Raw genomic sequence first — 288358 nt, forward strand, 5'->3', positions numbered from 1 at the left:
GTTGTAAGCATAAGGTAGGACAAGCCTGGATGCGTGGCATGTCCTAGTAGTGAATTACCGCCATCTTGTTGTTCACTACTGTAAGGCTACCCTGTTCTCATAGGCCAGCATGGGCGGCTAGGATTGTTACATCCTATGATCCTAACCGACCCAGGGAACATGGTAGAAGATCGAGTTTAGTATGCCTGAACTCGGAATAATAAGGTACATCTTTTCCCAAGGTTTATTTTAATATTCCGCGTTTGCAAATGCCGCTTTTAGAAAGCTGGCCTTTGCTTAACTAAACATTTCAGCCCGCCTCTGCGTGATGTGTATCTGATGTCTGGCTGGTGTGAGTGACAGGGCTGGGGGAACCCAGATGGGCAGGGCTAGGTAGCCTGGTGGTGAATAGGACGATCGACAGGTAGATGGGTGGGAGGAGTACTCTTAGGCTCTGAATAGGACAGTGCTCTGCCACCTCAATGCCGGCTCCGCCCCCTGTGGAGCGTCTGATGACTCTGCCCTGCACTCTGAAAGAAGAAGCCTGCATCGCGTAAACAAAGTGCTCAGAAACCGGACTGGACTAGGCAAGGGCCCCCCTGGCCTGGGAGAACAAAAGATTTGCTGTATAAATGTAGGAGCCCTGCTCCCAAGAAACTAGATCTGCTTTTGACCAAGAAGAATCTCTGCCTGAGGAGGAGGCACCGGGAAAGCTGTAAGGAGGAAGACTGTCCCTATCCTGGGGGACTGGCCTGCAGTGGTGACCTTGCTGCCAAAGGAGAGAGGAAGAACCTTTTACTGAAGACTTTGCTTTATTTTTACTTTCAAGACTTGTGCTTTTCAAAACGATATCCAAGGGCCTGAAACGAGCTTGCCCCCTGAACTGAGCCCCAGGACCAGTGGGCTCTACCTGATCTTCACTCGCCTGCCGCTGGACTGTGGTGTCCTTTCCCTCGCCGGAGCTGTGACCCTCGTGCCCCAGTCCCTCCCTGAGCCGTGACCAGGACTGCTTAGCCGCCCCCGCCTTGGGAAGAGCCTCGCTCGATCGGAGCCGCTCCCCCTACGCTGTGCTGGGCTGCCCCTGTCACCTCGCTCGCTGGAGGCTCGCTGTGCACCTTCACCCTCCCGCCGGGATCGGCGTTGTGAGCATCTCCAAGCCTCGGACGGCCCGGACGTAACCTGCGTGCCCGGCTGCCCCGCCTTGTTCACCCGCCACCTGCAACACCCCGCTCTTGTCGTGAGCCTGAAGATCAGACCCCCATCGTGAAGTGTGGGAGCCCCGGATGCCGCCTCGCCCTTCTGTCGAAGAGCCGCTGAAATCCCGCACCCGCCTTTGCGTCAAGAAACAAGGTACTGTACTTCGCTGGTACTACGGTACTGGAGCTCGCATCGGATCCAGGGTCCGCAACGTTCTGATTTCCCTGTCATCTGCCGTGTGCTTCCCGGTCGCCGCCTCGGCACGAAGTGCGCTGAGGCCCACAGTTACCTTGAGCCGCCTAAGAACTTTCCATAACAAAGAGAACTTTACCGTATTCCTAAGAATTGTGGCCCCATCAGTTTAACGTTACTGGGCCTTGTATTGAATCTGCTGAATCTACATAAAAGCTTATTTTTATATACTTCCTGATTGGTGTCCGTTTGTGGTGCATGCAAGGGGTTTGCTGTATGTATAATTGCACTTGCTTAACCGTGTACGCCTGAGACTTAGCCTAGACTGCTCGCGCCACGCACCTAGAGGGTGAGCAGGGGTTATTCTGGGGAGTCATCCTTCGCCCTGACAAGAAGTAAAGGGTCCCTGCTTGTTGTGGGTACACACCTGCGCCAACCAGAGCCCCCTCATTTCTAACAATTCTCAAATCTCTTTTCTGCCCCTCCGATGGAGTTTCTTTTTTCTAAATCTGGTGACATAGTCTCTGTCTTGATAATTCGTAATGTTTCTCTCATTGGGGCATTTGGTGTCAACATTTCTGGTTCTGGTCGGTACGGTGGTGGATTTTTATAAAACACATCATCCAACACATCATCATCCGAATCATTTGCTCCGTAACCTCTTGATTCCACATTATTCCTCTTTTCCACACATTTTCTACCTTCATTCTCTCCTACCGCTCTTACAGGAAACAATCCCTCAGTCATGCTTGCATTCCTCCAGCTTTTCATCCGATCATCATGCGTTTCATGTCCATATGACCTGCCAAACATATATCTGTAACCTCTACCATTTCTCTGTTTTTCTCGCTCATGTGCTTCGTCTTCCCACTCTGTCAATGCCTCAAACTGCGTCGGTCTAGGTCCTGCTTCTAAGTACATCATTTTTTTGCGCAAGTTGCTTAAAACAGCCAAATTAAAGGAACCATGTTCTGGAAATGCCAGGACTCCATGGTCCTTGGTATATTTTACCCAATTATCTACCCAAATACAAGTATGATATCCATACTTTGCAATCATTAGAGCTGCAGGGGTTTTCGGTGGAGGAATTAACTGTCCTTCCCTAGTTATGACCTGCTTATCCTTCTTGAACCACCTTTTAACTTTACCAAACCAGGATTTATTTTCTCTATCTGGTGGCTGGTAATACATTTTCTTGGTTTTTGTGTATCGCTAGTCTCTTACGACTGTACCGCTATTCTGTCCACTCACAGCGCAACTTCACGCTAACGCACCAATCAAGAGCGTCTACGTCACTGTCTCAGTCCTCTAATCCCAGCGCGACTCACACTAACGCACCAATGAAGAGCGTTTACATCACCCTGTACTTCTCCGATACCAGCGCGACTTTACACTAACGCACCAATCCGGAGCGTTCTACACTTCTGACCCACTGTCCAATCCCAGCGCGGTCGTTCTGACGTCAGCAGCCGCTGCGGCAGTTCTGCTCCTGTCTACCCCTCCTTTACAAGACCGCTCCGTGAACTCTTACTGCAACTTTTATGATTCTGTTAGTAACAACACTAAAACATCTCCATTGTCTGCTCCGCTAACCAAAGAATAGCAATAGACCTTTCTCACGAGAATTCCGTCTTTCCCGAGAGCAGCGCTTACCTCTGCCCTACTACGGAATCGTTACTCCCGTTAATAAAGTAGCACATCCCTCTACTTCACCCTTCTAGCAAGCATTAGCTAATTGTTTCTCTGGTATTTTAGAAATAAACCTAGAGTTTCGCAATCATCCCGAATGCCTTACATTCATACTCGTGCATACAAGAAAATGTAGTACATACGCACAGAATCCTGTCTTTTCCCGAGAACAGCGAACAGTCTGTCCTACTACAGAATTATGACACACGTTAACAAAGCAGCGCTTCCCTCTACTTTGTCCTTCTAACAAGCTCAGAGAACACCTGCTACCTTTTCAGTGATAAGCGTTATCGGTATGCCAATTGGTTTCCTGGTACTTAAAGACCAAAATTTCACAGGTAACCTTCGCTATCATACGCACTTCTCTCTCACCGAGAATGTTTCTAATGGCAACACACGACGATGCCGCCAAATCGAACCCAGACAATGCGCCGTGCAACTTCACATGTCACACATTTCCCCTGTGTACCTACAGGGCTACAACAATTCCGTCTTTCCCGAGAGCAGCGCTTACCTCCGCTCTACTACGGAACTGTTAAAAACTTCCGACTTCCTACATCCCAGAAGCCGTGCTAACAACATATAACTCGACGCGACTCAACATATAGTGTTAGTACATAAATCAATACCAATCAATCATCAATAAGCTATTTACAAGCAATGATCACCAAACCAAAACAGTAGTAAACCATATCTCTGCTACCAAGAAAAACTGATGCAGCGTGGAATGCAAAATCCCTCTCTTCGTCACAGGTCATAGATCACAAACAATACTACATATGCTGGTGGGGCCCATAACACCAACATACACCCATCGAATAACCTATTTCAAAGAGGCGATCGTTCCACTCGCTGTAATGGGAGAGAGTACTCACATAACCCTATCCATAAAGATCTAAACTTCACCTTTAGTACTCTTCCCATGTATAGGCCATGGATCTACTAGCTGCAGGTTGAAGTGATAACGAAACCTATAACATCATTTACATAAATACATTTTCTCAAATAATAACGACCCAACACAGTTCTTTGTAATGAATATTAAATTTTATCTAAATAATTGAATTCGATTCTCTGGGTTTTAATCAAGCAAATTAGATCATCATAGTTACCTATTCTGGCTAAAAGTCACCCTCTAAGTCAAAATCCCGGTCATCGGTTCATACTGTCAGAGTCTTTGGAAACAGCTGTCCCGCAGTGTCACCGTCCTCTCCGTCAGTAAATCGCAAATTTTCTGAAGTGTCTCGAGCAATTGAAAGGCAAAAGCGCAAAGCAGCTAAGGCCCCTCTCTAATCTACTATTTTTATAGTAAATTTACATTCCAAAATGTATCATTTGATATTTTGAACAAGTCTGATTGGTCCGTTGGGGAAAGTTCGACTTCTTTCCCATACATATAATGTGTCTTTAGATATAGTTCCAATCCACGCAATAGTATCTTTTCATTGTTTCTTTCAGAGCAGCTTGGCCGTAAGCCCGGGAAGTAGCCTTGGTTGTCACAGTTGAGTCGGGGTCATGTAAAGGCTGCGGCAGCTGATGGTGACGCATGCGCACTTCACCCAGAGATGCTCATAATGGAGTTGTTCTCGTCTAACAGGGACGTCAGCCATTTTGTGGCCACCAAATGGTCAACTTAAGCAAAGAAACACAAAAATATAATGAATACATAGAAATGACTAATAATCTGTTATCCCCTTACTAATACCCATATGTGTATGTATTTATCTAGCAGAAGCAACACTTAATGCAGGTTATAATCACATTAATAAAGCATAAATCACAGATACATCACGAAAGCAACATATAATCATGCAATTTCTGAATATATATTATTAATATGCATACAAATTTAGTTTACGTCATTAGTAAGGCCATGCTACTGCAATTCCCACGTATATTTCTTATATTAGTAATGTTGATTAATTCACACAGCAAACCCTTAGTATAATTACAATTAATTAATTAATCTTATTAATCTAAACATGCAAAATGGAGAGGGTATACAAATTTAAAAGAAAACCCCACTCCAGCATACTAGTATACAATGCCTCCACATCGAGGCACACTAAGATGTTTTCCTGTGGGTCATATCCAATGTTGGTCAAAAGATTGAGGAGGTGTTTGGTATCTTGTGCGTAAGATTTTATACGTGTGACCAGTGGGCGTAAGAACCAGTCAGTATATTTGGACAGTGGTTCCAGAATGGATCCTATTCCCGAGACGATGGGTGTGCCTGGAGGAGGTATTTTTCCTTTATGAATTTTAGGAATCGTGTAGAACAAAGGTGTTCGTGGATTTTCTTGGTTGAGGAAATCACGTTCTTTCTTGGAGATCCATCCTTTTTCCAGTGCATCTGTAGTTAGTGTTGAGATAGTTTTGCTGAGTCTTTGTGTGGGGTCTCGGTTGATCATTCTGTAGAATTTCTTGTCAGCCAAGAGGGTGAAACATGCAGTTCTATAGGCATTTGTGCTTTGGATTACTGTTGCTCCACCTTTATCAGCCGGCTTTATAATTATCTCCGTTCTGTTTTTCAATTTTTCAAAATTTTGCCAGTTTTACATAGTGTATAAAAAACCAAAGTTTACAACTCTGTTTTTGTTTGTGCTATGTTATTTAACTGCCAAAAATGTAATGTCAATAGTCCCGATTCTGGCAGATGACCTTCTATTTCAATATAAGGTAATGGATAAAATACATTCTCCTGACTATTTTTTTTAAGTCTCCCACTTGCCTGCTCTAAAACATTGGTATGTATTCAGCTATGCTTCATTTGTTGCTGGAACACCCAATCCAGTAAGGCAAGGATTGAGAGTTTGACCTAATAGGTCATACTGCTTCTGGTGAGGTATGCTTCACACCGTACATGTCAACATTTTTAGAAGACATAAGAGGGCGATTTAAAAAATAACAATTGGGAGAATGTATTTATCCCATTGACTTCTATTGAAGCAGAGGCAATTTTAGGTGGGAGACAGGCAAAAAAAGTAATCTTTTGCTTAAATAATCAGGCGTCTCCCTTCTGAGTCGGGTGTAATGGCATGTATGGCATCTGTATGTGCATTTTGTAGCGTTCTTGTTGTATTCTGCCCTGCCAAGTAACACGCATCAGGGGTTAGACTAACACATTTAAATTCTGGTGGCTCCATTACTGCATTAAAATGCATGTCACACATACCATAGCTCCCAGACATGCCTGGGCTCATGCAGCGATTAAAAAAAAAAACAGCCTCATCCGCAGCACTCAATCTCTGCACTGCTGCTCTGCCTGCGGAGAAATGTATCCTGTCAGCGCCAGGCCTCGAGAACTTGTTGTAATGGTTACCTGGCAACAGGATATATTGTTTCATGTCCATGCCGCAACACCGATTGTAAGACACGTGTAGTTGCTGGATCTTCAGCGCCAGTAGGGCTGCTAAATTAAAAGTCATTGACTGGGGCTGTTTTTCCTCTAGACTCTAGCTGCAGCAGATGGCCTCAGAGCGCGAAAAAATGAATGCAATGTTAAGTGTGCTCTTCACACATAAAATATTCTCTTCATGGCACTGAGGTCTGTCAGCCAGAATAAGACACCCCCAAGCATTGAGAGGAGAGCTGAGTGACTGCACCCAGTTGAAAAAAACGTAGAACTTCTACCTCTGCTGCAGCCCATTGCACCCCTGCCTAGCTTATTTAAAGAACTTACAAGGCTCGTCACAGCTCAAGGGAAAGGCAGCAGGTAAGCCTCATGAAGTATAAGAATTAGGCAACATCCCCCATCTGTCTGTGTCATTATGGCTGTTGCAAAGAACTTTCTAATTTAGTGAGTTATTTTAACAAATGTGTGTCTCTTACAACATGAAACGCCTGCCACACAAGTCCGTGGCTGGACCATAACCTATGGGGTTGCTGTAGCAGCAGGAGAGGTCAGTTCTGGGTGAGTGGATTATATTAATAATCTCAGTAAAGTCTCAGGCGGACATCATAGAGCTTGTGCGAAGGCAGTTTTAAGAGGACTCACTTGAATATGAAGTTATTGCTTGTTTCCAGAGTAATGACGAAATCGCTTTCCCTGGATAGGACTGTGAACAAAACAGGGCCGACGAGGCCCGTGTGTGAATATTGTTGCTCTCCTCTACCTGAATTAGGGGGTCTTTATGTCAGGAGGCGCACCCATCGGAGGCAGAGAGTAAGTGGGGCTGAGGCCTCTGTTCACACGGAGAAATGACCGTGCGGCCACTGCAGCCCCATGGAGTTCATGAATGGGCGTGCTGCGCTTATTGCAGGCTTCTTCAGGGCAGTGGTATAGTTGTCAAATGTAACCTATCCTCCACATTGTGCCATTTCCCAGGGCTCTGAACACAAGCTCAGAGTACCCAATGCCGCCGCGGATTACGCAGTTCACTTAGGCCTGAGCATTGGATATAGTTCCGATCTTGATGGTGTAGAGGTCTAGTTGCCGCTTGAGTGCCACCCCTCTAGCCCGGAAGGGCCTCCATACTTTGTATCACCCTCTGGCCAGGCGTGGCCAGAGGATATAAATAAATGGGCGGAGGTCACCAGGGCTTCCAGCCCACACGAGTGAACTGAGTGTCTGAGTGCAATATTTGTTGCTGGTAATTCTAGGGCCTGTTGCTCCCAAAATGGGCAACACAACACTGGCGATGAGGGTGGGCTGTTCATCATCTGTCGACGACGACCTGTGCCAATGTTGCATTGTGGTGCCTCCTCCCGGTCCGTTGGCCCGGCGGAGCATAGAATACCATCGCAGCGTCACAGGGTAGACAGGTGCTGCAATCCCTGGTGGAGCATGACTAGGCGCCGAGAGGATGCGGACCACTAACCCCACAGCAGGACTGTCCCAGACTCACGTGCCGCTGAGCGCACCTGCCCATAACTTCCACCGCTGCATCTGCGTAGGTACGTGCTGGTCTGCTCCCTGCCTAATTCTCAAACAAACTTTGGTGACGCTGGTGCTTCCGGTAGAGATCTAGTCGGAGCCCGCGACGAGCTGCGCTGGTCGTGCATGTGGAGGACATTCTGCTGAGCCCTAACATGCGGCCTGAGCACCCCGCAGCACTTGAATCGCTCTCCCTCTCACACACTGGTGGCACACCTTGCAGTGAGAGCCCTTTCTGTCACTCACAAGGGGGAGCCTGTAGCACAGTGGAAGTGCCCAGTACAGGATGGACAACTCCAGAAGACACCACACTGGACAACACGAGGTGAAGCACCCTCAAGCACGCTCAAGCAGCTTTTTCAAGCCACGCCTGAGGAGGAAACACAAGCACAGAACAAGGTGCACAAAGCACACGCAGAGATGACTGACCAAAGAGCCCAGGCAGCACCACCACCACCACCACCACCTCTACCACCCGCCCAACAAGCTGGGCCACCAGCCATTCAACCAGCATCGCAACACTCGCAGATCAACGTGCTGCCCCCATTCAGCGAGCTCATAGACCCGGCCACAGCATCTCCCAGATGGACACTCTGGATCAGCAGACTAGACAATTACTTCACAGCAACACGAGAAACAGACGGAGCAGTCAAATGATCCCTATTACTACATTTCTTGGGCAACGATATATACAAGCTGTTTGCCCATCTACCTAACACTGGAGCACCAAACGACTATAGTGCAGCGGTCCAAGCCCTGAACGCGCATTTCAAACCCCAATTAAACTCAGATCACAAAAGGCTTAAGCTGCCCCAGGCACGTCAGAGGGAAGGAGAATCGATGGATACGTTCCACGCACGTCTGTGTGAGCTGGAAAGCACATGTACGGACGACAACCAGGACAAGGAGGTGAGGGCCCAGGTGATCCAAAGATGCCAGAACAAGAACGTCCGGGCACTCATCCTGCGCCAGCCAGGCATTACCCTGGAGGACATCCTCATTATGGCCAGGTCGCACAACCTATCCGACTCCAGGGCAACAGCAATGGACATTGCATTTACCCAACAGGTGGACAAACCAGTCACGATCAAGAACGAGAGAGTGGACGCAAACCGGTCCCAGAACAGAGGCACCCGAGGACGATGGCCTGAAAGAAACGCACAAGGCTCGTGCTGTGGGTACTGCGGAAAGGAGAAACATCTGCAGGAAGAATTCCCGGCGCAAGGGCGAACATGCCCCAAGTGTGGCACACCCAACCACTTCGCAGTAGCATCTAGAGTAGGCCCACGAAATTTAGGAGCTTGAGGACGACGGCCGCCGTCAACGGCAGTCAAGCACCTATCGCTAGAAGAGCCCGAAAACGCTAGAAGAGCGCTGACGCCCACAAGACAGAGTCACTACCTCGAAGACACATCAACTGATGAAGAGGAGGAGTGCTATCTAATCTCATTTGCAAGTGTCCTCAAATGGAAGAGGCGGCTACAACCCACGTGCGCCATAGAAATCGCCGGATCCCAGGTCACTGCACTGATTGACACAGGAGCATCGGTGAACTTGATGGGGTGCCAAGAATACAAACGGCTCAACCCACGACCCATTTTGTCCCCATCGCACGTCAGAATCCTCACGTATGGCAGCCAAGCCCAGCTACTGCTGAAAGGGAAGATGACCGTCCAAGTCAAGGCAGAAGGGCACGAAGTCACAACCACCTTCCACGTGGTCGACAGAGAGGCGGACATTTTGGTGGGAAGCCACACAGCCAAGGACCTTGCCCTAGTCACATTTGCCAATGCAATTAAAACACTACAAACCGAAGACGTCTTAAACCTATTCCCACTATTGTTCAGGGGCCTCGGATGCATAAAGGCAGCCCAGATCAAGCTGCACATCGACAAAGCTGTTAAGCCAATAGCCCTGAGACACAGGCAAGTACCATTCCACCTGAGAACAGTTGTGGAGAAAGAAATACAAGAACTGGAACAACAGGGCGTCATCGACAAGAAGGTAACGGGGCCAACACCCTGGGTATCTCCCATGATGATTGTTGAGAAGCCAAAGCAGCCTGGAAAAATACGGCTTTGTATCGACATGCGCCTCCCCATTAGGGAATAAAGCACAAAAGACACCTGACGCCCACCGTATACGACATCATGGCTGATCTCAACGGATCCCGCTGGTTCTCCAAGCTTGACCTCAATGCAGGATACCACCAGTTGAGGCTAGCTGAAGAGAGCCGGTATATCACAACGTTTTTGACCCACATAGGCTTACGCCGCTACAAGAGGCTTAATGAGAGAAAAGGTGTGGTTCCCTGGACTCAAGGCTGCAGTGGACACTCTCATGAGAAACTGCAGACCGTGCCAGCTCACGAGCAGCCAAGTACACCCCACCCCAGTGATAACTGAAGACCCAGCGACAGCCCAGTGGGCGAGAATAAGTATAGACTTCGGGAGCTTCCCAGACAGCCGAGTACCTGCAGTAATAATCGACAGCTATACAAAGTATCCTATAGTCAAAGTCATTGCATCTACATCATTTGCGCACCTACAACCTGTATTAGAGAGAACATTCCCACTGTTCGGACTTCCGCAACAGATCAAGTCCGACAAAGGACCCCCTTTTCAGGGAACTGAGTTCAAGGGCATGTTGGCATCACTGGAAATCCACCATCACCGAATCATCCCTCAATGGCCACAAGCCAATAGAGAAGCAGAACGCTTCATGATGACCTTCAATAAGGTCCTGCGGATCGCCGTTTCTGAACAGACTGACCCGAAAGTGGCGATGCACAGATTCCTATGGGAATAACGCAGATCCCCGCATTGCACCACCCAGAGGTTACCCTGGTCACTGACGCTGGCAGGGCGACGGCGAGACACCATCCCCGCCACTGAAGGCTGGGCCCCAGAATCCTATGACCCCCACCAGTACACAAACACGGAGGACAGCAAACAACGAGCGAGCTAGTAAGAGGAGGAATGCAAAACCAAGGAACACCCTGCCAGGGTGCACTGTCCTGGTTAGGAATCGACGCAGCGGAGGAAAGTTTCTCATTACCTATGAGCCCGGGTCATGGACCGTGCTGAAAACCAATTGGACTGCCATCACAGCTCAGAAGGGAAACAAAGTCTTCACCCAGAACATATCCTTGTTCAAACTAGTTCACAAAACTAACACCGACTGGATGCCTCCTGGCCACGTTGAAAGTGGAGAAACGGCCGCCGGGAGCCGATCACCAGGCCCGAAGAAGATAAAGCTGTGGTAAACCTGCCTTCAGCAATGGCCTTCGAAGCTGGAACCACCATGACCGACACAGCCACCAGGTCACCTGACAGCCCTCAGGTGAGTTGCGGAGGCCGATACCAGAGGTTCGAACTGAGACCCAATCCGAGGCCGAGTCACAGACTCACAGACTTTATGTGTTAACACTTTTGTTGTTTGAATTTAATACTGACTTGGGATGGGATATAGCGGTCTAGTTGTTATTCGAGTGCCACCCCAAGACCTCTAGCCCGGAAGGGCCTACATACTTTGTATCACCCTCTGGCCAGGCGTGGCCAGAGGATATAAATAAACGTCTGGAGGTCGCTCGGGACTTCGGGCCCACACGAGTGAACTGAGTGTCCGAGTGCATTATTTGTTGCTGTTAATTCTAGGGCCTGTTGCTCCCAAAATGGGCAACATGACAGACGGTATAGCCTGGCTCTCATCTTCACTCACTCAGCAGTTATTAGATTGGGGGAAAGCACTGGCACCTGCGCCTGAGCTCCTTGAGGCTCCATTTGCATGCTGCCACCCCCCACTCACAAAACCCCCCTACAGTGTCTGTTGATGTGCTCCTTCAGTTCCAGTACCACCCTGATCGGAGTCACATGATCTATGGTGTAGTCTCCCCAATTCCACCACCCCAGCACTGCTGCGACTGTAATAGCTCCATGTGCTGCCCCCCCGCGCACTGACCGCACACTGGTTAATACAGTACTAGGTTACATGCTGTACCAGACAGCACACTTTATTATATGACACACTGTAGCAGATGGTATGTGGCGCAATAAAACTCTGATGGCACACTCAACTTAGGACAGTGTGCATTGTTTTACCAGAATGATGGTGCATGGTCCCCTGCTGTCTGCAGAGGCCGGTAACTTTAAATTCAATAGCATTATGCTACCAGTGAGCAGCACTATCTCAGTTCAAGTATATTTGAACAAAAACTTAGGGTCACCAGGCATCCCGGATTTGCCTGGATTGTCCCAGTTTTTCGCCAGCTGTCCCGACAAATTTCAAGAAATTAAGCTTATGTCCCGGTTTTTAGAGAGGGTCAGCTGAAAACGGTGGGAGGTATCTTTTTATGTTTTTCAAAGCAGGGATAGTTAGCAGCTGTTATAAGAAAGCAATTTCATCAACAGACGTGCTACTGGCTTCAAAAATGACATTCTATATATGTTCTTAGAGCCTCTTCTGTAATTCTCTGCTAAGGAACACTGTCATTCTGCGCACTGGGTTGTAGTAAACTTGTAGTCCTTCTTCTATTTTTTTGAAATGTCCCGGTTTTTGACTTTAAAATGAAAAATTTCCTAGTTAACCTAAGGGAAAGTTTCAATTCTATTAAGGACGCAAGCGCGGATTATGCATTTATTTCTTCACTCTTTATTAACAGCATTTTCAATGATAAAGTTAAAAAAACACGTCAATAAACTACAACTCCCATGAACACCAGGAGTAACCATGGCCACCAACAGTCCAATCATATCACATTCCGACAGTCCATATATTATAGGCCGTATCACAGTCCTTCCTCTTCTTCACTGAAGGAAGTTAAACCCGTTGGACCTTAATCCGGTTTAGAGTGCGAACCTAAGATGAAAGGGTAAAATATTAAACGGTTCTTACCATAGTGTCCAAACATTCAATAAATAGAGAATTGTGTACCCAACATAACATCGGGCCTGGAATGAACACTAAACGAGTTCACGGAAATTCCTAACTTCACATTAGTTATTGGAGTACCATACAGGAAACAGTTGTCAACAACGATGTCAATACGTTTTTTATTTGTCAAGCATAACAATAAACCACAGTTGAGACATACTCCCTGACAATCACGAGATCTTGTCTAGATATCCGCCATGATCCATCTCACCCACCTGGCAATGGTCGGGGATGAAACAGCCTTGAAGGGTTTCTTAATGGCAATCAGAAGTTGCCGTTCCCCCGGAGGTCGGACCTCCAAAGTCATGTCCTCGTAGGTCTTTAGGCATCTGACCACACACAATTATGGAGACTCAGGGAAAGCTGGATATGATACCAACCTGGTACTCGTTTATGCCCTCCTTGAGTTGTTGAATGTAACCCCCTCAGGGGTGAAAAGTCTAGCTGAAAGGTCTAAGGCTCTCACATCTGAAGATTTCTTGCAGGAGTTGAGGCAGAGAAGCATAGCCAGCTTTGCTGATATCTCCTTTCTGGATAGGTATTGATTTTCTTGCCAAGATGACAACAGTCGCAGGACCAGATTGACATCCCAAAGACCCGCGTAGCGAGGTTCAGGGGGATGGGAGATCCTGATGCCTTTGAGTAATTTACTCACCCAGGGGTGCTCCCCACGGGAACGTTATCCACTGGCGTATGGCCCACTGAAATCGCCGACCTGAAGGAATTCAGGGTGCAATAGTCCAATCCTTCCTGAAAGAGTTCCACCAGGAAGTTCACTATATCGGTAACGCTGGTGCCCACGGGATCCAGGTGTCTCTCCACACACCAACATACCCATCTCCTCCAGGCCGATCTATACCTCTTAATGGTCCCTGGGGCCCAAGCCTGCTGGATAAGGAATTCAGCCTCCTGCGAAAGTCTGACGTCCTGCCAGCATCCCCTGAAATCCTCCATGCCATGAGGGGAAGATGGCCCTGGAGAACTAGAGGGTGTGGTTGGCCTAGAGGGTCCACCAGGACCTGATGATACAATGGAAGACGTACCGGCGCATCCCAGACCAGCTCTAGGAAAGAGGGGAACCACGCCTGTGATTGCCATATCAGAGTTACCAGGATGATCGATGCCTTTTGGCGCCGGGCCTGCGCTGCCACCCGCTGCATAAAGATAAAGGGAGGGAAGGCGTAGGCCAGAACTGTTGACCAATCCTGAAGGAAGGCGTCCACCGCTTCCGCCCCTGGGTCCGGTCTCCAGCTGAAGTAATGGGGTAACTGAGCGTTCCATCTGGAGGCAAACAGGTCCACCTCTGAAAACTACTGGATCGAGTCTACAGTCTCTGGCATCCCTGAAGTGCCTGGAGTTCCAGTCCACCATGGAGTTCTGGGCCCTGGGAAGGTACTCTGCTGTCACAGAAATCTGACGTGGAGGCAGTAGTGCCAGAAGTCTTTGGCCAGCTCTGCCAGGGCCCTAGATCGGGTACCACCCAGTCAGTTGATGTACTGCACAGCTGTCGTGTTGTCCATCCGTAGGAGCACACAGCATGAAACTCTGTCCCACGTCAGGGACCGAATGGCAAAAGAGCCCGCCAGAAGCTCTAGGCAGTTGATATGGAGAGACAGTTCCTCCTCTGTCCATCTGCCTCCCATGGAGATCGACCCACACCGGGCACCCCAGCCCAGGCGACTTGCATATGACTCTATCACTAGGTCCGGCTGTGAGCCAAAGATCGCCCGACCGTTCCAAGCTTCCATGTGGTCAATCCACCACTGGAGCTCCCTCCTGGCTTCCTGTGTCAGAGCCACCAGCTCGGAGTAGGTGAGATCCCTCTGGAGGTGGGATGCCTTCATTCTCTGCAATGCTCTGTAGTGCTGCGGCCCTAGAAAGATGGCCTGTATCGATGATGATAACAAGCCAACAATCCTGGCCAACTGACGTAGAGATATCCTGTCCAATCTGAGGACCTTCCTCGGTTCCTTCTTGATCTTGGCGATTTTCTGTTCTGGTAGATTCAGAGTCGCCGCCCTGGAGTCGATCGAGATGCCCAAGAAAGCATGCTCTGCTGCAGGACCATGCACGATTTCTGCAGGTTGAAGGTGAACCCCAAACTCTGTAGCAGGGATATGGTGGTATTCAGATGAGCAATCTGGCGATCTCGGGACTGAACCATCAGCAGGATGTCGTCCAGATAGATAATCAGTCTGATGCCCAGGATACGTAGATGCTCCACCACTGGCTTGAGGAGCTTGGTAAAGCATCAGGGTGCTGATGACAGGCCAAACGGCAGAGTCTGTAACTCAAAGACCTGCCCCCTCCAGTCAAATTGGAGAAACCTGCAGAGGGGGGGGAAAGATGGGGACAGATAGGTATGATTCCTTGAGGGCAAGACACGCCAACCAGTCGTTCTGCATTAACAGATCACGAAGGAGATGAATCCCCTCCATCTCGAAGTGGCGGTAAATCAGCCACACATTGAAAGACCTGAGATTGATGACTGGGCCCTTTTCTTTCTTCTCCACCAGAAACAAGTTGCTTAGAAACCCCCTGGGGTGCAGCTCCGAGAGGCAAACTGCCCCTTTTGCCAGAAGGTCCTGGACCTCCCGATCTACAAGGGATTCATCCCGAGAGGAGAAGACCAGTGGACGGGGCTTGACTGTTTGCACCAGGGTGCCGTAAAACTCTATGTGATACCCCAATATTGTCTCCAGAACCCAAGGGTCAGAGGAGAGCTCTGCCTATTTGTGAGAAAACATGCTTATTCTCCCTCCCAAACGAAGAGGAGTTAACAGACTGGTGCTTACCACTGTATCTGCCGGAGTTGTTGTGGGCCCCTCGGCGGCCACGGTTGTTCTTGCCTTTTCCGCCACGGGAGGGATAGAATGTTCCTTGCCAGCCGTCCTGCCAGCCATTGTTTCTTCTTGCCTGGGCTCTGTTAGGGCCTTGGTAGGATTGGCGGCCGGAAGAGTGATCCCTGCCTCTTCCGGCCCCACCAAAAACCTTTCCAGGAATTATTTTTTTCATCGACGCCTGTGCCTTGTCAAGAGCTGAGAACGTCGACACAAACTTTCCCAGCTCCTTGACGAAGGGATCACCGAAGAGTGAGCCCTGGGCCACGGGACCTGCCTCTGAGGATAAGGGCTCCCCCAGTTTAGGGTCTATTTTCAGGAGAAGAGAGTGGCGACGCTCTGTGGAGAGGGTGCAGTTGGCATTGCCCAGAAGGCATACAATCCTCTGCGCCCACTCCTCCATGTCGTCTGTGTGAAGGGGTTGACCTGACTCCCTGGACCACTCTGCCAACTCTATGATTGTAGTTAGTGGTCCCACCACATCCAGGAGCTTGTCCTGGCAGGCCATCCATGATCTATCGATGCCCTTCTAAGGATGCCTTATATATTTACTAAAGAAGGTACATAGCTTCGGGTCTATCTCTGGCATAGCTGTGACCTTGTCGGCCAGAGATGGTCAGGGACAATCTGACCTGAGGCGGGCCCTCACCTCCTTGCTACGTGATTGTCTGATCTTTTTGCCCACATAGTCGGCCACTTACTGTCCGGGACCCACTCCGCAAAGCGCGGCCTAAAAATACCTTCGGGGTCAAACATCTCAGAATGGGCACCCTCCCCATCACCACTATCGGAGTTGGATGACTGTGGGTGCCAAAACCTGCCCAAATCTTGCGTCTCATCAGAGGAGCCCTCTTCATCCTCAAAATCGCCCTCCTCCAGGTCGGGGAACCCCTCTTCTGGGTCAAAATCTTTGGCGACCTCGTTGCCGGTAACCCCGGTAGCTGTTCCTCCCAGCAGGGTGCCTCTTTAAGCGTTCGCGCACTCTTAGGAAAGACCTCAGTCAGCCGACTAAAGCCTTCAAGGTGCCCAGCATCACGCTTATTAGCCTTACATGGGTGAGACTGAGTTACCCCACTAGGCCCAGCCCCCCCGTCTCCCAGTGTCCCCATACCCTTGAAGACCTGGGCAGACAATTTATCAATGCTGTCCTGCAGGGAGGCCAGCTCCTGGGCAATAGCCTTTGAAAGGAGCTTGTCAACCCCTGCAGGAAGGCGCTGTGGGGGGTCCCATTCCTCCTCAGAGGAGTGCGAGGGCATATAATCATGGTCTAGCGGGGGTTGCATAATATATGGAGGGCAGGAGCACTAAATACAAAATACACCCATTTAGTACTGTGGGCAGCCCCCTCGCCAGTGCTCCTTTATATATCCTGCTTTGGGCTGAAGTGGCAGCAGCAGTAACGAAAAAATCCCTAGACTGCCGGTAGCAGAACGAGGAAAGAATAAGTAGTAATAGGCTATGCCCCTAAGACTTACCGCAGCGCGGTGTCAGGCGAGGATTGGGGGAGAAGTAGGCACGAGCAGAGTCCGCTCAACTTATCCAAGCGCACGCAACCACGGGAGCACAGCAAGCTGCTCTGTGAAGCGATAGAAGCGTGTTAGAGGCACGAAAGGGCGCCACCTAGCGCACCTGCGTGGGAGCCTAAAATATTGACGTGCTCGGGCCAGAGAGCCTGCCACACGGTCAAAAAGCAGAGAGAAACTGCTGAGAAGTTAAGCGCTCGCAGCGCATTGGCTTCATAAGCCAGCACAAAGCAATTAAAGATATTATACATCAAACACATGCCAGATAAGCCCTAAACTCTAACCCCCTTAAGGCAGGAAGAAGGCATGAAGGGACTTAACTGACGAGGCAGCAGTGAAGAAAGAGGAAGGACTATGATATCGCCTATAATATATGGACATATCGGAATGTGATATGATTGGACTGTTGGTGCCCATGGCTACTCCTGGTGCTCATGGGAGTTGTAGTTTATTGAGGTGTTTTTTACTTTATCTTTGAAAATGCTGTTAATAAAGAGTGAAGAAAGAAATGCATAATCCCTGCATCCAGTCCTGACATAGTATTCTGGTCACCCTACAAAAAGTAGCACTTACTTCTAAAGCTTCATATGCAGCCCTGCCAGGGGCCACGCATCATGCGTTAGCCTAACGCATTTGAAGGTAAGTCCCCGCATTAAAAATAATTATCACGCATTATAGCGCCTCCACAGCTGTCTGTCAAGCTGGAGCTCTACAGTATAATAATTTAATTTGCCTTGTCTGAGCAAAGTTGGCAGCGCCGGTTCGCTCTGCTCGCTGCTTGGGGGCTAACTCAGCTGCTTGTCTGGAAACATTTACCCAGCATTCTGATTCACATGACCAAAGCTGCTCGAAGAGCACAGTGCTACAATGTAACACTTAGGCACCCGACACCGCGCAGCATTAGAATGTCGCTACCAGGACAGTGTGAGTCGAGCAAGGCACTCTTGAATTTCGTTCCACTTCTTCTGTGACGCCAGCGGGGGAAGCATTCCTAATGTTTTTTTATGGTTTACACTAGTGTAAGTGCTGCTGGGGGAATGGCAGCAAGCTCTCACCATGCGGTGGTATCCTGTCAATGTCACTGACAGACGCTGCCGGCGGCTACCTACTGCAGTACACACTTCTTGCCCCGCAATATGGCAGAGAGCTGGTGGTGCTCCAGCGCTGAATACCACAAATCCCCTCGCTACAGACCGGACCACATTTCATTCACTCATTCACTGATGGGGCCCATAACACCAATCATTCATTCTACTTTCAGTATCAATGGTCCTCGAGAGAGAGAGAGAGAGAGAGAGAGGGGAGTTTCTTTCTTTATTCCATGCGCTGGAAATGGGAGGAAGAGTGCACCAATCACCTGATGAGGATTTGACAAATTTTACCTATACCTCCCTACCTCACCAGGATCTCAATACATGATAACCTAACAGTTCCTCCCATACTATTGGCCATGGATCAGACAGTTGCTGGGAATAGCAACCCTTAATTCTTCTAAACAATATACATTGAAATACTTCAAATAATAACCCGACACAGTTCTTTAAATGCAATAATATGTTTATCTAATTAATGCATAAGGAAATCATATAGCATTCAATATTTTGGTTCGCATATTTACCTAATCTGGCTAAATGTCGTCCTCTATGTCAAATTCAGATCTTTCGTCTCTATGCCCATAAATCAAAGAATTAGTTTGCAGGTTAATAGGGCATTTGATCAGTCCATCAGAGTCTCTGGCAAGCAGCTGTCCAGCAGTGTCACCGTCCTCTCCGTCAGCATAACGTCGGGCAATCTAGTAAAGTGATGGTGTGCAAGGAATAGAATAGAATAATATCCTACCCTCTCTAGTTTACTTTTATAATACATTTTTAACAGCAAATGTTTCAATACATATTTCAGAACATATTTAATTGGTTAACCAGGATCATTCTTCCTGATTCTCATACATTAAATGTTGCATTAGATGCAGCTTCCCAATTTGTGAGTAAATCAGCAACAGTTTCTAGTCCATTCAGGGCATGTTGATTCCCATGCAGGGTCGTGTCCTTTGTCATCAATTACAACAGTTCATAGTTTAAGTAAGTCCTTCGTTTGATGCTTGGCACTCCTACCAGGATGTCCTTCACGAATACAGTCTGCCTGGGGTCAGGACGAGGTTATTGTTGCTCATCTTTTGGCGCAGGCGCACTTCACTCAGTGACTTCTATGTCTTGTTGGGGCGTCAGAATAGGGATGGCAGCCATTTTGTGGCCACTCCAGAAAGGTCAACTTAAGCAAAGAAACAAAAAAACGTAATTAATACATGGAAATGACTATCAAAATGTAATTCCATCACTAAACCCACTATGTGTGTGTATTTATCTAGCAAAAGCAACACGCATTGCAGTTTATACTCACAATTTAAAGCACGATTCACAAATCACATCACAAAAGCAACATATAACATGCAAATTCTAAATATCTGACATTAGTATGCGTCCAAAATTAGTTTACGTATCAGTCAAGCCATGCAAATGCGTTTCCCACGTGTATTTTCTAATTAGTAATGTTGATTAATTAAACACAGCAAACAATTAATTCTATTAATGTTAATTCAATTATTCATGTTAGTTCAAAATGATGAAATGGAGGAGGTATACATTTCTTAGGGAAAACCTCGCTCCAGCACTGGCACGTATCCGCAACCGGACCCGACCCCACCGGCCATACCCTGAGACTGTGTGCTTGCTCAGGGTTGAGCGAGAAAGAATCATGCTGTGTTAGGAGTTCTTGCAGCCACGAGGCCGGACGCCAATTCAACTGCCTGGTGCGCCTATTTTCTCACTAGGAATGCAGGTACTTTTGTGCAGTGAGTGAAACTGTCTGTGCCCTGAGTGAACTGAGATACCTTGCAACTGCGCCTGTATGTCTGTGTAGGTCTCCAGTCACATGACAATCATTTGAGGGCCTGTCTGGCTCCACTAAAGTAACTTAAAGTTCCTGAAAGTTCACTGCGCTGGCAGAATAATTTTTATCGTAATTTTAAGTGGGCCAATCATTGTCAGGGGACTCTCACAACTTTGACAGGTAGGTTGAGAGCTCTGACCCTGAAAATTCTGGGAGTACTATAGTGTGTTTATGATTCCAAAGAATGACACAGCTAGTGCGCAAGTAAAAACTGTGCACTGAACAAAAATCAACACCACTGACTTATTAGTGTTTGGAGCTGGGCAAAACCCCACCTTCACTTTCACTCCATAAGGGTCGGTGCATTGAAGTAATCTTTTATTATGGCTTGTGGGGCACAACACTTCACACTGACATTTCAATTCCCACAATGCACTCTAGCGCGAGTTTTAAGCAAAGTTTACAAAATAGGTTGTTTGGAAGTGGGCTACAAAAGAAGCAGCGATATTTTAGTACAAAAAAGAGGGGTGCCATGTGGGGAACAGGAAGACACCTTCTTTATAGAGAGGAAAGGTGTCTACTGAAAAGGTACACTGTGAGCATGGACCTTTCTATGCCATTTGCACATGATCTTTTCGAGTCCTAGCCTTTCCTTTACAACTCATTGTAAATTCCGTCATTAGCTCACTTTAACTGACCAAAGACTATGACTCAGAATGCACTGACTAGTTTAACAGACGTACACAACTGGTGATGTTAAGTTACATGAAACCTTACACATTCCAACATATGAAGTTCTCTTGTAGCATAGCAGGGCTGGCCTTCATGAACATAGGGCAGGGGGAGGCAGAGATCACAACAGATCAGTGTCTCCAAACGAATGGTGGAGAGTGTTGGAGAGCGTAACGTATACTTCAGGTGCACTCTATATACATTGCTTGTGTTAGGGCCCTGTACGAATGGCACTATGACCTTTTTGGAGTAATGCCGAAAGCAGCAACTCCATTTCAGAAATGTAACATTTATGTTACATACAAGCACATGCAAAGGTTCCAGTTTACATAGCGTAACCAAAGACGTGCCTAGTGGGAGGAGACAGCCTGAAAGGTCGGTGAGGACTAGGTCGCCTTTAAAGGGTGCTGGGTTATAGTTATAAATACAAGCCGTGGAGAGTGGGGCCCACCTTAACTCTGGCAGAATGGCTTCAGCTGAGCTGGTGATAGCACGTCAGTAGGCAGGTACACATTTTATTAGAACCTACTCAGTGTACATTACTAGCACACTATACTTTTCAGGAGCCCAGCGCTGTGCGACATAGTTGAAGTTGCACTTACTAACTCGCCGGTGACGGAAATAGTGTCACTCATAGTCGTTGAAATGTCACTCATAATTACACTGAAATTATGAAAATGTCACACATAGCAATCTGAAACCTTGGTAGCTATGCATATGGCACCAAGTGGGGTAATTTCTGATCTTTATATTTACAGGGATTTTTTGCATGGTTTTAATCACAATTAAGTTTCACACATAAAGCATTGAATGTCCCACATAAACAATGGTAACGTCACCTATTAGTGATCTGAAACTTGGCACTTACGTGTAGTATAGTTACTAATGCAGTCAGAGCAAGTTTACAGAGAATTCAGCTTTTCAGAATATTACATTTAACCATGCTTTACGAATTTGTCATCACTCTGTAAAACCCTTGCAAATATGGCGACCAACTCTGCAACTTTTTTTTTAATGCAGATTTATATAGCGCAAACTCGACCCGAAGGTATTGGAGCGCTTTACATGAGCACCGGTTACGTTACATAAGGACACATTCAGGCACGGGGAGATTATGGGGCATATTATCAAAGACACAGCGTTAAAATTATTGCCGTTAGAAAACTGCCGCTAAAGTGGCGATAATGGGCTTGATACTATGCCCTTGAGAATGAATTCCAATAGAAGCCCATGTTCTGGTGTCAACATGGGCTTCTATTGGAATTCTCTGCGACATATTATCAAGCCCATTATTGCCGCTTTAGCGACAGTTTTCTAACGGCAATAATTTTAATGGCATGTCTTGATAATATGCCCCTAAGTCATTTGCCCAGAATCAGAGCATGTGGACGCGACCCCGAGGCTCGAACCTTAGGTTCCAGCACCAAAGTCGGCAGTCTATCAGTCAAACCACATCCTCTCCCCGAAGTTTCCTGTCTTCAAACGAAACGAACGTTTGTTTTTTTGCAAACACATTGGGAAATGAATGGCCAAAGTAAAACAAAAAATCAAGTTTACTCGCTATTTTGTTAAATACACACAACGCATCCTTTTACTATCAGTAAATGTTTCACGATAAACTAGAGCATCGCCCTTCCAAGATGTCGGTGGCATTTGCGCTTATATCTCTAGTTAAAAGGGAAAAAATACTACAGGTGTAAACTAAACACGGAAGTCTCAAACCGAGAGAACACTTTAGAGTGGTGTTATTAATAGTTACTAACGGTACTCGGAGTCATAGAAGTCCGATGTTAAATAATTTTCTTAATATTTTGAAACAAAATCTTTAAAACGTAGATAATTTGTACAATTGTACATTCCAGTTTAGACAATGTGTTATTAAATTGTAAACCATGCTAAATTATTTAAAATGGGATAGTCGTGCCGTATGAAAGTCTACAAAACAAGTCGGATTTTATGTATCTCTCCTTCCCAGGCACAGAAATTGCACATCTCCAAGATGGCCGCCTTACTATAGCCTCTCGGGTGAATCCCATGAAACGCCTGCTTCCTGAAACCTCTACTACGAGTGCAGTTTCTAGTTGCTAACTTCCGGTTCACTGTGAAAACTCGAGGTGATGGAAGTTGAAGGTACTTATGAGCCTGGCTTTGTGGGCATCCGCTTCTGTCAGGAGTGGTGAGTTACTGGTGTGCTCGGGCACTCTGTTTTTACATCTGAAACAGTTTTAATATTGGTGGGTTTCTACATCAGTACTCGCAAATTGTTTTATGTCATTCGTAAAAATCTATCCTTCCTTCCATTCTTGTTCCTGCAGGTCGCTTTTTACGCGTTTTAAAAGCTGACTGCAAATCTGTTCTGGCAGACTTAGTGGATAATAGACATGCTGCATTTATAATATATTTTGGGTTTAGGGCATCTGCTGTGGAGATCTTTGAGTACTCAGCAATTTCCAGAGTATGGTAACTCCGGTGGAGACTGCATTTGATTGAGAGCTCTGCAACCTTTCTTTCTAATGAAAGGTATGACTCATGAAATAGCATAGAGGTGATAACGTAACGTGTAACCTGCAAATCACTGCTGTGTATTCTATATTGGGAGCTTAGTGGGTTACTTACTGCTTTTGTCACAGGGACACCATACTACCTGCAGCTCATACATTTTAACCCTTGTTGTATAACACAGCGTGTTATAAACCGCTATCTAAGAACCGCCTGCAAATTTATACTACAACACTTTTAATTTATTTAACTATAACGTCTGCCTTAGACGATCAGCAGTCCAAAACAACGTCTCTGTATTTGAACAATTGGACAATGCGTGTTTCAAGCATTTCCGTACCCCATGAGGATTTTCAAGACTAATAAAAAATATGTAAACTTGAAAACATTAGTCTTTTGGTCGTTTGTAGTATAGACCTATCTAGTAACATCCAACAACAAGCAATGGCTTAGCCAATGTGTCTCGCCTTTGGGACCTTATAAGTGTTTAGCCAGAGCAGCGTGCAGCATGTTGTAGAGCAGCGTGGGTGCTGTGCAGCATGTTTGAAAGTTATAATAAAAAAGTTTTATAAGTATTTTTGTTAAAATATATATATATATATATATATATATATATATATATATATATATATATATATATGTGTCACTGTCAAAGTGTGAAATCCCGGTATTGTTTAGAATGCCTTGGTAATATTTAGAATGCCTGATGGTTTAGAGGCAAACTAGGAAATGTAAGTTTTTGGTGAAAATGTTACATACTTTTCCTAGGCATTATACAGAATGACCAGTACCATTTACGCAAAGTGTTAAAAGTGCACAAGATGAGATTCCTAGGCATTATACAGAATGACCAGTACCATTTACGCAAAGTGTTAAAAGGGCACAAGATGAGAAGCCTTTATTAATTAATACGCATTTGAAGCTGAAAGAACAAAACTACGAAATAAAGGACAGGATTTTCTTACCAGAAAACAATGAAAGCAGAACTGAGATTGAAGTACTTGTTACACTAAGAAAGGCCGGAGTAACACGTGGAATTGTACTCACTTTTATTCTTCACACAAAAACACCTTTTATTTTGGCACTTTGATCTTGTACATACGTTTCACGACTTAAAGAAGAATACGAACAGAATATTGTTACCGGTGAAACACAAAGCAGAACTGGCATGACCTACTTGTTGCAGCAGGGAAGGCTAGAGTGACATTTTGAATTGTACTTAATTTTCTTTTTCACACAAAGGCACCTCATATTTTGGCATTTTGCCTTGCACATACACCTGACAAATCCTTGGCCGCTTCCTGTGGACTGAGAAGTAGCTGCAGATCGGAGAGGTATTTCGTGGTCAGGAACGTCTTCAATTCTCATTAAGTTCTTTGGACATACGGTGAATTGTGATCTGGCATAGAGTTGCTTCAAGATTCCTTGTGCAGTTCCAAGTCGGTAAAAGCCATCTTCCGTCACGTTCATAACAACTGCCAAGAGATTTCATGAGTCACCCCGCCCTTTGTCGACGTCGGGAATCGGAACTCGCACAGTGGCACCCAAAGGCACAGGAGGAATTTTTTTGTCAGAATCCCTTTTCATTTTTTTGGCCTGAATCTCATGGTTCGATTTCGATTCCATTTTACTTTGGATAGCTTTCTCAATATTGAAGCAAACATTGCACAAAATGCTAACCCCATAACCTTCTACTTCACGCCGTCATCATCTTTAGGAGAATGTCCACAGATGGCATGAATGTTTCGGCCACACTTTCGACATGTATGAGCACCGCTGGTTTCTTTTAAGCAGACGCAACAGATAGCGGAAGAAGATGGATTTTCGGTAACCATGGAAACGGAAGGCTCTTCGATAACCATGGCTTCATCACTGTTTTGGTTTCCTCCATCACGGATTGCATTCTCAGCTATGTCTTCTGCAGGGAGCTGTGCCTCTTGCATTGATTCATCTCGTCTTTCTTCCTGCTGTTGTGTTGTTTGTACGCTCTCTATTATTTTTTCGAGCTCTTCCTCAGTGTCTACGTCTTGTAAAACGTCGTCAGGCAGGGACGACGTCGAGAGATCTACTCTAGCTTTGCAGCCGAACAGAGCTTCGTACGGTGACCTCTTAATCCCAGAATGAAAAGCTCTGTTCTTCATAAGTTGGACGAACCGCAATCCCTCACTCCAGCAGCTAGTTTTTTCATCTTGCATCCAAGCACACAGCATATTTTCAATGTCCTGATTAGCTCTTTCGAAGCTCTCCTGACTTTGTGAGTGGCGCGGCTTACCATGGATGATCTTCAAGGTGGGCCAATACTCTTTTAGGTTGCTTACCACATTGTTTGCAAATTCCCTGCCGTTATCGGACTGTAGAATCGTTGGAGCACCAAGCAACGTAAATATGTCGACGAGCTTGTAGGCTACTTCTTCCGCTCTCTTTGATTTCAGAGCCCTGAGAACTACAAACTTAGTGAGATGATCTTGGTACACCATTATAAACTTGTACTCTCTGTCAGGATGGGACTGAAAATCGATGAGATCGACCTGACAACGGGAGTTGAATTCAGAAAAAAACATTGGCTTGACCACAACACCTTTTCTAACACCTTTTTGCTTTTTCTGGCAAGGCTCACAAAGGTGAATGTACAGCTCAATATCATGACGGGTAATGTTCTTATACTTGGGTGAAAGTTCTTTCAACATCCTGTCCCGTCCTCCATGACCAATAGCCAAATGGGCCTTATGGAGTACGGCAAATAACTCTGAGTACGCGACGTAAAACTGAATAGCACTCGTACCTTCTTTAACAGGATAGATCAACTTAGTCGTATTCTCGACATCATTACGTCATAGTGTTTCACCAGCCAATAGTCCTGTGGTTCCTTCTTAATGGTCGTCTTAGCCTTTTTCACATCGTCCACTAACTTTTGGTAACTGGTTTCAGTTAGGAAAACACAGTTTTTAGCAGCATTGGCTCTTACTTGAGATAATTCATCGCAGAACCGTCGTTGCATGTCAGCATGGCGTGATTCCTGTCTTGGCACTACACTCCCTTCCGACATGGTGATACAAGAACCACGGGAAAGGATAACGGCAGAGCGTCTGTGGAACCTCAGCCGGATGCTATACACGACCTCTGACCCTGCTTGCAGGCAGGTCGCTCCCCACACCACCGCACGGCTGCCACCTGCTCTTTGCCTGGTTACTTGTGCTGTCTCTGCCCCTCGCTTGCTGGCAACTTGTGCTGTCTCTGCCCCTCGCTTGCTGGCAACTTGTGCTGTCTCTGCCCCTTGCTTGCTGGCAACTTGTGCTGTCTCTGGGATTAGGTCTATTATATACTTTGCCGGCAGACAATCCGGCAAAGTATACAATGCCTAGGCAATGTATAAAATATCAATCATTTCATACTTTGACATTCGATTTTCAGGCATTCTATACATTACCTAGGCATTCTATAGAATGCGGGATTTCACACTTTGACTGTAACATATATAACAAAGAAGACATGTAAAACTGCATGACTATTAAAAAAGAATGAACATAAATAATCTGTTTTTTTTTTTCTTTCCAATGTTGTCAACTTCTTCCTGCCTGTTCTAATGCATGTTTGTTATAACTTTTTTTGTTATGTGGGGGAAAATATAAACAATGGGAGGGTGGGGATTAGTAAATAGTACCTGAATTACAACATGAGCAGCTAGGGGAGAAACAATAGATGCCGATTCCGAGGGCAGGCTGAGGTGGTGCTGAGTGATTCTGAGGTAGTGGTGTGCTGGTGATGCTAAGGTGGTGCTGTGCTGGTGCAGAGGTGATGCTCAGTGATACTGAGGTGGTGCTGAGTGATGCTGTGTTGAAGTGATCTAGCACTGAAGCTGAGGTGGGGCTGCGTGGGTGTTGAGGTGGGACTGCACTGTTAGTGCTGCACTGATGCAGTGTGTGATGCTGTGCGTTATTTTGAAGTGGTGCTGGTGCTGAGGTGGGTCTGTAGTGGTGCACCTATGAGGAGGTGATGCTGAGGTGTTGGTACTGCGCTGAGGTTATGCTGCAGTTGTGCGGAGTGACAATGATGTGGTGCTGAGGTGGTAGTGTGCTTGTGCAGAGATGGTGCTGAGTGATTCTGAGGTGGTGCGGAGTGATGTTTTGGTGGTGCTGTGCTGGTGCTCAGGTGGTGTTGAGTGGTGCTGAGTTGGTGCTGTGCTGGTGCAGAGGTGTTGCACTGGTGCTGAGGTGGCGCTGGGCTAATGCTGAAGTGGTGCTGCCCTGATGGTGTGGTGGGGCTGCGCTGGCGGGGGTGCACTTATGAGGAGGTGGTGCTGTGCCGATGGTGCTGTGCTGAAATTGTGAGGGACTGGGCCAACACAGACAGAGATGGAGGATCGTAGGATGATTGAATTACTAAACCTGTAGCAGTGGAAAATCAGTTTTAGATTACATGCACCTTACACTAAAATATATGAAATTCCTCAATCTAAAATAAAAGATGACACAATCCGACACTTTGATTTTCAATGCACATCTAACCCAGCAATTCATGTGCTTGTTACTTCCTCGTGGCTTTAATGATTAGATGTGTGACCAAACAATCTCATTCTTTTAGGATTTTTCACAGAAAGAATCCTTCCTCACTTCCCCGCCCTCCACTGCCCTCTCTCGTGCCTTAAAATTGCAGACAGCTAAACAAATGTTACTCAGCGTTTATAATTACTTATCAAAAACTCTGATGTATAGCATCCTGGGCTAAATTGACTAATACAAAGTTAGCAAGGAGTATGTTATTACATGGGTAAAGTACAGAGTGCTTAAATTGATATCATCAGAAGGCATGTGTACAAAATTTTAATTCAGTCAAAAGGCAAACTGTTCGTGGCGACATTCAGAGCCTATAAAAACATCCCTGCTCTAAAACCATGGGAAGGAGATGACTAGAACTCTTCAAAAATGCAGCAGTTTCTCAAGACAAAAAAAGAGAAAGAAAAGCACAGAAATAGTTTTTCCTGTAACCGTCTTCAAGTAGCAGTGAAAAACAGCATAGAGGAGAAATAAGCAGCTAACGACAGTGAGTAAAGTCGAGAGATACACGGGTTGCAGCTGCTGGTTCGACTCTGGGGAGGAACATTTCCACCCACACTAATGTATATGTGTGCAGTTGATGACACTGAGCGTTAGGATGGTGCTCACACCTTACGCAGTCTGAGGGGCTGCACCACTTAGAGACCTGTTTATTCTATGGCTGGGGCTCCATGCGAGCGGCAGGGTACCTGGAGGCGTTGTACTGTTTGCCTACCTACGGTGGGAAGTGGCGGCCAAGAAGGGGAGTCAACACTGTGTGAACGCCCGACCCCCAAAGCGCACGGCATCTAATGATGGACTAACGTTAGAGCAGGGACAAGTAGTGGGAGCAATAATAAAAACAAGCATTGGCATAGCCAATAGGTCTCGCCTTTGGGACCATATAAGTGTTTAGCCATGCAACAGTTGATGTTGTTGCACTAAGGATATTGTGCTGCATAACTAAATACTTAGAAGGTCCCAAAAGCGAGACCTATTGGCTATGCCAATTCTTGTCATTTACAGGGCTGTAGTTGTCCGTGTATAACGTCACTTGTACTATAATGGTGACCTTATGGGTTCATGTGTACTCTTGCAGGCCTTTCAATGCTAAGTCTCCAGAGGTGAGGTAGGAGCAGGGCTTATAAACGGAAACGTTATTGCCAGATCACAGACCCGGCAGTAATTAAAGCTGACTTTGAAATGCGTCTTTACCTGGCCCCATTTTCATATCCTTAATTTTACAGGCACAAATATTGATCGATTTCTCAAGTGTCTGTAAAAACTCCTAAGGATGTAAGCCATTTATCCCCTATTTAACTTTCAGAAGTTCCATTTCATCCTGTATTTCCTAAGTTTTTGCTTTTTGCAGGTGTTGTTTCTGTTGTTTTTTTCTTCAACATAGGACACTTGCACAGTGCGTGAGTTGAGTGTGAATACATATTCATGGAGGGGCAGGATTCAGAGTTCTGGAGTTGAGGTTGAAGGCAGTGCGAGTCTCTCACGGTGCCTGTTAGTGGTTCATTAAGAATGTCATACTATACCTTCACCCAACCCTTGGCTTCTCTGCTGAGCATACAACGCAATGGTCACGGTTAGGCAAATGTGACAACCATTTTATGTGAACGTATTGCAGAGGTGCGCAGCTGTCAAAATATTGACAGCCCCAAAGGAAAAGAAAACGCTGTGTGTATAGGTTATTAGAGTATGTGTATATGAGGGAGTGCATGGTGAGGAGGTTGTAACTGAAGAAAGTACTCTTGGAAGGAGATGACCTATGATGCAGATAAGGAATTTATAAAAGCTGTTGGTCGCAAAAGGACATAAGGGTTTAACAGAATGTGAGATTACAAAGGGAAGTGAGTTATTTGGGAGAACAGTAGTGAAAAACACTACCTCTTCCACAGACCTTAGCAATGCTTAATATATAATATTTTATGGGTTGAAACATTTTCATTTTAAATTATTCCCGGAAACACGTTGTTGCTCATTTATATGAACCTGCTAACTCAATGGCCTATCTAATAGGTCTGGTTGTTTTAAGCGCATATTGATTGTTGTGTGATACGTCTGGATATAACCAATAACTCACAGAGGCACCACATACTGGCAAATGCCACACTGTGTGAAGCAGAAGATTTTAGTTCACATGCTTTAAGCCTCAATCTTATCTACATATGCCACATGTCTTGGAAAGGACCACATCCATGTTTGAGACAACCCCCCACTTTTTTATTCATCCCTCTTAAAAAACTGGGTAGGAGGACCTAGATTGGAAGTAAGAGACTCGATGCTAGGGTATTGGTTCCTGTTCAATCCTGCTCTTTTAAGAGTGACTATTTAAATGAAAATTGCCAAATAGTAGGTCATTTCTTAGTATAATATAGTAGGAGACCTCATTGCACAATAATGTATTGAGATAAAGTGATAAGGCTTAAGGCGAGGGCACTAGTTTGCTCCCGTGTTGTCTGTAGTTACTTTCTATAAAGACTTTAGGCAGTTTTAAGCTTTTCTAATGGATACTTCTAACTACAGGTTGCTCACCTTAAAAAATCATGCAGGTGCGGTTTATAGCCAGAGAATTGTTTCAGCAATGCTCCAGCGTGCCAATAGGTGGTGCCATGTGGCTCTACGATGATCTACGGACAGCAGTGTTAAATGCTTGCAGATGGGGGCCACGTTTGTCCAAACCTACTTGAGAATGGGCATGTATGCCTAACCGGTTTAATGTTTCCATTTATATCCAATATGCCGTTTGTTAATAACAATTCGAAATACTAATAAAAATTCCGAAATTTGATTCGTTCACACCAGAATGCAGAAATTTAATTGTAGTGTTTATATATGTTTTGTTTGTCCTACCGGAATTATTCAAAATTCGGTAGTTTCTATAATATGTGCCATTGCTATAATGAATTCTTTTAAAGCTCTTCTTTAAATAACTGCTCACCCATTTATTCAAGGCGATTGGGAGGCAATATAGTATGTGTTTAGTCATGCAACAGGTGATGTTGTTGCATCAAGGATATTGTGCTGCATAACTAAATACTTATAAAGTCCAAAAAGCGAGACCTATTGGCTATGTCAATACTTGTTATGCATGCCAGCATGCCTCTTTGTGGAAAGATGCAGCTAGTCCCGACTAATGTATGTTGATTTAATTAGCTGCATAGCCGAGGAACTTGACGCTAGCTTAGTTCATTTGTATGAATCCCCTAAATGTGATCCTAATCACAAAAGACAAAGAGAACAGCAGGATCCATGTTGTCACAGCATTGGCGTGTTGCTAGGACGAGGACTGCAAATAAAACTAGCTCGGAAGGATGCCATGACGAGAATTATAACGATCTATTGCAGATGTTATGTTTTATTGGATTAGTGAAACACTTTTGCACCACAGCCCCTCTAGAGCGTAATAGGTACTATCGACTTATCAGGGGTTAACAGAAGGAGCAATAGATAGGAAAGACCGAGTTGGTGGCATTTGATACATATTACAAAGGCAGTTTTAGAAACAACACGTTATAGAAAAAAACATTTTCCCCCTTTAATAACTTGGTCACCCATGTACAATTTGTAGCATAAATAGGAGGAAAAATGCCATACAAATTAGGTTTTTCCCATTTCTAATGCAGAAGAAATCAGATTTTATTGAAGCTATTGAGGTGAGTATAATTTGCAAATATGAATGTATTACTACTCCCAGCGCAAAAATAAAGGCATAGCCAATAGGTCTCGCCTTTGGGACCTTATAAGTGTTTAGCCAAGCAACAGTTGCATAACTAAATACTTATAAGGTCCCAAAAGCGAGACCTATTGGCTATGCCAATGCTTGTTTTAACTGTTGCAATCTATTGAAGCCTCACGGAGAACTTCAAAGCGGCCGCGAAAGTGAGAGTAATCGCGGTAAAGCACGACGCGCGCGCCTGCGCACATGCACTGTAGCTCTAGGCTGGCCTGGTAGCACTTTTTGGAGTCCTCACAAAATGTCTCGCCAGACCAGCGCATGCGCTGGGTCAGGCGAGACCTAAGAGGCGCATTAAAGGACTCTCTATCTCGAACCGGAAAAGCAAGCTTCAGGAACTATAGTTAACACACATGCCTAAGTGAGCTTTTGCGAGAACACTCGCTCATTTTACAAATAATTCACACTTTGCTCCAGTTTAATTCAAATGATTCTCTGACTGTCTTGAAACTAAAAGTTTCATTTCCTTCTGTTAATGAAAACATTTCCGACGAGAATGTAGTATTCGGTTCCAGAAATATTTGTATACTATGTAAGAAACCCAACACTAAAACTCGGACCACACCTCCCATTTGCAGGGCCAAAATCAATAGGCAGGTCTGAAGAACCAGAACCTTTTGGGTCTGGCGGCGCAGGGTACGCCCAAGTCTCCAGAGTTTTCCTGCTCAGCTACACAGAGACACGGGACACTCTGTCGGCGTTAGAAGATCAGATTTATTTAGCTGCAGCTAGTACAGTTATCCTAGAAGTACACAAAGTAGGTTCTCAGGAGACTGCCACTTCACTCTGTGGTGCACAGGGTTTTATACTATATAAGGTTCATATACATTAACAAAAAGCACTCCCAGAACACACAAGAAAGAGCCAATAAGGAAAGTTGGAAAACAGGATAGAACCAATAGGAGAGATTGGAAAACAAGAGTCAGATGACTCGAAGAAACCTCTCCTCCAACTATGTTTGTCACCCCTCCCTCAAGCTAATTCATTAACAGACTCATAACTAACTTGCAGGTGGCGAGATACGTTTGTGTGTGTTGGAGGACAGTTGTGAAACGAGAGAATGCTAGCAGAAGACAGTGAAGGCCAGAGGATAAGATAAAGTCAGGAAAGAATGGTGTGAATCAACAGATAGTTGAGACGGGGATTAGGAAAGCCAGACAGGGATTAGTGTACTTGGTCAGTCCTAACACCAGCTTTGTAAATAGAGGCAGAAAGCGTATTTCGACACCAGGTTGCGGAAAAAGCAGAAATAGACTTTGCTCGCCGTGCTGCCTGAGTGATGGCAACACAAAATGGCGGCGGAGCACAAAATGGCGGGTCGATTCGATCGCGATCAGAAATCGAAATTCCTCAGGTCACATGTGTGTGCACCAGCGTCAGAGACGCCCCTTTTAGAGAGGGAGATGTGGGGGCTGTTCAGTGACGTGTGTTAATGAACACCCCAAGAAACAACCCCAAAAGGAATGTGTAATTTTGATTGTTTCGGGCCTGAGCTTCTGTACGACGCGAAATTGGAAAGAAAAAATGGGGGTGGGTTGACTGACAACACTTCAAACGCGCTGAGGCAGCAACATGAAGAATGCCACAGCTGTGATCTCTGTTGAGTGCGGCGGGGATTGCCAGATGGGGTGTCCGTGACTCTTCCCTCCAGAGTTACTCTATACGCCCCCAAAAATATACAAGACTATGGCCATTGAGGGAAAAGCGGGACAGGATACTAAATCAACAATAATAAGCATTGAAAATACAATAGGTCTCGCCTTTGATTAAGTTAAAGCCATTTGCTTTGATAATGGTATTGTATAGCAAAGCAAATGGCTTTAACTTAATGAAAGGCGAGCTATATTGCATTTTTAATGCTTGTGATATTGGCTCTTGTTTTATTCAAATTGTTTTTTTTAATACTGTACCTCATCACATTCCTGTAAAGTGCTCTAATAACCCTGGGTCTAGCTAGCGCTATAGAAAACCTTATAATAAATAAATAAATTTACATATATGTGCACACATGCAGCCCACTTTCAATTTTCCCAAGCCATGTGCAACAATGTGGCCCCATTCACTACAATGAAAGTGAGGCAGATGCATCTCGGTTTATTGTGCAGGAGTTGCATACCCAGTCAGTCTCCTGCTCACATGTAGCAAGCAGCCTGCCCACTGCTTGTTATCAGTGCAACCATGCACCTGCCCAGTCATAAAACGTTGTGCACCCATGAAGGTACTACCCAGCCCTATAGCTCACCTATGCAGGCGTGCACGACCTCTGCCCATCCCTCATCACCTGTAAACCCATGCAATTCCTGTCAATTGCTTGTGATGTTTGCCCCAATGCACATGTCCATCCATCTGAAGCTGAGCACCCCTGCAGCCCTAGTCCATCGCCATCCCTACCTTAGATGCATGCGCACGGCCCCTGCCCACCCCGATCACCTGTAAACCCATGCAATTCATGTCCATTATTTGTAATGTGTGCACCCCTGCACCTGACTGTTCGTCACAAGCTGTGCACCCCCTAGTCATGCCACATTATCGGTGTATTGTTGCAGCAAGCACCCTATCCACCCCTCATCGCCTACTGCCTAGAGGTCACTCACCTTCAGAAGAGCCCATTTACGAATCCATGTACCCCCCTCCCCGTGACTATAACAGCTACCTAACCAGAAACACGTAACTGCTGCCCACTGCCACCCTGCTGTTTGCACGTGAACTGGTATACCCCCATACCCATCTCCTAGCCGCCAAGCTCATGCTCGGCGTAACCCACCAATTTCCCGGATGTTCATACACTACATGTTTATCTGCCTTTTCTATCAGCCATTTCACAGGGGGTAGCGCCTCCACGCTGCCCCTCACCCGGTGCCTGGCGTGGCGCTTCGCCTCTTTCCCCTCACCCACCCCCCCACCTCTCGGCTGCCTTCCCCGGCAGATACCCCACAGCTTCTTCGTCAGCGTTCTTTGTGTTCCTTCACTGCCCTCACCCCACAGCATCACCAACAGACAACACAGTGTCCACCCACCCCCCGACCAAAGCCCGGACCTACCTGCTCCTTCCGCACCGACTCCCGTGTGTCCCGCTCATTCAAGGTGTTCTGTTATGGAGGTGAGTGGGGGCTCACTGACCGTATGGATAGTATACAGTGAAGGAGGGCAGCTAGGCATAGAAGTAACACACACACAGATGTGTTGGATTCTCGGTCTGACCTGGATCTTCTGGTCACGACCCCATTTATTCTCTTGTGTCCTTCCGGCATACCAACAAGTCGGCACACACAGGGCTACAGTGAGGGACCCCCCTCCTTGTAACACTAGCATGGGGTGGCCCACACGGCATAACACAAGGGTTCTCCGGCACCTTCAGCAGCCCGGATTTCGGATAAGTACCACTCCCCACCTCCCCCCAAAACTATAATGTGCACCACGCCAAGGGGATGGGGGCGGATAACGCACCAAGTGAGATGTTCCCTGTCTGCAGACCTCCCCAAAAAATAATCCTATTCCAACCGGCACTCCCCGTTGTTGCAAAAGCCACTCGCCCAAAAACAAATGCCCGCGTTCGCAAAATAAAGCTGTTAATGCAGTCACCGAGGCAAAATCACGATTTGCTATCTGAAGAAAATGCAGTTTAAAAAGAAGCAAACGGAGACGTCTCTATCAACAGCCGTGCAACCTACGTCAAAGAAGCCCTAGTGTAAGTGTGATGAGATGGGGGTTTCTACGGACAGGGAGTCCGGTACAGTGGCCTCACACGTCCCATATGTGGTCCCACAACTTCGCCTAAAAATGAGCAGACGGTGACCCATTTCGCCACAAAAGCAGCCCCCTAGAACAGAGGTCTTCAAACTTTTGGATGCCGAGACCCCCCTGTCAACATTTTGAGGCGTAAGGACCCCCTCCTGACAAAAATGTTTAAACCTGTTGACTAAATTGCGTGGGATGAAAATGTAAATGAGGTTATGTGATGCCGCGTATTTTGGGATAGCATTGCTTCATTATTTTGATATTTGTTACACACAGTAACGCTGAGGAAAGATTTCACCCAATCAGTACCCATTTATAACCAAAATACAGCAATTATCATCAGAAAGATTTCAAGTCAACCTTTGTGAAGGGCCTTCCACTCTGCAGCAATACGTGCTGCCACATTAGAAGCTCACCTGGCCCTGACCGGAAGAAGCAGGGGTCCCTTAAAACCCTGGCGGTTTTGTGTAGAGTTAAGCCGTTTACCCATGCAGCTTTCCTCTCACCCCCTCCCTTCCATCCCTCTCTCCTCACCCCGGATCCCTCTCTCACTTTGCAGGTCATTTCACCCCTTTTTACAACTTCTGAACTCTCCCCATTCAACCTCTCACTTCACCTTTAATCACCTCTTGCCATTCTGTCCTTTCACTGCCCTCATCTCTAACAGTCTCTCACATTTATCTCATGGCCTCTCTGACCCTGTCACCTCCCGTGCCCCTCAGCACTTCTCATTCACCTCGTCTCTTCATTCAAATTTTTGTCTATTTGTATCTTACACCTCTCCAGTCCCCCCATTCCTCTTTCACATCTCCCCTTTGTTCTAACAGAAGCCCTCACCTTTGGATCACACTCACTTCTTGCGTGTCCACACTTCTCTTCGGCAATTCACATTTCTCCTCATCCCTGACCTCTTCAATCAAATTCTCTCACTCCCTTGCTGTCCTCTCTCATTTTGGGTGCGGATGCAAGTTCAGAATGGGATGAATGAATGTATGATTACTGATGGGCTTGTTTGAGTGAGTTGCATATTGAGTAGTGACGGGGACGGGTGAGTGAAGTGTCACGAGTGCAGGATGAGTAGTGTACTCGTGTGACTGCAGGTTGAGGTATAGTGTGAGCAGGACAAGTGCATTTTGAGTGCAGAGTGATCACTGTGAGTGCAAGGTGAGCGGGTGAATGGTGCAAGTGCATGGTGATCAGTGTGAGTGCATTGTGATCACTGTGAGTGCAAGGTGAGCGTGACAATAAAGGGCGAGAATGAGGAATGAGTTGTCTGAATGCAGGGTGCATTCCCAGACCCATGAAGTAACTCAGCATGTTATTGACGGGGGCGTAGACTTTAAGATCTAAGTTAAACTATTGCGGCATTAATCGGGGATCGAGGGTGAAGGAAATAAATAATGTGCTGATCCTGCAACAAACTTCCAGTCCTATGGTTAGGGTTGCCAGCAGATTATTTTGATGGCCCAGTCGGTACAAAAAAAAGCAGTCACCTAAAGCGGTATTTTCAGCGCTTATCTGTGCATACTTCCCAGGGCCGGCTTTAGTGCTGGCGGTGCCCTGTGCGACAATGTTTGTTGGTGCCCCCCCAATGACCACCCCCACCACGGATTCTCTCACTAGCACCCTTTAACAGTGACCAAGTCTCCATAACCCCACACTCTCAGATGCATTGAATTAGTTATATAGGGCCACTCATACCAGTGTAGGGTGTCCGAGCACTTTGCATCACACACACATTACACAGAGACAATCAATCATAAGTGTGTAAATCAGTGTATAGGAAATGTTACATAAGCCAAAGGACTGAAAGTGTAGGAGTCACATGTCATCCATACTGGTAGGCAGTATAGTTCAAGAGTGCTTGGTGTGGAGAAGCACAAACGCAGAGTCGAAAAAGAAACAGCAGAGTTGGGAGTTTCCTTTAATAATAAGAATTGATTTCTAGCCAAATTAACCCTTTTTGCAACATTAATCAATGGTCTAAAATGTATTCTTTGTAGTGTGCATGCTGTTCTAGGATGAAAGTTAATAGCTCACTGTTGAATATTAGGACTTTAAGTTATAAATTGCAAGTAACAAAAGGATGTCTCTTTTGAAAGCAGTCACCTGCTGATCTCTTCACATCATACGCACTCTAATCTACTTGGTACACGTTCTTTGCAGCAGGCATATTAACCCACTGCACAAACTTCACCTAAGTCAAAACCTCAACTATACAAAATTTTGATCTCTCTTCAGGAAGATAATTAATCACACGAGTTTTCTTGACATTTATGTGAGGCCTGGTAATTGCCGGGGCGAAAGAAACGCTGCAGCAGGTGCTTCAAAAGCATAATAAACTTTCACACACGGCGCCCCCAGGAAGCCAACTTTGTATTCCTTTCCATGAAATGCATTCTCACACTACGGCAGTGAATGTAAAATCCAAATGTAAGGAATAGGCACAGTGGGGACCCAGGGGGTACTGGAACCAGCAAAAAAACCTAAGCCTCTGTAACCAGTTTACAAAGGCATGTTAAAATGCAAATGGTCTTTAAAGACCTGTGAAAAAACACGGTGCCGGAGATAGGAATCCAGACACTGCCCAGCTGAGCCCCCAGCAGCTCAAGTTTCACTGCAGCAGCCCGGGCTGAGACACAGGACGGGGGAAGTGTGGGGGGGGGGGCTGAAGCCCTTGGGCCTGGGCAGAAGTGTGACTGGGAAGGCGCGACCCCCTTTGCATCACTCCACGGCCCCCCTGGGGGTCGCGCCCCACAGTTTGAAGACCCCTGCCCTAGAATGAGACGAGGCGTGCACCTCCGGGCAGCCCATGTGTTTGTCATTAGCTCTCCCTGCCCACCCCAGGAGCATCTCTCCTTGTGTGCCCTCCGCAACTCCAAACACCAGGGAAACAAGCTATCGCCATTGTGAACAAACTGTCGCCATTGCGGAAAATCTTTCTCCTTAATGGGGAAAAAAAAAGTGCCTACAATGACTAATGAAGGAGAGAGTGTCGCGCCGCCAGTAAAAGATCAAATCCCAGGGGGCGTGGCTAAAAGGAGACTGGGTGGCAACAAGCAGCGATTGACATGCCTTCGGTGCAATCATTGCACTGCCTTTGGCATAATTCATGATGCCAAACGACGCGCACAAATAAAAACTGAAGGTGGAGCTGGGACAGGGCTTCTGGAATCGTATCAATTCCAAGAAGCCTTTGTATGACGAGAGCAGCGTCGGGCCAAGACCTAAAAATGGGACGGGGCATTGGGCACAAGGGTGGGGCATGCAGTGTCATGGGAGGAGTTGGGAGGAACAACGGCAGCAGAATAACACAACAGCTGAGGCAAAAGAATCAGATAGTCCGCCAAAACGAACCTAGATGGCCAGAGGTGAAAGCCTACACATAATAGGGCCAATAGCCATGTGCATCAACAACACAACAAGAGGTGGGACAAATGTAAGCTATGCACCATGGAAAACCAAGGAGTTCCAAATGGCACATAAAAGAACCGATGACAGATGGTGGGTGTGCTTGAACTCCATAGAGCAGATTCAGCATGACTCAAAAGAGAGCGCATGCGCTGCCTAGGCTCGACCCAAAAAGGAGAGAAAATACATGTTCCCAGTCTGAGGTTACATTTGTATTCACAGTGGAAATGTAATTCGCCTGAACGTTGTCACGAAGAACAATACTATTTGCTTGTGTGTATACAAGCAGCGTCTTATCAAGTTTAGAGTTATTGCTTATTAAAATATATAGATTCATTCCATTTAATTTATTTCTAATATTAGGCAATTTCATTACATTTTGATGTCGATAATTGTGAGTTTGACAATAAAGATTGGAGAAATGTCATATTTTATGATATTTATTATGTAGTAAACAAAGTCGTCATGAGCGATCCATCATGGTTAGCCTTACTTGACTTTTAAAACAACCAGTCAGTTTACTGGTAGGAGAAGAAAATATATTGTTGGCTGTCTGGTTTGATTCCTATGTGCACTGCAACAGGTGTTTGGCCTCTGGGTTCTCAAAACAACAACCAGAGGCTAGCAACAGATTTTTAACTAGTGGCTATAAAAAAAATAGAACTGTAGATGATGCTTTTGAGGGGCAGTATTCTTTCATTTTATTGAGGTAATGGAATTAAGACAATACTAGTCAAACAAACAATGGAAATGCCACTAGGTCTGGCTTAATGTACCCACACATGCAAACTAGATTGGTGCATGTCTGCGTTTCCATGCATTGCAACTTAAACTAGCTAATTGCTTTCATTTTATATATAATGTATATCTCCATCCTAGGGGTGCGGATCCGACAATTTCCATGCTGAAATCTGATTGGCTGTCAACGCTTCAGTCAGGAAGTGTTGGCAGCCATTTTGGGACTCTGCTTCAGCCGAGTCCCACAAAAAAACATTAAAATTAAAAAAGAGGGCAGGGTAGGAACACCCTGACCCGCTAGGTGTGTTGGTGGCGTCCCACAGAAACCCCGCTGAGGTTTAAAAACATCATTTTTTTTCAATTTTGCCTTGAAGTCGTGGATGGATACATGTATTTTTGGCAAATTTGATAAACAAATTAAGCCCCAAGGTGGGCCAGGTCCCGGATGCATGCCCGCTTTATTAAATTAAAGGAGGGGGAGCACATGGCCCTCTTTCATGTGCATTTTTATGCCCCGCGACCACCACCACCACCTTCCCATGGCTTATGTTTTCATTACGGGGGGCCTGTGGATGCCACCGGCTGCTGAGATCACCACCTCCTCCCCAGGGCTTTAATTTTGAAAATTGTATGGGGGCAGGCCCCCCCCCCCCCCGGGCCAGGGGATCACCTCCTCTCCAGGGCTTCAAAATAAAAATTGTGCTAGGAGGCCATGTGGACCCCCTACACCCGGGTCCTGGCGACCACCACCTCCACATGGTCAAATAGAAAGAAATTGGGGGCCTGGTGAACCCATCCCCCGGGTCTTCGTGGACTGCCCTGGGTGCCACCACCGCCGGGGCCAAACTAACATTTGTAAAGTCCCCCCCTCCTGGGCAATATATGGCCCGGGGACAACCACCTTCCTGGGGCTGGCCTGTTAACAACCCCCCTGGAGCCATATATGGCCCTGAGGACTTCAACCCCTCAGGGCCTGCTCCAGCTATCTTTCGGGGTGCCTACCCTCGGGACATAGTTGTTTGCTCTGTCTTGGCAGGAGCTTTGACAGCTGCCATCAAGTCAGAGCAAACACAAACTCCGCTCCCAGCAAGCGAGAGCTGTGAAACCAAGTCCCCCAGTTTGCTGAGAGCAGATTTTTCTTCTGTTTCCCAGCCCGCTGTGAAGCAGGCATGGAACCAGATGAAAGGATTGCTCTCACCCAGAGGGTGCTGTATGCTTAGCAGCTCCCTGTGTGTAAAAGCAGTGCTGTTTCCCGCAGTTGGCAGGGTGCCGGCAGGGACAGCGGGGGCATTCAGGCTCCCCCTGCGGTCCCCAACTGTGGTGACTGGGTGGGCTCCAAGGCACCCATCATTTGAAGGCTGGGCCCGGGGGATGGGGTCTCCAAGACCGAAATTGGCCCGGGAAGCGCACCACACAGCCCACCTCCCTCATTCAATTAAGGCGAGGCCCTGGGGCTAAAATCAAACCGGCAGGGGAGGGGGGCACGTGGCCCCCCTCTAGTGGCGACTGCTAGCTATGGGCAGGGCAAACTGCAGCTGGACAGATGTGACCTTCAACAGACAATTTGCAAAAGTGTAAGAACTGTCACATGCACTTGCAGAATTGGTCAGCTGCCAGAGAATGACCCAGCTGCAATTTGTGTCCTTGTCCCTATCAACCCCTGTGCTGGTCACTGTCTAAAAAGAGCACATTACTGGGGCAGTCCATATCACCACACACTAGAAAAGCACCCTACTTCTTCACGCCAGAACCTGCATGCACCACAACTGATACCAGGTGAGCTGGTTGCACAGGGAGAGGTACAGTGTGTTTCACTAGCTCCGAAGTTCACTATTGATCTCTGAATCTGGTCATCAGTGTGTTAGCCCTGGCGGGCAGCACTGTTTTATGGTGGTTAATGTAAGGGACCCTGTGGTGACAATGAGGAGCAAGAGCAAAGTTCTGGAATCTTTTTTTCAAAAAGTAAGCATTTTATAAAATATAAACAACTGGAGGTAAAAAAAAGCGACGGTCACTTTTCATACCCTGTTTTCTTAAACCCTTGATGAGGCTTAATTCAAAAACTTCTGCAAGAACCATGAATTTGTTAAAATGACTACCAAGAAAATAATGTGACTCACCATCTATGAGGACAGTGCAAATGAAAATGGCAATTAGTGTTAAAGCGAGGACAGAAGCACAAAATATAAAAAAATGGGACATCAAATATAATTACAATATAGAGAACACACACAGACCCATGTAGACACTCATGCACTCACTTAGTGTTGAAGGTTAATGGTTACAGTTGGGTAATAACATTCAAAAAGCTTTATAAATTCACTGAAAAAACCAAAGGTTACAGGGTGTTATAGTTGGGAAGCAATATTTAAAAAAAAACTTAGAAATTCACTAAAAAAAACAAAGGCTACAGGGACGTTATAGTGAGGTTCACATTTCTCTCGTACAGTGTATGGGTGATGGAGTGGGTGTGTGAGTGGCTTTATGGATGAGTGGTTGTGTGAGTAGTTTTATGGGTCTGTGAATGGGTATGTGTGTGGTTGTGTGAGTGGGTTTATGAGAGTTTGTATAGGGTGTGATGAGTCAGTGAGTGAGTGCTTCTGTGGATGATGTTTTGAAGTGATGTCATGAGTGATGTCACTGACCATGTCATGAGTGATGTAGTATGTTAGGTCATAAGCAGTGCATTGCGGGGGCGTAAGTTATAGTTCTCAGGTAACTATAATTGCTGAATTTTACTGGTTTTGTACGAGTGAAATCTGAGCCTAACTATAACATCCCTGTAACTTTTGGTATATCCATCCCTTCCTTCCTTCCATTTTTGGCCCTTAATAACTTTACTTCATTTTGACGAATCTTTGCAAAACGTTGCAGACTTATTGCACCTGTTACACTGGTGAAAGATTGAACGTTTGGCAGCGTTTAGTCAAGGGGGGGGGGGGGGCAAAGAAAACAAGCATTGGCAAAACAAATGGGTCTCGCCTATGTGAGATCTATTAGCTTTGCCAAAGTTTGTTAGTCATGTTACAACATGGCTGAAAGTAAAGAAAATAAGCTGTATGACTGTCAGTGGTGACAGTGTCATAGCGCGCTTTTATCATTTATCTTTTTTTTTTACTTTCAGCCATGCTGCACTGAAGCCGGCGCTTCTGTACAGTATGGCGAAAGAAACATTGACAAAGTCAATAGATCTAGCACAGGCCAGACAAATTGGCTTTGCTTATGCTGGTTTTCTTTGTTTTTTTTACATCAAGCAAAGAAGCCTCTAGGTAATCATCGCGCTGTGTAAGTATTAAAATCACCTGCCAATGGTGGTGACTTTATTACTTATTAATAATTTGTTGGCTGAATTCTCACACCTAGTGTTATTTACTCCTGACCTCCCAATTTGTCCTTGGCAAAAAGCTCCTCTTAGCAGTCTGACTGGAAAATCTGTGTAATAAAATGCATGTTTGGCAAAGCAAAATATTTGCATGCATGTTTTGTAGCAAAATTAAAATAGCAAAACATCAGATTAAAACTTAAAACCAACACGTGGTGAAAAATATGCATGCATGTTTTGTATATGTGGTGCTTAAAAGCCGCTACTTCAGCAAGTGCTATAATTGCTATTGTTACAGTGTTTAACAGGTACTTTGTGCGTGCTCTGATGCACTGCACAGTGCATGTGAGCATACATGTATACGGGCCTATGGAGTCTGTAGGAAGCTGGCTGTGTATATACTATACCAAAATGAGGTATAGTGTGCACAGAGTCCAGTGGAACCCCAAAGGTAGGGAGAGGTAAAGGTAGATAGCACTTTACTCTCTATTTGTGGTAGTCTGGGTGAGCAGTAAGGCTTTATCAAAGGGTAGTGTTGAACATTTGTTGTACACACTCAATCAGCAAATGATGTCACACACTCAAAGACTAAACTCAGACCAATTTGATTTGTTTAAAAATATTATTTAGTTATATTTATTTCCTAGAACCAAGCAAGCCTGGCACAGGTAAGTGTATTTGACATTTTTAAGGCATGTTGAACAATACAAGCAAGCTGAATCAAAATGACTTTGTTACAGGTTTGTAAATCTTTTCAATACAATGGAATTTACTGTTGGAATACTTTTGATTACTTTCTGGATTTCTTTTTCTACTCAGTGTGATTCACATAGATATCACACTTGGACATTTCCTAGAGAAAAGGTAAGAAAGCAATTCTTAGTTCTTTGCAGTTTTTCAAAGTTTCATACAAAACCAACTCCACACTAAGAACATTTTTCAAGGAAAAACAGTCAATGTATTCCTACAGAGAGAGAAATGAAGTTATTGGTTAACAGGTAAGCACTTTGTTGTGGGAGTTGGTATTCTTGGGTTAGAACAAGGGTTCCCCCAGGGTCAAGTATGCTCTCTCAAAGCACCCTCAGCGGCCCTAGGACGGCTGGGTGCAGAGTGCTTAGGCCCAATGTTGTCCAATGGGAGATAGGAGGCCTCCGATTGGTGGCTGCTCACGAGCAGGCCACAAGGTTGTGGGAGGAAAGCTCCTGGTGTTAGTGTCACTTAGTGCCCACTAACCAATCAGAATGCTGAAGTGCAGCGTTGTTTGGTGAGCACCCAGACTCCCCTAACCAATCACTATGCTGTAGCAGCGTTGTGATTGCCTTTGAGCATCCTGGTTTGGCGCTCAACCAGGGAATGGGGGCCCGGGCTTTTTCTCCATGCAGGCTTCAATGCAGCCTGCAAGGAGAAGGGTAAGTGTGCATGACTGGTTTGGGCAGCCCGAGAGGGCTGACCAAACAGGCGACCTTGAGTGGCCAAACCACTCCGCCCCTGCTCAAAGAGCAGAGCAGCCCACCCACCCTCCCGCAAAGCAGCAGGAAGCAGAACTAAAATGATAATAATGCAAAGTTATCATTTCAGGTTTCTACTTCCCACTTCTTAAAAGCAGTGGGACGACACTCCTCCGCCATAGCAGAGGAGCCACCCCTGCTTAAATAATGTAAACTCAAGCGCTTTACAACACTGCAAAAAAAATTACATACGTTCCTTTTTCCTATAAACGCTTTCACTTTGAAGTCTGATCGCACAGGAAAAGTGACAAGATAAGAACAAGATTTACATTCCTGTTTACAGAAAGGGACCACTCAGAAGGATAAGACAGCGAATGATATTTGACCTTCGTCTTTGAATGCCCAGCAAACGTGACCAGAGATTAACAAGCTTTGAATGTCTGTTGACAGAAAACTAGTTTGTCGAAGAATACAGTGAACACAGCTTTCTCATCGGGCGGGACAAACAGAACCTGTACAGCCTATGCGGGGGCATAAGTTTTAGCTAGCTCAGGTAACTAAGTGTTGGAGGGAGGACCACCGGGGAGTCAGGGGGCCCACTCCGGGGCACCTTCCTGCCGCAAAGTTATAGCCGAGCGCCGCTGAGAAGCCTCCTAGGAGAGGTCTTTCTCCTATGATCGTACTAGGCCCAGTAACACCACCACAGAGGACTCCGTATCAGTTGCTTATCTAGGTACTTTATCAATAGTAGCACATTCAAAATATTTACAGGGGGATCGAGAGATCCAGAAAGAGTCTCAATGTCTTTGTAGGGACAGGGTAGCGGGACAGTCTTAGTACCAGCCTGGTACGGGGAAGCTCTGCGCCAGACCTTGCGTTAGGCCGAAGGTGGCTCCGGGGATCGGAGCGGCAGGTGCTGGTCTCAAAGCAGCTCGGACGTGGAGAGCCGCGACGGTGTCTGCAGGGCTCGGGTGGTAGTTCCGCTTGGGTCGAGCCGCGACACAGTCAGCAGGGCTCCGGTGGTAGGTCCGCTTCGGTCGAGCCGCGACGAGGTCAGCCGGGCTCTGATGGCAAGTTCAACAAGGTCGGGCCGCGACAGCGTCAGCAGGGCCCCAAAGGTTCGTGAAGGTCTTTAAGCACGGTGGAGCCGCGACGTAGTCAGCAGGGCTCAGAGCGTGGTTCCAGGATGAGTCTTTCTCCGTAGGGTCAGCCGCGATCCGATCAGCAGGGCTCTTGACTCCGGGATACAACTGCTGTCCTGTTGCAGGGTCGCCCCAGATATAGGTCTGGAGCCCTTTGATGTCCGGACCCTTGCGCCCGGGGGGGCGGAGAGGCCGGGTCGGGAGCGGCCAGACGCTCAGCAGGAGAGGCGCCAGGCCCAGGAGAGCTGTGGGGCGATCGCACCTAGGTGTGGGAGGACAGTTGGGGGTCCCATCGATACTGCCCTCCGCCGGGAGTGGGGAAGTGTTCACGTGGTACCCCCTGGCCAGTTGTTGGTGCCTTGATGTCGGGGCTTGCTGGGGCCGAGGCCGGGTTGAGCGGGGTCACGTACAATCCAAAATGGAGGAGCCCCGAGGTGCAGGGGTCCTTGTGCGGCTTGGCGAGGGGGAACAGGACCACGCCACGAGGCCGGCTCCAACACTAAGCCTAACTATAACGTCCCTGTAACCTTTGTTTCCCCCCCCCCCCCCCCCCCCCCCCCCCAGGGAATATATATATAACGTGTATGCATGTATGACTCGCACACCATTCCTGATTAAAATATGAACAAAGTTTGCTTCAGTGAAAAAACAAAATAAAAAGGATTGTTTTCTGTACGTAATGCATTCATAAGAGACAGAATATAATGTGATAATTTGGTGTACGTTGGAGCTGTAAAATTGCCTGTCTCTCTTTCATTGCAATGCAAGCAATCCATAAGAAGTGGATTGATACATGAACAGCCAGTGTTAAAAGGTGGGAGAAGAATGCTTCTCTGTATATTTTAAAGAATTGGTAGCAGTAGGTCTGGAAACAGTTGCACAGTCATGCCTGGTCTGAAAATGACCTTGCTACGATCCCCTGCATGCTCTATAACAGAAAAAGAGACTTTGCTCCACGAGGTTTGTTTTTTCCAGTCTGCTGAAAGACAAAAGGTACTGGCATAAGCCATTTCTTAGAATAATGATATAAGTGCAGGAATCAAGCCTTAAATAACAGCTTGTGGGGAACTAATGCACAATTGACAGTTCATTATAAAAATGTAATATATACAAAAATGTGTAAGGTAAATGAATTGTGCAATTCAAAGTACTTGCAACTAACAGAAGTTAGCAAGGTAAGAAAATAGGGGTTTAATTTTTTTTAATTTTTTATTTTTAAGAGTAACTTTGTTTTTCAGATTATTTTGTTTAGGATTCGTGTTTTACACATAACTGTACATTATGTGTACTGTTAAGATTTTTATTAAATCTAAGCGTTATAATAAGAAACCTGAACAATTCTAGTGCCTTAAATCCTGACGGAACCAGTTCAACTCAGTCATGTTAAGGATTCTGCATAGCGTTTGTTAGCAATTTTGATCATGCAAATAAGAATATGCATCTTTTAATGATGGTAAATCTGTTCGGAACACACACCTTTTATCACATTCAGCAATTGTTTGCAGAATGTCGTCAGTGATTCTGAATTAATTTCAGAAATTCACAAAGATGTGTAATTGTCTTCCTGATCAAACTATTTCTCGGAGTTCCAGAATTGTTCAGTATACAAACCGTGAGTAAAGAATACAGTTGTTAACATTCAAAGAAATGTAAAATAAAGGACTGGATAAACTGGAGTATGTCATCCATGTTTTCATTTGACCACGCAAGAACATTCAGCAGTACCAAAACATAATTTAAAATTAATGCTAAACCACAAACCTTAAAGATACTTAAGGAAATGTAAATTATGAGCACATTATGCAATCCATCTCCAAAATTTCTGCACAGACTGGGACATTTTGAAGTTTCTGGCACAGCCTGTGGTACTTCTCAGCTCCTAGTAAAGAATCAAGCATTTCTGAGTTCATTGCACAAGCATGGGCTTTGAGCCCCCTTGTAGCAGTGCGAGGAATTGGTGATGCTGCTACAGACTAAGTGTTTGCAGATCTCTTGACACTCATCAGTCGGACACAGTACATAGAATAAGGCTTAAGAACACATTGGATGTGATGTAATTATTTTTTTTTATTTAACTTTTCCTCCTATTTTTGCATATATTGCCAGTTTTTTTGAAAAGGCAATGTGCCTGGTTTTCCAGTATGGTGTGCCATTTCTCACAGCCTCAAGTTTGAGTATTTATTATCTTGGAATCTGTATATTGGCTTAACCATTACCATTTTAATAAACTTCACTTTTTATTTCAGTAACAACATGTTGTATCCTAAAGAAGATAAAGAAAACAGAATTCTACTTTATGCAGTAAGTTGTTCCTCTATTTCTTCGTACAGTCTTCAGTGTTCTAGATTAGAAAGCCTCTGAAACATAACGTCCTGCTGATACCACATTTAACAAAAACTGTTCAAAGGGTATATTTGATTAATACTTAGAAAGAAAACAAAAAGTATTTTTGCTTTTGTAATCTTAACACAGTTAAAAGACAACATCAAAAAGAAATGTTTTAATTCGAGAAAATTTTGTAAACACGTTTATTATAAATATTATTGCTTTGAATATTTAAACCGAGGCTAGTAGTCTTTTTCTGCTCTTTTTTCATTACATGTGCACCGAAAGTGATTAGGGGTTTAAAAATGATTGTACATTGTTTTCCTTGATAGTGCTTCCAGTATTAAGGCTTTAACTGCACATTTAATTTTATAGTTTCATGTTTAATTAAATTAATCAAAATGCAAAGAACACCAAGAAAGAACACAAGAATTAACTCCTTTTTTTAAAACTTTATTATTCATTTTTTTTTTTTAAAGTCATGTCCATAAGCCAATGTCCTATACATAATCACAAAGAATATGTATATATCCATGCATCACACACATTTCACTGGGCAATATATACAACCTACAAGAAGTTCAGGGAAAGCAAACATGGAGCACATCATAGTGATGACATCCCATTATAGTGTTCCCGTCTGCTGGAGTTTTGGTTTCTGCCTTGTTTGCCCATCCGGTTCAGGGTCTAGCATGAGAAGATAGGATCGTAGTGGCTGCCAGATATCTCAGGGTCTAGAAGTGGGGGTTGTAGAGCTGGGTATATCTCGCTATTTGTGTTGCAGTGGATCAGGCTGTTGATCCATGTGTGTTTGTTGGGTGGGTGCTTACTGCCCCAGTGTATGGCAAGTTTCCTTAATGCCAGGAGCTGTGCAACTGCTGCTTATCTGCGGGATGTTTTGGGGATAGTCTAACCATAGCCCAAGAGTGCCTGCAGTGGGGAGGGTTCAATAGTGAATTGTGTCATATGGGATATGGTCGTGAATATGTCCCGCTAGTACAATGCTATTTTATTGAATGGTCAGGTGATATGGGCAAAATCTGCCATAGGCGCATGGCATCCGGGACAGTCGGCTGGACGGCTGGGGTCAAGCCGATTTAGTTTAGCGGGGGTGGCATATGCTTGCCAGAGAACTTAAAGTGTAGTAATATTTGTTGGTGGTTCAAGGACACTAGTTTCATTTGCGCACAGCATGCATACCATTTCTGGTCTGGCAGAGGGTATCCCAAATCCTACTCCCACCTGTACCTTGGTATTGTGGATGGAGGGGGGGTAATTCTAGGCTTGCATGATATAGTTTAGAGATGAGATGGTCCCCACTTGTGTCAGTTATAAGCATGGTCTATGGTGGGAACACTTCTGGTTCTAATGGGTACGTTGGAATCTGAGCCCTGATTGCTCCTTGTAGTCTTCTGAGGACGAAATGGTCTATCGGGGGTGGGGGCGTTTTGGAAGTGCGTGTCTATAGTACGCAAGAATATATGTCCTTCTGGAAAAAGGTCCCCAAACATTTTCAAGGAGTACGGTTCATTGGACCAACGCTTCCTGTGTAATGGGCACTCGGGTTGGCAGCTAGTGGAAGTGCCGGGAAGTACCCCAGGTGTCCTCCAATCATGCGCAGCAGTCTCATCCATGCCAAGCTAGTTGTAGATACTGTTTGGATGTCTTGTGGGTCATGTCACAGGCCTGCCGGCATTATGGCAGCCATCGCTGTAGGGAATGCTAGATCTGCCTCCGGTTTGGCGTAGGGTATACGAATATCCGGGTGGTACCAGTGTCTCGCAAGGTAGCACTGGGCTACTAAGTAATAAGGATGCAAGTTGGGCACGCCAAAGACTCCATGATCATATGGGAGGGTCAGAATGGCCCATCCTATGCACGGCTACTTGTCCCGCCCCCCATACCAGTCTTGTAAGAGTAGTACCAAGCGTTGCGAAGAATAAGTTTGTTAATGGTATGGGAATATTTTGGCAAAGGTATAGAAATTGGGGCAAGTCCGCCATTTTGCTAATGGCTATACAGCCTGCCATCGACGGGGGGGAGTCTGATCCAACGTTCTACCTGTTCCACCAGCTTATCCATCACTGGGCCGTAGTTAAACCGCAGTATCTGCTCTTTCTCTCTATGTATGTGTTTCCCTAGATATTTCGTAGAGCGTGTTATCTTCCGGAGAATTGGTGCCAAGTTATAGTTTGGGTGTCAGATATAAAAGATGATATCATCTGTGTATAATGTGATCAGTTGTGGGCCGGGCTTGAATTGCAGTCCCCTCCTAGGCCACTGTGTGTCTCCTGTAGGAATACTGTGTCTACCTGGTGGCGTTGCAAATAGCGCAACACAGTTTTGCCTTTACGCTGGTTATCAAGTCCCCGAATATCCCAGGTTGCCAGTGTGATGTCTGCAAATGGGTTTGTGTTATCGCTCCTCGACATGGTGTAATAAGTAGTGTGACAGATGTAGTTGTGGCTTAAGACTCTGCTCCAGTAACATTAATGTAATTGCAAAGGATTCCAACATAGGACAACAACCCATTCCCCCTCCCATCCCCAGATTCCGTATTCCGAGGACAACCCCCCCCCCCAAAATAGAAGCAATACAAACATTGTCATTCATAACAAAGCAAACATGCCCAGTCTGGTTCTGTATGTAACCACACCCAGGGGTGGCAACACCGCGCCGGGCCCCCTCAATGTGATGGAGTTGTGTTCTAAGGCGAAGCATCATGTTAAGCCACATCCTGAGTCCATTACTGCATTCCGTAGTGGGGGCAGTATTTTGTAAGGCAGTTTATGCAGCTCAGATACCCCGATATGATGTTTGCAACGTCACCAGTAACCTTGTCTCTTTCCAGTGCGACCACAGTAGGTTTCCCCCTTCCATCGCAGCAAGTCAGATCCCCTGATATCACTTTTCCCAGGGGGGTATGTTCATCAAGATCCTGTTCAGTGATCTCTCTCCGCCTGTCTGCAACTGAGAGTTATTTGTCACCAGTCTACGCCTCACTGTCCGGCTGCACCATGGATCATTAGGCAAAATGACAGGGTAATGATCCCAAGCGGCCAGAGGGTATGTGGGCCAGTAGTCCAAGATATGTGTGTCTGGATTGCTGTGGGGGTGCCCATCAAGGTGCACACCAATGCTTCAGTAATTGTGGCGGATGGCACAGGTGCAGAAAGTAAAAGAGATATCACAGGGCCAGGGGTAGCATCACAACCGGTCTCGCAGTCTGGCTGATGCGGTCTATCAAGGCAGCGCCTGTCCATGGCGCCACAGGCCCAGCGTGTTCCTCGAGCACTGCAGCGGCCCCGGTCCCTCCCAATGTCGTAGAGGAGGGCGCAGCAGGTAGGCAGCAGCAGGGAGCAGCGCTAAGCCGGCCCTTCGCGGCCAGGTTGGCCGACTCCCCAGGTTCACCTGCCGTCCCTGTCACCGCGGGGCCTCTGTGGACAATAGGGGTCGGACTCGCCTCTTTCCTCGGAAGTCTTCAATAGTCCCATGCTGCTGGTAGTTCTCGCAGCTCCCTTCTTTCGCCAGCGGGCCCTCCGTAGGCTCAACCTCCATCTCCTCACCGCTTGTACACGTGCAGCCCTCAGTCACTGCAGGGCACTGCGCCCACTTCCTCTCCCTCAACGGGGCTCCAATGAGGCCCACCGTCCCAGCTCCTCGTAGAGTGCACCCCTCCCCAGCACTGCCTCAGGCGGTCCGGCTCGACAGCAGGCCCCAGGCACACCTCCTCAGGCTTCGCTGCTTGATGGCTGCGCAGGGGCTGTAAAGATGGCTTTTGGGTCTCATCCGCCTTGGCAATCTGCTTCCCGCTGTGGTCAGTAATACTCTTCGGGACTAAATCGTGAGGATAGTTATGTAGGAGCTCAGGAGGGGTTAGGAATACGGGGGATGCCGGCGGAGCTGCAACTACGTGGCCATTTTAGTCGACAGCTTGGCCAGGTCCCCAACTCTTAAATCTTTAATTAGAGAAAGCGTTATGAAAATGTGCCCAACATAGCATCTTTGGGGGAAATATTAGCACCAATGTAGTGACGACGAGCCATTATTATATACAATCAAAGATTTATAAACATCAGATGTAGCAAGTTAAGCAATCTTCTTTGTGGCATAGTCAGCACTGATTCCACAAAAGAGAGACATTTTTTGAAGAATTCTTTTCTCCTGAAGAATTCCCATTACATTTTGCTGTTTGGAAGGTGCGCCCTAAACACGCACCTTCTAAATAGAGATTTGGTATGTACTCTCAAACCCAAATTGAGATTCAGTAATGTGCTGCCGAAGCACAATTGGGGTTCTGTACATATAAAAAGGCCGTTTTGTGGTCACAAAGGCACAGTCTTTGACAATATGAGCCTTTGCAATTGCAAAGCCCCTTTGTACTTCTGTCCCCAGGTTCAGCCAGGTCAGTGGCGTAGCTGGACCTTGTGCTGCCCGTGGCAGTCACTGCGTTTGCCGCCCACTGGCCGCATGTAAGAGGGGGGTACTGGTGATTCCCGCAACGGTCGCAGGTAGGGGGGGGGGAGGAAACCACCCGCAAAACTCAGGACTGGGCCAGGTAGCAGAGTCTGTTCTCTGAGCTTTGACCAGTGATCTTCAGTATTTGAGTGATAACACTGGGTGCGGCCAATGCTTGTTTTCTTTTTGCAGTCATTCATTCAATTCTTTATTTCGGTTATAATAACCATAAAAGAGTTCCGTACAATATAAAAGCAATCATTATGACAAAATGCAGCATTTCTAATGGGTACAAATAATCCATACATAATACAATATACAATATAAAAAGTTTTAAAAAAATTAATTTATACACAATATTGGTTTATCAACCATTTAAAATAAGAGTAAAAAATTTAAGAACCAGGGATGATGATAATACCATTACATTTTTTGACCATTCCTTTTCCTAATTATCGCAACATTGAATAAAAAACGACTCAGGCTAAATACTATACTCTGTGATGTGTCGCCCTTAAATATTCTTTCCCCATCCTGGACACGCCGAAGACCCAAGTTTAAACAGATAGGTTTGATCCATTTTATCCTTGCCCGCATATATGCAGGGCATATAAATAGGACATGGGTCTCATCCTCCTTTGCCTCCATATCGCACAATTTACACAGGTCAGATTTATTATTGTTATTGTTGGGCGCCCACTTAGATGTTCCAAGATTAATTTGCAAAATGCCATAGCAATACTTTAAATACAGTGATTTAGCCAAGGGAGGTTCAATTTCATCCATAAAATGTTCAAATTTGCTTCCACATATAAAATTCAAAAATTTAAGGGTCAATGATCCAAGTTTGGGGTTATGTAATACAGAGTTATAAATATAGTCCCAATATGTGTCCTTCAGCAATTTTTGGGAAGAATTGGTAAGGGAATCAGGATCTGTCCAAAAGTTGCGTAGGCCCAACTTTGTGAACCAGTTTTCAATATACGCTAACCAAACCAGCCGAGTAGCATTCTTTATTTGAATTATTTCCTTCAATGCATCTCTGTAGTCTGCAAGCTCGTCGGTTGACCACAGGCGCACCCAGTACAGTAATGGGCGTAAATGGGCTTGGTCGTCCAAACGACGTATATTCAAATCCCAAAATAACGGGACAAGAGGGGTGCAGCCCGGGATCGCTAAAAGTTGCCTAAACAAACTGTTTTCTTGGGCTGAGAAAGAATCTCGTGGTACATGGCCCCATAATTCTGCCCCGTATAGGGTAGCTGATTGAACATTATATTTAAAAAGTTCAATAGCAGGTGATATTGCTTTAGTAGGGCTACTTTTAAACTTCCTGATTATAGGTGCTTTATTTTGTATTAATGTTAACCTCGATTTTTCTATTTGTGGTTTCCAATTCATTTTAGTATCGAGGGTAATACCCAGATATTTAAAATTATTCACTTGTTCAATCTTTTCCTTATTTACATTGAAGACTTTATTAGACCCTCTGTGGGGGTTAATCGTCATAACTTTCGTTTTGGAAGCATTAATTTCAAGGTTTTTATCCAAACAGTAGGCCCGAAATTTATTCAGGAGATTTTGTAGTCCATTAGGCGTCTGGGAGATTAAAATCGTGTCATCCGCAAATAATAAGGCCGGAACGGCTTGACCACACAACTTGGGAGAGTCATGCTCGCAGCCCAAGAGGGTGTCAGGGATGTCATTTACATAAAGAGAGAAAAGGGTTGGTGCCAAAACGCAACCTTGTCGGACACCTCTCTTTTTATATTTATTCTCTCCGATAGCTCTCCATTAGGGCCCCACCTTACTCTTGCATAATTACCCTCGTGTAGCCTAATCAATTGTTGGCAGATGTCCCCAGGGGCGCCCATATCCCTCAACCTTTTCCATAACTGCCCCCTGGGAACCAAATCGAAGGCCGCTTTAAGGTCCACGAAGGCTACGTATAGATGGGATTTCCTTGTATTAATATATTTCCATGTTAAACATAAAAATCTAAAAACCTGGTCTACTGTACTAATTTTGGCTCTAAAACCTGCCTGGTATTTGGTAAAAATAGAGTGATCCTCAATCCACATGTTCAATTTATTAAGAAGTTGGCGAGCATAAATTTTTTGCAAGAAATCTATCAAACTGATAGGTCTGTAGTTTGATGGGTTGGATCTATCCCCCTTCTTAAAGATGGTCACAATTTCTGCACCCTGCCAGGTTTCTGGAATTGGGGCACCTCTTGCAATATCATTGCTAAGTAAATTAATATAGGGGGCCCACAGATTGTTCTCGTGTTTCCAGAGGTCCCCAGGGATTTTGTCTGGTCCTGGGGCTTTACCTTGTTTAACTGAATTAATGGCTAGTATGGTATCTGCCAGGCTAAAAGTTAACGTTGCATCACAAGTGTTTTGCCCTAGGTATCCATTTGTTATTCCTTCCTCCTCCCCTTCACATGAATACAATGTGGAGAAGTGTTTGACCCAGACTTTTTCTTCTAGAAACCTATCTCTGGATTGCACACCTTCTTTGGTGCCCTTTGCTATAAGGTTCCAGAACAACGTTTGGTCTTTTGATTTACAAGCTTGGAGTAAGTCTGCCCAGACTTGTTCATCCCATGATCTTTTTGCGAATAAAATAGTATTTTTATAAAATGTTCTTTTTTCTCTCAGGATATTTATTTGCTTCCCTTTTATAGCCTTTATTAGTTCTAATTTAGCCTGCCGGCAGGCTTTGTTATACCAAAGACCCTCCTTGGGCCGGTTAATCCGACAGGCTTGGCCTTTGTTGATCTCTTTTGAGAGAATTTTTCTAAGTTGCTGCATCAAATTCCTATGTACTAATGATACCGAGTGTTCCTCAGTATTGATGTTAACTAAGGACGACATAAGTTTTACATAAAGTACATAGATTTCTCTAATTATACCAACATTACCCATTACAGCAGGCCATTTTAGAGACCTGCAATTATTGGACTCCAAGGGCTCATGAATGGAATTGTAATCACTAGGTGTCAATACCTTAGGGAACATAAACAATGAGCCAGTGATAGTCAAGGAAAGAGGGAAGTGGTCACTTTCAATACGGTTATCCACATTCAGATCTATGAGCATTGGCCATAGATTCAAGGAGACCAATATGTAATCAAGATGGCTAGTAGAACAACCTCTTTCAAAGGTCGGTTTGCTTGGGCAATCAGAAGGGAGTCGACCATTACAAGAGCGTAGGCCATGTTCCATAGTCAATCTTAGCATCTGCAATGAACCATTTGTACAAGGTATTATATAATTTGCGTCAATGCTAGGGATGTTATGGGCCTTGTCTTCTTCTCCATGGATATCATCTAACCCCGTAATGGGTTCAAAACTCCTATTGAGGTCTCCTCCTATAATCAACATAGTTTTATGATCCAAACTACGAATGAAACCGTCTAGTTGGGCTATTGTGTCTGATTCTTTGTTTGACGGATGGGGTCTGTTGTAAATATTAATAATACAGATTGCCCGTCATTAGTGTCATTAAATTTTATAGCCAAAATATCAGGGCTATTAGAATCCACTTGTGTAAAGTCAATGCCCAGCGTAATTCTTGCCCAAATTATCAGACGGTCTACCTTTGTTTAAATGTGATGCTGCTATATGAAAAGACCTGTAACCTACTTTAAAAAAGTGTTCTACTCCCCATGTTTCTTGGAACAAGATGAGATCCGCATTGCTGATGTAATTATGCCATGCAGGATCAGACATGTTTTTCTTTATACCAGCAATATTCCAAGAAATTAATTTAACCACAACTTCCTTGGTGCTGTCAAGTTGGCTCAAGTCTATATTTGTAACTTCACCAGTTCTTGTTATTGGTGAATTATTATTCCCCACTTCTATTTGCAGGATTGGGTTGTTATCCTGTTTGGCTATGTCCCTAGTAATACATCCATCCATAGTTGCCTTAATGGGTTTGACAATTATATCATCCTCTTTATCATAACTTTCTTCAAGTCAGTTTATTTCGTCTAACCCATATAACTCTGAAAAGCGATTATTTGTGGGTATCTGAAAATAGTTGTCAGGCCCCCACGGCATAGCTTCATATGCCGTGTTTGCCCGGCGTTTGTATGTACGGGTAGCCTTCTCACTATAAAAGTAATTGAGATTTTTAATTCTAATAGGGCCCTTGTCGTTATAATATTCATCATTACAAACTAGTGCCACTACGTTTCTATCCCTGAAATTAACTATAATCGTGTCTCCTTGTATGTCTTTTACCTTGCTACCTATCCAGCCAACCCTTCTGACAAACAGTATCTCTCCATTTAAATGTCTAGGGATCGGCCTGTTCGTGTTCAACCAAAATAACACTTTATTCTTTAACTCTTGGTAGGATTCTGATTTCCCATTCTTCAGTTCAGGAACGCCAATGAGTGCAATTGTATAGGGTAGTGAATCTGGTGGTAGATCAATTGTTACCAAGGGGTTTTTTATACTTCCTTCGTGCTTATGTGTTATTTTTTCTGTGCTTTGTGGTATGACAGCTCTTTCCTTCATGAGCTTCCCTGCACTAGATGTTAGACTTTTAGCACGTTTTTCTAACTTTTGTTTATTGCAATTCAGACCTTTACAATTTGGTACCTTTGTTGGTTGTACTATCGATACCGCACTTACAGCACTTATGGTGCTTGCAGAATCAGCATTAGATGGTGGTAAGTTCTCTGGTCTCCCTCTGACTTCTACCTTTATCAGGTTTTTTAGGGAAATAAAATTATCCAGAGTTAACTGTTCCAATTTCTCCAGCTTTTCATCTACCAATTTGATCCTTTCAAGGACTGGCAAAATCATTGACCTAACAATGTGCTCTATATGTGCCAGTGACCCATAGACACCCTCAATAGAAGCAGGAGTTATGGTTCCAGTAGGGCTGCCTGTAATGATTTGGGTAGATCGCCCTTGGTTATCATTAGGCCTTACAGGTATCCTTTTTATGGGAGGTCTTTTCTTAGGGATTTCCAAATCTTGGGTTTTAAATAATTTTGGTTCCCTCCCTTTTTGTACCGCTTCTATTATTTTCCTCTTTGAAGCCCCACCAGTTCTTACTCGATTAGCAATACGTCTATTGGTCGTTTTGGGCAGTGGGGTTTTGGTCGTTAAGGGTGACTCTCTATATGGCCTCATGTCATTGTGATTTGGGTGACTGGTTTTCCCATTTACTAGCAAGGGTGGGGACCTATCTAAAGCAGTAAGGCTCCCACTCTTGTTCAATGGCATACAGAGGGAGAGGGCCAGGTCCTCCGTGGCCGCTGATTCAGTTGATAAACCATATGTCTCTACAGATGTATCCTGGTGCTGTGCAATTGATATATGTGGCGCACTAGTTACACTGGTTGCAAAAAGAGACATTACGGGAGAAGGATTTTTTGAGAATGGGATATTGTGGCTTCCCTCAACTCCTGGAAGCCCTACATAAGAGTCCAGAAATGTGGATCCAGGTGAAACTATTGGCTGTTCATTGGAGGAAGGATTTAGCGGAGCAAGGCGCATGTTGGGGGGAAGTGATAAACGTCTCTCTGTACTCTCTATGGCAGTTACGACAACACCTATGGTTTTCTGCAACATCCTATCGATCGCAGTCAGGCTCGGCAAGGGGACCTTAGTATTTTTGGTCTGTAGTTCCGTAGATCGTTTCTTCGTGATGACTTTTTTCCCCATAATTCAAGTGCCGGGTCAGCCTCCTAGACGGTACAACAGTAATACCTTGCCAATAGGATCCTGGGTGAGCAGGGATGCGCCTCGATGGACTTTAGGGAGTGGGCCCCAGCCCAGCCTCCTCCGGCCCCGGACGGCCACAGACGGTCCCGCCCTTGTCCCGGGTTTCTCCCGGCGCTACCCGCGCGCGATCCCGCGACGCGGGAGCAGCACCGTGATTTTAAGCGCCTCCTGGCGCGCAACGCTCAGTCACGTGATTCGTGACCGCTAGGGCACCTGGGTCTTGTGGTCCGGTCTCCCCACTGCGGCCGCGCGAGATGGAAATGCGGCGGCGGGAGACCGGAGCGGCAACAGGCAGCAGGGAAGCAATGGCAGACAGCGGGATCCACGGATTTTCCTCAGGGCCAGATTCCGGTTTGCCAAGTAGGTGGAGACAGAACAGGGAACCCGCTCTGCCGCAGCAGCACCGTGATTTTAAGCGCCTCCTGGCGCGCAACGCTCGGTCACGTGATTCGTGACCGCTAGGGCACCTGGGTCTTGTGGTCCGGTCTCCCCACTGCGGCCGCGCGAGATGGAAATGCGGCGGCGGGGGGAGACCGGAGCGGCAACAGGCAGCAGGGAAGCAATGGCAGACAGCGGGATCCACGGATTTTCCTCAGGGCCAGATTCCGGTTTGCCAAGTAGGTGGAGACAGAACAGGGAACTTCCGTGTCTTTTTTTTTAACCATAAACTAAGCTTAAAGGGAAGGCTAACGTCGCTTAAAACATTTTATGCTTACAAAGCTTTTCCCATCTCCTACTAGGACTCTCTGCTTACATCGAATTCACTCATCTGCCAGTAGTTTACCTGATCATTTGTCTAGGAAACATGGGTGGCACAACATATTACGATCAAAGTTTGCATTTGAAGAAATTTGCTCCTTGAGTAAGAGAATCTCACTTTGAAATCAGTAAATCAGTGCGAGGATTTTTCCCTGCAGACGTGCTTGCCCCCTGGTTTGCTGTATTTCATTAGACCGTAATTTATGAAGTGTGTTTTTTTTACAGATCGCTATTATCTATATCACAGGTCTTTAGGATGACGAGGAGGAGCACAAGACAATCAACACAGGAGGGAGTATGGCTACGGGGACGTGCTAATATAATCAGTTTTAGAGTGACTACATTTCTCAGAGAAACTTAAACACGTGTACACAACGAAACCGCATGTTTGTATAGTGCGATTTCCATTAGAAGTGATGCATAATAATTGTATTTTCTGCTCTTAAAGGGCCTTCTTGTAATCTAAAGCGCAGTGGGGCCTCTGTGTTTTTTAAATTTTGTTTTGCTGTGTTCCATTTTAATACCACTTTTTGGTTGCACTTATTCACATTACCACCCGTTTCTTCCGAAACTCTGGCAGTTGGGCGGTTTTCAGTGCGAATGCAGAGACCGCATCACTGCTTAATTGCCCCGTTCCTTAGAAGAGCCGTGTGTAAGGAAAAGGGCGCGGCCGCCATTAAAGCGAAACAGCGGCATGAGGCGCTTTCGCAAAAAAAGCATTTGTTTGTTAAGTTGACAAACAAATGCTTCTTTTTGTAAAAGCGTACCACACAGTGCTTTCACTTTAAATAAAAGGGCGTGGTGGCCATTAGACTCGGCTTGTCAAGGGAAAAAGTGCACGACTGACATTGAAATGTGAAAGTGCAGCAGGGGTGCTTTTACAAATAAACTTTTGGAATACACTTGGTGTCACATTTACGAGAGTTTCGTAAATGCGAGACCTATTGCATTGCAAAGCGTTTTTTATTTTAGACACTAGCTATTTGCTGGTTGGTGTCTTTAGAGATCTAAAAGTACTCACAGCATCACATTGATAGTAACTGAAAATTACAAAGTTGTTACTATGGTAACCAAAGTGTAACCATAGCACCGAGCTGCCATGCAAGGACTCTTCCCCGACCCACAGCTGACTGACAATCAGTGTGGCCTCACCCCGAGCCTCGAGAAAGAAGTCCCTCAGACACCGCCCCACAGATTCCACCTCTGCCATCCCACGCCAAATACAGCATGCTAGGATTCGTTACGCGATTACTGCTGCCTAGCTCTGATTAGCTGACTGCTCAAACAAACAAGTAGACCGCGGATGTAGACAACAGAGCGGCGTTCAGGTGGCCGCACCTCCTTTGCATAACGAGTTAACTTTACTTTGTCCAAACGAAGACTAGAAGTTCACATCTAAAAGTTAAAACTTCAAAGAAACATATCTTCGAAATCGCAATGGGAATAATTTGAGTTTTAGTAACCTTTTGAGTTCGTAATACCAAACGATAATTTTAATCTCGATAGTGGTACCCACCAATAATTTTGTGAAAACTGAAAGGGCCATCGGCGAAAATTCCTAAACCTTGACCGAAAGCTCCCGTTTGTGAAACCACTTTCAGAACGTAGATCTCAAGTATTATTGATTGTGGCGCCTTAAAACACAAATTCTTTGAGCTGCTGCTGAAGAAACACTGACACAGAATCCCATTCCCCCCTGCGTATTCCTCTGCCGCTGGTTCCAACCGCCCTTTCCAACCTCCACGCCTGTGTTACGTCATAACATCACACAATGGACAGAATACTACAATGTGCAGCTGTGTTGCTGGGGGCATAGTTTGGCATTTTGCTGCCACTGACTGCCTTATATCTGTAATTGCTGTCGATGCAAGCACTATGGAGACTGCCCTGATAGCCCAGCATTACTTCTTTTTCGCCATGCCACTCATATGAGTGACCAGGACCAGCAGACCTCTGCCAGGTAAGAAGGGGCATTCAGCGAGCATATGTTAAGATCTGGTGTTATGAACATTTGCTCATGAGGATAGAACGGGAGAAAGAGTTTAAAATGTGTGTTCATTCTTTTAACTGAAGCAGTATGGGGCCTGTTGGTTTTCCTCCTTCACCTCAGTAAGTCTGCATTTCACCTGCTTATAAATTCTTTTGGCTGTGAGGGAGAGCAGTTTTCCACCAGAGATCCCAGGAGAAGAGACTGGTGGTTTGCACGCCCCAATGGGTGGTTGCTCTCTGCTCGATCAATTTCTTGCCACTTTTTCTGTGTACTTTTGGGGCACCTGCTTTTATTGTTAGCTGCCTGGAGTTTTGCTGCTGCAACCAGTAGACCTGAGAGGATTTATGTGGTTATCTGGTAATATAATCTTTAATTTGATTCTGAGGCCTTCACTATACGCTACTGCTGTGACACTTGGCTTGCTACTGGCAATGTTATACTTCTCAACAGAGGAAGGTGTGTGCACACTGCAATCTGCCACCGTATGTGATTCCACTAATTTTGAAATGTATGCTCCTAACATTATTAAGTCCTATAACTACGGTGGCCACTCAACGCCATGTTACTCCTGACGCTGTTTCTAGTACTGTGCTTCTCACACTAAATAACGGATATCACGTGTTAGTTTAATTAGGTCCACTGACACCAAGACTACAATACCGAGAATACATTATGTTGTCCAGCCTCTCTCTCTCTCTCTGTATTAAAGCAGCAACACATTTGGCGTCATTTTTGTTGGTTATTTATTTTTAGTGTATTGTTTTAGGTTTTTCAAGGGGGCACCTTTTAAGCACTGGAAACGCGAACAGTGTAAAACTCTGCAGTGTCGCCGTTCAGATAGTGATGCACAGACAGGTACCACGGCGTGAGAATAGGAGCGCTGCCCCCAGAGCTGTGCACTATTCATATTTGGTGCAGAGGGTTGTGTAGAGTGGCAGCTTTCTGACAAAACCACAGGTGTCCAGTGCATCTCCTTTAAGTCTTTGGTGGGTTCTCACTTTTGCTTACATTTGTTGAATGTCTGTTTTGGTAGACGTCCTACTTTAAAAGAGGAAACTGATGTGCTAGTACTTTGGTGCAGCTTTGGATCCATTTCCCTGTCTTGCTAACCCTTCTTTACCTCTCTACTTTCTGTCTGCCTCCCATTAACTTACTCTTAGCTCCTGTTTGTTTTGCCTCTCTACCTCCCACCTCTACTCACATTTGCCTCCTTCATCTCTCCCTCTTTCTCTCTTGTTGTAAGTTAACTCTCTTTACCTGACCAGAGACTAAATCCCTGCCCTTCTCTCTAACTTACTTCTCTACATACCACACTCTGTGACTAGCTGTCACTTCTGTATACCACCCAATACATTTCTTTCTGTCGCACCTTTCTGTCCCATGTCTCATTCCTTAACCTAAACACTCCCCTTTTACCTGTCTATTTACATGGCTACGTACCTACCACACGATTGCTCTACCTTTAAACTGTCTCTGTACGTCACACCTCTTTCAATAAACCTCAGTGACCCACAGCACTTACCTCTAATGACCTCAACTTGCCACCTCTCTCCGATCCTACCTGTAGATCTCTAGCTCAGCTCTCTGCCCCTCTCTTCTCCTCAAGTGTCTGTCTCTGTCTCTCTCTCTCTCTCTCTCTCTCTCTCTCTCTTTCTCTCTCTCTCTCACTCTCTCTCTCTCTCCATCTTGCTGCTCTATTTGCATCTCATCCCCCTTCATTTCTCTTCCATTTACTTCACCTCCCTCTTAATTTCATCTCTTTATCTTACCTTTTCTATCATTTTTGCCATCTATACCTTACCTTTCTATACCTCTCACATGTCTCTTTCTACCTCACCATTATCTTTCATTTCTCTCTCTGCCTCACAACTCACTGCCTCATCTCTCTCTGCCTCACAACTCATACACTATCTAGTCTCAATTTACCTCACCTATTGGCATTCTGTGTCTCTCTTTTTATAGATGTCCTCTTTCCCTCACCTTTCCCGTTATTTTATTTCTTTCTCTCTACAATGCTCTCTCTACCTCTTCCACTCCATCTATCACTCCCTTTGCTTTCATCTCTTTCTATCCCATTCACTGTTTCCGTTCACTCTCTCTGCTTCCAATGTCTCGCTCGTTTAATACATCTTTCTTACCCCTGTCTCTCTCTCCTTATTTCACCATTCTATACTTCTCCCTCACCCTTCATCTGTATTAGCCTCACCTCTCTGCCTCATCTGCACCTCTTTTCTCTCTACTTCTCTAATATTTCTATTTTTCATCCCACTGGCTCTACCTGCCTCTCTGCCTCGCTACTTTGTTTACCTGACCTGTCATTCTGTGCTTCACCTTTCTATTTGTGCTATCTCATTATAACTCACCTCTCTTCCTATCTTATTTCTCTCTAGAACTTGCCACTCGGGTTGACACCTTTCTTACCATCCTACATTTAAAACTGCATGCCATGCCTCTAAAAACAAGCATTGGCATAGCCAATAGGTCTCGCCTTTGGGACCTTATGTTTTTAGCCATGCAACAGTTGATGTTATTGCACCAAAAATATTATGCTGCATAACTAAATACTTATAAGATCCCAAAAGCGAGACCTATTGGCTATGCCAATGCTTGTTTGCATGGTTACCCCTAACTTGACTTGACTGCGTGCTGGGACCCTGCTAACCAAGCCCCCGCTACTGTGTTCCTTTCCAAAAATGTACCTTTGTTTCCACAATTGGCACACCTCTGGACATCATGTAAGTCCCCTTTAAAAGGTACCCCTGGTACCAAGGGTCTTGTAACCAGAGAGGGCCTCTGAGGGGTACAGCATGTATTATGCCACCCTCTGTGACCCCCTCACCTTAACACACATGCACACTGCCATTGCAGGCTGCGTGTTTTGGTGCAGAACAAAGTGAAGAGTCGACATGGCACACGTGTGCCATGCTCACCAACACTGCCTATGGCTTGAGTAAGTCACCCCTCTAGCCGGCCTCACAGCCCTAAGGCAGGGTGCACCATACCACAGGTTAGGGCTGAGCTCCATGAGCAATATGCCCCCTACAGTGTTTGTGACATTCACAGAATTTTTTTATTTATTTCAAATCTTTTTTATTAGTAAACAAAATTGAGAGAAAAAAAAATGACAAGTCATACAATAAGTGGCAATAACTGACAATAAATGACATATGCAATCCCCAACCAACAGACCCATAGTACATGAGAGCCGACAAATCTATAGGAGAGTCACCCCCAACACAGACCCATATGAGATCATATTCCTCAAACACATAATAATAAAATCCGTAAGTCAGGGCTGTAACTTTGATCGCCACATCCGAATAACATGGACACATTCGAAACAAATGAAGTGAAATAAAATGAAGTGAAATAAAATAAAATGAAGTGAAATTAAAGGAAACCTAATAAAATTAAACTAAGATATGTCATGAAACCACGTTTAGACCCCCACACTCCGATTGCGCTATAGTGTTTGAGCGCCACAACTGCCAATACCTTATTTCACTTGTGTTGCCTATCCAATTCCGTCTCTCCCCTTACTCTCTAGTCTATCAGCCCTGATTCAGCCACAAATCTGCCACTACTTCCACCACTTCCATTCAGGGTGGGTCAAATGAGAACGAAGACCTGTCCAGGGATTTCCAAAGCCGCCTGTGGGAAGTGCGCCACGGGGATGAGTGTAGAGCTGGATTGTCAGCTCCTCTTAAAAACGAGAGCCATTCTTGCCATACCCTGAAGGATACCTCAGAGGCGCTTTTCCATTTACATAGTACCACCTTGCAGGCTAGAGTAAGCAAAATGTCCATCAATTGACGATCATTGTCATTTTGAAGCTCTTGGTCTAGCATCCCCAATAGAACATAGACAAATTCTCGTTTAGACTTGACCTTGAAAGTATGATCTATGCAGTCAAACACTTTCTCCCAGAATAGTCCCAGCGCAGAGCACCCAAAGAGCATATGGGCTAAGTCTCCCACCGCCGAGTTACAATTCCAACATAAGGGGCTATCCCTCAGATGGAGTTTATGGAGTTTCTCTGGCGTCCAATAAGTCCTATTAATGAGCATATATTTGGTTTGGGCTAGAATCGGGGAGATCTTATTCGTTAGGGCGGCAGCATGTATCAAATCCCAGTCAAATACTAAACCTGTAGAGTTAGGCTCAGATTCCCACTTGGATTCATTTTTCTTGAACGCCTTCCTTGGAGCAGGGAGAAGCAACTTATAAATTTTAGAAACAAAATGACCCGACCTCAACATTCGTGGAACATGGGTCTTAAGCCAAGGGTCATGCGATTTAAGGGAGCGAGTAGACAGAATAACCTTAAGTTTCAAAAAGTCATAAAAGTCCATTGGAGACATATTGTGGTTGGTTTGAAGCGAAGAGAACGGCAATGGATGCCCTCCTTCAAATAAGTCTTCCACCAGATTAATGCCTTTCTCAGACCAAACCTTCCATTGCAGAAGCTTCTCTTCCAGCTTAAACAATGGATTATACCATAAAGATACCATAGTAGACTTCCTCCACAACAGCCCACCTGTCTGAGCCTGATCTAATCTCAGAAGCGCTCTTCTAGTGTTCAACAGGATGCATTTGGAGTGGGGGAGATGGGATAGATCCATTGAGAGTAATGCTGCGAGAGGTGCATTACCAATCAAAGATTTCTCAATCGCAATCCACAACGGTGAATAATCTGCACCCTCATTCAGCCACTGAGCCCCTTGTTTACATAGAAAGGCCGTCTGATAGTTCCTGAAGCTAGGGAGACCCAGGCCGCCCTTACCTTTTGATAGCTGTAGCTTCTTCATAGATATCCTGGGTTTCTTCCCCTGCCACAAGAACCCACCAAACAGCCCGTCCACCGTTGTCAAGAAGGCCTCCGAGAACGTCATTGGCAGCATACTCGCCAGATAATTTACTAATGGGGTCACCATCATCTTCAAGATTTCCGCCCTTCCCCACCATGAAAGGAATTTCGGGGACCATCCCTCTAGCAATTTAGATATTTTTTTTCAGAGTCAAGCTTTCATTGACCTCCAAAGTTGTAATTAGATCTGTATCAAATTCTAATCCCAGATACTTAAAGCAGCCTGGTTGCCACGTCAGGCCAGAGTCCCCCATAATCTCTCTAGTGCCTAAGTTATTCAGCAGCTTAACCTCTGTTTTATCTTTGTTCAACTTATATCCCGACACCTTGGAAAAATCGTCAATGGTAGACATAAGGGCCGGTATAGCCTCTGCCGCTCACTCTGATACTATTAGAACATCATCCGCATACGCTGTCAATTTTATTATACAATCTTCAAATGGAATTCCAGCAATACCCTCGTTAGTTCTCAAGTGATAAAGAAATGGCTCAATGGCCAACAAAAACAATGAAGGCGAGAGAGGGCACCCCTGTCTAGTGCCTTGATGTAGCTGGAACGCTGAGGAGAAGGAGCCGCCCGCTCTAACTCTCGCAGATGGACAAGAGTATAGAGACATCACCATCTCGTAAAGAGGTGACCGAGGTTGAACTTATTTAGGACCGCATTCAGATAGTTCCAATCGACTCTATCGAAAACCTTTTCGGCGTCAAGTGTGATTGCCACAGTAGGGGTAGTCAACAACTTTGCTCGTTCCAGTACATGCGCCAGTATTCTAGTATTATCACTAGACAGTCTATTCTTTAAAAAACCCGCCTGTGATGCATGAATCAATTTGGGTAGGACCTTTTGGAGCCGGTTAGCCAGAATCATTGCTAGAAGCTTACAATCGAGATTAATGAGCGAGATAGGCCTATAGTTCTTTGGTAGCGCTGGATCCTTCCCCTCCTTCGGTAGCACCGCAATAATGGCTTCTGACAACGTACCCTTCACCTCCCCTATTGCACTGATTTCTTGGAATAAGTGCAAGAGTGGTTGTGCCAACAGTGGGGAAAAGCTCTTGTAGAACCTAGCAGTGAACCCGTCCGGTCCGGGTGCCTTACCACATTTTAAAGACTTAATGACCATCTTGACTTCCTGAAGCGTGATAGGGCCGTTAAGGCCATCACGATCCATGGTGGAGAGGGAGGGAAGCTTGCACTTATCTAAATAGCCTTCAATTTTTGAGTTGTCTGTATTCTTGGCATAAAGTTGCTCATAAAATTGTTTGAATACCTCCGCTATCTTAGCCGGGTCCGAGTGTGTTGTACCCCCCTGATCTTTGATGGAGTTAATCGTATTTTTCTGTATTTTAAATTTGAGGTATGCAGCTAGGCTCTTCCCTGCCTTGTTGGATTCACAAAGTTTGAATTGCTTCCTCCTAGTTAACCAAGTCCCCGCCCTTTCACTTACTATTTTGTTATACTCATATTTCTTATTTGCTAACTTATTAATTGTCTCTTCCTTCCTGTTGGCCAAGTGTTTCTTCTCTAGCGCGGCAATTTCTCCTTCTAAAGTCTCCGGAGCTTTATTATGGTTCTTGTTTATGGCAGATTTTATTTTAATTACGACCCCTCTTATCGTACTTTTTAGCGCCTCCCAACGAATCAAATCAGTGGTATCTCCCCTACTGTTATGGTCTAAGTACTCCCTAATCGCTGTCTCGATCGCTACCCTATGCTGTTCTTTCCCAAGCACCTCCTCATTAAACCTCCAGATTGATTGCTGGGTAGAGGGTTTGACGTTAGAGATGGATAGTGAAATACATGAGTGATCAGATAAAACCTTTGGTTCGATAGATGTCCCTTCTATTCTAGGGATACCATTCTTTGTTATAAATAAATAATCAATCCTGGAGAATGAATCATGCGGACAAGAATAAAAGGTATAATCCCTCCCATCAGGGTTCTGCAATCTCCATGTATCCACCAAATGAAATCGAGTACATAGATTAGTGAAGGCCTTATGGGATCTATTGCTTCGAAAGGAGCATCTGGAATCCCTATCTATACTGGATCAAATGGTAGATTAAAGTCATCTGCCAGAATGTGTATGGCTGAGTCAGGAATGGTCTCTAGTTGCTTGGACAGATCTGACCAAAAGGTTAGGTCGCATGTATTAGGGGCATAGACATTCGTCACGTAGAATTCAGTGTCATCTTTAGTCAGCTTGGTCGTAACCCACCGCCCTTTGGAGTCAGAATCATGGGTGAGCAACTCTACGTTAGATTTTTTGGCAATTAAAGTCAGGACCCCATTTTTCTTCCCCATCGCCTCTGACCCCACGACCTCAACAAAGAATTTATTCCGGAGTGTATGAAAGTGTGAGGCCTCAAGTTTAGATTCCTGCAACAATACAATATCACCTTTCTGTCTACGTAAATACTCCAGGATCTTCTGACGCTTAACTGGTTGATTGAGACCCTTGACATTAAGAGAGAGTGTTTTCAAGCTATTCACTCTTGATACACCCATAGGAGTGTCAATTGTGGATAACGCCATAACGAATCAACAGCTAACATGGTAAATTATTAATAAACTACACTGAACTGCATTGACTCGGACCTCCTTCATTTTCTCCCTTAACCCCTTAATTCTCACAGCACTAGCCAGAAGGTAAAAGTACAATCGGCCTAGGCATTGACAATAGTATGGTATTAAGCCTGGTGTGCATTGGAACTTAACATAGACCCCAACCGGGTCGAGGCAGTGCAATCTGCACAGGCTTTGGCAATAGAGTGATGTTGGACTTGGTATGCATAGAAACATGGCATAAACAATGACATAAAGAAAAATTACCACAAAAATCAAACACGCTCCCCACCCTCTCTCCCACCCTCCCACCTCCCCCTCCCCAACACCCTCCCCCACCCCTCCACCCCGAGATAAACTAGTAGGCATGGTGACACGGAAAAAATAGTGTCCCTCCCATGGCCTCAACTCGTATTCGTGTTAGCGATTCAGGAATTAGCCCAACACGTAAGACATCACAAACCCGTGTGCCCGATAGGCAACAGTGCCTGTCTAGGTAACAGCTAACTTATATGGGCAAGGCTGCCGCTGGGTCACCTCCCAGTGGGATTCTTCACAGTGACTACCCATCTCACTAACCTTAATCCAATACATCAACGGGTTGGTATGCTCGCCTCGAGATGTATGCAATAAATAAGCCCCCACTTCTTCACTGCTGTTGACTGGTCTAGGGCTACCAACACAGACCAAGGATTGCATAATATTTAGTGACGAATCATAACTAGTATCAACACTCAAAGAAGGCACAAACCACCCAAGAACACAGAGGGAAATTCTTACGGCCCCTTATACTCCATTACCTTCCTGAACAGAGGCCAACATTGCAACAATACAGCAGTACATCAGGACCCAACACTGCATGACTACGAATGGTACATTGACAAAATAATCTGCTACGGAAACAAAGAGTCCTGTTTAGCGGAGGAAGTAGAGGCTGCTGATGAAGTATCCATTGGTGATTCATCGCTTCCCTCCAGATATTGCCTGAGTTTTAATGGGTCTGCGAAGATCTGCGGAGAACCTTTGATAAAGACACGGAACCTTGCCGGACCTACAAAACCAAATTGATGACCCAGCGACTTTAATTGTGGACGCAAAGCAAGAAAGGCTTTCCTCGTGTCCACAGTTTCTTAACTGTAGTCTTGTGATATGAATACTTTACTAGATTTCCAGAGCACATGGTTATTTTTACGTACAAACGACAGTATTTGTCCTACATGCTGGTAACATAGTGGTTTACATACAATAGGCCGCGGTCCCTTTTGGCCCGGCAAGATCCTGCCCGGAACCCTATGAGCTCTATCAAATTCCAGTGGATGATGGAAGCTAAGGTTGGTCGCTTGGGAGAACCAAGCCTCCAGAAATTGAACACAGGACTCGTAAGTCTCTTCTGACCCCTCCGGTATGCCAAAGATGCGTAGGTTCCCTCTGCGATTTCCATCTTCCATTTCCGACAGCTCCCTTGACATTTGTTCTGTGGAGATGTGTAGGCGTTTAAGAGAGCTACAAGTTGTGGTCTCCGAGTCCTCTAGACGACTGATTCTTGACTCTGACTCCGTAAGTCTGGCATTAGTATCACGGATGTCTTTACGAATAGCTACAATTTCTTCCTTTGTGGACTTTGCGATCTCCTTTACTTCCTCCAATCTATTCAATATTATGTCTATCGTATCGGTCACATCCTTTTTACCTTTGATCGGCGATATTGGAGCAGGAGGTTCAGCCTTGAGCCTTTCCAAGTTCTTTGTATCTTTATCCCCCATCTTAAACAGCACCGTGAAAAGCCTATTGAATCGAATGACAGAACTGAACTGATAGCCCTGCAATAGACTTGAGCAGCTCGTGACTAGGAGCTTCCACCATATGCAGAAGGTGCGCACGTACCATACATCACCTGCACAAGTGAACTCCTGCCGCAGCCAATGACGTGATTAGAGATTTAGGAGTGCATAACAGACACCATTGCCTTACTCGTGACCAGCATGACAACAAACATCAGACTCCCAACGTGTAACTGCACAGACCCTCTTGCTCCACTACTCGTAGTAAGTGACCTGATCTCTTGACAAAACCGAGCTATTCGGTTATTCTCGCAAGTCTCTTGTGCACCAAGCACTGCTCAAATTCTGTGCACTGTCCCTCGGAAATGTTGCTGCAGCCTCTCCAAGCCCTCCACAGATCGCCGTCATTAGTTTCTCAGATCCGCAGTATAAAATAGTACGTTGGCCGCCTCACTAGCTACGCAGCCCGCCCAGATCATATGGAGCAAGCCCCGACACTTGCGCTGTCTGCGATACAGTGTACATCACCCTCTGCCTTCACTCGCACTCATTAGCATGTAACATACACCAAATGCGCACTCCGTGTGTTGATTGTGTGTGGATTGACCGCTATATTGCTGAAATCAGTGAGAGAATGATTCGGGAGGAGCCTGCACAACCGCCATCACTGCCGCCATCACTGCCGCCATTTGCAAACTAGTGTAGTGATGATTCCAAGACCGGCACAGACTCTGCTCCTCGTATTATGCATCCGTCGCCGATGTGTACATAGCGCTTGAACATGCAGCATTCCACCCTCATTCACTGCGATCGCCTCGTGTTCCACTCAATACGTAGGGTCCCCGGAGCCCCGGAGGTCCGTACATCTGCCATTTTGCCACTTCCAACGTCGATAGTTGGTGGAGACGCCCAGCCTATATTAGGGTGTTCCAGGACAGGTTACATACACATACTTCAGATCCCCTTCTAGCGAAGACCTCTTCGTTCTCCGACACGCGCCGGAGCGCTCAAGAACTCTCGGGGCTCTCTGCAATCGCCATTTTGCCTGCTCCACTCACCGGCATTTCACTGCAGAACTGGGCGAATCTATAGTCCCACTGACCAGACCAGATCCACACTCCTGCCCTTCGCTCTCTGTTACGGCAGCGGCCTCCCCGGGTCACGAATCTTCCAGCTCCGTAGCGGTGACAGCCTCAATAGCGTTCGCCCGGTCTCTGCCGATTCCAACGGCTGCGCACTCCCTCGTGGTCTCAGGGCTCCCTGCCCATAACTCGCTTCCAGGACCTCCTTGGCGGCTCAAATTTGTCCCAGAGATTGACCTCCATCTCCGATTGCCAAAAACATTGTTCTTTGTGTGCACACGCTAGGTTATAACTCCAGAATTGCTCCTCGATTCACTGCCACGGGAGGAGCGACGCGTTATGCCGCCATCTTCTCCGGCGTCCAAACCACGCCCCCCGACATTCACTGAAATTTTAAGTGCAGTACAGTTAATTGGAGTACATGGCCTGGGAGTTTTGCAACACAAACTCCTCAGCTCCAGGATGGCTTTACTGAAGACTGAGAAGTTTGGTATCTAACTTCTCAGCGTGTGAAACCCTCACTGATGCCAGTGTTTGATTTATTATAAAATGCACTCAGAGGGCATCTTAGAGATGCCCCCTGAAAAACGACTGACCTCTAGTATATTGAATTATTGGTTCCCGGCAGCCAGCCACCACCAGTCAGGTTTCTGACATCATGGGGTGAGAGCCTTTGTGCTCTCGGAGGTCAGAAATAAACCCTGCTCGGGGTGGAGCTGCTTCACCCTTGCCCTTGGCAGGAACAGCAACACTTGGCGGTGAGCCTCAAAGGCTCTCACCTTGTGATGTACTGATTTGGGGAGCTCCAACTAGTGCCCGCCCCCTGTCCAGACCCCACTTTGGTGGAAGGACATGTGGGAAACTTAGTAGGCAGATTAAGAGTGTCCCCCTTAGCCTGGCACACCCCTAGGGTTGCTAGGCGTTGAGGTGAACCCCTCTGTTAGAATTTCTCCCTCTTAAATTGCAGAATTAGATCCAATAGTAACAGGGATGTGCCCCTCTCCCTAAAAGGAGGGGACACCCAAAGGGTGTAGTCCCCCTGGGGATGGTATCCATTGGCTACTGCCCCTGACCTCAGTAACACCCTTAAATCTAGTATTTAATGGTTCTCCTCAACCTTGTTCCTCAGATTTGACGACTTAAGAAGAAGGACCGAAGAGCCATGCAGCAGTGGAGAAGAAGACTACGCCTGACTCAGCCCAACCCCACTGGCCTGTCTCGTCCTCCAGCCACCCTGCTTCAAAAACCTGGTATGGCCCGCAGCCAGCAACCTCAGAACCCTGAGGGACCTGTGCTATCTTTGACACACCCTTGTCTCCTGTGGACACCAGATTTGTCCAGCAAAGAAACCAACTTCAAGCCACCGGATCCAGGCAGATCAGCAACACTTTCACCACGCTGCACCCGACGCCCAAGGCCAGGTGGCCCACCGACCCAGTGACTTCAACCCAGTGATCCTGACCTGGGATCCAGTGCTGGACGACCTCTCCTGACATCCCCCTCGACGCCTGCAGCCTCAACCTGAAGGGTCCCGCAACCGGAGCTGGTGAGAAAACCTAACGTCAAAAGGCAACCCTGCACCCGCAGCCCCCTGGCCTTGGTGTGCCCAACCGATTGTGTCCCGTCATCCTCCCACTATCCACCTTACCTCTCCAGTCATGGGATTCCCTAAGCCAACCTTCGGAAGCAAGCCTCCAGCCCTTTTGCCCGACTGAGGATCACCATTGGTTTCAACAGGGCTCCCAACGCCTCCTATGCACTCTGCACCCGGCCGCCCCTGGGCCACTGGTGGTGCAGTCTCAGTTAGGTTTGGTGGCCCCTCCAGTGCTGATCTTCACCCCCAAGGCCCGTGTCCCAGACCCGCAGGTACTTACCTGTAACCGGTGCCTCTTCGAGGTGCGACCCCCGCCTCCATAGGATAACATTTAGCCCGGTGACCTCTGCACCCGGCTGCCCTAGTGCCGCTGGTGCTGCAATACCTACCTTTGTCAGACCCTGGCTGAGTGTTGACCCAAATCCCCGGAGACTAAACTCAAGAACCTCTTACTTACCTGTAAGGTACTGACCTTTTTTCCCCCTAGGATTGCATTGGTCTCTCACTGTAGTGTACGAAGTGTGATCCTCAAAACAAAGTATCTTTTTCTGTACTGAAAAACATTTCATGCACATGCAAAGTATTGATTGATCCTATACACATCTATTGCCAGTATTTGAAAGTATTGCCATTGAAAAGTACTGTTCGAGGCATATGAGCTGCAGATTATACACTGTGCATAGCTCGCCATCTGGTGTTGGGCCCGGATGTTTGCAGTTTATTTTTCCTCTTGGAAAGTCTTGGGAAGTCACGAGTTCGGTGACTCCTCCTTTGGGTCGACTCCTCCTTTGGGTCGTATTGCGCATGGGCTTCGGCTCCATCCTCAGATTGTTTTTTTCCGCCATCGGGCTCGGATGTAATACTTCATGCTCTGGTTCCGAACTTCCCAGTTCAACGATCGACGCAAAAATCCTCGCTCATCGAGCTTCTTCAGATAATAAATCATCTTCCTCACCTTCTCTACGGCACTTCTTCGATTCCGGTCGTCGACGGCGGCCTTCAGGCCTATTCCGGCTCTGGTCTCGGCTGATGGAAAGAACTCCCTTCAAGAAGTGCCCTCGATGTGGGTCCAAGTTTCCCCACACCGATCTTCATGAGGTGTGCAACCTCTGCCTCTCCCCAGAACACGAGGCCCGAGACTGTCCCGCCTCCAAGTCTTTTCGCTTAAAAAAGACCATTCGAGATCGACGGGCTAGACGCAACATGGCGCACTCCTCGACCTCCGCTCCAGTCGACATCTTCGGAGACGACGTCGAAGCTCCGGGACAGCAGAACATCGAACAGGAGGACGACTACCTCGTCAGCGCTTCCGAGGCCGACGACTCAGATGTGGAGGACATCACCCCGGCGCAGCGGGTCGTGAGTACAATACCCCCTCCCACGCCGATACCGAAAAAGCCTTCGGTCACACCTTCGCCTCCGGGCCTAGGCAAGACCAAGGACATTGCTTCTCACACCCCGCCTTCAGGCCCGGTAAGAAGCCTATTAAGCCTTCCGGCAGCTCGGGCTCCAGCCAGCCAACCACCGGTGCCGAAAAACACCCTTCGGCACTGAAAATAAAATCGGCCTTCACACCGAACCCGGCACCCAAGCCTTCGGTGTCAACCTGCTCCTCCGGCGCCGACCAAACATCACAAGACCCTTGGCACCGACACTCCCGTGCCGAGACCTTCTTCGGCACCGACCAAAAAATGGGAGGTTCCAAAGAAGCACGGCTTAGATAAGCCTAAAAAGCCGTCGGCCCCGAAAACTTCGGCGCCGACCGAACAACCAGTGTCGCAGGAACTTTTCACACCGGATCCTCTGCAAAAAACACTCACCAAGGATCCAAAAACTGGGCACTTGACATTGTCTTCAAAAAAGAGACACTTGGACAAACCAGCTCCACCTCCACCTCCAAAGAGAAAGGACATTGCTACCTCTCCTTTCAGGGTGCCTTCCCCACCTCCTCCACCCTTTCCACCTCCACCCCCTCCACCTCATCGTTCCCCCACCTTGTCTCCTGTCCCAGACAATTTGGGAGACCCTTATTATGACCCAGCAGATGTGCCACAAGACCCCACCCCTACTGGATCTCCAGACCCATGGGATGATTATAACAATCCGGACATCCCAGATGTCCCACAGGATGACCTTTACCCCTCTAGGCCATCCCCACCTGAAGATTCCTTGGGCTTTCACCACTTGTTACAAAGGGCGGCACACTACCACGGGGTGGAGTTACATACTGACCCAGTGGAGGAAGATTTTCTCCTAGACACCTTTGACGATGCACATAGGTCTACTGCCATTCCACCTATGTTAAAGGGCGTAATTATCGAAAGAATAAAGAGTATGCAGTTCCTCAGGATAGAGGGAGAGAGAGAGTGTAAGAAAGAGACCGTGTGAAAGAGGAAAGGAGTTCCTCTAGTCGGAACTAGGGTCCTCACACACCAAGCAAGCTAGGTGTCATGCTTCATCATATGGACCTGCTCCTCGTCGGGTCGGCGCTGCAATACCCGACGGGCACCCTTAAAGGGGCTCTTTAGCGGAGATCTTCTGTTCCTGGCCGTATGGTGTAGTGCATGTGAGGGGTCTAGTGGTGTAGATGTGAATGCGTGTGGGTGATTAAAACAAGTTGGATAATCCAAAAATAGTGGCAGCTAGCTGACGTGAGGGTTCGGCTTAGCTATGCTCTTCTGTGGTGGTCAACATGTTTCATGCCTCGCGGTCCTAGTGATCCTTGGCATTTCTTCAGGACCTATTGAACTGTTAACTATCTACACACTGTGGAAAGTACAACTGTTACCTGCCACATGTATTATGGAAAACGATCTCGCCATACGTCAAATGGGAACCTATTAGAGTGTATATCCCTGCTTCTGTCCAGGCGCTGCTCGAACCGGGAAGGTTCTTCCCGGTTCGAGCGGCGCCTGGGTAGGTTAACGGCCCATCCCGGCAGCACCTAATACGACACCAGAAGCTTGGTGTCCCGGTAGCGCAGCGAACACGCACAGCACCCATCGCTCTCTGCAGTGGTGGAACACCACAAACCTTTCCAGAGGTCGACCGTTCCTGGACCCGGTCCCACAAATAAACCTAACAGATGCATCGCTCTCCGGCTGGGGAGCTCATCGGTTACATCTCACAGCATAGGGCACATGGACGCCGCAACAGAAGTTACTCCACATCAACCATCTGGAGTTACTGGCAATCTTCCTCGCCCTAAAATCCTTCCAGACGCAGATTTCAGGCTAGGCAGTCCTCATTTGCACAGACAACATGACTGCCATGTACTACATTCAAAAACAGGGGGGCGCACACTCTCTACAGCTCTCTCAATTAGCACAGAGCATATGGAGATGGGCAATTCCACAAAAGATCTTTCTCCTAGCCCAACACGTCCCAGGAGTCCAAAACACCGTGGCAGATCTGCTCAGCAGACAGACACAGCAGATCCACGAGTGGGAACTTCACCCACAAGTTCTACACCCGTTCTTTCAGAAGTGGGGGCATCCACACATAGACCTATTCGCCACCCACGAAAACAAAAAATGCCCAAGCTTCGCCGCCAGATATCCACACCCATTGTCCAAAGGCAATGCGATATGGATGAACTGGTCAAACAAATTTGCATACGCTTTTCCACCTCTCCCACTAATTCCATTAGTGGTGCGAAAGCTACAACAGCATTCCCTAATGCTGATCCTAGTAGCTCCGACATGGGCCAGACAACCGTGGTACACCACACTGCTGGAACTCTCAGTAGTACCACACCAAAAGCTACACCTCTCACCATGCCTCCTAACCCAGAACCATGGAGAGATCAGGCACCCGGATCCAGCTCAGGCTCCTGAGGTCTGGCTCCTGAGGTCCTAGAATTCGGATACCTTAACCTTCCCCCTGATTACATGAACATTATCAGGGAAGCTAGACGCCCTACTACTAGAGCGTGCTATGCAGCAAAGTGGAAAAGATTTGTTGTTTACTGCCACAACAACACAATCAATCCTTTAAATGTATCTATACAGCACATTATATGTTATTTACTCCATTTACAAAGGTGTAACCTAGCATATACTTCCATTCGTTTACACCTCGCTGCAATTGCTGCTTACTTACAGAACAGGCAGCACCTCTCACTTTTCAAAGTGCCTGCCATCAAAGCCTTTATGGAAGGCCTCAAAAGAGTAATTCCACCCAGAGTACCACCCTCACCTGTCTGGAACTTGAATATAGTCCTCACACGGTTAATGGACCCCCTTTCGAACCATTCCATAAATGTAAGCTGCAATTTCTCACATGGAAAACAGCTTTTCTAGTGGCCATCACTTCCCTCAGAAGGGTTAGTGAAATACAAGCACTTACTATACAGGAACCTTTTCTCCAAATGCATCACAACAAGGTTGTACTCCGCACCAACCCCAAATTTCTACCCAAAGTCATTTCCCCATTCCATCTAAACCAGTCGGTAGAATTACCAGTCTTTTTCTCGCAACCCCAAACCGTTGCGGAAAGGGCTTTACACACACTGGATGTTAAAAGGGCTTTACTTTACTACATCCAAAGGACACAACCTTTCAGGAAAACCAAACCGCTATTTATCTCCTTCTCCCCAGCACATAAAGGCAACCCTATTTCTAAATCAGGGATAGCTAGGTGGATTGTAAAATGCATACAGATTTGCTACCACAAAGCAAAACAAACGCTATCTGTTCCCCCTAAAGCCCACTCTACAAGGAAGATAGGGGCTTCTATGGCTTTCCTAGGGAACATACCACTAGATGACATCTGCAAAGCAGCGACATGGTCAACACCGCACACCTTCACAAAACATTACTGTGTAGATGTGCAAACCAAGCAACAAGCTAGTGTGGGCCAAGCTGTACTAAAAACACTGTTTCAAACTACTGCAACGGATGCCAGTGGTCGCCACTAGGGTTGGGTACTACTATATAATCTATGCACAGTGTATAATCTGCAGCTCATAGGCCTCGAACGGAATATGCTACTTACCAGTATGCATCTGTTCTTGGCATGTAGAGCCGCAGATCTATACACGCCCACCCGGCTACCTGTATCCTTTCCAGTTTTATCCTATTTAGATACAAGACACATGGGTTTCTTTACTGTTACTACTACGCTCCATCTTTCCCTGCTGGCGAAAAACAATCTGAGGATGGAGCCGAAGCCCATGCGCAATACGAACCAAAGGAGGAGTCACCGAACTCGTGACTTCCAAAGACTTTCCAAGAGGAAAAACAAACTGCAAACATCCGGGCCCAACACCAGATGGCGAGCTATGCACAGTGTATAGATCTGCAGCTCTACATGCCAAGAACAGATGCATACTGGTAAGTAGCATATTCCTTCCACTTGGTTCATAGAAATAAAAGAAAGCAAACATTGGCCTGAAGTCAGTCCTTGAGTGTGTGTTCCTGTCTTGTAGGAGTATGTACACCAAATGTATTCACACTACCCTCTGATAAGCCTAACTGCTTAGCCAAGCTACCACTACATTGAAAGTAAGGTATTACCTGCTTTAACCTCTGCAATACCTTTGGGGACTGTCTGGACTCTGTACACACTATACCTCTTTTTTGGTATAGTATATACAGAGCCAGCTTCCTACAGTAGTGCTCACTCTTATTTTGACCAACATGTTCAAATACTGTGTCCCAGTACGGAATCTGCTGTGTGCAAACGAGAGCCTAATAAATGCCCAGCTGCTCCAGAAAACCAGAATCAGTGGTTTGACATTTGGCATCCAGGGGTTTGTTGTGACATTTGTTGCCTTTAGGCCGTGAGCCAGGACACCAAATTTAGGCCATTTCCACTTGGGGCGATATTGGTTTCTAAAACCTGATTTGTTTGCAAGTATGGGTTCCTTGAGATGGAAAATATGTGATAGCGAGTCATCACTCTTTGCTAATCCAATAATATCAGACAAAAGGCAACCATAGCAGGATTTTTTTCTTCTTTATATTTTTGATAAATAGCATAAAAATGCATCATAATATGTGGAAAAATAAATCCAGTTCCACCGGATTGGTTTAATTCAATATAATTTCAAAATAATTATGATTATTAATTGTAATAAAAACAATTTAGTCCTTAAAAATAATAACAATTAAACTTAATTGTATTCCTCATATATTGATATAGATTCTATGCATAATTTTCTCTTATAATTTTAAATATTAATTGTTACATCTTACATAGGCAATGTATGTCATGAGTGAACATAAACACAAATTTATCATTTAGATTCATCATCATCTTCATTAAATAGGTGTCATCATTCTCTTCGTTTGTTTGATTTTCATCGAAGTCTGCACGTCAGTGCACTTGAGGTCATTTAGACCGCAGACACATGTTGGCAGTTTGCAGTTCCAAGCTAGTAGATCTAACTCCGCCTGTGGTCCTGGCTGCCCCTCCATCCAGTCCGATACCAGTTGCTCTGATCCCTTTTGTTTTTTTTAACACCCATCCTCCCCCAATTGGACTAGGTGTCGGTGGATCATTTAGAAGACATCTCTTGCTTATAGCGGATTGATACTTCGCATATTTGGCATGTTCCTTCAAACAGTTCCTGCAAGGTGGAAGTTGATGACTGTCTATCACACCCTTCTTTGAGCAGAATAGGTGATATCTCAAATCATTCACATGATGAACCGAAGATTTTGGTGCATACAGCAAGCACAAGACTTGTTCCAAGTTGTCCATTACTTCTTCAGAGAGATCCCATTTGTATCCGAGCTGAGAAATGGCAGACAGTATTTGAAATGCACTTACTTTTCCTTTTCCCTTAATTGCGCTTACTGTGTCACATTCGGTAAACATATGAAGACCTATCACAGCTCGACAAACATTTTCACCAAGAGTTGCAGCTATTTTCCCAATGTCAAGGACTCGCATACGTATTTTAGTACAGCATTTCAGAAACAATTTAGCTATGATTTTGTCATGGAAACTCCAACACATAATAAACACATAGGTGTCATCTGAGGTTAACATCACTGCCTTATAACCCTCATTAGCATAGTGTGCAGCATGCAGCAACAAACGACCATCTGCTTCCTCGTGTGTACTGTTGAGATTGGGCACTTTGTGGCTCCCTTCAGACGTGATTTTTTTAGCAATTATCTTCACAGTTCAAGAACAGTGTTTTATTCTCAACTTTTACAAAATACTCTGGTTTCCTCCATTCGTTAACAAGAAATGAGATGAGAGTTGTTTTATTCCTTATGTGGCTTAGGAATTGCCTCCACTGTCTGACAGTCTTGGATGGTGAGATGCTCTAACTGGTGCCCAAGTTCTTCCCCTCTGATTGTCCTTTCGCTATTCTTAATAGACATCTCATTGTACATATAAACACAACAGCGATTCTTTGACTCCTATTTCCTTCCAGCAAAGCCATAGACAAGGCAGACAAAGCCACCTCACCAAAGTTTGATTCTTCTCCTTTTAATCTCTGAACAAGAACCATACCATCAATTAACATGGCTGAATTTCCAGGTGTTTCCTCAGCAAGAGTAATGTTTTTCTGCAAGTATGTTGCTAAAAAAAGCTTTGCATGTCTTTCGCAATGGACCTTCTGGAGTTGCGAAAGCCCTTGTAAAGGTCCTAAGAGATGAGAGAGTACATCCACCGTTTGAAGGTTCCGAGGCCCTCTTCCACCCGCAGGCTCCTGCCTGCGCCTCATTCCTGGTGGTCCAGTGGGGAGAGCAGTCTGCCCTTCTGCCTCTCTTGCCTCCTTTTTCGTCTTTCAATTTTCATCTTCCTTCTGTTTCTGTTTCATCTTTTTCCCCTTTTCCTGGGCCATTTTTTCCCTACGCTTTTGCCCCCACCTCTGCTGCCCCCACGGCCCCTCCAGTGTGTCCTTCTCACCTCCCAGTTGATTCCCTACTTAGTGGCACCCAGTGCCTGGTCCTCCGACCAGCTTCCACTACAACTTCAGCACCCTCCACGATTTCAACCCCGGACTCAGCCACAACTGCCAGCTTTCAACACTGAGCAACACCCAAGGCCTGGTCTACACTGCCGCTGCACCTTCACCCACCTCTGTACTCCAGCAACAGCTCCCAGCCTTCCGGACTTCACCGCTCACAAACCACTCAACTGTATCCTCCTCAAAGTGTGCTCCATTCACCAGCACCCAATAGAAATCTGGGACCTCCTCAACATCTATGCGCCCGACATTGCCTTCCTCACAGAAACTTGGACCAACGCCAACTTCGTGCCTGACTTTTCCACCGCCATTCCTGATGGATAGAAGAGCCTGTGGAAGGACTGCTTCATCCGCTTAGGAGGAGGCATCGCCCAGGAGAAGAAAGCAGCCTCTGCATGATGATCATCGGCCTGGAATACACTATGACCCTCATGGAGCACTTTCACTTCCAGATCCAGACCAACCCTCAAACGACTCTGCCGAACCCTCATCTACAGGCCGCCCGACCCCCACGCTCCTTTCACCGACACCATCACCGACCTTATCGCAGACCACGCCCTCGCCTCCACAGACTATATCCTACTCGGAGTCCTAAACTTCCACCTGGACAACCACAACAACCCTAACACCACTTGGTTCCTAGAGAACCTTGCCAACATAGGACTGAAGCAACTGTCACCGCCACCACGCAGGACATACACTCGACCCCAGCTTTGCAGAAGGAAACCGCGTCTCCTACAGCCACATCACAGAACTCCTCTGGACAGACCACCACTGCATCCACTTCTCCTTCAAAAAACCCACAGTACATAAACATGCCCAACTCCTCCACCGTAAAAGCTGGAACAAAGTCACAGAAGAACAGCTCACCTCCGCCCTCTTCCGCACCCAACCATGACTATGCCAGACGCTAACATCGCAGCACGCTACCTCCACCGCTGGATCACGAGCTGCGTCAAAACACTTACCCCCCTCAAGAAAGCCACAGGACGACACATCAAGAAAGCAAACTGGTTCCCCCCTGCACTGCAAGAATCCAAACGCTGCTGCAGACGACTCGAAAAGACATGGAGGAACAACAAAACCTCAGAAACATGCGCCGCCTACAGAGCAGCCACCACAGCACACCATCAACGCATCAAATCCACAAAGAAGAAATTCCTTGGAGACACAAACCTCACCAACGCTCATAATACCAAAGAACTCTGCTCCATCATCAAAGTATTTGCCAAACCCTGCAGCGAAATAGGACGTCACACCCTCCCAAGACCTCTGCACCTTATTTCACCTCAAGATTAAGATGATGTACGACAACTTCAATAACCAAGACCTCCACACTGCTCCAGCTAACCCCCTAACGACTCCACCCAACAGATCCTGCTCAATTGGACCCCACTCATGACCGAAGACACCTTAAAGACCATGAAGAGCATCCACTCTGGAGCACACTCAGACCCCTGCTCACCCTACATCTTCCACAGAGCCGCCCCAGCCATTGCACCCGAACTACACTGGATGATCAACTGCTCCTTCGAGACCGCCACATTCCCCGACAACTGGAAACACACCGAAGTCAGACCCATCGGATCTCAAAAACCTCAGGCCCATCTCCCTGCTTCCATTCGGAGGCAAAGTCATTGAAAAGACAGTCAACACTCAGCTAGCAAACGTCCTGGGCATCTCCCAATCTGGATTCTGCAGCAACCCTGGCACCAAGACCACCCTTCTCGCTGCCACGAAGACATCGGCTCCCTCCTCATCCAGGGCCAAACGGCAGCCCTCATCCTCCTTGACCTCTCGGCTGCCTTCTTCACCGTCTCCCACCACACACTAGCCACCAGGCTCCACAACGCCGGCATCCACGGAAAGGACCTCAACTGAAAATGTTCATTTCTCACTGGCAGAACTCAGTGAGCCGGGCTACTGCCTTACCTCTCAGAACCAACAGAGGTCAACTGTGGAGTGCCCCAGGGATCCTCCCTCAGTCCCACCTTCTTCACCATTTACATGGCTCCCCCTCACAGCCATCGTTAGAAACCACGGGTTCAACATAGTCTCCTACGCTGACGACACCCAGCTTATCCTCTTCCTCACCAACGAACCCAACATCACCAGACACAACTTCCAAGAAGGGGTGAACGCTGCCGCCACCTGGATGAAGAAGAGCTGCCTGAAACTCAACTCAGAGAAAACAGAAGTCCTTATCCTTGGTTCCACTCTCTCTGCATGGGACGACTCATCGCTCACAATGAACCGCCAGATCAACGCCGTATCCTTGGCCTGCTTCAACAGCCTCTGCTTACTCCGAAAGACTTTCAGATGGATCCCACTCGAAGTCAGAAAAGCTGTCACTCACGCTGTCATCGGTAGCAGACTGGACAACGGCAGCGCCCTCTACGCCGAAATCATCAAGAAACTACTTTGCAAACTCAAGACCGTCCAAAACACCTCTGCCAGACTGATCCTAGACATCCCCCGTCGCAGCCACATCACCCAAAACCTTTGCGATCTCCATGGCTTCCTATCGTAAGAAGAATAACCTTCAAACGCCTCACAGGGCCTCCACAACACCGGACCAACATACCTGATCAACAGCCTCTCCTTCCACGCACCCAAAAGGCCCCCCCAATCAGATGACCTCTCTCCGGGCATCGTTCCACGCATCTACAAAACTGCGTACGGTAGGAAAGTCCTTCTCCTACCTCGCAGCCAAGGCCTCCAGCTCCGGCTAGCTCTCACCCTGCTGCAGTTCAGGAAGAACCTCAAGACCTGGCTCTTTGGATGACCCCAGCACTCAACGGAGCCGCCACACCTCCCGCCCCAGTGCCTTGAGACCTCGTGGGTGAGTATTTGCACTTTACCAACCCCCGATTGATTGAAATATACGTCTGTTTAATCGAACTGTATGACCAAACACCCTATCAGGAGTACGAAGGAAACTGGAAATAACTTTTTTTAATGGAATTTAACAATCTAGAATGAGGAGGAGCCCCAAAGCCTGCTATAGTAGTATGGTTAGCTCATAAATATTGTAATGTTCACAAAACAGTTTGGAAAACAGGATGGAAACATAAGTAAAAGTTATTTTCTGGTTGTGCCACGTTTGTCGAAAAATACCCTCTGAAGAGACTGCTTGTAACTGATGTCCCATTATTTGCAGGATTGTCCCGCATTTGGATGGTCTAAACCCATTGTCCACACTTATCTAGGGGAGGGATGCAAAACAACCCCCTTTTTGCTTCTCAAAAGTTGCTGTCCGGCATGGTGCCCTCATCTCATTATATCAGTCCTACATGAGATGTTAAAGAGGTGACTGTCTGTTTCTTGGAGGTAGGAGCTACAGTATGCGGGCTCCTACACAATGTATCGTCCAGGACATGGTTACCCTTAGAGATGCCAGTAGGGAATGTGTAGACCTGCAGTTAAACAACCTTGAATGTGTGATTGGCAAGATTCCTGGGGGCACCTGCTACGAATAGGACCTTGATGTTTATTTTTTCCATTACGCTTCCATCATGGTACACACACATTGTCAGATCAGTGGACAAAGCCATAGAGAGATTATGATTTGCCCAGGATCAGCCAGTTTGGTATAATTGAAAACCTGTGATTGTAATGCAGTACTGCTTGTTCCAACGGCTATTACTTTACCACCCGAGTACATTTTGGTGAATTGACTGTGAATGGCCACTGTTAATCCACCATCCCCGAGGTATATCCAGTCCGAGATTTTCTTATTTGTTTTTAACATCACAAACTTACTAAAAGCTTTCAAATTAATTCTAAACCCTCCCAATATTGGATAAAAATGAGGACAGGTGGATAACTTAAAAAGGTAATTGGTCAAGAGCACACAGTTTAACCAAAGGGGGGTTAGGATTAAAACCATGCTATCTGGTTCCAAAGTTCCCAACTAGCCCACTATGCTACAACTCGGGTGGCAGCAATTCTGATGCAAAGGCCAAGGAACTAACTTCCCAGGGAAATATCACTGTATGGTCCCCGGTTTGTAATTCAGCGTTGATTTTCAGAATATTTAGACAAAGTCCTAAACCCGCAATTAAAAGTCTAGTGGTGGTACTTGTTGACCCCAGTGAATTCCCAGTCTGTGTTAGGGTCGTTGTTAAAACCTTTTTACCAGCCCTAATGAAGAACATCACTACTCAACTGATCGTTTATGGTCAGTGAAGTGGATTTATACAAAATATTTGCTGTCCACATCCAGAGGTCTTTCATTTGATATATCTGTGCTAGTGAGGTTGCTTCCTCTATTGTCCTGATGAAGATCTGGTTACAATTAGCCTAATAGGTCCAGACGCGGACATACTAACGTATTGACTTATGTACTTCAGTGCAAAATCAAATTCTAATTTGGAGTCCTTTTTCATTTAAATTGTAACACTACTCGATCAGCAAAGTTATTTTTTAAGTCACACTGGCTCACTTGTATCAACTCTTTTCACTGGCCACTTTCACTATACCGTTTATTGGACCACCTATTGTATATATTCTGTCTGCTTAGCATGATTGTGCAGTGATTAAATACACTGTCTAATTGTATTCAGATTGATTGATATATTTGTTTTGCAGTAGAAGCCTAGGCTCTAAGCTTCTCCCAATGGGAACCTTTGCTGCTTAAATGTGGTAGTCACATGCTTACAATAAAAATGTTAAATAAATAAAATAACTTATCTAATATTCTGTACAACTTTATGGAAACCATATGTTTCTTCTGAGTAGGCAAGTGTTCTTAAAGCAGGAATAAGATCCCTTACTAGTTTTAATGCACATTTGAGGAAAATATGATTCTCCTTTACTATAAGAAAAGGTACTATTGTCATTCAGTTACTGTAACCTGAAGTCATAGTTTAAGCAACACGGGGATGATTTAAAGAAAAATAGATTAAGCATTTGTAGTGCTAATTTGTCTGGCATTGGTTGCCAGCCTATTGTTTTTTAAATGTTTTTGTTAAATCTTTAAGACTACTTCAAGCAAGCATGCTTAGGCAAGGGTGGCAATCTTAGAATGGTTTAAAACCATTTGCCAAGATGACGAACGCAGGCTGTGCACACACGGGTTGCGGCACACCACAAGTGGCAGCATTGGCCAACTTACAGTGGTTGTGGAGCTGTTGAGCTCTCTCAAAATGTTAAAGTATTAGAAAATGTAAATTCAAATTATGATTTAGTTAAGCACACAATGGTCTACAAGGCCCTGGAATTAAAGGAGAGTGACAAGATTGTGCTCTGAAAGAATGCAGTCACTAACACCATAAGCATTTACAGTGCAATAGGTCTCCCATTTGTGAGAGTTTAAGCTATTGGCTTTGTAAATGACAATGCCTTTCATTTATCTGTTTTGATAATTAACACATAAATAAAGGCATTTTCATTTACAATGCCAGTAGCTCAAACTCTTGTAAATGCGACACCTATTTCATTTCAAAGAAGCTGCTGACATTGTCCCAGGCTGCTTGGAAAGTGAAAGCGTGCATGGCGCGCTGAATGTTGCAGGAAAGCATGTCGTGCCTGAAGTAGGAGAAACTCTTTCAAGAAAATAATGCTAACAGACTAAATAAGACATACCGTGTAACAACAGAAGTAAAAGGGCCAGTCATCATGGGAGGTTACAAATGAAGATAACGCGGTACTAAGGAGGGACTACCAAGCCTATTAAACAATCAGATGCCAGCATTTACAAAAGACAATGACACAAGCCAATGAAAAATATGGGCGGAGCTTCAAGTACATACTCTAATGCAGCATGCCTCGCTGCCCAGGCACGACTTAAAAAGTAATCAATGACTGAAGTGGGCTGACCACTGCCTCATGCTGTTGGATATTGTGGGCAGAAACTAAACTGACACTACAGCAGATCAATGGATGAAGAGGGCTTTCTGAAAGCTCTTATAAGTATATATATTTTCAGTAAAATCAAAATGTTTTTGCCGACGTCGGACCTAAAAAGGAGAAGTGGAAAATAAAAAGACATTGTCAAAGTAAAGTATTGGAGATACAAAGGCAAATGATGCGAGTTAAAGGGAAATGAGCAGCCCACGTTACATCCTCCGAACAACTTGACCCTAATGAGAGCGCTAAAAACGTAGGTGTGATCCCTGGACTTCTGCTTATTAGGTAATTATAAAAAGCATTCTGATCACTAATCCACTCAGGGTGGCATACTTTATCCTTGTGGGCAGTCCATGCTTGCATTAAATTTCATTGGGCTCACCATCGGCTCTTTTTGCGAGGAGGTGAGTGTGGAACATATTCAAAGCTTTGCTGCATTATAACAAGGTAAAGTGAAATAAGGCATGTGATTTGTATACATGAAAATAAACTTATTTAGCAGCCAATGGGAAGCCTAAAATGGTTTATGTTACATGTCAGGTATTTCATAGGATTGCATTTTCCAGAGAATGATCCCAGTAAAAGCTGCTCACCTCCATGCTATGCTGTGCAATGCATGGTGTCAGAAATTGACCTGTGGTTTGGTATCCAACATTTTTAGGTCTTGCCTGGCGTTAGCAGCTTGCAAGCGCTGCTCTCGCCATGCGTGGGCTTCTTGGAATCGATACGATTCCAGAAGCTCGCTTTCTGCTCCGCCCGTGTTTTGCATTGGTGCGTGTCATTTTGCATCACCAGTTATGCAAAACCGGGTGTTATGATTGTCCAGGAGGCTTTTTAGTTCCTCCTGGTTACCACCCTGTCCGCTTTTGGCCCGCCCACCAGGATTGCATCTTTTACTGGCTGCGGGAGACAGTGTCTCCTAATTAGCCGCTAAGCACTTTTTTCTTTTCTTACTCAGCTACTGTATCATCACTTCTATTGTTCGTCCGTTTCGTCTTGCTCCTTCTCACTAGTGTCAACCTTTCTACTTGGTGTTTTTTCACTGCCTTTAACCATCTTAATTTCGCCTTACACGCCTCCTTCTTTACAGCATACGTTGTATTTTATTGTTTTTCTTTTCCCATCTCTCGTATTCTTTTCTCTTCGTCTCTCGTCCTGTTTCTTTTAACCTTCCTTTCTAACATGCCTTCTAAACTCCCTGTCCCCCTTCGCCCCTTTTCCTTCTTACTGCCGTATTTTTGTGTTTGTTTTTTTGTGTGCTTTTTTTTACTGCACTCAAGCTCTTTTTCCTCTAACTCATGCCGGATTCTCCTATTGACCTGACTCGTTCTCATTTTTCGTCCCTCCTATGTTTTTTCTCACTACGTACTTTTTTCTTTCGTCCTCTTTTCTTTTTTCTGTCCTTATTGAAATGTCTCTCTTTTGCCCTATATTACTTTCCATTCTCTCCTACTGACCATTCTACCTGTACTATTTATCTCCAAACAACCCCAGTCCTATTTGCCTTTTGCCCTCCATTTCCCACCTGGTCTATCCCCTTTTCTCCATCTACTCCACGCCACTGTCTCTCATGTTACTACCGTTTCTCGATTTTACTTTACGTCTTTAGCTAGTTGTTGTCTCCCTTCTATTTCCACCTCTCCCATTTTGAACCTGTATCCCCAAGTTTCCCATCTACGCTGCTTCTTCCTTGCTTCCACATTTTCATCTTCACTCCTCCACCTCTTACTTGTGTTCCTAAATTGCCTTTTTCCTTTATTTTCATTCCCCTTCTCCTTTCAACTCGTCTCATCTATTTTCGCCTCTTCCCCATCACTCCTCTATCCTGCTGGTCATTCCTTTTTTCCCATTCCCCTCTTTGCTATTTTCTTTCATATTTCTGCCCCCTCTCCCTTCTGCGTTTTCCGGTTTCTACGTTGTCCTCTCGCCTCTATTTCAGTTACGCACCTCATCCCTCCATCTCCCTGCCTCTCCCATATCCCACGTGTCCTCCTCTCCCCCTGACGTCTCCCCCTTTTCCTTACACCCCCTTCACACTTCATCCTCTGACTTGCCGTGTCCCCATCGCTCGGGAGCACTCGCTGTCCCTCGGCTCTTTTTCTCAGGCACATCGCCCTGATTTCAGAGAGGTGCTTGATTCGTCCCAGTCCCAGAGGACTCCAGAGCCGGGAACAGCATGGGCCGCTCACATCTGCATTCACGAAGACCCCCCGGGCCTCTGTGCACGGCTTGAGGGCCCCTTCGCTGACGCAGTTCGGTTTCACGCAGACACTAGTGTCGAGACGACATGCGCAGAATTCTATTTATAATTTTTTATTAGAATCTAATCTTTTAATTCAGATTTTGGGTTTTAAAAAGAGTCACCATTGCAAAAAAAGAAAAAACGAAATAAATTGCATTTTCAACAAGGGATGTGTTGCCTATTTTAATAATAATTTCAGTTTTTTTGTAAAATAAAAAAACAAACCCATGTTTTGTATAGAATGTAAATAAACAGCGGTATTTGTAAGCATATTTGCACGTATTATTTACGCCTCTGTTAGCGGATTTTATAGGAGAAACGCTCTCTTCTTTCCTGGACTTTAAGAGGGACTAAAAAAATGGTGGTTTGCTACAAGGGGCATGGCATGTATAATTTAGGGCGTGACTTACACATGTAAACTACATTTTTGTGATTCCCATAGTGTGCCACCCATCTAGCATTTTGGTGCCTGTATGAGCTTTCGGTTATTTCATCCTACCGTTGTCCTGGGGCGTTCGGCCACAGTGGCACTGCCCGTTGGGCGGCTTGAAAAGGCAGTGTGTGCATGACAGGCCATTCCATCACTGTTGCACCCAGCTATATATACACAACAACCAACATACACCTAAAACCAGCCATGACTATTGGCTTTATCAATAATAAAGTGTTTAGGATAAAGCATTGTACAAGAGTAAAATGCCACACTGAAAAAAAAGAAAGAAACCAACGACCTAAAAAAAAAGCTAACATTTTTAGGGAATGCAAAATTAAATAAAACAAGTGAAATATATACCAAATCACCGACATGGATTACCTTAACAGTTTTTGCATTAATTGTTCTGAAATCGATCAGTGTTTTTACTGGTTAGGGACAGGACAATGGTATAGGGGCCGATGGGGACTGTTTCAAAGTCTATTTTTAATTACTACCGGTCCAGAGTCCTGGATGGAACTGGCCCATTTAAAGCCCTGCTACTCTCTATGCATGCAGACACAAACACACAGGGTCTTATTTATAAGCCTCTTATGCCACTGGTACGTCACTTTTCCCATATTAAAAGTGACGCATCAGCGGCGCAAGGGGCTTGTAAATAAGCCCCACAGTCTTTCCATGTCTTTCTCTTTTCCTCTCTCACAACATACACACATTTGTGTGTGCATCACAGTCTCACACATACATGCCCTTGCCCACTACAATTTCCACAACACGCACACACATTATCTCCACACACACGCACAAAGTAATACTCTCTCCCATACAGTGGCAGTATGCTTTAAACTACTACACAAATACTACTACAATTCTAACAACAAAAAATCACAACAGATCAAAAACAAACCCTAATATATACAAATACAAAACAATACCATTCACAAAGCAAATTGCTTTAACTTAAGCAAAGGCGAGACCTGTTGCACATCCAGTTAGGGGTCCCTTATGTTTGGTTAAGGAGGGATGGGAGTTACCTCTCAAACCACCTAAACAAGACATAGTGGACTATGTACTTGGTCTCCGCTCCAGGATGGCTGAATACATGAAGAAGGCAACCAACAACCTTGAGGCTAGTCAGGAATTGCAAAAGGCCTGGCATGACCAAAAGACTGTTTTGACTGTATACCAGCCAGGACAGAAGGTATGGGTGTTGGAGCCTGTGGCTCCAGCAGCTCTCCAAGACAAGTGGAGTGGCCCCTATACCATACTTGAGCAAAAGGGAGAGGTTACCTACTTGGTGGATCTTGGAACACCCAGGAGCCCCCACAGGGTGCTCCATGTGAACAGGCTCAAGCCATATGTGGACAGGGCAGACACGGGCTTGTTCATGGCTACTGATGAGGGACAGGAGGAAGAGAGTGACTGTGAGAAGTTGGCCTGGTATATGATGCTCACTAGTTAAAGTGATCACCTTGTACCATGCCAAGCAACCCTTATGGTGTGGTTGTAAGTCAACCTTTTCGGACTAGCTGCCCTAGTGGTAGCGTAGGCTAAGCAGTCTTTGAGGCTAAACTCGTGAAGCGTGTTAAGCCAGCTGTTTTACCAAATGCAACCCCCTTTTATACCAATGAAAGGACACCACACAGATATATATTCAAAATATATATGTATTTATTTATCAAAGTAACCCCTAGTCTCTTTATGAGCACAGGAGCACAAATCGTCAAACAAGATTATCACAGAATACACAGAAGTTGCACGTTATATGGATAGGCCCTGGTGGCCACTCAAACCATATACTAAAATAGTGGTATAAGTACCACGAACAGAAAAGGGAAAAGGCCTAGGGCCTCTAGAATCGCTGGGCCTACAAGGAGCTAACGTCAGTTAGTGACCAGGAGGTCCACGGGTGGCGTGTGCAGAGCAAATAGTCACACGCGAGCTCCCATAGGTTTCAATGGGTGCGTAAAAAGTACAAAGTTACTGCAAAAGGAATCTTCCGGATGACCTAGGAACTTAAGATTTGGAACACAAGCACTAGAGATGTAATACTACACTTGGGCACAGGAGTGCCAGCTTTACCTCACCCACAGGAAGCGGGTGCATAGGCCTCGAAGTGCGTCGGGTTTCTTCTATCTGTTCCGTGGGGCCTGAAGACAAAAGTGCTGCAGGCGGTCGGTCGGGAAGAGATGCAGTGGATCCAAGGGTGGATCGGAGATGTCGAAGACCTGTAAGCAGAGGGGACAGTGTTCACAGTCACTAGCCAGTGACCAGCGTGGCACCAGGTGGGTACCAGGCGATGTCGGGTGCAAACAGGTGATGAGGGGTAGCTTGTCTCCGCAGCCACGTGGTCCCTGAAGGTCGACGACGTCCAGGAGTCGGCTCACGAGCTGTCCCACGCAGGCTCTCGCTGTCGGCGGTGTCGGCGACTTGATCGAAGCAAACAAGCCTTGGCAAAAGCAATTGTAGGAGGATTCGGAAATCAGCTGTTGGTTCTGACCAGCAAGGTCAGAGGGATTGCTCCTTTGGAGGGGAGCAAGGGCCAGTCTGGAGCAACCAGACCAGCAGTGTATTTCGTAGAGTTCGTCGCCAAGATGGCCACTAGCCAGCGGGCCAGCAACCGGTTAGGCGCGTCGAGTGGCAAAATGCAGAAGGGCCCCACGCAGATCGTGGAGATGCTGGAGGGCTCACCTTTGGTGCAGATGCTGCTCGAGGGTTGGGCTTCTCAGGACCCAAAGCACAACTTGGAGGGAGCCTCGGTTGTTGCACTGGTCAGCTTGTCGTAGTCGTTTCAAGATGGCTGGCTCCACGTGTCTCGGTGCCTCCACGGGTCTCCTCTTTTCAGGGACTGTGGATCGGGCGGTGAGAGGTCTGGAGGTCCAGGTCTTGTCAGTCTCTGGGCTCGGGCTCCGGCGGGAGGCGGCGGCAAAGCAGACGTTGATTCGCTGGATGGTGCTTGCGTTAGCAAGGTGGTCACTCCCTGACCACAGGGGAGATTGGCTTCAGTCCTCTGTGCGGCAGAGCGTCGAAGTTCCCGTCTTCTTCTTAGTTTCAAGTTGATTCCAGGATGTCTGGTTTCTTTCAAGCCCTACCTGACCAATACACAAAATCCTGTCTGGGGTGGTGCACGCACCTCCCCTGGCAGGAAACCCTTTGTCCACACCTCCCAAGCTGAAAGGACTCCCAGCAGCAGGAGGGCAGACTTGTGTCTGTGGTGGCAGCATCCATTTTGTGGAGCTGAGGCTATGTCTGATTTTACCCGGGTTTCAGGCACTGTACATGTCGTGTCCCTCTAGAAGGGTGGAACGCTAACCCCGTCGCCAGAATTGGCGAGGGGTTAGTATTCCAATTCGTATGACACCTTACTCGACATGTTTTGATAAAGCCAAACCAAAGATAGCATTTAACCGCGAGGTTCATAATGCACTTAAGAGTATATGGTATGACGATATCTGGAAACAGTAGAAGGAAGTTGTTCCGACCACTGCAGACAGGCTCAGCTCATGCCAGAGCACCATCTCACATGGAACCAAGCACTCTGCCTTCAGGATTGTTAAGGCCTGCCATAGGAGTGACTTATAGGTTACCAGGTGTCCCATTTAAGGTTAGGTATAGGTATACTACACCTAAGTAAGAGGTGATTACACCAACTTACCCCAGCTGAGTGATCAGCCAGTTGTGTCAAATTGTTAGGCCAAGCCTGGGGTGGCATAATACATGCTGCAGCCCTTGGCAGGCCTTGGGTACACCAATGCCCTGGGTACCTAGTGTACACTGGTACAGGGGCTGACAGGGTGATCCAACCAATTGGGTATGTACCTAGGGTACATGGAGTCCATTTTAAAGAGAGAACAGCCAGGCTGAGATCCTGAATAGCAGGATCTCAGGCCAACTAAGTCGAAAAACCAGCTAGACACTAGGCAAAAATTTGGGGGTAACCATAGTCAGATATCCACCTTCCTACACAACCCCCCCCCAAACGAAGGGAGATAAGGCTGACCTTGACCAGGTAAGCCTATATTGCCCAAGTGGCCATATAAGGAGGAACCAGCACTGGCATGGTTACCCCCTGTCTCATGGTCCACTAAGCAATCCCTCACCCTAAGGGTATCAGAGGGTCTCCACCATAGGGAATCTCTACCTTTGGTGTGTCTTGGCAAAGTAAAAGGCTGGTGTTGAGATGGAGTACTGAAGTGAGTGTCCTCAAAGTGAGGCCTCAGCTTCCTCCAATCCCCCTCCACCATGGATGCCTTTCTTTCCTTAACTGAGTTGCACTGTGCTCTCAGGGTCAGCCTCTGGCTACCTAAAGCTGGAGGCTGGGTCCCTTTTGTGGGCTTACTGGAGGGACAGGTCAGGTTTGGGGCCCTAAGGTCCCAGGTTTGCCTGTGCCCAACAGAATCCCTCTGGGGGAGGTCCCTAACTACCTGTAAAGGAGATCCCTCAGGAATGTTTTTACCCATCACCTGACTAGGGCTACTAGCCAGGCAATCCTCATTCTTTTGATGGGGGGGTTCTTGTGGACAGGGGCCCTCTGGGGGTCCACTGGCCTCCCTGACCTCTGCAGTCCTGGGCTGACTGGGGCAGGGTAGAGAGAGGCAGGTTACCTGCACCAGACTGGGTCCCACCTTGGAAGGGGCCACTGACATCAGAGGCTCTGCCAGGCCAGGCCTGGCTACCTCTGGGGCAGTTCCTTCACAAGGGGTGAGGTCAGATCCCTGAGGAGGCTGACCTTTTCCTAATGTCTGGGGAGAGGGAGACTTTTCTTCCTCCCCACTACTCTCAGTTTGTGTGGAGTGATCCATTGTTTCAGGCTTCACTACACCTATGTCAGTCTGAGTATAGGCTGAGACCATTACAGCCTTGCCAACCTTTTCAGGGGGGCACTCAGTTTGTGTTTGAGCTGTGACTGTCACAGCTCTGCCAGTCTCTACAGGGAAGTCTGTCTGTGCCTGGGCTGTGGCTACCACTGCCCTTCCAACCTTTTCAGGGAGGAAATCTATTTGGACAGGGGTTGTGAATGGCACAACCCCCCTACCCTTTTGTGACAGGCCTACCATTTTAGAATGGGTGTCTTGTTCAACTCCAGCCCAAGCTGAGAGTTCTAAGTCATTCCCCAGTAAGCAGTCTACAGGCAAGGTTGGGGACACTGCCACCCTTTTAGGGCCAGTGACACCTCCCCAGCTGAGACATACCTCTGCCATGGGATGACTGTTCTGTTTGCCATCAATGTTGGTCACCTGGTAGGAGAAACCAGGCAAAAGCTGCTCAGAGGGAACTAGCCAATGGGCCACCATTGTGATGCTAGCTCCAGTGTCTCTGTAGGCCTCAGCTTTTGTACCATTGATGTAGGGCTCCTGTCTGTACCTACCCAAAGTGTTGGGACAGGCAGTGAAGTTGGCAAACCCCATGCCACCATCACAGACAAGAGTATCTGCTGCAGGGGAATTGGCTAAGCCAGGGTCCCCCTGTGTTCCCCAAGTAAACCCACCCAGATTTCTGGGGGCACTCCCACCACCTGGGGGATTACTGCTGACAGTAATAGGTGGTGTGACAGGAGTAATTGGAGGAACAGTTTTGTTTTTAGCCCTTGGGCAACCGCTGTCAGTTTTCCAATGCCCAGGAGTTTTACACTCATGGCAGTAGGGCTTTTTGGCTGTGGTAGAGGAGGGAGCTTGGGACCCACCACCCTGTGTGGAGTTTTGGGGCCCTGAGGAAGGTTTCTCTTTTTCTTTATCCCCACCCTTCTCTTGAGGCTTGGTGGTATCTTTCTTTTGGTCACCACCCTGGTTTTTAGGCCTGATCCTGGTCCTGACCCATTTATCTGCCCTCTTTCCCAATTCTTGGGGAGAGGTCAAATCTGAGTCTACCAGGTGTTGATGGAGAAGCTGGTTTTGACAATTACTTAAAATCTGCTCTCTCATCATCAAATTGTACAATCCTGTATAATCAGACACCTTACTTCCCAGCAACCAACCCTCCAAAGCCTTAGTGGCACATTCCACATATTCAGACCAGTCCTGAGTCTGTGTCTTCTGGGTGTCTCTGAACATTAACCTGTACTGTTCAGTGGTTAAGCCTAACCCATCAACTAGGACACTCTTCAGGACTCTGTAATTTCTGACATCCTCTTCTCTAACAGTGAGGAGTCTATCTCTGCCTCTCCCCTCAAAGGAGAGCCATAAGATTGCTGCCCACTGGTCTTCAGGAACCTGCTGCACTTTGCAGGCTCTCTCAAGAGCAGTCATCCATTTGTGGATGTCATCCCCACTTTTGTAGGGGGGCACAATCTTGGACAGGTTCCTATTGTCAAAGACCCTATCTTTGTCCCTAGGGACATTGCTGCCACCAGTGGGTATAGACCCACTCTCTCTATGCTGCCTAGCCTTGCTCAGTTTTTCTTCCATCAGGGCTACTTCTAGCTCCTGCTTCCTGATCCTCAGCTGGGCTTCTTGCATCTTGGCCTCATGTTCCCTCCTCTGAGGGGTGGTCATCCTTTTCCTGGAGTGACCTTGAGAGCCCCTAGAGCCATGAGAAGCATTGGAGTCACCTGAGCGATTCCTTTGCCTCCCAAGCCCTGTGTTAAGTCCACTGGGGAGATCCAATGGGGGGAACCCATTGTCAGTCCCCAATAGCCTTAGTTTAGCTGGGCCAAGTATAATACTTGGCACTGGGCTAGTTCTCCCTTCATCATCACTACTTTCTGTATCCTCACCACTTTCCTCCCCTGTAGTATGGTTCTCATCTAAGGGATGGCTATTGGAACTGGGTACCTCTGTAGTATCTTCAGAAGGGGGGCCTCCTGTTCCTGACCCTAAGGGGGCTAACTGGGAAGCTTTCTTGAGTGCTCTCTGATTCTCATCATTCTGTAAGAGCTCTCTGAGCTCAGCAGAGTTTGGGTTCTTGGGCTGTTTAAGGCCTCTAAGAGTTGCCAAATGCCTGAGCTCATTCTGATTAAGGGTAGCAAAGCTGGATGGTGCCCTCTGGGGGTCACTCTCAACAGAGATGGGTACAGTGGACCCCTCTGCCCCGGCCATTGCTCTTAAGTGTGGGTGGATGTGTTGCAATCTACCTACACTTGGGTTTACCTACTAAACCTATCTAGTAGTTGTAGTCAGGGTGTGCTACTCCCTTTGCTCTACAACAACTAAGTTCAGTAGAACTTATGTATATCTAATCTTGTTTTATATGTACCTACAGGTACCTATGTGATCTTTCAATTGGTAACCAAGAGATTACAATGGTAAAACACAGCAAGCTCAAATCCAACCGCTGCTCACCAATGTGAGAAGTTGGCCTGGTATATGATGCTCACTAGTTAAAGTGATCACCTTGTACCATGCCAAGCAACCCTTATGGTGTGGTTGTAAGTCAACCTTTTCGGACTAGCTGCCCTAGTGGTAGCGTAGGCTAAGCAGTCTTTGAGGCTAAACTCGTGAAGCGTGTTAAGCCAGCTGTTTTACCAAATGCAACCCCCTTTTATACCAATGAAAGGACACCACACAGATATATATTCAAAATATATATGTATTTATTTATCAAAGTAACCCCTAGTCTCTTTATGAGCACAGGAGCACAAATCGTCAAACAAGATTATCACAGAATACACAGAAGTTGCACGTTATATGGATAGGCCCTGGTGGCCACTCAAACCATATACTAAAATAGTGGTATAAGTACCACGAACAGAAAAGGGAAAAGGCCTAGGGCCTCTAGAATCGCTGGGCCTACAAGGAGCTAACGTCAGTTAGTGACCAGGAGGTCCACGGGTGGCGTGTGCAGAGCAAATAGTCACACGCGAGCTCCCATAGGTTTCAATGGGTGCGTAAAAAGTACAAAGTTACTGCAAAAGGAATCTTCCGGATGACCTAGGAACTTAAGATTTGGAACACAAGCACTAGAGATGTAATACTACACTTGGGCACAGGAGTGCCAGCTTTACCTCACCCACAGGAAGCGGGTGCATAGGCCTCGAAGTGCGTCGGGTTTCTTCTATCTGTTCCGTGGGGCCTGAAGACAAAAGTGCTGCAGGCGGTCGGTCGGGAAGAGATGCAGTGGATCCAAGGGTGGATCGGAGATGTCGAAGACCTGTAAGCAGAGGGGACAGTGTTCACAGTCACTAGCCAGTGACCAGCGTGGCACCAGGTGGGTACCAGGCGATGTCGGGTGCAAACAGGTGATGAGGGGTAGCTTGTCTCCGCAGCCACGTGGTCCCTGAAGGTCGACGACGTCCAGGAGTCGGCTCACGAGCTGTCCCACGCAGGCTCTCGCTGTCGGCGGTGTCGGCGACTTGATCGAAGCAAACAAGCCTTGGCAAAAGCAATTGTAGGAGGATTCGGAAATCAGCTGTTGGTTCTGACCAGCAAGGTCAGAGGGATTGCTCCTTTGGAGGGGAGCAAGGGCCAGTCTGGAGCAACCAGACCAGCAGTGTATTTCGTAGAGTTCGTCGCCAAGATGGCCACTAGCCAGCGGGCCAGCAACCGGTTAGGCGCGTCGAGTGGCAAAATGCAGAAGGGCCCCACGCAGATCGTGGAGATGCTGGAGGGCTCACCTTTGGTGCAGATGCTGCTCGAGGGTTGGGCTTCTCAGGACCCAAAGCACAACTTGGAGGGAGCCTCGGTTGTTGCACTGGTCAGCTTGTCGTAGTCGTTTCAAGATGGCTGGCTCCACGTGTCTCGGTGCCTCCACGGGTCTCCTCTTTTCAGGGACTGTGGATCGGGCGGTGAGAGGTCTGGAGGTCCAGGTCTTGTCAGTCTCTGGGCTCGGGCTCCGGCGGGAGGCGGCGGCAAAGCAGACGTTGATTCGCTGGATGGTGCTTGCGTTAGCAAGGTGGTCACTCCCTGACCACAGGGGAGATTGGCTTCAGTCCTCTGTGCGGCAGAGCGTCGAAGTTCCCGTCTTCTTCTTAGTTTCAAGTTGATTCCAGGATGTCTGGTTTCTTTCAAGCCCTACCTGACCAATACACAAAATCCTGTCTGGGGTGGTGCACGCACCTCCCCTGGCAGGAAACCCTTTGTCCACACCTCCCAAGCTGAAAGGACTCCCAGCAGCAGGAGGGCAGACTTGTGTCTGTGGTGGCAGCATCCATTTTGTGGAGCTGAGGCTATGTCTGATTTTACCCGGGTTTCAGGCACTGTACATGTCGTGTCCCTCTAGAAGGGTGGAACGCTAACCCCGTCGCCAGAATTGGCGAGGGGTTAGTATTCCAATTCGTATGACACCTTACTCGACATGTTTTGATAAAGCCAAACCAAAGATAGCATTTAACCGCGAGGTTCATAATGCACTTAAGAGTATATGGTATGACGATATCTGGAAACAGTAGAAGGAAGTTGTTCCGACCACTGCAGACAGGCTCAGCTCATGCCAGAGCACCATCTCACATGGAACCAAGCACTCTGCCTTCAGGATTGTTAAGGCCTGCCATAGGAGTGACTTATAGGTTACCAGGTGTCCCATTTAAGGTTAGGTATAGGTATACTACACCTAAGTAAGAGGTGATTACACCAACTTACCCCAGCTGAGTGATCAGCCAGTTGTGTCAAATTGTTAGGCCAAGCCTGGGGTGGCATAATACATGCTGCAGCCCTTGGCAGGCCTTGGGTACACCAATGCCCTGGGTACCTAGTGTACACTGGTACAGGGGCTGACAGGGTGATCCAACCAATTGGGTATGTACCTAGGGTACATGGAGTCCATTTTAAAGAGAGAACAGCCAGGCTGAGATCCTGAATAGCAGGATCTCAGGCCAACTAAGTCGAAAAACCAGCTAGACACTAGGCAAAAATTTGGGGGTAACCATAGTCAGATATCCACCTTCCTACAGTGACCCACTCACTGATCTCCTCTCACAGAACCCTGATGATGGTTCAGTTGATGGAGTAGCCTTGGCAGGCAGCCTCACTGAACAACAACAGACTGATTGCAGGAAGGTCCTCAATCAGTACAGGCATATGTTTTCACTGACTCCAAGTCAGACTACCTGGTGTTCACATGAGGTGGACACAGGTGATAGTCTGCCTGTTAAAAATAAGATGTACAGGCAACCGGATCATGTCAGGGACTGTAGCAGGACTGAAGTCCAGAAAATGTTGGAACTGGGAGGGATTTAGCCCTCAGATAGATGGCGGTAAGAGAGAGATGAGGTTCTGGGTTGACTACAGGGGACTCAAAGCAGTCACTAGGACTGATGCTCATCCAATTCCAAGGGCAGATGAACTAATTGATACTTTGGCCTCAGCCAAGTTCTTAAGTATATTTGGCCTGACAGCTGGTTACTGGCAAATCAGATTAGCTGAGAATGCAAAACCAAAAACAGCATTTTCAACCCCTAGTTGGCATTACCAATTTGTGGTGATGCCCTTTGGCTTGAAGAATGCACCTGCCACATTTCAAAGGCTGGTGAATAAAGTTCTCACAGGTCTGGAAGCCTATAGTGCAGCTTATCTAGATGATATTGCTGTCTTTAGCTCCACCTGGCAGGATCACCTGGTCCACTTGAGAAATGATTTGGAGGCCCTGCAGAAGTCAGGGTTCACTATCAAGGCCCTCAAGTGCCTGATAGGGCAGAGTGAGGTTGTATACCTTGGCCACCTTGTAGGTGAAGGTCAGGTTCAACCATTGCTGAGCAAAATCCAAACCATCATGGATTTGGTTGCTCCAACTACCCAGACTCAGGTCAGAGCTTTCTTGGGCCTGACTGGGTCCAACAGGAGGTTTGTAAAAGGTTATGGCTCCACAATGACCCCTTTGAATGATCTAACTTCCAAAAGAATGCCTAAGAAACGTCAGCGGACAGTTAGCTGTCAAAAGGCATTTGATGATCTGAAGCAGGCCATGTGCACTGCTCCCATTCTGCAAAGTCTTGACTATTCCAAACAATTCATTGTTCAAACTGATGCATCTGAGTTGGGGGTAGGGGCTGTGTTATCACAACTGAATGAAGAGGGTCCGGATCAGCCAGCAGCTTTTATAAGCAAAGAAACGTTGGTCAGCTATTGAGAGGGAAGCCTTTGCTGTGGTTTGGGATCTGAAGAAGTTGAGGCCATACTTGTTTGGCACTCACTTTATTGTTCAGTTGCCCATAAGCCCCTCTTATGGCTAAAACAGATAAAGGGTGAAAACCCCAAACTTTTGAGGTGGTCCATTTCCCTACAGGGGATGGACAATACAGTAGAACATAGACCTGGGAGTAACCATGTCAATGCAGATGGACTCTCCAGATATTTCTACTTAAAACGTGAAGACTCAACGGGTCAAGGTTAGTTTAATGTCCTTACGTTTGGGGGGGGGGGGGGTTGTGTAGGAAAGTAGTATCTGCTTCTTATGGTTACCCCCACGTGTTGCTGATGTCATACTTTTTTTGGCCTAGTCTGACTGGGATCCTACTATCCAGGACCCCAGTCTATCTGCTTTCTCCTGTAAATTGATATGCATGTACTTTAGGTACACTCCAGATTGGATTCTGGGGTACCCTTCTCAGTCCCTATTATATGGTACACCATGTACCCAGGGCATAGGTACCCCAGAGGCCTCCCACGGGCTGAAGCATGTATCATGCCACCCATGAGATGCCATCCAAATTGACATGACAGGCCTGCTCCTGCAGACTGTGTAAGATGGTGCTTGCACCATTTACTGAGATATAGGTTCACTTTATCTCTCTAAATTTCTACACTTAAATACCTATTGGTCACCCCTATGGCAGGCCTTAACAATCCTGAAGGCAGGGTGCTGTTTTTTACATGAGAGGGTGCCCCTGCATGAGCAGAGCCCCTCTGCAGCCAGACATATATGTGTAAGTGCATTATAACCTCGTGGTAAATGCTAGCTTTAAAACAGCTGCTTAAAAACATGTCGTGTTTGGTGTCCAGCACCTTGGAATCATACCTCCACACTAGTAACTGGTGCGGGAGATATGATTCCAAACTTCTAAAGGGACATATGTGGGTTACCGGTATACCCGGTACCAGCTTTCTCGACCTGGGCAGCACAAAATGGATGCTGCCAGCCACAGACACGATTATGCTCTCCTGCTGCTGAGCCAAGCTCGTGCAGAGGAAGTCATGACAATAGGCATCCTGTCACAGGGAGGGTGTAACCACCTCCCAGACATGATTTAGTGTATTGGGGCTGGGTGGGTGCATTCTTAGAGTGCCAAAAAGTCTGCACTTGGGGCACATTTGGTTTCCCTGTGCATAGTCCAGCTCAAACCAGTTCCAGGAGCCATTTGCTCCTACTATGGCACGAAACTGCACAAAGGACATGGGTGTAGCCACCCCTCTGTCCTGATCCTCCCCTAGGAGGATCCACAGAATCTTTTCAATCTCTTCCCATGGGTATAAAGTGGGTTACCTGCCTACACACACACCCCCCAGACTAGTAAGACAGTTTCTACCGCCCCTGATTTCTCAACCTGACCACCACGTGACACAGGTACTATTATTCCGGGAACTGGGAATGGGACATTCACATTCATCCAGCGCATTACACATTCATCCCCAAACCCCTCCCACGACTGGTAAGACAGTTTCTACCGCCCCTGATTTCTCAACCTGATCACCACGTGACACAGGTACCATTACCCCGGGAACTGGGAATGGGAATACATGCACTGGACACACATCTGCTGCCACCACTGGATCCCACCCTTACTGGTGAATCCAGAAACACATTTCCACAGAAATGACACTTAAAAACAAACTTAGAACATTAATCCCTATACCATGTGACTATCTAAAATGCAGAGTTTGGTAGTGCAGCCAGTTGCTGCTGCGGTACAGCGCAAACGCAAGTCCTATCCCACCGCTGCCACCAATGTTAGAAATGGAATTTCTGGTTGGCTAGGGCTTGCGCCAAAGCCAGGCAGAAACCACCACACCAGGGCTGGGGAGTTACACGCCAAAGATAATCCCTGCTCACCCCCTTGGTAGCTTGGCACGAGCAGTCAGGCTTATCCCGGAGGCGATGTGTAAAGCGTTTGCGCGCGCACCCAGCAACAACACCCAAGGCCCACCACAAAGGAAACTCCACACAAGTTATTATATAAAAATAGCCTTTGTATTATACCAAAACACATTAGATAATAATCACACAATTTACACTGTGCCAACTGGCACTGGGCAGAATTTTACAAGGGACTATTTACACGGGACAGGGCCACATGGACCACTGTCAGAATTAGCACAAATCACCAATAGTAAATGTAGAACATAACACAAATTAGCACTGTAGAACACAACCAGTAACTACTGGCGCAATAATGACCTCAGCATCATCACACTAGCATCTGAAAGAAACACTTTAGTTAGATTCCTCACCTTAGAATATCCCCAGGCGTCAGACTGGATCCGGAAGATTTTTCGTCAGCAATACCCCTTGCGCGTCGCTAGGCGTCGTCTGCGGCTCCGCGTCCGTCGTCGGCGTCGTGCGCCGGAATGACGTCGTCGGAGTACTTAGACACCGCCCTCGCGCGCTGACGTCAGTTCTTCTTTTTTCCGCGCCAGTAAGAGCAGATCCGGGGGAGCTACCCCTTTAGTCATTTTTTGACTAACTTTTTCGATCCTTTTTGATCTTGTCGACTTCGGTGCCGGTAGGATGCCTGGGTTTAAAGCCTGTGCTGACTGTAGCCGCTTGATGTCGGTTACGGACCATCACTGCCGGTGCCTTTACTGCTTGGGTCTCGACCACGACGCGGAGTCGTGTTCGGACTGCAAGGCCCTGACCTCGAAGGTTAGACGGGAGCGGTCCCGTAAGCTTCTCGAGATTCGCCACTCGGCCCCGCGAGCCTCTCGATCCCGGTCCAGGAGGAGGTCCAAGGATCGGTCGCGGAGCCGCAGCCGACGTCACCATCGGTCGTCGGGATCCAAGTCTTCGGGTAAGTCGAAGCATTCCAAGAAGTCCAGGAGGCGACACCGCTCTTCGGACTCCCCTCGCCGGTCGCGCGACTCGGCCGAGGGTCAGGGTGGTTCCACCCCCGCGGCTCCGGCGGAGCCGCAGGCGCCGCGCAAGTCCCCATACCCGCCGGTCCCTGGGACTGACGCGACGCCAGCGGAGGTCAGTGCCTTCCTCTCGGCCATGAGGAGCCTGGCTCCGCCGTCGACGCCCGCTGGCGCGCCTTCGGGCCCCGCGGACCCGACAGGGCTGCCTTGCCTGCCGGCGGCTCCGGCCCCGGCGCCGTCGACGGCTCCGGCCTCGACGCCGCAAGCGCCCGAGGGACCCGTTCCCGAGTCCCCGCCGACGCCGGTCGACCTCGTCACGCCTCCTTCGCCGGCGTCGACACCGGTACCACCCCCGACGCCGACTCCGCTCGACGTCGAGCTCCAGTTCAGTCCCGCTCCGGGCCCGGCGCCGCTACGGCGTCGATGGACGCCGCGTTCGGCGCCGCTAGAGACACATTATGTCTACCGCCCGACTCCGTTCCTTCCTCCTGTATACCAGGAATCGGATGATGGGGACAACTGGGAGGGATCCGAGGATCCTATGGCCCTTCAGGCTCAAATGTCACAGGACTGGGCAGATTAACTGGGGGAGGCCAGTGGCCTGGATACCTCTCCGGACACTGGATTCGTCTCTCGTCCGACTGTGGCTTCGGAGGAGGGCGCTGCTTTCTCTGTGGTGCTGCGCAAGGCGGCCGCAGCCCTTGGGCTCGAGCTACCTGCCGTGGCTGTGAGGACTAACGTCCTCACTGAGGTGCTTCAGTCTGCAGCAAGCTCCACTGAGCCTCTGCTGCAATTCAATGAGGCCCTCATTGACGTTCTGCAGGGCACCTGGTCCAAGCCCTCCACAGTTCCTCCTGTGGACAGGAACGTCTCCAGGCGCCACCGCCCTGCTCCGGGCGACCCCAGTTTTCTGTCCCAACACCCTACCCCCGAGAGCCTGGTTATCCAGGCCTCTACCTCCCAATCCTCCTTCCCGACCGCTCCGCCGGACCGGGATTCCAAGAGACTGGAACAGTTTGGCAAGAAGCTGTTCTCTTCCCTTAGTTTGGGCCTGCGGTCTTTGAACACCGCCTGCCTCTTGGACCGTTATTCCCACTCTCTGTGGGATGCGGTGGAGGACGTGCTGTCCCTGTGTCCGGAGGAGGTCCGGACTCGACCTACCCAGGCTCTGGCCGATGGGAGGGATGCAGCACGAGACGCTATCCCATGTGGGCTTGACACTACCGACTCGCTTGGTAGGGCAATTTCTACCACGGTGGCGCTTAGACGTCACGCCTGGCTGCGGTCCACGTAATTTTCGGGCGATGTCCAGAGCACTCTCATGGACATGCCCTTTGATGGCACTCGCCTTTTTGGCGAGAAAGCGGACAGTGCGCTGAATCGCTTTAAGGACTCCTGGGCTACGGCCAAGTCCTTGGGCCTCTCGGCCCCGCGGTCGCAAACTTCCGCTTTTCGCCACTTTCGTGGCCAAGGAAGGGGTGCCTCCTCACGTACGCCTAGCCACCAGCCGCAGAACCAACCTGCACGCGGTCGCGGACGTGGTTTCCGCCGAGGCGGTTCTGGAGGACGACGAGGTCAGCCCACATCCACCCCGGCAGCATCCGCCTCAAAGCCTTCCTAGTCCGAGCTTTCAGGCCCATTCCACGCCAGTGGGCGGAACTGCTCCACTGGCGGTCCATCACATCGGACAGGTGGGTGCTGCAAATCGTCCGAAGGGGCTACTCCCTCCCCTTCGAGATGACCCCTACTGCCATGCCACCGCAGCACCACCGTATCTCGGGGGATCATTTGAATCTTCTCCACGAGGAAGTTTCGGCCCTCTTGGCCAAGGGGGCCGTCGAGCGCGTTCCGAGCCCAGAAGTAGGTCGTGGTTGTTATTCCCACTACTTTCTGGTGCCCAAGAAGGGCAAAGGGGGCCTGCGCCCTATCTTGGACCTCCGGAACGTCAATGCCTTCCTCCGGAAGGAAAGGTTCAAAATGTTAACTTTGGCTCAGGTTCTAGCTGCCCTAGACCCTGGAGACTGGATGGTAGCGTTGGACTTGCAGGATGCATATTTCCACATCCCCGTCCTGCCGGCCCACCGGCGTTACCTGCGGTTCACGGTGGGCCAAGAGCACTTTCAGTTTACCGTGCTCCCCTTCGGCCTCACCAGTGCCCCTCGGGTGTTCACGAAAGTGATGGCGGTGGTCGCAGCTCATCTGCGCAGATCAGGGGTTCCAGTCTTCCCCTATCTCGACGACTGGTTGTTGAAGGCGGGCTCGCCCCAGACAGTCGTCTCCCACCTCCAGACTACGGCGGATCTCCTGCATTTGCTGGGATTTTCCATCAACATGCCGAAGTCACACTTGAGTCCCTCTCAGAAGCTCCTCTTCATCGGAGCAGTTCTCGATTCGGCGCAGTTCCGGGTCTATCCACCGGAACAGCGGGTCCAGGATATTCAGGCCCTGATTCCCATCTTTCGGCCTCTATCCTGGGTTTCGGTCAGGCTAGTGTTGCGGCTTCTGGGGCTGATGGCCTCCTGCATCCTACTAGTGCATCACGCCAGGCGGCGCATGCGGGCTCTGCAGTGGGACCTGAAGTTTCAGTGGGCCCAGCATCACGGCAACCTGTCCGACCATGTCTTGATCTCGGAGGGCACTGCACAGCAGTTGCAGTGGTGGCTCACGGACCGCGATTGGGTCATGGGCAGAAGCCTCTCCCTTCCCCAACCGGAGCATGTCGTAGTGACGGATGCGTCCCTCCTGGGATGGGGTGGCCATATGGGAGAGGCGGAGATCAGAGGCCTCTGGTCTCCGGCGGAGTCTCGTCTCCACATCAACCTGTTGGAGTTGAAAGCGATCCGGCTTGCACTGAAAGCCTTCCTTCCCTCTGTCAGGGGCAGTGTCGTGCAGGTGTTCACGGACAACACCACCGCCATGTGGTATTGCAACAAACAGGGCGGGGTGGGGTCGTGGACCCTTTGTCAGGAGGCTCTGCGCCTCTGGACGTGGCTGGAACACCAGGGCGTCACCCTAGTGGTTCAACATCTGGCGGGCTCTCTGAACGCCAGAGCAGACCAACTCAGCCGCCGGTGCATGATGGATCACGAATGACGTCTGAACTCCGAAGTGGCGCAAGGTCTCTTTCAGCAGTGGGGAGAGCCTTGGTTAGATCTATTCGCCACCGAAGAGAACGCGCAATGTCAGCAGTTCTGCGCGTTGGAATTTCCAAGGCGGCACTCGCTCGGCGACGCTTTTCGTCACGAGTTGAGTTGCGGTCTGTTGTACGCCTTTCCGCCTATGCAGCATTTAATCACACAAGTCCGCACATACCAAACTCGCACCTGCACTCCCCATTCACCAGGAACTACCAGGGACACATACATTCCCCCATGCATTCCTATGGGAGGGCAGGTCGGTCTCACTAAATCCTACACAGAGCACACGCGCTTTCCACTGGGACACAGTGTGAAAGCGCCTAGAGGCCTAAATCCACTAATACACCATAGGGAAAAAGCTAATATACTCGCAAAAAGTTTAGGGGTGAACCTGCCAGAAGGGCCAAGTTCAACAATTCTGTGTGCTTTATGCCCTAGTCTCACATAGAGACTAGTAGAGAGTGCTATATTAATAAATACATATTTTTATATAAACACTGTGTGGTTCTCCTTTCATTTAGTCATTTAGGAGGTGATATTCTGGTAAAACAAGGTGATATTCTGGTAAAACAAGCTGCTTTACATTCCTTCAGGATTAAGCCTGAAGGATGCTCTCCATAGCTACCACTAGGATAGCTTTCAATAAGGTTATCTTTGACCTCGTACACCATAAGGGTCGAGTGGACTGGTACAAGGTGCCCACTTTAAATAGTGGACCGTATATACCGACCCACCTTCTCACAGTGACCAGGCGTTCGATGACACAGCTGCATTCTATATTACACATCACCACACACTCTAAACCATAATGTTGATCTTGCATCCTTTTTCTTCTTTCACATAATGGTGCTATACTCCTGCTCACTCTGCTCTCTTTGTATGTGGATGGGCCTTATGCATAGGAGGTCCAGCCCATCACAGTGTAATGACGAGCTGAGTACACTTGTTGAAAAAGATCATGCCTGCAAAAATGCAGGACCAAAAGTATATATCATAGTGATTTACCAGCATTTTTTAATGCTGTAATGTAAAACATGCACCACAGGAAATGCATCACATCTAAACTCTATAGCAAAGTATAAGTTTGGCTGAAGTCATTCGTTGATTAAAGCATGTTATGCAAACCTAAGACTCTTAACGTTCTCCACTTATTGTCAGCGGAATTATTTGTTGGGATAGGAATGTTCCCTGCTTGTTTCTGGACTTTTTGCTTGACCATGACATCACTCTAATCTAGCACCTAAGCTGGTCCCTGATAATGAGGGAGCGGTCCATAACCTGTTATGTGACCTGAGGGGGCACACCAAGCTTGCTCTCATAGTGGGCATTGAACTACTTGCCATACCCTGGGTCCATCAGATAAAGTGGTGGTGGCAGGGTACTGTGTATTGTGAATCATTAGTATGACCAGACCTTTTTAGGTCTCGCCTGGCTAAGGCGTAAGCGATCCTTATGTAGGGGCTTCAGAAAATGCTCCCAAAGGCTTCCCAGGCGGATCGGGTGGCGGTTACGCGCACAACCACGCGCATTCCATTTGCCACCAGCTACTTCCTGCGGTGCGCCGCCTCACGCATTCAGAGAGATTTAGTAAGGGGCACAAGACCTTAGGAATGCGGTTTATGGCCAGTGCATGTGAGGCATTCAAGCGCGAAGCTGGCATCTGGCATCGGACTTGAAAGCAGCAGACTGCTTTCGCCAGCGCGCGCTCGTCCTCACTTCCTGCATCCCCTCTTACAACAATTAACTTTCGTTATATCTCACACCCCATATGCTCGTTCCCTCCCACCCTTCCTTTGATGTCCGCTTTTCTTGTTGTTTACAAACCACGCCACACACTGCTGCACGCCGCACACTACCGCACGCCACACACTGCTGCATTACACACTGCTGCATTACACACTGCTGCACGCCGCACACTGCTGCACGCCGCACACTGCTGCACGCCTCACACTGCTACACGAAACACTGCTGCACGCCTCACACTGCTGCACGCCTCACACTGCTGCACGCCTCACACTGCTGCACGCCGCACACTGCTGCACGCCGCACACTGCTGCACGCCGCACACTGCTGCACGACGCCGCACACTGCTGCACGCCTCACACTGCTGCACGCCTCACACTGCTGCACGCCTCACACTGCTGCACACCTCACACTGCTGCACGCCGCACACTGCTGCACGCCGCACACTGCTGCACGCCGCACACTGCTGCACGCCTCACACTGCTGCACGCCTCACACTGCTGCACGCCGCACACTGCTACACAAAACACGGCTGCACGCCAAACACTGCTGCACGCCAAACACTGCTGCACGCCACACACTGCTGCACGCCTCACACTGCTGCACGCCTCACACTGCTGCACGCCTCACACTGCTGCATGCCTCACACTGCTGCATGCCTCACACTGCTGCACGCCTCACACTGCTGCACGCCTCGCACTGCTGCACACTACCGCACGCCACACACTGCTGCATTACACACTGCTGCATTACACACTGCTGCACGCCTCACACTGCTACACGAAACACTGCTGCACGCCTCACACTGCTGCACGCCTCACACTGCTGCACGCCGCACACTGCTGCACGCCGCACACTGCTGCACGCCGCACACTGCTGCACGCCTCACACTGCTGCACGCCGCACACTGCTGCACGCCTCACACTGCTGCACGCCGCACACTGCTGCACGCCGCACACTGCTGCACGCCGCACACTGCTGCATGCCGCACACTGCTACACAAAACACTGCTGCATGCCTCACACTGCTGCATGCCTCACACTGCTGCACGCCTCACACTGCTGCACGCCTCACACTGCTGCACGCCTCACACTGCTGCACGCCACACACTGCTGCACGCCACACACTGCTGCACGCCTCACACTGCTGCACACCGCACACGACCGCACGCCGCACACTGTTGCATTACACACTGCTGCATTACACACTGCTGCATTACACACTGCTGCATTACACACTGCTGCATTACACACTGCTGCATTATACACTGCTGCACGCTGCACACTGCTACACGAAACACTGCTGCACGCCTCACACTGCTGCACGCCTCACACTGCTGCACGCCTCACACTGCTGCACGCCTCACACTGCTGCACGCCTCACACTGCTGCACGCCTCACACTGCTGCACGCCTCACACTGCTGCACGCCTCACACTGCTGCACGCCTCACACTGCTGCACGCCTCACACTGCTGCACACCGCACTGCTGCACACCGCACACTACCGCACGCCACACACTGTTGCATTACACACTGCTGCATTACACACTGCTGCATTACACACTGCTGCATTACACACTGCTGCATTACACACTGCTGCATTACACACTGCTGCATTACACACTGCTGCATTATACACTGCTACACGAAACACTGCTGCACGCCTCACACTGCTGCACGCCTCACACTGCTGCACGCCTCACACTGCTGCACGCCTCACACTGCTGCACGCCGCAAACACTGCTGCACGCCGCACACTGCTGCACGCCGCACACTGCTGCACGCCGCACACTGCTGCTCGCCTCACACTGCTGCACGCCTCACACTGCTGCACGCCTCACACTGCTGCACGCCTCACACTGCTGCACGCCTCACACTGCTGCACGCCTCACACTGCTGCACGCTCACACTGCTGCACGCCTCACACTGCTGCACGCCTCACACTGCTGCACGCCTCACACTGCTGCACGCCTCACACTGCTGCACGCCTCACACTGCTGCACGCCTCACACTGCTGCACGCCTCACACTGCTGCACGCCTCACACTGCTGCACGCCTCACACTGCTGCACGCCTCACACTGCTGCACGCCTCACACTGCTGCACGCCTCACACTGCTGCACGCCTCACACTGCTGCACGCCGCACACTGCTGCACGAAACACTGTTGCACGCCACACACTGCTACATCGCCGCACACTGCTACACACTGCTGCATTACTCACTGCTGCATGCTGCACGACACTGCTGTACGCAGCACACTGCTGCACGCCGCACAGTGCTGCACGCCGCACATTGCTGCATGCCTCACACTGCTACACGAAACACTGCTGCACGCCTCACACTGCTGCACGCCTCACACTGCTGCACGCCACACACTGCTGCACGCCACACACTGCTGCACGCCACACACTGCTGCACGCCACACACTGCTGCACGCCACACACTGCTGCACGCCACACACTGCTGCACGCCACACACTGCTGCACTCCACACAGTGCTTTTATGCGATTTTATGCTACTGACATTGTAAATGACAATGCCTTTTATTTATTTTAAAACCAAAACCTAAATAAGAGGCATTGTAATTTTACAATGCCAATAGCTCAAACTCTTATAAATGCGAGCCCAATTGCATTGCCAATGCTTGTTCTTTGTGTCAAGGGGAGGCAAGCCTGCTGACTCCTCTTCGGTAACTTTCCGCTGTTAAGTGTAACCCAGAACTTTGCACTACTATTCCGTGTGCTACTTGAGTGCTTGTATGTGGAGTGAGTGTGCAGCACACATATATGGTAGTGATAGTGGAAGTAAACTGCATGTATTCCTGTGACTGAAGGGTGGAAATCCTAACACTGAAGTGAGGAGGATAGAGGAAAGGCAAGATTTAGAATTTAAACGAGGAACTTGTTAGCAAAGGATCATGGATCTTTGTTTTCTGAGCAAAGCCAATGGTAGATGGTAGGGGTGAAGAGTAATAGTGCAGTTTCTGTTCAATGTGAAGAGATTTCACACTACAATATGCCATTGTTTTGGACCATCTTGCTTGGAGCCAGTCTCATTGCTACCCGCTGTGGGAGCCATCACCTTGCGCAAAAACAGTGTCTAAGGAACAGCTCAAAAATGATATTTGAAAGAAAACCACCACAATCCGGTTTTCAAGCCTTACAAACAGATCCACATCTCCTGTCTGCAAATGGATATTGAATTGGAATTCAAAACATTCCAATTTATGACCAAGAAAGTGGGTGCTTTCCAGAATAATTGACGTATTACTGTGTGACAAGGGCAGGTGTATGCCTTACAACCAGTCTCCAAGGGGGTCAGTGGATATCACCTTTAGTCTGCTCTATCTTGAGCCAAGCTGGGCCCTCCGCTAGAACAAGCTTCTAACAGGTACAGCTAAATAGGAGGTACGACAGCACTTCACCTGCGATTGGAACAAGGGACTAAATGTATGCAAAGGAATCTGCCATGAGGCCTTGATACTTTTTGCCCAAGTCGGTGCTTGTGGTGAGAACTATTTTACTGACTAGCTTATCTATGCAGTGGGGTAAGTATTATTGATCTTTATCTATGCCTAATCAATGCCTATGGCCATTTAATCCTGGGGTGCTGTGGACTTTAGAGATCCCCTAGCACAGGGGGAGGGTGCAGTGTATTTGAGTTTTACTTAAGAACATAACAGATTACAACTATGTAACTAAGATTCTCATGGAATTGTGTAATATTGTTTTTGCAGTGAGATTACAATTTACTTTTATAAAAACCTAAACACTGCTCTGAAGAATACCTTGGTGTCTGTTGGTTGGCTGTTGAGTTCTTGTCCCCCCACACTATGACCCAGGGAAGCCTTTGACTGCTCACCCTCACTTCCTTCAAAGTCAAGTTTACAAAGGGTTCTACGCGGCCCAATTTGCAGAGCCACAGATTAACGGGCCCCAGGACTGCAGTGGCAAATGACCTTAACAAAATGTTTGTGGCCCAGGGTATGACACTTGTCCTCCGAGAATGTATGTCCAGCTTGTGATAAATGCCTACCTGCTACCTAATCTTCTGTATAGTAACACAGGCTGTTCTGGCAAGTGAAAGACCATCCTAGGGGGAAAAAAGAATCTGCATGATCGCAACTGCTAATAATATAAAATGAACATGCTAGGGCAGAACAGTCTGCAGGGAAACAAACACATATGACCTGTAGAAAGACATCATTATGTGCATGCTGCCTACAGACAAATAGAAACGTGCAAGGTATTCCTCTTTCAGGAGAGCCATGGGAATACTTGTGGTCTCCCCTGAAAAGACAATAAGTCAAAAACAATTTCCCTTTGGATTGCTTATGCACACATTACTTTTACCTCATACCACATATCTACCAAACACTTGTATAACCAGAGAGTGTCATAAAATCCAGAAAGATAATATGTAATTATTTTATTCAATTTGGTTCTATTAGGAAGAAAAATCCTTCTTTTTACAAAAATGCTTTAAAAACAGATGCCAAAATTGCTCCTTCAATCAATTACAGATAAAAATATGAACAATTCATATACATACATCAATACATAAATTCAATAGGGGAGAATAAAATAGACATTTGGAATGTGTCATTCAGTGCACTACTCCAATAAACATTCCATGATCAACACCTCTTTATACACAATCTTTACTTTTGACCAGGATTGGTTAGATATAGTGCTCTTCCTGTAGCAGCGTGGCTCCCCTAAAAAGAGCCAATAATTTATGATGGTAGGGCTGAAATCCTGTTCATATTTCTTCTAGATTGTAATAGTTTTCCCTCCTTGGGGTCAAAGTAGGAAATAACCTGGAAGGGATACCAGCTCCATAGGATGACTGTACCCTTTTTGCATGTATCTTTAGTTCCAGACCCATCTGAGGGGATTCCCTTCAGTTCCTTGTAGCATCTGTAAAAGTTGCTGGCGTCCTTGTGGCCTATTGGTGGGTAGAAACTAAGTGCCATGTAAGGATTTTAAAATGATCCTGCTCAGTGCATGGCAGAACTGCTAGGGAGATCCCAGTCTCAAATGTCCCACTTTGCTTAACTTGCCTCAATTAAATAAGGGAAAAAACACAACACTGGCAAAGTTTAGCTTGGAGGGGGTCTACATCAGTCAGATTGCCACATTTAGGTCTTCAAAGAGTTGAAGGATTCTGTAATCCCCATGGGCATGCCCGAGAGAGACTCATGGACATATAAGTTCATGTTCAAGTGCTCTGTTCATATAAGTTTCAGGTTAATATTGAAAATGGGTACATAGAATCACAATGTGCTGCTCAAAACCAGTAAATAAAACTAACATTAAACTTGTTATTGCTTAGTTTCAGAAATAACGATTAGTTAAAATAAATGTTCTTAAAAATATGAGTGCTTTACGTACTGAATCTTTCTTTTTTTAGTGTAGAAACTGCGACTACCAGCAAGAAGCCGACAACAGTTGCATATATGTCAACAAGATCACCCATGAAGTAGAGTAAGTAAAACCTGTCACTACATTCACACGTACTTTTCAGAGTACAGTAGCTTTGAGCTTTTGTGAGCTTTTTGCATTTGGCTGCAAACAGATTTATTTATTTTTCAGATGCCTTGTCATAAACACTCAAAAAATAACAGTAAAAATAAATACAGAGGAACAGTGAGCATTGGGTTCTCTCCTTTGACCCACAAGTTTCTGTGAAAAATTATTAAGTCATGGATCTTTCCATATCATTTTGGCGATGTTCACAATTAACTAATGATATTTCAGAAAGTGAAATGGTCACAGTGTAAGCCTGAGGCGTCATAGCACCTCCTGCTTGCAGCTAATAAAGTCGGTGAGTCAACAATCTGCCTGCGGCAATGCCCAGCTTAGATGAGTAGATTTCCCTTGTCTGCTTCTCATTCTAAACGGAGGTGATAGAGTTCGGCTATGGCCGGTACCTGTGGAATGACTCCTGGTGGCCGGTTGAGGCCGGGGAATGCCCGTGCCCTGTCCCCAAGGTCAGGAACCTCGGGTTCATCTTCGATGACCAGCTGAATTTTTCTGCCCAGGTTAACAGTCTTACTTCCTCTTGCTTCTTTTTACTAAAAGCCTTGAGAAAAATTGTCCCTTTTATCTCACAAGAACTGCAAAAGATTGTGGTGGTGGTGCTCTTTCTGTCTAAACTGGACTATTGCAATGCCCTTTTTTGGGCATTGATAAGATCCAGATGAGAAAACTGCGTTCTTTACAGAATGCTGCAGCAAGGTGCAAAAAGCACTCTACGGTGGTGGTGCTGAGGATAGCCAAAAAATGTTCCTACCTTACACCCCGTCACATGCTCTTAGATGTGCCAATTTAGGCCTTATCCAGATTGCTAAGATTAGGCGGGCAAGATAGGGTGCCAGAACTTTATCGAACTGTGCGGCAAACCTATGGAACAAAATGCCAATGGCCATGAGATTTCAATCTAATCAGCAGCTCTTTAGGCAGGACTTGAAAACATGGCCGTTCACCTCCACCTAGTCCCCCTGGTAACACAGGCCGTACTTCCTCTCACATACACTAGCGCCAAGACGCCATGGCAATCGAGCGCTCTATAAACATATATCCTATCCTATCCTAACAGCTCAGATGGCAAACTGATTCTGGGGGAATCCCCTCTTTTAAGATGGATGCCATATCAATGTCATAACGCAGGCTAAATGACTGAGGCTACAGGAGAGGGGCAGCCCATGAGTGGCTGATCTCAGTGATACTTGGGTCACACTCTCACCTCAGGGTCCTCATGGGCCACTGCAGCTTTTTAGTATTTGGTGTACACATCTCTTGGCACGATTCTTGCTCCATCACCCCTGCGTCCTCACACTACCTTGGGCATGGGGCAGGAAACAGAGAGGCCATTCACCCAAGTAGCATCTCTGCTCCTTGCTCCCCTCGATTTAGCATGCCTTGATAAACCCCAGAAGAACCACATAATATCTACCAAAACGAGGAATCTGGTGACAGCAGTCTTCTCTGCTGTTGGGGAAAAGCTTCTGCCCCTCTGATAATTTGCTGACCCCGAGTTCATCCAGGCAATCTTGAATGACTTTGTTCCTTTTGCCGCTTCCTGTGTCCGGTAAGTGCAGTGGACAACCCAATATACCCTTGAGGGCTCGGGCAAATGTGAATAAACAGGTAGAAAGGTGCCTTCAAGGGATTTGTTTGGTAAATAATTTGTATAATTTCGATTCTTAATTAAAGGTAGGGCAGTTATATACCTACAAATTTATTAATTATCACTTTTTCAATACTTAAATCAGCTTAGTTTGTCAGAATCAGGATTGAATAAGGTGTGAGTGAATCATCACATATTAACCTGAATACAATAAATTCAATAAACCAAAAGGAGGAGAAACAAGCGGGTGTATATATAAAAATTGAATTTATATTTCTAGTTCAAAAAAGGGTACTTCAAATTACAACAATTAAATACAGTGAAAGGAAATATTTCAATATTTGATGCCTTCACTTTCAAATTGATCCAACACTTTTTCACAACAATATATAGCCATTTCTCTGGAAAACAGTGTGATTGTCGACGTTTCGGTCTTTAGGTTTTCTTTACCAAGACCATCCTCAGGACAATTTTATTTACAAGGTTGACCCCTAATAAAATAAAAGAACATTGTCTTAATTAACGAAAAATCAACACCCTAAATAACGATACTTTTCCTCCAAAAAGTATATGTCGTTTCCTTAGTGATATTCTTAATCATGCCTCTAGGATATTACTCTAGACTTGTAGTCACAATTATTTCGCATTCCTATTGAAAAACATACTTGTTTTACATAAATGAATAAACAAAGCAATGATCCAGAACGAGTAATAATAAATAATGAAAAGCGTCAGCCTAATACTATAAATCATTTAAACTCATTTATCAGTTGTGCTTTTTGATCATTGTTGTCAGACATATAAAATGTAGGTTAGTCTTTATAAGCAATGGTAGTCCATTTTTTCTTATCCTCATCGTATTGATCTTAAATGTTGTCTATATGGCTTTTTATGGGGGCAACATTTATAGAGGTTGTTAATAAACATTTTCAATCTATTCCAGACCTCAAGGTATATATATCTTAGTATCTTGACACTATCCCAGTGCAAATAGTCAGGATATTTAGCTTAGTCCTGCCAAGAATATTGTAGTATTTAACTGAAATGAGGGCACCAGAACATTAACGTGTCTTTGTTTTCAAAAATAGAAGAAAATAATGAAATCTAGTCATTATTTGATCTAATCTTTGTGCTAAAGTTGATACGACTTGTAAATACGTAATATTAGATGTGTTTGCACTTCTTCTAATGTTGTGAGCCCAAGAAGGTGATCAGGAGATATCAATAATGAATAAACATATTAATCTTGGTATTTCTAGTTCATAATAGGAACGAGCTTATCCAGATATTGAGAGACTGAAGTATATTAATCAATGAAGACATACCTCGAATCACTGCGGGTTATTTTATCCACTGAAAATCAAGCGGGACGTCCTAAATTCGTAACTAATCAGTATATTGTAGTCAAAGAAATTCAGTTGATTGTCAAAAAGCTCCCGTCTTAATCTAAGATCAAACATATATTCAATCAATTATTGGGTCAGCGGTAAACAAAGGATCTAGATTTTAGGCAGTGAGCTACTTAGAACATACCTGTAGGTTATTTAAATCTCAAAAAAGCCTCTGTGTGGCAAAACTACTCTTGTGTCTGTTTACCGACACCGTTAAACACTCAAGTGGTCGTGAAGATGTCAGCGAATTAATCTAAAACGAAGAAAATATCTAATTTAGTTTGAGGTTAGAAGTTGGAGAAGGGTCTTACACTCCACTGCTTAGGGTGTTGATTTTTCGTTAATTAAGACAATGTTCTTTTATTTTATTAGGGGTCAACCTTGTAAATAAAATTGTCCTGAGGATGGTCTTGGTAAAGAAAACCTAAAGACCGAAACGTCGACAATCACACTGTTTTCCAGAGAAATGGCTATATATTGTTGTGAAAAAGTGTTGGATCAATTTGAAAGTGAAGGCATCAAATATTGAAATATTTCCTTTCACTGTATTTAATTGTTGTAATTTGAAGTACCCTTTTTTGAACTAGAAATATAAATTCAATTTTTATATATACACCCGCTTGTTTCTCCTCCTTTTGGTTTATTGAATTTATTGTATTCAGGTTAATTTGTGATGATTCACTCACACCTTATTCAATCCTGATTCTGACAAACTAAGCTGATTTAAGTATTGAAAAAGTGATAATTAATACATTTGTAGGTATATAGCTTCCTGTGTCCGGCATCACACCACAGTTTTGGCAGAGACCGCCACCGAACCACATTCGTTAGATGTTCCTTAGGAACATCGGATACTCCAGTGGGTACTAGTTTTGCAGTCACTCTCCTAGTGTCCTTTAGCTCTGAACCCTTAAATGTTACCCTACTCTGCTTTCTCCCAGCACCCTGCATTGCCTCTGTAACTTGCGCTAACCATGTGCCACTCTCTTCATGACTTTCACATTACGTCCTTCTCTCTGGCAATCTTATTCATTACCTCGTTCAATTTTGTTAAAACTTGTAGTTTTAATTTTCAGAAGATTTTTTAGCTAAACGTATCCAGTTATTTTAGTTAACTGAATTCAATATTGATAAAAGATCCTCTAGCTATAAGATCTCTATCCCCCAGCCCCCCACTCCATTCCCTAGGGCCAACTTTGAAATTTAGAGTGGCCCCCATCCTCTGGGGCTAGAAAATGTAGTGTCTGTGGGATCCCATTCCCAGGGACACTGCTGTTGCTTGACAGGGAGAGCATTCCCTTCCCACATTCTCCCAGACATGGAACACAACTTTGCTGACGCCTAGTGGGAGAACAGAAAAAGCTGCTGCTGCCCAGGCTGGAGCAAAGGAATGGAGCTGGCTGGGGGACTGGCAGGGTCCTTTGTGCCTCCCCTCCCCAGCCATCATAATTTTCCTATATCGTGGGTGTCCCTGGTGGGCACTGGAGCACCCACTGTATTAAAAGAAATGGCCTGCTCCTGCTGACGTCCACTGTGAGCACTGGCTAGGGAGTCAGCAAGAACTACGGGAAGCCTGCAGGGACTGCAGGGCTTTGAGGCTCCCCCGTGGTCCTAACATAAATGAAATCAATGATGTCATAGAACATATCATGAGTGATGTAATATGTGGGGTAAATAGCAGTCCCTAGTGGGGACGCGAGTTATAGTTACTTTAGGACATGAGTTTCAGTGGTTTTGTTCAATTAAAACTCTATGTTTAACTGACATTTTCACCTAACTAAAAGCAGGTCCGCGGCGTGGCCTGGCGTCTGCCTAGATGGCAGCATAGAGCTTTGCCGGTGCCCCTACAAAAGCCTGTGATATCCGTCCATTATCCGGCAGCTGCTACATGAAAAGCACCTGAGCGACAGCGGGACACCGAGCACAGACGTTTGGTGTCCCGAAATTGAAGCTATGACCCGCATAGACGGAGTTCGACAACACGGGCCCGCGAGGCATCGGATCGTAGAGGCCTCCGGAGCAGCGAGTGACGAGCTACGCCGATGCCAGTGTATCCTGTTGGGGGAGGCCGCGGCACTGTCGTGTGCGGCCTGGATTAAATTAGCTGGGTCCCGGAAATCCTGTATCACGTTGCCATACCTGCCCGTAAGAATTGAGGTGCCGGGCGGTGTCAGGTGGCAGCGGGGGCAACGGCTGGCTGGCGGATGTTGCGGCCCCTCGCAGTGGACCTGAGCGGGTGCGGAGGACAGGGCCTTCCCGCGTTAATTGCACGATCCTGTGGCGTTGCGCATTGTTACTGGCATCGGCCCCAACTGTGGTGGACTGCATTGTGGAGAGCCATTCGCGGAGCTGGTGACGCCGGAGGGTTGTGGCCGGACCCGTAGGGCATTGAGATCCTGTTGGCTGCCGCGCCTGCCCGGTAATAATTGTGGCGCCGGCGGCAGCGGGAATGAATAGTGGCTGGAGAATATGAATTTGGCGGCCCCCATAGCTTTCTTGAACTACAGGGGTCCTGCACAGCGCTGCCGCACCTGCCCGGTATGGATTGTAGCACCAAGCGGTGTCGGGAGGCAGCCGACTGTTCTGTGGCTGGATTGAGTACACCTGGCGGCCCCTTGCAGCGGAACTGGGTGGGTAAGGCGGACGAGGCCTCCCCGCGCATATTGCTGATTCCTGCGGTGTTGCGGAAATGTGAGATCGGCCCAGACTGTATGACTGTGCCCAGTGGCGTCCCTCTCCAGTACTGGGATGCCTCTGCATTACGGCCTACGGCCCCGTGTGGGAAATTGTGAGCGGGTGCCTGGATTGCTGTGTTTGAACTGGTACCCCCCCTCAATCAATTCCATCTGCATTTACAGGGCTCCTACAATAGCTTGGCCTCTCATTGCCCGTGTGCACGGCGTGGCGTTACCCTGCCAGTGCTCCCACATCGCGAACCGGGGACCTGTGTGTGTGTTCGGCCTGCAGCTGTGCTGGTGGTCTAAAATTCTGCCTGCTCACCGGTGGGGTGCAGATTCGAACTGGGTGGCTCTTGAGACCTTGCCACACCACGTCTTACGGGACTAAGCCGTTCCAGCTGTCGGGGAGGGAGCCTGAACCTTTTGGGGAGTACTGGCCCTGGGCCTAAGCGTGCAACGTTACCTGAGCGGACCCCCTTTAGCGTGCCTGGAATATTGGGAGGGGATTTGTGGCTGAGCTACAGACCCTTCCCTGGTTGACAATCGCCGTTGACTGCACGGTCTTGCGACTGGGTCCAATTGAAGAAATTTAGATCGTCCGGGGTCCATTGGGTACCCATCCTACACTGAATCTATTGCGGTTCAGCCCTACGCAAAATGAAACTCCCAGGTGCAATCTAATAAATTGAATAAGTATGCGGTTCCAAAGCAGCCGGCTATAGAGGAGGGAGCCGTTGGCAGCCAAGGGGCAACAGCTAACCCTTCCCTAAGTTCCATAATGTCGGCCATACATGTCCTTGGCACGGCGCTCGAAACCAAGATTGACAATCTATCGAAATTAACCTAATTTGTGCCGATATGAACAAGACCTCTGAGAGAGTTACAGCGGCGGAGACAACCATAAATGACCTTCAATCTACCACGTGTAAATTGGAGGAGCGGGTCTAGCAATTAGTCCACCAACACAAGCAGGTGGCCCTGAAGCTGGAGGATCAGGAAGGAAGGGCCCGCCGGAATAATATACAGGTGGTTGGGGTTCCGGAGGGGGCCGAAGGCCGTAGTATGGCCGTATTTCTTGAGGGCCTTCTATTGAATCCTCTCAAACCAAAGCCTCTGTCCACCTTTTTTTTACAGTTGAAAGGCTCACAGATCTCCGGTCCCTCCGCCGAAGCCGGGGGCTCCCCCCAGAACAATTATTGCCAGGATCCTGAATAATAGAGACCGGGGTGCTATTTTGCAAACCGGTCGGGTCCATGGTGACATCCTTTATGAAAGCACGACTGTTAGATTCTTCCCGGATTTCACTTTAAAGGTGCAATAGGAGCGCCTCTCCTTTGATGGCGTGAAGCACACCCTAAGGGAAAGGGGCGTAAAGACATGATGTTTTTCCCAGCGAAACTTAAAGTGATTGACAACAGTAGGTCCTGGTTCTTCATGGCACCCTTGGAGGTGCAGGAATGGCTGTATAAGGGTTAATGGCAGAGGACCAATCAGCGCCAGAAGGATGGTTGGAAAGACACTCATGATAGTCTGTCTGGATCATCGAGTGGCCCGGAGGGAATCGACAAACGAGAGAAACGATCTCGGTGGTCACGATCACTGAGCCCTGTGGTATCAGAGACTCTTGGAAAGTAACTTTAGCGACATGGATTTTTGGTTTGTATCATCCATAGCTGAACCACGAACTAAGTATGGACATCTCGAGTAAGTGCGTATGGGTACTCCTCATGTGGGGTGGCTCCGTAGACTTTTGGCAGCATATTGTAGCGGAACTTCAGTGGACTTGGGCTGGGTTGGGGCCCCTCGGGGAGTTGGATTGGCGACCTTCGGCAGCCCCTTTGTTCTGGGAGTGTTTTCTGGGCGACAGGCGCTCTGCTAGTTGGGTATGTGTGTAGTTTTAGGCCTACGAAGCAGGGTAGCAGGTAGGGGGATTGTAGTTAACGGGCGTTTTCTGTGCACAGTTGTGTTGAACTTTTTTCAGAAAATCATTGTGATTCGTAGAGACCTGGGTCTTAGGACATTAGGTACCACATCGATACGTAGGGTTGGGGGGGGAGGAGGGGGGCTTTTGGTCACATGTCCCTCTTGGATGGCTTCACAACACACTAGGAAACTAAAGGTGTTATCGTGGAATGTTAATGGTCTGGGGGACTAAATTAAAAGGACTATGGTGTTACAATATCTCCGTCGACACTCCCCGGATGTAGTGGTCCTGCAGGAGACACACCTGAAAGGAAATAATTACCTAGCGCTTAACCGGTTTGGGTATATGCTTGTAACACATGCTGGGTTCACAACTGGTTCTAGGGGGACAGCGATATTGCTCAAGAACTCGATGCCACTAGTGGTATCTCGCGCATGGTGTGATCATTTGGGATGATATGTTGAATTGTCAGGAATGTGGGAGGGGCACACCCTTAACATATGCTCAGTGTACATCCCTCCGAGACAGCATGGGGTGACCTTCCCAGACCTTAGAAATTTACTATTGGACATGCCAGTGGGTACACTCATCCTGGGAGGGGACATGAACGAGACGATGTCAGCAGAACTAGACCGAGAAGCGAGCTCCCTTAGGGCTGGGGGGGTGCGGCCATTGATAGCTTTTTCAAATGCAATGGGGCTGGTGGACATGTGGGGGTTGCATAATCCCGCTGCTGGACAATACACACATCTCTGATGCACACGGTAGTGGATCTCATTTGGATTACATCTTCACACACTTTATCTCCATTGGACTCTTCCATGCGGCCTGTCACAGGGCCCGGGAATATCTGACCATTCCCCTTTGGAGGTGTTTCTGCGGGGCCCGGTTAGGGACTGAACTCTACCTCTGCGCTTAGATTCAGATTTACTTAAAGATCAGGCGGTTAGGGAGCAATATTTTACAGAAAACCTAGGATCAGTGCAATCCGACTGTATACTGTGGGAGGCCTATTAAGCGGTGGCCAGGGACTTCGTTCAAGCGACTGCTGGGGCTAGACGCAAAGCAAAGTGGACGCAAAGCGACAGTCTGGTGCAAGAGATTAAAGCTCTTGAATCTGCATTAGGAACAGTACAGGGGGGCGATGCGGGATGTCTACACACACACTTCGACTCAAACAAAATGAGCTCTGAGACCTAGAGGAAAACACAGCTCACACACACGCTATAGCGACGCAAAGACGTATATACGACCTAGGCGATAAAGCTAATAAACTTATTTCATGGTTGGAGAAAATGGATAGAGGTCATACCTGGGTCTCTGAGATACGGACCTCAGACGGTACGGTGAAGGGGGTAGGCGCAGTCATTGCAGAGGCGTTCGCCCAATATTATGAAGGGATCTATCGGACCCAGACAAATGAGGAATGGAGAATTGCACGGAATTTCTAAGGGATATAGCTTTACCAACGCTCCGTGTGGCGGACAGGGAGGCGATTGATGCAGACTTCTCTACAGAAGAAATTGAGGGTGCCATACAAGACCTTCAGTCCGGGAAAGCGGCAGGACTGAACGGTTTCCCGGCGGAACTGGACAAATGTGTGGCAGGGTACCTGGCACCCTACATGCTCCGTATGTTGCGAGGGTGGAGGGTCAATTACCACCTGACCTGAGGACGGCTACTATTGTCCTAATCCCTACGAAAGGCAAACCGCAAGATTGTTGTAGTTCATCTCGGCCTATTTCACTCCTAAATTTTGAGGCCAAGGTATTGGCTAAGGCGCTCACAAATAGACTATCTCCTGTGATACAGTCTTTGATTCACCCGGACCAGTCCGGATTTATGCCTCATAGAAACACCAGACTGAATCTTCGCCTTTTATATGGGGTGATGTATATGGCGCAGCAGCGACCGCTCGATTAGGCGGCTCCCATATCAGTTGATGCCCATATGTCTTTTGATAGTATCGAGTGGCCATATATGTTTGCAGTACTCGCCAAGTTTTATATTTGGGCCGGGCTTCTGCACCTGGATTGAACTGCTTTACGCAGCCATGCTGGCGCATGTCAGGGTTAATAGAGCGGTGTCCCGAGTTTTTCGGCTGCATAGGGGTACGCGGCAGGGCTGCCTGCTCTCTCCGGTCCTATTTGCGCTCGCACTTGAACTGCTAGCCTCATGGGTAAGAGGGGAACTACTGGTGAGAGGCATTGATGGGGGGGGGGGGGTTGGGAAGAACGTAGCTATCTCTATGCAGACGATATCCTGCTTTACGCCCAGCGACCTAGGCAGTCCTTTCATAGACTTATCCATATTATTTGGTCCTTTGGTCAATACTCTGGTTATCGCATAAACTGGGACAAATCCCTGGTACACACTCTCGCAGGGGAACCCCCGGTTCTGTCGTCTGCATGTAAAGAGCAGGTACACAAGGACTCTTTTAAATACTTGGGCATTTGGATTACCACGACGGAGGAGGAGTTCATGCAGCTAAATGTACATTTGCAGCTAGATCGGTTGAAAGGGGATGTTTGAAAGCGGCGTTTACCAGTCTCCCTTATGGGAAGGGCGGTCTTGTTCAAAATTATGGCCCTCCCGCGTCTCCTCTACACCATACAAAATACCCCGTTCCCGGAAGCATTCTTCCGCAAGGTTGAATCTGAGCAGCGAACTTTGATATTGGAGGGGGGGGGGGGGGGCTGGTGGCTGCCCTAGGATTGCCCTTAAGAAATTGCAGAAGGGGTCTACGAAGGGGGGCTGGCGGTACCGGACATCCGAAAATATTATTTGGCAGCTCAGCTTGTTAATATTAATGGCGGGGTCTTTTCTCTGTATCAGGAGCCCGCCTATCGGGTTGACCGCTTTGCTATGGGAGTGGGCAGCTACTTGGCTGCTCTCTACGTGGGGAGAAGGGGCACCCTGTCTCTTCCGATACTGGTGTGGCGGAAGGCAACTAAAAGTGATCGGTTGAGAGGCCAGACTTACTGAGCAAACGCCACTTTGGGAGGGTGACTTTCTATTAGAGGTAAGGCGTCTGCGGGGTTTCCATAGGTGGAGTAGCATAGGCATTGATCTCCTGGGGGACGTTTGGATAAAAGGGAAAATTATAACATTTGAAGGTCTTCAGATAGAGTTTCAAATGGGTATGACTATACACTGTATCTCACTAAAAGTGATGAAATGCTACTGTCCTTAAGAAGCAAAATAAGTGTGTGTAAGGAAGGGAGGCAAAAGAAATCTTTTCTTTTAAAGACGAGAACCCTCACTCACCCGAGGGTGACATGCTTCATCATTGGGTCCCCTCTTGCACACTGTAACCGCAAGGTATACAGTGTGGGCTACAACTCTCAAAAAAGGGACAAGAGAGGAGCGTGAGGTGTTTTAATGGGGATACCAAAGTTGACAGGGGGAGTAAGGGGCAGCGTGTGAATTTAAACAAAGTGTGGGTAAATAAAACTAGCTACAGGGTAACAAAGTCAAATTTAATAATAGTTCCCATCAGCTAGAGTTAAAATGAGGTGATCTAGGATTGACAAAATATCCTAGTTATTGGTGGTCGACATGTTTCTGCCAGATGACTTATTTGTTCGCGGCATTCATCAGGACCTCTCAATATTATCACTCTGCTCGTATAATCAAAATAAATGAATTACAGACCATACTCGTTGGTACGGTGTAAATGACAAGAGGACCAGCTGCAGTCCGGTACAATGTCTCTGGAAAAAGATAGTTGATCAATTCAGTATCATTTCTAAAACCTTAAGGTCAACCTCCACATACCAAAATAAACACCACACACGTGATATGTGTTGCACACGTGATTAAAAAGGGGGAAACACACATCATTCAGGTAAGTCAATGTATTGTAAGAACTCACCTAGGGGTAATGTTAATTTACCTCTACCTTGCGAAGAATGATGCTACAGAGCACAGATTACTAGAAAGATAAAAGACCGGTTCAGTATGGTTCTCACATGTTGCACAATTATGAACACATAAACTCATAGATTGGTGTTGCTGTCATTGGATGTCATTATGACAAGCACAATCTATAATTTACACAATACACAGTATTCAGGATAAAAAATAAAAACTTAATAAATCACATGTCCCAAAACACGAGTGACTCACAGTCACTTCATAGCCACGTGTAGCTTGTTGGAGTATGGAACGGACAGCAAGCAAGATCAATTAAAATCGTCCGTATGTAATATAACACCCGCTAACCCAAGAGTCCCAAAGAAGCAAGTGGGTCAAGAGCGTTACACGCGAGCTACCAGCCCTTAGAATCATGAGGCATGGGTTCAATAATAGTGGCTAAGTCAGTGAAAAGACTGCACAAATCGGGTCGAAAATCACTCAATCTCAACAGCACACAAGCCATAACCGGCTACCCACACTCGCTCCCTCCAGTACCTTCCGTTAATCCGTGTCGTCCTATTAGAGCACCAACCCGCTGGGGAGAAACTGCGCGTCTCACAATGGTTTTAAATCAACCCATGCACCTTCGTTAATGCGTCTACTCGGAAGTAAAACAAGTAGCATCCGGGTTACACAGAATCATGGGAAATGTAGTATTATTCGGGGAACTAGAGGGAGATAACGCTAAACATAATCGGAATGCATCAATGTACGCCGTGTTTTAAACTTAAAAATTGCCACAACCAGTCTAGACACTCTGAAAATACTATGTGTCCACAATGCAGTATCCGGATTGGTTTATTATAATACGGAAAGCGGGGCCATGCCATGACGATTTGCAAGGGAGCACGGGAGATATAGTTTTGGTCATCTGGGAACCAGTGGAATACATTACAGAAGATCAGGGGACAACAGTCGGGAGACAGCAATACCCGCAGTCTCGCTAGCTCTCAAGACATATACACAGATATCCATTGCACTCAGGATGACTGGTGTGCCCACCATGTACTCAGAAAATAAGTCGGTAATTAAGAGCTCTACACCAGAAAGGAGCTGTACCACCACGACATAACACGTCCAGATTAGGTGGCTTAATAGATGGAAGTACTCCATACATATAGTTCCATACGTAGAGCAAGATGCCAAATCAAAAACACACAATATTTGTGATTGGGTACATGATGCACATTCAAGGCTGTCTATCCCATAGGAAATCAGACCAGCATGTGTAGACAATGTGGTGGTAGATCAGAATGTATATGATATATCACAAAGCTAAAGATAAAAATTATATCATAATGCTGGCATTGATTCAATGAGGATCAGTCATAATGTTATCCACCCTCTATGAGTAACATCATTATTCCCATGTTTGTGTGTTGTAAGCCATCCAAAAATGGATAAAAGTGCTACGGGGGACCTGGAAAAGTTAAAGTTAAACAGAGCACCAGGGAATATCTTCATTCAGACCTCTCAGATGGCTTTTAAGACGGAACACCCACCGTTGTTCACGGCGGAATAGAACTTGTTCCAAAGGTCCCATATTCACATCATAATGAGGTTTGTCAATGATGACCCATTGAAGGTCGTTTTCCGTGTGGCCCTTCTCAAGGTAATGCCTTGCATACGTGTATTCGATTTTTTGCATCGAATGGTACTGCGATGCTCAGTAATTCTTTGTCGTACTTTGCGACAAGTCATTCCAATATAAATCAGTGAGCAAGGGCACTTGATCATATATATTACCCCACTGGTGTTACAGTTTGTGTGGTTATTCAATTTCCATGGTCTTCCCGGTAGAATATCCAGCTCCGTTATGTGACTTGTAAAGGGACAGCAAGAACAGGATCCGCATGGAAAATGACCAACCACAGGATTAGTGTTCCATAGTGTTGACTGGCTGTTGTGATGTACAACAGTTCTTGGTCGTGTATGTACCATGAGGTCCTGTAAATTACTGCTCCGTTTCAATGCAAACAGGGGTGAATCCAGTGTCAGCTTGCCTGTGTTAAGTATGTGCCAATTCTTATTGATGGCCCTTTTAACATTTGTAGTTAAGTTGCTGAAAGTTGTCACACATACCAATCTGTCTGATTTCGGTTTGGTATATGTTTCCAGGAGTGCCCCCCTGTCATTGTTACGGGCTCTTTTGGCCGCTCTTTTTATCAGTTGTATCGGATAATGTCTGGCAGCTAGCTCCTCAGTCAACTTCTTGGCATGTTTATAATACTGAACCAATTCTGAACAATTTCTCCTGAGTCTAAGAAATTGACCGACTGGAAGGTTGGTAAGTAATGCCCTTGGGTGGAAGCTATGAAAGCTCAGCAAGGAATTACGGGCCATCGGTTTCTGATATAGCTCAGTATGAATCCTCCCATCTTTAGGGTACAGTCTGAGGTCCAAGAAAGGAATGGAGAAGTTGTTATTCTCACCAGTAAACCTCAGATTAGTATCCCGTGTGTTAAGCCATATAGAGAAGTCTTCAAGAGACTCCTGGTCACCTTCCCAGATGACCAGGATATCGTCTATATAGCGTTTCCACAATTTCAGTTGATCATGGAAAGGATTATGTTGAGGATAAATGTGTTGAGTCTCAAAATTATGCATATACAGGTTGGCCATGCTTGGTGCACAGGTACTCCTCATGGAAGTACCAGTTGTTTGCCAATACAGTTGTCCTTCAAAACTGAAAAAGTTTTCCTTAAGTGCCAGTGTCGCACATTGCATAACAAAGTCATTGGGTGTTTGGTCATCACGTGGATTTCTATCTAATAGATCCCGTATTGTCTCCAAGGTGGCATCTTGCGGTATATTCGTATACAACGCTTCCACATCGTATGTAGCCATCAGTTGACAATTGGGATCAAAAGAGAAGGATTCAAGATGTTGCAAGACGTGTTTAGTATCCTGTAGATACGATGGCATTAAGGATACAAATGGTCGAAGAAAATGGTCCACGAATTTCGATAAAGGCTCTAAAAGGGACCCAATTCCAGATACTATCGGCCTCCCTGGAGGAGGTCGCTGATTCTTGTGGATTTTTGGGAGAGCATAAAAGGCTGGTATTTTAGGATTTTTTTGGATCAGGAAGTCAGCCTCATTTTTCGTGATCCAGCCAGCCTCTTTCCCTTCCTCTACCAATGACTTAATTTTCAGCTGTAATCGTCTAGTAGGATCTAATGCAATGCGAGTATAGAAAGTGGTGTTCTCTAGCTGTCTATGGCATTCTTGTCGGTAGACCTCTGTATCCAAAATTACCGTCGCTCCCCCCTTGTCAGCTGGCTTAATCGTGATCAGGGGATCATTACCCAAATTGGAGACACATTGTCTCTCTGAGTTTGACAGATTGCAAAAACCTTGTTTAGTGTGGCTAAGGCCCAATTCGTAGTCCTTCAGGACCGCTTTTTCGAACGTGAGGACTTCAGGAGGGACCTGTTGTGAAGTGGGCAAGAAAGTGGATTTATTGCGGAGTCCAGTATTGGAACTCTCATCATGTGTTTCTGTCTCTACATCACTAAAGAAAAAGCACAAACGTATTTTTCGAAAGAATTCCGCCAATTCCTTGTGGGTCATAAAATCATCGCCAAGTTTTGTAGGTACAAAACCTAGACCTTTGGACAGAACACAGATCTCTAATTCCGTGAGCGATTTGCTGCTCAAATTAACAATTAGGTTGTTAGCTCGCTCGTGGAGGCTGCCATGCTCCTCGTGATTCTCTGTTCCAACGCCGGGTCCCAATTGACTCTGGGGGTCTCCGGTGTCTGACCTCTGTTGCCTCTCCTGCGTCCCCTCCGTCCTCTGCCCTGTCCCAAAAAAGGTTGGTAAGACGGGCCACCGTAAGGTGGGCCAGGGTGAAAAAGAGGGGGTGGAAAAGACCATGGTTGTGGTGGCCACCAAGGTGTTTGTTGATTCTGGGGAAAAGAATAGCCTCTGCCTCTACCCCTGCCTCGTCTTTGTTGACGAAAGAGAGATTGATCTGTGTCTGAGTCAGTGGAGTCACTCCACTCGTCAGAGTTGGAGGTCCACTCATCCGTATCTCTGCGCCAACCACGTGTACCTTTCTTATTACCCTTTTTAATCAGACCTGCCTGGTAACCGTCAGCAATGTAAGGATACACCTTTTCAAGAGAGAATCTGTCAAGATCTTTCTTGAGTTTATCGATTTTGTACTTGACCAGGTCGTCTTTGATCTCGTTCAGATTTTTTGTAATCTCATCAAGCTTCTTTTTGTATACTGAGATCTGTATGCCTGATTTAAGCTGCGTTTCCAGAGATTGGATCTCGATGACTAGTTGATCAGCTGTTTCTTTCGCTGTCGTGATTATTAAAACGAGCCAATCCCTGGTACAGCGCCAGGCTATTTTAGACCAATTAGTAACAAAAACTTTGTTGTCTAGAAATAGTCTAGGGGTATTGGATACGATAAGGCCGGGAGGAGCTATATTCCCTCTAAGATATTCTGTCAAAATGGCGGCATGTAAAATGGTACGTACTTGTTGTTTTTTGATGTTGCTAAGTTTCGTCCATTCTTCTGCATTAGATAAGGTCTGTGAAATATGAGTATCTAGGATTCTGGGTGTATCAAGTATTGACTGTACTGTATCCTCATCAAAAGCCAAACCTGTATGTTCAGTCATGTCCATCCAGGGGTAGATGCTAACAAAACATCAACTTATGGGATAAATTTGTGTGTCTACTGCAACAGGACAACCAGTCGAACCAATCAAAAACCTAAAAACACTAAGACCCACGGCAATTGCTGTACTAAATATGTATCACACTAAGGGGTACGAATGGTGGAGTTAAACAAAGCATCAGGCATCACTAACTCCAAATGAATGTATCTCACTAAAAGTGATGAAATGCTACTGTCCTTAAGAAGCAAAATAAGTGTGTGTAAGGAAGGGAGGCAAAAGAAATCTTTTCTTTTAAAGACGAGAACCCTCACTCACCCGAGGGTGACATGCTTCATCATTGGGTCCCCTCTTGCACACTGTAACCGCAAGGTATACAGTGTGGGTTACAACTCTCAAAAAAGGGACAAGAGAGGAGCGTGAGGTGTTTTAATGGGGATACCAAAGTTGACAGGGGGAGTAAGGGGCAGAGTGTGAATTTAAACAAAGTGTGGGTAAATAAAACTAGCTACAGGGTAACAAAGTCAAATTTAATAATAGTTCCCATCAGCTAGAGTTAAAATGAGGTGATCTAGGATTGACAAAATATCCTAGTTATTGGTGGTCGACATGTTTCTGCCAGATGACTTATTTGTTCGCGGCATTCATCAGGACCTCTCAATATTATCACTCTGCTCGTATAATCAAAATAAATGAATTACAGACCATACTCGTTGGTACGGTGTAAATGACAAGAGGACCAGCTGCAGTCCGGTACAATGTCTCTGGAAAAAGATAGTTGATCAATTCAGTATCATTTCCAAAACCTTAAGGTCAACCTCCACATACCAAAATAAACACCACACACGTGATATGTGGGTTAGCGGGTGTTATATTACATACGGACGATTTTAATTGATCTTGCTTGCTGTCCGTTCCATACTCCAACAAGCTACACGTGGCTATGAAGTGACTGTGAGTCACTCGTGTTTTGGGACATGTGATTTATTAAGTTTTTATTTTTTATCCTGAATACTGTGTATTGTGTAAATTATAGATTGTGCTTGTCATAATGACATCCAATGACAGCAACACCAATCTATGAGTTTATGTGTTCATAATTGTGCAACATGTGAGAACCATACTGAACCGGTCTTTTATCTTTCTAGTAATCTGTGCTCTGTAGCATCATTCTTCGCAAGGTAGAGGTAAATTAACATTACCCCTAGGTGAGTTCTTACAATACATTGACTTACCTGAATGATGTGTGTTTCCCCCTTTTTAATCACGTGTGCAACACATATCACGTGTGTGGTGTTTATTTTGGTATGTGGAGGTTGACCTTAAGGTTTTAGAAATGATACTGAATTGATCAACTATCTTTTTCCAGAGACATTGTACCGGACTGCAGCTGGTCCTCTTGTCATTTACACCGTACCAACGAGTATGGTCTGTAATTCATTTATTTTGATTATACGAGCAGAGTGATAATATTGAGAGGTCCTGATGAATGCCGCGAACAAATAAGTCATCTGGCAGAAACATGTCGACCACCAATAACTAGTAACTAGGATATTTTGTCAATCCTAGATCACCTCATTTTAACTCTAGCTGATGGGAACTATTATTAAATTTGACTTTGTTACCCTGTAGCTAGTTTTATTTACCCACACTTTGTTTAAATTCACACTCTGCCCCTTACTCCCCCTGTCAACTTTGGTATCCCCATTAAAACACCTCACGCTCCTCTCTTGTCCCTTTTTTGAGAGTTGTAGCCCACACTGTATACCTTGCGGTTACAGTGTGCAAGAGGGGACCCAATGATGAAGCATGTCACCCTCGGGTGAGTGAGGGTTCTCGTCTTTAAAAGAAAAGATTTCTTTTGCCTCCCTTCCTTACACACACTTATTTTGCTTCTTAAGGACAGTAGCATTTCATCACTTTTAGTGAGATACATTCATTTGGAGTTAGTGATGCCTGATGCTTTGTTTTACTCCACCATTCGTACCCCTTAGTGTGATACATATGACTATACACTTCCAGTATTTACAGTTGCGACACGCTCTTCACTGCCACCTGAAGGAAGGGGACTCTTTACCGGAGTATACATCACTTGAAGATAGACTTCTCCTTGACCCAATGATTGAGAAGGCAGTATCCCCCACCTACAAAAAACGAATTAACAATACACCTGACTTTCTGGGACCCTTGCGGGCGTCATGGGAATGTATGTAGGTCTCCTCGAGGAAGATGACTGGCGAGAGGCCCCGCAGAGTCCCAGAGAGATAGCGGTACGAGCAAGATTTAGGTTGATGCAATTGCGCATCCTACACAGGTCTTGCGCCTCGAGGACTGTACAGTATCACATGGGCCATTGTACCTCGGTACAGTATATTAGGGGCTGTGGCAAGACTGGTACTTTCTTCCATATATTGTGGGCCTTCCCCAAGATTCAGGCCTTTTGGGCGGGTGTGGCCAGAGTGATGAAATTGGTAGTGGGGGAGCAGGTCCCACTTGAAGTGAGATGACATATCCTGGGGGTGACAGGAGAAATAGTATGGCCCAAATGAGCCACGACATGGCTCGCCCTGGCGGGGGTGGTGGCAAAACGTAACATGGCCCGTGCATGGGTCTCCAGTGTAGTCCCAACGGTGGACTCCTGGGAAAATGATTTAGATTTGGGCTGAGCAGGCAATATATCAGAGTAGGGGATGCCCACGCAAATGGGAGAAGATATGGAGGGCCTGGGTTGGTTACAGAACCGGGCAGTCCCCAGTTTCGTAATGGTCCGCAGGTATGTTCAACACTACTGTTGATTGATTGTGAATTATATTAGACGGGTGGAGCGGAAGGGCTAGTGGGAGGGTTGAATTGTGGTAATATTTTGCATCTCTATCTGCCAAACTCACTCTATGTATACTGTAATGTTTTCTGAAGCATATGTTTTTTTTGGGGGGGTTTTTTCTGGTTAAAAAAAAAAGAATAAAAAAATAAAAACTAAAAGCAGGGCCACTGGAACTATACAATTGTGTGGCCTCTGCGATGTTCGCATAGCTATAAATTTGCCGCATTTGCCACATAAACTATCATCTGCTGCATAATCCACAGTTTTTAACTTTAAAGAATTTAGTTTCTAGCTTAAACAGTTCAAAAGTGACTAAAAATATAGCAACATGTGTTGTCACGCAGTGCAAGGCTCTTTGCCAAAGCTGGACTGGTGCCGTTTCTGTTGCTTATTGCAATATGTGGGTGTTAAACTGGTGTTCATGAGGCGCAATCAATGCCCAGGCAGTCTTACCAAATTTCAAAATGATGAAATAATTAAGTAATTCTACTACAAAAAGTACCACTTTATGACTAATAATTTGCTTTTTCTTGCCGCATAATTTACTCAACCCTGCCGCATAATTCCATTGGCCTGACTATACATTCACTTAAACTTTTGTTATTTTCAGTGAATTTCTAGGGTTTTTTAACATAAATGTATATTTTATTATCAAATGTGTAACGCCAACCCCTAGCTGCTCACAGCCTTCATTGCAGGCAAGGACCGGCGGGCAGCACTTCGCTGGCACCTAGGGCACCTAACTGAAACTTGCGGGCACGCCTAACTGAATATATGGGGTGTCCTTCTAAGTAAGGCAGACCTACTAACTTTGTCAAGGGATCAGAACGCCAAAATATAAAACGTGGGCCATTAGCTTTATGAAGGGGTTAAAATATCAACGTATTTAAAGCACATTTATTGTCTTTGGAAGAAAATTACCCATAATTATAATGAAATGAAATGTATATTTCATTAATTAAAACAGTACAATGTTTAATAAAAGTCATTACCATTCAAAAAAACGTAATAAAGCTTTATTTAAAAAAAAAATTCAACACATTTGTCTATTTAAAAAAAAATAATTTAAGCAACAGCAAGTAGCAGTCATGGAAATGACTTAAGCTGAAGGGCATAGAGTTCCAGCCAGGAGTGCTTTATAAAACATATGGTAAGCTCTCCTGGGGTTTACCCTACCCTGGATGTAGGCCCCTTTCCATGAACTGTTACAGTCCACATCCTCCAGAGCCATATTCTTTTTTTAAGGGGAGGGGGGCGCGCGCGCTACTCTCCCGGAGCCAGTGCTGGCCCCCTAGGATCCCCCTCCCTCGGTACCTAAGGTGGGTGTCCCAGTGCTGGCCTGGGACATCCACTACACACAAAATTTGGCTTCTGGGAGCTCCAGGGACCCTGTGGCCCCCTGGCTCCGCTGCATGCACCCACCCTGGGTGCTGCATAAGGAAGCTTTGCTTCCGCTGGACAAAAACATTTTCAGTTTCCCTGCTTTTAAGATCAGAAGCAGGGAAACAAAAATGTGTGCTCACACCTGTAGAAAGGCTTGAGGAGTGGGGCCACACGCCCACCTCCTCTGTAAATAAATATTGGCCCATGGGAGATGGGATCCCCAGGGCCTTGGAGCTGTTTTGGGGAGGGGTTATCCCTACCTTGTCCTCAAGGTACCGAGTCTCGGGGTCAAAAATGGATTCTGCCACATCGTTGGTGGTAGCCAGTCAGAGCTCATCTTGAGATTTGTCGGCTCAGCGGCATGAAATATACAAAGTTTTTGAACTTAAATATCTCAAAAACACTGAATGGATTTACAACAGATCACAAAAATCACGTTTTCTGGACCAAGATCTAGCTGTATGTCTGATTTAGTGTAAATTTATTCAGCCATTTGGACTGTAGCCGTGTCTAAATTTGCAATGGAAAAATGAATGTGGTAAATCCTTTTTGAGACCCCTCATCCACCCTTTTTCTCGGCTTCTGCTTGAGGAATCATCACAAAATGTTCTAGGAAGGCACTGAGGTGGATGGAACATTTTTTTAGGAACGTTTGGCCAAGTTCCATCTAACAGTGCCAAAGTTATAAGCATACCAAAATATTATTTTCATTTATAGACATGGTCCTAACTATTACAAGTGGTATCCACCACTGGGATAAGGTGTATGTATGGGGGGGGGGGCACCTAACTATAATGTTACTTTAACCTTTGTTTTTTTCAGTGAATTCCTCTTTTTTTTTTATTATTATTAAAAATGATACTTTTATCATCTCCAGCTATGTTACTTTAACCTTTGATTCTTTGCAGTGAATTCCTAGTTTTTTTTTTCAACGTGACGTAATACTTAACTACCATATGTAAATGCAACCCTGCAGTGGCCAGGTCCAGCAGCTACCCCCCCCCCCCCCCCCCACCACCCCACACCATCCCGAAGACAGTGGGGGTTGGCCATAAGGCCTGGCCTTAGGGGCCTCATCCCTCAGAGTTGTTTGTTTTTCTAAATTAATGGGCAGGGGGGTGCTTTTGTTTTTCTTCTAAATCAATGTGGAAGCCCCCTCCCTGAGCCTTTATCAGCCCCAGGGCCACTTATTGAAAAAAATAAAAAAGGAGAGGATGGGCCATGTGACCCACCTCACAAAGCCTTGTTAGGCCCTGGGGACTCCATCATCCAGGGACACTCTGTTAAATGGAGGGGAGGGGGCGCGTGTGGCCCACTCCCCAGGCCGATTTTGGCCTGGGGAACTGCGTGATTGCAATGGGGAGGGAGGGACACGGCCCCACCACCTTGGGCTGATTTTGACCCATCCCCTGGGGCCACTGCATTTTACAGGGGTAGTTGGGCCCTTGGCTCCCCTCCCCGGGCTGATTTCATCCCCGGGGACCCTATCTCCCGTGGCCCGGCTTGCTTGTTTGGGTAGAGAGCATGCGGCTACACCCCTCCCCAGGCAGATTTCAGGTCTAGGGACCCCATCCCCAGGGCAATTTTTATAGTGACTGGGGCATGCAGCCCCCTTCCCTGGGCCAATTGTGGCCCCAGGGACCCCATCCCAGGGATTCGGCTCCATTAAGGGTGGGTGCCCTTGGGGCCCTCTGAGGGACCCACCATACTGTCGTTGAGGGCAGCGGGGGAGCTCCAAGGTCGCATCCGACTCCTTGCATCCAGCAGAAGCTGGCATTGCTCCTGCCCGCAGGTAGCTGAGTAATGATGCTCCCTGCTGCAGGAGCAAAATTTCAATGTTTACTAAGTCCACTCTCAGTTGGCGGGAGCATTTTTTAATCTCCGGCCCACTGAGAGCACACTTGGTCTTTGCTCCTGCTTGGCTGGAGATTTAAAACTTCTCGCCAAGCTAGAGCAAACACAAGTTTACCTGCCTGCACTTATGTGGGCAGAGAATCCACTATGTCCCATGTTGGGCTCCCCAGGACATAGACTGGGAGCCGGCCCCGGGGGATGAGGTCCCTGGGGCCTTGTGAGGCTCGGGGAGGGGGGCCCATTTACTTAAATTTTGGCTTCAGGTGTGGGCTCCCGGGGCCTTTGGAGGCTCTGAGAGGGGCATCAAGACAGCCCCAGGAGGAACGTCCCAGAGGAATAATGTAAATAAATTAAGCCCAGCGTCCTTTTGGGGGGGGGGGGGGGGGGGGGGATCCCGCGAGAATCTTACTGTATTGTGGTATTTTTTGCTGTTTTTTGGCCGGGGGAGGGTGGGAGGTCCAGGCGAAAGGGGGTTCAGGTTATCCCTAACCTGCCCCAAATAGCTTCTATTTTTTTTACAAGCTCAGGACAGGGGACTAAGTCCCCCTAATCCTGTAATGGCTGCCAGCAACATTTTCTCATGTTGCTGGCAGCCAAACAGAGTGCTTGCTCTCACGGACGTCTGACTGCCACGGAAGCGAGAAGGCCCAAGGGAAATAAAGCTCCCTGGGCCAATCAGAACTCTCTATATTTAAACTGGCACTGCTGCTAGAGTCTCTAAGACTCTTGCAAGCCCAACTGTCTATACTATTTCATCTTAATAGCTCAAAAGCTACTAAACGGATTTACACCAAATCAAAAAAGCACAATCTGTGCACCAAGATCTAGCTTCCTGCCAAATTCGGTGTAATTTCATTCAGCAGCTTTTGCTATAGCCCATCTTAAAGACGTTTATGGAAAATACATGGGTATTTTGCATTTTGAGACCCCACCCCCTTTTTACTCGGCCCCTGCTTGACGGATGACCCTAGAGCTTTCCAGGAAGGAGCTGCCGGGCTGGGACCCAGGCAGGTTAGGCTGATAGAACAAGGACACAGAGAAACTGAAGATCTCGAAATCATAGTGGAACAAAAAAACAGGATTAAACAAAGGAGAGGGCAGATATTTGGAAATAGATGTGGGAGCCCCTGCTTCGCCTGGATATGTAGAAGATGGGTGGTTAAGTGAGATAGATTAGCACATTAGGTCGTCACACAGTCTCAGGGTATGAACATGGAATGTTAATGGCTACAGGAGAATGTCCAAATTAGAAAACTTCAAGATATATATTGATTTGTATAAAATTGTTTGGCTACAGGAAAATGTGGCTGTGTGATGAAACCTCTAGGATTGATGGGTTTGTCCAGATAAATTGATCGGCTAAGAAGAGCCTACAAGGGCCCTGTCGGGTGGTCAAATAATCCTGGTATCCACCAAAGTTGCAAAAAAGGTGATGCTGTTGAAAGTTAAATGTATTTGCCTTGTGTCCGGCAGAGTGCATCTTCTGGACCTGGACCCAAAATATGACTGTAGTTATTGTGTATATGGAAGAGGGAGGGGTATAGGGTTGAAATGGACAAATTCAAGGAGGAGATCGAGGGACTTTGTGAATTACACCTTGGTGAGCTGTAAGGGGTTTTTAATCATAAATTGGACCCACGTAGGATTGACTTATGGAGTAAAGAGCTATTGACTGCGTACAAGATAAATAATGCCAGCTTTCCCAATGTTGCACAGACAGCACAAGATAGGGCTTTAGGTAAATATTTGGGGTCGAAGGGGCTGGTTATTTTGAATGGAAGGATAGAGGCTGACCGCCCAGCTAGGGAAACATTTACGAGGGGACAGCAACCCTGCCCTATAGATAATATCTTTATGCATGCCTGGAATTTTGACATAGTAAGGACATTTGAGGTGTCCCAAGCTGAGGGAAGTGATCATTTCCCCTTAAAACTTGAATTAGTAGGGGGTGAAAAGAGACTAAGAGAAAAAGTGTTTCCTGTCCAAATGGACTACCCAAGACGTCTCACTACGACAATGAAGTTGAAGTTGAAAACATTTGTAGAGCGCACTGTGACCAAGCGGTTTCCTGGCGCTAATAGATTACACGGGGCAGAGGGGAACACAGGGGAGATCAGCGAGAGGGAAACGCACGGGCAAACAAGTGAGTCTTGAGTGCCTTCCTGAAATGTGGATAGGCGGCAATAGATCTAATGAAGAATGGAAGATCGTTACAGAAGCGAGGGGCAAGGACAGAGAACCTAGTACCACCTGCTCTAGACTTACGGAAACGGGGGACAGTGAGAAGAGCCTGGCTGGAGGAGCGGAGTGTGCGACTGGGGGTGTAATGAGTGACCATCGAGTTGATAAAGAAAGGGGCTGTGCGGGCGCGAGCCTTAAACTATACATCCCATTTTGAAAAGGGTGCGATACAGAATGGGAAGCCTGTGAAGGGATTTGAGAAGAGGGAAAGTATGATGAAATTTGGTGAGCTGGTGGATAAGGCGGACCGTCTGATTCTGGATGGTCTGGAGGCGCCGCAGCTCGTAGGCGGGGACACCCACGTAAAGACAGTTGCCATAATCCAAGCGAGAAAGAACCATGGCTAAAATAATAATTTTAAGGGTATCAAAGGAAAAGAAACGGGAAATCTTACGGATAATCCGGAGGGATAGAAAACAAGAAGAGACAACGGAGCTGATCTGAGTGCGCATGGAGTGGTCCTGGCTGATTTTAATGCCGAGGGTTCTGACTGAGGCAGAGGGGGCCAGGGGGGAGCCAAGACTGGGAGGCCAGAAGGCAGAAGACCAAGGGCTAGAGGTCCCACCAGTCAGGATCAACTCCGTTTTATCCGGATTGAGTTTAAGGTGGTTTAAACTCATCCAGTCAGAGATAAAAACGAGTGTAGTTTGAAATTTAAGGAGGGAGTTAGTGGGGGAAGAGAGATCAAATATTAACTCATCCGCGTAATTATACACGGAGACCTCCATGTTGAGCAGAGAAATAATAAGAGGGTAAATGTAAAGATTAAAGAGGAGAGGGGAAAGGGAGGAACCCTGGGGGACCCCGCAGGACACCGTGCGCGGCGGGCCAGAGAAACCAGAGAGCTGGACAGCCTGCGACCGGCCTTGGAGGAATGACGCGAGCCAAGAGAAGGCGGTGCCCTGGATGCCCGCCGCCCTGACACGGTCGAGAAGGATGGAATGGTCGACCGTGTCAAAGGCGGCGGACAAGTCAAGAAGCACCAAGGCTTGGGGGCGATTGAAATCCGCCTTACTCTTGAGCTCGTCCAGGACAGAGAGGACCACCGTTTCGGTCGAGTGAACCGGGCGGAAGCCAGCTTCGTGGGAAGCCAAAAGGTGGTTGTCCTCAATATATGTTGACAGGCAAGAGGTAATATGGCTCTCAAGGATCTTGCCTAAATACGGAAGCAGAGAGATGGGCCTAAAATTAGCAGGAAGGGTAGGGTCGGACCCAGGCTTTTTTAAGATAGGGATGACCGTAGCTGATTTGAATTGAGACGGCACTGTTCCCTGAGAGATAGATGAATTCAAGAGAAACAGAGGGGGATCGGGGCAACCAGCAAATAGTTCCCTTAAGATACGGGCCGGTCCACAATCGGCGGGAGAGCCCGATTTGACCTTCGTGAGCAAAATCAGAAAGGATTCTTTCGTGATGGGAGGAAAATGGGTGAGAGAAGAGGACAGAGGGGGAGAGATCTTCCCTAGGGTCGCCAGGCCAATAATTGAAATCGCCCAGCAAGAGGACTGACGAATTATTGATCACAAGGGTGGCTAGAAGTTCTTGTAGATCAGATAAAAAATGGGGCGTTGTGTAGGGAGGGCGATATACAAGAACTATAGTAAGAGGAGAGGACAGGTTGACCGAACGGGCCACGATGAAATCAATTTTATGTATGGGAGGGAAGGACAGGGGCTGGAACTGAAGAGAGGACCGGATGATCAATGCCACGCCCCCACCGACTTTCTCATCAGGGCGATCGGCCCGAAGTATGTAATATGAGTCGGGGAGAGCAGATAGAACATCGAGCTGGGAATCAGCGGAGAACCAGGTTTCCGTCAAAAACAGGAAATCAGGGAGCTCAGTGTCCAGAAGATTGTAGAGTTCCAGCTGATGCCTGCCTGCTGAGCGGGTGTTAAGAAGGAAGGCAGAGGCCGTCAACGGAAGACAAGGGGGGGGAGGGGAAGAATGTACAAGGGGGACAGTAGCCTGCTGACTGAGCAGGGAGACAACAGGGGAGGGAGTGGGAGGAGCAGCAATGTTCAAAGCCTGAATGTGTTTGCGTGTAAGAGGACTAAGAGACCAAGTGCCCTGATAGGAACGAAGCTGACCGGAATTGTAAATAAAGGCAGAGGTAGGGTTAGTGGCCCCGGGTCCCGGCCGGTCGCGGACGGGCTTGCCTTTGGCGCGTCCGCTGCGCCCGCCCGCTGCGCCGTCGGGGAGCAATGAGCATTTTATAGGAGGAGAGGAGGGTGGGAGGCAGTCGCGACTAGAGCGCTACCCCTGCCTTCTCCCAAGATGGCGACGGCCCTCGTCTCGACTCAGCACCAAATCTGCCGGGCGAGGACAAGAGCTAAGGTAGGAGAGGGCAATAGGCAGATACAAAGTGTACAGAAGGAGCGCTTTTGAAAGGAAGCGGGCGCGCGCTATTAAAAAACAAAGCTGAGCCTTAGCACAGCATACAGCGTCAATTTAAAAGCAGGAAAACAAATGTAAAAACACACTCACTCACTGCCCCCGGCTTCCGCCTCAGGGGTGACACACAAGTAATCAATGTCGGAAGAGTGTACGGAAAAATTAACTAGATTCCAACAGAGCCAAAGGCTAAGTAGTGACCCTAGTAAGAATATAGGGTGGTATGAAAATACTATCAGACAAGTTGTTCTGTGTTTAGGAGTTGAAATAAAAGGGGAAAACTGTGGTAATAGGAACCAGAGAACCCTGATTAAAGGAAATGATTGGTTTAAAAATGAATGCTGGAAACTAAAATCACAGATTAGAAAAGGGGAAAGAAGCCTTAGGTTAAGATATGATTTAATGAAATACAATAGCCTCCAGAAGATAAAAAATATACAAAGTCAATTATATATCAAAAAGACTTAAGGAGAAATGTTGGAGTCATTTATGGGAAGCATTAAAAACAAAAAAGTTCTGGAAATTAGTCCAAGATGGCTCTGGTAGAATACAGGGGGCAATGAATTGTGTGGTGGCAGAAGAGGCCTGAGAGGAGCATCTTGAAGAAATATATGGGGGAAAGGGGGAACCTGTAGTAAAGAGGGGTCACTCTTGGGATGATAAAAATGAAGATATATATATTTTTTTTTTTCAACAAGCAAAATTAGATGAATCGTAGTCTATTTAACTTCAAGTAGGGCAGCTGGACCAGATAATCTGCCAGCTATAATTATAAAGACCCGTCCAGATTGGTGGGAAGAATTCTATTCCCAAATGTTTATGGTTATACTCAATCAGTCAATCAACAAAACTTAATTTTGCTATTGTTTAAAAACCATAAAAGTCAAGAATACATCACAGGGATAATGTTACATGATGTCTACCTATCCAGTTTACACCCGCCCCTGGTGGTTAATCACAGGTCGCTGTAAGCCTTACTAGAGCCTAACTAAGAACTTACCATAAAGTACTCCCTGACAACATTTGTAAAAAGATAAAAGCTGGTCGCACTTGATTAAAATTGCCTCGTTTTACGAATGGGATAAAAAGGGTCTTCCTAGGCACCTCATAGCTACTACAGAACATAAAAAAATGAAGCATGTCCTTTGAAGACATACCGTCGCAGCCATAGGTTGTAAGGGTATACTCCATATGGGACAGATACCGGAAAGCTGAAGAGGGGCGATTATCAGGCCCATCTATAAACGGGGAGACATAAAAGCCCCATAGGATTATAAATCCTTTGGGGTTTATAATCCCCTTTATAAAGGGATTATAATCCCCTTTATAGGGGCATCCAACACATTTGTGTTTGATGTAGGATAACATTTTTTTCAAAAATATTATTGAAACAGTTAAAAGAATTGGCAGAAGTAAATCCTATAGTGTCCCCAGAGCAGGGGGGGCTTTAAGGAAGGGCACTCATTGTTTTTTCCTCTGGTGTATCGCTCGGAAGTTGTTGGAGATAAGGGGCGGATTGTACTGCAGTTTTATCGACTTCCGGTCGGCCTTTGATCTGGTGGACCGCAAAAGTCTGTAGGTGACATGGACGAGGTGGGATATCTCGAAGTCACTCCTCACTATAATCCAGGAGCTACAAAGCTATAACTGGGTGCAAGTTCTCATGGACACTGAGGGAACCTTGATGGAGAAAAATTAACTGAAGATTAAGACGGGTGTGTCCTGGCTCTCCTACTCTTTTCTTCATTTATAGCTTATTTGTCATCAATCTTGGGGGAGGCCAAAGGTGTCAGCCCAAAATGGACGGCAAACATGTTGCTTGTCTTCTTTATGCAAATGACCTTGTAACTGTAGATCAGACAGAGTTATGCCTATAAAGAAAGCTGGACAGATGTAGGGAATATTGCAAGCACAAAAAATTAGTAGTGAATGCTGTGTCTGATCACCTGCTGTCCATGGAAACCGCAAATGATCTTACCTTCCATTGCATTCTTGAACCTTAAACCTTTATTGACACACTTTGGGGGAAGTGGCATAAGCACATAGAACCCACTGTCATTTTTAAGTACTCCACAGTCCATTCCTTCTGGTGAAACATTTTCCTACAGGATTAAAATATAAAAACCTGTACTGTTGGGTGGCACAATACTCCAACAAATAGAGGGGAAAAATGTATTCCCATTACAGCTGTGATTATAACATGTTTGCATATATTAATCATGCGTGAAAAATGTCCTATCTTTCGTAAGAGGTTCAATTTCAATAAGAACTATTAAGCTAGGACATTTTTAAATCTAGGTCAGGACCGGAGGTGAAGCATATGCTTGTTCAAAGTTTGTAGATTACTAGAAATGCCATATCTACCGCTGGTTTTAAGTAGACGCATTTAAAAGAGAGTCTGAGGACTAATCTGCAGCGTTCAGAATGTCCTCTAGACGAGCCCCCAAAGCGAAAGCTTTCAAGGCCATGGCACCCTTAGCGGAATGTGCTCTGAACTTGGGGGTGTCAATACCTGCATGAAATGGTTTCCTCAATGCAGTGAGGAGTTGGCTTTCTCCCGTGGATCTGAACTTGTGGTCATATGCTTTAATGCATCTCACCACACATAGCTTGGGATGGTCATTAAACACTGGGCAAGAGATTAACCATGAATTACGCGTTATACGTTGAGAGACATGGAAAGTAACCCCTTCTGGGGTGATCACTCTATCTGTAATATCCAGACCCTTAACATTGAATACCCTCCTGTGTGAAAAGAGGCATAACAACCTGGCCAACTTACCTGAAAGCTCTTTTGGAGAAAGATATTTATTGCTTTTCCATGGAAAAAAAGGTTAAGAATGTCATTCACATCCCAGAGAACTGAATACGTTGGTTCGAAGGAAGGGATAGGTGTATGCTTCTCATCAATTTCCGTATTACCGGGTATTCCCCCACTGGGTATCCTTTGATCAGAGGGTGCCCCACCCAAAAAGGCGAGCAAGAACACCAAGGAGCGGAAGAGAGACCAAAAGGCAGGGAAGTGAACTCGTACAGCTGATCTGCCCACATAAACTGTAGGAAGCTTTGATGCGGCGGGGTAAAAAGGGACTGTGAGATACGCATCCTTAAAGTCCAGGCGTCCCATCCAGTCTAAGGGATGTATGATATCTCTTAGGAACTGGATTCCTTCCATTTTGAAGAGGTGGTAGACCAGCCACTTATTGAACTCCCGCAGGTTGATAACTGGACGTTGACAGCCCCCCCCCCCCCCCCCCCCCCCCCAATTACTTTTCTCCACCTGGAAGAGATTGCTTAGGAACCCTTGAGGTGTAGTGTGGTAAGGGATATAGCCCTTTGTTCAGCAATTCCTCCCCTTCTTGAGATATCAGGAGAGAATCCCGTTCCAAAAAGGAGAGTGGTCGAGGGGGTTGTCTTTGCCCTGGACTCCCTTGAAATTCCATGTGGAAGCCCCATTTTGTCTGATGTGAGACTGTAAGAAGCTGGCCTGTTCTATGATATCCACTAATGTTGGTGTGCACTTTGCACCTGCCAGGCAACCCTTATGGTGATTTAAGAGGTCTCAGACAACTTTAGAAAGCTATTCAAGTGGTAGCTGTGGAGAGAAGCCGTCAGGCTTAGTCTTGAAGGAGTGTAAAGCACCTTGTTTTACCAGAATGCAACCTTATAGTATGGATTAAATGAAAGGGAACCACACAAGGTATTATAAAAATATGTATTTATTATATAATACTCTCTAGTACATTCCAGTATCTCCCACACGGAGATATACACAAGGCACACAATACTATAGCAAACAAATCACAGTAAATAGCACTAATACATAGTGGGCCTCAGGGGGGACCAAACTTTATACTAAAAAAGTGGTTTAAGAACTATGACTCTAGTCAGGACAATGTCGAGAGGACGTAGAATTGCTAGTCCCCCAGGGAACCACCCAAGGTAAGTAAATAGGGACCCCACGGAGAGCGTGTGCTGTGTGAGTACACGACTGCATGCTCTGTACAAATCTATGTGCAAGTCGTGGTTGGATTTGTAAAGATTAAGGACCCAGTGGACCCTGAAGAAACCCCATGGATGATAGGAGGTTGGAGAGCCATCCCATACGTGGATACCGTGGTACCCAAGTTACCTATCCCAGGGAAGCCTGGTGCATAGGTGTGAAGTGGCATAGGAAACCGCAGTCGAAGCCAGTGAAGGACTTCAGGAAAGTGCTGCTGCTGCTGGAAGAGGAGAAAGTGTCCGAGTGCCTAAAAGCAGAGGGGACAGAGTCTGGGTCACTGGAGAGTGATCAGGGGCTCGGTAGACAAATGCCCACCGATGTCCGGTGCTTCAGGATAGATGTCGATGACCTTGACTCTGTAGCTGTGGGGACTAGGCGACGCTGAGGACGACACGGAGCCGGATACGAGCTGTCCCACAAAGGATGTTGAGTGCTGAGGGGTCGGTGTCTGGCGGGAGAACCAACAAGCCTTGGCAAAAGCAACCCACGCAGGAGGTCAAGAAGTTGCAGGAAGAGATCCAGCAAGGTCCAGGAGACTCACCACAAGCAGGGGAGGCAGGGCAAGCCCAGAGTAATCGGGGGAACCCAAAGACGTCGTAGTTGACTCTCCACAGGACCCACAGGTCGAAGACACTGGAGTTGCAGGAGGACCTCTGGCAGCTTTACAAAAGAACAGGTGTGAGAAGTTGGCCTGATGTATGATGTCACTAGTTCTAGTGTACACCTTATATCAGTCCAAATACCCTTATGGTGATTGGTTGTAAAGTCAACCTTATAGACCAGCTATCCTAGTGGTAGCATGGACAAGAGCAGTCTTAGGCTAAACTCTGAATGGCATGTGAAGCCAGCTGTGATACCATATATAATCCCTTGAATACCAAATGAAAGGACACCACAACAGATATATATATAAAATAAAGTGTATTTATTCTAGTCAAACCCTCAGCACTCTTTATGAGATTAGAGGTAAGTACAACACAGTCTTATTTAAGCATACATTAAGTCACACAGGTAAGTAATACAGTTAGGCCCTAGGGGCCACGCAAACCATATACTAAGTAAGTGGTATAAGAACCACTGTCACGGAAATAGAATAGGCCTAGGCCTAGGGAATCGCTGGGGCTACACTACACTAGCGTTAGTTAGGAAGTGGGAGGCCCACGGGATTCGTGTGCAGAGTGGAAACACTCACGCGTAATGCGTAAAAGTCAATAGCAATAGTACAGTTTAGAAAACGGTAGATTTAGGACACTTCCGGAGTAGCTAGGAAGTTGAGACTTGAAAACTAGACACTAGGATAGTCACTATCCTGATGAGCACCGGAGTACCCAAGTTACCTAGCCCACAGGCTGCGGGTGCATAGGGGTGAAGATGCGTCGTTTTCGTCGTCGACTCCTATGGATGCCTGAAGAAAGATGCTGACAGGCAGTCAGTGAAGAGTGTCCGGTGGATCCCAAGGCTGGGATCAAGAAGAGAAGAAACCTGCAAGCAGAAGGGACAGAGTCAAGGTCACTAGCCAGTGACCACGTGGAACCAGGAAGGAACCAGGCGATGTCGTGAAGATTGCAGGTGGAGGTGAAGCTTGTCGCTGCAGCCAGGAGGACCAGGAAGCGTCGAGGACGACCAGGACCAGGAGGCGAGCTGTCCCACGAAGGCTCTTGCTGTCGGCGGCGTCGAAGTTGGACTAGGACTCACCAAGCCTTGGCAAGCGGAACCCACGAAGAACGAAGGACTTGCTTCTGGTGCAGACCAGGAAGGTCTGGGGTGCTTCTTCTTTGCAGAGAAGCGGGAGCCAGTCTGGAGGAGCCAAACCAGCGCAGAAGATTTCAGGGTGCGTCGTCACAAAGGCCACTAGCCAGCGGGCAAGCAACCGGACAGACGCGGCAAGCAGGAAAATGCTGAAGGGCCCCACGCAGGACTCGTGGAGTGTGGGGGGCTGATCTTCGGTGCAGATGGTGCTTGGGGTTGGGGCTTCTCAATCCCCGGTGCACAACTTCGAGGGTACCTCAGAAGCTGCGCTTTAAGTTACTAGCCACTTTTTCCAGGTAGCCGGTCCCACGTCGCTCGTCGCCTCCACGGATCTCAGCTTTGCTGTGGATGTGGATCAGGGTCGGAGAAGTCTGGAAGTCAAGGCTCTGGTCAGGCTCTGCAGTCGGTTCCTCGTAGAACGTGGGCAAAGCAAAGGGTAGTCTCTTGATGGTGCCTGTTTGCACAGGGTAGCCACTCCTTGGCTACAAGGGAGATTCTTCAGTCTTCTTCTTTCGTCGAAGGTCCAGAGTTTCTGTTCAGTTTTGCAGGTTCAGGATAATCTAAAGTCTTGAGGCCCAACTCCCACTCTTACACTAATCTGGGGGGCTGGGATACCTGCTAGGTCACGCCTTATGGGTGGGACCTGGGAGGGGGTGGTTACACCCACTTCCCTTTGTCCAGTTTCGCGCCAGAGCTGGGGCTGGAGTGCCCCAGCGCCGGTTTGAACTGGACTATGCAAGGAACACCTTGTGTGCCCCAGGCATGTCTCATTCCTTTCAGCCCACCCTGCCCCAATACACTAAAGGCTGTCTGGGGAGGTGCTAGCACCTCCCCAAGCAGGAAACCTACTGTCCAGGCCTCCCTGGATGGGATCACTCCCAGCTGCAGGAGGTCAGACTTGTGTCGTGGCAGCAGCATCCATTTTGTGATGCTGAGGCTTTGGTCAGAGGCTAACAGTTGAAGTATGATTTTAACATGTCTTTCCCTCTAGAAGGGGGGAATAATATTCTCATGTCCAGAAATGGCATGGGGGTATTATTCCACAGTGTTAGACACCTTACACGACATGTTTCGATAAAGCCAAACCATAGTTACCATAACCGTCTAAGATTATAAGGCACTTTAAGAGTATATGGTAGGCTATATCATAGAACAGCTATAAGGACAAGGTTCCGAAAGCTGCAGACAGGCTCAGCTCATGCTAGAGCACCATCTCACATGTTACCAAGCACTCTGCCTCCAGGATTGTCAAGGCCTGCCATAGGAGTGACTGATAGGTACACATGTGTCTATATGTAAGTTAGGTATAGGAATACTACACCTAAGCAAGGGGTGATTACACGACCTTGCCCCAGCTGAGTGATCAGCCAGTTGTGTCAAAATGGAAGGCCAGGCCAGGGGTGGCATAATACATGCTGCAGGCCCTGGTAGGCCTAGGGTACACCTATGCCCTGGGTACCTAGGGTACACTGTACAGGGGCCAATAAGGTGATCCTATCCAAATGGGTTATGCACCTAAAGTACATAGTATTAATTTAGAGAGAGAACAGCAGGGCTGTGGGTCTGATTAGCAGGCCCACAGCCACATCTAAGTCGAAAACCAGTAAAGCAAAAGCAAAAAGTGGGGGTGAACATAGAAAGCAGACCCTACTCTCCTACAACAGGCGACGAAGCACACAGTGCAATGTGGTTGAAGATCTTTGTAGGAGAAATTGACAGAGGTTGGGGCTACTTAGAGCCCAATGCACTTGCTGCAGAAATGCCATCAATCATTTGCACTTGCAAAAGTACGCGGCGCACAGGGGTTCGGGTATTTCACCCCATGAAGGATTCTAACCTCAAACTGGGTGAGAAGACAGCTCGAACCTCGGGTGACCAAACCCACCTCCTGTATTGTTGAACCCTTCCGTGTCCGTAGGAGCTCGGGATCCACGGACCGTGACTCCTTCACTCCAAGGGAGATTATCTTCAGGTGTCTCGGATGCTCCACAGGCCCACGGTATGATATGGTACACGGGCACAGACGAAGCAACAGACTGAGAGAGAGATGAAGTCAGGAGCAAAAAAAGTACAGAGTGCCCAGACGGTCGAAGTGCAGAGGTGTCAGTTCTGAATATTGTCCACGACAAATCTAGGGACCTACACCCAGGTAAGCCCTTAAGTACCCTAAGGAAAGGGATGGGAAGATTCAGGGTACCCTCCCAGGGGAGGGTCTGGACAGGGGGGAGGCTACTCCCATCTCCTTTGTCCAGTTTCGAGCCATAGCGGGAGCCAACGGCTCCCAGGACTGGTTTGAACTGCACTATGCACAGGGATACCAAATGTGCCCCTCCCGCAGGTTTTCAGGCGCTGGCAAGCACACCCACCCAGCCCTAATACACTAAATCCTGTCTGGGCGATGGTCAAACCTCCCTGTGACAGAATGCCTATTGTTCTGCCTTACCCTGCTCGAGCTTGGCTCAGCAGCAGAAGGGCACAAATATGTCTCTGGTCGGCAGCAACCATTTTGTGATGTCCGGGACTAGAAGGCTGGTACCGGGTACTCAAGAGCCTACGGAGGGCTCTCCCTGTGGGTGGAATCATACCTCCCACACCATGTGGAGATATGATTCCAACATGTTTGACACCAAACACGATAGGGTTTATTGCAGCCGTTTTCAAGATGATCGTCACGCGGTCCCGCAAAACCCCTCTATATTAGTATATGGCTATTTCACTTGCAACCCGGGAGAATGGACTCCATAGGCTGCAGGGGTGTCCTGCTCATGCAGGGGCACCCTCTCACTTACAACCCAGCACCCTGCTTGTAAGGGCCTGATAGAGGGGTGACTTATAGGTTTTAAGTGCAGTAACCCTCCGATATAGAAAACCTATATCTTACTCAAGTGCTGCATGCTCCAACTTACACCGGCTGCAATGGCAGGCCTGTAGGTCCATTTTGAGTGGTCTCTCATGGATGGCATAGTACATGCTGCAGCCCATGGGAGACCTCTGGGGTATCCATGCCCTGGGTACATGGGTATCATATTCTAGGGACTGACAAGGGTACCCCAGTATCCAATCTGGGATGTACCCAAGTACTGAACACAATAATTTCGGGAGAAAGCAGATAGACTGGGGTCCTGATTAGCAGGATCCCAGTCAGACTAGTCAAAACCAGCTTAGCACCAAGCAAAAAGTGGGGGAACACATGCAGAAGGATCCTACCTTCCTACAGAGACATTCCCAAGTTTTTGTGCACTGAGCCAAGCAACCCCCCCCACCCCACCACTTTCAGTTGGGAAGAATTTGAACACTAACCAGCACCATTGTCGTTTGAATTTCCTCGTGGTCCCACCTCTGGTTCTTTTGTGGCAAGGTCCTCTGGAAGGATAGAAGCCTCCAAACTTGTAGTGGTCCTGCTACTGACCGCATCAAGCGCCTTGGCCTCTGGAAGGAGCTTATGTAAGTGTGCAGCCAACTGAGTGCCTTCTACCATGACTGGCCCTAGGGAAAACATTTGGGTCCATTTTTTTTAAAGGAAGTAAAGGTGAATACGAACTTACCCAACTCTTTAAAAAAAAAAAAAAAAAAAAAAAAGTCTTTAAACAAACCCCCTAGGGTAACGAGACCTTCATCCGAAGTCGCCAGATCTCCATACTTGGGATCCATGTTGATCAGAAGTGATCTCTAGCAGTTTATCCAGACAGGACTGCCACGTACGGTCTATACTTTTCTTGGGATCTCAGAAGTACTTCCCTAGTAAAGTAGCCATTCTGGCATCCATCTCTGGGGTTAAGGCAGAGGTCTTCAAACTTTTGGATGCCGAGACCCCCCTGTCAACATTTTGAGGCGTAAGGACCCCCTCTTGACAAAAATGTCTAAACCTGTTGACTAAATTGCGTGGGATGAAAATGTAAATAAGGTTATGTGATGCCGCGTATTTTGGGATAGCATTGCTTCATTATTTTGATATTTGTTACACACAGTAACGCTGAGGAAAGATTTCACCCAATCAGTACCCATTTATAACCAAAATACAGCAATTATCATCAGAAAGATTTCAAGTCAACGTTTGTGAAGGGCCTTCCACTCTGCAGCAATACGTGCTGCCACATTAGAAGCTCACCTGGCCCTGACCGGAAGAAGCAGGGGTCCCTTAAAACCCTGGCGGTTTTGTGTAGAGTTAAGCCTTTTACCCATGCAGCTTTCCTCTCACCCCCTCCCTTCCATCCCTCTCTCCTCTCCTAACCCCGGATCCCTCTCTCACTTTGCAGGTCATTTTCTTTCACCCCTTTTTACAACTTCTGAACTCTCCCCATTCAACCTCTCACTTCACCTTTAATCACCTCTTGCCATTCTGTCCTTTCACTGCCCTCATCTCTAACAGTCTCTCACATTTATCTCATGGCCTCTCTGGCCCTGTCACCTCCCGTGCCCCTCAGCACTTCTCATTCACCTCGTCTCTTCATTCAAATTTTTGTCTATTTGTATCTTACACCTCTCCAGTCCCCCCATTCCTCTTTCACATCTCCCCTTTGTTCTAACAGAAGCCCTCACCTTTGGATCACACTCACTTCTTGCGTGTCCACACTTCTCTTCGGCAATTCACATTTCTCCTCATCCCTGACCTCTTCAATCAAATTCTCTCACTCCCTTGCTGTCCTCTCTCATTTTGGGTGCGGGTGCAAGTTCAGAATGGGATGAATGAATGTATGATTACTGATGGGCTTGTTTGAGTGAGTTGCTTATTGAGTAGTGAGGGGGACAGGTGAGTGAAGTGTCACATGAGTGCAGGATGAGTAGTGTACTCGTGTGACTGCAGGTTGAGGTATAGTGTGAGCAGGACAAGTGCATTTTGAGAGCAGAGTGATCACTGTGAGTGCAGGGTGAGCGGGTGAATGGTGCAAGTGCATGGTGATCAGTGTGAGTGCATTGTGATCGCTGTGAGTGCAAGGTGAGCGGGTGAATGGTGCAAGTGCATGGTGATCAGTGTGAGTGCATTGTGATCACTGTGAGTGCAGGGTGAGCGTGACAATGAAGGGCGAGAATGAGGAATGAGTTGTCTGAATGCAGGGTGCATTCCCAGACCCATGAAGTAACTCAGCATGTTATTGACGGGGCGTAGACTTTAAGATCTAAGTTAAACTATTGCGGCATTAATCGGGGATCGAGGGTGAAGGAAATAAATAATGTGCTGATCCTGCAACAAACTTCCAGTCCTATGGTTAGGGTTGCCAGCAGAATATTTTGGTGGCCCAGTCGGTACAAAAAAAAACCAGTCACCTAAAGCGGTATTTTCAGCGCTTATCTGTGCATACTTCCCAGGGCCAGCTTTAGTGCTGGTGGTGCCCTGTGCGACCATGTTTGTTGGTGCCCCCCACAATGACCACCCCCACCACGGATTCTCTCACTAGCACCCTTTAACAGTGACCAAGTCTCCATAACCCCACACTCTCAGATGCATTATATAGTGCCACTCATACCAGTGTAGGGTGTCCGAGCACTTTGCATCACACACACATTACACAGAGACAAGCAATCATAAGCGTGTAAATCAGTGTATAGGAAATGTTACATAAGCCAAAGGACTAAAAGTGTAGGAGTCACATGTCATCCATACTGGTAGGCAGTATAGTTCAAGAGTGCTTGGTGTGGAGAAGCACAAACTCGAAAAAGAAACAGCATAGTTGGGAGTTTCCTTTAATAATAAGAATTGATTTCTAGCCAAATTAACCCTTTTTGCAACATTAATCAATGGTCTAATAATGTATTCTTTGCAGTGTGTATGCTGTTCTAGGATGAAAGTTAATAGCTCACTATTCTCTATTAGGACTTTAAGTTATAAATTGCAAGTAACAAAAGGATGTCTCTTTTGAAAGCAGTAACCTGCTGATCTCTTCACATCATACCCACTCTGTAATCCACTTGGTACACGTTCTTGCAGCAGGCATATTAACCCTCTGCACTAACATCACCCAAGTCAAAACCTCAACTATACAACATTCTGATCTCTCTCCAGGAAGATAATTAATCACACGAGTTATCATTTATACGAGGCCTGGTAATTGCCGGGGAAAGAAAGTCTGCAGCAGGCGCTTCAAAAGCATAAAAAACTTTCACGCACGGCGCCCCCAGGAAGCCAACTTTGTATTCCTTTCCATGAAATGCATTCTCACACTACGGCAGTGAATGTAAAATCCAAATGTAAAGAATAGGCACAGTGGGGACCCAGGGGGTACTGGAACCAGCAAAAAAACCTAAGCCTCTGTAACCAGTTTACAAAGGCATGTTAAATGGTCTTTAAAGACCTGTGAAAAAACACGGGGGTGCCGGAGATAGGAATCCAGACACTGCCCAGCTGAGCCCCCAGCAGCTCAAGTTTCACTGCAGCAGCCCGGGCTGAGACACAGGACGGGGGAAGGGGGGGGGGGGGGGGGCTGAAGCCCTTGGGCCTGGGCAGAAGTGTGACTGGGAAGGCGCGACCCCCTTTGCATCACTCCACGGCCCCCCTGGGGGTCGCGCCCCACAGTTTGAAGACCCCTGGGTTAAGGCCACCTTGCCTTCGAGCGAGGGCATTGCGCCCTAATGCGAGCCAGAGTTTATTTTTCAAGGGGTTTCCTCAGCCTGCCAGCAACGTACATTGCTACCTTCTATGCCGGAGACCATGTATTAGTTCATCTGTATCCAGTATGTCGGAAGTATCTAAGGGTTGAGACTTAGGGAGGGTATTTGCCTCTGTGTTTGGAGACGAATGCCATGCCTCGAAGGGGCCGGGTCTCCATCCAAATGCATGTATTAATTGTCCACGTGGGAGTCATCCTTCTCTAGAGGGGTGAAGTGTGTGCTGTGATGAACTGTTGTGTAGCTTCTTGCTGTAGGCCACCCAATGGGGAAAGAGCTTAGATCACAGGGATATTTGAAACAGCCAGAGATTGAGAAAAAATGCACACTTTAGACAATCAAAGGTGTACATATCAACGCCTTCAACGTTTTTACATTTGGCCAGGGTCGGATTGGTAAGGCGGACACTCGGGAAATTGCCGAAGGGCTGTTAGCCGAGTTCCAGCTGTGGGCTGCTTTTTTGGGCAGCCTGGGGGCTGTCTGTGCTGCCCGCCAGCGGTTCAGTGGGTGCCTGAGTGGCCTTTCTGGAGCCAGATAGGCAAAAGTATCACTCCCTTTCTCTCGCTGGGCCGACCCATTAATGTATGCTGGCTGATTGAGCGGAGGCAGGGGGCCTGAGAAGAAGAGGTCTCACTTGCATTCATGTGTGGCTCAGCAATGTGATAATCGGTGGATTTTTTTTTTAACTAAGTGAAGTTAATTACACATGCCCCCACCCCCTTTCTTTTAATAAAACTTCCCTGAAGCAGTGTTTTGCGGAAAGGCAATACGCAAATGTGGGCCACTTTTTTTTGGTGTGCCGATTTTTGATCCCAATCCAACCCTGTATTTGGCCCCAACCTTCCGAGAGGATTTGTCAGTGGAACCCCATCTTTTGTGAGGGGGCATTAGGTGTTGATGGACGGTCCGTCAAAATAAGGGGTTTGGGATAACAATAGGCTAGTTGTAGGAGTTTTCGCTCTAGAGGAGCAATGGCTGAGGTGACTGCTTGATGTATTGACGCATCAACAGCATCGCAAAACTCGTCATTAAAAGGGAAATTAGGATGGTTCTCTTCTTCCTCCATATGGTCTGCCTCTACCTGTTGCATTCTTGGCCCTGGAAGGCTCAGGTTTATTTGTAATGACAACCAGAAGCTGCAATGTGATGCTTGGGTACAGCGAGGTAGGGAGCTTGTGGGTCTCAGAGGGGTTTGAGCCGCTGTACACTATGCCCTCTTATTTACTCTGGGTTCCATGTGGGCTGTCCCTGCGGTATACGAGCCGGTGCTAAGCCCTGCTTCCTCATTAACGATCCCAGGTGGGTAATCCCAGTGGAAAGTATCTGAGGTCAGGGCTTTATGTGGGCCGGGTCTCACCGGGTCTGAGCACCAGTAGTTTTTAGGTCTCGGCCTGACATAAGCAGCGGATGCGCTGCTCTCGTCTTACGAGGCTTCTTGGAATCGATACGATTCCAGAAGCCTCGTCCCAGCTCCGCCTTCAGTTTTGATTCGTGCGCGTTGTTTGGCGTCACAAATTATGCCACAGGCAGTGCAATGATTGCACCAAAGGCATGTCAATCCCTCGTTGTTGCCACCCTGTCTCCTTTTAGCCACGCCCATCGGGATTGGATCTCTTACTGGCGCCGTGACACAGTAGGTTTATTATTAACTTGCTGCACTTCTTTTTTTAACAATTGCATACAATTCCGCTTGGAAAGAAGCTGTGGCTGCTGGCCGCCGCAGATTTATTTACCAACTGCATAGAACAGAGGAGCAAGATGGTGGGAGAGTTTGAAGGGGATACTTTGTAACTGTCCGCTTAATGCTACACAGAGGTAAAAGTTTTTTTTTTTTAATAGCGGCGGTGATGTGAGGTCTATGTATTGTGTTGTAACGTTTGGCTCGCGCTTCAAACCTCTATTGTATTGTAATTGCACGTATAGAGCGCTTTCACCCTCTGGCGAGGCGTCGAAACGCATTGTGTGTGAGTGGGGCACGCCGTGGTGAGATTATACCAGTGGTGATTATCCCTCTTCACGCCACGGTGCTGCCCTGGCTCAGCTCCTTCACCCCCATGTCACGCAGGCTTCCGTTATCGGATCCCGGCAGGGGCTCCCAGATCATGCTCCCCAACTTGAGTAGGTGCCTGTCTTTACTTCAAGCGTTTCCCCAACACTGCCGCCTTACCCTCTACAGCTCCTTGAAGTCCTCCGGGCCCCGCGGGTCCAGCTCCTCCGCGGCATCTACCGTTCTCGCAGCGCTAGCAGCGCCCCTTTATAGTGCGCCCTCGCTGTCCACCGCGCTTCGTGCGCTGTCTCAGGTCCGGTTCATCGCTGCCTGAGTGTGGCTCACAGACAAGAGGGTCCAACTGGTGCTCCTGGAGAACAGATTAGGCTATCAGCTGTGCTCAGCCGACGGCTGCTCCCCCTCCAAACACTGCCCCTTGCAACGTAGATAGAGGGGCCCGGGATAGTCCTACATTCCCCTCTCTCCCCTTTCTCCTCCTCCTCCTCTTGTTGCTCTAACTTTCCACGCCCCCAATTCCCCCCGCCCCCCATTCGTGTATCTTGCTGTCTACTCTCGGGCCTCTTGTCAGGCCCCCAATTTCTCTCTCTCACCCGCTCTGTCTGACACTACCAACCCCCCCTTCGGCGCCCTGTGTTTTTGTTATCTTTTTTTACATTCTCGCACTTTACTGTGAAACCCACCCCTCATTTCCAACCAAAACATCTCATTGCGAGTCATTTCACGTGTATTTTTCATGCCACTGTTTATTTACACGCCCTATTGGTTTAGTAATATTGCCAAGGCTTCTCAGATTCCACAGTATTGGCAGCAGTTTACACTCGACCCTGCTGGTGGGTTTCATCTGACTAGTTGTTTTGCTGCTTCTCCTCCCAGTCCATCTCCGATCTTGAATGCACCCCCTGTGCTGGGCTTCATCCACGAGCGACCAGCAGCTCCACTGGACATTCCCACGGAAGTGGTTCCCCGTCCTCCCCTCCCTTCTGTTTTCAACCTCTTACCCTGCTCCTTTCTGCACTCTCTTCTTTCCAGTGGAGTAACGAACAAGCACTGAACATGCAATAGGTCTCGCCTTTGATTAAGTTAAAGCCATTTGCTTTGCTAATGGTATTGTATAGCAAAGCAAATGGCTTTAACTTAATGAAAGGCGAGACCTATTGCATTTTTAATGCTTGTTTAAAGGGAGCCTGAAAACGGGTCTCTATTGGGCTCTGTTTTGTGCCCTGCCACAGGCGGTCCATTTTTTTCCGGACTGCAGTGACAGCTGGCACATCTCACTAGTGGAGAAGTCACTGCATGGCGTCATGCCAGGTGAGCATTGTAGGGGAAGGAAATCTTTGAAAGAGAGTCATTTTATCTCTGGATTTCCCCTTTTCTTTTTGGAACTGAGGAGCAGCAACATTGTCGTGGTGTCACCAGGGCTTTAAGTGGAAGCTTTTTCAATATTATACACTAGCCATAGTTGCTGCTTATTTATCTTATGTAACTAACAACCATTGACAAAGCCAATAGTACTGTCTTATTTGTTGTATCATATATCTAGATTAAATGACAGAAACAGCAAAATACAAGTCGGGCAGCACACTATGCTCAGCACAGATTTTGAGTTTGTGTTTTAAGCCGCGCCCTTAATTACATTGGCCACGCCCCTTTGAGAGACCCTCCAGTTTTTTCATCCCACTTACAGCCCTGTCTGAGGTTAATACTCAGAACTATCAATCCTAACCCACACTGGCGTCTATACTGCACTCCCTTAATCTGGACGCTGTTACTTCTATGCCTATACGGACTCCATCTAGGGGGTGTCTTGTTCCACATGCCGTGGGCTAAGACTCGAGGCAGGCGCGTTGCTCTGATTCGATTGGAAACGCGTGTTGTCCAACGTAGAGGCTGGTGCACGTCCCGTTGGTGCATGTATGCAGCAGTGAGAGCGCCCTGTAGTGGGCTGAGGCTTTCACTGCATCAAAAACAGCCGACTAATAAAGCAATGAGGGTGCAGTGTGAGGAGCGCTGAAATGCGTTCCTGCAGCGCCCCTGTTATCAGGGAAGAAAAAGCTTTTTGGGTAGAAACATATACTACGCCTGAATACTTGAAACCTATCAGGAGAAAAAGGAGGCACTTATCTTGTGGCTGCAGAGCGGCGAAGAAAGGGGGGGGGGGGGCATGACGAAAGAAGTATTATTTAATAATTGACTGTCAGTGTCCCTATTGGTTGCTGGTTTTATATTTCTTTTCCCTGGGTTTGATGAAAAACGCAGTTTATCTTGATGTTTTAATGTTGAGAAAAAAAGCATAATGCTCATCTCCGATTCTGACATAGAACAAGACCTGGTAGTGAAAGTCAAGGAGTATTGTGGTCCAGCAGTTGCCCTTAATCCTCATGCATTTGGATCTGGTTGTTGTTGCTCTAGGCAAAGGGAGACCCCTTACCCATTGTTTTATACGTATAGGAAAATGCTTCTGAGCAACAAGTACAAATATTGAATATAAGGAATTAATTCCAATATGTAAGTAGTAAAGTTTGATATCACTAATTTCCAGATATTGGTTTGTACTTTCCCCAAACTTTTAATGGATGTGTAAATTCATAAAGCAGCCAGGAAAACATAGGTCAGCCAACACGTTTCGCCCTTGGCCTGTCGGCCGGGGCTTTTTCAAGGCTGCATATTCCAAAAGCATACAATATTATACATCAAACAATAACACAAGTCATTAAGACCGCCATCAGTTACCATCCAATGTCCCACATGTGGGGCAAAATATATAATGCAAGTCATAGAATAGCCTAGAAGAATCATAACAGGAATTGCACAAGTTACCAGTATCATAATATAGCATGAATGTATATATCATATTCCGGTTATGGCCAATTCCACAATAAAATAGAACAGAATGAAAGTGCACCCGGTGCAAGAGAGTTATTATCCTATCTCCTGTGGCAACCAATACCCTACCCTGGTGGTGGTATTGGCTATCTTTCACAGCTATTGCCCTTTGATTATGGTATCGTTGGTTTTAACTCTCTTGCACCGAGTGCATTTTCTTCTATTCTATTTTGTTGTGGAATTGGCCATAACCGGTATATGATATATACATTATGATACTGGTAACTTGAACAGTTCCTGTTATGATTCTTCATGGCTTTCTATGACTTGCATTATATGTTTTGCCCCACATGTGGGACATTGGATGGTAACTGATGGTGGTCTTAATGACTTGTGTTATTGTTTGATGTATAATATTGTATGCTTTTGGAATATACAGCCTTGAAAAAGCCCTGGCTCGCAGGCCAAGGTCGAAACACGTGTTGGCTGACCTATGTTGTCCTGGCTGATTTATGAATTTACACATCCATTAAAAGTTTTGTGGGAAATACCAACCAATATCTGGAAATTAGTGATTTCAAACTTTACTACTTACATATTGGAATTACTTCCTTATATTCAATATTTGTACCTGTTGCTCAGAAGCATTTTCCTATAGAACAAGACCTGTCAACATTGTCTTCAGTGTGAAAGCATTGTAACGAGATAAAAAAAAAAGCACCTTGCATGAAAAGATTCGAGGACTTTAAATCAAACCGGTGTGATGATAAAAGGATGTAGAATAACCTCACCAATTTCTATGTAAAAAATCCTTAAACGGTGGTAATCCAGCAATAAATAAGTACTGTAGGACAACTTTCAGCTCTGCTTTCAGGCCTTTCTTGGGTAACTGTAATCGGAAATCTTGCCTAGGACCTAAATTTCGATTTTGTTTTTCGTGTGACCTACCCTACCCTACCGTCATTAAAGCGGAGTGTGGATTTTTGGTTCAAACGGCACAAAAGCATTATTGCTTCTCCAAATGACCCATCATCATTATGAGGACAACATATAATCTATAAATAGGGGATGTTCATGCGAAGCCCACAAGAGGGCAGGGTTGTTTAATTTACTCAGTCTTGTTTCAGCCCACTTGTTCATCTGTAACAAGACCATCTGCCTTTAAGACATCACCCTCAAGCAGGTTTCACTATGTGCACTACAAATAGCTTGCTACACTGATTTACTATATTACCAGTGGCATTAAGTGATCAATTAGTTTAGTGTAACCCAATCAGATAAAATTCCTAGTAATATACATTTAATTGAGATAAATTGAGGCGGTGCACTTCAATAGCAACCAGGTTCTTCTAAGATTTTTTGAGGATCTTGGTTTATAGGAACCGAAGTTCATGTTTGAATCCATTAGTAAGACCGTAGTTGTAATTTCTGGTCATCAGAGGACCTGTCACCAGAGAATGGTGGTCAGTTATCCCTACTACAGTTGTCATTAGACCTTTGGAGCTTGCATTGATTGTCCCAGGCAAGAAAGCACCCCAGCATTAGACAATACATGTTTTATAGGTTCCAGGCAGTACAGTGTTTATTGTTCCTGGACATTACATACATCTATGACCCTAGGCATTGAACACAGTAGTCACATGGGTCAGTGATCACAAGCAGTGCTTAGATTAATGGTGACGCAGTGCATGGATCCATAGTCTCTTGCACAGTACAGTCCTCATTGGTGGCTAGACGACGCACCCTGCTTAACTCCTGCAACGTTGGGAACTAACTGGTTGATGGTGCTGAGAGGCTGTACTGAGCAGATGGTCAATCGTGGTGCTCTCTTCTGTAGCCCGGTTACATTGCTGGGTTGTGGCCCAGCCAGTGACATCGCAGTTAGATTTCTGATCGTTTGAAAGTTGTTTCCTGGTTGTAGCTCATGACAGCAAAGCTTGGAAGTGAATGGAGCCCCACTCGTGTAGATTGCAAAAGAGCAGTGCAGCAAATCCCGCCAACACTTACATTTCTGTAGCTTTTGCATTCCCACATCTGTAGAAATGGCAACAGTGTGACAACTTCTAACAAAACCAACCGCTGAAGCAACCATGGTCATGGAACACACCAAACAGCAGTGGTGCTGGGTTGATGGTAACAATGCATCGCTGCTCCTTTAGCAGAAGCAACACAGGCACAACAATCTCCTGCATTATATTGCACTGGCAAGAATAAGGCATGTACAGCCCTTATTCTCGGGAGGAGCACCATAGTGTAAAAATAGTGTACTTCTTGATGTGGGTACAGCACCCAGTGGCATTATTGTGCTCTGAGTGTGGCCAAAAATGTTCCTGAGTCTTACAACAACCAATGTCCGAGGGGGGCTGATGTATGTCTCCCCTCTCTCAATGTATTGTGTATTAAAAATATACGTTTGGGCAAACAGTTAAAGCAATCTCTAGCCAGATCCAAAATGAAAAATCCTATTTCTCCTATGAAATCTTCTACTCCAATCCTTGCGTATAATGACTGGGAGCTCAGAGGTAAGAGTTGTGCTTGCAACTTGTGTTGTTGTAGATCTCATACTTTACAATCTCTTGCTATCTGGAGTTGGGTTTGCAATATTATAAGTAGTGCACTTGAGGATTTAAGTTTAATTTTAAAGAAACCTGCAATACATCATCTTGCAGAGTCTAAAGCAGATGGTTTTTTCCATCATCTGGTTCAGAGCTATGCGAAAGAGAACAATGGCACAGATTAAATTAATTGTATCAACAGTACGTTGAATTAAAAAAGATTCTCCATTTACCCATCAATGACCATTGAGTCCTACAAACTTCCCTTCCATGTCTTATCAGAATGAGAATGGCTCCTTGCAGGGCAGCGGTTGGGGGATGGAAAATACTCTATCAAAATCCTGTCCTTGATGTCAAACGAAGTTGGCCCAAACTGATCAGCATCAGTGCTTTAGCTTGTACCTTCCTGTAGACCACAATAATGAAAGCTGTTTGACAGGTCAGCATTTTAGGTGTAAATGGACTGTCTGTAACTGCCATTATCATAGATGGGCCTAATATAATATCTCCTTGGAGTCAAAGTCAAAGAAAACTTTATCCAACTGCTTTTTAAACAATCATAAAAGCACATAAAAAATATAACATTTATACATTAAATTACACAAAATAAAAACAATAGTCAAGTAACAATATAACAAATTGAGATAAAAAGCAATTCAGTTATAATTCATCAATTATAATACTTTTTCTTTGATGGAGTACATTCTTCAAAAACATAGCTAGCCTCCATGCTACATGTTCGTTCTCCAAAAACTGAAGTTTAATTAGAGCTGGGTGACATTGCCTCAACCCCTGGTATTTTAAAAGTGGAATTATCCAGGCTTTCCTTAACTCCGTATAAAATTTACAAAATAAAACTACATGAATAGTGGATTGGTCAGAATATTTATCACAAGGACATATTTTCAGTGTTCGTGACTGTTAGATCTGGGGGTCTCTAGTTGGCAGAGGTAAGCACCTTAGACCAAATAGGGATCCTTGCTTCTAGTCAGGGTACAGGGACACACACGGTAGATAACCCCTGCTCACCCTCTAGGTAGCTTGGCTCGAGCAGACAGGCTTATCCCCAAGGCAATGTGTAAGGTATTCGCACTTAACAACTACAATGACCCCCCTAGTACACCACAAACGTAGACCACACAGGTAAGTATATCAAAAATATAACTTTATCTAGTTTCAGCAGTGGAAATCAATTATCATAGCGTTGCACATCAATCTTTTTCTTAGGTTGTTAGGAGCGTAAACAGATAGTCTCTAGTCTCTCGTGGGACCTCGTATTCAAAGGAAAGGAATACGTTCGTAGGCTTCCAGTAGTTAAATACCCACGTTCTTCCAGCGGTGCCTCTTGCGCTTAGAACTAAAGCGCTCCTCTCAGGCTGCGTGGTGCAGGGCTTTCACAGCTCCCGAGCAATGGACCAATCCGGTCGCGGCTCCCTCGGCGAGCCCCCTGTGATGTCGACGTCACCGGAGTCAGCCACTCGCAGCGCGGCCCCTCCAGCCAAGCCTCCGGTCAGCAACCAATCAGGTCGCAGCCTCCTCGTTCTCTTCTCCGCGGCTTCGCAGAGCGGGAAGTGCAGCTCTTGATCAGTTTCAGGCCCCCGGGCCGCGGCGATGTATCGCGGGCAGAATATTTCACGGCGCCCCGTGTCAGCGGGTCGATCGTGACGCCGCCAAGCCGTACAGCGGCCTAGTAAGCACGAGGGCGCCCTCAATCCTGCGGCCACAGCAATACACGTGCCGATGAGCACGTCGGTCTTCACAATGCGGCAACCGGTGTCAGGCCAGAGTCAGCGCGGCACTCTCCAGCAAAACAGAGAGCAGCCAGCGCACTTCCCGGGGCAGATGTTTAGAAGCTTGGTAGAACAGTCCACGATCCTCGCAGCACACAGCAGCGCAGATGGGACACAGCAGAGTCTTTAAAGTCTTGGCAACCTTTCTATCCCTGGGTTGCAAACAGGAGGCCAGCTCTTCTCAGGCCCTTGGAGATTCAGAGTTGAAGACACAGCACACAGCAAAGTTTTGTTAGTTCAAGTAGGTAGGGTCACAGCACACAGCAAGGCCCCTTCTCCTCCTCAGCTTCAGTTGCACAGCAGAACAGGTCAGCCCTTAGAGCACACAGCAAGGCAATCTTCCTTTAGTCCTTCAGCAGTCCGTCTTTCAGCAGAGGTTCCTCTTGATTGTAGAATCTAAAAAGTCAGGGGTCTTGTACTTATACCCCTAAAAATCTTTGAAGTCTTTGTGCAAGTGGGTCCTGAGCCCGGTCTGATCCAGTTCTGGGTGTTGCTGGAGCACTTTGATTTCCTGGCTTCTGCTTTCTTTTCAGAGTGAGGGGCAGAGTCGTCAGCCGCCCAGCAGGAGGTGGAGCCAGCACCATGGCAGGCAGGCACATCCCTATTCACTCCCAGGTGCTACCTCCTCCCTCCACTCTACTTGCAAATGTCGCCATTCAGCAAAGGGCCGACTCAGCCAACCTCCTGGGGGATCCCCAGCCCCTGTCACTCTCAAACCAGACAGTCAATCCACAAGCATGCCCAGGCACACAGAAGGGTCAGACAAGAGAACAGCTACTCTCTAAAAAGTACTATTCTCCAACTCAGGATTTAAAAACAACCTCTCCTAAAGGATGTGTTATTAAATGCTGAGCTCAGGGATATCAAACACTCATGTCTTCTCTTGTTCCTATGAGAAGATAGGCTGATAGCCATTGGCACCAGCCTCCCCCATGTTAGCCTATGGAGCAAGATAACCTTGCAGCAGTGAACACACAAAATGGCCGCTGTTCACTACCAGGGCATGGTACCTGCACTAGTACATGCTCTACCTTTTACATACACTGCACCCTGCCCAGGGGGGTACCTTGGGCCTTCCATAGGGATGACTGATGTGCACAAAAAGGGAAGGGTTAGGCCTAGTCAGTGGGGACACTGACCAGGGTGACATGGCAGTCCGGGGACTGCAGGCAGGCCTGCGGTGGCAGGCCTGAGACACCATTTTAGGGCTACTCGTGTGGGTGGCGCAATCAGCGCTGCAGGCCCACTAGTAGCATCTGTCATCACCAGCCCTGGCACACACAGTGCACTTTACTAGGGACTTTATGGCGATACAAATATGCCAATCAGGTATATCCAATCAATATGACATTTTACACAGGGAGCACTTACACTCTGGCACTGATCAGCAGTGGCAGAGTGTCCAAAGCATCTAAACCAGCAAAAACGAAATCCATAACAGCATCAAAAATCCAGGTAGCAGAGGCGAAAGATAGGGGAAAAACCCACGCCAAGGATGTCCGGTCTAACAGTGACCAATCATTCATTTTTGGGAAGGTCAGGAGTCGGTGAACAGTGCCCAGCCTAAATCTAGTTAATAACAATCTTTCGAAGCAACCAGCTACAAAACTTAGGTATGTCTCCTTCCCTAAGGTGGTTAGTATTAACTGGTGTTTAACACTAGGCTTCAAAATTTCCCCAGACATTCTTATTGTATCCAGTAACTGGAGACCCTCCTTTTGTAAAGCCTTTCTAGAGATCACCTGCATGGACCTTGGGTCGGTGAAATATTCTAGATATCCTAACTCCTTCATAAAATCACGTACAAACCTTTCCCAAGGAATTTTTAAAGCCCCTTCTAGATTGAGGCTATCCTGCTGGATTTCCCTATTTAACTTGGTCTGTTGTTTCGACCAAATCCTGAGCCACAGGAGTATGGGTTCCGTTTTTATAGGATCAGAATTAAAGGGAGACCTAGATCATCATGACAAGCATAGGAAGGTGTACTTGATGGGACAGATAAAATATATCTTAGAAAAGAGTTTTCCACAATTTGTAACGGGTAAGTATTAGCAAAAACCCCACACCCCCGCCCCATACATCGCAGTGGTAATACATTTGGCTTTATAAATTTGAATAAGTTCGCTTGGCGATTTCCTGCCTAGCTTCTTTGAAAAAGTTGCAAGGGCAGCTGTTGTCCTAATAAACACAAGTTTTTTAGAAGATATAGTTCGGGCCCACGAGTCGTTCTGGTTAAATAAGATGCCAAGTTATGAAAAACTCTTAGTCGTAACTAACTTCTGACCATCCAGAAACCTATCTCGTGACCTCCGACTCCCTTGGTCGCATCTCATTACAAAGGTCTTTGATATATTAACACTAAGACCGAGGTCCTTCATATAGTTGGTAAAACTATCTAAGACCCGCTGGAGACTGATTTGCGTTTGTGCCATTAAAACTGCATCAACTGCGTAAAGGAGAGCAGGTATAGAACGGCTACCAGCTTGAGGGAAGTCTTGACACTTCCCAAGTAATGCTTCACCAAATCCGTTAATATATAGGTTAACAAGCATTTACAATGCAATGGTCTCGGCATTGGTAAAGTTAGAGCTATTGGCATTGCTCATGACATTATTTTTGTTTATGTTTTTGTTTTTAAAACATTTAAAGAAACGGCATTGTTATTTACAATGTCAATAGCTTAATCACTCTCCAATGCGAGACCTATTGCATTTGCACCCACACACAGATTAAGCTATTGACATTGTAAATAACAATGCCGTTTCTTTACATGTTTTAAAAACATAATCAAAAATAATGTCATGAGCAATTCCAATAGCTCTAACTTTAACAATGCCGAGACCGTTGCATTGTAAATTCTTGTTATAATGATCCCCACAATGCAGAGAAAAAAACTTGGGTTGGAACAGTTCATCATGCATGCATGGGAAGCTTGGCAGGGCAGAGGGAATTGACCCTGTTCTGTACCAGTGATTTGGGCAGTTTCTGTGTACACAATCCCTGTATTTACAAAACTGTAACATAGTTTTTATGCGTGTCATGTCCTCTGCTATGAACTGTCATTAAGGGTGCAAGGCTGTTGTCCTGGGTTTGCATTTAAAATCTTTTGAATTGCATTCTGGGAGTTGTAGTCCTAGATCAGTTCACTGGATACAAGTGACTGCACAAACTTTGAAACTGATTTGTAAAAGAAAAGCCCTGGACTGCAGCAGCACGCCCTTGAATATACCCAGTCGCTCGGTATCCTTAATTTCCACATCTTTCCCGCTGGCCCCATGTCTGGTGTGTGACTTTCAGCCATCCTGCGCTTTTCACTTCAGGCATTACAAAGAAGCATGCGTTGGTGCAGTTGTGTACCAGAACGGAAGTGGCTGATGGACACCATGTGAATGGGGTGGCGGGGTGGGGACAGTGGTGCTGGAATAATCTTCAGAGTGCCTGTGCTGTCATCAATGTTATGTCAATCTGGGTAAATCATTTAATCTCCCCAAGCCCATTGACGGTGCATGGATACCCTCACGGGTGACAAGCCGCACTATATAAATCCACAAATGAATTATTTATTGAAATTACGAGAAGGGTGAGTTGGGGAGAAGTGAAGGCGTAGCAGAGAGATGGGAGGGTAATTGGGTTAATAAGGAGGAAGCAAGAGGATGGGTAGTGAGAACAAAAGGATAACTGTGATGGGGAGAGAGGAGGGCAAATTGGAAAGACAGAAAAGAGTAAGCAAGAGTGAGAGGAGGGCGAGGAACAGAGAAAAGGGTGAGGAAGAGAGAGATGGGTTAAGTGGAGAGAGAAGAGTGAGGTGGAGAGAGAAGAGTGAGGTGGAGAGAGAAGAGTGAGGTGGAGAGAGAAGGGTGAAGTCTAGTCAGAGTAAATTGAGGCACAGTGAGAGGTTTGCGAGTTCAGGAAAGCAAGAAAGTAGGACAAGGTGGAAAGAGAGGAGGATGAGGTGAGAGGTAGATTAAAGGGAAGTGTAGAAAGTGAAGAGACGTACGGAAACAGGTGGCTAAGATGGAGAGTGAGTTGGATGATGTAAGGAGAGAAGATAGTAGGGTGAGAGGAAGAGCGTGCAGTGAGCAGGAGAGCAAAGTGAAATGAAGAGAAAGAAGGGTGAAGTCGGAAGAGAGGGAGTGACACGGAGAGAAAATAATGTGATCTGGAAACTGCATTAGGGAGGAAACCAGTAGGTGTAAACTTCTAGCAATGCTCAATGAAAACTAGTAGTCAGAACCCGGTAATAGGTATGGTATGCAGTTCAAAACCGTACAAGACCACCCAACATGCACACACCAAGCTCAAAGACACCTGGGGGTCTCTGGACAACCCCGCTTATCTTTATGGCCTATCCATTCTTCTTCTTGGCCCACCCAGATCCCAAATCCTGGAGCCAGGCCTGATTTGCAGTTGATAGTGACATGCGGATGGCCCAACTTATCTAAATAGAGGACAAACATCTGCAGTCGGGGCAGTCAATTCTAACAGCAACTTATTTGGACAAGCTATGGGAACACCAAGTTATTTGCATCGACGCAAATAACATCACGAGCCAGTGTAGGAGTCAAAGTGCAAGTGCCGGGAGCGTGGGAACAAGTGCCAAAATTAGATTTCAGAACAGATATCTTTCAGGTAAACCGTAGGGAGCATGAAGGCAAGTGGGGGTACTACTATTACCCAATATCTCAGGATGCTTGTCTTGTGCAGTCAGCACACACACCAGTCTCAATGGAGGCTAATATTTGATGCGGTTTAAACTGTCAACGCCCTTGGGTTGGAGATTCTCACTTGTTACTGAGGAAATGTGGCCTCGAACACACAGGAACACAAATAACTGGGATAAGAGCTCCACGATGTGCCAGCCCTGGGCTGACACCCATCAACTGGGCGCTACTGGCATCCTTTGCAGAGGAGACACACATGCCCAGCATTCCCAGGGCCGCGTCCTTCAAGTAAAAATAAATATGTCACCTACCAGACAGCAGCAAAGTAAGGAGACACGAGGAGCGGCAGGAGGTAAAGAAAAAAGAAGAAATAAAAGCACGACCCAGGGACGGAGAGGAGGGAGCGGTCCCGTTAGAGCAGCGTACAGATGACCGCCCTTCTGAATGCAGTTCTTCCTCCTCTCAAGCAGTTGCCGGCCGCTGCTAGGAAAAGCTGCCGGCGCGCCTGTCAATCGTCTCGCAGGACCCCTCCTACCATCTTTACCTTTTGTCCAATAGGAGGCGCAGTAGCGTCGCCGCGTGACTCGCGGGGTGAGTTCTGGCCCTCGAGTTGATTGGCTGAGGTCAGGTGGGATGTTCAGTGTGGAGGCGGTGGGGGTCGAAGCTCGGGAAGGAAACGAAGGGAGGCTGAAAGCTTAACGAGGCGAGTTAGATTTCGAGGTGTAGGCTGCTCTTTTTACCTCGGTGGCCGTGACGTTCCTTAGGAGCTGTAGTACATGATGGAGCACAAAGATTGTTTAAGGGGAAACACTGGAAGAAACACTGAGCACAAGTGCGACGTAGCCAAGACCAGTGCGAGTCCTAATAAGGGGAAACACTGGAAGAAACACTGAGCACAAGTGCGACGTAGCCAAGACCAGTGCGAGTCCTAAAAAAACACGAGGGCACCGAAAGACACCACCGCCTTTCTCCGAGGCACAGCAGAAATGCCTCGGAGAAAGGGAGCATCCTTTTCGGATTCGGGGGCGTGTTTTGCTGTTGTCTCCTCCCTGAGACTTTTCGCAAAAAACACGCCCCCCGATCCGAAAAGGACGGGGCATGATTGGAGTGACGGGACCTCTTCTCCAATGGCTGGCCAGCATTTACTAGGCCAGCCAATGGAGAACAGGGGAGAAGAGGGGCGGGTTCAAGCCCCTCTTCTCCCAAGTCATTATCTCTCGCGAGCGAGACTGCGCAAGCGCAGCCATCGCTAGCCGAGACCTAAAAAGGAAGGGGGCCAGCACGCAGCCTTGCCTGACACCCCTCCTAATGGGAAATGCAACTGTACGCTCCCCACCCAGACCATAACGTATGCTGGCTGATGCACCACTATAAAGGCGCCTAAGAAAAAGAATAATGTGCGGGTCAACCCCCACAACCTCAAGGACCTCCCACAATTTGTCGTGCCTTAGGGAATCGAAGGTCGCGGTGAGGTCCACAAATGCCAGGAACAATCTACCCTTTTTCACTCTTGTATATTTCCCCACCAGGATAGCCAAGTTCAAGCTTTGTTCAATTGTCCCCAGCCCCTCTTGGAAACCATACTGTATGTCGGATAAAGTCCGGCTATCCTCTGCCCAATCTTGCAGACGTTCAGGATAACACGCCCGGCCACTTTTACCATGGAGTCAAGTAAAGAAATAGGTTTATAACAACTGGGATCATGACGGTCCCCTTTTTTTAAAACTTGGGACAATAATATACTCCACCCAAGTCTTTGGTGTTGAGGCTTGGCAACTAGCATTAATAACCTGGGTTATTATGGCCTCCCGAAGAGTAACGTTAGACTTAAATAAGTCCACTGGGACACCATCTGGTCCGGGGGCCTTGCCACCCAGGCTAAGTGCGACAGCTCTATTCACTTCCTCCAAAGTGAACTGCAGATCTACCTTATCATTATTTTTCCCCTCTATCGCTGGGTTGCAAAGTAGAATTTCCTTGTCCATTATAAACCTTTGAAAAATGCTTAATACAAGACTCCTTGGTTATAGCCATCTCTATTGAGGGACCATCTCCAGGTAATAGGTACGGGGCCTTCACTGCTCTCCAGAATGCGGCACTATCTTGCTGTTGCACCGCTCTATGAAGAGATTCCCAGGCCTCATCTCTCATGGTACACCTTCTTTCTTTAATATCCTGCCTGTACTCCAGTTTTGCCTGCTTGACGTTATTAGAGATTCTCCTTGGAGTCAAAATATCCAGATTTTATTATTTATGTATTTACAGTATTTGTAAAGCGCATCACTCATCTCCTAGGGGATAACATGACGCTGAAATAGCTGCTGTCTCGGGGTTTCCAAAGATACAGTACTGGCAGTAAGAATGAATAGAGATAAATCTGTAAAGAGTAAGGTTTACAGTTTTAAAAAAAAGATAAAATGACCTTGGCAGAGGCCGCATTTCTTGAGGGGCTCCTGCTACAACCAAGCAGTGGCTGTGTGTGCAGTCCACCAGTCTTTAAAACACCTGGAAGGTTGAGGGACTACCATGCACAGTGGAGGACAGAAAAAGACAAGTGGGTTTATCAACTGTGCCGAAGGGCTGCTCCATCGCGTCACCCACTGCATCTGAGCCGCCAGATAATACGATTCGAAATAAGGGGCTGCAAGGCCTCCATCAAGGCTAGGGCGATGTAGCTTCATATGTGCCACCCTGTGCCAGACTTAATCTAAATTAAATCCACCAACAGTGAGTTCAGGTATTTGAATTTATCTTGTGTGATATTATGGGCAGAGTAGTAAAAAAAGTAACGACACCTGGGCAATGCCTCCATTTTTGTCACCGCAATTCTACCCATCACTGAGAAGGAAAGCGTCTTCCAGAATCCCACCCGGGCTCGGAGTGCTGCAATTGCCTTACTGACATTACCCTCCAGGATGTCAAGTTCATTTTGATAGAGTTGAACCCCAAGTAACAAAACAAGGTCTGTTCCTACCTAGGCCCCTCAGGATCCCATGCCTGTTTCTCCAGGGGTCCAAGGGGAAGAAGCCGATCTTCTGCCAGTTTAGCCCAGACAGAGCCTCGAAGTCACCCAGGAGGCCCTGACAACGTCCGTTCGCCTATCATTAAGAAAAAGGAGCATGTCGTCCACAGAAGGTGCTATATGGTGCATCTCCCCAAACGCTTCGGGACCACCATAGTGCACTCCAGTGGTTCAACCGTGATGGCAAAGAGCAGGGGGATAAGGGGCACCACTGTCTTGTGTCCAACTCTACACAATAAGCGTCGGAGATCATCCTGCCAACTCTCACTCTCGCCGTAGGGGAAGCATACCACATCCTAGTCCAGTCAGTGATGCTCCTGCCCAAACCTACTTTCTCCATCACAGCGTATAGGTATTCCCAGTCCAAATTGTCTAAAGATTTCGCTATGTCAACAGACATTATCACCACATCGGGACTTAACTGTGGGGCTGCTAGCAGGATCGCTGTGACCCTTAAACTGTTTAGGGTGGTGTTACGTTCGGTATGAAACCTTTTTGATCAGTGTGTGCTGCAAATAGGGCAAGATTCATAAGCCCTGTATTCTGGCCAGGATTTTAGTCAATGTTTAACACCAACAGGGATCGATACGCCGTGACATCCTTTGCTGGGCACCCGGCTTCGGGCACTAGGACGATTAGTGTCTCCCTCTACGTTGGTGGCAGAGACCGAGTGTCCCGTGTCATCTCTTATACCTCTAAAGAGTTTGGGCGCTAGCTGGTTGCGGTATACAGCATAAAGCTCCACTGGGAGCCCTTCAGAAACCAGTACTTTACCACTGGCCATGGCAGCAATAGCGGCTGCTATTTCGTCTCCTAGTTATGTCTGCCAACAGTTTCTCCACTACCTCTTGAGGGAGGTAGGACGGGCATTTGGATCTGCTCTAGGTACGTGGACATTGCCTCTGCAGATGCACGGCTGCATCAGGAATACAGGGTAGTGTAGTAATTCTTTAACAACTCGTTAATTTCGACCTGCTTATACCCTCTGCCAGCTTGAGCATCCTCCAATTTCAATATGGGTGATCCTGACTTTAATGGATTCACCAGCCAGGCTAGCAGCGAGTCTGACTAGCCAGGTTTCGCATGCGCTTGGGACAGGTATTCCCGGTAATCAAAGCAGCGGAGCCATTCAACAACCTTCGCAAGTGTTTCCCGCGCCTTCAAAAGCGCCTGTTGCTGAATAGGGTCTTCGTAGCTATCCTGCTCTAACTGTTTAAGTGTACACTCTTACTCTAGGACCTCCATGTCGAAGGGTTTTGTGGACCCTACCCACGTGAGCTATGCACTGACCCCTGATCACAACCATAAAGGCCTCCCACTCTGTCAGAATAGAGGAAGCAGTAAGCACATTCTCTGTGAAATATTGATGGATTCCCTCGTCATTTTTTTGCTGGAAAGCCTGGTACTCCAGATTGTTACTTTTGAGGTGCCAAGCTGGGATCCTAGTAGGGGAGGGGACCCAAGCCAGCGTCAAGAGCAACGGGATATGGTCCTAGCTAAATACTTGGAGTGAGTCACTAGTGTGTGTAAAGATGGTGTGCAGAGAAAGTCGTCCAAACGCATGTGAATAGTCCCTGTCTCCCTGATGAGTGCGCATCTAAGTGTCCACCAACCCCCAATATGTTTACCACATCTGGAACGTATCTGCTAAATGCAGCACAGGGGTGTCCCTCAATGGGGCATGGGGCCAGTAGTGGGTCAGCTATGCAATTGAAGTCTCCACTGAGGAGAACAGGGTGAGGTGCAAGTGGCCCCCTGCACCAGGGATATTTTGCAGAAGCAGGCCTGGTCCGTGTTAGGGGTGTACAGATTAATGAGCATGATATCCCTGCTCCCCCCCACTCTCCCGCTAAGTATGACATATCTACCCTCAATGTTAGTTTGCACATCTAAGGTCTGGAAAGGTACCCCCGGCCTCACTCATATAAGCTCCCCCCTGGCAGAGGCAGAATACGTAGTATAATAAAGTTGTCCCCGCCACTGTTTATGGAGGGCAGCCCCTTCCAGTGCAGTTAGCCGAGTTTCCTGGAGTAGGGCAGTGTGGACACCCCTGAGCTTCAAATAGGCCTAAATCCTACATTTCTTTGCCATGGTATTGAGCCCTGGACATTCCACATAATCAGTTTATAGTCCATATCACGTCCTGCCATTGGGACCGAAAGAACAGCATGGGAGCAGGTAGGTAGGGCTGTCTAGGCCCCCAAACAGTCCCCCCCATCTCACAGAATATTGTAATACAGACGAGCAACATATCACTGGACTTTGATAGGGTCTCCCCATCCCAGAACAGAAATGCAACATCCCTCGCCATTCAAACTAAAATAGAACAATAAACACTTTGAGTAGATCACACAAAACTCTGAGTGGATATAAGCCGGCTTCGGAGACAGAGGCTCCGGGATCTTCGCCAGCCACCAAAATACTAGAACAGCAACAATGTACCTCATATGCAGATGTGCCACTCCAACGGTTTCCTCAGCATAAGCCAATGTTTGACAGTTATGTTGCCCCATTCTCAGTCCAGGGGCATCTATACGTGATTTGCGGCAGTTTAGTTCCTGACGAGCCTGGGTCTGAATCAGTTTCCTCCACCGATCCCCGAGACTCCACCCAGGGTGAGTGTGCGTTTGATGATCTAATGTTGGCTGCTGCTTCAACCGCTCACCGACAATCCTGCTGCATCTGTCGAATGTTGTGGCCCCCTTGGAGAGGGTTGCGTGCCCCCTCACCTCCTGATAAATTGCTCCAGTGGCAGTGCCCAGCTCACCATGTCTCCCGCAGATGCGCGTTCTGAGCTTTCAGCTGCAGGGAGGAAAGTCATATAAGGTTGGGCCGAGCTGCACCATGCTGATGCTGTCGCAGGCGGGCCCCTTCAGCCGCAGCGTTCCTCAGCAGCCAGCCGCCTCTGGCACAAGGCCCTGCACTCACCGTGGGTCCCACAGGCAGTAAAGAACTGACCGCAGCGATGCCCTGAGCCAGCCAGTAATGCACTCGCAGCCCATTGGATAGGGTCACACCATGGGTCCTGCGGACACTCCCCCTCTGTCCCTCAACCCCATCACGCATTGAACAGCAGCACAGTCAAGCGATCACCTGGGGCAGCCGCGAGACCCCTCAATCGTAATGCAGGCGATGCTGGGGCACCCAGCAGGTTCTCCAGGCTGCCCCTCCATTATTTGGGCTTGCGGGCCGCCATCTTGCCTCCCGGCACTGCCGTGGCCCAGGCCCATCAATGGCCCTTGTTGCTCCGGTTCACCCCCCAAGAGCACTCAGGTGGACCAACAACAGGAGACTGTAGTGGGGGCTATTCTTTCAAAATTAGAGTTGTGGGGGTGCAAAATACAGCAGGATGATTTTGGATGGCCGCGAGACCACAGAGATCTCAGAGATTGCGCTGCTCACTCCCATCTGCGCCAGGCGACGCCCCACATGTATATTTAAGCTTAAATGTCCTAGTAGAGAAAAACTCTTACATTTGTATTCCACTACTACAAGGCCTACCTCCCCTATAAGATAGCATTAGTTTCCGTATTACATTTAATAAGCTGTAACTTTCAAATGGAAATAGGTAAACAGTCCATGCTTGGTGTCTTTGGAATTGTAATGAAAAAAACCTCTCTTATGGTAAAGTCGCATTTCAAATTGCAATTATGAAAATGCTACCTTTAGAACTTTGGCATTTTCCTACCTTAGCCATTTAGGGCCTGTAGCCTGTGTCTGGATCACATGACTGGGTATAGCTTTGGTATTCCTCATAGACAGCCACACACAATAGAGAGCTTAGGTGTGCCTGGATGGGCCATCCCTGGCAGGATGGGAGGGCAGAGCTGGGCCCAACCCTCCTTATACTTGAATAGGTTGTGTCCTGCCTTCACACAAAGGGCTGCCTACCCCCTGTAGTTAGTCTGGAGCCAGGACATGGTAAGGCAGAAAAACCTTGCACTTCAAAGAAACCTCTAGAAACTTCTCCCACTTCAAAGGAGGTACCTGGAATAAATATTTGACCTCAGACACCAACTTTTCAGTACACTTCTGGATCTCCTGAAACTCTGCCAGGATGAAGGACTGCAGTGCTGCTGAAAAGAATGCTGCCCTTCTGGACTGTGGCCCTGCTGCATTCCTGCCAGTGTCCAAGGGATTGGACGTGCACCTGAACCCAGGACTCCCGGAGTGACTCCAAGGGGTAGTCTGCTGGCCTCCTGTAAAGAGCCACAGGGGCATAACAGGCACACAACCACCTGCACCCAGATCCAGCTGAAGCAAGCCCCTGCCCCCCAAGTGATGCCCCTCAGATCCTGGACCCTTGGTGTGGCCTCAAAGAGCCGAATTAACGTTTATGGGCCAGCAGACCTAATGCAGCCAAAACCTTGTCGCTCGCACAGTCTGCAAGGTTCAGTCTACCCGATTCTTCGGGCTGTCCTATCGACTCTTCTCGTTGAGTGCCACTCCGAAGCTCCAGCCCGCACGCTTGCGACAGCAACAGGATCTTTGCGCTCCAGCAGTGACCCTCCACCAGGTCTGCTCTTCATGCTATATCGACTACCATTCGCGATGCTCCTCTGATCCTTGCATTCCCCTCCACTGCAGACGAGACTCTATGTGCTGGACTGAGAAGGTGCATTTTCAGCAAAACAGAGGAAAAGGCTAAAAGTTTGGGAGAAGGCCACCCTACGTCTGACAGGTCAAACAGTGGGCCTATTAGTTTAGTTTACTAGACATTTCATTGTTAACTTCTCACACACAAGCTGCCACACCTACTCCTAAGGTGGAAGAATACAAATCTCATCCGTGCAGTCTGCATGCTAATGCATTGAGCGTTTAAGCTGCATGGTCATGAGTCGTTCTCGAATTCGAAACTTAAATCTCGTGGTAAACCCAGCGTTGGATGCAGAATAATGCAGAATAATGCAAGTCGTGTAATCTACAGCACAACAATCTCAAACAGTTGGTTCAGCTAAGTAATATTTTCCTTTTGTATGCCTGTATTACTAGGGCTTTTACACTGTCTGAAATCTAGAAAGCAGACACATGGAAATGTGCGTATTCCTCTTAATATTATAGCATGATGAATTTAGGACCAATGCTTAAGGACAATTATAGACAGTCACATTTTTTTGTAGGGTTACATTTTTATACTGAAAATCAAATGCAGGAGAAGTTAACCTTTTTGTTAGTTTTTTTCCAACATATTTGCTGTTATTGGATTTAGGTGAAACATTACTTTCCTCAATGCTAACGATACCCTCCTTCCAGTGTTTTGAATGAGGTGCCATATTATCAGATCCATGCTCCAAATGTAACTCAGTATGTGGCAATAGGAAAATGTCATGGAACTTTTCTACTCTTGGGCCCTTCCTAATGATGTGGAAAAACTAATATAAATGTACTGAATATTTATGCTGTCCACCCCAAATGTGGTATATGTTGAGTATAATATTTTCTTGAATAGAAAGATGCTATGCTGGTGTTCTATTGTTGTACATATTCAAATTGTTATAGTGTTCATTACCTTCATCAGATATTTTAATATGTGGATGCTGCTTTATTGCTTTGCAGTGAGTTGACACAAATCATTGCTGATGTCTCTCAAGATCCAACGTTGCCACGGACAGAAGATCATCCATGTGCAAAGTAAGTAGCAGCATACACATTCACATCCAGTATAGCTTTATTTTAAGTTCAACCTGTTTTTTGAGTTTAAAGACAGAAAAATAACAAAAATATCAAATGTAAGCTTCTGAGTAAAGTAGAATGGCACGGAGAGACTAATGATTTCAAAGGCCTCTTTTACCATGCACTGTGGCAAATCTCATAACGCCGATTTTCACACCTTACAGGAGGTGGGAGAAAGAGCAACCCTGCTGAGTACCCTAGCCCAGATAGTATGCTATTTCTTCCAGCCCTTGCCCTTGAGCAGGCATAAAGATAGCGGGAATACGAGTGTCTTGCGGTGCACCCCACTCTGCGGTGCACCCCACTCACAGGAGGAAAACCCTATAACGGTTGCCCCTCGCCCAGCCTTTCTCAGAACACTGCTGGATTTGGGAAAGGAAACTAGGATGACTGAATGTGCTGCACCTGACATCTTTGACCAGTGAGAAGGACCTGAGGAAGTTAGGCCCTTGAGATCATAAGGCTGATCCCCTGAGTGGTTTCAGGAACATAAAAAAAGGTGAAGTGGTCATTCCTGTATAGAATCCCAGTGGCAACTGGACTAGGACTAGACTTTGTTGTTAGCATCTGTCTGATACTCGGAGGGTTTTGAGCGCTTTCCCTGAGGTTCTGGAGGCTGTAGAAGTGTACTCCTGTGATTGTGTACTAGAAGAGAGTTTGGAAACATATGAAAACATTTACTCTAGAGGTACCGGCTGGATAAAGTATCTGATTAGCAATTCCACAGTGTCAGAAACGATTACTGCCTTGCCGCGCAAGGCGATCTCCGCACCCCTGAAAGAAAAAAAACTAGTTGCTTTGTGATACCCTCGTTTGTCGACGCTGACCCACCCTGGCACAGAAGCCGGGGTTTGAGACAACTGATTTCTCACTGCTCCGCCACCCACCCCCATGCCTCCTCTGGGGTCTCAAAAAAATGTGATTTGTGAATTTTGGGCCTCTATTAATTTTGATGGGAAGATGAGCATGTACCGCAATAACATTCCTCCCACTTTTGCTTTAACGGCATTGAAAGATCTGCGCTGCTTCTGTATCATCTTCGTGTAATCGGAAAATACAATGATGCTATGGATTGGAAGTGTAAGTCCCCATATGTGCGTGCCGCACGCAGTATGCTGTCACGGTCCCCGTAATTCAATAGCCTGGCAACTATGGGGTACAGCGGTGCTTCCGGAGGAGGGAGTTGGGCTAGGGACTGGTGAGCACGCTCCACCATGAACCACTGAGACAGCGCTCTACCCTTTGCCTGTGTGACTCTCCCGGCTAAATTACGGAGGTCCTGGCAAAGGAGGGATGCATTTACTCCCGCCTCCTCAATTTTTGTTTTGACTGCTTCACGAGAGGTCTGGTTTACTTGCAGAATTGTGGCTACATCTTTGGAGGCTACCCCCCCCCCCCCCCCTTGCAATTATGGATTTGGGACAGCCAATCACACTGGCTCCACGGAGGGGGTTGTGTACGTCTATCTTGGGCTTGGCATGCAACTGCAGCCCCTTATCCTTGCCCATAGCGGCCCAAGGATGAGTGACCCTCCGACTGGCACCACACCGGATCCTCCCATTGTCCTCGGGTGTACAAAATCAGCGATTCCTTCAATGAGGTCCCTAGCAGCCGCCACCGTCACTCAGCACTAGGCTCATCAGGGACGGTGCATGCTCGATGTCAGACAGTCGACAGGAGGTGTACCCCACAATAACAGCACCCTCTAAGAATAGAGTGACGACGAAAACCACCAGCCTGCTTCCTCCAAAGTGGTAAAAAAGCAGCATGAGTAGCAATGGCCCCAAATGTCCAGTTCTGCACTTTCTTTGGTGACATGAAGGATGTATGGAGCTCATCGCACGGGGGACCCTCCCTTACCGGCACATTCCCTGCTCAAAGAGTCACTTTGGCTGCCTTGCATTGATTGCCTGCTCAGGAGTCTCGTGTCCCTTTTGGTGCTGTCTGGGTCCGTCCAAAGAGGACAGGGGGTGGCGGGATTCTCCAGAGAGCGGAAGGAGGTAGCATGAGCAGGTTTAAGTGATGCTCTATGCCTGCAGCCATCCCCAAACGCAGAGGGGGCAGCTCGCATGCGGAGTGCCCTCCACCACCACCACGCATGACATAGTAATTCCAGACAGGGGGTCTTTTGTAATGGCTGCATGCCCCGAAGTCGGTTCCTGACCCGGAAGTACTCCTGCTGCCAAGGCCCAGGGGCCTGCACACTGTACTGAAGTGAACCTGGCTGGCTACACACCCCTCTGGGAACCGGCATGGCAAGGTCGACGGTGCTGGGCAGGCAGGTGAGGCTGCGATTACACCGAGCTTTACCTGAAAATGCCTACCCAAATGACAGGGAATCTTTGGTCCTAATACTTGAGGACATTCAAACATGATTGTCACACCACAACCCGAAGCCTAACCCACTAGTTCCTCCTGCTTTCTCCGTATCCCAATTGAAATTTTAACTTAACTTACTTATGGTATTAACACTTCAATCAGACAGTCTAAAAAAATCTCTTGACCTCTATTTTGACAAAGCTTTAGCTTTAAAGGGCCCATCATTGTGATGGCAAAGAAAGCACTATGAGACTCCTCTGCATAATCAAACCTTTTATCCCTGATACAACTTGCAAGTATATATTGTCGTTTATATTGTGTGCGGCTAGGTTCCTAGCTTTGAAGCAACGGGGCGCTATATATTACATAATGGGTTAGGAGACGATCAACAAGATCATGTACACCAAGTAGGGATTACACACATATATGTAAGTAAGTCAGTGCCAAACTGGGCCAGGTTCTTTGACACCATCATGACCTGTGCAAACCCCAGCAGATCACCCTCCGCTTTATATTATCCTGGTATTAATAAAATGAATAATATTAACTAGGGTAGCACTAATTTTTCAGCTGCTAGATACTTGTTTGGATCAAGTGCTTTACTAGTAAATGTTATTATATATTCTTTTTAAAACTGGACTGTGGAAAGTTCAGACTCATAGAAATTACAAAATTGCATCTTGCTTCCTTCAAAGCAGCCAGCCAGGCAGCTGTCAGGCACAGAAACTATGACCATATCTCACCTAATTTGGTTTCTTTGTCATGGCTCACCTATAGAAATGAAGAGCATCATTAATGTAGCCTGCATCATGCACATGCCATGTTTTTGGAAACCCTCACAACTGCCGTGGCCAGAAGCTGACCATCTTGGAGGGACAAGACCTCCTCCAAATACTAGAAAACTACTCTTTGAAAGAACAAGCTCGTCTCAACAAGACAAAAAGTCAAAGACAAGAATTCTCTGGAAGGGAACCAAGGGAATCGGAATGCCGTCCCTCCAGATATTAAGATCATTCCGTCCTATGATATCTAAAAAAAAAAAAACTGAGAAACCTGTTACTTCAGCCCCAATTCCAAATCTGAACAACCTTCTCTTTGCTGAAGTAAGGGGTATTGTGCTAGTCACTGCTACTATGCGTTTATTTTTTATTTTATTTTTGCCATAGTACATTCATACATATTATGTGAAATATCATATTATATAATTTACTGGTCTGTAAAAAAACTGTTCCGAGCTTAAGTGTTTTTCAACCTAATGCATCGTGACCACTCTCCATAAAATAGCTAATAAATACTGAAGGTCGAAAATCGTTATATAAATGATGGTATCAAAGCATAACATTTGGTAACTTAGAGTTTTGCTATAAGTAAATTATTTGTGTACAAACTCATGCTAATATGTCATTATATTGAGTCAAAATCTCATCAGTGTACCAAACGTGTGATGCTGCCTCCTAACGTCCTACATGAAGTTAATGTTGTGACCAAACTGCACACATAAATGATGGAAGTCACAAAATGTGTCGTGCACACAAAGCTTTATTGTAGTTCCAGCTCACAGGCTAGAGGTATAAAAGCATATTTAGGAGTTATGATGTTTTCAGTAGGTCTCATTCACACGCTATCCTAAGGGGTTTTCCTTTACAGTAGCAACTGTATCACATGCATTAATCAACTAAAAAGGCATGCAGTTCATACACACACATATGAGGCACCTCTTCATAAAAAGGGATCTGTTTGGTTTCTTAATAAGGCCACATGGAATCTTCGAGACGTGCAAACCCTGTATTCACAGACTCTTCAAAGGTTTTCACCCGCAAAATACCTAATTCGATGTCTCCAAGCTCAGGATACCAACACTTGATTAGCATAAAGTGTGCAGCAGTATTATTAATACATGGTTACTTTCGTGATATTAGTATGAGGGTTTTGCATCATTCACCCTGATGGAAAGCCATTTGGTCCTTTTATGGAGATCTAGAATATATGGCTGAGACATGTAGACCTTTCTGGATGCTAGGGTCCTATTAATTGCTCCACAAGCATCATCAGTTTTGTTTTAATCTTGCTATGGGATACCAATATAACATTTTCTTTTGGGATATTCTTAGAGGCAATTTTACTTCACAAACCTACTGTAGTGTTCAGTCTATTCACGTCCACGCTCTGGTTTAGAGTGTTATTGCTCTAAGAGCGTTCTAGGTTCCATGGTGGGTTGTGGTTCAGAGGCAGTTGGGGGATTGACCTGTGTGGATGTACAAGCTGTTCTCTCTGACAGAATAAACTACTTCTGGAAATCATCTCGAGTCTCCTTCTCGGTTACTTCACACTGGCGACGACTGGGAGTCAGAAGAGGACAGCGCTCACTTGTTAAGAAAAAGTGAAAATCCCGTATAGGTATTGGGTATTAGTGCGTGTATGCACCAGCGGCCGTTTTGTGAATGTTGTGCTCATGATTGCACCAGCGGCTGTGGGATTTATGTGAATTTCGCATGTTTAGCAGTTTAAAAAAAAAAAGAGATGGGTAATACTTTAAAGTATGAAGAAATGCCCTAATTGCGCTCTGATTGTGCCAGCGGCTGTGTTGCAAGTTTATATACGCGCTTTGATCGCGCCCACGGCAGTTTCTGACGATAAAAGTTGTGTCCCATTGCTATTGTTGCACCGCTAACGCTTTAAAGGCGGCCATAACGGGCGAAATAATCTATGTGGGAAAAAAACACTTACCAACATTCGCTTAGAGCTACTGCTCCAGCGCGTTCCACCTTGCGGGGAATAATCGAAAGCTCAACGCGTTCAAAGCCTTACGCGCTCAAAGTGCAAAGCATGTTGGGAGCGTGATGATGTCATGCGGTGAGAGGTGTAACTACACGGAAAACGCTCTCACATTGGTTTAAAAGACTCGTTTTTAGGTCTCGGCTAGCGATGGCTGCGCTTGCGCAGTCTCGCTCGCGAGAGATAATGACTTGGGAGAAGAGGGGCTTGAACCCGCCCCTCTTCTAGCCTGTTCTCCATTGGCTGGCCTAGTAAATGCTGGCCAGCCACTGGAGAAGAGGTCCCGTCACTCCAATCATGCCCCGTCCTTTTCGGATCGGGGGGCGTGTTTTTTGCGAAAAGTCTCAGGGAGGAGACAACAGCAAAACACGCCCCCGAATCCGAAAAGGACGCTCCCTTTCTCCGAGGCATTTCTGCTGTGCCTCGGAGAAAGGCGGTGGTGTCCAGCATCAGGTTCGTGCAGCTCGCAGCTTCCTCCTTGTTTTTTTAACATTTCGAGGTACCCACTACCCAATCTGTGCTGACATCTGCTCTCCGCTGCCTCCTTTTGTCTTCCATCCCCTCCGTATGTCTCCTTTCTGTAGAGAAAGGAGGGGCTGAAAGCTGTCTGCAGAGCGGGACATATGTCCTGAACCCACAGCCTCCCCCAGTCCGAGCTGTAGCTGCATGGCCTAAACAGCATCGCCTCCAGAGTTGGAATCATTTTGCCTCTTAAGAAAACACACTTGCTTTACACTCCCGCCCCCCGCCCCACTGCTCCTCCCACACACACACAGACACTACTTCCACAGGAGCAGAAAACGAAGCAACCTTTGGATGGAAACTGCAGCACTTGCAATCAGACACCACACGCCCCTCCTGCCCTTGATTGTTCATTAATACACGTTTTACCATTGCAGGGTGGAAACGTTTAGTGACCTGCACGCCTGGCAAGGTTCCCGGAATTGGGATTTTAGCAGATGGTAAAACCTCAGTTTTAGACTCAAATGACTGACTGTAGCTCGTGGCGTCTCAGGTTACCCGCGCTTTGAAAGGACGCCGGGTGAGTGATTCCGCGCGTCGGAGTGCGGGCGTCACTTGAGACAACGGCTACGAGCGAGCCATGCGGTCCTCCTTGTTTTTTTAACATTTCGAGGTACCCACTACCCAATCTGTGCTGACATCTGCTCTCCGCTGCCTCCTTTTGTCTTCCATCCCCTCCGTATGTCTCCTTTCTGGAGAGAAAGGAGGGGCTGAAAGCTGTCTGCAGAGCGGGACATATGTCCTGAACCCACAGCCTCCCCCAGTCCGAGCTGTAGCTGAATGGCCTAAACAGCATCGCCTCCAGAGTTGGAATCATTTCGCCTCTTAAGAAAACACACTTGCTTTACACTCCCGCCCCCCGCCCCACTGCTCCTCCCACACACACACAGACACTACTGCCACAGGAGCAGAAAACGAAGCAACCTTTGGATGGAAACTGCAGCACTTGCAATCAGACACCACACGCCCCTCCTGCCCTTGATTGTTCATTAATACACGTTTTACCATTGCAGGGTGGAAACGTTTAGTGACCTGCACGCCTGACAAGGTTCCCGGAATTGGGATTTTAGCAGATGGTAAAACCTCAGTTTTAGACTCAAATGACTGACTGTAGCTCGTGCGTTGTAACAGTACCCGAGTCCCCGACTTCAGAAGGATTCAAGTCCGAATAAGCTTTGCCAGAGTAAAATAAACCGCACACATGGTATGTATGACTGGATCCCCAGCGTAGCAGTGTTCACCAGGCCTGCTTCCCACAATAACCCGCAACCAGAGTTTCTCTACCCACCCCCAATCTCCCTTCCCCCCCCCCCCCCCCTCCAGTGGCGTAACTAAACTTGAGGGTGGGTCCCCTGCAGGCGCGCAACACCCATTGGCCTCACCGGGCTTCAGCCCCCCCTCCCCCCCCCCCCCCCCCCCCCCCCCCCGTCATGTGCATCAGCCCGGCTGAGAGAGCCTCGCGGGCTGGCGTCCGTCTAATTGCAGCCGGACCCGAGTACTTCACAGGTCTTTAAAAGACCATTTACTCGTTAACGAGGCTTTTGTTGCGTTTTTTGCCCGCCTGGTCCCCTGCAAGGTACATGGTGGGGGAGCTCTCTTTCCAGGGGCCTGCCAGGGCTGGAGGGGGACCCCTGTCTGTGTGGGCTTATGTTACGTCACTGCCCCTTATCCCCTTGACCCTGCTTCCTCTTTTTCTTCCGCCTCGCCTCTCCTTCTATTTCAACGTCAACTCTATCCTCCCATCTCTCTTCTATTCTACTTCCCGCCTCCTCCTTTTCTCTCCCCTTACTCGAGTCTCTTTCCCCTCGTTTAGTATCCCTCCTGCATGTCCCCATCCTCTGCCCTCACCGTCTCCCATCCAATCCTCTTCCTCCCCCTATTTCCTTCTCCTAACTCCCGCCCACGTTTCCTCCTCCCTACCTCGCCACCCTCTTACCCCCCCCCATCCCCTCTTTCTCTCTTTATATCGGCTCCTCCTCTTTTTCCTGGAGCCCCTCTTCTTGTCCCGTGTTGCCTTGCCCCCCATGCTGCCCCTCTGCTGGCTTGGGGGCGGGGCCCCGTCGGCTCTAGTTTCTGGGCTGATCATGGCTGAAAGCGGACACCCCTCTGGGCTTTACTTGTGATGAAGTTTGAGTCAGTTGGGCGCACACTGCGCCTTGTGTGTAAACACCCCAGGAAGCCCGGGGGCTGCGGACAGACACACACCCTTCGCACCCCCCACGAGGCCCTGGCTTTTCGGAGCTGGGCACTGCCCGACCTCCCTGACTGGTCCTGGTAAGTTCCTCGGCGTGATTCCCAGTGCAGCATGGCATGGTGGCATCCGCGCCCATACATGCCAGTGCCGCGTTTGTTCTCACCTCTGGTCGGTCTTATCTGTCTGCCCTCGTTGCGCTGACCTCTGCCTGCCCTGTCCTAACCTCTGCCCTGTCCTATGTATGTCCCCACCTTTGAGGGTCCTCGCCTGGGGTGCGTCCTCTTACCGTGTGCCCAACTAAGACTGGCGTCACCGGTGTCCTTTCCTCTGCATGTCCCCACTTTTACCCTCGCGGTGCCCACTCCCAGGCTGCCGTCACCTTCGTGCTCTTACTGTGCCCACCTGTTCTGCCCTCTGGAGCTCTCACCTGCCTGTCCTCGCCTCAGTCTGACCTTGCCTCTCCCTATGTCACTCACTTGTTTGCCTTCTCTCTGCCTACCTCTCACTTCCCTCAACCCTGCCCTAACCTCTTCCTCTCCTGCACACCTGTTTGGCTTCATTATGCCCACCTCTTAACTCCTCACATCTGCCCTGGTTCTGCCTGCCCTAGTCACTAACTGTCCTCAGCCTGCCCCCCTCACCTGTCTGCCCTCCTCACCTTTTGCTGTCTCTTTTGTCATTGCATCCAGGCATAATGATACAGCAAGTAACATGATACCTACAACAAGTTAGGACTATTGGCTTTGTCAATCGTTGTTAGTTGCATAAGATAAATTAGCAGTAACTGTGGCTTGTATATAATATTGAGAAAGCATCCACTTGAAGCCCTAGTGACACCACGACAATGTTACTGCTTCTGAGTTTCAAAAAGAGACAACAATATAATCATGCAGTGGCTGAACTCGACAGATTAAGAAATATATCCCAAATTATATATAACAGTCGGTAGACGCATGCCTCTACAGTGTTCTCTTATATTTTGAAACCAGAATTGGTCAAGTTCGTATCCTTTCAAAGTTCCCTTTTCAAACAATCATTATCAACGCCAAGTCTGGCCCTGGCACGGTAGTGCGATTTTTGTTTAGTATTAATAAAAGTTGACACTTCAGGCAGCAGTTTCAGCAGAGAGGACAAAGAAGGAATGGGCATGGGATCCAAATACTAATCATGCATATTAGTCTGGGCCACTGGCATTTTGCGATGCTGCAGCGTTTTCCTCATATTTATGGATTTGCCAAACTTCCCAAATAATGCTCGCATAATAAATCTCGCTTTTGAGAGTGATTAAGCTATTGACATTGTAAATAACAATGCCGTTTCTTTAAATGTTTTAAGAACATAAACAAAAAAAAACAATGTCAAGAGCAATGCCAATAGCTCTAACTTTACCAATGCCGAGACCATTGCATTGTAAATGCTTGTTTTTTTTACAAATAGCTGCATTCAAAAGAGACATCTTGGTTTGGGATCGTGTCACTGCAAGGAAAATATTGGGTTTTTTTTTAGTTCATGATCCCAAGTGAATTTCATGTAGTTTTAACAAACTAAGTGAAGTATCTTTATTGACATTTTCAGCTGCGCTATATTTAAGAAGGCCTCACATCTTTCTATCATATATATATATATTTTTTTTTACTGTTTGGTCTGATAGTGTCAAAATGTCAAATATTTCAGCCCCACCACATTTAGACCTGTTGAGGCATTGCTTGGGCGGTCGAGGGATTAACCTCTTGCGTGCCCCGCCCTTTCCCCGCCCTGTGCCGGGCTTTCTATTAGCGGGCGGAGTTCATGACGAGATGGTCTCGTCATGGGCATAGCGCAACCGCGGCCCATGACGAGACCATCTCGTCATGGGCACTGAAGGGGTTAAAGAATTCGACAACTTACCTCCTCTCGAAAGCACTGAAGGCATAAATGTGTTTGAAGTAGCTATTAAAAAAATGAGTACCAGATTTGGGAAAAAAATAAATATAGTGATGGAAAGATTTAAATTTTATTCTCATGCTCAAAAAGAGGATGAATCGATTGAAAACTATGTGTCTGCTTTACGTTCCCTAGCTGGTTCCTGTGCGTTCGATACTATTAATTACGAACAAGTTCTCAGAGATCAAATAATGATGAAAACGAAAAGCAAAAAAATACAAGAAAGACTGTGGCTAGGCACTGAATCTTCGTTGAATGCAGTAGTCAATATTGCTAAAGGCATTGAACAGTCTGAAAAGTTTGTAAGTGAGATTAGAGGTCAACCTCAAGTCGTCAAAGTACAAGATCCAGTAGTAGAAGTTTCGCTTGTAAAACCTCAGTTTACACCAAAGAGAACTCCTTCATTTATTAAAAGAGACCCGAGTTTCAAAGACAATAAATTTGGTAACCGCAGAAATCCTGTGATCTGCTATAGGTGTGGTAGTTTTGAGCATGTTGGGAATTACAAAGGATGCCCAGCATGGAGTAAAGTGTGCATCAAATGCAAAAAGCCAAGCCATTTTGGAAAGATGTGCAGATCATTACAAAAAGTTAACTGTGTCACCTGTGAAGAAGATGAAATTTCAACAGAGTTTAATGAATTTAACTGCATTTCCTGTGTGTCTGAAAACAATTGTAAAGGTTTTCCAATAGGTTCCATACTTGTGGATGGGAAAGAAATTGAGATGATGATAGACTCATGTGCCTGGTATTCAATTATTGGTAAAGACCTATTCATGGAACTATGGGAGGATAAAAAATTACTGTCTCCTGATATTAAACCTGGCAGTTACTCGGGGCATAAAATTGATTTGGAAGGGTATTTGTGGACAGATTTGGTTTTCAAAGAAAAATAAATTAGAGGTAAATTGTACGTAGCCACTAAAGGGGTGGCTATACTGGGCTGGCCCCATCAACAAGAATTGGGCATAAAGTTGGATCCAAATGCTTCACCTCCTGTTTACATAGTTCTCACACAAAGTGAAGATTTTGTTGCAAACATAAAAGAAATGTTTCCTAGGGTTTTTAGTGACAAGCTTGGGGAATATGCAAACTTCAAACATAAAATAATCCTCAAAGATTCTGCTGTTCCCGTAAGACAAAGTTCGCAATGTTCCTCTAGCGTACCGTAACAGATTGAAAGACATGCTGAAAGATTTAGTTTCTAAAAACATTATTGAACCGATAGACTCCTCCCCATGGGTTTCTCCGGTGGTTATTTCACTTAAAAGCAACGGGGATCTTAGGCTGTGTGTCGATCTCCGTAGCTTAAACAAAGAAATTTGGATCGATAGGCACCCATTACCTAACATAAATGAATTGATTTCAACTTTGTCTGGTGCTAGGGTATTTTCCACGGTAGACTTAGCAAGTGCGTACCATCAAATCATGCTGCATGAACAATCAAAATGTTTAACTGCTTTTGTTACACCGGAAGGCATGTATCAATTTAAGCGTATGCCATTTGGGCTAGCTATTGCAGCCTCTGTCTTTCAGAGACTTATGAAAGACGTATTAGAAGGTTGTCCGGGTGCTATAGCATTCCAGGATGATATTTTAATTTTTGGAAAAGATTATGCGGACCATGACTGCAACCTAAAAAGGGTTTTGGGTAATATAGAAACCAAAGGTTTAACCCTTAAATTCTCAAAATGTAAGTTCAGAAAAGATAGTGTAGAATATTTAGGTCATGAAATATCACATGAGGGCATCAAACCAAAACTAGACCATGTAGCCAGTATTGTAAAAGCTCCTGCTCCTACAACAAAAGAACAATTATTATCGTTCTTAGGCTTAACTGAATTTTATAGTAAGTTTGTGGAAAATTATGCTTCAAAAGTATTCCCTTTACGTGATTTATTGAAGAAGAACACAAAATTTGTCTGGGGTGAGGAGCAAAAATTAGCTTTTGAAGCACTAAAAAAAGAAATTAGTGTTGCTCCGTTTTTGAGACCCTTCACGATTGGAGGAGATTGTATAGTAGCAGTAGATGCAAGCAATACGGGCCTAGGTGCGGTACTCTTGCAGAGGAAATTTGGGGAAGAGTATGTGGTGTCCTATGCTACAAGAACTTTAAAAGGGGCAGAATTTAATTATTCAACTATCGAAAAAGAGTTACTTGCATGCACGTGGGCTGCTCAACATTTTAGGCAATTTTTATGGGGTACAAAGTTTCAATTAAGGACGGATCACAAACCACTTATTAACATGTTAACAGCTGGGGGGGGGAGATCTCTTACAGCTCGTCTAGCCAGGTTAGCTGCTAAATTGCAAGAATACCAATGTTCAGTGGTGTACATTCCTGGTCGTATGAATGTTCATGCTGATTGCATGTCTCGCTTGTCATTACATGAGAACACCAATGTCATTAATAGTCCTGAGGAGTGCGATATAGCTTAAACTATGGAGGATGTTCAAAACAGTATAAGTTCAGATGCCATCTCGGAGGAGATGTGGGCAAAGGCAATGTCTGAGGATGACATTTTACAAGATGTGGTAAGACATTTACAAAGCAAATGGCCTGAGGAGTGGAAACTGAGGGGTGAATTGAGCTCTTTTTGGAAAATCAAAGACGAACTCATGTTATTACATGAGTTTGTAGTCAGGGGTGATAAAATTGTCCCACCTAGGGGAATTAGAGAACAGTTAGTTAATCTATCACATGAAGGACATTTGGGTATGTCTTCTACTAAACGCCGTTTGAGAGAATCTTATTGGTGGCCTAGTATGGATAGTATGGTGGACAGATGGGTCAGAGAGTGTGTACAATGTGCAAAAAGTGACAAGTCTGCTAAACCACTATCTATGGGAATTACTCCTATTGAATACTCACAAGGTCCCTGGAGGAAATTAGGCATTGACATTATTGGGCCTTTGAATCTACCCTCTACTAAACATGTGTTTGCAGTAGTGTTAGTTGACTATTTTTCAAAATGGCCAGAGGTTAAAGTGGTTGATAAAGTAACTTCCAACCACATTATAGAATTTTTGGATAACATCTTTTCTCGTGAGGGTATTCCTTCTGAGCTGGTTTCAGACAATGGACCGCAATTTATCAGTAATGAGTTTGAAAGGTTTTTAAATAAATGTGGTATCACTCATAAAAGGGTTTCCAATTGCAATCCTATGGCTAATGGTCAAGTTGAACGTTTTAATAGAGTGGTGAAAGAATCTATACAGTTAGCTATCAAAAGTAAGATTGATTGGAGGAAAGCATTACGAGCCACTTTGCACACTTATCGGACGTCCCCTAATTCAGTCACGGGTTGTTCTCCGTTTGAAATGTTAAGAGGGAGGAAACCTTGTTCTAAGCTGGTGCCATGTTGGATGCAGAAAAATAATATTCATGATTCTACTTTAGATCTTAAGGCGGTCAGGGAGCGAATTCAAAGGTATTAAGATAAAATGCAGAAGAGTAAAAGTAACAATTGTTTTGTGAATTGTAAAATCAAAGTTGGTGATCTAGTTGGTGTGAAATTGGGTGGTGTAGACAAAAGATGGTCTAGATGGTCTGATCCAGTGGAGGTTATTGAAGTATTCAGCAAAGCTGTTAGGGTACGAGGGGGTAAGATTTGAAATTTCAGACGCATATCCATTTTTAGATCCAAGGATATTTGTTGCAAATCACTTGTACCTTCATGAGAAAAATCTTTGCTTACTAATGAAAATTATGATGTTCAAAATTTTTGGGATGTCTTGGATAGTTCTAACTTTGGGTCGGAGGTGGTGATACCATCTTTGAGCATTGACATCATGGATGGACCTCTTTTAACTCAGGGTACTGCTATCACATCTAGTGATGGTCCTGTAGAGAACCAACATGTTGAAGAGGTGGCTGTCTCAAGTGGTGAATTGTCTGCTCAAAGGAAAAGTTCTCGTATCACCAAACCACCTGTCAAGTTGAATGATTTTGTTAGATTTTAAATGTTTGCATTCACGTCCACGCTCTGGTTTAGAGTGTTATTGCTCTAAGAGCGTTCTAGGTTCCATGGTGGGTTGTGGTTCAGAGGCAGTTGGGGGATTGACCTGTGTGGATGTACAAGCTGTTCTCTCTGACAGAATAAACTACTTCTGGAAATCATCTCGAGTCTCCTTCTCGGTTACTTCACCTACCCTATCACAAAAGAACTACCTTGTGGCTCAAGGTTGAGCCCACCCAGATACAGGCAGTATCTAGTTGAGGACTCAATGATGAAGCATGCCAATGGAATTTCTAGTGATTGAGAGAGTCCTTTTTAGGTTTTGCCTGCACAGCGCTTGCGCTATGCTTGTGAAGTTTTTTTAAATTTTTTATAAGTAAAAAGATTTCTTCAATGAGGCTTACGGCCTGCATCGAACTTTCTATTTCTTTTCCTGCTCGCCACTCTGTTTATCTTGCTTTTTGTTGGTTTGGGCATTTTATTTCCTGTTAGTTTCTGGTCGATTTCTTTTTTTTTTTCTTCATGTGTTTTTGATTCTGTGGAGAATTTCCCAAGTACTCCTTCCTGTTGCAGATTTCATCCGCCTTACTCGAGCTACTTTTTTCTTTGTCATCCAGCTCTATTGTCTGCTCCGCGTCTTTTTGGGAGCTGAAGCTAGTAATCGAGTTTGTTCATCCACTGCATCTAATTTGTTTGTGCGGTTGTCGTTTTTTTGCAAGACATCCCTTCTGTAACATTGCATATGGAACTATTTTTCACAAAAAGCACCTTTTTTTCTGTGGGACTGCAAATTCAGTTTATTAATGTGCTTGTTCGTCCACTGGGAGCTGTGTATGTTGAGCCTCCCACCCAAACTCAAACCCGGTTCCCCAAGCCTCAAAGAGGACTACTCCAGCTGTTAACGCCACATCCTTTGACTTTGTACACACACTCCATACGAGTGTGTGCGTTTAAACTCTGTCTCCTCTTTTTTTAAAGTTTTATTTTGCACTGTAATGTAGCGCGAACTCGATCTGAAGGTTTCGGAGTGCTTTACATGAGGAGACAGTTGCATTACAGATGGGCAAATTCATTTTTAGGTACGGAGAAAATAAGTGATTTGCCCAGAATAAAAGGATGTTGTCCTGCCAAGACTCGAAACCGGTTTGATGACTAGGGTCTGTGTGTGTGCCGGGGGCTGGAGGAAGGGGCTGCCGCATTGTTTATTTTATAAGCAGAAGCTGATTCAATCATGGCGAAAATACCATCTTTTGCTAAAACATTTTTGCGCTCTACAGTTTGTTTGCCCCTAGCTTGAATTTAGCGCAAATGTAAATTGGTTGATGGCTACGCAAACTAGCTTTTAGTGGCAATTACTACTTGCATCTTCCCTTCAAAGCATCTTGACGTCCCTCTAATCAAGGTTTTTTAAATATCCACTGTCTTATGCTTTGACACAGAACATGTTAACCTTGTTTTGGTAACATTTTGCTGTTTAAAAAACCTGCTGTGAGAATGCAATTACTAGGTCTTTTTTCTCCAACCGTGTCTTCACATGCTGGAAAATATAAAATGCATGCATGCTGTAAATTGAACACGCAACCCCTAAGGAGGTCTCCCTCAGAATGGCAGCGTGACCTGGTCTTTCTAACACCAACCAGGAACATCATGGCGATTAGCTATCGATTTTCACAACATTAAGACTCTGAGGGCTCCCAAGGGGTTGGATCACACACACCTTAACATTTCAGTTAATTACAGTGACACTGGGAAAACATTAAAGTCTAGAAAGATAGCTATGGCAAATCACAGGGGACTCACTATAGCTTGAAGAATGCTAGCACTGACAGGCACATCAAAATTACTTAGAAAGATCCTTCCATTTATTCCTGTGAGTTTGCGGAAGTTAGTGGTCTCGGCTCTCGTCATATCCAGAGCTGACTATTGCAACAGGTTTTGTCATCATCCTCCAGAAGAAATGTCTGACTAAGTTGCAGGTTGTGCAGAATGCTGCAGCGCGCTCTTTGCTGAACATTCCCAAACACAAATCTGCCTCCGCGGCGCTTACTGGTTACCAGTGAAGAGACGGATCGAGTGTAAGGCTCTCTGTATAGCATTCAAAGCAACTCACGACATAGGACCTGTCTTTTTTAAACAATTTTCAGCTATACACTCCTGTTCGCCATCTTCGCTCAGCTCACGCTCACAATCTGGTAATACCCAGGTTCAGAAAAAGTTCCTGGGGTGGAAGAAGCTTTCTGGTCGGTACGACCAGTCTCTGGTACTCGCTTCCACAGTAGTTAAAAGTTGAAACTCACTTGTTGGCCTTCAGGAAGGCGTTCAAGACGTGGCTTTTCAATCTCTGATTTTGTATTAAGACCGTCCGGCATTTCTCACCTGATACGCTAGCGCCTTGACACATTCGGGTAACTGTACAGCGCTTTATAAATTTATTTTTCATTTCAATAGTTTTCACTTTAGTATGCTTGTATTCTGAGGGGTTAGCATGGCACCATTTTAGAAAGGAAACTCCTGCTGTCTCTGATAACTCATGCACTATTGCAGGAAAATGACGACATTTAGAGGCTCTTGCTGCTCAGGTTGGAAGAAGCTGGACACTGAGCTAAACAGAGTGATAACATTATTAGCAGCTGTTTCATTTATTTTTGGCATATATTGCGTTTAAATGCAAGCATCAGGAGATTTAGTTATGCATGTACGTTTTTGTCCTTATTTAAAGATCTCCAAATAATTTGTTTGTATTAACATGCCCTGCAAAATTCCAGCCCAATTCTGAGTAAAGGCAGCAATGTAACAATTGCCTTTTGTAGTGTCTGAAATAATTACGACACAAAATATAGGCTTCAGAGCTTATCTAAATTTTATTGATGTAACTAGCCGATTATGTTGAGAACAGTGTTTTAAAAAATTGACATTATTCTTTGATTTTTCTGGTGTTTGCATAAGCTCTGTAGCACATTCATTCATTCATAATGAGTGAGGGATACCGATAATGCAGATTAGATTTGTATTAGTGGTGTACATCACAGAAGCGTTCACACTCTGCTTGGTGCCTGTCCCCCTAAATTCACCTCTCCTAGCCTACAGGACCTTTCCAGCCCATTCCCCTCAAACCTCCTGCCATTCTATGACTCCCCTCTTTCCCCTCCCCGCGTTCCGCCCTCCCTCCTCGTTCCTCACCGGTCTCCTCCTAAATTTGATCTAACTTCTTCTCCTCTGTTCAACATCAGCAAAGATAACTCTTTCCACCTCAGATGCACCAACAACCTCTCTCAACCACCATCTATCTCCACCGTTTAGTCTTGCACCCCAATACCCCCCGCACCCCCACCTCTCCCTGCCCTCCCTCACTAATTGTACTCCCTCCTGTATCCATCGAGCCACCTAACATTCCGTGCTGAGTCCTACTCTCTCTTGAAAACAAATTAGGATTTCTCATCTCCTCTATCTCCCGGCTTGAAGCTACCATCTCACTCTTAAGCACTAAGATATCCACCTTTCCAAACAACCCAATTCCCTTGGCTAATATTCACTTCCCCAAACTCCCGAGGAGTAACTTGCTCCAGCGCCCCAAAAAAGCCAATCACAATGTGTATTCTGCAGACATCTCTAACTTACTGGCTAGTTACAAGACTACTAACGCCTCCCGACTTCAACTTTCCTCTTCAAGTAAGTCTACTCTGTGCACTATTCCGACCATCTCTTCTGTCAGAACTAATCATCAGCTTTATTCTCTCCTGGCACCCTCTTACAAGAACATTATCCCTAATACCCCTAAAAGCCCAAACTCCCTGTCACCAAAAGTTTTGTCAGAGCTGCGCTGTTTGCTCCAAAACTGCAGATCTGCAATTAAACAAAAACTGGAAATTTCTGACATCATCATTCTCCACAATCTTGACATTCTCTTCCTCACTGAGACCTGGTTCAATGACACCTCCCATACTATGTTTGATCTTCTGTACCCCACTGACTTTTCTATCTTTAGAAATGACAGAACAGATAGAGTTGGGGGAGGTGTTGCAATCATCTTCAGAAACTCCCTTCAACTTAAGACTTTTCCTAACAGCTTCTTCCGTACATTTGAATGCCTGTCTCTTGAGCTTCAAGTGCAACACTGCTCCCCCTTCAGATTTCATGCCATTTATCACCCGCCTGGTGACTGCTCTTCTTTTTTGGAGGAACTCACCGACTTCATCAGTGACCAAAACTCTGAAAGTGACAGACATATTTTCCTGGGAGACTTTAATCTTCACTGGGGCTCTTTGGAAGACCCTGCTGCCAATAGGCTTGCTATTTTCTCTCAGCAAATGATCTTATCCAACACTGCACTGAAACAACACACTCCAAGGGCTCAATTCTGGACCTTGTTATATCTAAAGCAGACAGGCTTACTATTGCTATCCCTATTCAAGTTGACTGGTCTGACCACTTCCTCACCCCCTTCTCTCTTCACCTATCACACTCTATATCTCTTGGACAACCTAAAAGGACTACTACCTGGTTCCGTTACACCAAAAACATTGACCTTGACACTGTTTGTGATTCTGCCATGCTATCACTTCCAAGGTTAGATCCTAACTTGGATGTCAACGATCTTACCTCCCAATGCCTCTCAGTCCTTGCAGTCAAAATTGATAATGTCGTTCCACTTCAAAGCAAAAGGAAAAGGCCTATTCCTTCAGCACCATGGTTCAACAAATCCCTTCATGAAGAAAGGAAGAACCTGAGAATCCTGGAGAAACAATGGAGACAATCTCCATCCACCACTAATATTTCTATTCTATGTTAAGCAAGATCAAAATACTACAAACACATCTTCCATGAAAAAGCATCACACTTCAGAACACCCCTCGACTCAGCCAAAAACAGACCCAAAAAACTATTTGACACCATCAAAAATCCAATCTGCTCTCCCTCAACCGTCAAGCCTGACAATTCTCCAAAGAAAGCAGCAGAATTCGCTATATTCTTTGATGAAGAAGTTAAATCACTGGTGGGTCAGGTCATTCATCCTACCCCCCTAGAGGAGCGCAAATCCTTAGTCATTTTTCAGAACGTTGGCGTCATCTCTGAAGATGCCCTCCTCAAATGCATCCTCGAAACAAAACCCTCTAACCATTCATTTGACCCCATCCCTAGTGACATTGCCATTGATTTCTACACCCATACTCTTTCCTATTGGACCAGTCTGGTTAACCTCTTCCTCAGCCAAGGCTCCCTTCCTGTTGCCCTTAAAACAGGACAGGTTACCCCACTTCTTAAAAAAACCTTCCGCTGATGCGAACGACCTCAACTTCCACCCCATCACTAGCCTCCCTTTTCTTGCGAAAATCACAGAAAGATGTGTAACGAAACAACTTTCCCTACATATTAAGGATAATAATCTTCTTGACAATTTCCAGTCTGGTTTCATTCAAAACTGCAGCACCGAAACAGCCCTGCTGCAAGTGATCTGCGATGCGCTGCATGTACTCTAATCACAACACTCTCCTTAACACTCTTCAACAGAGAATGGGCTTGGAAGGCATAGTCCTTAAATGGTTTGCCTCATTCCTCTCGGACAGATCACAAATAATCAAAATAGCGAACAGTCTTTCGTCTTCATTGGCGGTGGGTCAAGGCATCCCTCAAGTTTCTATCCTTGCACCCACTTTGTTCAATCTTTATTTGGAACCATTGGGAAATCTCCCAAGTAAATCTGGGATCCTTTACCATCACTATGCGGATGACACTCAAATCTACCTTAAGGTGTCTTCCGCACACGCTATCTCAATCCTCAACTCTACTCTCAACTCTATTGAAAACTGGATGTTAGCTCATCAACTCATTGTGAATCCTTCCAAAACTGAATTCCTCCTCCTCTCTACCTCACTCTCTCTTTCTCCTGTTCAATCTTGGATGGATCAGTTGAATTTACTCCACAATAAACCTATCGTTGTCGACAGCCCAAAATTCCTTGGTGTCATTCGTGACAAATGGCTCAATCTACTCTCCCACATCAACTCCATTGCAAAGAATGCAGGACACCAACTGCGCCTTCTCTGGGGGATTCAACGTTTCTTTCCGGAGCAAGACCTAAAAACCTTAGGCAAATCACTGATTCTTGGACTATTGCAATTCTCTTCTTGCTGGCCTCCCCAAATCCCACTTTTCCCCTCTTAAATCCGTCCTCCAATTAGCGGCTCGTTTTGTCTTTAGGCCCAAAAGAAGTGATCACATCACACCCATTTTGTCTTCTCTTCAATGGCTTCCCATCGAGGAAAGATCAATCTACAAGACTGCTTGTATCACCCACAAAGCCTTGCACACTTCCTCCCCTCGATACCTGACGAATCAACTTAAAATCTCTGGAGGCTCTAGACCATCTCGTAATGTGGAAAATTTACTGCTTGAGCCCCCCACCTTCTAAAGGGAAAGATCGATGGCTCAATCGTTCTCAGGCAATGTGGTTAGAATCTGGAACTTGCTTCCTCCACTACTCCGTACCATCACCTCTAACCGGACCTTCAAAACTGACCTCGAATCTCTTCTCTTCTAAAGACACTTCCAGAACTAATACATCCCTTTTCATGTCCCTCAAGGAAGTTCTTTCAATATTGTAAATTTGTAATCTATGCCTGTACGATCTTCATCCTAATGTGTTTTTTGTTTTTTTGTGCGACTGCCATCTATTGTTTTATTTTACTTTTTCTTATTTCGCGTTTGTATCTGTAACATGTAAATATGTAAAATTCTCCTCATGTAACGTCCTTGGTTCTATTGTGAAGCGCTCTGACACCTTTGGGAAAAAGTCCGCGCTAAATAAAAAGGCATCAAATAAATAAATAAAATTCATTAATTTGGTCTTTAAGAACTCTGGCTGCAGACTGGCAATCTTTAACTGAAAGCCCTCTTTCCCTCCCTGCTCAGGCCACACTCCCAACGCCCGGAACAGCTGCTTTCAGCTCGACAGCAGTAGGTGCTGCTCTAGTCCGTACAATGGTATAGCATGGACATGAGAGAATGCCTTTTGTTGTCTCGGACTGTGTTACAATGACAAAAAGGGAAATGGCTTGCTAAAAATCATGCGCCCCATAAAGTATAATTTTTACCTATTTTTTAAATTTTGTGTTGAATCCACCTTTTGGATAAATACATTGTATTTATCACTACTGTACGTCAAAGCAGCATGGCATAAACCACCTATGCAGATTTATGTCTTACAGCTGCAATGTGCTCTTGATCATCACTGCAGGAGGGCAAGATAATTTACTGTCGGGTGACCTCATCTCCACAGATATGCTTGAGCAGTCACATGAATGGAATTGTGCTGTTATACTGCGAGGCATGCAGTATGGATATGGCTTTGGAACCCCGGCCATATTTTTTATTGGCTTTGTAAATGCTGGCTTTCAAGTCATTATTAGGCTTGTTAGTCCCTCCTTGGTACCGCCTTGCCTCCCATGGCGACTGGCCGTTTTACTTCTGTTGCAACACAGTATGTCTTATTTAGTCTGTAAGCACTATTTTCTTTGAGTTTCTCTTACTGCAGTCAGGACGTACTTTCCTTACATTCAGCTTGCCAGGCTCGCTTTCACTTTCAAGCAGCCCTGGACAATGGCGGCCGCTTCTTTGAAGTGAAATAGGTCTTGCATTTACCAGAGTTTGAGCTATTGCCATTGTAAATGACAATAGCTTAAACTATCGTAAATGCTATTGCATTGCAAATGTTTGTTTTATTTGTTTATATAACACAAACTTGACCCAAGCATTTTGGAGTGCTTTACATGAGCGCCACTTACATTTCACAAGAACACATTAATTTGTTTTTATAGGCACAGGGAGATTCAGTGATGTGCCCAGTAACACAGGATGTTGAGCCAATGCTAAGGCTCTGACCTAGTTCCATAGTTCCAAATTCGTCAGCTTTGGCCCTTAAGCCACCATGCACCCCCCCTCCATCCCCGGGTTTCAGCTGAGATTACGAACTGACTTGCACAACAATAGATCTGGCTTGAAGATTATAACTTGCTGTATGGTTTTATTTTGCACTGCTTGTGCCGTAATATGAAGGATGTTAGACTGTGTGATGTCAATTATTGAATTGGAGCTTTTCCGGGTTGTGTGGTCATTGAAATCGTCATAAACAGATGTTTTGATTGGTGGTCCTTCTATACTATGCTGTTAGTAACAGGGTTATTTCCGCAAGGCAGCACAATTTATTTATAGCAATAAGTATATATTTTTCCTATGTACGTGTTTTTTCATGGCCGATATTAGAATTGTTTGCCCTGCCTCATTTATCAAATCAACACAATTTTAGGACCGAAACATTTTAATTAGATGACTCTTGTGTGTTTTTTAAATGTTGAGTACACTTCATTGAGGAACTGGGATATCAAACGTTTTAGATTTTTTTCAGTTGGTTGTTTGTACATGATGATGGTCCTTTTCAAAAGAGTGTTTGATTTGGCACAGACAGATAAGCATTCCAATTTTTAATGGAGTGGATGGCGAAATCACCTGTACCTTAGTGCATAGCTGTAGTATAATGTTGCCTGTGTATTCAGTTGGCACACTGTTAAATTTGTGCCTTTAGTTTTTCACACTACAGGCCATTCGTGCTCTCGCTTAATGCTTATGACCTTTTATGTAGGATGCTGAAAAGAAAGTAAAGCGCTACAGTGAACTTTGGCCTCATCATAGCACTTTTTTGTTGACTTTAAGCCATGTTGCACAGCATGTCTAAACAAGCATTGGCATAGCCAATAGGTCTCGCCTTTGGGACCTTATAAGTATTTAGCCATGCAACAGTTGCATAACTAAATACTTATAAGGTCTCAAAAGCGAGAACTATTGGCAATACCGTGCGGCCGCGAAAGTGATTGCGATCACGATCAAACATCAAAGCGGCTGCGAAAGTGAAAGTAAAAGCGGTAAAGCGCGGCACGCGCGCCCGCGCACATGCACTGTAGCTCTAGGCTGGCCTGGTTGCACTTTTTGGAGCCCTCTCAATAAGTCTCGCCATACCAGCGCATGCGCTGGGTCAGGCGAGACCTAAAAAACAATTGACAAAGCCAAAAAAATCTTGAATAGACTGCTTGTTTAGTAGTAAAATATAGCAATAATCTGTGTCTAGTGGGTTTCCTAGACCTTTTAACCTCTGTGCCGCTGCACCTACTGCACTATTCAAATCAAGACCCTAGGGCATGTTGGGTAATTGCACTTGTGACTGCTTGTTTTGTAGTAAAATATAGCTATAATCGGGGTTCAATGGTTACCTAGACCTTTTATCCCCTTTGCCACTGCACCTGCTCCACAATTCAAATAACAACCCTAGTGCTTTCAGGGGAATTCCACTTGTGACTTCTTGTTTAGTAGTAAAATATAGCAATAATCATATTAAAATGGGTTTCCTAAACTTTTTAGCCCCTGTGCCACAGCACCTGCTGCACCATTCAAATCATGACATTAGTACCTGCAGGTTAATTGCATCTATGACTGCTTATTTTGTAGTAAAATATAGCACTGATCGGTGTACAGTGTTTTGACTTTGTTTTTTTTTTTTTACCTTTTGGCCCCTGTGCCACGGCACCTGCTGCACTATTCAAATCATGACTTTAGTGCCTGCAGGGTAACTGCACTTGTGACTGCTTGTTTAGTAGTAAAATATTGCAATAATCGGTGTTCAATGAGTTTCATTTTGGCCCTTGTGCCACTGCACCTGCTGCACCACTCAAATCACGACCCTAGTGCCTGCAGGGTAATTGCACCTGTGAGTGCTCGTTTAGTAGTAAAATATAGCAATAATTGGTGTTCAGTTGGTTTCCTAGACCTTTTGGACCCGTGCCACTGCCCCTGAAATCCACCCCCCCCCCCCCCCCAAACGGATCCTAGTGAGCTCTCTTATGTGGTATATTGATATATTGTTGGAAGTGGAGGGAACCCACTTAAGAAAGCTTCTGACTCCCCTTTTCTTGTTATGGAGTAAATTTTACACCTGGTAAGTATACTCAATAATTACGCTTTGTCACATACATTTATCTCATAATGGAATTTTATAGCGGAAGCAATCCCTTTTTTTGATGTTGCTTTTTTTACTGCAACAGGTCTTTTAATGCTTTTGCAAATACTTGGATGCAAGCCTGACCCTGTTGTGACTGCCCTACTGGTTTTCTTCTATTTGCAATTCTGGACATCATGACACAAGATGCAAGCCCCAGTGTCTTGCGAGTTTAACAGCAAAAGCTATGCTCTCACAAGGTTTTGGTTGGTCATCTTCAAATAAAGCCTTCTCATCTCCATTTTAAGTCGAAGCCTATCAGAAAGTGCAGCTGTCTAGTTTGCTAACAGCATCTTGGAGACATTGGGAAAGCTTCCCTGGGAAAGCATTCTGCCCGTTGCTTACCATTGGCTTTGTTGGTTGTGACTCACATTTGCTTGCTTTCTATTTGCTGGTTGTATTTATTTGAAGCTGTCCAGCTTGAGATCGTCCATTCCGTTGACCAAATACTGTTTACTGTGTTCTTCCACCAGTTCTCTATTTCTATAAACTAGCCTTTAGATCTTGTTCTTACGTTGTCACATTTGCTGTGCATTCAAAGATACAGGTCAGATGTCAGGCTCTGTCTTCCAGTGACCTTCTTTTTTTTTTTTTTCTTTTCTTTCTCTGACTTCAAAGTAAGAGGGTATTTGTGGCCATCATGCTGGCTACTGGGGGTGTACTTGAGGAAGGCTGTACAATGTTATTTTTTTTGTCTTGCACACAACAAATGTTATATGCCTGTAAATTAAATTTGCATATATTTCAGAATATATCAGAATTAGAAAAGCACAAATGAAGCACATGTTTGGGTAATTCTGAAGTGTGGTAGAAACAAATATGATTGTATTAAAATAACAAATCAGTACACTACGTGATATTTCTTGTATGCTGTAAACGTTTAGAAGTATAACTGTATGTCTGTGCAGATGTAATGGTCATTTCAATTGAAGATGTTTTGTCTGTAATGCCAGTATGCTACCACACCATGCATAATTCATTTTACTCCACACCACTGCAGTCTACTCTGCACCACTCCACTCTACTGTATGCCAGTGCACTCTACCCCATCCAACTCTATTATGCGCCACTGCACTCTTCTGTGCTGCACTGTACACAACTCTACTCTGTGCCACTCCAATCTATGCCACTCTTCGCCGCACCACTCTAAGCCCCTGCACTGTACGGCACTCTACTCTAAACCATGGCACTCTCCAACTATGCACTCAACACCACTCTACTCAAAACCAATGCGCTCTACGCTACCTGCTCTGCACCACTACACTCCATGCAACTTTACTCTACAACACTTTACGCCACTCTATTCTGCTCTGTACCACTGTACTCTACTCCACTCTGCAACACTGCACTCTACAACACTCTAGATAGACCATTGTGCTCTACGTCACTGCACTCTGACACTCTATTATACTCTGCACTATTATACTCTGCACCATTATACTCTGCACCACTGTACGCTATGCCACTGCACCACTCTATGCCAATATACTCTATGCCACTGCACTCTGCAGCACGCCGCTCTAAGCCACTATGCTCTGCATCACTCCACACCACTCTAATCTATTCTGCACCACTGCACTCTACACCATTCTACTCTGCACCTCTGCACTCTACCCTGCACCACTCCACTCTACTGTGAAACAATCTACTCTACGCCACAGTACTATGCAGCAATGCAGTCTACTCTGCGCCACTTTAAGCCACTGCACTCTATGCCAATGCACTCTACACCTATTTAATCAAAATCAATGCACTCTGCGCTAATCTACTCTGTACCACTGTACTTTGCGCCACTTCACTCGAGGCCAGTCTACTCCCGAACACTACTCTGATACTCCACTTTGTGGCCCTCTATTCCATTAAACTCATCTCCACTCTGTAACATGCTACTCCACTCTATTCCACCGCACTCTGCCACTCAACTCTACAACACTCTACTCTGCTAGTCCACTCTCCTACACTACTCCACACGCCTCCACTCTAGGACTACATACTCCTCTCTACGCCACTATACTCCACGCAAAACCCTCTGGGCCACTCCTTTATGCTCTACACCACTCCATGGCACTATATGCCACTCCACTCTACAACACTCTACTCCACCCTGACACCCTACCCCACTCTAGGCCCTTCCTCTCTGACTCTACTCCCTTCTCAACAATCCACGCCACTTCACTTCACTCCACGCCACTTCACTCCACGCCACTCTACTCTACTCTACTCCTGTGTGTGCTACTCCATAACACACCACTATACTCCATAACACTCCCCTTCACTTAACAGCTCGACACTCCACACCACTCTCCTTTACCCGACTAACATTTACCCATTAACCCATGCTGAACAGCAGCCACGCTGGTGTGTAACATGACTAAAACATTGGCAAAGCCAATAGCTCTTTCATATGCGAGACCTATTAGTTTAGCCAATGCACTCCTCTTTCTCCTCCTTTCAGTCATTCCTCCTTTCTTCTCCCCCTCAGGGATGAGGAATCCCTATAGCCCAAAGCCCAGGACATATTGTTTGGGGTCAAGGGCAACAGGTTTCATGCCTTTATTATTAGGGTGAGCGCTCAAAGTAAATTTTGTATGTTCCGACTGCTCTACTGACACTGGTTCCAGTTTAAAAATGTGGACACACGGTTTCAAAGTTTAGCAATATGCAGCTATGTATAATGCTCCCAGAAAGCTCTCTGATTTGATGCAAATATTTGCAGAAGCTTGAAAGCAAGATTGATGATTCTTTGCTTTCAAAATAAAATGTTCACAAAACAATGAAAGTAAGAAAAAAACATTTTGCTAAACTACTGTAAAATTTTAGGTACCATTTCTTTGCAGCATCATTTTAGTAAAATGTGTTGATGTAGATTAGTATTTCCCAAAAAATATTCTAAATGGAAAATCAGTAATCAGTTTCAATAATATTATAGAAAAAAAAAGTAACCAAGCATTGGTAAAGCCAATAGGTCTGTAATTGGTTCAGCCTTTTGGTTTTGTCAATGCATGACTTGCTTTGGCATGGTGTTTTTAAAACTATATTAGTGTGGGAGCTGCCGGGCCCTCACCATTATAACAAACATTGGCAAAAGCAAAAATTGTTATAGGTCTCAAAAAGCACACATTGCCACAGTAGAGCATGGCACTGAACAAAACGACTTTGTGCGCTGTTATGCTCCTTGTGAGAGAGCAGAATGCTGTTACAGTGCAGCCAGCCGATAGAAAGAAAGAAAGAGAATTTTAATAAACACAAACGGTCAAGGTTAACGACAGACCTAATTAGGAGCCTAATTATTAAAGAAAGTCTCAAAAGTGCACCCATGATAAATGCAGTACAGATATACGGTTTTCGTGAATTTACAAAAATGTACAGAGGCAGCCCAAGAAATAGTACTCCTAGACAATATCTGTGAACTGCATTTTTAGCATGAGCAAATATGCATGTGTGAATTTGCTCATGCGAAAACCTGAATGTTTGCAAGGTCACTTTCCCTCCAACCACTTTTTTTCCCCAACCCTAGAACAAGTTTTACATCTGCCATTATCAGGAGAAAATTGTCAACCTTTCTCAGTATGGGAAAAGATTGAGAAGAGTTTGCGGTGCGGAATCCCAATAGCCTGCCAAGCAAACACCATTTTTGAAATAGAACTCAAACTCACCTGCTGAACATAATGCATTAGTTGGACCATCTGGCGTAAGCTGGCTTTTTCTTTGTTTCTTTTAAGCTTTTTGAGAAATTATGCTTATCTTCTTCAAAACGTGCATGTGTACATGCCTGTGCTTGCACACGTTAATACATTGTAGGCGAGATTGTATTTGTCAGTGCTTGTTTAAAAGGGTGCATATGATTTCCCAGTGGCTGACAGATTAACTCAAAACAGTATTGCTTCACAGTGGTAGAAAAGGCCTTAAGCAGGCCAGACCCTTTCATGACATGTTATCAAAATGCTACCAATATTGAATTTAATGTATTTCCCAATCATAATTTTTTCTATATAGCCACTTGTTCAGAACAGCAGTGCTTGGATGTTTATTAACCCACACTCGCCAACCACTGTTTGCTCTATTACCTCTTTTACCTTGGAATTTGTATGGTGTACACCTACCCAGTCAGTCACTTGTAATTTCAAAATACTTTCATGTTTCAAATGAAGCATCTTTCAACCACTTTTACCCCATTGCCACACCCATAATAACCAAGCTCTCTGGTTTCCATGTGTGTTTCACTTATCCAGTCATGTGGATAGGTTAAGCCTTCTAGACAGCACAAGCTATCTCATCCTATCGTGGACTTACCAAGAAGTTGCAGGGATTTACAGCCTGTCCATTGCTTACCATTGGTTGGCTTTATTGCACCTCCCTTTTACTTTCTTCTTATTTGATGACTTTCCTTGTCCATCTTGTGTTTGTCCCTCCCCTGGAGCATAACCTCATTACTATCCACTTGGCTGGCTGACATGTCCTTCCATTGCTCAACTTTAGGGAGCTACTTTTTTCTTTAAGTACTCCATGAGAGAGCATATGTTTTCTTGCTCACTCTTGTGTGCTGCTTCCTCGAATTCTAGAGTTTGTGAAAGTGGGATAGTAAGGCTTTTGTTTTTTATATAATTTTTTATTTCTGTTTTTTCTTGGGCAGGAGCCAGTATTTTACACTTGCATATTTAACAGTGCTTCTAAGTTTTTTTGCAACATTTCTGTTTGAGATACTGCAAATATCTATCAATGCCCATGTTGGAGAAGACTGTGCCCGTTTGTTTTGAAATCCATGCCCTTGCATTAGTCAAGCTGATGTGAATTTGAATGCCTCGGTGTGTTCATCACCATAATGTTGTATTTGCTGAGACATAAGTAGTGTTGTTTTTTTAGGTCTCGCCTGAGCCAGCGCATGCGCTCCTCTGGCAAGACATTTTGTAGCTGCATCAAAAGTGCTACTTTGCCGGCCACCAGCTTGCTATTACGCGCACAAGAGCGTGCGCCGTGCACAGCACTTTTTCCCGTCGCGTCACTACTCGCTATAATCTATCCCTCCGAGAGCAGCATTCATTTTAAATGCTTGTTTAACTTCGCGTGCGCGGCCAATGCTTGTTAAAGACTGCTTCTCGTTTGGTGATTCCTACTAGTGACAATGTCACAATGACCTCACTAATGAGCAACAACTAAATGTTAGCAGCATTCAGTATCGCCTTTTTTTTTTTTTAAACAGCTTTATCTCGTCCAGCTTCATCTTGCTCTCCACCACCTGACCTGTCCCTACTTCGTCTTGCTCCCCCTCCTGCACTCTGTTTCATCTCACTCCCCCGCCCTCATGTCTGCTTCTTCCCCCCCACCAACCAGTCGGTGCCGGTTTCTCCTCCTCCCCACCCGACCCTGCCCATTCATGTCAATCTGCTAGCGTTGCTATTGCCACACTTAAAATCTAAAATAAGAATGGACTCAAGCCCAAAGTAAAATGTACGTTCTAATCTTCCGGGTTAGTCTGCACAGCAGGTATGGCTACGCAGTACACCTACAGCAGCTGCTACTTGATTCTTTCAGCAGAAGTGTGCCTGCTCTCTTCCGGACTAGTGCTAACAACAGGAGCCAGCAGCTCTGGGTTTCATTCAAGTGACCCTGTGGCTGTAATAAAGTGCATACATCGTCCCATTCAGCGGGGGCTGGTGATTCAGGAGATGCAGGTACGATACTCGGGGCAGCAGGATGAGTGAGACTTCTGATGAGTTCTTTTTGATATGTTTTCACCCGGTTAATAGGCTCACTGTGGCTCCCATACTCTTCCTCTGTGTCCTCCTGCTGTGTTAAATTTCCAGGTCACAGTGTTCCTCATTGCTGCAGCCTGCACTGAAAACATAAATGATTGACACGAACTGCCTGTCCCCAACCACTTCCGGATTTGTACTTCTGCTGTTGTATTCAGCAGTTTTTGTTTTGCAGTGGAAGGAACAACTCTTAACCCCTTCGCTGCGGCGGCAATTCCGCCGCAGCGCTGGGGGGTGCCGGGGGCAGCACGGAGGCGCTGTGCTCATGACGGAGCGGTTCCGTCATGACTCCGCCCAGTTGCGTTGTCCCCCCGCACAGGCGGGGAAACAGCGCCGCGTGGGCGGAGCGGCCGCCAACGGTCGTGGCATGACGGAACCGCTCCGTCATGAGCACACGGCAACCGTGGCTCATGTCGGAGCGGTTCCGTCATGAGCGGGGAAGGGGTTAATTCGTTTGTGCACATCTTCAAAGTAACTTTACGATTTAAAATACAGTATCAACAGTGTTTCTCCATTTTGTGCATTTTTAATAGGTTTTGGGGGCATTTTAATTGCTGAATTTTTAATTAGCTTGATCAATGTGATTGTTTAGTCTTTAATCCTTTAGGGGTTTGGGTATTTAATATGTTATGGTTTAACATGCCTCTGTTATAGCCGATTTCACTAAAACTCTTTTCTTATTCCTCAGTGCGTATGAAAGCACTTCCAGATCTATAAGTCCGGATTACTAGTTGTACAAAAATAACACTTTAAATATGTACTTCTCAATGCAGTGTTATTATGTGCCTATTAGTGTCCAAACTTGGTTAAAGAAATACACTTTTTTGAATTTTGAAGAGACTGTATCTTATTTGAAGCCCAACCTTGTTTCTCTTTCTTAGCAATAGTTTTTGTTAAATTTCACCACTGTGAGGCATCGTTGAGGCAGAACGCAAAGAAGCATTGGCAAGGCCTACAGGACCTACTGGCTAGGCCTACAGGGCCTACTGGCTTTGCAAATATTTTTTAACCATGTGGTACAGCATTGCAGCTAGTGTGCAGCGTCACTATTGATGCAGCTGCTGCACCATTTTCTATTCATGTACATGTGGTCAACATGCATGCACGCACCTACAGAATTACTTGTGCATTTGATTTTCTATTTAACAATCTGAGATGGATCAGTAAATAAACAAGCATTGGCATAGCCAATAGGTCTTGCCTTTGGGACCTTATAAGTGTTTAGCCATGCAACAGTTGATGTTGTTGCACCAAGGATATTGTGCTGCATAGCTAAATACTTATAAGGTCCCAAAAGCGAGACCTATTGGCTATGCCAATGCTTCTTTTATGTCTAATGCAGCTCAGAGTTGCCTTTTTGTATGCATAGTTCTCAGATAATTCATAAATCACATCTTGCACTTAGATGGAGATTCTATATTCGGCTTCCCAAAACTGAGCTTTTCACTAAAATAACATTTCGAAGGAGGCAGTGCGGTTAGTCGAACATTAAGGAGATGATTGAGCAGTTTCCTCTTAGCACAGTGGAATGGTTTGGACATAGAAAGGCCTTTGAGCAGGAAGCACGCGCTGTAGAAAACAGACCCCCTGGATACTGTGGCATAAATGGGCAAATTTAGCGGCGCAAAAATTGAAATTTAGCTGCATTTTAGTAACAAATTATTTTACTTTCCTTTTTTAAAATATTGCCCCCAGCGGGTCCCGCCATATGCCTATGGGCCACAGACCAGAATGCATTCCTTTAATTAAAAAAAAAAATATTGACCCCAGAGGGACCCGCCCACATGCCTGTGGGCGGCAGACCTGAATTCTAACTTATTTAAAAAAAAATTAAAAAATTGCCCCTAGCGAGTCCTGCTGCATACCCATGGGCGGCAATCCAGAATTTTCTTTTCTTTGGAAAAAAAAGAAAAAGGAAGAAACACATGTTGCCCCCTTGGACTTGCCACATTGTGCTCCCTACCTCTCCCTCAGCAGTCATACCATCTGCTTTCAGCCCATGGATGGTGGAGAAGGAGCTGAGAAACTGCATCTTGCCGGGGACAAAACTTACCTGCATCCCTGTCCAAGCAGCAGCAGGTCTTTCTTTATTTTTCTTCTTCTGTCTTCCCTTCTGTCTTATCCCTTCCATCTTCCTTTCTCTCTTCTACCTTCTTCTTCTGTCTTCAGCAGCAGGCTTGCTCTAGGCACCTCCACGCAGGAGTATGCAACGCAGCAGCAGGCAGGTGAGTAAACAAACACCTTACCTGCTCGCTGACCTCCTTTTATTTTGCTCATCGGTCAACGTTAGACCAATAAAAGGTGTTGCATTCTTTGAATTTCCTGGGCACATTTGTAAAAAGTGCAGGCTATTACAAAACTGCCAATTTAGTGATTTTTTTTGCAAATCGCAAAATCCTGGATGCCTGAGAAAAGGAGCATTCCTCCGCAGCCTAACATCAAGAAAGTTCACACACTAGCAGAGGCTGTGTGGTGGGTAGGTTTTTGCAGGCAAAGTTTGTTTTCTAATGCACTTTGCAGAGGATTTTATACTCATTTTATACATACGTTTTTAGGTCTTGCAGAGTCAGCGCACATGCGCTGCCCGGAGAGACTTTAGTAGGTGAGTTTTCAAACTGCTGCTGGCTGGCGACAAGCTTGCGTTCACGCGAGCGTGCATGCGCAATCCGCCAACCTTCAGCGCCATCTGTCTTTCCAATGGCTTGCTCCCTTCCTCCGCCCCTCTCCCCGCCTTCGCGCTACAATAAATAGTTTGTAAAGCCGATAGGGCACCGAGTGGCGCCCATTTCCTCAACTTCCTAAATAATTTGAGCATTGTTAACGCACTTGAAAATATAACCCTGAAGGAATATCAGGGGCGCCAAACATTGGAGAACAGTTTTTAAGTCGAGCCTAGAACAGCGCATGTGCTGTTGCTCGCTTACTCTTCAGCACTATGTGGTCGTCTCTTGCACTCTTGGTCTTTGGCTCTATCTGCCTGTCTCTCACTCTTTCTTCTCGCCTTCGTTTCTCTACTGAGGCTTTGGATTTCTGCATCTCGCGCGCTCCCTTTACTTCTCTCTCGGACTCTCTCTCTCTCTTACTTTTGTTTGCACTGCCTGTCTCCTCCCCTCTCTGTCTCTCGCCCACTCTCTTTCGCTCTTACTGTCTGTCTCTCACTACGTCTCGCCATGGGGCTCCCCCTGCCAGTCTCTGATTGTCTTAGCAGCAGCAATTAAACCGGTAACTGGTAATTTTTACGTGGTTCTATCACACTGCTGTACTCCCAACATCATTGATGACGTAATGATTACACCACTGAACACAACACTTCACAAATAGTTTTAAATTGTTTTAACCCCTGTGTATAACTGCATGTTTTTAACCTCAACACATTTTGGCACACACTGTGACTTGCAGCATCTGAAGGAAAATGATTCATTGCTGCCGCATAATATTTGTGTAAAACTTTAACTAGCCTACTATTCACATTTAACTCTGTAAACCATATGCTAGGTTACTCTACTGGGTAGCTGTATAACACAGCAGCTGGCTATTACTTTGCCTCCGTGCGTTTTCTGAAAACATTTGACTACTTACGGTACTCTAGAGCAGGTTCTCCGTTAGGCATTTGTTCCTGAACCCCACTGGTGTGGTGTGTGGTTTGAAGGGTGTGTGTTTTGAAAGGCGTGTGTTATTTTTAAAGAGGTATTTCCTGAAGGGCCGAGAGGTGAGTGGGTCTTACAAAACATGTATTTGTAAAGAGCACATATCAACCCTTGGGGCTTTTTGGCGCAGGCTACACGTGTATTGTTATCCATCTCAGTGGTACTAATTTTATCTATCTCTGAAGGGTGAAAGGCAGAGTGGTCCCATCGAGATTAAAGTCTGTGATCATGAGCAGTTCAGCAAGCCAGCAGACTTAATTAGACCATCCATTCTAGTCCATCTCATAAGTGTACAGTTTATCGTCTCTTTATGGTAGTTTGCAGTAACGGTTTGGGTCTTGAGCCACGCTGCCCAACCCGAGTCAGGTCTGGTAGTGTTACCGCTTAGGAGTAAAATATCTTGTGCCCTTATAAATAACCTGTGACTGTATGTCAACCTTCCTAGTTCAATATGTGTGGGTCTTCTGGGGAGTAATATGTCCGATCAAGGTACCAACGGAAATATCCCATCTATAGTACTTGTTTCCCAGTCACTTGGAGAAAGCCTGTCCCTTTCTTGCACTGCTTCCGCTGCTCATGGGTGCAACCTCCCTGTGAGGTTATGGCTGAAGTTTCCCCGCCCTATGTTCAATAGAGAGATCTCCGAGACCCACATACCGGTAGTTCCCATGTTTACCCTGTTCCATCGGAGTTCGGCGCTCTGTTTCCTGGCCTCCCTAGTTATTGTTGTTTTCTTTTTTTTTTTTTTGCCAACATCTCTCCAGATGTACACACTGTTGGCTAAAAAGAGGAGAAATCCTGGTTGCAGCCAGCGATGGCTGCTTTGAGAGGCACCTGGTTTCTTTCATCTCCTCCTAGTGATTTACAGTCTTTCCTCTTGAGCTGTGATAAGGCTGTGAGTGACCAGTTTATTGCCACGTGTTTGCCTGTTCTTTCCCCAGCCTGTGTAACCAGTGCTTGGGTATGCCCCAAACTTGCACAAAGCAAGCATTGGCATAGCCAATAGGACTCGCCTTTGAGACCTTATAAGTGTTTAGCCATGCAACAGTTGATGTTGTTGCACCAAGGATATTGTACTGCATAGCTAAATACTTATAAGGTTCCAAAGGCGAGACCTATTGGCTATGCCAATGCTTGTTTATTTATGTTGTTTTGTAATATCATGTAAAATGAAACTACTAACATGGTATGGCCGATGCAAGGATATGCTGATTTCCTTTCACTCATGGCCCACTTTTCTGAGAGTGGAAAGGTGGGGATGTGAAGAGCCTACTGTGTCTTTGTGTTCTTGTTGGTGCCCGCTATCCTGCTGTCCTTGCCCTGGTGGGACAGGAGTCCCAGTGCCCCCAGAGAGCTGCGCTGCCAACACCAGCACCCTGGTTGGAGACTACATCTCCCAGGGTGCAACGAGCCATCCACAGGTGTTGCGAGTGAGGGGGGAGGTGCTTGAGCTTCCATCGCGCACAAAACGCTGCCTCTCCCCCGCGGCGTGGGCCACGCCCAGCCAAAGCCCGGGCCAAGGGTGGGCCTGTCCTTGTCCGTCATCGCCCGGAAGAGGCAGGGCAGGGCCATCCCCCTTTTGTTTGTTATTAGACTATAAAGAGGAGCCGCTTATTGCTTAACAAGGTACTGTGTTGAGTTGCGATATCCCTCTTTTCACCGCGAGAAACCTTTACAAACTATCGATTCTTAATACTTGCAATTTTGGGGAAAAGCTTGTGTTTTCACCATTGCCCTTGGCTTTTGTTTTGGTCGACCCAGAGGAAAGATTGTGCCTAAGTAAATGTCGATGGTGTAACAATGGGCAAAAGGAAAGCCATGGAAGATATGGTGGAGGGGGGGGGGTAAATGGCGCTCCGGGCGGGGCGAGTAAGGGGAAAAAGGCGAGGAAAGCCGAACGCTGCCAACAATTGTGTGATTGATAGAATTGAGTCTCTAATCACAGAATGCAAAGGGATATTAGAAGCTGAGTTGCCTGTGTCTGTTGGTGTTGTCAACCCCTTGCTTGAGGAGAGCAGCAGCCCTCTTCGCTCAGCCACAATACCTTCAATGTTCCAGAACCCCCCACCCCTCCCGTAAACACGCCTCAAGCAGCAGCGAGGCTACTCACCCCAAGGCAAGGCAGCAGGTAGATATTCCCCCTCAGCGCTCTAGTGCAGCAGGCCACGATGCTGCAGGCCATCTCGAGCCCACCCTTATCTGCTCTAATCGTTTTGCAGCATTGGCTGATGCGCCTGATTGCTTTGGGTAAGTAGCACCCCAATATCAAACACCAAACCTTACTGAGAATTCCATCGAGAGAGCCGAAACTTGTGTTTCTCTACCTCAAGATCCTATGCAGGTTGTTAATTCACTTAGGATGGAAATAGGTGCGTTGAAGCCGGTGATTGAAGAGTTAGTGGCCGCTGTTAAACTAATAACCCCAGGCAATATATTGCATAAATCAGCAGTTAGTTTGTCGTCTAAAACCTACTCGCAACAGGCACTCACAAATACACATAAAGAGGGAGTCACAACACACAAAGGTCTCCTCTTTCCTCCCACAGCACCCGTCCGTCAGGTTTAAAGGCCCCCCCATCATAGACAGGTGGGTCCTTCTCAAGCTACTACACCTAATATTCAGCCAAAACAACCGCCTCTTCAAGTTAATCCAAAACACATTAGATCCAATAACACACCAGTAAATTCACGCCCGTGCCCAAAAGAATCTCACCAATTAAGTAATCCATCTACTTTTCCCCTTGTACAAACGCGAACAGTCTCCATGGTCAATGTCCCCAAGCTTGTTTTGCCTGGTGGCCACGAAAATGAAGACTCTCTAAAAAACAAGTCCATACATTGGATTCACCATGTCAGGTGTTGTCGATCACTGATATGGGAAGATATAGTCAGGGCACGGAGATGCACGTCCTATAACCAAACTCTGGACTGCTTCGAACTTACCCTGGCTACGCCCGATCTGCCTGAAGATCTTTTAGCATTAGAAATCCGGACCTGCCCTCCGGATTCCTCGACTATTCAGTTTAGTGGCTTCCCAACAACTGCTTCTTCTAGGGCACAGGATAGCCTATTAGATTTGCACACAGAAGGGGAGGGCTTCACTGGAAGCCATTGATTGACTGAAAACTGATCTCATTTTACATCATGAATCCCAACCTATTTCCTTTACTAGTAACTCAAATACCCCTCCGTGCACACAGCGACCAAACCTTCTTGATCAATCATTTATTAGCTTGAGTTCCACTGATCATATTAGCTACATTGCCAACAAGTCCAGGGGTCGGAGGGCAGCTAAATATATGGATACTTCCGGTTCCTCCCCTTCTTTATTGTCCCAGATACAAGAAACTCTTTTATTCAAGCCAGTCTTCATCTCGGCCCCACATTCAGAGCTTAAGATCATTTTCTGGAATGTAGCCGCGCTTTTTAATAAATTGTTACTGCCCGACTGGAACAAACTAATAGAAGGTCAAGACATTTGTCTTTTTCCGGAAACCTGGAGTTTAGCTCCTCTCCATAAGTCAGGTTATACTTGTTTTTTCACACCAGCTGTAACCATGGGGAGAGGGTGCCCCTCGGGAGGCCTTATTATTTGGGCCAGTATTGCTCTGGGCTGCAGAATCGCGCAACGCCGTCGTGCAAGCCCTGATATAATGAGGCTCACTATTCGTGGAAACAGAGGTGGTGTAATTCTTGAGCTGTTTAATGTATATGTTAGGGGGACAAGAGGGGAGGTATCCTCATCTATTGTTTCATCCCTGTAGCAGGTGCTATCTAGCTGCCCGTCCGACTCACATCTTGTTATTGCGGGAGACTTTAACTGTACGTTTGAACCTCTTAGCTCGGAGGACATGCTGGGGCTAGAGGAAGATGATGCAAGGCGGGATGTCCCACCTTTAAGTGTATCCCCTATTAAAAGATGGTCTCGGGTTGCAATTCAGCTGAACGCGCTTACTCTGGAATTTGGGCTGAGGGCCACCAATGGCAGAACAAGGTCTGATGCTGTAGGGGCCTGCATATTTAATAGTCCGTTGTCCTTCCCGCATTGACTACATCCTAATAGATGTAAGACTCTGGAGTAGCATGATCGACATGGAAATAGTCCCCACTATTGACAGCAACCACAATCCACTTTGTTTGACCATAAAGGTCCCCTGGTCCTCCTCTTGTCCTGTCTCTGGTGTAAGCACTGCCAATGTAGACTAAGGAACTGGCTCCATCTAACTGTAAAAGATATCTCAAATGGCCTAACATTGTTGTTAATGAATCAAAAATGATTGGCATCAAACAAGTACTGACAGAGAATATTGTTGATTTACAGGAGGCATCTAGCGTATTTGACGCCCCAGAGAAGGTCTTAGTAAATTATGTGAGAACTGTAGAGCAGATGGGTCCTTTTTCCAAATAGCAACTAGCCGCAAATCCCATAATGTGCGAACAAAAAGTGGGCAGACATGGTTCTCCAAGGACTGTAGACAAAAAAGGAAAGCTTTAGCCCTTGCTATTAAAAGTGAAAATTGTCTACGGGTCCACATTTCTAGGAGGAAGTACAAAGCAGCTCTGCTTTGTGCCAAGCTGAAGTGGGAAGAATCCCACTGGCAGGATCTGAAGGCCACCAGCACAGCAAGGGACGCCAATTTATTTTTGAACCTTGTTAGGGGGGGCTGACAGAAAAGACCCTGAGTTAATTCCTAATCATATTTTGAGTCAGGATTGGTTTGATCACTTTAGCAAACTTTATTCGGGGGTAGATGTAATGAAGAACCAGGGACTTATGGGCCTGGCGGCACAGGGTACGCCTTAATCTCCTGAGTTCACCTGCTTTGTCGAACAGAGACACGGGACACTCCGTTAGGCGTAGAAGATAAGGTTTATTAGCTGCAGCTAAATACAGTTGTCCCAGAAGTACACTCGGTATGTTCTTAGGAGACTGCCACTTTACTTTGTGGCGCACAATCTTTTATAACACACATATTCACAAAGAACACTCCCAATGCATACAGGGTTAACCAATGAGAAGAATGTGAAAACAAGATATTAAGTAACTCAAATAAGCCTCTCTTCCAACTGTGTTTGGCACCCTTCCCCACAAGTTAATCAGTGGTAGTGTTTATATTTCGACTTGCAGGTGGCAGGACACATTTGTATGCCCCGGAGGACAGTTGTGAAATGAGAGAATACGAGTAAAGAATAGCGAAGGCCAGAGGATAATATAAAGTCAGGAAAGAATGGTGCGAACCAACAGATAGTCGAGACAGGGATCAGTCAAACCAGACGAGGATTAGTGGAGTCGGCCAGACCCTGACACCAGCTTTAAACAGAGGCAGGAGGTTATTTGACACTTTGCAGTAGGAAGAGGAAAACAACACCTCGTTCACCGTGCTGCCTGAGTGAGGGCAACTCAAAATGGCGGCGGGACACAAAATGGTGGCTAAATACGAACGGGATCGGAAAACTGAATTACCTCAGACCCTCCTTTTGCCATTAATGGCCATTTTGCAAAACGCACAGACTCATTTTAATCTGAGTCGACGTCAATAGCCATGAGGTCATCAAGCTGTTGCTGCAACATCATTTTAATGCTCTCCGTCTTCGGTGACACAGGCCTTGGGACACAGATAGTGGCACAAAGACCACAGATGGCGGGGCCACACTGCATACAGAGACGACAGGAAAAAATGATGGCCAAAACCACTCCAAGGAAGGTTAATACCTTCCATCCCCATTTGGACAGTAATCCCCAAAACCATTCCAATAAAGACCAATCTCCTTCGTCCTGATGAATCGACTTGAAGATCACATGTAATTTGGAGATGGCTTGGTATACCGTAGGGGCATCGTCAGGTATATAAATGCAACAGCTAGATACGATCAATTTACAAACTCCACCACGATCCGCAAGAATAACATCCAGAGCAATCCGGTTCTGCAATGTCATGAGACGATCCGCCTGAAGTTCAGCTGTGAGATTACTCAAGGCTCCCACAGTGACATCTATGGTAGTCTCAACAACACGAACCAATTGTCTCATGTTTCTACTGTTGGCCATTGGGCCCCAAAAAGGGAGAAATCCTTTAAGGAAATCACCTCCCTCTTGTCCTGCCGTGTCTTTAGAATCAATAATCCCTCTGCCATATCTGTTTCTGTGATGTCCCGAAGGAGCAGTGTATGTAGGAGGGAGAAGAAAGGCTATATAGCACGTTCCTGAAAAATCTGTCAGGCACGTGTAGGCTCTATCGTGGCAGATAAAATACGTGCCCTGGGATGGCACTAACGGTGGTGAATTCTGAGATGTGTAAATGTATGTATGGGAACAAAAACTCTTTCCTTGTCCAGTGTCAGTAGTCTGGCCATTCATTTGTAAACAAAAGTTACCTCGATGAGGCACAGTCCAAATTGGTGGGGATTTGTCCTGTTTAACTCTTATCTGTAAGGCTAGTAACGTAACGTGTCACGTTCCAACCATCGTATGCCCGTTTCTCATCAACAGGAACCCTAATATTCTCCACAATTCTAGCCATAGCCACTATTCCTTTTATCAGAGAACTATGACTAAAATCCTGTCCACTACCATATGAACCAACTGGACGTCTAAATCGGTTCTGATATGCATTTGAAAATATCACAAAATAGGCCCAAGCGGAACCTTCATAAGAAAATGGAAGGGCTAAATATGGCATCCCTTTGTCTGTGGTATGAGGCATAAGTCCACACACCCAACAGTCAGTTGTGTTGACTACCAATTGGTGTTGATGCAACAACTGGACAAATGAATTGTTAAAATATTCTGTTCTCCTGATTAGTTCATTTTGGGGAAGCGTATGTAATTGATGTGGGGAGATAGTAGAATGAAGAGGCAAGGAAATAGAAGTAGGGACAGATTTGTGCTGCATAGCATGAACAATCCAACCTACACAAGCCAATAAGGTACTAAAAAACATAAGAACACACAATGTTATGCCACATTGACTGTACACTAATTTACAATATTTCTTTCTCATCTCTTCCTTCTTATTCTTTCCCAATTTGACATCCATCCTCTAAAATTGTTGCTCATGGCAATCTTCCTTACTCACTTGGCTGTGATTATTAGCCGTCCTATGACACTGCAAGTCCTGGGGGCCTAGCCACTATACAGGTCACAAACCAAGACTCCTACCGTGACCCTGCAATCTGGACAGATGATACATGTCACGAAAGAGATGAAAATCTCAGGTGTTCTTGACCAGTCTAGGCCTTAAATTATATCGAGTTCTGTTCAGTACAGTTTGGTCCTGAAATAGTGTCTGTGGATCTGTAGTGTTCAATCGGAGATGTGGCGGTACGGCTTCTTGCAAATCGTCGTCATCTTCTTTCTCTGACCAAATTCCATCTAGGTGTGCACTACTGAAAGGTACAAACCGGGGGACCCTTTCGCCTTCAAAATCACCTACACCCTTACGGACCCACTGGTCAAAAGGCAAGGGCAAGGACACCTTTTTGCAGTGCACGCCATGGATCCAGTTCTTTTTCCCTTCGACTTTCACTGCTGTACGTGTCACCAGAAGAACTTGTCGAGGCGCCTTCCAACAAGGTTCCAAATTCCTTGTCCTCTGAAAATATTTCACACAGACCCAGTCTCCAGGTTGGATAGAAGGACCTGGGTCTGTGGAGGCCTCTGGTAAAGCATTTTGAACCTGTTGGTGGAGAACACGTAATTTAGTGGTGAGGTCATGTAAGTAGTCAATCAGCATTGGATACTGTATGTCAGAATACTTTTTACGGCGAGGGACTCCCCAAACATTAGCCGGGCGCCCAAAAACAACCTCGTATGGGCTGAGTTCCAAACGAGAATGTACAGCTGTTCTAGTGGATAGGAGAGCCAAAGGTAAAGCATCGGGCCAGGCAAGTCCCGTGCTAGCCTGTACCTTTGCAAGCTTAAGTTTGAGAGTGCCGTTATAGCACTCTACCAAACCCGCTGATTGAGGATGGTTCGCCGCATGGAATTTCTGCCCGATACCAAGACCGGCACACACCTTTTTCATAATTTGGCCCACAAATTCACTTCCATTGTCACTCCAGACAATGCTTGGCAAACCAAACCTAGGGAAGAACTCTTTCAGAAGAACTTTGGCAGTGGACAAAGCAGTGTTGTCTTTCAGGGGGTAGGCCTCTATCCATCTGGAGAAGGCACACACCACCACCAAAACATATTTGAGATTGTTGCATCGCTCCATGTGAATATAATCAATTTGCAACACCTCAGAAGGATATGTTGGGGGAGCAAAATGACCTGCTGGAGTTGGGGTTCCCTTTCCTGGATTATGCATCAAGCAAACGATACAATGCTTATTATTATATTATAATTATAATATTTATTAAGCGCGCAGCTACTTCCAACGGAAGTGTCCCGGCGCTAGCATCCATCCGGAGAGAAGAGAGAGGGGAAACGCAGTGCGGTATAAACCAGAGTTAATTAAGGTAGTCTAAAGAGCCAAGTTTTCAGAGCCTTTCTAAAAGGAAGTTCCGTCTCTATCTGGCGAAGATCATTTGGCAAAGAATTCCATAGCAAGGCGGTTTTGGTGGAAAAAGCTTCACTAAATTATCTGCACATTTTGGTATCCCTTCGTTCAGCCACACTGGAGCCAGAAGCTTACATATTCCTTTCGCACTGATGTGGGCTGGACCATGTGCCATAGCAACTACAGGCAGTACATAGGCATCTGGTAACAGCCAACGCTGGTGTTCTGACAATTCTATCCAACACCCCATCGCGTCTAACATTCCTGTACTCTCTTTCCACCTACTCAACTCTTTCTCTGTAGCCTCTCCTTGAATCGATCTCCCACTTTCTATTGTATCCTCACACATTCCTTTTTCCTTGACCCAATTTGCAGGGCCCGCAACATACATGCGACTTATAGCATCTCTGGCTGTTTCTTTCGCTACCTCATCCGCAAAAGCATTCCTGCGACCAACATCATCAGTAATCCTCTTATGCGCACTACACTTTGATTGCTATCTGAGTAGGCAAAGCAAGTGACTCAAGAAGATCAGTTTCCAACTGACCATGCTGTATTTGAGTACCGTGGGAGGTAAAGAATCCTCTTTCCTTCCACAAACGACCAAAACTATGTGCCACACCAAACGCATACTGGCTGTCAGTATATACATTCACTCTCTTCCCCTTAGATAACACACACGCTCTGGTCAAAGCTATCAGTTCAGCTGCCTGAACTGAATTATGTCTGATGCGTGCTGTCTCCACGATTGTATGCAAGGTGGTAACAGCATAAGCTGAAGTTGTTTCACCATTAGGGAGTTTAAAACAAGAACCATCCACCCATAGGATCCCATCCGGGTCCATTAGTGGTGTATCTTTCAAATCAATCCTACCTTTTGTCTCCTCCTCAGTACGGAGAAAACAATCATGATGTTCCTGAATACCTTTCTCCTCTGGAAGAGATAACAATGTGGCTGGATTTAAAGTGTTACATCGTTTGATGTGCACATGACTAGCCAAGAGCGTCCGCTCATACCCAGACAAGCGAGCACTTGTAAGATGCTGCGTTTTCGTCCTATTTAGCAAGGTATCCACTGCATGTGGTACCATAACAATAAGAGTGTTATCTAGCACCACTCCAGCAGACTGACGAATAGAAATTGCTGCTGCTGCTGTAGCTTTAAGACAACTAGGCAATGCCTTGGCTACTGGATCTAATGTAGCCGAAAAGTAGGCACATGGCCGCTGCTTGTCTCCAAATCGTTGTGTTAAGACTGTCAACGCACAACCCTGTCTTTCATGGACATAGAGCGTGAAGGGCTTACTGTAATCCGGAGTAGCCAACACAGGAGCAGAGCACAGAGCAGAACATAAATCAGAAAAACTCTTCTGACATTTGTCAGTCCAAAGAAGGGGTTGGGGTGTGTCTTTCAAAGTGAGTGCCAACAAAGGTTTTTCCAACAAAGAAAAATTTGGAATCCACTGTCTACAATAAGAGGTAATGCCCAGAAAGGCACGCACTTCTCTTTGTGTGGATGGCACAGACATTTGTGCAATTGCTTGAATACGTTCTGGGGTCAGTCGCCTTCCCTCCTTCGACAAGAGATGACCTAAATAGGTAACCTCTTGGCGGGCATATTGTAATTTAGAAGGTGAAACCTTATGGTGAAGGTCAGACCAGTGACGCAATAGTGCAACAGTCACGTTCTTGCAAATATCCTCTGAATCAGCAGCAATCAATAAATCATCCACATACTGAATAAGGGTAGCACCTGGCAGCAAAGGAAAAGCATCAAGCTGGCACTTCAGAGCTTGGCTATAGATGGAGGGACTTTCACAATAGCCTTGGGGTGCGCGCTTGAACCGGAAACTTCGACCTCCTAAAGAGAAGCCAAAAATATCCCTACTCTCTTCAGCAATGGGGATGCTGAAGAAAGCATTTTTCAAATCAATAACAGAAAACCAAGCTGCCGAGGCAGGTGGTATAGTTAACAGGGCAGTGATACCTGGAACAACAGGAAACTGCGGTACAACAATCTTATTAACCTCCCGGAGATCAATAACAAAGCGAAAACAGGAGGCTGAGAAGGATCAGTGCGTTTAAGAACCGGGAGAACAGGACTATTGCATTCATTTCCCCTCGTCTCCTCAACCACACCCTTCTGAACCAAATCATAAATAATAGCAAAAAGCGCTCTTTCACCATCATTGGGAATTTTGTATTGAGGGATGCGTGGCAATTTAGCATTGGGCTTGAGGGTAACAACATAGGGTGGGATCTCAAGACAACCAACATCATTTGGACCCGTAGCCCAAAGTGTTGCAGGGAGAGAGAGCAATTCAGGTGAAAACTGATCTTTAGACAGATACATTGGATAAGTCAGTTTCTGCCCCAAAGCAAGATGTACACCAGAAGAACAATATATTGTTGCATGCAATCTTTTCAATAAATCCAAACCCAACAGTTTTTCGCCGCAACCAGTCGTTAAAAGAAGCGGAGCTTCCAAATCATAAGAATCAATTGAAATAGGCAGAGGACAAGAGACCGGGCTATGAACTGGGGCGCCAGAAAATCCTACGGATACGTTTGTTAAGCCATACAAAGGTGCCCCAGGGAGTTTGGAGTGAATTATAGAACTTCTCATCGCACCAGTATCTAAAAGAAATGGCTCTGAAACACCCATTGTAGTGACATTAACATAAGGCCCATTCTGATCTACTGGAATACAACTCCCTCACTTTGTCTATGGCTGTCCTAGTTAGCGTGAAGAACGTTATTCTCACCTTCAACATAGTAATCATCATTGTAATACTGTGTAGACTGAGTATTTTGCTGATCAAAGTAGTTAATAGAATGTGGAGGTGGAAGGGAACTCTGTGTTTGGGGCAACATACCTCGACCTCTACCCCTGGGCGCTAACTGGGAACCACCACGACCTCGTGGAGTAGATAGTCCTCCATTACGCTGTAATAAAACCGGGCAGCCATTATTAAAATGACCTTCCTCCCTACAATAGGCGCATTGGTTAGGACCTAACAAAGGCCGCGGAATATAGGGCTCAGGCTTTTGAAACACCCTCTGAAACTGGGGAGGCTGTTGAAACTGGCGCTGAGCAGAGCGAGGAGGATAAGCTTGTTGCAGAAGAACCTTCGTTTTTAATTCTCTAGTCTTTTTCTCTTGCTTGTCTTTTTCCTCTTTGTCCCTGTTTTCGTAATATTGAGCAGTAGCCAATATCTGAGCAGAAGAAGAAACAGCCCATGAACTTTCAGAGTCTTTTAATTTATGTGACAACTCGGGAAGCAAATTAAATACGAATTTATCTACAAATAATCGCTGTCCACCCTCCGTAGTCATATCCTGACCACTGTGATCAATATACGCCTCCTCAAAACGAGTGAAGAAATCGGAGACACTCTCATCCTTCTTCTGTTTACACGCAGCTAATTTATCCCAATTAACTCGTAAGGCGGGCATCATTGTTTTCATTAAAGTAATAATCCTACCAGGGAGTTCTGTGATCAAAATGTCAGGCTTAGCACCACCCACTTGTGCTCTATCCGTGGCAGTTATAGCAGCCCACGTACCACCCAATTCTTGAACGTGATCCTCTCTACGAATCCGAGCCCATAACACTTGTGGGACTACATTTCCCATCAACATGTCAATATCAGCTAAATTCATAATAGAGGCATCAACAGTCTGGGACAATTCTTTATAGTAACCAGCAGGGTTTTTACAGGGATCCGGTAAAGATTGTTTGAGGGCCAAAACATCAGATCTCTTCCAGGGGACATGTACCCATATACGCTGGAAGTGAGCGGGAATAGCTGGATTATTACCTACTTGCGCAACCTCTTTCCTCCATATCGGAGGAACCTCTCTCATTGGGTAATGTTTCAATGTCTGCCGAACAGCAGGATCAGAATCAAGAAAAGTTTGTGAAGAAAATAAGGACCTAAAAGTAACAAGTGTCCTTACGGGGTCCTCAACCTTAGAACCCACAATGAGTCCTTTATCGAAATTAGCCTGAACATCCAACAGACCCTGGGGAAGTAAACCCAAATCCATATCCTCTCATCCTTTAGCAAGAGTGTCACACATAACATTAAATACATATCTCTGCGTGGGCGCATCCACTGATGAAAGGTGATCATGATATCTTTCACACTATACTGGGGACCCTTCTCGATCCATTTGCGAGCGAGAGAGTCCAACGCCACCCGTTCGTCGGAACCTGGAAGTTGACTACGAGACTGTCTTCGAGAAAAAGCCGGAGACATGTTCAGAGTCCCAAAGAAAGGGGACAAAAAAAACAGAGACAGTATCTGTTATTCGTTTGCGCACAGTAGGAGAATTAGACATAAGGACAGGGGACAAGGTATTAGGTGATACAGGAGAGGAACTGGCAGTTATAAGGGGAGCCGAAGGCAAAGGAGATTGATGTTCAGGAGATTGAGACAAAGGAATCGGTGGCACAGGAGGTGGGAGTGGCAATACCGGAAGGGGCAAATGTGGAAGAACCGGAACAGGTGGGGGGACAACAGCCAACTGAACAGGTTGTAACAACGGGGGTGCATTAGCACCTTGTACATAGGGCGGAGGCAATCTCAATAGGTGGGACATCAAAGGGTCTTCCTCCAGATCCTTACTTTTATCAGAAGGGGAATTAGGCAACACCGGATAGCATCTATCTATTGCCATACGATGCTGTCTCTCAGAAATTTCCATTGCATTATCAATCTCATTATCTTTAAACTGCTGGGCAGCCTGTATAATCCTCATATTTTGTGCTTTCTTATCTCGTTTTGCCTGCTTAATTTCTTTCTGTTTGGCTTCCTTACGCCAGAGGCGGAAAGAGTCAAACATTGCCGGCCGGGCTTTTCTTTTGAACAATATCGCTTCCAAATTGTCTAATATGTCAGGCTCAAAACTACCATTCTGTGGCCACTGTAGAACGCCATCGTTCTTCCTGTATCGGATCCATGCCTTATTAAAGGCAATGGGGCCGACACCATGTTTTGAATAAAGCTCATAGGTGGGAGTTCCAACCGGAGGAATCGGACAAGAGTCCTCCAGCCGGGAATCCCTATTACAACCAAGGCAACAGAACTTCCTAAACTTACTCAGACCAGGCATCGTTATTTCACTGGACTGTTCACAAACATCAAGGGGTTAAATCAAATAATATAGCACAAACGTACTCACCCCTCGGCTTCGGCTTTTGCAATAGCCGAATCAAAGACCCAAATCAAAACAAAATAGTGGGAGCTACCCACCAATACTTAACAAAGTGTCTTCTTACGCCAACAGAGGCCCGTCTAACGTCTCGCGATACCAAACATCACCAAAGGGACCAAAGCAGGGCGGCAGTCAGGGCAGCAGTCGTCAGCAGCCATCAGAAAGGAGAAAACGCGCTGCAAAAGACCTTCGGACCACTTCGACATACAGGGGTCGCTTGACGTGGTTCGCGATTCCTCCAGAATTTTCCTGCGGGGATCCTCGGGCAGAACTGCTACCTCTGAAGCCGGCCCACGTTCGGGCGCCAATTTGAAGAACCAGGCACTTATGGGCCTGGTGGCGCAGGGTACGTCTTAATCTCCTGAGTTCACCTGCTTTATCGAACAGAGACACAGGACACTCCGTTAGGCGTAGAAGATAAGGTTTATTAGCTGCAGCTAAGTACAGTTGTCCCAGAAGTACACTCGGTATGTTCTTAGGAGACTGCCACTTTACTTTGTGGCGCACAATCTTTTATAACGCACATATTCACAAAGAACACTCCCAATGCATACAGGGTTAACCAATGAGAAGAATGTGAAAACAAGATATTAAGTAACTCAAATAAGCCTCTCTTCCAACTGTGTTTGTCACCCTTCCCCACAAGTTAATCAGTGGTAGTGTTTATAATTCGACTTGCAGGTGGCAGGACACATTTGTATGCCCCGGAGGACAGTTGTGAAATGAGAGAATACGAGTAAAGAATAGCGAAGGCCAGAGGATAATATAAAGTCAGGAAAGAATGGTGCGAACCAACAGATAGTCGAGACAGGGATCAGTCAAACCAGACGAGGATTAGTGGAGTCGGCCAGACCCTGACACCAGCTTTAAACAGAGGCAGGAGGTTATTTGACACTTTGCAGTAGGAAGAAGAAAACAACACCTCGTTCACCGTGCTGCCTGAGTGAGGGTAACTCAAAATGGCGGCGGGACACAAAATGGTGGCTACATACGAACAGGATCGGAAAACTGAATTACCTCAGTAACCCGCCAAGAAGGGCCGTATGACCAGTTACCCATCCGCCTTACCCCAAATACTTGCAAACTCTTTACGCTTAATGAAGTAGAAGTGGCTATCAAAAGAATAGTGCCAGCAAAAGCTCCTGGTCCAGATGGTCTCCCTGGGGACCTATTCCTCGCAGACCTTCGTAATTGGGCAACATAGATTATGCTCATAAATAACTCTATCTCTAATGGATGCTCCATACCCGAACCGTGCAGAGGTGGTGCCAATTTACAAAAAGGGAGCTAGGGAGGACCCTGCTAACTACCGACCGATCAGCTTGATTGATGCTTTCCAAAAAGTAGTTGGCAGGGTGTTGCTGCAGAGAATCCAACTATGGGCTGAGGACGTGAACGTCCTCTCCCATTATCAGACTCCTTTATTGGAAGGTAGTCGTGATATGTAGAGGCAGTCTTTACCCTGCTTTTATTGACCTGAAGACTGCTTTCGACCTGGTCCCTCGGGATCGGTTGTGGAAAGTCCTGGGTGAGATGGGCATCCCTCTGTTAATACTTAACTTGCTGATCCGTTTGCACAAGGGTAAATATGCACAAGTGAGATGGGGGTCTCAAGAGCAAAAAACTGTCAGGATTCCTGTGAACAGGGGAGTACGCCAGGGCTGCGTTATGGCACCCACCCTGTTCTCTTTATATGTGAATGGGGTGGTTAGATTTCTACAGGAAATTCCAGCTGATGCCCCGGCCCTGGCAGGAGATGGGGTACCTACTCTCCTGTTTGCAGACGATACACTGTTGATCTCTAAGACCCCAGGAGAGTTACAAAAACTCCTAGATAGGCTTCAGCTGTTATGTAATTCTAGGGGGCTGATTATTAATACCACCAAGACCAAACTGATGACATTTAACCCCTACAAACCATTCAGGCATAATTTTACCCTGGGAGGAACACGCCTGGAGAGAGTCAGCACGTTCGATTACCTCGGTATTCGACTCTCCGAAAGAATGCATTGGAGATCCCACATCTACAAGATGCTTCTGAACCATAAGCGGGCTTCTGGAGCAGTAGGTAGAGAACATTGCTCCTCTCTTACGATTTATGCTGCGAAGACAGCTAGCTTGGCCCTATACGGTGCTGAACTGTGGGGTTTTGATAATGTAGAAGAGATCTGTAGATCAGAAAACAAGTTTTAAAGAGATTTAGTGATGCTTCATCGAAATGTACCACTCAAACCCCTGATGAGTGATATGGGTAGAAGCTCTTTTACAGATATTTCCAGATTACGTCCCTTGCTTTTTTGGGGACATCTTCTGCGGACCGCTGAACTTACTAAATATGCTGCTGCATTCACAGAGGTAATTAATCTAGACAGTAGCCACAGGGTCAGCTGGATGAACAACGTTAAGAAATTATTATTCACCCTAGGCCTCAAGGAATCCTGGGATGGCCAAAACCCACCCAGTAAGGTTGACCTCAAAAGATTATACTGGGCCTGGGTTGATAGACAGGAATTTAGTAATCCCAAAGCAGGGAGGCTGACAGAAGATTTTTATCAGCACAAGCAGCACATGTTTCTGGAACCATGCTTAGATTTTATCCGGAGACCAAGAGATAGGGCGCTTTACATACAGTTTATTGTTGGCTCTCTTTTGGTTTGCGAATTAACTGCTAAGTGGAGTTCCCCCTTATCAGACAATTGCGAGTTGTCCCTGCTGTGAGGCGCCGAAAGAGGGTGTGGCTCAGATCATGTTTGCATACCCAGCTAGATCAAGATAGCTAAAACCCATCTGTAGCCAGCTGGGCACTTCTGATCCATCGTGCTGCTTTGCGAATTTTAAAATCGGACCCAAGAACCCTTTTTGCTTGTAGTGTGGCAAAATATCTCAGTTGTGCTTGGCTTGTCAGGTCCAGATTTTTACGCAAGGAGGTCTGATATTACTTTGTGAACTTTTTATTACATTTTACAATTGTCTTCAAATAGCCCAAATGAGTTGAAAAGCACTGTCACTTTATCTAATCAACTTTTGAACACATATCGATTGAATTTTACTACTTATTGGAAGTATGAATTAATTTTCCACTCTAAACTTGGGTTTAGCTCATTATTGTCTATGATAAATAACGAAGCAAATAATTGCTAATATATTATGCCCTAATGGTTTTTATATACCTTGTTCATAACAATGTTTTTATGATAACCTGTATTTTTATTGAATTGTATGAATGATGATGCTTTTATGATACTTGTTATCGAGATAAAGCTATTTGACTTCACTTGGATGAGACGAGTGCAGCAATAATGCACTCCTCCCTCCTCAATATAACACACAAAAGTCGTCTCTGTCTAGTACCTCTCCAGCGACCCACATGGAGACCAGTTAGAGCACCTTCCTCACGATTGTGTTTTTCAACACTTTGTTGAACCTGTATTCTCCCTCCTAAGTGTCTGGATACCCTCTCGGTTAAATAGTGCGCTATGCAAATCAATATAACATAACATGCGTGCACACTTACCAATAAAATCGAGCCAGGAATTGACCAGGAAAGAAACATATTCCATTTTATTTGCTTTGTGAATGATTTTTACTTATTGTTGTGAAGGAATATGATACCCCAGTGCAGAGGTCAAATATGTGCCTTAGGACACTATATCCTATCTTACATGCGGCATGCATTTGATTCTCTTTCAGGTGAAAGGGGAGAGCACGACTAAACACCAGGGAGAAACGGGTGGGGGCAGCCCACTTAGGCATTGGTTCTAACCCCACTCATCAAATGACCCGTTAGTCTTTCTGCCCCCCCCCCCATGCCCACCAGGGGGGCAGATACGTTTTTAGCTCCAATCTTCCCTGATGGGAGGGACAGAAAGCCCTCTAGATACCAGGGAGTTTTATTTTATTGCTACAAAGTGTGGGGATGGCCTGCCCACCAGCCCACACATTGGACCTAGCCTCCACCTCCATTATGACCACAACAGTTTTTCTGCCGCCCCCTCTGGGGTCTAATGCATCTCCATCTTTTTGGCAAGAAGGATGTTGTGGTTTTGGGTGCTTTTAGAACAAAATTGGAAATAGCAGAGTAGGGCTAAGTCTAATTATCGTCCTACTTGTATGCTGAATGTCTGCACTTTTTGGATTCAGGTCAGCTGCCAACAGAGGAAACCTACCAAACCCAGACATTTCTGAAAACAAGACATTCTGGGGAGGCCAAGGTGGTATGCTTTGCATGGATCACCTAATGTTTTCTTACCCGCAGTGCCCTGCATACCTCAAAGTTTGCCAAAAATTGCATATTCACCTTAGATTTCTGTGACGTAAAGTTCCTGAATCAGCAGAAAATTCACAAAAGTCCTACCACCCAGCGTTCCCTCACTTGTCCCGATAAAAATGCTACCCCTCTTGTGTGACGTGGCCAACAAATCCGGGTCAATGAGAGTCTCTGGTATAATCCCATTAGCCTTGCTTTGATGCTTCCCTGTCCTATGCACTAGGCCCACGCACACACGCATTCCTGAACAGCCATCTTGAAATGCTTGGTGACCCCTAGGATTCCCCTAGGTGTCTAGTTTTCAAAATGTCAGGTTTGCTAAGTTTTCCTGGTTTTCATATGTACCGGCTGAGCTAGGGCCCAAAATCCACAGCGACTCAAGCGTGTCGGTTTTGAGTGGAAAAATGTGATGTATCCATGTTGCGTTTTGGTCCGTTGACTGTCACATGCACTAGTGAGGTACTCTTTTAATCAGAATACATGTGGGAGCATGGGATAGTAGGATATGTATTATTGCCAGTTGCATTTTGCTGCATTTGTGCCTTTCAAATCTAAGCCTGTGTGTAAGACAGAAGACATTTTGAAAATAACGTCTAAATCATATGCTCATAAGGGTACGCACAAATTCAGAAATGTTCAAATAACCCCTCCTACTAAGCTCCATATATTGTGCCCATTTCAGAATAAGATAGGTTACCTTAATACCTCATTTTCACTCAACATATTGGACCCTATGAATTGGTCTATACTCAGTACACAATAAAAAAAACACTGTACAGTGCAGCTCATTTGTTGGCTTTGGGTACCTTGGGTTCTTAGAAAACCTACAAACCCTATATATCCCCTCAACCAAAAGGGTCTAGCGAATGTAATGGTACATTGCTTTTGTAAATCAGTCATTGTGACTAAAAGTTACAGATGAAAAGACTGTAGTTGTTTTTTTCATACTCGTTTTCAATATTTCTTTATTTCAACAGATAATTTATTTGCAAAAACCTTGAGGGATGTACATATAAACCCCTTTCTGAATTCAGAATATTGTCTAGTTTTCAGAAACATATAGCTTTCGTGAATCACCCATGGGATTCACACTGGTTTGCACCACAAACTGGAAGAAGGCTAAAGGCACAAAAAGTAGGAAAAATGGGCTACCACTTTGAAAAATGGCAAAACTGTGCTAAACAAAAAAAAATTTTGATTCATCTCTGCATGTTCCTGAAAGCTGGGAAGATGGTGATTTTTCCACATCAAAACCGTTCGTTGATACTGTTTTTATGAAAAAAAAGCACACTTTTATCCAGAGCACTTTTTCCATTTTTTCCCCAAAACTCAAAATTTAGCTATGTTTTGGCTATTTTCCTGTCTCCTCCAGGGGTATCCACAAACCCTGGGTACTTTTAGACTACCCAGGATTTAATTTTTTTTTTTAAAAAGGGTCAAATTTAACGTGGGTAGCTTATGGACAAAATGTTATGGAAGCCTAAGCACTAACTAACCCAAATAGCCCAAAAAAGGCTTAGCGCTGTGTGGGGAGGGGTCATCCTAGCTGCGAACAGATTAAAGGCAAGACCTATTCCCTTTGCCAAAACTTGTTTTACTTTACATCCGTGGGGCTTATAGTTCTGATGTTACAGTTGGACAGACAGGACTTTAAGTCTGTTAATGCAGAGTAAAACCCCGGATTTGAGACCTCTGTAATAATTTAAATGGAGCAATTTACATTTTACTCACCCAATACGCACATTCAACCATGTCCCATGCCCCCTTATCGTTAAACTGGTTTTGTGTTTTTTTTTGTTTTTGTTTTTGTCTTCTTTAGGTAGCTGCATTTAAGTTATCTTGTTCTTAATCCCCAGTCTGTTTTTGACTGACAGACACCTAACTGCATAGTGTTGTGGTTTTAAGATCGTGTTTTGAAATTAGGGCTTGATATGAACTTGGTAAACAAAGTACTATTTTTCTCAAATGTCACATGTTTGAATAGTGTTCGTAGAAAACAGTGGCATATTGGGCATAGGCGGTGCCCTGGGCCTGCCTACAAAAATAGCCCCACCATAGCTTAAGTGCTTTTGAAAGCAGTGTTCTGAAAATAACACTACACTATCTACTAGGTTAGAGGAGAGACATACATTCTATTCATCATAACTCGATTACTTTCATCGCATTACTATTCACGCTCAAAATGCTTACAAAAGAAGTTTATTTGGTTGCACAAGCTTTCCTTAAAGCCTGTTTCTGTGTTTGCATTTGACAAAATCCCACCCACATTTCCCCCAAAGAGCGTATGCTTATTTATATATGCAAAATGGTAAAATAATAGATTTTATAGATCAATCGGTTCGTGAACAAATAATTTTCAATCACCTGAACAATGTTGATGCAAAAATGTTCAACAGTTTTCTCGTATTGATCGATGAGCACTGTGGTTTCTTGCTTTTGTTCTGACTCAGGTGGTCTGTGCTTTGTGTTGTTGCAGGTGCGGGCACAAAGAAGCTGTGTTTTTCCAGTCACACAGCGCAAAGGCTGAGGTAAAGAAAACAGCGGCCTCCTATTGTTTGACTTCATTGTTCCTCTCTTTATGTCAAGTCAGTCTTGTTTTCAGCACAAAATAAATGCTTTCACATCTCATTGTAGATTTACTTGGGTTTTTGCTGACAATAGGCAGGTATGTAAATGCTAGGGAAAGTTACTCAACGAAGGACAGATTGGCTTTTTAAGCATTTGTTTGTTGTTTCCTCAGTTTGTCACTCGTCTTGCCTGTAGAACTGGATGGCTTAGTGGTGCTCCAAAGGATCACATTCGGTTTCCCTGCTACTTCGCTTATTTGAATCTTAACTTGGGCTGAAGTTGTAACACATTACCCTTTTAAATTATTTTCCAGTCTATTACTGACTTTTACAAATCAGCGCTAGATTTAGCATGTGTTGTTAATTTACTGAAATGGCAGATTTATGTTTTTTTGTGAAGGGTGGTAAACAAATTAAGCAAAACTCAATTTTAGGTCTCTCCGTTTAACGTGCGCGGTCTGTTGCTAGACGAATTGTTAGCTTGTAGTGGACAGAAAGCCCTCCTTTGGTTGGCTTACTTGCCTCTCGCATTTGCTTCCTTCTTATTTGTTAGCGTTGTCAGCTTTCCTACTCTTTTCGTTTGACCCTCTCCTGAAGCATGTATACATTACTGTGCTCTTGCACGGTTTGCTTTTCAGGTGCTCCATGAGATTGCATGTTTTTTCCAGCTGTCTCCCTAGTATGCTTCTCTTGCCCTCTGCGTGATTCTCTCCCCCTTGTATACTCTCCCGCCTATGTTACTTCCTCCCCACATGCTTTCCAAAGAGAAAAAAAAAAGATTTCACTTTTCTTTTCCATTTTGATTGCTAATATCAGTTAGATCTGCAATTAAAAAGAACAAAAAGCCTATTCATCAATGTGTAGGCACACACCTGCATTTGCCTATAACATTTTGCAATCACCTTTTATTTCCCTTATTTAGCCAAGCTGCATCTCTAAAAGGTACCAGTAAAGCCAATACATCCCAAATGCGATACCTATTGGCTTTGCCATTGCTTTTTTAAATTGAGGCTAAAACTTGTACCCATAAAAAATACTTCCAAAATACATAGAGCGGTCTAAACTATTCTTAAATTCATACAAACTTAATAAAACCAGAATTTCTGTGATAAATCTAAGTAATGACGAATTTGCACGAGTTTTAAAGCAGGTTTCTGCAGCTACCAAAAGCGTAATTGCATTGCGTGATAGCTGGCACAGCACAAAATCTCAGTTTTAATAGCTGTTCTGTGGGCAATACTTTTTCACCATTAATTAGCTGGTAAGCTACATACTAGCACAGTTTGAAGTATGTGCTACTGGGTACAGCATTTGATCTCCCAATTTTATAAAGTGTACATAGGGCCAAATGGGGTTCAGGAACGTTTACAGTGAGTAAAATCTACATCTTGTTGGTTTTAGTATGATAAATGTGCATACAAACTCAACAATGTAAAATTCACACATCCATGTTATTACATTGTACTTTGATCGCCTAACCTTAATTTCTAATAATGATCAGATTATCAGAAATGCTTAATTCTAGCCAGGACTTTAGCTAATTAATTCTGATGGCTTGTGTTCTGTGTCTGCATTCAAACATGTCTCTTGACGTTGTAGTACTTCTCGAAGTGTAGTAAATAATTTGAAGATCGGACTAGAGAAGGTGATATTCTGACATTTTGTGATGACATCAGAAACATACACTATCTCAGACTGACTTATTTGTCCAGTGAATCCTCCGCTGAGGTATTGGAAATAAATTCCAACACCTTCCCCACTGTTGCGCAAACTGCAGTAGGAATAGTGATTAGTACTATTCGTAAGTCCAGCGTGCCCCCTAGTGTAAGTAGTTGTAATGACTTGTGATGTAAATGCATCGTGTACTAACAATGCGGTCGTTGTATCGACCGTGTTGTAATGGTAGTGCGATGTAACGACCACGTTGTAAACGCTGTTTTCCCCCTAAGGAGTGCTGGTAAGGCCAAAGGGGAGCACGGCAAACTGAAAGTGCGTGTGGCCTACTGTGAGCAGGCAGGACAGGACTGTGGAAGTATGCGTCCTGCAAGTCCAAAGCTACCATTCAATCTCCCAGATCGAGGGGCAGACAGAACTTGAATCTGCAGAAATCAGGGCTACCAGTCTTCCCCCATCTCATGGACTGGCTGTTGAAAGCGACATCGCCCCAAACATCTGTCTCCTACCTCCAGGCTACTCACTGGGATTCACTGTAAACACACCTGGTCTCTTCTCTGATGCTCGCTTTCACAAGAGCTCATCTGGACACAATGATTTTCAGACTTATCCTCCCGAACAGCGACTCCAGGATAGTCTGCCTATGATACCAATATTTCAGCCTCCACCTTGGGTTTCGGTGAGACTGACTCTGAGACTGCTGGGCCTTATGTCCTCCTGCATCCTGCTAGTGATGCATGCCTGTTTGTATGTGTGGGCTCATCAGTGGGACCTGAAGTTCCAGTGGGCGCAGCATCAGGAGAATCTCTCCAACATGGTCCAGATCTCGGAGGGCACTGCAGAAGGTCTGCAGTGGTGGCTGATGGACCACGATTGGGTCAGTGGCAGACTGCTCTCGCTTCCTAAACTAGATCTGATGGTAGTGACAGATGTGTCACTCCTGGGATGGTGCGGCCATCTGGGAGAGGTAGAGATAAGAGTACTCTGGTCTCCGACAGAATCCGGACTCAGCATCAGCCTGTTGGAGCTCCATGCTATTCAATTTCCACTGAAAGACTTCCTTAGCTACATCAAGGGAAGGCTATTGCAAGGGTTCACGGACAACCATACCGCCATGTGGTACTGTAACAAGCAGAACGGGGTGGGGTTGTAGTCCCGTTGTCATGAGGCCCTGCGCCTTTGGACACAGCTGGAACATCAGGACATTACCCTAGTGGTTCAACACCTGGCGGGCTCTCAGAACGCCAGTGCGAACAGACTCCTCCGAAGATGCCTAGCGAATCACAACTAGAGATGTACAAGAGAGCCTTGGCTAGATCTGTTCGCCATCGCCAAGAACGCAGAATGTCAGTGGTTCTGGGCATTGGAGTTTCCAAGGCTGTTCTCGCTCAGACGCTTTTCATCTCAAGTTTAGGTTTGGCGTTCTGTATGCCTTTTCTCCCATTCCATTCCTGTCCAGAGTTCTCAAAAAGGTCAGGAACGACTGGGCCCACGTCATCCTTGTGGCTCTGGACTGGGCTTGGAGAGTCTGGTATCCCGAGCAGTTGACCATATCCATCAGTCCTCCGATCAGGCTGCCCCTTCAGAAGGATCTCCTGTCACAGCAACAGGGAAAGGCTCTCCACCCGAACTTGTCAATGCTCCACCTTCATGCATGGAGATTGAGATGCGACAGTTTGCAGCTTTCGACCTACCGCCCGAAGTCTGTAATGTTGTTTTGTCAGCTTGGCGTTTCTCCACAAAGACCAATATACGGCGGCTGGTGGAGCAAGTGTGTGGCATGGTGTACAGCCAAACAGGTTGACCCTTTATCTGCACCCCTTTCCCAAGATCTTTTGTGTATCCTTACCTTGGCCCAGCAGGGCTTTGCTTTGAACGAGTTGAAGGGTAATTTGTCTGTTATCTCTGCCTTTCTACGGCTACCAGATCAGCCCTTCCTTTCAAAGTCCCCTATTGTAAATAGCTTCTTTAAAAGTCTGCAGCACATTTCCTCCAGCTACCTCTGTTATGCTCCAATGGACATTAACTTGGTTCTGATCTTTTGTTGTCTGCATTAAGCTCTGCTACGCATTGGCCAACAAGCAACCCTCAGAGGGTTTGCGTGCTCATTTAATCTGAACGAAGGCTGTGACTACTGCGTTAGCACGCAGTGTTCCAGTCCTGGACATCTGTCAGGCAGCAACTTGGACTTTGCTACACACATTCATCAAGCACTACTGCCTAGACAGTCAGGTCCGTCCGGATGGGTACTTTGCCCGTTTGCTTCTGCAGGTCTTTTTAGTCTAAATCAGGCTCGCAGACCCTCCTCCGGGGAGGTATTGCTTATCTATTCTAAGGTAAGGAATCTGGGGCTAGAAGTGTCTATGAGATGAACAAGTTACTTACCTTCAGTAACGCCTTCTCTGGTACAGACCCTATCTAGCAGCAGATTCCTTACCGACCCACCCATCCTCCCCGCCCTGTGAACTGATTTTAGATACAGGGCTGTTCCCTTTTAAGGACCCTAGTTTCATACACCAGTGATCAGTGGTCTTCCTGGCTCTGCTCTCCCTGCGTGGAAAGTCGTGAAAAGAAACTGACGTCAGCATGCTTGGGTGGCACCTATATAGCCACCGCCATGCTGAGCTGAACGATGCCATCTACCGGAGCGCAGGTGTACTGTTCACGAAAAAAAATTCAGATCCAGTCTTATGCCTGGGGGAAATTCTAAGGTAAGCAATCTGTGGCTAGATAGAGTCGCTACCAGATAAGACATTACCAAAGCTAAGTAACTTGTTCTTTTGGCCCTTTTTTGGAATTCTTGAAATTGTAGGGACCATCTGTCAGTATTAAATGTGAGACTGCTGGTGTTCCTTACTGACTGCGTACTTAGTGTGCGGGGTAAAACAGGGCCTCCAAAAACTCTGACTTTCCATTCAGCAGTGAAGACGTAAAGTGATGTAGGGAGGGGCTACAACTAAAAACAATATTGTATCATCATCAAATCCGCATGAAAGATGGCACAGGCTTACAAGATTATTGCTTTGGAGAAAAAAATAAGGCTTTAATAACTGAAAATGATGCCAAACTAAAAAGTTAAACTGAGAAACCGCAAATGATTAATACTACGTGGCCATACAACTTTTAAAATGTGCTGGACACATTCTGTTAACATACCACCAAACACTACAACCTTGTAATAACCAAATCTACTGTTGTGATAGTTATGCTGTTTTCAAAATAAAGTGATGTTCTTAAAGAACTGCTTAAAGAATGTCTGGATCTGGATCCTATCTTTTGAGAAATAATGTACCAAGGTTAGCTTATGACGTTTCAGTAGAGTGGGCTGCTTTGGAGTGATCCAGAGTTCTGAAATAATTTAGAGTGGCTGTTAATCAAGTACAAAGATACTGACTTTGCACGCAACCCCAGGGAGCTAGCCACTAACCTTTTCCTTAAAACTGATGATTCTCTATGGTAACTATTATTCAATACAAGAAGAGTAAAATCATATTTGATGTGACTTTAGAAAACTTAAATACAACAACTTGAACTCAATTCCCAATGCTTGCTGTGAACTTTTCATGAAGGCCTCTAAATGTACATGAGTTTCAGGTATTGATGTTTTAGGATTCCCCCTCTGGGCTTCTTGGGCTGCACGACTAACCAGTTTCAGCATTTTGACATTCATTCCCAAACATTTAGCCTTCCTCCTTCTTTTTTTGAGGTGAATTCGTTTTTGTTGGCCTTATGACTCTGTGCACTGTACGACTGCTAACAAGTGCAAAAGTGCATGTGCTCACTCCCCTAAACATGATCCGATTGGTGTATACCTAACTGGCATATTTAATCTACTAATAAGTCCCTTGTAGGGTGGTATACCATATGTCCAGGGCCTGTAAATTAAATTAGAACAGTGGACCTGCAGCACTTATTGTTCTACCCACTTAAGTAGCACCTTACAACATGTCTCAGGCCTGCCATTGCAGCCTAAATGCAGTTGTAAACTGCCATAATGTTTTGTCATTAAAAGTCCCTTTATGCTCTCCTTTAATTGAGAGGAGGTAGATAAGTCATGTTTGGTACCTATGAAATTGTAATTCTAAACCCTCTTTAATGGTAAAGTTGGATTTTTCATTACAATTTGAAAATGCCAATTTTAGAAAGTTAGAATTTTCCTGCCCTCATCCCTTTGTGCCTGCATCCTGTCGTGGGTCACATGACTGGGTGTAGCTGATAGTTAGACTTTGTGAATTCCTCCCAGACAGTCATGCAATAGAAATATTAGGTGTGCCTGAATGAGCTCTCTGCTGGGAGGATGGGGGTCCAGCTGAGTTACAACCCCACTTACATCTGAATAGCCTTCTCACAAAGGGCCTAATGGCCCTGTATTGTCACTGCAGCCAGCTTGGAGCCAGGGCAGGGAGAGAAGCCCATGCACTTCAAAGAACCTTTCCAGAAACTTCTCCCACCTTCCAGAAGAAGAGCACCAGGCTATGCAAATAAGACCTTCAGACCCACTGGCTAGATACCTTTTCAGGGAGGTGGGGAAGTTATTCCTTGAGAAAATACATGGAGTTTAGTGAGTATTTGGAACAAAGTGAGTGGCTTTGGTTGCTTTTCTGGCCATCATATCCTTTCTTATGGTCAATGAAATTCAGACATTTGGTTCTGATATAAAACTGTTAACATGTTAGTCATTCTTTGGGCTAGCTTTAATGTGATTAAAAACCACCATATTCTTCCTTTCACATCAGTTATGTATTTGCCAGAGTTTGCTCCTAGGGCTCATACCTCCAGTAAGAAACAAAAGTTCACAACCTGGATGATGGATAAGAGCTTTACATTTCTACCTAAACCTTTTGGATCTACCATTCTACTGTTAGTGGTTATGGGAAAAGCACTTAAGGAAAGCAGGAAACAAGGACACTTCTTACAGGTAGATTGCTAATTGAATCGAACATTATGAGCGGATGTTGAAACAGCTTGTTGTAGAATGTGTTGGAACTCAATGCAAAAACCAATTTGCTGTATGTTTTCCAAAACATCCTTTTAATAGCAGTCTTTTGTAGTATCTTATAGGTTGCTGCAAACCTAAATCAAGTCCTCTGTTGTACCCTCAATCGAGAAGCGAATTTAACTCACTATTTTTTTTCACATTACACTTTGCTCATATATTATTTCTGACTAACTAGGGTAATAGGTTCATGGAGTGGGGATAAGCAGCAAAGCTAGATAGTGTGGGAAGATCTCACAGTTACTATTTGGAGGTGTCAAAGTCTTCCTGCACAGTTGAATAGAGTGTGCCCTGTAGGTGTTTTGACTGAAAAGTTTTTTTGTTTTCTTTTACTTATGTTATGCTATGTTTGGATTTTGTAAAGATCATGGATCCCTATAAGGTATCTGACTCTAGGAACTGAGGTAGACAGCAAAACATTTGAAAATAGTTGGACATTACACTTTTGCAATTGGCAGGAACCTGCGAATTTGAGATGTTTTGGCTTTTAAGTAGCGAGCAAGAGAATTCCAGAGCTTGGCTAAGGTGCCAGAGAAAGCCCACCCAGCCTGATGCGTCAAAATCTGGCGACCACCAGCAGTCTGGAAGTAGAGGACCTTCGGGCACTTCGGAGAGAGGTATAAAGCTTAAACATCTTGCAAAGGTAGCTAGGAGCTTAGGTTTGAATATCTCCGAACTCTGTATAGAAGGTTTTGAATGCAATTCTTTGAGATGTAAGTAACCAATCCATGTGAACTTTGTAATGCCATTGTGGCAGGAGATCAAAATGGAAGGTTGAGAGCCAGGTATTCTGTAGGCACTGCAGGTGTTTGACGATACAATCGGAAGCGCCTAGGTAGAGAGTTATACCTGGCCCATTGATAGACGTCACAGACAAAGGTTATCGGGCAAGGAGTTCTGCAGTCATCTGCCCATAAGAAAATAGGTGTCTACTGTTTTGTTTACCTGCGCCTTTAAGGAAAGGTCCTGCTAAAAAATGAAGCCTGAATTTCTTAATGAGGAGGGAGGGATAGTGATTGGGCCTAAATTGGAGGACCAAAGGTTAGGAGTCGAAGGCCAGGAGAGTTCTGAATAGATATAAACATTCTCTGTCTTTTCTGTATTGAGCTTTAATGAATTTTGTGACATCTACTTTGCAACCAGGGTCATGCAGTCCCTAAAATTGGGGGAGCCGTGCTTGACGTTGCCTTCTGGATACAACAGAATCTGTGTATCATCTGTATTAATCAAAGGCTGTAGCCCAAATGATCTTATAATGCTGCTTGTAGTATTAACAAGCATTAGCATAGCCAAAAGGTCTCGCCTTTGGGACCTTATAAGTGTTTAGCCATGCAACAGTTGCATAACTAAATACTTATAAGGTCCCAAAAGTGAGACCTATTGGCTATGCCAAGCGAAAGTGAAAGTAATCGCGGTCAAGCACGGCGCCCGCGCACATGCACTGTAGGCTCTAGGCTGGCCTGGTAGCACTTTTTGGAGCCCTCTCAATAAGTCTCGCCAGACCAGCGCATGCGCTGGGTCAGGCGAGACCTAAAAAGGGTGGGGCTGCGAGAGGATCCCTGAGGAATCCCATAAGAATGGTACTTGAATTCAGATTCAGTTGATGACAAATAGACAGCTTTGCAACAGATGGTGAGCTAAGTTTTTAACCAGGCCAAAGCAGGACCTTGGATTCCGACTTTAGAGAGGCTAGAAAGCAGGACAGTATGGGGAGGGGATGTAGCCTTATGGCTAGAGCGGTCGATTTCGAAGCTGGGGAACAGAGTTTGAGTCCCGGCAACTACGCTCAACATCATGTGATTCTGAACAAATCACTTAATCTCCCCGTGCCTAACATAAATGAATGTGTTTTTCTGTAACAAAACTGGTGCTCATGTAAAGCGCTCTGATACCCGATTTCTCAGGTCTAGTTCGCGCTATATAAAACTCTTTTAAACATTTTTTTTTTTAAATGGAAGACTGCATCAAAAGCCCAAGAAAGTCAAGGACCGAAGATTTGCCATGGTCTATCCGCATTTAAAGATCATCAAGGACTACGATCAAAGCTTTTTTCAGTGCTATGTGTGGGTCGAAAGCCGGATTTAGTTTCTTCAAGGTTGTTGCTCTGGGAAATGAGAGATCTGTCTGTTGATAACTTTATCCAAAATATTTATGGGGGTAGGGTTGGAGTAGAGAACGGTAAAAATTGTTCAAGACTGCTGGATCTATAGTCAGATTTTTCAGTAGGGAAACAAACAACTAATGCATTTTCCAGACTTCAGGAACAAATGCTGTGTCGATGGACTGGTTCCAAAGATTTGGAAGGTGGTTAGTGAGGATTGGTTTGGCAGATTGAAAGGCCACGATGTACAAGGGTCGTTTCGGGTTTCAGATTTAATGGCTAATAGGAGACTAGGAAGCTCATCCAGGGAAATAAAGTTGAATCCTTATTAGTTCAATTCTTCATTAAAATGAGTAGCCAAAACATCTATAATTAGAATGATAATCCAAAAAATGAGTATAAAATGTTGTGGGTGCTAGAATTGTACAGTGAGAGAGGCTATACAGTAGAATTTATCTGCGAAAAAGTTTGATAAATTATAACACAGTTGTTGAGAAGGCTTTAGATGGACAGTTCATCTGTATTGAGTTAATTAGCACATGAATGGAACTGCGGTCTTTGAGGATCCTGAAAATAGTCTGGTTTGGTTCTTAATATCATGACTTTGTAAGCGCGAAGGGCTACTCTTAGTTTGGAATCCTCAGAGTATTCGTGCCTCCACTTACACTCAATATTTTGCAGTATAGTTAAATAAGAACTTTACCAACGGGCTGAGGGTCAGAGTCAATGTGAGTAGGAAATGCTCATTGTAAGAAAGTTTTGAGTGCTGTAGTGATCCAGTTATTGAAGTTCTGCATATAAGAATCTGATGAAGTGGAAGTTTTTGATGGGGAAATCGAGTTTTAAGGCCTGCTCAAAGGCTACAGGATAGTTTATTTCATAGGCGCTTTGAGGTCATTGAAAGTGCACGACTCAACCAGTCAGAGGGTGGTTGGGAGAAGATCTTAAATGGGTCCAGAGTTGTCCGTTCAGACATGGGGAATGGTGCATCGCAACTCATAAGTGCATTGGAGGCAAAAACCTGACACCAGCTGCTCTAAAGTCATATCCAGGAGAGAGGTGATTAGAGTTCTTGCCACAGCTTCCTCAAGAGCTTGTGCCCAGATTTCAAATTACCATGCAGGGACCAAATAATGTTAATGGGCAGGTCTGAAGCGTTGGTGGTATGTCTTACGAATGAGCGAACATTAATGCGAGAGCAGGAAAGAGGTTTGAGGAAAGTTGTAAATTCACCAAGTAATTTTAGGAAGGGTTGAAAAGTAGTAATTTTGAACTGAGGGCGCAGCTCAGGGCAAAAAACTAGGAATACCCGGGAAGAGAGTTTGGGTAAAGGCTTGTCTTTTTTAAAACACATACTGGAGAGGCTTGTGCAGTGGAGGAGAGGCAAATACCATCTTACCGTGTTGAGGAAGTTTTGCATGTTAGAAATGATCATGTGTCGAAAGGCAGTAGGATTTCTCTAGTGCAAAAGAGAGGAAGATGTCTTACTGAATTGGCATCCCACCTACGGGGCAAGGACAGCATAGCTGTTGCCTTCCACGGACAGGGCGCAGACAGGCGAAAGTGTCAAGTGTGACTTCTTCCTATATCTTACACGAGCATTTATGTTATCTCATCCATTTTTAGTGCTCCCCTTGAAATCTAAATTTGATAGGTTAAAATATATTAAATGTACTTTGGTGGGGAGAGAAGGTTTGAAATATGTTTTCGCTAAAATAATTTGAAACAATAATTGTCCTATTTTGTTTTCCAGGATGCCATGCGGCTATATTATGTATGCACAGCTCCACACTGTGGGCATCGCTGGACAGAATAAACCCTCTCACTATTGCTACGTTGTTGTTCTGTTTCAGTACCCCCGTTTACCACTTGTTCATTACTCTGTTCGCTTGCCTATATTGTTAAATACATTTTTGGGTTTACAATCACAAATGTTTATTTTTGTAAGAAGCCTTGAAAAGTTTGATTCCATTGGTGTCTGCTTTTCTTTTTAAATGTCTGACATTTTAAACTGTTTTGCAAATAAAAATGTGCATCAGAGTTATTTTCTTAGTTGGTCCCTTTTAAATTTGAAATGTAGTAATTGTGTACTGAATTGACAGAGGCAGGCTTATGTGAAGTACCAAGTTGACACTGTTAAAACAACATTATGGCCAAAGAACTGTGTTCGAATGGTGCTGAACATTCCTGTAGTGGGCAGAAATTACATCATTTAATTGCGAACACAATTTTAAAACGGGATTGCTGGCTGTCTGGTATCCCTATTCACCAAAGAATAACGAGCAAAGGTAAATGGGTTTCCTACTGTGTAATTGTATGCTAGAACTACGAACAATTACATATCAATAAATCCCGCACAAGGAGTGCTGGGTAGGCAGTACAAGGCATGCTTTGCCTTAATCATTCACAACTGTTTACCAAATGGAGAGTTGGTGGGGCTGGTGTAAATCCTATACCACATTCTCAAGGGGAAGTAAACTTCTCCAAATCTGAGAGCTAGCCAAACCTGCACATATAAAACCATAATTATTGAATGGCTGCTTGGACATTTTATTTGGTTAGCAACTCTAAGGCCAGCAGAAAGGGGATAACTAAACCACCCAGCTGCAAACATATTATCACAGTTCCCATTATCCTCTACTTCAGTGCTCCCAAAACGTTTAAGAACTATGACCCATTTTTTGTAGTGCAACAAGCTTTTGCTACCCAACTAGTTATTTGGTTTTTTTATAGCCAAATTTATTGTACTTTCCACAAGTAACAGTATACACAGTCGCTCCTTCTATAGTCATCCCTCAGCCCCCAGACATTATAATCAGAAAGTATCCATCCGTTGTCCGCTATCCACCCCATTCATCCAAACCATGGTATTCCCATCATTTGCCCCATATCTTCACATGCTTTTGTGGGCAACCCTGCCCTTTATAAACAGGCTTTTCCTGATGGGCGCACCAGTTCACCCCCGCCCACCACTCAATCATCGTAGGGGTTCTCACTGATTTCCACTTCCATGCAGTATACTTCTTAGTGACCAATGTTGCTATCTCAAGGAACAGACGTTCGGCCCTCGGTCCACCCAAGTCCTCAATCAGGCCCAGCGGAGCTACTTTGGCCATGAATTCCAGTTGTCGATTCAGGATGAGTGAGGGCTCTCGCTCAATCCTCCTGCAGTATTGGACTGACATTGGACAAGACCACACCACATGAAAGAAGTCTGCATCTGGTGAGCGACATCGGAAGCAGGCTGCCTGGAAAATCATGCCCGCCCAGTGTAACCTCTGAGTGGTCATGTATGTGAGATGCAGGTAATTGAGCTGACCCAGTCTTAGCCTTGTGGATATGGCCAACTCTCAGGGGGCCATCCTGGCCTGTTGCCACTCTCTCTCTCTCTCTCTCTCTCTCTCTCTTCCATCTCACCACCCACGCATGCCACTTCTGACTTAGTCTGCTGAAATGGTCCGGTGCTTTGAAATCTAGGGTGTGGTAAATCTAGGATATGGTTCCCCTATGGAACTTCCGGTTTAGAAATTTAGCCTTAAACTCTGGAATGTCCGTACTCGGTGGAATGTTGGCCAAGAGGGTGTGTCTCAACTAAGTATTTGTGAAACTTGAGTGTGACAGTGGAATTGCTGTTGGATTTCTTGGAGCATTTGTATGTGGCCACCCGTCTATACATCCTTGAGATGTGTGATGCCTATGGCATCCCACTTTGAGCAACCCTCTAATCCTGCTGTGTGATGTAGCCATTTCCCCTTGCAGAGGGTGGTCATACTCATCTGTCTACCATTCCAGCCTAAGAGACGAAGCGCCACTCTCCAACTGAGGAATATCATCTGGGTCATTTCCAACAGGGATTCCTTGAACAGGGCACCCTACAGTATGGCCATCGTATCCATGACCAGTAACTTTAGTTTTACTTGATAGGCCAGATCCCCCAAGCCCCTGTTAAACCAGTCATTTATTATGATAAGTTTTGATGCTACATGGTAGCACTGGAGATCTACAATCCGCCATCATGGGGGTACTTCCTACAGGTACTTCCCACAGCTAGCCATCGCTACGTGAGTGCATCTTGCCCCCCCCTAACCAACCCCCCCCCCCCCCCCCTCCCCCAAAAACAAAATCCAGGGCATGGATTAGAGTTGCCTAGAGATTGGAAGGGGAAAATTCTGGAAGACATAAAAGAGGCATGGCAACGCAATGATTTTAAAGAGGGCTACCCGTCCCATCACATGTAGTGGGAATTGTCTCCACTTCTGTAGATCCCTCCTCATATTGGTCACATGAAGAGTCAGGTTAAGACTCCATGTCAATTCTGGGAGGAGGAATATATGGATGCCTAGATGCTGGAACGACAAACAGGGTTCGCAACCACCAGTCACATGAGCTCAAGTCCCCTTACAATCTGGACCAGCAGGGATTTTGCTTTATTCCCTCAGAGGCCCACGGCCTCTTCGTAGATTTTGAGGAGTTCTAGGCAACACAGACCTAAGGTTTGTGGGTCCACAAAAAAAAGGAGCATGACAGCTGTGTATAGCGCTGTCCGTTCCTTGGAGCCCATGCTGATCTCTGTATCCACGCATCGCAACGTATAAGTGTAGCCAAGGGGTCGATTACCAGTGCATATAGTAGGGGTGAAAAGGGGCAACTTAGCAGGGTGCCCCTATGGGTAGGGAAGAGAAGAGGAGCCGTTGATCAGTTCTTGAGCAGACAGGTGGGAATAGAGGAGCTTGGCGAGACTATGGAGATAAGATCCTAGTCTGGCCCTTTCCAGTAGTGCATCGAGAAAAGACCAGTCAAGCGTATCAAAGGTCTTCTCAAAATCAGGAGCAGGGTGCGCCGGATGTTGGAGGGTATGTGCTTGAGAAAGAGCCACTTGGAGTCTTCGGATATAGTGGCGGGTGCTCAGAGCTGGCATAAATTGGCGCATGAGGTAAGATCTAGTCATACTCGACTCTAGTGCAAAACCCCCCTTTTTCTACACAGTAACTACGAGTTTGAGTCTTCTCCATAGTCCCTCATTTCTTTCATTTTTCCGTTTTATTCAGAATTTCAGTCTTGCGATGGAGACATTCCCACGTAGGAATATGATGAGATTACTGCGAAATTGGTAAAGTCTGAGTACCTTATAGTTGGTTTTTGCAATTTGCTGATTTTATCTTCCCTCTTGATTTCACTTGGCTTTTTTGATTATATCACACTACACGGGTGATCGAACTCTCTTGGTGGTTGAGTTACTCTTCTTTGCACTTTCAAGTCTGATATCTGGTTAACTCACAATACTGCCACCCCCAGAGAGGTTCTGCATTTCACGGAGAGTTTGTAGATATGTATATTTGTTTGTATATAGAGAGTGTATATATATATAGATTATTATACATATTGTATATGTTTATTTATATTATAGATGTGGTTCCAGAAGATTTTCCCTTATATACCCTAGTCCTGATGAGGCCCACAAGCAAGTTGGGCTGAAACACGTCCACTTTTTTGATTACAAAGAGCCCCGGAGGAATCTGAACTATTGTCTAAATGAGATATATGTAGCACTAAGAAATCAGTTCTAGAGGTGTAAGCTTCAATACCTCTCAATACTACATAATGGGGCGACTTTGACTAATGGAATGTTCACGATAGTAGTGCCTACATCAATTATTTACTTTAGGGCAATAAGGATTAGATTTAATTGTCTTTGAAGTTTGTTTATGTTTGTCTTCCTTTTTTTGAGTAATGTATCCATTTTCATTTATTTGAATTATGTGTTTGTGAATCTTTATCTAAGTATTGATAAAGGAGATTTATCAAATGACACTGTGTTCGGACATTGATATCCATATCAGATGATTTATTCATACACTTAATTAACTTTCCGTGAAGGATAATTTGTGGTTTCCTTCATTCTGTGAGAGAAATATTATTTGATTTGTTCCTTCGCATCACCTTGTTTTTTGGTTATACAGAGCTGGCATAAAGCCACATTGAGCCGGGTGAATTAAATAGTGTATGGTCCGTCACGGACGTTTGGCCAAATTCTTGGCGAATACTTTGATCTCCACATTAATTATGGAAATTGACCGATAGGAGGCACAATATTCAGGTGAATTACCTATTTGGTGGATCATCACAATGGTGGCCCTGTCTAGCTCTAGGGGAAAGGCTGCAACTTCAGCCGCTTCATTATAGAAAGCTAGCAGGTGTGATAACAGGAAGGTGCACAATTTCCAGTAGTACTCAACTGGAAAACCATCGGGGCCCAGGGTTTTGCCTGGGGACATATTAGATAATGCTTCCTCAATGTCTTCAGCTGAGATTGGTTGATCTAGTTCCCCGGATAGGGACTTGGGAATTGAGGTCAACTGGATCTCCCTCAAAATGGGGCAGGTGACTAAGCAGGGTGGCCTTGGCATACACTCGTACAATGTCCAGTAGTAGTCCGTGAACATTCCCACAATCTCAGAGGTGTGGGTCCGCGTTTGTCATCCCATAGGGCTCTTCACTCAGCCCCACACTGTTTAACTTATATGTACGCCCTCTGGCAGAAATTGTTTATTCACATGGGCTTGCATTAGTGTCATATGCTGATGACACTGATATCAGCCTAGCTCTTTCCTCTAATACCACCCAAATCCCCACCTAATTAAACTGCTGTCTTAGGGAGGTTACACATAGAATGACTAGCAGTAGGTTAAAGCTCAATGGCGAGAAAACGGAGGTTCTAGTAGTAGTCAAAAAAGTCCTAGGTGGCTGGAATTCTCATGACAGAAAAATGTGGGCGATCGTCCAAAACCAGCACAAGCAGTAAAAAGCTTCGGAGTCTGGATTGATGACAAGCTTACTATGGAGACTTAGGTAAAGAAGCTAGCAGGCTCATGCTTTTGCATTATAAAATCTGTAAGGAAAATCTTGCAGATGTTACCATCTCCCACTAGAAGAAAAATGGTGCAGAGTCTGATAAACTCTTGCCTTGATTATGGCAACTCACTGTATCGTGAGAGCCCAAAATACATGATCAAAAGGCTCAAAGTGGTATAAAATGCTGCCGCAAAAGAATCCTTAAAAAAATACCAAAGCATCAGTCAGCCACTCCTGCTCTGGTTTCCCTGCATTGGCTGCCAGTTCAGAAAATAATTCAGTTTAAAGCGCTCTACGTGGTGTACCGGGCCATTCATGGAATAGCCTATTATTCGCTCTCTGCTCAATCCCTATGATCCAGGAAGGGCCCTTTGCTCTAGCAATCAAGGACTCCTGGCTGTGCCCAAGATCAAAAAAGCAAGAAGTGGAGGCCGCCCCTTTGCATTTCTCTTTTCCAGGCTCTGGAATGCTCTTCTGGCTTTCTTAGAACTCAGCCGTCTGAAGCTTGCTTTAGGAAAATGCTTAAGGCACACCTATTCTAAAGTGGTTAAGGAAATGCTCAGTTGGATTGAGTGGAAGGGTTGTGTGTCACCTAATGCTGGGAGGCCCATTGGGGTAGCTATGCACGATACAAATACAACTAAATTGAATAGAATCCTGCATCACTGATCCAAGGGACCACTCTGGAAGTGAACTCTCTGGTGGCCAGCCAGTAGAGCAGCTTCCCAGATTTACCCCGTGCTCATAAACCCACTAAGTTGATGCCCTCCAGCCTTGGAGCGCGTCCTCCAGCGAGAGTTGTCGTACCTTTGCCCTCGCCAATGTCAATCGCCGGTCGAGCTCGGCAGATGAATCCCTCAGCATCTGGTGCTCCAGGTTAAGGATTTGGCCTCCAGGGCTGTAATCTGCTCTAGCTTCACTTTCTCCCTACCTCTGATATGCCCGTTTAGTAGACCTTGGAGTGCAGGTTTGCTAGCTGTCCACTAAGTGCTAGTGGACTCCACTGTCCCTTTATTAATCTCAATGTAGGAACGCATCTCCGAACCTGAGGGGAGTCGATGATTATTGTGCAGTCTTCTCCATTTCTTTCTCGGCGGAAACGAATAGGGGAGTATGGAGGATCTTGTTCTGGATTCAGTTCCCCCAGGGGTCTCCACAGATCAGAGGTCCTTTCACTCCTCCACCCACTCCCAGACCTGCTCTTGCGTCTCGATAAAGTGAGCTAGAAGAAATAAAGATCACCTTCTGTTTCGAAGGAAAGAGAATCATGTACTGATGATTGAGAGAACAAAGCTTCTTTTTTACCTCATCAAAGGAGCACCTGCGTTGCTGATCCACCCGCGTGTAGTCGGGGAAGATCAGGATGTGCGAGTTCTGAAATGGAAGATTCTTTCTCAACCTGGCCTCTCGAAGAATGGCATCTCTGTCACGGTGGTTAAGTGTCTGGGGGGGCCAGAGGCCCAGCCGAGGGGCACGGAACCAAAGACCTTTGGGCACTATCCACCGAAAACCATGGTGACAATTTATCAGCCAGGACGCAGGACCTTATCCAACCTTCTAGAAAGGTTTTGTTCACTGGAAACCTCCACATCCTCTGGAAATGCCACGAACCGAAGTTGGTTCCTGCGTGATTGGTTTTCAGCATTCTCTGCGCACTCCTCGAGTGCCGCCGTCATTGAGAGCAGCTTAGAGACCTGTTTCTTAAGGATGGCCACGCCATCCTCTTCAGAGGATACCCGGTTCTCCGCCTCCATCACCCGAAGTCCTGGCGTAGGAGTAAAACATTAACCCTAACCTTGCCAACTTAAGGCTCAACCTCTTCCCTCCAAGTCTGGATTGCTTGCAGAACTGTGGGCAGATCAGATTGCTCTGGGGCAGGTTGATGCGCACCAGATCTGTCAATGTTCCCTGCATTGCCTGTGGCAGGCGTATATTGGTCCATCTTGGTTTGGGCCCGTGCAGGTGGAGGGGGTCTGTCTCTATCCATTTAGACTAGAACTGGGTATGACTCGAAGCCAGTACAAGGATGCTTGTTTATGGTCCAGGGAGGACCTGGCTTGGCAGTTCGGGCTGGACTGTTTCCATGAGAGACATGGTCAAGACTGATTTACATATGGCTGGGTCCAAACTGGGGTGGCGTGATGAGCAAAAGAATGATGGATTAAACCCATATCCTTGTGACTTGTGCATCGTGGCATGCCTCTTTTGGTAAGCAGCTGGAGGTCCTCTCGCAACTCCTGTGCCGTCGGCCTGTGGGTCCATTTGAAGGTCACTTTTGATTTCCTTGGGCTCCCCTGATTGCTCGGGGCCTGCCCTGACTCCCCTGCTTGTGGGGAGTCGCCTGGACCTTGCTGGTCCAAACCATACTCTTTTTTGACCTCCTGTATGGGTGGGCTTTGCCAAGGCTTGTTGGTGCTCCCGCCGGACACCAACCCCTCAGCACTCGACATCCTTCGTGGGACAGCTCGTATCCTGTTCCCGGTCATCCTCAGCATTGCCTGGTCCCCGCAGCTGCAGAGTCGAGGTTGCCGTGAACTATCCTGAAGCACCCGACGTCGGTGAGCATTCGTCTACCGAGCCCCTGGTCACTCTCTAGTGACCCAGACTCTGTTCCATCTGCTTTCAGGTACTATTCGACAAGGATCCATGTTTGGATTCCCACAGACATTTTCTCCTCTTCCAGCAGCAGCACTTTCCTGAAGTCCACCATTGGGTTCGACGGCGGTGTCTGACACCACTTCACACCTATGCACCCGGCTTCCCTGGTATAAATAACTTGGGTACTTCGGTATCCACGGGTGGGGTGGCTCTCCAACCTTCTGTCTTCCACAGGGTTTCTTCAGGGTCCACTGGGAAGGGTCCCTAATCTTTAAAATTCCAACCGCGACTTGCACATAGACTTGTACGGAACACGCGGTCGTAAGGGTTGTCTGGACTGGTGCAAGGTGCCCACTTACATTAGTGTTTATAAACAAAGCATCATGAAGCGATTATTCTCTTGAGCTTTTACTGACAAAACAAAAAAATGAGCAAATAAACAATATGTGTAAGAAGCATTCGTAAAAATTGTAATATAAAAATATGAACGTGATCGTTATACTAGCATGTTTTCTTTATAAAAGAAAACATGCTAGTATAACGACCACATTCATATTTTTATATTACAATTGTTGTTTCTCTCTATGATCATAAATCAGAATAATTATCTTCTCAAACATTAAAGTCTTCTTAATGTCTGAATGCTTGAAGCAAAGAAAGCTACTCAGCCAATCATTATATTTAGTCAAATGGATCTTATTCTGTAATCACACCCACAAATGAACTTAAGTTTAACACAAGAATATGTGAACACCTTCACTTCCATAAAAGGAATATCCTAAGGAAATTAAACATGTTTGTCTCTTACCCCCACAAGTAACGACCTACTCATTATGCACTGAAATGAAGCCACAGAAAACTGCCTTTCGACCATCAAGATCGTAGCTAGATCCGACCACCATGGCTTTGTGGAGAAGTTCATAGAACAATGAAGAATCCAGCTGTGAGGCTTATCAAGATGAGCGGAAAGAGAAAACCACCACTCCCTCGCGAAGAACACCGTGAAAGTGCTGACAAAGTTCAATCTGCCCAGGAATGCTGAAAAAGACTCGCCGCACAAGAGGATCAAAGATCCGAATCGCTCCACAAGACTCTGGGAGAATAGTGAGCGCGGAGCATTGAACATGGCTTGTTTTATAAACTATGCCACTCCAAAGATGGCCACCATCTGGGATTGCTGGGACATGAAGTCCTATTCAGAACACTGAGACTCCTGTCAAATAAACAAACACAGGAAACACACAGGCAAATAGTACAGTGTCTTTTTGTTAAGAGGACTAATGACAGCACAATACATTACCTTCATGTGTGGTGATGATAGAAACAGTACGACCACCAACGGGCTGAAATTGCAGCGGCATGCACCTTACTACAATGAGGCTTAACACAAGAAGGTACATACAGATGAGCACTCACTACTGACATGATTGGGACGGGGACGGGCCCGAGACCGCGCACAGCCCGTAATCTGACATGATGCCTCGAAACTGGTCCCAGGATTCTTGTTTCTAGTCCAGGGTCGGCCTGGCTTGGTAGTTCAGGCTACACTTTTCCCATGAGGGACAGGGTCAAGACTGGTTGCCTATGGCGGGGTCCAAATTGTGGTGCAGTGGTGAGCAAAAGAACGATGGATTAAACCCAGATCCTTGTGACTGGTGGTGAATGTTTGCATTGTTAAGCATTCCATCCATCATTTGTTCCTTTGGCTCCTACCCATGTTAGGCTACTCACTCCAGGGATCCAAAGCCGGCCTTTAAATGGCCTGGACCGCCATCCTCCTACTCTCGAGCGGAAGCCCTGGGCCGTGGCTCTCCTCCCTCATAGCAGAAGGGCTCGTCACTTGTCAGAGAAGGGACCACCGCGGCCCACGCTCTGGCGCCTGGTCAATCACTAGCCTTGTAGCTCCTGGGCTTGCCGAGCTTGAGGTTGCTGCCACTCATGCAGTCACTGCGGTCCGATCGGTTGTGGTACCCAGTCTCTTCCGCCACCACAGGTTCACCACCAAGCGCGGGCCACCATGTTGGAAAGGCAGTCTGGGGGATCGCTTCCTAACTGCGATAAGTGTCCGATCTGGCAGCAGTCCTGCTCTACAGCGTGTCCACAGAATCTGCACTGATTAATGAGTGGGTCGGAAGCAGCTCTAAACTGCAACCACCATCTTGTCCGCCTGAGCCACACCCTGCAACCCACCTAGATTTAATGGACTTGAGGTGGGTGTTTCTTTTCATGTAAATAAAGCATCATGTGGTAGTGCACTGTCATTTACAGACAACACATTTTCCATTGAAATGGGCACTAAATTTGCACAGACATACAGTATTATTATTAAACAATATTGCACATAAATGATGTGTTGAAATCTGGTTTCAGTGACTATTTATCGTTTTGTGCACCACCAAGTAAAGTGTCTTGGTTTGTTTTGATCATAGTAAAATGTTTGTTTCCATCACACTTCTGAATTACAAAAAAAGTTGTTCATTTTTGCTTTCTTAACTGCTGAATGTTTACAGTTCATTTGCAGGTATTTACATTTTGTTGTGTGTTATAAAAACATGACATCATAGATCCTTTCCTTTCACACACCTGTACCTTAGCAAGATTGTCGGATAATTCACTTTACTTTTATTTCTCTGACTGCAAAATGAGAGGAGTCTGTAAACACAAAATCCCTTGTTTATAAAAAAAGAAGCAATTTTTCAGAAGACATACCCTGACATTTGACCTCTGACTTTGAATCAGCAATGTGACAAGAAAAATATAGCATTTAAAGGCATCTTTATTTATTGCTAGGCTTTTGCAACCCCGCCAAAAATCAGCTCACGACTCACCAGTGGGTCACGACCCACAGTTTCGGAAGCACGGCTCTACTAGTTACCAGCGGAAATAGAAAAACACATCAAAGCCATGTCTACAGCACATAAAGAGGTTATATAAAGCTGGCCCAATATTGGTCACAGTTTAATTAGTAAGAATATCCGTAAGCACCTCCTTCTTTATGCTCGCAGTCTTATTTCAAAACCTTGCCTACGGAAAAGCCAGACTAGCAGACTATCAGGCAGTGTTCTCTTGATACAGGCATCTGTGCTATGGAGTACTTACAGGGAAATTAGGGTGACCATGCGTCTCGGATTTGCACGGACAGTCCCGGTTTTTAGGTCTCGCCTTGCTATCGCGTAAGCTTTCACAAAGCAAGACTATTGTAAGGGGCTTTTAAAAGTGCTCCCAAAAAGCGGATTGCATGGCTAGCACGCGCACAATCACGCGAATCGTGCCGCCATGCTATCCGCCTTTTGGGAGCACTTCAAAGGGTCCGCTCCCCTGCCTGGAATGCGCTCCCCCGCCCCCAAGCACGCACGCGCCACGCTCCGCCAGGCTTGTCTTTTTTTTGTTTTTTTTTTTAACTTTAAGCGCGAGGCACACGTGCGGCCAATGCTTGTTATAAATGTTGAAATTCTAGCATTGTGGCGAATTTGCCTTAATTGCCGGTTTATACTTAGGAGTAGAATTCTGGGCGTTCCTGCGTAGGATAGCCTGTTAAAGTCGGTGAACGCCCACACCATCACAAATTCCCAAACTCCCTATGGGTTGTTCCTCTCCTCGCAAACACAACTAAACTTCATCCTTTCAAAGGCAGGGGTAAGCGCATTTTAGAATCGAAAGGTACGCGTGCATAATTTTCCACCTTGTGCAAAGTCCACCTGCAGAGACAGTATGCTTTGAAGCACTCATGCAACTGTTGTCGACTTCCTGGAGGACTTTTGGAATTTCATATACATCTCAGTATAGTCACACTATATTTCCAAACATGGTTTTAGACAATTTCAGGTTTTGTCCACTCACCCCTTTCTGGATCCACCGTGAACGTCTGAGGGATCTGGAACAAAGAAAGCTATGGGAACATACAACAGAGATGTTTGGATGGGGGATGCAACTTTGCAATACCAAAATCTTTATATGGAGGTCGGATAAGTACTGCAGAACTCCTTGACAACAACCCCGGCTTTTCAAGGAGTCTGGGAAAAGGTAATTCAGGCAGAAGCAGCAAAAAGGAGCCCCGCCCCCTCCTCCTCTCATTAGCTGCAGTGACTGCAGACATGTTTATGGTAGCAAGACGTAGTCCAAGGGTATTAGAACTCCTGACATGAGCTCCAGATTACATTACGCGTGCTTTTTAGGCACCGAGAGATTAAGTGATTTGTCCATCATCACAGGGTGTTGAGCAGGGGCTCGAACCCGGATCACCACCTCCAAGGTCGGCCGCTCTTGGGGAGATGGGGCACCCTCGAAGTATGCAGCGACTGCGTGTTTCTAGGCCCCTTTCAGTAGCTCTCAACTCGTCTCAGCCGGAGTTCATTAATGACGGGGCCCGGCAGCCTTTTCACAAAGTAAACCTGGTAGACATCAAAGGGAAGAGCAGCTCGCCCTGGGTGGGGCAGGCGTCTTCAGAGCAGGGAAATGAAATCCCACTGCTGCATTAGTTCCCATTAGGCCTCCCCGGTCAATGGATGCGCTGCTCGTATTGTCGCTGTTAATAGACAGTAATTAGCGTAAATCCCACTCTGGCTCCAACACTCGCGACTGCGACCATAAATGCGTATGCAGATGCGGTCCTCGTGGCTAAGAGGCGCGAGCTTTCCACCCCTCCCCTTATGTGCTCAGGAAACAGCTCTTCAAATCCCTTGATGGCGTGGCAGAACAGCGCAATTCGCATTTAGGGGGCATGTTTTGTAGCTTTACATAAGATGCACGCATGGGCAGATAACAAACACTGACTATCAGTAATATTTATGAGTGGCAAAAGGCAAAATGGCGGATGATGTGATGAGAGGCACATGGGTCTCCCATATCTCACAAATATTCATTGGCCTTCAGCAGAATGGGGTCCCCCCCGAAGGGCTGGGGGCCCCTCGTGCTGTGGGGTCTGCTGTGAGCTGGGGTCTGCATTTACCTCCCTGCAACTTCTGTAAGGTTGCCTACAGTAATACGACAGGAGAAACTCATGGTTCAGTGAGTCTGAAGCTTACTTGTGTTGAGCTCCCACTTCCTGTCACTATAATTGCTTTTTCGGCGAGTTGCACGCTATTCCGGAGCTCAATAAGGATTAGTGGTGAATTAGTATAGGGAAATATGAAATTAATTTGAGCAGTGGCCATGTTAGTCTGTTATTTGGATTGAAAAGGATAGTGGAGGGTTAGAAGAGAGGAGGGTTTGGATTTGTATGGCGCTTGCTACCCCTGATGAGGTGTTGAAGCGCTTTTCAGCGACTAGCACACTACTCCGGAAGCCAAACCCAACAAGCATTTGCAATGCAATAGGTCTCGCAGTTGTTAGCGTTTGAGCTATTGCCATACCAATGCCTTTTATTTATGTGTTGGTTTTAAAACAAAAATAAAAGGTATTGTCATTTAAAATGCCAATAGGTTAAACTCTCGCAAGCGAGACCTATTGCATTGCAAATGCTTGTTCACCAGGTGTCCCAGCAGATTTAGGCTAATTTCACTCATGTCCCGTTTTTTTAGAGGAGGTCGGCTGAAACAAGAGAGAGGTACTTTTTGGGGGTTCTTAAGCTGTGCGAGCTAGCAGCTGTTATAAGTAAGCAATTTAATTAACAGGTATGATGCTGTATTAGAAATTACATTTTATTTATTTTCTTAGTGCCTTTTCTGTGTTGATAAGAGTTGTCATTCTGCGCTGCTCCGTTGATGTAAAATTGTAGTCCTCCTCCTATTTTTGCAAAATGTCCCGGTTTTTGGTTTTCAAGATCTGGTCACCCTAAGGGAAATACTCAATGCAAAATCCAGCAATATTTGTTGTTGTGTCTCCCACTACGGCAGGTACTATGAAAGTGTGAAAATGTTACTCTTAAACTACAGGTGGAGTGTCCTGCAATGGTCTGGAACACTTTTTTTTTTTACCCACAAAATTCCCATAGCATGTGTTTCTGTAAAACCCATAGTCCTGATAATTTATTACTAATATGCACAATGATTAACTAATGCAGTTGTCCTGTTGGCTACTCCTAACCGTGGATTTCTCACCCCTAGAATAGTTTCCAGACACTAGACTAGATTTGAAGATTTTCAAGCAATAGATCTCCCATACTGACAAGTGGCCCTACAGGTCTCAACTGCAACCAAGTACCACCAAGGAAGTGACAGAGCAGAGCTGCATATAATCGCCACCATTGCATGCTGATGTCTGTTCCTTTCTGCATCTCTCAACTATGCTGTGGCTGCAGCAGCAGATGTTGGTTTCGGGCTCCCAACGACATGTGTCTATGACTCCTGGAATTGGGTCACCACATAAAGTCATTTAAAAATGTGCAACGTTATGCACCATGAGATAGTGGGAAGCGACCCGGTGTCACTGAACGTACAAAGAGGTCACATTCGAACCAGTGGTCCCACTCCCAGTAACAGCGCCTCTGCAGATCGCGAGGCCAGTAATGCTCTAAATCTTGATCCCACTCAAAGTCCCAAGGTAAGTCAAAATCCAAAGCGTATCTTAAGTGAAGGGATGTAAAGTGGGATTCAAGCTCTTCTCGCCAGTTAAAGGCAAGAGAGGCACTGCAGGGTGTACAGACTCCAACCCTGTCCACAGTTGGTCTGGTACACCCTGAATTCCTCAGGCCATTGTCAACCCTGCAGCAGATAGGGGCCTCCAAGGACGATGTGCAGCATGATTTTTAAGATATACTGGCTTCCTCTGAAGTGTCCTTGTGCCCCATGGAGCCGCAGGGTTTTCTAGTTTCACTTCCGCTGGTGAGTCCTTTCCTGGCACTGATAGTTCCCATATGACCTGCTACCAGGCCCTTGCTGAAATGTGTCCTGACATCCACCTCAAACCAGGATCCACTCCTCTCCTTTCCCTACTGTCACTGTTGCCAATTTTATCGGCATCTGTACCAGACACAGTGCAAATGTCGGGCTCCAATCAAGAACCAGCGACAGATGGCACCAGACCTATGTCATGGTACAAATTGAGTCTTCGAGCCATATTCTGTTCCGATTCGGATGCAGTCTATTGCTTTACAACATGTACCCCACAATGGTGAGGCTGACAAACTGCTCCCACCGCACTACACTGATAAAGGGTCGTTTTTTGGACCGGCAGAATGCAATTGGGATTGGTCATCTCTCCAGAGACTAAGCCTGACTCACCACCTGGTCCAACAATGGAGGAAAGTTCTTCCTGCACAATCTTGATGTGCTGAGCAGCAGATATGCTTGCCTTACAGCTGCCTACTGTCGAAATTACATAAAATTTAGTGACAGAAATCCTCCATCAAGGGCCAGCCTGGCTGAGCCCCTGTTGACCTTGGACACCCTTATGGGCCACTTGGATGAAATCATGCTCAGTCCCTCTAGTCAGTCGGTCTGTTTCCAGAATACACAGACTGACCCAAATTTCCTCACACCCAAAACTGGAATGTCTAGAAATACAGACATTGACCAATAAGGTGAATTATAACACCTTTTCTACCAGTTTTCCCCATAGATAATCATATTCTCTATGGGGAGAACTGTTAAGCACTTATTGATGCCGTGACCGCTTCCAATCTAATGATGTCCCCGTGTCGGACCACTACTTCATAAAATTCTCCCTTACTAACATGTATTTAGCCAAGCTTAACTTGAAGGTGAGCCACATGGCAAGAAACTAGAGACGCTCCAACATTGAAGACTTCTGCACTTTACTGTCCAGGACGGTCCCTTCTGAACAGCAGTTGGTTGACAAACATGAAGAAAGCATTAAATCTTGGCTGGAATCTGCTAGTGATAATTTTTCACCCATCAAGAAAGTCAATATAGTCAGACCCCTTGATGCCCAACATTGGTTCTCCGACGAACTGAAACTTAAGAAACTTGCCTTACATCAACCTGAGCGTAACTGGAGACGTAATTACTCCCCAGACAAGAAAGATATATTTTCAAACCATCCTAAACAATATAAAAACTCCGTTCTACAAACCAAGGCCACTACTTCTCCAACAAGATACTGAATTCTTCTAACAAATCTAAAGAAATCTTTGCCATTGTGGCTGAACTAACCAAGCCTAAACCCGCCCCCACCCAAGCATTATGCAATTCCCTCAACACCTACTTTATTGAGAAAATTGCTACCATAAAGTCCAGCATACCTGTTAATCCCCCCCCCCCCCCCCTTGTTCAATTATCTACATTTAGGAACCCTCACTTGCTGGAACAGATCCCTCCCATCACGGGGGTAGCCTTCTCCCCATCTGAATGTTGCCCTCCACACATATTAAGGGAAGCCTTCATCACAAGTCCGGATCCTCCTCTGGCGCTTCTGAATAACTCACTTAAGCAGGGCATTGTCCCCAATGCTTTTAAAGAACAGTAAATTGTCCCTATCGTAAAGAAAACTGGGGCAGACCCTTTAGCTCTAACGAACTATTGCCATCTCCCTCCTCTCCTTTTTAGCCAAGGTTCCGGAAACGCATGTAGCTAGTTGTCTCCGTACCTTTATTGAATACTCTCACTACCTTGATCCCCACCAGGTGGGCTTACACCCCGCCCATTCCACTGAGGCTGTCATTCTAACGGTCCTAGATGAACTCAGAAAGGAGGCCAACAAGGGCATGACTCTCAGGCCCTGGTACTCCTTGATCCATCTGCAGCATTTGACACGGTCGACCATGATCTTTTGAATGACCGTGTCAGTACCGCCGGAATCCAGGGCCTGGCTCTCAAGTGGCTATCGTTCTTTTTTGGATGACTGCTCAAAAGCTGTACATCTTGCCCACCTTTCATCCCCCAAGGTTAAGTTGACCTGTGGGGTGCTGCAGGACTCTTCCCTCTCACCGCTCCTTTTCAATCTGCACATACAGCCCCTCCTTCGCACCCTCCGAGAAAGGAAGGTCTGCACCTTCAACTATGCTGACGATCTTCAATTAATATTTGATATCAATGAGTCGACCCCCTCTGTCCACAATTTCCAATCCACCTTGCGATTCATAAGCAACTGGATGATCAGCAACCATTTGAAATTGACCCCATGATAAAATGGAGCTGATTCTAATCCGCGGACCATCTAACCCCTGGAACTCCAACGTCTGGCCACCTGAATTGGGAATCCTTTCCCCCCCCCCATCATCCCCCCCCCCCTCCCCTCGAGTTCAACCAAAAGTCTGGGCATCACTATTGATAGTGATCTCTCCATGAAATCCCAGATCGGGAGAGTGGTCTCCTCATGCTTCTTTCAGCTTCGAAGGATTAGGAAGATCGGCAGATTCTTCACTACTGAAGCTCTGACCCAAGTGGTATTGGCCCTTGTCATCTCTCATATTGATTATGCCAACTCACTCTGTCGGCATCCCGGCATATCAATTAAAACGATTGCAACTGGTGCAAAACCAGGCGGCCAGACTTATCTACCACCAGCTCAAATGGCATCATGTTACCCCGTTAATGAAATAATTACACTGGCTACCAGTAGCCGAACGCAGCACTTTTAAACTGGGCTGCATCATTTTTAAAGCTCTGCTTGGCAACAGTCCTGAGTACGTTTCCTCTTGGGTGAAGCGCTACGCTCCCTCCCGGGAGCTTGGATCCTCCCACCAGAATCTTCTGGTCATTCCATTCTTCAAATGCAAGAAATTTGGAGGCTTAGGGTTTTCGGTCCTGGCCTCCTGGCCTCCTGATTCTGGAATTCTTTTCCTCTGGACATCAGATCACCTACCTCTTATGCCTAGTTCTGGAAACTCCTGAAGACCTGGCTGTTTCGTTAGGCATATGATTGAGCCCCTCAAGCAGCAGTAGTTCTCCTCGGATCCCAGCGTCATGAAACCGTTTGGTGTACATGCACTTTACAAGACTCTTTAACATAATGCCTTTGGGGAAAAAGAGGTCTATTTTGATCAGCCTATCCTTACGCATGATAAATGCATTTTACCTGCTGATCAGATACACTCACTTTGTAGGACATGGTCCGCCAATCTTGATGGCCGTTCCAGAGGACCTCAAGGCAAATGTTTCCCAAATGTTCAGGATGGACGGGATTCTGTGAAGTGCTTGCTGTCCTTGATGCTACTAATAGTGTGTGTTGCACCATGGGCACCAGCTTAGTGCTCAGGCTGCATGCAACTGGATTTTTGGGGGATATCCACGCGTACCTGATGGCTCAAGACTTTTTCGGGGAGAAGGCCATCTCAACAGACAGATTCAAGAACAACCATGTTTCAGCCCATACCCTAGGATTGCTTTTGCCGGTCATTCGATTTCACCAGCAACACTGAAAATTAAGGGACTTCTTGAGGTCTGTCATACAGGAAGTGACAGCCTTCCCGTCCACTACATCGTACAGTAGTAGGATCTAAATCTTCCTTCCTGGCTTAGTCTATCAAATCAGATCAATGAGTATTGCAAATCATTTAGAGGGGCAGTACCCTACTGTTCATCTCATCCCACCTCATATTTCCCTGTAACAGGTCGACTCTCATTGGACCATGCAACAATTTTGATACAGGAGGTCCAATGTCTCCTGGCCAAGGGTGCCATCAAAAGGATGCTGGAGGCAAAGGCTGATCCCTCTACTATTCTATGATATTGCCACTTCCTAGTACCTTAGATTGATGGGGTTCAAAGTTCCATTCTAGACTTTTAACCAATGAATTTATTTTCGTGGCAGGCGTTCAAGATGCTTACTATGACTGGTCCTTTCTGCTCTGGACACAGGAGATTGCCTGATATCCGTGGACATACAGTATATGTGTTTTCATTTACCCATTGTGCAGTACAATTTACTGGTCTACCTTTGGGCCTCACCTTGGCCTCTATGGTGCTTACATAAGTGATGGGGTTGGCTGTAGCTCTTCTACAGACTTCGTGGATACATGTTTTTCTTTACCACGATGACTAGGTACTTAAGGCAGGCTCGCTGCAATCAGTCAAGAGCCATCCCTAAACTTTTTTAGGCTATCATGGATGCAGTGGCAATTAAGGCTTTCCCACCACAGCAGTGAGTCTTGGACATTCAGGATATGGTGCCAATCTTTCAAAATCAATCCTGGGTCTTGGTGAGGATGGTTCTGAAGCTCCTTGGACTACTAGCATCCTACATTCCCCTTGTCCCGTGGTCTAGAAGGCATATCGGTTTCAGTGGGCTCAGTACCAGGGCAATATGTCCGACCTCATCCACATCTCAGAGGAGGCGCCTGAGACCTTCGATGGTGGCAAACTGGCACCAACCTACCTTGCAGCATGCCCCGTTTGCTCCCTCAACTAAAGTTCATAGTAGTGATGGATACAACGTCCTTGTGCTTGGGGGAGCCATCTGTGAGAGGTGAAATCAGAGGTCTGGGGTCTCAGGCAGAGCACAGGCTCCACGTTAACCTAATGGAGCTTCAGGCCATCCAACTCTCTTCGAAGGCCTTCCTGCCAACCATTAAAGGGAGGCTTGTACAAGTTCTCATGGACAGCACAACTCCCAAGTGGTGCTACAATAAACAGGGTGGAGGGAAGTACTGGATCCTGTGTCTGGAAGCTCTATGCCTTTGGAGGTGGTTGAATTGCCAGGGAAGCTTCCTCATGGCCAATCACCCAGCATGGTTTCTGAAAGCGATAGTAGAGAAGTTGAGCAGGCGTTTGCTGGTCTACCACGAATTGCGTCTCCATCCTGAGGTGGCTAAAACATCTTCCACCAGTGGCTTGTGCCCTGGTTGGATCTTTTCCACAATTTTGAGATTGTGTAGTGTTGAGACTACTGCACACTGGAGTTCCCACCAAAGAAGTCATAAGAAGATACGTTCCACCTGCAGTGGAACACAGGTCTCCTGTGTTTATTCCCGCACTTTTCTCTTCTGCCTCTTGTTTAGAAGAACGTCAGGGCACACAAGGCCCAAGTCAAGAATTCTGGATGCCACACTCTGCTGCCCCAATTTGATTGCTTAAAACTGAGCATTTGCCATCTGATTGGCCCGATCTGATCTCTTAAGCCTGAGCATTTGCCATCCAATTCAGCTACCCCTTCTGCAGGACCTTCTGTCTCAGCAACAGGGAAGTGCCCTGCACCTGACACTCCAAAACCTACACCACCATTCATGGTGAATGAAAGGCGGAATCTGAACAATTTTGATTAAGTAGTGAACGTAATCCTTGTAGCCAGAAGTCCTTCAACCAAGTTCTATTCTAGATGCCTGGAAAGTTTGTGTCCTGATGTGGGGACTGCAATCTTGATCCTCTACTAGCAAAACTTTCCGATTACATAGTTAAAGATTAAATGCCGGCCTGTTTGACTTTGTTTATTTTGCCAGATCACCCTACCCTTTTCAAATCGACTGTTACGTTTTTACTGAAAAGCCTAACACACGTTCTCTAAAAATCTTTTATAATGCCTCAGTGAAACCTTAATTTGGTTCTGCCATTCCTCATATGCACAACATTTGAGCCTATGCACAATTCTTCTTTCGGCTCTTGACTATTAAGACGGTGTTCCTCATTGCCACAACCTCTTCGCATTAGTGGTGGTAGGCGCTATCAGTTCAGCCTCCATACACCACCTTCTTTCCACACAAATTGATGCCCAGTACCTGGGCTACTTTTTTACCTAAATGGTTATCTCCCTTTCACATAGGACAATGAATTGCTCTTCTGGCTTTTTGTTTTCCACCTCCCCCTCTTCCTGGGGTTAGCTAGTCCAAAAAAGGGAAAGGTGGCACAGAAGAGAACTCTTTCAAGATTGATCATCCGGAGTATGAATATGTTACGCCTGGGCCAAAAAGGAATCCCATGTACCCTACGGGCTCATTTCACTAGAGCAAAAAGCTGCCATGATTTCATTAGCTAGGTGTGCTCCTGTGTTAGACTACTGCCATGCTGCATCTTGGGCGTCAGTGCACAAATTTACCAAACACTAGTCTCGACAGCCAGATTCGCAGAGAGGGCTATTTTGCACACTCTGTCCTGCAGAACTTCTTAATTTTAGTTCATTTCTCAAACCCTCCACCTTGTGAGAGGTACTGCTTGTTTATCTATTCTTAGGCTGAGAAATCTGTATTTGGAAGTATCCATCATATGAGCAAGTTTCTTTCCTTCAGTAATGTTCCTTTTGGGAGAAACGCTAACTGCAGGTTCTTCTCCTGCCTCACCGATATTTGAAGCGTACATCTACACATTCTAAAAAGGTCGCAAGTTTGAATTCTGTACACGTTCGTGTGCAGTTTGTCTCAGCTGATCCACGCCTGTGAGTGCGGATAGGAATAATGCAGAAACTGATGTCACCGCACAGGGGTAGTAATTGAAATTGGGTTTCTGGTGGGCAGAAGTTTGCACCCTGTCCAAGCAGGAACCACAATCTTAGTCAGGGTAAATCACAACACACCATAAATGATCAGGTGCTCAGCCTCTGGTGACTGCATAGAGCAGTCAGGCTTAACTTATGAGGTAATGTGTAAAGTATTTGTGCAACAGTAACAGTGAAAGCACCACAAAAAGACTCTGCACCAGGTTAGAAAAATAGAGCTTACTTTTATGAATAAAACTAGTCCAATTTACAAAAATCCAACAAGCAGAAGTCGATAAATTAATTTTTAAAGAAAAATCTACTGCTATGGAGCGTGGGCCGGATACAGGGACTCACTTTTGCCCGCTGAACAAAAGTACCCTGATCCTAGTTGGCATTGATGTCTAGGAAGATGCGGGTGCAGCCGAGGCGATGCATCTGTTCTGATCTCGCAAACAGAGGGAACTGTGCTGGTTTTCCACATGTGAAGGCGGAGGTTTATCAGTTCCGAGGGTGATCCACTGGTCCTGAATGCAATGCACCGGTTCTGCTCTTGTAGCAGAGGATACGTTGACCCGGAGGGCGATGCACTGGTTCCAAAGGCGATGTGCCGTGTCCGCTCCACGTAACAGTGAGGATGTGCCAGTTCCAATCCCCACAAAGGCAAATATGTGCCAATTGTGATCGCTGCAACACTGAAGATGCGCCGGTTCCAATGAAGATCCATGGGTTTGACTGAAGAAACACGTTAGGCCTCATTTCCAAGTGTCCAGGACTGGAAAGGCACCACTTGGCAGGGCAGATACCCAGATGGCAGAGTCTAAGTGCAGATGCAAGTTGGTTGGAAGTCTTTTATGTCCCGGAGTCTTCAACCAGTAGGCAAGCCCTTGGAGTCACTCTGGGTTCAAGTGATGCAGATCTAGTCCTCCTCACCCAGGCAAGAGGACAGCTCAGCAAAGCAGGAGTCCAGCAGAGCAGCAGTCCAGCAGAGTGGCAGTCCTTCAGCAGCACAGCAGTTCTTCTTCCCAGCAGAGTCTTCATCGGTCCAGACGTGTAATGAAGTGGTTGTGTCAGAGGTCTAGTACTTTATGACTCCATAGAAAGAACTTTGGGGAGAAGGGTTGGCATAACGGCTAGGGCGGTTGACCTCGAATCTGGGTAACTGGGTTCGAGTCTCGGCAATGACGCTGAACATCCTGTGATTCTGGGCAAATCACTTAATCTCCCCGTACCTAACAAAAATGAATGTGTCCTCATGTAATGCAACTGGTTCTATATAAAGCACTATGATACTCGATGTGGGTCAAGTTTGCGCTATATGAAACTCTGTAAAATAAAAAAATAAAATAACTTTGAAGTGCACAGAAGTCCTTCCTTCCTACCCTGGCTATAATTAGACTACGGGGGTGGTATGCAGCCCTTTGCGGTGGGACAGGACACAACATATTCAGGTGCAAGTGTGAGGCTGTGTCCAGCTCCTCCCTCCCATCCTGCCCAGGATGACCCATCAGGATGCAGATGGCCCATCAGTCACACCTCTGTGTATGGCTGTCTAGAGAGAATGCACAAAGCCCAGCTGTCACACACCCAGACGTATATTCAGAGACAGGCAGCAGGCACAGAATGGCTAAAGTAAGAAAAAAACAACTTTCTAAAAGTGCAATTTGTAGACTTGCAATTTTAAATCCAGCGTCACCATCAGTTGTAATTTTAAATTGCGAGTGACACTAAACTTGAAAAATCTCTCTTCACACTTGGGAATTACACTTAAAATATGTATTAAGCGGCTGAGTGAGTCACGTCTCTCGGAGCTCTGCTGGACACATTCTGTTTAAGGACAGAATCAGCAGTGCAAGCTGGACCCCAATACCACATCCTACCCCCTTCAACATCCGGCACCTGTCCTCACTGCCCAGGGCGGTGGTTGCGCTGAGGGAGCGAGGAGTCCCCGATCTTGGCAGAAGTGGTGGGGCTGAGCGAGAGGTAGTGGATGCGGAATGCAGGAGCTGACTGGGAGGAGTCTTAAGGTGGGCTTGCTCCCCCCGTATACTGGGGCGTTGTACCTCTACACGGCATTGATGGTGCCCCCTGGTTCGCTAGTTGGTCGGTGAGCAGGCTTGCAGGCCTGTGGAGGACTGCAGTGATTGGCGGCTGGGGCCTACCCACGTGTGAGGTGCACTGTGTGTGTGGTGCTGGAATGGCGGCTGCCTGCCCAGTTCAAGGACCGGCCTGCCACCTCTTCACCTTCCTCCTCCCCCCCCCCCCTCTTTTGACTGGGGAAGGCAGATATATATTGCTGATCCTTTGCTTGGACCTAGACGGGGTTGGTCCTGCTACATAGTGGCGCGGTGAAAATCATGCAGCTCCTGCCGCTGTGATTCTGCTCCCACCTCTGCTTGACTTTCTTACTTCACTGGAGGAGAGGCACGAGATGAGGGTTGGCTGCCATAGACCTTCTGCAGCCCACGACAGTGGGATGGCCTTCTCCCATAGTTGGCTTCCCTCTCCCCCTACTTTCTCTTGAGGCCCCTGAGTCACACGGGTACGCTCGTATGGCGCTGAATTGTGTACATTCTGGGGGAGCTGTGTACTGTGGATACTACAGATGCTGGTATTGGTTACTGGTGCCCTGTCGTTCCTGCTGGAGATCGCATTGGAAGGGAGAGGCACCTCATTTGAGATTGTATGGTCCCGACGGACGGAGGATAATACCTTGTGGTTCGCGGTGCGAAGAACTCCCCCTATGCCTTGCGTTCCCGTCCAGCTGCATTAGCTGTGACATTTGGTCCACACACTACAACAGTGATTCTCCAGTTGGCCGTTTGCTGAAACTCCTGAATGCACCTGAGCCGGGTACACATACTTGGTCCACAGGAGCCCTAGTGGCACATTGTGGCAGCCTTTTCTGACCTTGGGGGCTATTATTTGTCTTTCCATGTCTTTGCAACGCACCACAATGAAGAACCCTTTGCTGAAGGATCTTTTTAACAAGTGCACAGCGAAGAGAGCAGACCAGACTACTGAAGTCACTCTATCGGCACCTCCCACTAACTGCGCACTGATGGACGAGACGACCCATGGAGAAGCACCCATAACTAAAGCGTTTCTGGAGCAGCTATTTAGGATGACTTTGCGGGCCTCAAGCAGGACTTAGCCACAGAGATTAAAGACATTCGGCGCAGCGTGGAGGTCCTGGGCCAGATGGTGGCCTTGCTGGAGCAGGGACAGGATGCTTGGCAGGAGGAACTAGATGGCCATCGTCGATAACTATTGGAATTACAGGATCAGAATATGGAATTATGTTATCAGCTTGAAGACCTTGAGAACAGAACCCGGCGTTCAAACATATACCTTAAGAGTTTACCTTTGCAGGCAGTTCCAGGCAACCTTGAGGAATTTGTTATCTGTCTCTTCAAACATATGACTCCATCGCTGTGGGACCAGGAGATTATTCCAGACCGCATCTACCGGGCTGGGTGCCATGCCAGTGCGCCAGGTCAGTCTTAGGACATACTCATTTGCCTCCACGTTTACTGCCAAACGGATGCCATTATGACTGTCGCACGCGACAAGACCGTCATTAAATTTGAGGGCCATAGGCTGTGGCTTTACCAAGATTTCTCTACGCTTACATTACAGCCGCGGAAGGCCCTTCAGCCATTGACAGACTTTCTCTGGGATAAGAACATCATATATATACACGAGGCCACCCCTTCTGCCTTCAAATTGTGTGGCACGATGAGGTTTGTGTGATTTTTACTCTTGAAGATTCCCAGGCCCTTCCAGAAATGTTAACTTTTCAACCAAACTCGCGAGCCACATCGCCATTCCTGGAAGCCAGCGGCCGCTGGTTCTGATTGCCGATGCAGGAAGAAACTCATAAATAAGTCCTCTGAAGCTGATAGTCGTAGCGAACATGCCTGGCTACTCGGACAGCCACAACATGTGGACGATGACATGGCAGCCAATGGCGACCACTGATTTCCCTTTGACTTTGCACCTGTTTAAGTCATATTGGAAGGGCTTCCCCGCTTAGTTATTGGATGCGTTTTCAAGCAGGCCAGCAGCAACCCCTTCTGTCTCCAGTCTGCAGGTTTTGGTGTTGGAGTTCCACCACCCTATGGAGTGATTGCTCATACAGTGTACTCGCTCAAGACATGGACTCTCATTTCCTAGTTATTGTTGTCCCCAGACAGGGGACGCCTTTGCTTCAATATTCTCCTATCCTCTCCCATGTCTCCTCTCTTTTCTCTTCTTTATTCTCTATTCTGCTCAGGATACCTTTTATGATATGCACCACTTGGTCTGGCATACTCTTGCCTCGAGCATGTTGTGCATTGCACCGTCACACACATTCACATGGTGATATCCATCCTTAGCCTCAGTGTACAAGGCCTTAATGCACAGTTAAATTGTTTAGCTCGCCTCTCATTCCCTAGGGACACTAGATGCGATGTCTGTTTGTTACTGGAAACCCACCTTCTGTAGAGGTATTGGAGACAGATGCACTGTCTCTGGTTTGACTGCCAATATATTTCATCTGGGTAGTCAAGAAGGCTGAGGTTTCGATCCTTCTTGCGACACCTTTTTTCCACGGCGGGTGGTACAGGTTTACATGGAGGTTCCGGGCAGTCCCTTGGCTCTGCAAATTGACTTGAAAGGGGTTGTGTACACCCTGCCACTATATATACCCCCAATGATTATCAGGGCCTTTATTAAGGGTTCCTTGGGACAGCTGCTGGCTACACAGACAAAGATATTGTGATAGGTGGGGACTTCAACATCGTGATGGATGCGCAGAGGGACAGGTCAGGTCCCCACCGCGGGTGGGTCAGGCTGGTGGCCTTACTCCAGCCACTAGACAATGGTTGGGGGAGGCGGTTCTAACGGACATATGGAGATACATGCATCCCATATCCACTGAATACACTTTCTTTTCAGCTGCTCACCAAACGTACACACGCTCTGACTACTTCCTCACATCGCCACGTATAACACAGGAGTCAGTGTCGGTGGATAAATGTAAAAAATGTAAATTGATACTTGTATAGCGCACTACTCACCCGCAAGGGTCTCAAGGCGCTTGTACGAATACCGCTGTGGAACCCATCCTGGCTTTCCCTGTGAGGCGTCCACTCCTGGGCACCCCCAAGGTGGAGGCCAGGCATCCTTAGCGTTGTGGGGGCCGTTGTGGAGATTAAGCAAGCTATTGCCCAGAGTTGCAGAGTGGGACTCCATGATTGGAATGGCACCGAGGTGAGAATTATCAGGTCCGTGGAATTTTTGAGCCCAAGACCCGCCAAGGCAGGGAATTGAACCCTGGTCCCGGGCTAGATCTCTGCATCAGGGTCTGCCGCTCTAATCATTGAGCCACACTTCTCCATTTGATATTGGTGCTGCGGCGCACTCTGATCACTCCCGTATAATTTTGCGATATGAACCATGTAGAGATTCTTCGGCCCAAGATCTGGTGGCTTAATACGAAACTCCTTACCTATAATCACATCCTAATAGACACCTCAGCAGCCATAACCTCATTTTTGCGGACCGAAAACATGCCGGACACACATGTTGCTAACCTTTGGCAGACCTTAAAAGCGGTTATGCAGGGCCATTTTATTGCGATACCCAGCGGGCTACAATTGGGATAGACGTACCAAGCAGCTACAGCTAGAAACCCAGGTCAAGGAATTGGAGGTTTCTCACCCCCAATCCGAGTCAGTGGCAGTTCACAGTCAGTTAATGGTGGCACGGAAGCAGCTACGAGCACTGAATATGGGAAGGACAGAATATGCACTACTAAGCAGAAATATTATACTGGGGGCAATAAAGCAGGACGTATGCTGGCACATCACCTCAGAGCACAGGCAGTTAACGGGAAAATCACTGAACTGCAGGGAGCTGACGGCTCCCCACGATCTCGGGATGAGGAAATAGCCTTAGGCCTTGAGGCCTTCTACACCACCTTATATGCAGCAGATACCTTATTAGAATGTGATCCAGTAGCCTACTTGCCACAGATCACCCCCCTCTACGATCCTCTACGATCCTGCCAGCCACATTCACCTCCCTTGGCGCAGACATTACCCTGCAGGAGGTCCTGGTAGCCATTCAACGTTTACAACCTGGTGAGGCTTCTGGGCCAGACAGCTATGGTGCTGAGTCTTTTAAGTCTTTTAGTACACAGCTAGCTCCTCAACATATTTAGTGTTAGTGGGACACTACCAGAGTCAATGCGCCTAGCCACTATCACTTTGATCCCCAAAGCAGGCAAGGATCCCAAACACTGCACGTCCTATCATCCAATTTCACTTCTGAATGTAGACGCAAACATTTTCACAAGCATTCTGGCACACAGACTGGCTTCCGATGTTCAGGGGTTAGTTGATCCTGACCAAGCCGGTAGTGATAAAATGAAATGGCTGTGCCACTTTTTGGATAAGGTGCAGCATAACAGGTGCCGGCCCTCTTGTTGTCGATTGATGTCGAAAGGGCTATCGACCGGGTTCACTGGCCCTACACAATGGGTATTGGCCCGCGATTTCGCTGCTACACCTACCCCAGAGCTAGGGTGCGAGTAAATGGAGTGCTGTCCGTGCCTTTCGCCATTACCCGTGGGACCAAACACGGTTGTCCCCTATCGTCTCTGCTCTTCGCTCTGTATATGGAGCCCTTTGCAGAGTGAATCTGTGGCAACCCCCATATCGCTGGCATCCAAATGGGTGGTAAGGAACACAAAATCATGTTATAAGCGGATGACATCCTTCTGACTCTAACCGACCCATGCACCTCATTGGAGGTTGTGATGGCAGAACTGCCCACGATTAGACCAACTTGCAAAAATCTTCCATTCTTAAATTAACTATCCCTGATCTGGTGAAGGCCTGCCTTATCTCCCTGTTTCCCTTTTGGTTGGGGGTACCAGAGACTTTCATATTTAGGCCTACAGATTCACTCCACTTCTGCGAACACCGCTGCCCACAACTACAGAGGCCCCTTTGTGACCACGAGATCTAATCTTACAAGATGGAAGGGCCATGGTCTTTCCTGGTTAGGACAAATGTCAGCGGTCAAGATGACGCTTTGCCGAAGATTCTATATGTAATGCAAACCCTTCCCCTACAACCCCCTCCACGAATGTTAGACAAGCTGCAATCCCTTATCTGGGACTTTATTTGAGAGGGCAAGGATGGCCAGGGCCCATGCATAGCCTCCATTAGTGGCTGAAGGTGTGGGAGTCCCGAACCTACAATGCTATTATCAAGTCGCACAGTTACGATATATGATGGAATGGTCCCGTCCCTATACTGAAAAACATTGATGTGTTATTGACCAGGCTGTAGTTGGTATCCACTTTTTTAAGGTGCCTTAGCTCCCAAAGCCTCCTAGGCCAGTAGAAGTCTGTCTCCCCAGTGGTGCGTGGCACTATTGGGGTTTGGGATGGAGTACAATTTAAACATGGCCTGTCTACTCCCTTATCCGCACCAACACCGTTGATAGGCAATGCAGATTTCACACCGGCTGCAAAAGGGACAGTGTTCACGGTCTGGCAGGAGGCTAACTGCAAGCGAATAGGAGATCTGTTTGATGTAGATGGTCTTATTGACTTTCCAACGCTTCAATCAGCTTATTGTCTCCCCGATACGGCATACTGGCAATATTTAGCAGTCTCTCATTGTGTGATGCAGCCCTGGTTTGGTCCACATGCTAGCCGGGTGCTCACGCCATTTGACAAGTGGCTTCTTGTTCATCCAATAAGAAAATCCTGTCTGATATATGCGCCTTTCTTATTACGCCTCAGACTCCTTTGAAATCTACTGCCCAAACCAGATTATAGATGGAGTTTGAGTGTACTTTTACAGAAAGGGAGTGGAATAATATTTTACACAGTGCTGGAGCTTCCACCCTCAACATCACTAGTAAGGAGATGTTGCTGAAGATTGCCCACTACTGGTATTTCACCCTAGCCAGGATTGCCTTATGGGATCCTAGCAAGGATGGACATTTTTGATGTCGGTGTAACCAACAAGGCACCCTCATGCATTTGCTATGCCACTGCCCTAAACTGGAATCTTTCTGGGGTGCGGGGAGGTACTGGAGGCGGTGATCACTATATTCAAAACTGATTTTCCTAGATTTCCTAGCTACATTCTTCTGGGTCTCCCTTACCTATCCATTGAAATCATGTAGAGGTAGAGCGATTGCCCTGGCACTGGGAGCCGCTAAACAGGTACTCCTCTCTAAATGGGACACGAAGGTCATACCTACACACTTAGATTGGTTGCACAAATTATGGGAAATATTGGGAATGGAAAAGTTAACAGCAGTCGCCACATACCGCCTCCCTTTGACAAAACGTGGCAACCTTGCATTCATTGCCTGAGGAATTCTGCAAACTGTCCTGCCTGCTCTATTTGCTGATTCTCCGATTAACCTCATCAGGTGACAATGCTTCAGAATGATTTGCCTTCGTGACAGCTATTTCACTAATCTCTGCCAGTACAGGCCCTGAATGGTATTGTTCCCCTTTCTACACTCAGTATTCTTGTTGTCTTCCCCTTCTATCTTTATCACTTTTAAATCCTCCCCTCCTATGATACATTTATGCCTTACACTTAACGATGGATTTAACCCAAATCTTTTGACTGGGGGAGAATGTTTGCATTGTCAGCATTCCGTCCATCATTTGTTTGCTGTAACACTTTTCGCCCTAAGTGGGATGGGTATGCCCAGACGCGGGTCCCTTCCTCGCTGTGCCACTGGATTCAAGCTAGCCTGGCTGAAGAAGGGTGACATACCCTAAAACCGGTCCCAGGATGCTTGTTTCCGGTCCAGGGAGGACCTGGCCTGGCAGTTCGGTCTGGACTGTTCCCATTGGACACAGGGTCAACACTGATTTGCATATGGCTGGGTCCAAACTGGTGTGGCGTAGTGGGCAAAAGAACAATGGATTTAACCCAGATCTTTTGACTGGGGGAGAATGTTTGCATTGTCAGCATTCCGTCCATCATTTGTTTCCTGTAACATATACAGTTAACTGAAACACTACCAGCCAGTGGATGTAGGTGGGCTGCTATTGTATCTCCTACCCTTTCAATTGATAATAATAAAAAAGATCTTAAACCGAAAACATGTATTAAGGTAATCTCAATGTTATCCTATGGGTAAGATAGACCTTGCAGTAATGAAAAACGAATTTTGTGGGCTTTTCACTACCAGGGCGGGAAAACTTAAAAGTACATATCCTTCCTTTTAAATAATTGTACCCTGCCCCCTGGGTTACCAAAGCCTACCTTAGGGGTGACATATATATAACAAGCATTGGCATAGCCAATAGGTCTCGCTTTTGGGACCTTATAAGTGTTTAGCAATGCAACAGTTGATGGTGTTGCACCAAGGATATTGTGCTGCATAACTAAATACTTATTATGTCCCAAAAGCGAGACCTATTGGCTATGCCAATGCTTGTTTGTCTTGCTATTAACTTTGGGGATGTTTAGCGGATCTTCACAAAATTTGTCATACTCTTGGTTCATCCTGTTAAATTTTCGAAAATCTATTTTTTGTACAGATCTGTCTGAGAGAAAAAATGTATTGGGGTGGTGCATTTTCCATCTTAGCCCCATAAGTTTGGCATACAAATAAGATTTTGCCCGTGTGGTTTGATGCCAATCTCTTCTGTAGTGTTTGAGAAATTACTGTTAGAAACAGGGGTGTTGTTGATTTGAAAGAGTTATGAACCCTATTAGAAGTAGGTGTCCACTTGTAATTAGGGCCTAGCGTGCTTTGAAGGTGACATTGGGGGGCAGAGTACCCTGTGTGGTATAGTTATGCTAGTCTGTGTTCAGAGTCTTTGAAACAGAGCAATGGATTCTCAAATGCTATTGTGTAAATGAATCCTTTCGTTGGAAGCGTGGGTGCTTGTCGAATTGTGAATCAATGTAAGTTATCAAAATAGACCATATTGTGTTAATGCCACCGGCATATTTTCTGTGTAAGGTAGTATTAGAGTACGGTGCGAGAAGATAAAAGCTCTCCAACACTACTTGCAAAATATTGTTTAACATATATGAATTGATATAATTGCGAAGCCGTTTTTTGATATCAAAATATTGTTTGACATATATGTATTGATATAATTGTGAAGCCATTTTGTGATCTCATAAGTTTGCAAAGCTGTTCAGGTTTGTCGCAGATGTCATCAGTGATGTAATTTCACCTCATCGGTGAAGTCGTCTTTGATGTCATCTGTGATGTTATCTGTGGGGTCGGGAGCAGTGCATGGTGGGGATAGAGTTATGGTTTCTGAAGCATATCTTAACTTGGGATTTTCTAGAGTTCTAAGTTTTGCTTTAGAGCCATAACTTCACTTTACCTATGTTTTTATGTGAAAATGTCTGTGAAAATGTCTGTGTGTGTGTGCAGGTATATGTGAGTCACACCTGAATATGTTTAGTTTACCGTTGTTAAGGAGGGGTGCTGTGATACCTGGGCTCGGGATGGGGGGGGGGGGGGGGATTCTAATGCTTCCTTCTATAATTGATGATTACTCGCTTTCTTCTATTATGTACGGCGTTTCGTAATTTAATGTGGCTCCATGGCATGCCCTGGGGTCAATTTTCCAGTGTGTGAGCGGGAGTTATGAGTGGGGCTCAGCGGTGACATGGAAAGGCCGCTGTCTTTGGGCCTGGGGATGGGGGCTGGCTCCCCAGCAGCACTTTAGCCATACTGAGGTCGGGTGTGTGTCCCTGGAGAGAGTGGTACTGTCCCTGTCACTTCACCCAGCTTCTTTTCTGAGGGTGACCGGGATGGTGCTTAAGTGACAGAGAGGGGAGTCCGCCCCCGCAAATCATGAGCCATTGATTCATAGCAGCTGCATCAATAGCACCCTGGCGCAGGAACTTAAAAACCTGCAAGAGTGAAAAGTGTTGTTGGTTTGAAATTGCGTCGGGTTCATGTTACCGTTAAGACAATTGCTTTGGTGGGCTGTACCGTCTAATAAACTTAATTTAATAATAATAATTATAGGTCCTGGCTTTATTAAGTAAATACGAGCTGGCTTTGAATAGACACTGTGAACTTGAATTCTAGGCGCTATTTCAAAACTTCGTAGCGCACGTCACATGCGCAGGCACATCCTTGTAGTCCTCAGAAGATGTTGGAGTTTCAGTCTGCGGTGCTTGGCGGGAGTCGGCACCCCTCCCCCTTTTCCTGCAACTCTGTATCCAGGATAATTCGGCAAGGACTTTAATTTGTAACTGCGTATTTATTTATTTATTTATTTTATTTAGTGCATTTTTATAAAGCGCGGACATTACCCGAAGGTGTCCGAGCGCTGTACAATAGAGCTAGTTACGTTACAAGAGAAAGGTGGTACAAAATAGAACATTACAAAGACTAACTAGTGCTTTTCAGGCCTCCAAATACAGTGCATGTGCGCCGGGCGCGCGCACCATTTGTCAGCCTTCCTGATCACTTTCGCGGCCGCTTTGATGTTCTCAGTGGCCGCGCGGCTCACTGAGAACATCAAAGCGGCCGCGAAAGTGATCAGGCAGGCTGACAAATGGTGCGCGCGCCCTGCGCACATGCACTGTATTTGGAGGCCTGAAAAGCACTTGTTTGCACTTCCAAATCCCCGTTTTCTAAAGCTCTCGCCAGAGCAGCGCTAAAGCGATGGCTCAGGTGAGACCTAAAAAGGGACAGTTTATGCCTGGCAAGATGTTTATCTTCCCAAGTTGAAATGGCAGTGTAAACTGCACAGATGAGCAGGGGTGGCTCCTCCACTGGGGCATAGGGAGCGTTGCTCCACTGCTTTCTCGCAGTGCGAGAAAGCAATAGTGTTTGATAGCGGGCGGGCTGCTGCTCTAGGAGCAGGGTTGGGTAGGGGAGGAGTGGTGTGCCCACTCCTGAGTGAATATGACTGGTTTAGACGGCCCTCTGGGGCTGACCAAACCAGTCATGCGCACTCTGCCTTTTCTCCATGCAGGCTGCAATGCATGTTTCCTATTCCTGCCAGAGGCAGGAGAATAGAAGCAGGAGCTGAGAAAACGTGGGATCCGGCCTGCCGGCAGACAGGTATGTTTTTAAAATTTATTATTTTACCACCCCCAACTCCCTGTGCAACCCCCCCCCCCCCCCCCACCCCCCGCGATTAATGCCGGCCGCGACTGCAGACAGGCTCTGCAATGGCAGGCCTGAGCCATAGTTAGACTGCTACTTATTATGTGGGTGGCACAATGAGTGCTGTACGCCCACTAGTAGCATTTAATTTGCAGTATGTAGTGCAGTTTACTAGAGACTTGTAAGGAAATTAAATATGCCAATTGGGGAAGAGCCAATATTACCATGTTTATGGGGGAGATCCCATGCCCTTTTGTACTGGGTAACAGTGGTAAAGTGCTCAGAGTTCTAAGGCCAGCAAAAACGAAGTCAGCAAAAAATAGGAGGAGGAAGGGAACAAATTTGGGGGTGACCCTGCAGAGCGGGCCATTTTCCAACACGTAGCACCTATATGCTGCTCTGAGCTACGCTTTCTGGGCCAGTGCGAGCCATGTGGCATCATCTGGTGGCACACAGGAGCTGTTGCTTGAAAATCTCCAGGTGCAGTCTACCCCTTGAGAGTATTTGATAGGAGAGGAAACTGCAGTAGGATAGATTTGCCACCAGAAAGAGTGCTACTAAAGGTAAGTAACTTGTTTGTTCACCTAAAATCTGCAAATGCTAACCCACTACTTTTCATGCGCATGCCAAGGGGGTGGGAAAGCCACATTTCTTCATTTGCTAAGTCTACGTACAGGATTTAATCGGTAACTGGTATTGGCAAATATGTACACAGGTTTCGACCTCTGGAGATTAGATGTGATCAAAAATTTTAAATAAATTACATTAAAAAGTATTGAGCATTTAACTTATCAGGACTTAATTACAGTACATTCTCAATATTACATATCACTTTCCCTAAATTTGTGCTACTTACAAATGATGCTAATTATTCAATTTACCTTTCCAGTGCTCTTGGTGAACGGTTCATGCTAAGCACACCACCTTGTTAGTGCGGTTACCATGAATGGCACGTCAAGCACTTTGACAAGCACCAGAAAGATTCCCATTTAAAAAAATAATGTTGGCACGCAAAGGAAGAGTTTCCCTTGCAATCCAAAAGTATGTTATTTTTTATCACTGTTGTCCACAGAATGCTGACTTCACAGATATTGAAAGTAAAATGAGTCAGCAACGTGACTGGTTTCACTTTGATAGGTGATCAACGGGCATAACTCTGACCCTTGAGCTCTGAGCTAAGCGGAAATGCACCGTTCGAAAGGGAATGTCCCCATTTACAGCAACACCACTCCAAAGGGGATCCCTGCTACAGGCGGGAGATCCCCATCATGGATACTTTCACTGGATACAAAAGAGGTGGGGTAGCAGTGTTCCTGGCATGGGCAGAAATTCTGCCAGCTGAATAAAAAGACCCACTGCCAGTTCTGAACTCTTTTCTGATGTTTGGGCGTTTGCGCTTAAACCTTCCTAACTTGTTTCCACAAAAGGTATAGCAGGGAAATATGCAGTGGCGGCTCCTCCATTAGGGCAGAGGAGCATCGCCTCACTGCTTTCTGGCAGTGCGAGAAGCAGAAACATAAAATGGTATTTTAAATACCATTTCATGTTCCTGCTTCTCGCGCTGCAAGAAAGCCAAATGGTATGCCTGGTTGGGGGCAGGCGGGTGGGCAGATCGGGGAGGTGTGGCTTGCCTAATGCTGTGGGCCCTGACTGTTTGGTCTGCCCTCTGGGGCCGACCAAACCAGTCATGCGCACTCTGCATTTTCTCTATGTAGGCTGCATGCAGCCTACATAGAGAAAATGGCCTCTGTACAGGCACCCTGCTGGGCGCGGTCCGCATCAATCACAGCGCTGCCATTGCAGCAATGTGATTGGCTTAGGGGAGGGAGGATGCCTGCTTCCTATTCCTGCTGGAGGCAGGAGAGCAGGAAAGCAGCAGGAAAACGTGGGCACGGGTTTTTGGGAAAAATGCTGTGCAAGCACTCGTACATTTTTTTCTTAAAAGGGCATCAAGAAAATATTTGTTGTGTTTGATCACCATCTTCCCAACTTTCAGCGTCAAGTAGAATTGAAAACAAAATCATTTTATATCACAGTTCTTGCATTTTTATAAGTGATATCCACTTTTTCTATTGTTTTTGTGATTTCTACCTATTTGCACTTTGTAGTGGAAACAGGTGTGAACCAATTAACAGAACCTTGGAAAGTAATCATCTACGAAAATGTAGACATTATAATTCAACTGAAGGTTGTTTGTGTACATTGCTTATGGTTTTTCCAAAGAAACTAAGTGTTGAAATAAGAAAATATGTAAAAATAGAACTAGGGGACAACATTTTCATCTGGTATTTTGGCCCTGATGTCTAATTTACAAAAGAAATATACTGTCACGTCCGTCTGCTACTTCTAATCACAGCTATGGTTGTAAAAAAAAAGCAAAAACCAGAGCCAGCAACTGAGTACAACCTATAAAGATTTTTTACCAATCGTGCAGCAACTCTTATGGTAAAATCTAACGAATGAAAAATGAAGATGAAGGAATCTTGGTCATTTTTTAAATGTGCCCAAGAAACAAGAGTTTAGGAATAGTGGTTATTTGTACAGCCCTGAATTTGGGGTTAGCCATATTATCTTGTCAGAGAGCATTTTGCAAAATATGTTTTTTTTTGCACACTGGCTTACATTTAGAAGCCAAACAGAGAAATGAAATGGATGGTAAGAAATGTTCTTATATTCTTTGTCTCCACACTTCTCCCACTAAAAATAGTACTGCACTTGTGTGGGTGGACGTACCTTTTGTGAGAGGAAAGGTCCAAAATGGAACATGGAGACTTCAAGTTTTTTCCTTGAAAATCGACCCATTCGGGCAATGTGGGCATTTGTGGTAATTTGGGCCTAGGCTTGGAATCAAGGGCACACCCGGAGAGTACAGGGAGGTGTGTACATTTCCTTACCCAGAATGCCCTAGAAATATATTTTGGATAAATCATGCGTTTTGTTCACATTACTGGGAAACATTGAAGAATCAGCAGGGATCCGCAAAATTCCTACTGCCCAGCATTCCCACACTTCTGATGATAAAATCTCTACCTGCCTTCTGTGGCTGGACCTGTTGCCAGCAACAGGAAAGGCCCCAAAATGCAACATGGAGACATCAAGTTTTGGCCTTGAAAATTGACCCATTCTGGCAATGTGAGAACCTATGGTATTTGAGCCCTGGCTTGGCCATCACCTTGGAAACCTACCAAATTCAAACATTAATGAAAACTAGACACCTTGGGGAGACCTGGGGGTATGGGCATTGGGCAATCAACCTTGTATTTTGTTTTCTCCGGTGTCATAGTGGGCTTTCTGCTTTTCCCCAACTCGGTAAGAGGGCAAAATGGGTGTAATCCCTCCCATTCTGCCCACCAGGTGGGCTTCAAGACTGTTGTGGTAATTAGGACTCTGCCCCGATGCCTGACCTGCGCGGCACAACCAGTCCCACCCAAAAGGACAAACACGTTTTCTATTTTTGGGGAGCACTTGACCATGCCACAAACAAATTCCTTGGTGACTAGTGGATGGATGCTTGCTTGGGGATCCCCCTCCTGTGGTGATCCTCAAGCCAACATTGTCCACTATAATGCTATACCTGTCCTGCTTTAAACTGTGCTGGTAGAACCGAGAAATGCCCTTGAGCACTGATCAAAGATACAGCAGACTGAGCCTCATGGTGTGTAGGATCAAAACTGCTTTAACTTTTATTTTGTGACATCCACTCACTGCATACTGATGGTCACAAAGCAGGAAAAAATAAATAAACCCAGATCGCAAGGGAAGCTCTTAACTTGCATCCCAAATGTATTTTAATTCTGTCTGTGTGGGGAGCGAGACATTCACGCCATCCACGCTACAAATGTAATATGGAAAACATGATCATTTCGTCCTCTGCACCCCAGAGATTATTGAAACAAGCGTGCATGGGAAATGTAGAGTTTGGATAAAAGACATTGATAGAAATACATAAAAACTAAAGTTGGAAATTGTTATGCTAATTTAATATATGAATCATTTTAATATGTTAAATTTCATTATATTAGTATTTTATTTTGGTCTATTCTCTAGGTTTGATATAAAAGCAGAACAGAATATGTCTCCACCTATTTTGATCCTGATTAGACCGTTTGAGCCACCATCAATGAGGAAACAGTGGAAACACCTATTTGCAAAGCCAATAGGTCTGTACTTTGCAAGCCAGCGATTTCTTTTGCAAACATACGCACCAATCATTGAAAGCGTAAAAGTAATTAAAGGGAAAATATTGCTTTTTAAAGGTGGTGTGCACGCTGGCAAAAAAAGTGAAAAAATAACCCATTGCAAAACATCAAATAAATAAAACGAAAACAGAAATAAAAAGCAGTGTTTTCGGATGGTAATGTTCACGACATGGTGTACAGTCGTGTTCTATCCTCAGTGCACGACTGAGAGTATCTGCTGTCCTTTTTTAGATCGCGCATGCACTGTGCTCTGGCGAGACTTTTAGTAAGGGCTTCAGAAAATGCTACCACTGTGACCTAGAGCTTGTGTGCATGTGCGCGGGCGCGCGCTTAGAGGCGCCATATGGCTTTCCTCTCTCGTCATGGGTCACAGGCCCTGGCTGTTCTCCCCTCCCTCTGCATTCCATTCTCCATATCTCCAAAGTTAAACCCCTCTAGACCCCTCCCTTTGGACAGGGAGGAGGGAAACTGCTCCTTGCCTCACCACTATTCATGCCATGGAAGTTTGTCAATAGGGCATGAACAGTGCATTTCATTTCTTGAAAACAAGTGTCCCTGTCTCCTTTTCTACTCTGGGTTGCTCGCTCCTATGGCCCCCACCTCTAGGCTTCAAGGTCAGAGTCTGCCAGCAGCTTCGCTCTGCAGCCCTTCCCTCCTCCTTCTCCCCCCCCACCTTTTTCAGTGCCATGACGTCCTCGTCTTATAATTAATAATTCTTTTGTGATTAAAGTGTTCCGTTTTCTCATTCGTAAAGAAAGAGTGTGCGCATTTAGCATGTCAAACCTGTACTTACATACACACATTTTTTTTTACATGTGAACTAGTTACTAAAAAAACACAAACCTTACACATTAAATCCAAAGCATTGTATCATAGCTAGAAGTCATAAATGATTAGAAGTCTAGAAGTCATTCAGTGCACGCTTCCACCATGCACACACACCACCAGCCATCAGTGCACGCTTCCACCAGGCACACACACCACCAGCCGTCAGTGCACGCTTCCACCAGGCACACACACCACCAGACGTGAGTGCACACTTCCACCAGGCACACACACCACCAGCCATCAGTGCACGCTTCCACCAGGCACACCCACCACCAGCTGTCAGTGCACGCTTCCACCAGGCACACGCACCACCAGCCGTCAGTGCTTGCTTCCACCAGGCACACGCACCACCAGCTGTCAGTGCACACTTCCACCAGGCATACGCACCACCAGGTGTCAGTGCACGCTTTCACCAGGCACACACACCACCAGCCGTCAGTGCACACTTCCACCAGGCATACACACCACCAGCCGTCAGTGCACGCTTCCACCTTGCACACTCACAACCAGCCATCAGTGCACGCTTCCACCAGGCATACACACCACCAGCCATCAGTGCACACTTCCACCAGACACACACACCACCAGCCGTCAGCGCACACTTCCACCAGGCACACACACCACCAGCCGTCAGTGCATGCTTCCACCAGGCATACACACCACCAGCCGTCAGTGCACGCTTCCACCAGGCACACACACCACCACCCGTCAGTACATGATTCCACCAGGCACACACACCACCAGCCATCAGTGCAGGCTTCCACCAGGCATCCATACCACCAGCCATCAGTGCATGATTCCAACAGGCACACACACAATCAACCATCAGTGCACGATTCCACCAGGCACACACACCACCAGCTTTAAGTGCACTCTTCCACCAGACTCACACCACCAGCCGTCAGTGCACGCATTCACCAGGCACACACACCACCAACCGTCAGTGCACGCTTTCACCAGGCACACACACCACCAGCCGTCAGTGCACGCTTTCACCAGGCACACACACCACCACCCGTCAGTGCATGATTCCACCAGGCATACATACCACCAGCCATCAGTGCACGATTCCAACAGGCACACACACCATCAACCATCAGTGCACGATTCCACTAAGCACACACACCACCAGCTGTCAGTGCACGCTTCCACCAGGCACACACACCACCAGCCATCAGTGCAAGCTTCCACCAGGCACACTTACCACCAGCCGTCAGTGCATGCTTCCACCAGGCACACACACAACCACCCGTCAGTGCATGATACCACCAGGCACACACACACCACCAGCCATCAGTGCACACTTCCACCAGGCGCATGCTTCCACCAGGCATACACACCACCAGCCGCCAGTGCACACTTCCACCAGCCATACACACCACCAGCGCACGCTTCCACCATGCTCACACACAACCAGCCGTCAGTGCATGCTTCCACCAGGCACACACACCACCAGCCGTCAGTGCAGCTTCCACCAGGCACACACACCACCAGCCATCAGTGCACGCTTCCACCAGGCATTCACACCACCAGCCATCAGTGCACGCTTCCACCAGGCATACACACCACCAGCCGTCTTTGCACGCTTCCACCTGGCACACACACCACCACTCATCAGTGCATGATTCCACCAAGCACACGCACCACCAGCCATCAGTGTACGCTTCCACCAGACACACACACCACCAGCCGTCAGCGCACACTTCCACCAGGCACACACACCACCAGCCGTCAGTGCATGCTTCCACCAGGCATACATACCACCAGCCGTCAGTGCACGCTTCCACCAGGCACACACACCACCACCCGTCAGTACATGATTCCACCAGGCACACACACCACCAGCCATCAGTGCAGGCTTCCACCAGGCATCCATACCACCAGCCATCAGTGCACACTTCCACCAGGCACACACACCACCAACCATCAGTGCACGCTTCCACCAGGCACACACACCACCAGCTGTCAGTGCAGCTTCCACCAGGCATACACACCACCAGCCATCAGTGCACGCTTCCACCAGGCACACACACCATTAGCCGTCAGTGCAGGCTTCCACCAGGCATACACACGACCAGCCGTCAGTGCATGCTTCCACCAGGCATACACACCACCAGCCCTCAGTGCACGCTGCCACCAGGCACACACCACCAGCTGTCAGTGCAGCTTCCACCAGGCATACACACCACCAGCCATCAGTGCACACTTCCACCAGGCACACACACCACCACCCGTCAGTGCATGATTCCACCAGGCACACACACCACCAGCCATCAGTGCACGCTTCCACCAGGCACACACACCACCAGCCGTCAGTGCATTCTTCCACCAGGCATACATACCACCAGCCATCAGTGCACTCTTCCACCAGGCTCACACCACTAGCCATCAGTGCACGCATTCACCAGGCACACACACCACCAACTATCAGTGCACGCTTTCACCAGGCACACACACCAACAGCCGTCAGTGCACGCTTCCACCAGGCATACACACCACCAGCTGTCAGTGCACGCTTCCACCAGGCATACATACCACCAGCCATCAGTGCACGATTCCACCAGGCATACACACCACCAGCTGTCAGTGCACGCTTCCACCAGGCACACACACCACCAGCCGTCAGTGTACGCTTCCAACAGGCACACACCACCAGCCATCAGTGCACGCATTCACCAGGCACACACACCACCAACCATCAGTGCACGCTTTCACCAGGCACACACACCAACAGCCATCAGTGCACGCTTCCACCAGGCATACACACCACCAGCTGTCAGTGCACGCTTCCACCAGGCACACACACCACCAGCCGTCAGTGTACGCTTCCACCAGGCACACACACCACCAGCTGTCAGTGCACGCTTCCACCAGGCACACACACCACCAGCCGTCAGTGCACGCTTCCACCAGGCACACACACCACCAGCCATCAGTGCACGCTTCCACCAGGCGCACACACCACCAGCTGTCAGTGCATGATTCAAACAGGCACACACACCACCAGCTGTCAGTGCACGATTCCAACAGGCACACACACCACCAGCCATCAGTGCACGATTCCAACAGGCACACACACCACCAGCCATCAGTGCACACTTCCACCAGGCACACACACCACCAGCCATCAGTGCACAATTCCAACAGGCACACACACCATCAGCCTCAGTGCACGATTCCACCAGGCACACACACCACCAGCTGTCAGTTCACTCTTCCACCAGGCTCACACCACCAGCCATCAGTGCACGCATTCACCAGGCACACACACCACCAGCCATCAGTGCAGGCTTCCACCAGGCATACACACCACCAGCCGTCAGTGCACGCTTCCACCAGGCATACACAACACCAGCCGTCAGTGCATGCTTCCACCAGGCACACACACAACCACCCGTCAGTGCATGATTCCACCAGGCACACACACACCACCAGCCATCAGTGCACACTTCCACCATGTGCATGCTTCCACCAGGCATACACACCACCAGCCATCAGTGCACGATTCCAACAGGCACACACACCACCAGCCATCAGTGCACGATTCCACCAGGCACGCACCACCAGCCGTCAGTGAACGCTTTCACCAGGCACACACACACCACCAGTCGTCAGTGCACACTTTCACCAGGCACACACACCACCAGCCACCAGTGCACGCTTCCACCAGGCTTACACACCACCAGCCATCAGTGCACGCTTCCACCAGGCACACACACCAACAGCCATCAGTGCACGCTTCCACCAGGCACACACACCACCAGCAATCAGTGCACGCTTCCACCAGGCACACACACCACCTGCCATCAGTGCACACTTTCACCAGGCACACACACCACCAGCCGTCAGTGCACGCTTCCACCAGGCACACACACCACCAGCCATCAGTGCACACTTTCACCGGGCACACACACCACCAGCCATCAGTGCACACTTTCTCCAGGCACACACACCACCAGCCGTCAGTGCACCTTTTCACCAGTTCTAAGAGTTTCTTTGTAAATATGTGTTCGATGCCTTGGAGGGAGTGTGTCGAGTTTCCTTAAACCATGCTGAGTATGCAGGTGCAGTGCATGAACTCCTGGGTGAGGGAGTCACGCTGTCTGGGGCTCACTCACTCCACACTTGTAAATTGTGCCTGCACCAGGCATTTTCTCTTCGTAAAGTTCGGCGCATGCGCACAGCTAGGCAGCCCCCACACACCTGGGAATGACTGTTTCCTACAACCAGAATGGAAACAACATTCAAAGCTATGAAAACAAGTTCATTTGATGTAAAGAACTGTTAACCATGTCCAGATATTGTAGATCTGGCAACTTAAACAAAACAGCAACACAAAACAAACAAGCATTGGCATAGCCAATAGGTCTCGCTTTTTGGACCGTATAAGTATTTAGTTATGCAGCAGAATATCCTTGGTGCAACAACACCAACTGTTGCATGGCTAAACACTTATAAGGTCCCAAAAGCGAGACCTATTGGCTATGCCACTGCTTGTTTTTGGTGTTGGTCCCAGCATCATGCTAATCTAGTGTGTGTGCACAAAGGCGTAGGCCTGTCCCTTGACATGAGTGAGGTCCTATGACCTGGAGTAACGCACCAAATGTACCCTCATTTAACTGACAGTAGACTACTGTTTCTGTTATTGTTTTTGTATGTAGAGTGGTGGTGGCAGCATGCCATATTTTGTGAATCAGTAGTTGTGAATAGATTGTTTTGTCTCTAACTGAAGTGGAGGCCTACTGGTCCACTCCTGAAAAGTTGTGCCTCTATTCATTACCTCAGATCCTTGCCCTATCATCCAAAGTGCATCTTATGAGTGTGTGTTACTCGCCTGTGTAGTGCGTATATTGTGTTTGAGTGAGCTGAGGGAAAGGAGGCCTGCGTGTTCCAGTTCTGAATCCCCTAGCCTGCTCCTGTGTATAAGATGGAGGTGAGGTTGTTTCCCCGGACCGAGTAGGTGTTTCTGACTGAGACTTCTAGCAGTAGATTCCTTGTCTTTTGAATATTCCTCAGGTGTCAGATTGGATCTAGGAACCTTTCAGCAGTACCTATGTGTGGCGGCAAGTGGCGCAGTGTGGCTCTACACTCACACTGTACACTCTGGAAATGAATTGAGGAGCCCATATAGGTACCACTCCCATACATTAATGTCAGCTCCTTTTTTTTCCGTGCCACCAGACATGGATCCGGATCTTCCTCTTGCCTATTTTAGACCCTTACCTGATTCAAATTTTTCAGTGTGCAAGGAAAGTGTCACCTCCCAAAACAGCAGGCTTTAAACCCTGTAAGGACTGTAACGCACACATTTCTGTGACAGATCCTTATCAGATTTGACTATGGTGCCTGGGTTTGAGCTTGCAGTGACTGAGCATTGATAAACCCGAAGGCCATATGTTGGAAACGGGTAGCGTGGTGCAGAGCGGGCGGGCCAAACTCCGGAGGAAATGTGCAAAGCATCCACGCAGTACACACAGGCGACACACAAGGCACACTACAAAAAGAGACACCACACCAGTTTAGGTAAAAGAACTTTTGTATTGTCCAAAACCACAAGGTGTCAATAGGCAATCTCTGTACTGCGCCAACTGGCGCTCGGTTAACATTTACAGGGGGGGAATTATGTACAGGGCAGGGCCAATCGGGCCCCTGCCGGAATCATTGCGATTTAGAAGATAGTAAAAGTAAGTCAATTAGCTGCAACCTGCAATAAAGTCAACTCAGGGCATAACCTTAGGCGTTAGTCCGGACCACCTGTAATAAAACACATCATGACCTGACCATATCCCTTAACAACCTGGAGGTCCCCTGAGGCAGGAATCAAAATAGGCAGTTCATTCACCTTAAAACCTGGCATCTAGACATAGCGCTGCATACAACACATGACTAGCACTTTAAATCATAGCCATTGACATAGCGCTTAAGAGCATGACATTTGAATATAGCGCCGCACATATCACGGCGAAAGCGCTTCAAAACATAGCCATTGACATAGCGCTTAAGAGCATGACATTTGAATATAGCGCTGCACATATCACGGCGAAAGCGCTTCAGAACATAGCCATTGACATAGCGCTTAAGAGCATGACATTTGAAGATAGCGCTGCACATATCACGGCGAAAGCGCTTCAAAACATAGCCATTGACATAGAGCTTAAGAGCATGACATTTGAATATAGCGCTGCACATATCACGGCGAAAGCGCTTCAAAACATAGCCATTGACATAGCGCTTAAGAGCATGACATTTGAATATAGCGCTGCACATATCACGGCGAAAGCGCTTCAAAACATAGCCATTGACATAGCGCTTAAGAGCATGACATTTGAATATAGCGCTGCACATATCACGGCGAAAGCGCTTCAAAACATAGCCATTGACATAGCGCTTAAGAGCATGACATTTGAATATAGCGCTGCACAACTAGCATTGACCATAGCGCTTTAAATATGGCATTATAACATAGTGCTACACCTGGCAGATCAATGGCGCTTCAGATAGGGCCCTCACTGGGAGCATTCAGCATAGCAAGCTCTTGGGGCAGTAGACTTGGCAAGCTCTGGGAGCATCAACCATGGCCAGCCACTGCAGCGCTAGGCATTGCATTTAGTCCGGGCAGGTCCATGGGCCCTCTGAGGTGTCCACCCCCTCCAGCATCCCTCTAGGCCATTGCAGCTGCCCACTGTCCTGTGGGGCAGCTGTGCAGGCTCCTGGCACCAGGGGCGGGCACCGGTAATGTACCCCGTTGCCCCCCCTCCTCCACTACCAGTCCCACATGACGCCGGGGGCGGGCACCGACAATGTGCCCCGACACACCCTCCAAGTGCGCCCCCACAAGGTCCCAAAAATGTGAAGGGTCCCCAGGGCGGGCACCGATAATGTGCCCCGTTGCCCCCTCCACGCCACTGGTTCCCCCAATGCCCCACTCACCGGGCTCTCGGCTGCAGGCGTCTCGGCGGCCTCCCAGCAGCAGGCTGTCACTCTCTCCGGCTGCAGGCACAGCCACTTCAAAGATAGCGCTCACCAAATCCAGCGCTCTTCTTCCAGGGGCAGCTTGGAAATAGCGCTCTCCTTTGTAAATAGCGCTCTCCTTCCAGGGGCAGCTTGGAAATAGCGCTCTCCTTTGTAAATAGCGCTCTCCTTCCAGGGGCAGCTTGGAAATAGCGCTCTCCTTTGTAAATAGCGCTCTCCTTCCAGGGGAAGCTTGGAAATAGCGCTCTCCTTTGTAAATAGCGCTCTCCTTCCAGGGGCAGCTTGGAAATAGCGCTCTTTGGTTCCTGCCCCTTATTTGGGGGTTTCTTGAGGGGGGGAAATTGCGTTGGTGGTTGAAGGCGGACTAAGTAGTCTCTGCCTGTCGTCCCTGGGTTTTCCTCTCGCCGGGCCAGATCAGTGGGTAGTTCAGGATCCCTCACTCACTTGAAAGGCAGTACCTAAGCCCTGTCACTTTCAGAGGCATAGGTCCCTGACTAATCCTACCGCCTAAACTCCTGCGAAGGCTTTTCCAGGTCTGAATTGCCACCACTATATCTTTCCCTCGCCCTGTGGACAGTAGGGGGGGGTAGGTAGGCTCCGGGCCCAGCACACAGGCCTATGTGGCGGTGACCCCTGGCAGCAGGTCCCCTCTCTCCCTGGTCCACCCTCTGACTGACTGCATGGCAACCCAGCTCCTCCCTTTAGACGCCCCTCACCCCACCTTCCAGACAGTGCCAGAAGCTTCTAGAAGCATCTGGGGAAACTGGCTCTAACTGGCCTAGGGGGAGGGGTAGAGCACCCTGGGTGCCAGGCTTCCCTCCAAAAGCTGGGGCTGTTGGGAAATAACGCCTAGACTGTCAACCCAGCTCAGTCAAACGGCGCAACCACACAGCTTTGGCATCCATTTTAAGTTACATTTTTAAAATGGGCAAACTCAGTCTGCACACATTCATACAGCATTCATAAATCATTTAGTTTCCCCGAAAAGCGAAAAATTTCGGGAAAAAGGGCAAAGTCCAACACCATACAAAACCACAAGGTGCATCTCTATATCACCAAACGCCAAAAGATTCTGTGGCAAGACCGTTCCCAGTTGAAGGTCCTTTCCCGGTCCTGTTCCAGATACCAAAGTCGTCGTTAGTGGGTCAATGTAGATCAAAGGGAGGCACTACAAGGTCAGCGGTTTCGGTCTGTTGGATGAAGATGTGCAGGGGATGGAGGAGTTCTGCCAATGTTGGGCCATCTCGGAGAGGCTGCGGTCAAGCAGGCAGGGCAGGAGGGGGAAGACAGGACCACTTGGAGGAGGGTACAGGCTCTCAGGAATGAGGCTGTGAACAACTTGGGTTGTTGAGCCAAGAGGATCCCTCTGGGTTGTAGAGGACGTCCAGCTACGGTGCTTTCTTCTGGCAGGGATGAGTTGCGTCAACACAAGTGTTGGTCCTTCTCTGCTGCGGTTTTGGAGTTCTTTCGCATTAGTGATTCGCATCAAAACAAGTGTCAGTACTCAGCTACTACTGTTTGTGTGCCGGCCTGGTGCTGGGGAATACAGCCTCTAGCCCAAAGGGAGGTTCTTGGAAATTGGTTGCAGGCTGGAAGGTCTCTGGGTTTTCCTGGAGGCCTTGCAGTGTTTTTGGAAGGGCAGCGGGTCCAGTTGTCAAGCCGGCTACAGGCGGCAGGGTTCTTGCAGAGTTCTATCTGCAGTGGTTCAGTTACTGGTCTGGCAGCGGCCTTCTTGTGGTTCCTTCTTTGGTCTGTCGAATCTGAGGGACAAGGTTCAGGGAAGCCCTTAAATTCTAATTTTAAGGGCATTACTGAGGTCGGGGGCAGTAGCCAATAGCTACTGTACCCTTGGGTGACTACACCCTTTGTGGAGAGGGGCAAATCCCTGTTCCTATTGGGCCTAATTCTCCAATTCAAGCTGGAGAATTGTTAAGAGAGGGTTTCACCTCAGCTCCTGGTGACCCTAGGGTTGGCCAGGCAAAGGTGACCACTCCTACTCTACTTACTAATTTTCCCGGCTGTCCTGCTGCCAAAAGTGGGGTCTGGACAGGGGGGCGGGCATCTCCACTAGTTGGAGCTGCCCAAATCAGCACTTCACAGTGTGAGAGCCTTCGCGGCTCACTGCCAAATGTTGCTGTTTCTGCCAGGGGAGGTGTGAAGCACCTCCACCCAGAGCAATCTTTGTTTCTGATCTCCCCCCATGAGGTCAGCAACCTGTCTACACTAAGATGCCCTCTAAGTGCATTTTATGATAAATCCATCACTTGCATCAGTGTGGGTTTATTGTGCTGAGAAGTTTGGTATCAAACTTCTCAGTCTTCAGTAAAGTCATCATGGAGCTGCAGAGTTCGCGTTGACAAACTCCTAGCCCATGTACTCAAAATGGCTTCACTGTACTTACAATGTCTGAGAATGGCACAGGCACAGTAGGGGTGTGGTGATCATGCAGCTATGCCCTCACCTGTGTTATGGTGCACCCTGCCTCAGGACTTTTGAGGCCTGCTAGAGGGTTGACTTACCCATGCCACAGGCAGTGTTTGGTGGGAATGGAACACAGGGATGTGTGTCATGTCGACTCTTCACTTTGGTCTACACCAAAACACACAGCCTGCAATGGCAGTGATTAAGGTGAGGGATCTCTGGGGGTGGCCTAACACATGCTGCAGCCTTCAGAGGCTTTCTCTGGTCACAAGGCCCTTTGGTGCCAGGGTTACCTTTTACAAGGGACTTACATTTGGCCCAGAGGTGTAACAATTGTGGAAACAAAGATACAGTTTTGGGAAACAACACATGCCCTGGAAACCTGATTGGCAGGGACCCAGGTCACACTCAGTCAAGTTACCATCAGGTATCTGGCAAAAAGTTAGGGGGTAACCATGCAAAAAGGGGCACTCTCCTACATTGGGCCAATCCTCGTTCTGCCCACACCCCAGCCAACCACCAGATTGCTAGACACCATTGCCTTTCCCCAGGTGATCCTGCATTTTTATCTCAGCACATTACCACTGAAAGCTTTGCGGTGCAGGCGTCAACAAGCAGGACGAACCTGAACACATTCCCACCTACTCTCCCCAATAGAGAGTCAAAACGGGTGGAGACATTTGGTAAGAGAGTCTTCTCATTCACCAGCTTAGCTCTTAGATCAGAACATCAATATCCTGAGCAAAAAATTGTCCATGCTAATCAAAACATGTACAAACGTTCAACAGGAATTTGACTCCTAGCCAACATGTGTTTCATCTATGTGAAGTGAACCACAGACTTCTTCAGGGCAAACTAAGTAAGAAATTCGGTAACAAACATGGAATATACTATGTTTGAAGGGTACGTAATCCAATACAAATCCGGTATTGTATGCCGCAATTCAGTTCAAGTAAAGAGTCAGTCTCCAAATAGCAAAGTTGATGAGTGCTCCAAGGCATTTTGCAATTCACTGGTCGATATTCATGAGAGTTCAATTTCGTTCTGTAAACTTCCCCGGAGTGTACTCCTCATGAGTAAGGAGTACACTCCACGTTTGTTACCTAGTTTCTTACTTAGTGTGCCCTAAAGATGTCTGTGGTTCACTTCACATAGACGAAACATGTGTTGTCTAGGAGTCAAATTCCTGTTGAACATTTGTACAAGGAAGTAAAGAACAGAAGAAGAATTCTGTGGAGATTAACTTGAGTGGACTGTTTTGATTAGAATGGGCAATTTTTCCCTCACCTCAAACGGCACCACGCAGTAAGGAGGGGTGCAGCCATTTTATTTTCCCTGCTTCTGTGATGCCTAGCTTCTCCTGCCTGCTCTTTCCCAACTTTTCACTCTGACCTAATCCACCCCCAACTGGTCACCCACTTCGAAAGCCCACTTTTTATTTACTTATTTTTATTACTGTCACTCTTTCCCTGTGTGTATTTACGTTTGTATGCATGTCTTTTCATGATATTTTGGTCTTAGTTTTTTTGTTTTCCTTTC

General features: G+C 46.3%; 1 protein-coding gene across 2 annotated transcripts; it reads left to right on the forward strand.

Annotated features, from left to right (window-relative positions):
- Nucleotides 1-22868: 22868 nt before the first annotated feature.
- POLR2I (RNA polymerase II subunit I) lies at nt 22869-239631 on the forward strand. 2 transcript variants are annotated; one of them, XM_085625663.1, is made up of 6 exons: nt 22869-23022; nt 47668-47722; nt 113281-113354; nt 175011-175085; nt 228726-228777; nt 239341-239631. In XM_085625663.1, the coding sequence occupies exons 1-6, from the start codon at nt 22964-22966 to the stop codon at nt 239401-239403; spliced, it is 378 nt and encodes a 125-aa protein (XP_085481789.1). In that variant the 5' UTR covers nt 22869-22963; the 3' UTR covers nt 239404-239631. The 2 variants fall into 2 exon arrangements, with proteins under 2 accessions (XP_085481789.1, XP_085481790.1); XM_085625664.1 differs by lacking the exon at nt 22869-23022 and adding an exon at nt 23030-23080.
- Nucleotides 239632-288358: the final 48727 nt, after the last annotated feature.

This window comes from Triturus cristatus, chromosome 9 (assembly GCF_964204655.1).
Source record: "Triturus cristatus chromosome 9, aTriCri1.1, whole genome shotgun sequence".
Classification (NCBI taxonomy): Eukaryota; Metazoa; Chordata; class Amphibia; order Caudata; family Salamandridae; genus Triturus; species Triturus cristatus.

Excerpts from the sequence above, each read along its gene's own strand:
- POLR2I (XM_085625663.1), top strand. The coding sequence starts at position 22,964 with ATGGAAGTTGAAGGTACTTATGAGCCTGGCTTTGTGGGCATCCGCTTC. Across the intron at positions 47,723-113,280 it reads ACAGAATTCTACTTTATGCA|TGTAGAAACTGCGACTACCA; the intron begins GTAAGTTGTTCC and ends TTCTTTTTTTAG. Across the intron at positions 228,778-239,340 it reads CACACAGCGCAAAGGCTGAG|GATGCCATGCGGCTATATTA; the intron begins GTAAAGAAAACA and ends TTTGTTTTCCAG.